This window comes from Numenius arquata, chromosome 4, assembly GCF_964106895.1.
Source record: "Numenius arquata chromosome 4, bNumArq3.hap1.1, whole genome shotgun sequence".
NCBI lineage: Eukaryota > Metazoa > Chordata > Aves > Charadriiformes > Scolopacidae > Numenius > Numenius arquata.
The window spans coordinates 59,225,716-59,477,302 of NC_133579.1; the positions used below are offsets into that span (position 1 = coordinate 59,225,716).

The 251,587-nt window shown below is 43.8% G+C and overlaps 5 protein-coding genes across 10 annotated transcripts; 2 read left to right on the plus strand and 3 right to left on the minus strand.

The window, feature by feature from the left end:
- The first annotated feature begins 284 nt into the window (after nucleotides 1–284).
- BPHL (biphenyl hydrolase like) lies at nucleotides 285–21,066 on the plus strand. The gene is made up of 7 exons (XM_074146882.1): nucleotides 285–394; nucleotides 3,915–4,018; nucleotides 6,390–6,556; nucleotides 10,571–10,724; nucleotides 13,049–13,180; nucleotides 15,743–15,866; nucleotides 18,578–21,066. The coding sequence occupies exons 1-7, from the start codon at nucleotides 294–296 to the stop codon at nucleotides 18,663–18,665; spliced, it is 870 nt and encodes a 289-aa protein (XP_074002983.1). The 5' UTR covers nucleotides 285–293; the 3' UTR covers nucleotides 18,666–21,066.
- Nucleotides 18,949–21,648, minus strand: LOC141464136 (tubulin beta-1 chain). 3 transcript variants are annotated; one of them, XM_074146878.1, is made up of 4 exons: nucleotides 21,527–21,648; nucleotides 20,833–20,941; nucleotides 20,450–20,560; nucleotides 18,949–20,231 (listed from the first exon to the last, which is right to left on the minus strand). In XM_074146878.1, the coding sequence occupies exons 1-4, from the start codon at nucleotides 21,581–21,583 to the stop codon at nucleotides 19,171–19,173; spliced, it is 1,338 nt and encodes a 445-aa protein (XP_074002979.1). In that variant the 5' UTR covers nucleotides 21,584–21,648; the 3' UTR covers nucleotides 18,949–19,170. The 3 variants fall into 3 exon arrangements, with proteins under 3 accessions (XP_074002979.1, XP_074002981.1, XP_074002980.1); XM_074146880.1 differs by lacking the exon at nucleotides 20,833–20,941 and having other exon boundaries at nucleotides 19,171–20,231; nucleotides 21,550–21,583; XM_074146879.1 differs by lacking the exon at nucleotides 20,450–20,560 and having other exon boundaries at nucleotides 19,171–20,231; nucleotides 21,527–21,583.
- A 10,721-nt stretch (nucleotides 21,649–32,369) lies between these two features.
- On the minus strand, nucleotides 32,370–35,163 carry LOC141464188 (tubulin beta-2 chain). Of its 3 annotated transcripts, XM_074147003.1 has the most exons (4): nucleotides 35,035–35,163; nucleotides 34,436–34,544; nucleotides 34,055–34,165; nucleotides 32,370–33,836 (listed from the first exon to the last, which is right to left on the minus strand). In XM_074147003.1, exons 1-4 carry the CDS (start codon nucleotides 35,089–35,091, stop codon nucleotides 32,776–32,778), a joined length of 1,338 nt encoding a protein of 445 aa, XP_074003104.1. In that variant the 5' UTR covers nucleotides 35,092–35,163; the 3' UTR covers nucleotides 32,370–32,775. The 3 variants fall into 3 exon arrangements, with proteins under 3 accessions (XP_074003104.1, XP_074003106.1, XP_074003105.1); XM_074147005.1 differs by lacking the exon at nucleotides 34,436–34,544 and having other exon boundaries at nucleotides 32,552–33,836; nucleotides 35,058–35,091; XM_074147004.1 differs by lacking the exon at nucleotides 34,055–34,165 and having other exon boundaries at nucleotides 32,552–33,836; nucleotides 35,035–35,091.
- A 14,977-nt stretch (nucleotides 35,164–50,140) lies between these two features.
- PSMG4 (proteasome assembly chaperone 4) lies at nucleotides 50,141–55,979 on the plus strand. The gene is made up of 3 exons (XM_074146759.1): nucleotides 50,141–50,414; nucleotides 50,522–50,597; nucleotides 55,719–55,979. Exons 1-3 carry the CDS (start codon nucleotides 50,214–50,216, stop codon nucleotides 55,838–55,840), a joined length of 399 nt encoding a protein of 132 aa, XP_074002860.1. The 5' UTR covers nucleotides 50,141–50,213; the 3' UTR covers nucleotides 55,841–55,979.
- Nucleotides 55,980–60,072: 4,093 nt separating this feature from the next.
- SLC22A23 (solute carrier family 22 member 23) lies at nucleotides 60,073–174,491 on the minus strand. Of its 2 annotated transcripts, XM_074146470.1 has the most exons (11): nucleotides 173,958–174,491; nucleotides 156,809–156,912; nucleotides 151,205–151,359; nucleotides 92,477–92,645; nucleotides 87,216–87,343; nucleotides 80,740–80,829; nucleotides 75,120–75,222; nucleotides 72,188–72,420; nucleotides 69,517–69,549; nucleotides 67,611–67,734; nucleotides 60,073–61,736 (listed from the first exon to the last, which is right to left on the minus strand). In XM_074146470.1, exons 1-11 carry the CDS (start codon nucleotides 174,489–174,491, stop codon nucleotides 61,379–61,381), a joined length of 2,031 nt encoding a protein of 676 aa, XP_074002571.1. In that variant the 3' UTR covers nucleotides 60,073–61,378. The 2 variants fall into 2 exon arrangements, with proteins under 2 accessions (XP_074002571.1, XP_074002573.1); XM_074146472.1 differs by lacking the exon at nucleotides 80,740–80,829.
- Nucleotides 174,492–251,587: the final 77,096 nt, after the last annotated feature.

Genomic DNA, 251,587 nt, shown 5'->3' on the forward strand with positions numbered 1-251,587 from the left:
GAAAAAAAAAAAAAAAAAAAAAGTATGTTGTGTGAGGCTGAGTTAACGATTCCTGCCGAGGGCCTGGGGTCGGTCGCCTTAAGGGAGATGCCGTCCCCAGGGGCGCCCCCGGGCCTCCCCGCCTCCCGGGGAGCGGGCTCCAGCGCCATGAGGGTGGTTCCCTCGATCTCCGGGCAGCTGACAGGGCAAGGCGGCTGCCCGCTCTGCCGGGGAGGAGAGGAGAGAGGAGGGGAGGCGGGGCGGCCGCCCCGCCTCCCCTCCTCTCTCCTCTCCTCCCCGGCAGAGCGGGCAAAATGGCTGGGCGGAGCGCAGGCCGGGCCCTCCGGGCGCTGCTACTGCAGCCGCCCGCCCGGGCCCCACCGTTCAACCCCCGGGGACCGGCCGCCTCCTACGGGTAAAAACTACAGCCGCCTCCTTCCCTTCGCTCCCTCGTTCTTCTCCCTCCGCCCCGGGGGGCATAGAACAGGCCCGGGTGGGTGTCACCGCGGGGAGAGTGAAGATGGTGTTTTAGCAGAGTAGCTAGACTGGGGGAGGGGAACGGGGACGACGACAAGATGGGGACGCTTGTGGCACCCTGAGGTGCCTGCTTCTGCGGTTAGGCGGGGGCAGGGACCAGCTCTACCCTTAGCTGCTTTGCTCTGCGAGAAAGGGGCTGGGTACCCCCTTCCCCTCTGTGTCTGTCACCCTCCCCACTGCAGGGAATGTGTGTGTGTGTGTGTGTCCATTTTCCATGAGTCCATTTTCGCCCTGTGAGGCAGCAGGTGCATCTCACCACCCCGCTCCCCAGCCACCTGCCCTTCAGGTGTTTCCTGGAGGTGGCCGAGGTCACGAAGAAAATCATACAATGGGTTATAGTTGGAAGGGACCTTATAGATCATCTGGTTCTAAGCCCCCTGCCATGGGCAGGGACACCTCCCACTAGACCAGGTTGCTCAAAGCTCCATCCAGCCTGGCCTTGAATGCTTTCAGGGATGGGACATGTACAACTTCCCTGGGCAACGTGTTCCAGTGTCTCACCACCCTCATAGTAAAGAATTTCTTCCTAATATCTATTCTAAATCTACTTTCTTAGAGTGTAAAACCATTAACCCTCATACATACGCGTAATATATATAATACTGCTTATTCTGCAAATCCTATTAAGGAAAACTGACATAATACCATAATTTTTTTTCCCTCCTGCACAGATAAAGACTAGGTTGGATTGTAGCACAGCTGGAACAGAAAGGTAGTTCCCAGATTAAGAGTATGAGGTGAAATGCGGCCTCCAACAAGGCACAGTACAAGACCTGCCTACTCTGCATCTGTGCTGTCTTGGTAAACATAGGCAGTATGTATCCAGTCACAGAATGGTAAGGGTTGGAAGGGACCTTCGAAGATCATCTAGTCCAACCCCACTGCCAAAGCAGGTTCACCCAGAGCAGGTTGCGTCCAGGAAGGCTTTGAATCTCCAGAGAAGGAGACTCCACAACCTCTCTGGGCAGCCCGTTCCAATGTTCCGTCACCCTCAATGCTTCTCAAAGAGCTATAAACCTTATCACTACTAATTCAGTTACAACATAGTGGGGTTTTTTGGTTTGGTTTGTTTTAACCTGGCTTTCCAACCAGTGGAAAATACAGTCTTGAAGAAAACTTTACAAAAGTTAATCCTTCATGCTGACATCCATACTGAAGTGACTTCAGACTCACAAAAGCTTGGTATGGAGAAGACCAAATCAGTTTTAGGTGTAGCCAGTTCCAGTACAGTGTCTCAGCACACAAGAAAACAATTCATTTTTTTTTACTCCAGAAAGTATTGAAAACACTCTGTACATGAAACTCCTGAATTTCATTGGACTTTGCACTAAGGCGTGATCCAAGAATAGAAAAACATTACAAACTCCAAAATTATCAAGTCCCTGATGTTAATAATTAATCCTAAAAAATGTAGAACTGTTTAAAAAAAATCTAGTATCTGGATCAGGAAAGCAGAATACATGTCCCTTGTCTAAACTAGATGCTGGTAATGGTAGCAGAATGGTGATTATTTCAGTTTTGTTCAGGACCGGAAGTGTTTTTGGCAATTACTAATCAGAAGAAAAAAAAAAAAAATCACGTATTTCTATAAAAATTAATAAAAGCAAGTTGCTCATTTGCTGTGGTGAGAACTAGGATAAAATAACCTGTTGAAATGTATGACAAACCAAAAGATGGTATATCAAGTTAAAAACAACACCACATTTTCTTTTATGAATAAAAAAAAGCAAAACTCAAATGCTCAAAAAGGGCTAAGAAGGCCTTACTAATACTACATTCAGAATTCAAGTTGTGAAGTATATAGCCGCATCAGGTGTGATACATGGACTTAAAGAAAGTTTAACGTTACAGTCAAATGAATCACTTGAATCATGTTTACGTAACAATTCAGGAAAATTCACCGAAGTTATAATGGCACAGTGAGCTTCTTTGAGCTATATTCTTGCCACAGATCTGCGTTTGTATTCCAGTTTTAAAGTTGGATCTACACAGGTAAAAACAGCTGATCCTATTCTGCAAATCCACAGCTTATATTTAGCCATGTGGCATTTTTGGTTGCATTATATAGACCAAGATTTTATTTACAGTCTAAATGGCTTTGTGTTGAACAGGTTCTGTGGTTCAGCTGCCACTTACGTACTGGGTACCTGAGTCCTCAAGCTATTGTTCCTTTCCATTTACCTTATGAGAAGGGTTTCAATTTGTGGGATTTTTTACCTTTAATGTGTCATTGTAAATTCTATATGGGTGGGACTATGCTTACGTGCTGTAATTAATTCAGATTTTATATGTTAAAACTGAATTTCTAATAAGTTGCACGGTACATATCATGAAATAGAGATTATTGTTACCCATAAGACTGGAAAACAACATTTCTGTAAGTGTGCGTGTGAAATTCACATTGATTGAATTCATAGGACAAGAATATTTATCTGGGTAAATTGACAAGTGTGGGGAATAAGAGTTAGCCATTAAGTGGCTAAATGGCAAATTTGTACCATATTACTACCTTTAAATAAAATGAGTTAGGTTTTTGAAAAGATGTCCCGCAACCATCAGGGCACAAACTTGCTTGGGAGCTGCAATGGTTTATGCTGTTAAGAAGAAACCTTCACTCTATGCTACTTTTGCTTTCTCGCTAGGTGTGTGTATTGTAGGCATGGTACCTCAGATTACCTGTTTGAATTTACACATCCTGCTTTGTACTGAAGGTTAAGGTAGGGATTTAGGGGTCAGGGCTGAGAAGTGGCCCATGCAGTCAGTTTCTGTGGAACTTCTTTAGTGGGTGGGCTTTTTCATGTGGTATTTTCCAATTAAACATTATATCCTTCTGAGATTACGCTGACAGATACCTTATTATCACATTTCTCCACCCGCATCTCAGTGCAAGGCAGTTTTCATTGCAGACCCTCTGGTTCATGAGGAACCATAATGACAGACTGTGGTTACTTTAGCAGATGGAGAGGCTCAGTTTAGTAATAACAAGGTGAACACCAGCCATTTCAAAAGTTATGCTGTGACAGAATGAGGTTTCTCCTCTCTAATATATTTCTCTCAACACGTTTCTGTAGCTATGTGAGGCTGCTTTTATATTCCCCTTGTTGGACAGTCAAGACTCTCCCCCCTACTACCCTCCCTTTAACTTAAGTCATTTAACTACATTTGTGAAACCTAAGTACAAATGTTACATAGTGGTCACAACTAAATACTTGTCCGCTCCTGAAAAGTTTTTTTATTTAGTCTTCTGTGCACCCATAAAAGGCAAGTGACCCATTTAAATCTCACTGTATTGTTGTTAATATCTAGAAAAAGTAATTATTCTGTATTCCTTGAATGACCGTGTAATAATGAGAATTAACTGTTTGAATGTTTCCCTTTTTCTCTTCCCCCATCCCTAGTACTTCAATAACATCTGCCAAAATCCAAGTGAATGGAGTCCACCTGCATTATCAGCAGACAGGAGAAGGAAGCCATGCAGTTCTTCTGCTTCCCGGAATGCTAGGTCTGGAGATTTTGTCTTACCTTTGTAGAGCAAATGCCTCTTTCACCATCTGGTCTCAAGCTAGACTGCACAAAACTATTTTGTAATATGTTCAACACCTGATTTTGGAGCATTGTCATTAAAAAAAATTGCCACACATACAACAGATAGGAAAGGCAGAGTTATTGCAATCAGTTAACAGTTTAAAAATATTTCATTTATCTCACCAGGTACCTTTTATGCAATGTCTTGACTTGTGTAATAGTCACTCACATTGTTGGATTTAACTGTGCAAAGGGGTTGTCCAGCATAAGTGGCAAATAGCTACACAAGGTATAAAATAACAGGGGGGGGAGGAAATCAGGTCAGCTATATTTGTTACACAGACTGAATTATGCATTCCTTTTTTGAAACTAGGTGCATACCAATTGAATTAATAGACATAATGCAGCACTTGCAGTTCATTATCATAGTGCAAAAGGCACAGTTGAGACTTACTTTTTGCTTAAAAATGTATTTTCATGTTTTGGTTATTCAGGGCAACATCATTAAGATTCTCAGTGGTTTTTTTGATATGGACAACAGGTTCTGCTAGCTGAGTGGTACCTATCCATTGAGACCACTGCTTTTGATAACAACCTTTTAAAATTAACACAGGCTTTTTTTTTTTTTTTTACTGGGTTCTTGCAGTTCTAAAGAATCAATCAGACCTACTAGCAGTCCATGGCAGACTGTCAGTAGGACCAATACTAACTCTTTAAATAGAAATAATTTATTTCTTCAGTTGTGAGTAGTATTATTATTATGTATACATTGCTATTGTTCAGTAATAAACAAAACAGTAATAATTAGGCTTAGTATCTTTACCATCATTAAGTGTATTATTTAATGGTTTGGGGCAAAATGTGAGGGTGAGCTTTACATTCTGTCACATACTTCTTCCCTTCGTACTGATACTAAGTTTTCAATATTATTGTATACTACTTACAGTATTAACAGACTAATAAGTGTTGTGGCATCCAGATAAGCGTTTTTTAGCTCAACAGAATTAATTAGTCTCTAGACTATTTGCAAACTACATTAAAATGAAAGTGATGTTTGTCTTTCTAGCTAGAAAAGTACTGAGAAAACATGGCATTCAGATATGGTTTCAGCCTTGTGGATTTTTTTTTTTAAGTTACAAAAAATATAACAAGTGTATGTATGATAGTGCAGAGATTCATACAAAGTCTATGTAAGAATATATGATTAGCATCAGTATTTTTCGAACAACCTGATAGTTTTCTTCTGACCCTAGCTATTAACTGGTGTTGCAAGAGAGAAGAGACCGTGCCAGGCTGTAGTCAGCTCATCAGGAGATGCTATATACAGTCTCTATTATCATTTAGACCATTTGATAACTCCTCTAGGAGGAGTTATCCAAGGACATATTTCTCCAAGCAGAAAAAAATGTCTTAAATGCCTTTAAATGGCCTTTTTAATATAACAATGGATAGCCAATTTGATACTTGATTTACATCATTTGAATATGTTAGATCTGAACAGGTTTTAATGAAGTAGCTTGTGATACTGTTACCACATGACCATATTGCAAATCAGAAATAAACTGCAGTCTTACCTTCATGCTAGTGTTCAAAGACAGCTTAGTGCAGTGGGCTAGAGTACTTTACTTTTTAATCCTTTGAAGATCCGTGCCATCAGTAAAAGAAACTGTTCTGCATCAGAAAAAAATGGCTGTATTTGGCTTATTTTAGTAACATACATATTGGAAAAATCAAAAGTCACAGTTTTATGCTTTTTGTCACCACTGTCTCCGCAGGCAACTAATAATTTAAAGCTCAGCTTTAAGCACCAATATTCTCATAGAAGTGTTTTATCGAATAAGAACAACTGTCTCGCACAGTGCTTTTCAGTTACAAATTTTTAGCTAGAGTCAGTATATTCCTCCCCTTCCAGTTTCATCTGTGCTATCTAGGTAAACAGCAATGACCACACCAGTGCTTTAAATGTGTTAAAGATAAATCCTTACACAGGTAACTCAGCTTAAGATTCTGTATTAAAGCCCCTGTGTAGAGCAGAGTTTTTAAAAAGCTTACATACCTAGCAGAAATGTTTTTTTCTGAGCATATTCTAGATATGTATATCTAGATAGCATATTATATAGAGATATGTATATCTAGACAGCATATTCTAGATAGTTCTAAAGATTTTTATTTTGGTACTTCCTGTCTGAGAATCACAATGTTTAGTTACAGAGATAAAGTGTACTTCAGTCAATGAATAATCTCTTTTTTAGAATTAAAATACAGGTTTCCTCAGGTTTCCATTTAGAGTATTTATACTATTTCTGTATTATGGTAGTTACTATAATTAAAAAATTATCATGTTTCAGGGTGTGGTCAAACTGATTTTGGACCACAACTCAAGTCTATGAATAAGAACCTTTTCACAATTGTTGCTTGGGATCCTCGGGGATATGGACAGTCCATTCCTCCATCTCGAGACTTTCCTCCAGATTTCTTTGAGAGGGATGCAAAAGATGCTGTGGATCTTATGCAGGTAAATCTATTCTGAGATTTTACTGTTTTACATATATATATTTAAAAGCTGTTTACCTTAAATTGTGAGAAGGAGGAAGAGTACTGTTGAACAGGCTGTTTCCAGCAGACAGCAAGTTATGCAAAAGAGCATACAAATGAAGGCTTAAAACTGGGTAGATGCACACTATTCTGGAAAATATTTTCTTCTTCCATCTCTTCTGCTATATACATAGAGGTTCAGCAGTGGGAATTAATTGTAAAGCTTTTTTTTTTTTTTTTTTATTCCAAGACCCTGCCCTAAGAGGTTTGCAGCCAAGAACCCTATAAGGTTAGGTAAAGGGTATATAAATACCAAAGTCTATGCTAATTGGTTTAACTGAAGGGATGACAGCAGTGAAATGTTCTCTGAAAATTTTCTAGTTAATAGAATCTTGGCATTTTGCCTTGAGCAGCCCATTTCAAGTAACATTTGATTCTAAAAAAAATTAACTTGACGCTTTGAATTTCACAGCATATTACTGAAATAATTTTTGTGGGAAATTGAAGAGTTCCTGTGATCATACCAGATCTTAATAACTAATACAGCTATTGTGATTATAAAGAATATGACTTAAACCTGTTATTACTTCTCCATCTTGCAGAATTTTTTATTTCAAATCTGTGTTTCTGTGTTCCTCTTTTATTCCATCCTGTAAGTGCTAACACTATTTTCTGGTTTAGCTTCAACTAATATTTTGGCTTTGTTATATTAAGCTATACAGTCTCTTTGGCCACGTTAAGAAAGTCGGCAGTGCATTAAAATTCCAAAAATATGAGACAAGATTCAGACAGTGAATCCAACTGTATTTCTGTAATAAGCAGTAACCTTGGAGAAACCCATATGAAACTGGAAATGCAGCCTTCCTGGAGCATTCTGTGTAGCGAAACAAAGTAAGTCTGACAGCAGAATCAGGATTAAGACACAGTTTTGCCCTCTAACCATAAAAGCAGTCTCTCTGCACTGTAAATCACCAATTTCTTCTGCTATGCTAACAAAGAAAATAAAGATGCTGCCATGGGTAGGTGACAAGCTTTCAGTCAAAATGGTTGTAACCCCCTTTCCTGCCTCTGTCCAAATACTAATAAATGCAAAATAGAAAACAGACCTGTCTCTAAAGACAATGTAACCATGTAGCTTCCAGTCAAACAGGACAGCAACCTACCAACGTCTAAAGCTGCCAAAATAAATGAGACATAGCATTCTGTTTTTTTGAAGATGCTTATTGATATAAGCATATAAGAACAAATTATTAAAATCTTCCCAAGCATGGGTAACTTGCTTCTGTTTTAGCATAACATAAAGGATAACACAAATCCCAAGGATTCATCGCAACTAGGATTTCCAGAATAAAACAGCGCCATAATTCCTGCAGAGGGCTTTATGATGTATGCTTTACCTACATCATCTGCCCTACACTTGGCCAAAAAACCCATCCATATAGGTGAGCCTTCAGAACCTTTATTCTGGGCTTCTTCAGATTCTGTTGTCTCTGCTGGAGCTGTGAGTGCTGCAAGGTTTCTGTTAAATAACAAAAGCTGAAATTCTGCAGAGTATTTGGCACCTTGATGCAGATGATACCACTCTGTATCACTGTATGTGCTCTTTGAAGGAGCTTGCTTGAAATAAAAGGGGTCCAATGCAAATAAGTCCACTTTGCTGCACTGCTTCCCAATGTCTAACAATAACAAAAGCCAATAGCATTTTAAAAGTCTTGGAAATAATTAGTGTTGATATTTAAGAGGTTCTTACCCTTCAGAGCTACTGTCCTAGTGAAAGGATGGGCTTGGGCTTCTCTGAGTTTTTTTGCGGATCAGACACAATCCTTACTTGTGATATACTCCCTGTGATCCAATGAAAGCACATGGTACAAAGTACTGTTGTATTGCAACTCACTTATTGCAACTTACTATTGTAAGTTACTTCTGTCACAACATACGTGATCATTTGCATTTCAATGCCTGGGTGGAGGAGGTGATATCAAAAGAGATTTTGTTCACTACAGTGAAAAGCCAACACAAAATCACCCACAGAATTGAAGAGGTGCAACCAGCTCTCAGGTTATTGCCAATGTTAGGTAGAGGCCTGTAGTGTAAGTAGTTCAAGATTAAAGCAAGCACACATGCATATCATATCCAACACATCTGTTACATCACATTGGTTTTTGGAAGGCTGCAAAGAATAAGTTAAATTCCTCCTGCTACAAAGGCATCCTGAGACAACCCATGGAATACGTCAAGATAATGGCTAGTAAACAAGAGAAATACTGGAAGCAAATAGATCTCAGTTGAAGCATTGGCAAATAGCCTGGCATGAATAACAAAACTTTTAATCAGCTATTCCACCCATCAGCTGACTTTGAAATCTGTAATTTGCTATTGGAGGTAGGAGAACAGCAACAGCAAAAACTTGAACTTTACAAGCACTGCTGCCCACTCCTGAAACTTGCCAAGACACCAATAACCCTTCAGCAACCTAATACCAAAAGTTGATCACAGATAAATACTTTTTCAGCAGGCCAGAGCCAACTTTTGATCAGCTGCTAAAATTTGAGGTTTTCTTTTCTTACTGTCAGCTCTTACCTTACATGTCTCTTTCTTTCCGCTACCTTATTTTCTTTTCAGGCTTAGCTGAGTGAAATCTAACATTGAGCAACACTACAGTGAGCCTAATGCCAAGGAAGAAGCCAAAACCAGAAAAGCCTGCTAGCAATAGAAGTTTGCTAGGTATCAAGTTGACTGATAAAGTTATACCTCACTTGAGCATTAAGTTTACAAGCAGGAGTAAGCTTCCAGGAACTGCTTTTTCTCTCTCTGTAGTTGTTTCTCTCACTGCTTGCATTTTTGCTTTCTTTGGACAGAAGCAAGCCTGGACTTCCAACAACAGAACACCAAGCACCAAAACAATCCATTCAACTGACTTGCTCTTTTTGCTCCAAAAGTACATCGTCTTCCTAATCACATCTAAAAGGCTGTAATTTCTGCAAAAACAAACAAACGAGGCCCTTTGAAACCTTTACGTTTGTGAAAGAGTTCACAAACAGGTTTCTATATGCAAAACTGCAAGTACTGCTTAACCATTGAATATCGTCCCTATACAACCTTCAGATGTGTTTGCTCCTGCGTGTCTTTACCTTCCCCGCACTTTGCCCACTGAACATCACACACAAAATCCTCTCTCCTGTCCCTGCTGGTACCCCCTACCGCAGATTGTGGTATATGAGGAAACAAGAGCTTCAAATTCTAGTGGAAAGCATTGTATAAGTCAGAATGAATAAAGGTCTTGATTGTCATATTTTTTGCCCTGAGCCTTCCTTTTCAAGGAGAAGAAATTTCACTAATAATGTTTTGAATTGCAATTCACCACAAAGTAACATTTTAAATGTACATGTAAAAGCTTCAGAAAATATGAATTAGGGACTAAAATTTGACACAATCTTGTAGCAAATACTTTAAGCATTTTTTAGTTGTTACAGAGCAGATTTTCTTTTTTCAGATGAGCTGGCATCAGTAAATTAGATCACTGGGTTTCATTTCTCAAGTTTTAAACTTCTCTTTTTCTTAAGTTCATCTTGGTCTTGGATTACCTACCATCCCACACTGTAGTAGCCTTCGCCAACTTTATACCAAGAGAATCCACAGATTCTTGATAACATCAGGCTCTCTGAAAAGGTCTTTATTCTCCATTGTAGATGAACATTTCTTAAAATTAAGAGAGGTTTTTTAAATGCAGCAAGAATTTAATATGACTACTGCCTGTTTCATTAAATAGTTATAGAAAATTGGAAAAGCAAGTATAATTTTTTTTTTCTACATATTTGAACTTTTCTTAAATATTTTTCATATAGCAGGAAAGTTATATTTTCTTATTATGAAAGCTAACTATAGTTCAACTGTGTAGTGTTGTGTATATACCTCTACTGTTTTCAAGTAATATTTTATCTGTGCTTGTAAAACCAGCTGATGATTTGCATATAACTTTCTTGTACAAATCAAGGCACTGAAATTTAAGAAGTTCTCTTTGCTGGGGTGGAGCGATGGTGGAATTACAGCACTTATTGCAGCCGCAAAGTATCCAACCCTTATCCACAAGTTGGTTGTCTGGGGAGCAAATGCCAGTGTTACTCAAGAGGATGTGAGAATTTATAATGGTATGTACAAACTAAATATCATATCCTAAAAGAATTATTTTAATTTTTTCTTGACCTAAGGATCTTAGTCACATAACAGCTAAGTGGAGACAGAGTTGACGACACAAGAAACCTGAAGGAGCAGGATACAAAATTCACTAAGTTGCTAAGTATAAGGATAGATTAAAGTCATAGTGAGAAGCTCCCTAACAATTACTCCAAAGGTAATAAATCTAATTTTTTAAAAGTCCTTACCAACAGCCGCTGAACAGCGTAAGTTATAACAGCTTGTCATTAGTTTTCAGAAAGTATAATTTTTGTTGCCGTAACAAGTTCCTAAAAATAAATTGCAAATAATACTACTGATCCCAGGCTCGATTTCCCTTCTCACATCTTGCGCAACTTCAGACAAGGTCCACAGAAAAATCACTGGGCTAGCAGGTAACAAATTTTGCCTCTAGGGCCTGTATAATACATAGACAATAAGAAAACAAGCTCTTAACTTACCATTTGTATTAAGGAAGCAAATTGATCGTTCAAGCAAGTGTCCTAGGATGCCTTTCTTATTTGCATTCCTTTAAAGTTAATTACTGTGGTTACGAAACCTTTGCAAAGTAAAGAAACATTGGGATTTGTGATCCTTATTTCACTCACATGAAATAGAATCTGGCCATTTGCAACTTTAAAGGAAAATAGCAAAAACTGCTAATGAACTCATAAAGAGATCTTATTTCCTTTTGAAATTAGAAATTAAAAGAGGCTCTCAGCAAATGTAACCCAGTATAGCTTTGTTTAAGTGACTGGATTTTGATTTATACCAGCTGTGAAATCTGACTGTCTCCCTTCAGCTAAATTACAAGTGCATGTATTACACATGTGTGCTTACTTCACCTATACTAAAGCACTTTCATCAGTAGTATTTTTTTAATTCAGCAAGCAAGATGCTTTTTAGCTCTGTAAAGTGCTGCTTTACTTCTTTACATGCTTATATATGTATGAAGTTTTTATTAGGCAATTATGAAATGCATGTCAGTTAGTATCAGTCAACAAGCTAAAATGTTAAAAAAAATATATATATAAAAAAGCGCCTTACTTTACACAGAGCACCCACAGCAATGCTGACCTTTGGCATCTTCGTGGACGGGTGCTTTCAACATCTGTCTGGGTGATGGGGCTCAGAGAGTAGCAGTGCAGACCTCCTACAGCCTTCTTCAGTGAAGGGCTTGGTAGGAAAGAAAGGTGTTTATTTGGTATCTATGTCCTTTCAACATTGGCTTCTCCCACCCACCCTTTTTAAGTTAAGGACAGCCACAAGGATAAAACAGTAGATTCTATAAGGCAAATGGCTGTTGAGCAACAAGTAGCCTGGGGTGAGCAAACTTGTTTCCAATCAGATGCTGTTATAAGGCACTTGCAGTTACTGCTACCTTGCTCATTTGGCTGGACAGGTTCTGTTTGCTAATTAACACCTCACTGCTTTCTTCCCTTAATTCCCATTTGAAACCTATTAAAAACTTTGCTAGTGGCATATATTGCAGTTTGATGATTCTGTACTCTCAAGGTCCCTTTCAGGTTCTATGCTATGCTAACATTGTTTAGGGCTTTTTCAATACAAGGCTGTACAGCTGAAATACAGTTTTGTGAAAGTCATCTTTGTTGATATCTGGTTTGTGAGCAGTACTGAAAATTTTAGCGGAAAAAAAATCAGTAAATCTGATAAATAAATAACTAGAATGTCAGATTATTTGTACAGATTTAGCCAGCCTGCCATGAGTCACAGAGCTCTACTAAGTAGAGTTGCTTGTTTTTCTGTAAGACTGTGGCAAATGTACCATGATGTCAGCCTGCTGGAATGCCTTAGTAAGAGCTTCCTTCCTCTGAATACTGGTAGGAGCCATGGAAGAACTTCCATCCATGAGCCAAAGCAAAAGGCTGAAGGATATAAAAAATTAATTGCCAGCTCTGGCACACTGTTATAAAACAGTCCTCTTTTCATACACAAAGTACCTCCTTGAGCTTCTCTTCTGCAAGCCCTTCAAAAAGAAACATCAGAAGCTTTAGGACTGGGTCCTTTGGTTGTTATTTTTTTCTGCTGTTCCTTGTGACCACAATAACAAGATGGTCTTCTGCAACTCAGAAAGACCCCAGCAGAGATCATAAAACTACCTTTTTTATACCCTTTCCATATTACGAACAATCTAAAACCATTCAGTGTGGTTTCAAGCTTGAAGTACACATCTGCGATCTGGTTTGAAAACTTACTCGTATTAGGTGTTTGTTGACAGTACTGGGTTATATCTTATTGCTGGGAAGGACTTAACACAGTTCAATGTTATTTTATGTAGGCATCCGAGATGTTTCAAAGTGGAGCGAAAAGGTCAAGAAACCACTAGAAGAGATGTATGGACATAAATACTTTGCAAAAACCTGTGAGGCTTGGGTAGATGGAATATCTCGCTTTGCTGAAAAATCAGATGGTAAGGCTTTTACAATGTTAAACTGAAGCAATTACAGTAGCAGACAGTTCTGGATAAAAAAACCCAATCTAACAGTACTCCTAGCAGCCAGTAAAGGAAGGACTCTGCATATGGCATTAAAAACTGTGTCTGACTCACACTCATGAATAAAGCAATTACTTTGTAGATGGTTCAGACAACCAGCAAGGTACAGGAGGAAAACACATTTATGGGAAGTGTTAGCTGATGAGTCTCTCCTCTTGTTCCACCACAAAACTACATTACTAAATCATTGCTTTTGTGCAGACTGAGCAGGAGGGATTCCGCTCAAGCTTTTTTCTCCTGTCCTCTGTCAGTGTTGAAGGATTACCTCTTGGTGACATTGTTAAGATATCCCAAAAGTGAGGCATGTTCATTCCAGTTTCTGGAAACAGGAGCTGAAGCACTATTTCAAAACTAGTAGCATATAATGATTAAAAAAAGAGGAAGTTCAGATTTTGAGAACTCAAAATTAATAAAACATTTAAAAAACACTATTGACACAGCTTAGGTGTTTAAAAATCCAAAAAGAAGAGTTAAACTAGACAATATAATTATTAAATGTTTATCTCTGAAGATTTCTGCAATTATTCTACATACTCTTGCAGCCAAGGATACCTGCATTTCTGTTTTAATTCAGAGGAAAATATCTTTTAATTTGTCTAAAGCAGAAATACACACTCCGTAAAACAAGGAGTATGTAATTCTCTTATACACATTTTCCTGTAGCACTTATAATGAAAGACAGGAGATGACATACATTAACAGCCTGCAGGTACTACAAGGAACACATTCCTTCATTTCATATTTTATCCATAAAGTTTTGCACAGGATCAGCAACATGGTACTAGAATTTCTCTGGGTAGAGCGATGTAACAAATGATGATCTGATTTTATTTGACCCTTTCTAGAAGGCACCTCCTTAAGCCTAGTTTATTCTTAAGTCCAAATCCCAGGCTGGTGAAACTCTGGCTGTGACATCCTTTTACTGCCCGCACAAGCATCAAACACTATGAGATAGAGTGACTGTAAAAAAGAAGCCACCTGGAGACATATAACAAGGAGCTGAATTACCTAGATGCCATAACTGGGTCAGATATTGGGAGAACCCTAACATTTCCTAAAAAAAGATAAGCAACCATCAGGCTGCAGGTTTTTTTTACAGGCGTAGCTTGGGGAGAGCAACTTAGACAGGCCTCCTTGGAATTAAAGTGCAGATATGACAAATACTAGAAAACTAATTAATAAAACCCATCAGAGATAAAAGGAGGACAGCAAAGCCTTTGTTGGTCAAAAACTCAACTCAAGCTCTTTTTAAGAAATAGACTATTTACCCTAAATGGGACAGCTTTTAGTGTCAAATGCCATGAGAAATGAACTTTCAGAAGGTGCCAACACTGAATGGAATAAATTGCATAAAGCTGGAAAATTCAAGGTTCTTCTTGCTGTTCTGTGTTTTTGGAGTAAATATAATTTAATGGTCATAGTATAAAACAGTTTTAGGACTGGAAATAATAGTTTAACTGCCAACTATGTCCTTAGGTAAATAACCTAAATTAACTTGTTCTGAAAACAGTCATTTGTGCAGGTGTTTGAAGACTATGGGTAAAATGTTCTAAATGAAGATATTTAACTGGTAGAGCTGCAAGCTAAGTCTATATAAATAATCAAACAATTGGAAAAGCTTTGTGAAACAGCATAAGACTCTAAAGCTAGGGAAAGTGCGAGTGTATAAGCATTAACTGTGCAGCTGTTAGTAGCTTCAAGGAGACAACTACAAATGGGGCAAAGTTAGCTCAAAGAGCAATGGAACACACAACTCATCAAGTAAGTTTTACCCACAGATTCTCTTGTGAGAGCGTGGAAAGTTAGGCAAAGAGTATGGAAACTGGGTTACTAAGGGACAAGTTAAAAAGAAAGGGGGGGCGGGGAAGTATAAGAGTCTTTAAGGAAAAGCATTAGAATTACTTCTTGTGAGATTAAAGACCAGCACGCATAAAATTATTCTTGAAGTTCTGCAAGATGAACGGTCAGGGAGAATAACCTTTTAGTAGTTTTAGTATAATTTGTATGAAAGCGTTAATCATTGCACACAGCAAAGGGTCCAGAAAGGGGGACAGGCTTCGATACAACCTAAGTTAACTTGTTGATAAAAGTAGCAAAACTTTTAAGTGACTGTGTAAGAAAACATAACCTAAACACAAAGGACATAAGGCTTAGGCTGAAAAAAACAAAGCCAGGAAATAGACGCATGGATTTGCTTTGAACAGTCAAAGAGAGCCCAGGGGAAATGTGGGACAGAAGTACTTCATTCGCTGCATCCATTTGTGCTAGTACCCATTAATGAAGCAAATTCAGTGAAGTAACATTTTGGAGAAAGAAATGTTAATTATAGTTCTGATTACATAGTTCTGCAGATTAATTGCATGCTATCCACAAGGAGATAGCTAGAACCCAGTGGAATTCACAGTCCTTTACAGAAGCATTTTCAGTCTTTAATACTATTTTAAAACAAAGTGTGACCTTCATTTATTTTCTCCCTAGGTAATATCTGCCAAGAGTTGCTGCCAGATATTAAGTGTCCCACATTTATAATTCATGGTGAGAAAGACCCTTTGGTTCCAAGGGCTCATGCAGAATACATTCATAAGCACATCAAAGGCTCACGGTAAGTTATTTGATGGAGTATTTATAAGTCGTTGTTGATGAAATGAAGCTCAAAGCCACAAAGTAAAAAAAAAAAAAAGAAAAAAAAACCACACCAAAAAAACCCCACACACAAACAAAAAACCCAAAAAAACCCCACCAAAAAAAAAAACAAGAAAACCCAACCAAAACAAAAATTATTTGGGCAAGTTGTCTCTGCCACAGACAGAACTATTCTAAACTTCACTAGCAAGTTACAATGCAAATGGTGTAGCTGAACCTTTCTTGTGATACAAGTATAGTATTTTAATAAATTCCTTCCTAATGTTCTCCAAGAGAAACCAAGTAAGGTCCTTTTCCTCTTTTCACTTCACACACAGAACCACTCCCTAGCATTTATCAAAACAAGAAAATTCCTTCTGTTTCTCTTTTATGGCCACTGCAATTTTTTTTTAATTTTTTTTTTTTTTTTTTTTTGCAAGAGACCTTATTTCAGCCCCATTCAGTAGAACAGTGAATTTAGATGCTATGAATGGAGAGAGATTCCCAGTTACTGGAGAGAAGCACAGAATACTGATGTTTGCTCTGCCTTGCTGATGTGAACAACCACCTCATTTTGTTTTTCCAGCTGTCCCACGAATCTCGTGTTTTTAAGAAAAGGGAAATGAGAAAAGAAATGTACAACTATGCTCAAAGATATTACTTTATAAACAAGAAAATCTCAGGGCACCATCTGCTTAATTTGAGATCTTCAGCTTCCTATGAAAAGCTAGGATTTCACCAGCTGAATTTTCTTCATTGATTTACACACAAATTAAAGAGTTCTATTACTGCTTAATAACAGACCATGATGATCAGTACTGGAGAAAAGACTTAAGAGAACAAACCCCATTTTTATAAATGAAAAGCATAGGTAACTGTTTCATTGGTGTCATCTCTGAAAATTTGAGTGATATATTTGCCTTAAAGTCAGCCCCGCTGTTCATAGAAATGCATTATGCCACAGGAAGATGAGAACAAGAGACCTTCCTAACAATCATGTGCAGGTGTTTCATTCCATGTCTGCAAGTTAGTTACTCCCACATGCCCTGCTCAGCTGAGCTCTAAAATGCTCCAGATGCTAAGTCATCACAAAGACTAGACAATGATCAGATAGCTTCTCTTTGAAAGACGAGCAGAGGAGAAAACAGTGTTAGAAGTTGTGATCCAATAAAATGTAAAGTAAAGGAGTTCTTCAAATGTCTTTATGCTGAAGTGTTCCCCCATATGTGTATTTATCAAAAGAAAAGAACAGACTAATGGTATTCTCAGAAGTTAGTACTTAGGTACATAGTCCTCTTCTTCCCTTCTTGCACTGGAGATGACATGTTCCATTGTGAAGCAGAAGAAAACCTTGAATTAAGTATATTTTCTGTAAAGCATGCTTCTACCATCAACTTCTCTTGCCTTGATTTTTATCAAGTAGTAAAGTAGAAAAAGCTTTTACCGATTGTAGTGCAGATACATAACTTGTTTCTCCATGGTAGAAGTGTGCACCATCAGTCTCTATTTGCATGGTATGGCTAGATTTAAGCAGCATTACACTGGCTTAACAGCAGTAGTGAATACCATCCAGAGTACTATAGAATCATAGAATGGTTCAGGTTGGAAGAGACCTTAAAGATCATCGAGTTCTAACCCCGCTGCCATGGGCAGGGACACCTCCCACTAAACCAGGTTGTTCAAAGCCCCATCCAGCCTGGCCTTGAACACTTCCAGGGATAGGTTTGCATGTCTGTGTGCTGCTTGGTCTTTGATGAAACAGACTTAATGAAATTCAGACAAGAAGTGCTGCAAGAGCTGGGTATGTTCATACACTTTTCCTCAAGACAAAGCAGCACTTATCACTGCTAAAAGAAGCAAAATCCCCCTTGCTGTAATGGGGCTTAGATGACATGAAGGCAACATAGCAAAGTATCAGTCAAGATGGTTTTAGCTCTGTTGAAAATGCTTAGTAAGTGGTAGAATAAAATAATTTCCCATCCCCATATAAAGAAAAGAAAGTACATACCTGATGTATAACATTTTTCCCCAGACAGAAGGCAGTGGCAAGTAGCATTTTAGGCTTCTCACGCTCATATCAGTATTACAGTCTAAAAACATAACCTTCACAGATATAAATCCTCAGCTTTTTTATAGCTGAAGAAGTCCTGACTTCCTTTTTCACTTGTATGGATAGTGTTAGTTTTGGATTTTGTCTTTTTGCAGAAAGATTAGACAAAGTTCCAATGCTAAGTAAGTTCAGATGGTGACAAGAAGTCTATGTGTTTGTAGTGATCTCTTCAATGTGTTGACTGCCCAGCACAACCACCGTTCTCTGAAAAGAGGCAAAAAAGCTCAGGCACTTCACATACCCTTTAAAGATGCATCCCACTCACATTGATTTTTAGAAGGTTGTCTTCTTTGCATACCACCAGAATGGTTCCTAGAAACTGGGTCTAGGACACAAAAATTTGTTTTCAGCTTAGTTCATCCTCCCCAAAATGGGGCAAGCAGTGTTCTTGTTGCTTCAACTATGGCTGTGGTTCACATTCTGAACCACATACATAGGGACAGTACTTAGAGCAAGAATTACTTCAGTGCTGTATTTGGATAACCAAGAGCTAGGAAAAAGGCAACAAACATTTTAATTACCTGTTCTCACAGAATATAATGCATATTCAGTGTTTGATATCTTTTCTCCCCTCTTTTAAGGTTGCTTCTGATGCCAGAAGGAAAGCATAACCTACATCTGCGTTTTGCAGAGGACTTCAACAGACAAGTTGAGGATTTCCTACACTGACTTAAACTGTAAAGCAAGTTAAAGGTGTTTGTCCTTGCCTTGTTTGCCATTTTAGTTGGCTTTCCATTTTCATTCAAGTTACAGGTAGATTTGAGTCCTGAAAGAAAAAACATGAAAGATATTTGCATGAGAAGCACACATTTTGAGAATATGTAAGCCTCAGTGGATCAGAGCACACCACTGTGGTGCAGGATTTCTGACATGTCTTTAAATTTACTTCTTGACACGTGGGCTGAATAGCTGTTCTGTGTCCTATAGGGGTGTTAAGAAAGACAGAAAACATGATCTAGAATACATGCCTTTATGTGCTCTTAACATTAAAGGACAAAAAAAACATCGTAATAACTGGGATTCAGAACTGTTACAATGAGAAATCTGTCAAAAGTTACAAGTGCCGAGAGGATAATTGGGTACACAGCTTCTAGAGAACATGCTTCACCACCACTATGAGAAGTCACTCAGTACACATGCCTGCTTTACAGAAGTTCCTTTGATACTGGGGGACTTATGCCTCATCCTCCTCTCCTTCCTCTTCAAATTCCCCCTGCTCATCAGCAGTGGCATCCTGGTATTGCTGGTATTCGGAGACCAGGTCATTCATGTTGCTCTCAGCCTCCGTGAACTCCATTTCATCCATGCCCTCCCCGGTGTACCAGTGCAAGAAGGCCTTGCGGCGGAACATGGCCGTGAACTGCTCCGAGATCCGCTTGAACAGCTCCTGAATAGCTGTGCTGTTGCCAATGAAGGTGGCGGACATCTTGAGGCCACGTGGCGGGATGTCACAGACGGCCGTCTTCACATTGTTGGGGATCCACTCCACAAAGTAGCTGCTGTTCTTGTTCTGCACGTTGAGCATCTGCTCGTCCACCTCCTTCATGGACATGCGGCCCCGGAAGATGGCGGCCACCGTCAGGTAGCGACCGTGGCGGGGGTCGCAGGCGGCCATCATGTTCTTGGAGTCGAACATCTGCTGGGTCAGCTCGGGCACCGTCAGGGCTCGGTACTGCTGGCTGCCGCGGCTGGTGAGAGGGGCAAAACCCGGCATGAAGAAGTGCAGCCGAGGGAAAGGCACCATGTTGACCGCCAGCTTGCGCAGGTCGGCGTTCAGCTGGCCGGGGAAGCGAAGGCAGGTGGTCACGCCGCTCATGGTGGCCGACACCAGGTGGTTCAGGTCCCCGTACGTGGGAGTGGTCAGCTTCAGGGTGCGGAAGCAAATGTCATACAGGGCCTCGTTGTCGATGCAGTAGGTCTCATCCGTGTTCTCCACCAGCTGGTGCACAGAGAGGGTGGCGTTGTAGGGCTCCACCACCGTGTCCGACACCTTGGGGGAGGGCATCACGCTGAAGGTGTTCATGATGCGGTCGGGGTACTCCTCCCGGATCTTGCTGATGAGGAGGGTGCCCATCCCAGAGCCTGTGCCGCCACCCAGCGAGTGGGTCAACTGGAAGCCCTGGAGGCAGTCACAGCTCTCCGACTCCTTCCTCACCACATCCAGGACAGAGTCCACCAGCTCAGCACCTTCCGTGTAGTGCCCCTTGGCCCAGTTGTTGCCAGCCCCACTCTGACCTACAGGATCGGACCAGAAGCAGGGTGCCACGTTAGTGCCCCGGGGAAGAACAGAGATGACCGCATGCGCTTCTTCTGCCCCAGGGGGTTCACCCCTCACTTCCAACCCCACTCTGCTCTTGGGATTCACATCCCCCATGTCACTTGCACACACACTCTGAGCCATTCCTGGGCACAAAGCTCCCGCTCTGGGCCTCCTCCACGCCACGCTCACTCACCAAAGACAAAGTTGTCGGGCCGGAAGATCTGTCCAAAGGGGCCAGAGCGCACAGAGTCCATCGTGCCGGGCTCCAGGTCCACCAGGATGGCACGGGGGACATACTTGTTACCTGCAGGAGGAAGCAGCACCAGCATTACAGCCCCGCAGCCAGGGTCACAGGAGCCCTGCAATTTGCTCCCTTCCGCCTCCCTGCATTTCACTGGAGATGCACGCTCTGTCTCCCCATCAGGGGTACCCTGCTATCAGAGCTATTCTGAGAACAAAGCTTTTAGAGGCGTCACTGGCAGATGACAGCTCTCGTTCAGGGGTTTTTCCAGCTACAATGCACTGTCGTGTACGCCCCATTTATTTTAGGATGTCTGAGGAAGCAGACGCACTCACCAGCAGCTTCATTGTAGTAGACGTTGATCCTCTCCAGCTGCAAGTCACTGTCCCCGTGGTAGCTGCCCGTGGGATCAATGCCATGCTCATCACTGATGACCTCCCAGAACTAGAAGAAATTTTTGGAAGAGGGCAATGATTAACCGCAGCTGGCCAGTGCCAATCACACCCACCAGCGCCGTCTGTGCATGCCGACCACTCCCTGGCATGGCAGAGCAGCTGCCCGGGAGGAAGGTGAGTCAGTGCAGAAAGGCTTCCCTGGCCACAGCAGCTGCAGTAGCAGAGGGCAGACAGGCAGCTGGAGCACCAAAATGCAAGTTAATTCTTTTATAGCACATATCCAAAGGATGACAGCCCCCGGGTGTCTCCATTGGGTGGTCTCCCATTGTCTAGCAGTGGCTTAAGACCCTCTAAGCCTCTACAAGAAGATGGCAGCACCTCCAACAACCTCGGTGGTGGTGGGGTTATCCGTTCCACTGAAACAGCGCTCGTTCGCTCCCTCGGGGGCCGGCGCCGTGGCTGCAGAGGGGCGAGGGAGGGGGCAATGCGGGAAGTCAGGGCAGCGACGGACCCGGGCGGCAGCTCAGCCCACCGGAGGCTGGCGGGGGTGGGGGGTGACACGGCAGCAGGACCCGCCATGCCTCGACAACGGGAAGGACCCTCTCCCTCCACCCCCCCGGGCCGGTCCCCGTACCTTGGCGCCGATCTGGTTGCCGCACTGCCCGGCCTGGATGTGCACGATCTCACGCATGGTGCTGGTGTCTGCTGGTGCCGGTGTCCTCCGGTGCCGCCTTCGCCGCCCGCTCCCGCACTCGCCGCCGCAGCGGCCGCGCCCCGCGCCCCCACCTTAAATCGGGCGCCGCGGCCCCGCCCCGCCGGTGACGTCATGCGGAAAACGGCGCGGAGCCAATGGGCGCACGGCGGCAGGGCGGGGCTGCGGCATTGTCTCCCGCCACCGGAGTCGGTCCCGGAGCCCTCCGCAGGCAGGGCGCGGGTGGCTTGAGGCGGGGAAGGCACCCCGCCTTCAGCCGGCGGGGGAATGGCCGGAGTCGGCCGAGGCGTGGCCCGTCTTGGGCTGAAAAAGTAGGGAAAAGATAACAACCCAAACCGAAAAACCGCCCTAACTCCTCTTTGCGCACCTGTTGGAGCTCCTCCCCTTACCGTCTGTGCCTCTGCTGTGCTCCAGCAGCAGCAAAGGACACGCTGCTGTGTTTCATCAGCCTCCTGAAGCCCGTGTTCCTCTCTCAGGCCTGCTCAACCACCTTTTGATGTTTTAAGCACAAGAATCAGCTTCCCACAGCTCGGGCACCTGAAACAGGTGGGGACTGGGTAGCGATGGTAGAGCCCACAGCCACTTCCAAGCAGCACAACCCTCCTTGAGAAAGTGCTGCCAAACCTGTATATGTGGCGCTCTGATTTCGGGAATGCAGAGGGCTGGCATGAAGCTTTACGTTGCTACTAAAGAATGGCTTTTTCTGGGAGTGATCCGGCGGTGAACACACACAGGAATGGGATATCTTGTTTTCTATAAGTGAAGTTGTGTTCTGTCTTACCAGACACCTGCCATTTGGAAGATTTTGGATCATAGAATCACAGAGTAATAAAATGGCTAGAGTTGGAAGTGACCTTAAATATCACCTAGTTCCAACCCCCTGCCATGGGCAGGGACACCTCCCACTAGAGCAGGTTGCTCAAAGCCCCATCCAGCCTGGCCTTGAACACTTCCAGGGATGGGGCATCCACAACTTCCCTGGGCAACCTGTTCCGGTGCCTCACCACCCTGAGGGTAAAGAATTTCTTCCTGATTACCTAATCTAAATCTACCCTCTTTTAGTTTAAAACTGTTAAAAGAGGTTTATCCTCTTCCTAGCACCTCTGCTTGTTCACTCATAGAAATAAACTGAGCTAAGTACATGGCGGATGACTGAGGCAGGAGGGACAGTTCAAGAACAACAGTGAGAACGACATATTTGAAGCAGCTGAGATACACACCTGCATCTGCACTGCAGCCGAGGAGAATATCTGAAATAAATTTCAGCAAGGTCTATAATGGATTGTGCAGAAATCATCGAACTTGACTATAAAACATTAATCAATTCACAGCTGTAAATTTTTCAGTAGAGAAAACATCTTTGCCATGCAGCTGGCCAACCCAGTGAGGAGAGCTTTACGCTAGGACCAGGGAAGGGAGACGACAACCCACAATGAAATGAGGAAGCGGTGGAGCAGGTTGGCAAAGAGGATGTGAAATGATGTTCAAGATCCCGAAGGGAACAAGGCAAACTGCAGGATCAGAGTTCCCTGGTCTTCAGGAGAGCAGACTTTAGCCTCTCCAGGTATCTGTCTGGAAGAATCTTATGGAAGGAGCACCTGTCAGATGAAGAGAGTCTGAGAGCTGGGACTAATTGTCCTGGAGAAGGCTCAGGGGAATCTTATCAATGTACATAAATACTTGATGGGAAGGAGTAAAGATGGAGCCAGGCTCTCCTCAGTGGTGTCCAGTGACAGAAGGAGAGGCAATAGGCACAAAGCAAAATACAAGAAATTCCATCTAATTATATTTAGATTTTTTTTTCTTATATGAAAAAAAATTCTTTGTCACAGGTTGCTCAGAGAGGTTGTGGAGTCTCCATTCTTGAAGATATTCAAAACCCGAATGGACACAACCCTGATCAACCTGCATCAGCTGACCCTCCCAGGCTAAGTAAAGGACTGGGCTAGATGATCTCCAGAGGTCTCATTCAGACTCAATGATTCTGTGAAAGGGAAAGAAAGGAGCAGAAGGCTGTGTGTGACCAGCAACACCAGATTGATAGTTTATTGATCTTGGAGCCACAGTACACTGTAACATTCAATTGCAATTATACTAGCAGGTTTTTGCAAAGGTGAGGTAATAATTAATGTGGTAAATCATTACCACTGTCAAGAAGAAAGGTAATTACAGCCAGAATGGAAAGAGTTGTTTACTTATTACTCAGGTTAACTGTGCTTAACACAATACCAATCGATGCATAATGTCACCAGTTTCACTCAATTTTTTCATCCAGGCCAGGAAATACTAGTGGCTAAACAAGTACTGTATCTTTGTCCAGCATTTGGCTGCTGTGACCTTGGAAAAATATTTTGGCCATATTTGCAAAAGTGGCTCTCAGTTTGCTCCAGTGAATTGACTTGCTTATGAACTGTGACTCTTTTTCTCCCCTGGTGCAGAAACCTCAGCTGCTGGGAAATGTCATGAGCACGGACTGGCTTGAGCTTTGCAACACGTGGCTTTTGCAATCACAAAATATCCAGAGTTGTGCTGGCACTGAGCGAGATCTTTTCACCAACTTTTCTTGAATTCTGTGGTCTTTAAATCCTGGCTGCTGTCAGTCTTTTCCTTCGACACATTTCTGCGATAGTTAATCACAGACAGTCTTTGTTATTGCTCACGCAACTCGTGCATATACATTTCTACTTGCTGTAGGTGTAACCCGCCCATTTAGGCAGTTACATCTTCTCACTGCTGGTGGAACTGCAAGACAATTGCATCTCTGACATCCCTGTGGGATCCACACAGGCATTGAAGAGCTTTTTGGGTGCCAAAGTATTCCCGGCAACCTACAAAGGACCAACTTGAAACATTCTTGCTCCCCTCCTAAAGGCACCTGGACACTCCTTGACATGCTTTCTTCCCACATGCATACAGTGGCTTCCTAGGGCTTTATGGTTATTCCATTAAAGATTTTGAGCTTCTATTAGGAAACTATCTAATTCTTGGATGCTATGGTACTGGTCTCTTTGTAGAGACCATTTTGAGGGGGGTGGGGGTGGGTACAGCTCCAGGTTTTAAAACAGAGTACCTAAAGGAAAGTACGTGCTTATGTGTCTAATAAGTGCCCTCACCTACAGCAACACTGAGCATCTGTGAACACAGTGAAGCAAATTAAATGTCAATTACTTAAATGTCAATTAAGAATCCTACATTTTGGCAAACACTTTAACATATATTAGCCATCAATGCTTTTTAAATAGATATGGGAGTTCACCATCGTATTTTTTAATATAGTTGCATAAATCTAAATGTTCAGACTTACAAATGAAAGTCAAAACTCTCCCATTCATACAAAAGCAGTGCAGGTGCTCAGGAATGCCCAGGTGCTCCTCGGCAGCCGGAATTCTGCCAGCAGCACTGCAGCCTACTCCCTGCCTGCATCAAACCCTACCCCGCCTGCATCTATCCCTACCTTCCCAGTTTCCAAGGCAACGCCAGAGCTCAAGCGATGGATGCACAAGGGAGGCAACAGGGATCCCACAGCATTTTCATGTCTCTCCATAATTTCCCATTGTTTGAAAAAAGATCACAAATGTACAAATGTGAAAGCTGCTCAAGCATACAAAATGTCTGCCTATGGCTTTATCCTCACTTATCTGTGATGAATGACGTCATGTATTTCTCAGGCACGTATATCAGAGGCTACATGACTTTTTGAGTCTTTCTGTTGGTACTTGAATGAGCAGGCTCATTAGCTTATTGTTTGCTTTCCCACCTGATGAGGACTATCTGAGTTCACCTTTGGAACCTGATACTCAATCACTGGAGCATTAAGATAGATGTACATTAAGAAATGTGCATTAAGATAGAAGAATATTTCTGACAGTAAGAGGGTGGAATAATCATGAAGGTATTTTTAATTCTAATAATAAAATACCAGAAAGGAAAATCTATTTTTATTTCAAAATTACAACCCACTGCAGGCACTAGAAGTAATTAAATACTACAACCCTGAGTATGCTTTTATGAATGAGCAAAAGCAATTTCATTGTAGAGTCCTGTGTACTTGTGTTTATTGTATTTGGGGGTTTGTGTGTTTGGCCAAGAACAAAAGAGGAAAGAGGATGAGTGTGTGAGAGAACATCACTTTAAGGAGCAATTTAGGGCACTGTAAATTATAAAACAACCCATGCTCCTTTTGAGCGAATAATTGTTTCCTTGTGAACCTAATATTTCTTCCATACCCTATGGTTTTTCTTGTGAACTTAGATTATAACCTCCAAGAGTCAGGAATTTCTGTGAATGTGATTGCACAGGATGCAGCAAAGAGATCCTCACTTGTCTGGCTTCCAAAGTTACCATAATAAACATGATCACATGTCGCAAAATGACTCCAGAAAGGGAAAAATATGTTGATCATCATCAGGCAGCGATTTAGTGAGAAGAAAGGCAAAACAATGCAGCCTCTCATTATTTCCGCTTGGCACACCAGATGTGATGGGTAGCAGCCAGATGGCTCCTGCCCCCATCCAGGCTGCATCTACCTTTTAAGATGGCTCAGTAGATGAAATACATCTGCTACCTCTACTAACTGGGTCCTCCAGTCAAGAGATGACTAAGATTCCAGCATCAATATAAATGAAATGCTGATATCACCTTTTCCAAGGCAGCTTATTTCCTGCACGTTATCAAGAACAAGGCACAGATAGTGACTTTGATCTGCTAGTCACTGTTTCTTTTGTTCCTTAGCCTCCTTGCTTTATCTTGCAATCTGATAGTTACTTGTAACACAAACTGACACCGAGCAAACTCTAAACTTCATCTTGTGAGGTCTGCTAAGAGATGCAGTAGTTTGTGGTGGGATTCAATGTACATTGTTCAAAATTGCCTGGGTTCCCCATGGGAGAGTTCAGGGTGCCACTGTACTAGCTGGGTGGGTCATCCAGACAACTTGCTCTGCTATCTCCTGCTTCCAGCTGCCTGCCTTTTCCGCCTCCATTGCACCGATTCTCCCTCTGGCACACTCCTGGATCCAAGAAAAAGCTTTTTCCCCACCCCCAGTTTACCATCCCTAGCTGTGGAGTTTAGGGAGCCGAACTGACTGGTAGAGGGGTCAGACACGCCCTGGAGCTGCCTAAAGGAAATAACACAAAGGTAACACCTGAAGTAGAGCAAGGGGAATAGGACCATCCTTTTTAGCAGCTTAAGGATACTGAATCAACACAGCCTGCGGAGCTACTCACTTCTGCAAGTCGCAGTTTCCTCAATGCCTTGGAAATCTCTAATCCAATCTTGCTCTTTCTCCCTGCCTGCCAGGGTGGAGCTGGAATCATAGCTGGAATTTCTAAAAATCAGCCATACCACTAATTTATTAATTATAGCACCAGCATTATGCTGGATGCAGAGAAGCAGACTGTAAGAAGTCAATGCTTGAATTTCATTTAATGTTTGTAAAGCTTGTTGTGAGACCATTTGAATTCTGCTTGAAAACCCTGTTTAATTATTGACTATGAAGGCAGGCAGTATCTTTCTATTACCTGCACGGAAAATGTGGAAACATTTTTCAGTGCAAAACAATAGAGAATTCTTTACCGAACAAGCTACACAACCTCTGCCAAGGTAGCCATTTCATCCTCTGGAGCAAGTTTTTTTACGTTCTGCTTAAGCTGGATTATTATTATTAACATTTCTGTTTGTAATGATGGAGGTATTCTTGCCAAAAGGAAAAGAAAATATGCCTTAAACTTACCAGGGAAGCCAAGTGAGAAAAATGATTTGATTATAAGGGATGACATATGGATAAATTGAGACCAGTTAGAAAATCTCTACCCTTTAAGAATAAAATGTTAATAAACAAGAATTTAACAAAGCTAACTTGATTTCCTCCCTTACAAGTGGAATTCTGCCCGTAAGGGAAAAATGACTTTGAGTGGGGAGGAGGGAATGACCTACTCTGAAATTGTTTCTTTTTTGCTTGGATACTGTAAATAGATAGCCTTCTTATACACACACTTCAAAAAGACACAATTTTTCTTTCTGGTAGATTCACAAATAAAATACTTGAGATAGGACTAAGCTTGGAGCAGGGAAACAGTTCGCTTCTTGTTAAAGTGCTCAGGGACGGGAAAGAGTTGTCACCTGCACTGTGTCCTTTACCAACAGAGTGGCTGGGGGGGGGGGGAAGCGGATTTCACAGCTCCCCCGATACCTTCCCAGCATCCAGGATTCAAATGCTCAGAGGCCTCCAGCTGGAAAAGGGTCCAGTAGAGTCAGGGCCCAGAACTGTCTTTTCCAAAATGCACCACAGCCTCAGGCACTTTCCTGTGACCAAATGCTTCCATTTTGAATTTTCATGTAGGCAAGCTAAAGATAACAACCCTCTAAAATGGAAGTATCTGAGATCCCATAGTCTGCTCTTTCCCTTCTTACCCTTCTTAATAAATAATAACCAGACCAGGACAGGTGATTGATGAACTATCAAAAGGCAGGTGCTTAGCATGAATGAATCTTAGACTGGAAGGGGGAAAATTCTCAAAAATCTTTTTTTTTCAGTCACATACAAGATTAACTTCTAATACTTATTTATAAGGGATTATTTTGAGTTGAAGAAAGGGGGAAAAAATAACCTTACTTGGATTACCTCAAGCACGTGTAACACATCAAAAGACTCATGAGCTTTGTTCTGTAGAAACATAGAAGCAGCTGAAAAATACACAAGAAGATTGAGAAGGGGATTATTTGTAAATGAGAAAACAGTGTCTCCTCTACAATGAGCAGGTTCAGGGGAACAGCATTACCTATAGCTCCTAGGCAGGCTACCACATCTGAATGATCCCAAAAAGTATACATTCACTATGCTTTAATGTGGAATGGAGAAGTAGAATAATATCCCTTGAGAGAAAGGGTGTGAACCAAATATAGGGGATAGTCACGTGATTTCTCCAGAGAGGATCTCCTCATAGCTTTAGCAAACAAAAATATTGGGCCTCATTAAACAGAAAGCAATAATCAAGGCACCTCCCTGTACGAAGCAGAATTTAATACGGTTTAACAGTGCTTCTTTAAAAATGTAGTAAGCCAATGAGGTGTGTCTGTGTTTTTCTGGGGGGGAAGTGATTTCAATGGAACAACCATGAAACTTGCCCTACTCAAAGCCAGTTCCAGGGTTCATCCTGATCTTACACATAACTTTGTCCTGGGGCTGACAGGGAGGGGCAAGAGATGAAGGAAGCAAAGCAAGGACCCTTCCTGGTGCAAAGAGTATTGCTGGGTGCTCCAACTCTTTCTGGTGAGGTCCCTTGAGCACCACTCTGCCACAGTGCCTCTGGACACCAGAGCTGTGTTTTGCAGTAGTGCATTCAGCAGTGTCTCATAATGACTGTGGCAGTCCATCACAGTTTCTTTAAGCCCATAGTATTTGTACAGATGCCTAGAAGGACCGAGTAGTGCTACACTCTTTTGAAGTATGCAGCGTATGATAATATCATCCATAAGCAGGTTTCCCTGCACAGAAGACTAGGGTTTTGCCTCATTTTTGTGGAGAATTGGCTGGAGAACAGACCAAAGCTCTGGTTTCCCTTCCTCCTTCAGGTTATAAAACCTATTGCTACTTTGGTTTACTGTGTTCTTCACCTCATACCTTCTGGAAAGATACACCTGTGAACAGGATGGGCCTCAGGTTTGATTCTTAGATTATCATATCACTAGGACCATTGTATGTTTAATGCCACCTTATTTCTGATGTATATGGGCACCTCACATATGTTGGGAAGAGGAGAATCATTATTGTTCCCGCTTGACAGAATGGAAACCAGCTGTTGGAAGACAGCTGTAGGCCTATACCCTCAACAGATATTTAAGTGTCATGAAGAACCAGACCACATATCATACTACTCTTCCACAATGCTATTAGTACAACGTCTTAGACTGAGATCCTAGAACTAAACGGGAAATTAGGAGAGATAGGATCTCAGTGCTACACCTCATTCCATTTCTATTTAAATGAAATCTACATAGCACCTAGCTGCTTTTATAGCCTTATTTAGCTTTACTATCTTGCACCTACCAGTGGACAAACATTTTTTGAGTAGTTTCCTTAGTCAAGACATTTTGCTAGGGGGCTTAAAAATGCCACACATTAAACAAATGAAACAAAAATAGAGATTGTTCCCTCCCCCATCAACTTTAATTGTCATCAGAAGAGAATGCTTCCCTGCAAACCACCATTGATATGTTGAAACAAAAATGTTACTTGATATTATTAACTTCTATCTCAACACAAATGAGTCATTGTAAGTGGCTTAAGCTGCACACAACTAAGCCTGTACTATCTATCTTCATTTCTTCCAGGCAGGATGCCTCATGCAAGACCTTTAGCCTTAGAGGTGTTCATCGCATGGACAATTACAAATCACCACCCAATAGGGGTTAAGGCAGTCAGATTAACTAATCTGAAATCCTTTCAGTGGTTCTGCTTTATCTGTGAAACAGAAAAAGTGCAACCATGAGCACTTGCAAAGACATCTGTGTGTTGTTTGGCACACAGCAGTCAATCTCCAGTTTTCATAGTGAATGGTCTCCTGGGTGATAGATACAGCTAAAGCTCCAAGATCCAACAGAAAAAAAAGTGATACCCCAGGGCCAGTATAAGAGTCATCCCCCCTTATAGTTGACTTACTGTTCCTACCAAAGAGTTTTGAACCTCCCCTCTAAGGCTTCCAGTATCCCCTTTTCCTGTATTTCCCTCAACTCCTACTGAAATGATGGTTTGATATTTTTTTTTAATGATTACAACTGGCAAATAAGCTGTGTAGGATTTATGAGAGGACATGTTTCTGTCTAGAGTATCTCTATTTATGGTTTCTCTTCCTCTAGAAAAAACAGAATACAAACAACAGCAAGCAATGTAGGATGGTGTTCTACTTTCTAGTAAAGGAGCTGTACTGAAATGTGTTGCTTGCATAGCTATATTTAAGGGTTAGCAGGAGACAGTGTAATTACACTAAGAATTAGAAGCTAGACATGCTGAACACTAGTGAAACCTGCTACAGTCCCACAGCAGAAAGGAAGATCTTTACTATCAGAGACTGGGTTCTCATCTTTTAGTCAAACTTTGTTTAAATTTGTTTGCTGGCTCCCATTCTCAGCTTTACAAAGCAAGCTGTATGATGAACAGCTTCAAGTGCAACTCAGTTAGGTAATTTCAAGGGAAGGTTACTTTGACAACTGGATAAGCTGTTATTTCCCCAAAGGGCCTGGGGCAGCACGTAGTAACTCAGTTACTAAAACAACCACGATTTGTTTAATGCTTAACCCTAGAACTGCTCAACTGCTAAGAAATACAAGTACTCCTGTGGGTATATACAGTTGTATTTGTTTACTGACAGTTCAGGCAGTTTAAATGCTTCTCATCCCTCTTTACAGGGTGTACACCAGAAATGAAGCATATAGAGGAGAGAGAAGTTTTAGCAAGCGCCTGTTGCCCTGCAGACCATTATGGATCTCACCATAGGATAAGCAGCCCATCAGCAAAGGAACAGGGTGTGCTCAGAGCGGTGTCTGCAGGCAGTGGTCAATTAACGAGCCAAAACCAGGCAAGATATTAGTCATGCACAGTAGCTCCCTTTTAAGTCTTTATTCCAGTAATGCCTTGCAAGCATTTCATTAAAGGATCACAAAAGAGGTTGCACACATGTGGATACCAGTTCTTTCAGAGCAGTAAGGACCACGGTAATTGTAGCATTGGTAGAGGTTCCCAAAGCAACACTCCTTTTAGTACAGGAGCACTCCCCTAAGTGGTGTTGGGGTAAACTAAGGACTAAGCTTACGTACTGGGTAGCTGCTATACCCTGGGGAGGGGATTTTACTCTTTTTTTTTTTTCGGTAAGAGTAAGAAAAGTCTCATTGGCCCTATAACTACCAACAACTGCATTGGAGACTCACTCAGGATTCTTGCATCCTTTAAGAATACAGCAAGACAAACCCACACACCCCACCATCTGTAAGGGAGCAACACTTACCTTCACCAAGAAACACAACAGGGTGCTGCTGCACCACTCTTGCCTGCCTGGATAGAGGTCCATTGCCTGCTGCAAGGACCAAAAGCATCAAACAACAGTCCTGTAAACACATAATTTAGATGTGGGAGGCAGCTATTGTCAGGGTACCTACCTGACTACTCCAAAATTGTATGTATGCTCTGGGCAGCCTTTTGAGCCATGTTATCTAGAAATCTGCCTATTACTGCTTATGTCCTAAAGGGAATTCATTGCCCTGAAGAGTCAATCCCTTTAGAGTTAAGGGCAGCCTCGTGGCTGTTTCTGGGAAACGCTCAAGAATTTTATGCCTGAAGAGAAAGTTCAGGTTCTTAATAAAGATCAACTTGTCTGCTAGTACAGATCCATGTGTTTCTGCATGGACTTTCCATATTTAGAGAGGAGGGTTGAGGGAGACAGGACAGCTCAGGACCAAGTCAAATCACAGGCAGCCACCCATATGCATGTACTATTGGCCCTGGAACAAGTTAAATAAGAGCTGCTGAATGGCAGAGGGGAATTCTGCAGCTATCCTGTCAAATCAGTTTTGACAGCTTGTAATGTGGCATTCAATACCTTCTCGCTGACCTCACGACAATGGATGTCCATAAATAGGAGTTGCAGGATTCTCAAGTCCAGTGTCTTGTTTCTATTAGCTAAGGCAGCTTGCTCACCAACAATAGATTAGCTGTTAGGCACAGGAGTGCCTAACAGTAAACCCCCAGTTTCCATAAATTAACTACCATCTTAAGCTGAGTGAACTGCTGTTTACTCATGCTGTCAAAATCACAGCCTGAGAAATCTTGTTTTATTGAGTTCAACTTTTCAATGAGGTTAAGGATTAAACTGAAAAGTGAAGCTACAGAAAACTACACAAGAGTTAACTTTCTTAATAGAGAGAGAAATAAGGCAGAGGAGACAGTTTAGGACACAAAAAGCCTTTATGTTTGAGAAGTTAACCATTTCGACAGACGACTCTGAAGTATTTTTGCAACTACTGTTACATTGGACAGTCAAGGATACAAAACTGCTGACAGAAGCAACAGTGGAGAGCACCAAATTAAAAAATGCATGCTTCAGCACAACTGCACAGATCCCTCCTCTCAATGAACACTTGCCTGCTCAGACTATACTTAACTCCTACCCATTTCAACTTTATGCCTCATCCTCCTCTCCTTCCTCTTCAAATTCCCCCTGCTCATCAGCAGTGGCATCCTGGTATTGCTGGTATTCGGAGACCAGGTCATTCATGTTGCTCTCAGCCTCCGTGAACTCCATTTCATCCATGCCCTCCCCGGTGTACCAGTGCAAGAAGGCCTTGCGGCGGAACATGGCCGTGAACTGCTCCGAGATCCGCTTGAACAGCTCCTGAATAGCTGTGCTGTTGCCAATGAAGGTGGCGGACATCTTGAGGCCACGTGGCGGGATGTCACAGACGGCCGTCTTCACATTGTTGGGGATCCACTCCACAAAGTAGCTGCTGTTCTTGTTCTGCACGTTGAGCATCTGCTCGTCCACCTCCTTCATGGACATGCGGCCCCGGAAGATGGCGGCCACCGTCAGGTAGCGACCGTGGCGGGGGTCGCAGGCGGCCATCATGTTCTTGGAGTCGAACATCTGCTGGGTCAGCTCGGGCACCGTCAGGGCTCGGTACTGCTGGCTGCCGCGGCTGGTGAGAGGGGCAAAGCCCGGCATGAAGAAGTGCAGCCGAGGGAAAGGCACCATGTTGACCGCCAGCTTGCGCAGGTCGGCGTTCAGCTGGCCGGGGAAGCGAAGGCAGGTGGTCACGCCGCTCATGGTGGCCGACACCAGGTGGTTCAGGTCCCCGTACGTGGGAGTGGTCAGCTTCAGGGTGCGGAAGCAAATGTCATACAGGGCCTCGTTGTCGATGCAGTAGGTCTCATCCGTGTTCTCCACCAGCTGGTGCACAGAGAGGGTGGCGTTGTAGGGCTCCACCACCGTGTCCGACACCTTGGGGGAGGGCATCACGCTGAAGGTGTTCATGATGCGGTCGGGGTACTCCTCCCGGATCTTGCTGATGAGGAGGGTGCCCATCCCAGAGCCTGTGCCGCCACCCAGCGAGTGGGTCAACTGGAAGCCCTGGAGGCAGTCACAGCTCTCCGACTCCTTCCTCACCACATCCAGGACAGAGTCCACCAGCTCAGCACCTTCCGTGTAGTGCCCCTTGGCCCAGTTGTTGCCAGCCCCACTCTGACCTACAGGATCGGACCAGAAGCAGGGTGCCACGTTAGTGCCCCGGGGAAGAACAGAGATGACCGCATGCGCTTCTTCTGCCCCAGGGGGTTCACCCCTCACTTCCAACCCCACTCTGCTCTTGGGATTCACATCCCCCACGTCACTTGCACACACACTCTGAGCCATTCCTGGGCACAAAGCTCCCGCTCTGGGCCTCCTCCACCCCACGCTCACTCACCAAAGACAAAGTTGTCGGGCCGGAAGATCTGTCCAAAGGGGCCAGAGCGCACAGAGTCCATCGTGCCGGGCTCCAGGTCCACCAGGATGGCACGGGGGACATACTTGTTACCTGCAGGAGGAAGCAGCACCAGCATTACAGCCCCGCAGCCAGGGTCACAGGAGCCCTGCTGTGCTCCCTTCCGCCTCCCTGCAATTTGCTGCCTGAGATGCAGAGGGTGAGGGAATTTGGAGGGAGGTAGTTGGGAATAGGAATACAAAGCAACTGTTATAACTGTGCCAGGATGTCACCCGCTGCGGGGAGGGCTGGGACACAGCCCCCAAGGCAGGGTGCCCTCCCCAGCAGCCTCGGGCTGTGAAGCTCATTACAGAGGGGCGTTACCAGTGGCTTCATTGTAGTAGACGTTGATCCTCTCCAGCTGCAGGTCGCTGTCCCCGTGGTAGCTGCCCGTGGGGTCGATGCCGTGCTCATCACTGATGACCTCCCAGAACTGCGAGGACCGGAGGAAGGACGGAGGGGGATAAGGGGAGGGGGGATTGAGGAGGTCAGCACCGCCCCGCCCGCGCCCCCTGGCCAAAGCCCCGCGACGTGGCGAGTGAGGATTCGCCACGCGTGGGGGCGGCCCCGCCAGACGCAGCCGCACCCGCGCCCCTCACCCCCCACTACAGCCCCCACAGCCGTGAGGGGTGTGGCACCGGCTCAGCGCCCCTTCCCTCCGCCCGCCCGGGACCCCTGCAGCCCGTGGGGAGCGCATGGACCCCCGGGCTGCCCCACCCTCCCTCCCTCCGCGGTGCACCGCGCCCACCCCGCGGAATCCCCCTGCGAGAGGACAGCCGGGAGCCGCCCCGGCATAGACGATGCTCCCCGGCGGGAGGGCGGGTCCTCCCGGCAGCGGTCTCCCCCGGGACGCCCGTAGTCCCGGCTTGAGCGGACACCGCCCCGCAGCCCCGGGCAGACGGCCGCGGCGCCGGTCCCCGTACCTTGGCGCCGATCTGGTTGCCGCACTGCCCGGCCTGGATGTGCACGATCTCACGCATGGTGCTGGTATCTGCTGGTGCCGGTGCTCGATCCCGATGTCCGCCGCCTTCGCCGCCCGCTCCCGCACTCGCCGCCGCAGCGGCCGCGCCCCGCGCCGCCCCTTAAATCGGGCGCCGCGGCCCCGCCCCGCCGGTGACGTCATGCGGGAACGGCGCGGAACCAATGGGCGCGCAGGGGCGGGGCGGGGCTGCGGCATTGTCTCCCGCAGCGGGGGGACGGGGTGGGGCCCTCGGGGCGGGGCCGGGGGCGGGGCTCCCTGGGCGCACCGGTACCGGTGCCGCCGCCCCGGTTGGCCGCCGACAACGGGGACAAAGGCGCGGGGTCCGGCGCTGGCGGGGCGGCCGCCCGGGAGCGGGGGATCGGCTCGGCGGAGCCCTTTCCCCAGCCAGGGCCCCGCCCGCCCCGGGGCTTTGTCGGGCCGCCCATGTGTGAAGCGGCCCCACCGGCGGCCCTCGTCCCTCCGCCCTCCCGCGGCCGCCGCAGCCTTTTGTTCCCCGAGACGAGCAGCTTTCCCTGCCGCAGCAGCGGGCGTTGCCGCGGGGGGGGGTGTGTGTGTGTGTGTGAGCCCGGCGGCTGCCACAGCCCCCGCCCCCCGCTGGTGCCTCCGTTCACACGGCGCCGGCGGGAGACTCCCCTCCCCGCGGGGCACCGCGCACCCGCCGGCATCACCATCGCTGGTGACCGCCGCCCCTCCCGCGGTCAGGAGCCCCGCGACCTGACCCGGTTCATCTGCACCGCGGTAGGACGCGGGTGGGCTCCCCACAGCACGGGCTGTGCCGTGCAGCCTCCCCTCCGCCCAGCCTGCCCGGTATCCAGCCGTCCCCCGAGCGATCCCTGAGTGCCGCTCCCCCGGTGCCGAGCTCAGCTTTTCTTTCTCCGCCTGAAAAGGACGGATTTAGTTCCTCCCCGGGAGCCGCTCTCTAGCGAAGCGACCGGCTCCCCGCTGTCCCCCGTCCGGCCGCGGCCACCAGTAACCCTCGGCCAGACAATAGACAAGGCGGGTGGTGCTGCAGGGGGTCCGGGGGCTTTGGAAGTGGGGGCGGGGGGGGTATTTTCCCTGACCTCTGCAGCAATCGGGTCTTGCAAACTCGCACCACTTCGTCCCTTCGTTGCGGATTTACACGTGGTGAGGGATGAAGAAAGGAGAAGAGCGGGGGGGGGGCAAGGGAGGGTTGAACATGTGCGCCCCAGAGATGCTTTCCCCGGTTTCGTCTCGAGCAGCTCGGTATGGCACCGCGGGCACCACACGGGCCGCAGAACCGGCGGGCAGGGCACATGCCGACGCCGGCAGAGGAGGAGGAGGAGGAGGAGGAGGAGGAGGTCGGGGGGAGGAAGAGTACGGCAGGGCAGCGCGGTTCGCGCCGCGCCCGAGGCCCTTTGGTGCGGTCAGCGTGGGGTGTCGGCTCCTCGCCGGTACCGCTCGTTTCACACCCCGCGTTGTACCCGTGCGTGCGGCGGTGGGAGGGGGCGGCTCCCCCGAGGGACTGCCCAGAGCCCCGGCAAGCGAAGGCAGGCTCCCCGCAGCCAGCACCGGGCGGTACCCCGCTAAACCCGGCTTTAGTTACCCGCTATTTTAAGGCTGCGGCTATTCTAGAGCTACAAAAAAAAGTTCATCACCGTTTCCAGCGCGTGTTTCTTCCATATACTCTTTCCTTTGTTCTGTCCATGTGCCGATCCCCCTAATCTTTCTAACCTGGTTTACGCAGGTCGATAACCCTGCCTGTGGAGCACTCTCGCTCTGATTGTACATTCTTCCAAAGCGATCTGCAGAACAACCCGGTTTCGACTAATTGATATGCCAAAGCATCCACACCTTTCTTTTGTTCGCCTTATGGGGAGAAAGCATCCCGACTCCAAAAGGGCACGCTGGAAAAGACAGTCTCAGGTTTGTCTCGTCAATAGCGATTTTGAGAAAAATAAATCTGTTCACTTGCCACTCCCTGTAAAATCTGTTTTTACTGGTCTAAGCCAGGAGCAGTTTAATTATTTGGTTGACTACACTTTGCAAACAATGTGTAGCTTTAATTCCAAGCGAACATTATTTTTTTTTTTTTTTTGGTGGCATATTAACTGCATAATCAACACCCACATCTACAATTACTTGTTTAAAAATAACTTGCCGATTAGCAACTCCGGTGGACCACTGACCGCTTCAGGTAATGATTCAAAGTAATGCCAGTCTTTCCCACGGCTGCGATGGGTGTGCTCCTGAAAAACACTGTCGCAGCAAAACCCGGTTACGGCAGAGCTGGTGCAAAACACAGGTACCGTAAGTCCTCGCTACTACGATTTCCAAGTATTCTGCGTATCGTACACTGCATATTAGAGGTTTACTAGAAGAATTATTGACATTTCAGCCTGAAAGGGAGTAGCTGATTTTACACGTCCTCCATACCTATGTTAAGCTTATTCCTAACAGCTTGAAGCTTCAAAGGAAGCCATTTTAAAATCCAATTCAAGGAAAACAGATTATTAACACCAGAGGAAAGAAACCCACCCCAGCTGCTTTATCTTAAAATAAATTAGTTCACGTTTTTGAAGGGTGGGGGGAGGGGAAGAAGGTTCAAGTATGCCTTCTGTACAGAACTTGTTGAGACTGGAAGAAAAAAAAAAACCAACGTGAAATACTGATTTCTAAAATAAACAGCTGCATTACTGGGGGACGAGGGAGGAAATCCAGGTCTAACTTTTCTGCAGCCCCCGAACAAGACCCTTTAGAGGGGAACAGTAGCCATTTGGATCACTTCAGAAGACTTCAGACAAGGTCCGGCTGAACTCCAAGGTAAGCGTTTGAAACAGAGGGTTTCCCAAAGGTTCGGCGTAGCTTACTGCAAATCACTTGCTGGGAAATGATCCGTTCAGCTGTTAGCTGCCCGTCCCCCTCTCTCCCCTCTCTGTATTTGCCTCACATCCAGTGTCTGTCAACGCAGCCCCTGCCCCAGCCCCGGGGCCGGCCCTGGCTGGATTCCTCCATCCCCAGTCGCCCCGGCAACAGCCCCCCCCTTCATTCCCCCCAACCTCCCGGCAGAAACGAGCTGCACAAAAAAAAAAAAAAAGAAAGGAACAACAACAAAAAAAAGCCTGCAACATTTTCACTCGCCCGGCTGATTTCCCAGGGTGTAAAAGCAAGGCGGCTACGGGAGTGCAGAAATGGTGGCAGGGCGGGTGAAATGCCGGCTCATGGCGTTATTCCACAGCCATCCTCGCCGGACATACAAGAGGAGGAATAACATGACCTCAGTCAAGAGTTTGTTTAATGAAGCTCAGAGGATCAACCCAGTTTTATCCAATGTATCCTCTCCCCCCTCGCTTTCATGGTTCCCATCCTCCCAGCTACAAGGGTGGGTGTGATCACCCTCAGAGCCTCCGTCTTAAGCTACTGAAGTGGTCATTGATGAAAGTCCCCACTCCCTTGCAGGATGCAGAAGGTTGCAAAAACCAGCTAACAAAAGCCCAAGGGGAGGACTCAGTCATTTTACTTTACAGTAGGAAAAAGGTGCATTTGTGTGATGTACTGCAGCACAGTCTGTGGGTCATTAGAAGGTTTTTGCTAAAGAGAAACTTATTCTTCCTTTCAGAAAACATGCATTCATCCCATGGCTCCGCATCCCATTTCATGGGTCACGTCCTTATCTATGGCTCCTCTCAGAAGGATGCAAATGACTTAAAGACCTTGAAGTTATGCCCAAACCGCCAAGAGTGCCACCTAAGCTTTCCATATCTTGAGGGGCGGGATGCTGTAGTATATTAAAAATGATAAAGAGGCTTGGATTCTTGCAAGTTGAGGTCCTGTGCCACAGACCAGGCTGGACAGCAGATGACCCGCATCTAGGGTAAGTCATTAGGCCATTTAGGGCAAACCAACATTTGTTCCTCAGCGTGTATCATTGTAACTCAGCGGAGAGCCAGGGAGGCGCAGGCTGCGAGGACTCTGGATACATTTGGGAGGAATTCAGGATAGGACCCACGGAGAGGTAATATTTTGTATCTATGCAAACAAAATTTTTGCTGGGGGTCTTAGTTTCTGCAGCCCTTCTTGGTTTTTTTGCATACTGGTCACTTAGAGGCAACCGTCTAGGGTCTGGACCAACCTGTGCCAGCTGGTGGGAAAGGAGAAGAGGCAGACAAGGCTGGTAGCAGCCATGACTGTGTCCTAACTGGGACCCTTGGTAGCCTTGCCCCCAACAAAAGTCCTTGCTGGTATATGGCCCAGTTGCGCAGTGTCTCCCCAGGTTCTCTAGAAAATTACTAACCTATGGGAAAGTCAGCAGTGCAGCACCACGCCTGATAAGAAAAGGTACAACTGCAGGGGAGAGATAGGATTATAGGAACACGATCATCAGCAGCTCAAGGACAGGGGAGAATCAACACCAGCAGGGAAAGCTGTGAGATCCTAAAGGAAGAAAACAGGGAGGTGTCTGAAAACTGCAGCGCGACAACACATTTGTGGGAGCAGCAAAGGCCAACCCTCCCCTCCCTGCCCAGCCAGCACACCAGCGGCTGGCTCTGCCCATTCGTGCAACGCTTAACCCCAGAGCTCATCAAAGCCAAGCTGTCTTTGGGCCGCAGTACCCCAGGATCGATGGCAGCATGTGCCCAATAAGACATGCCTGGGGTGGCCCAGGACTGGGCAGTGAGGGGTGGTCACACCACCAGTGATGACCCCACACCAGTCCAGCTGCTGGGTGGGCTCCAGTCACCCGACAAGCCCCAGCAGGTTGAGGCCTGGGCCATGACCATGCTGTACCTGAAGCCCTCATGCCCACCCGGGCCACACTCACCAGAGGGGCCCCGGGCAAAGGCTGCTGCCCCACAGCCCCCACCAGTGCATCCCTGCCCTCAGCAGGGGTGAAGCCGGGGGCTGCTGGTGCAGCTGTCTGGGGCTGCTACACGTCCTCTCCACAACCAGCTTCAGCCATACCACAGGATTTATTTTTTTTCCTCCCTTTACTGCTGCTACAAGCCAGTGTTTCTACCAAATAGTTAAAAATATGTGAATGTTTCAGGTTTGCTGAGAGCGCCTGCCTGCTCCCAGTTACTCATTATTAGACAAGGTAAGGATTGCTCTCATGAAACAAAAGCTGAAGCGAGGCTGTCGGCCAGAACCCCGCTCAGCACTCTCAGAAAGGAAACCCCCCATCTTCAGATTAAGGACTCTCAATGTGGCACCTTGTCAGCAAAAATTACAGCAATAAGAAGTCCCAAAGGAGGTTCTAAGGGTCAGACTGGCACAATGTGACACCTTTCATGTGCCTAGCACCGTGTGTCATGAACTCCGTCCTCTCAGCACATGCCGGACCTGTTACAGCATTATCTCATTTCATCTCATTCATACTAAAGCTTAAACGTATGCCTTATATAAGGAAATAATACTAATTCAAGCATCTAATAATGTCTCTAACTGTATTTAATAGTTGAGAATATAAATCACAGAAGTGCAAAAGAGAGATGAAAAATGGTGTCCCTAATTAGGAAATTATTGAACGATGTGAAGCAAAGAGCAGGTAGTAGGCAAAGGGCAGTTTTCTTGCGATCGGGTGAGAGCGCTGATGAGAAATTGATCTGCTCTCTAATAAATCTGCTTGCCTGGCCACCAAACATGGCAAGATACTGTGTGGATGCTGGGGTCCCCCAACCAATGGCAGGAAGGCATTTCGATTCCTGTGTGCTCTGCTTTCCAGGCATAAATATTAATAAGGTTCCAGCCTCAGTGCTGGTGCTGATGCAGCTGTTTCTACATTCATGTGGAACAAATTCAGTAAATGCAACAAAGCAAGGCATGAAAGAAAATATTCACTCTCTTGTCTGAGTTATTCTTGAAATCCGGTCTTCGTCCCTTCTCTCCTAAGCAGGATTTTTTTTGTGCATATGTGTGTGTGTTCGGGCTGAACTGAGATCTGGTAAATTTGCATAATGTGAGGATCTGGTTACAAATGGCAGCTTCAGGCGGTAAAACCACTGTTGGACCGTTATTTGCTGTCGTCAGGTCAGAACCTGGAACCCCAGCCATACAGAAGCCACACGCCGAGCAAACGCTCCTTTTTCGCTTTGATCCTTCTTGGTTAAGCATTCTTTCTTTCCGCTCCAAGGACTCACCCATGAAACCCCGATAGCGACACGCTGCCCTGCATCCTTACCAAGTCGAGTTTCTACTGAATCCGTTGCTTTGCTCGGTCAGCGAGGGTTTGGTACGTTAAGGAAGCAGGCGTCTTTGTAACCGGATTGAACAAAGCATTTTCCAAGGTCTTCTGCCACCACCCTGCTCTCTCCTCCCTGCAGTAATCTTGCGGCTGGCAGCGCTACTCGCTGCAAGGAAGAGTGTGCTTGTCAACTCGTTAACACTTCCTTTTTTCCTTTGCAAAAGGCATGGTTGTGCTAATGAATTGTAAAGATCTTATCAGGCAGCTGCTTTGGCTGCTCTCAGGTGCCTCTGATACGCATCTTTCAGAAGGCTGGAAGGAAAATAAATATAATTTTGAAGGCTGAAAAAAAAAAATACGGCCCCAGATCACTCATATGTATATTAAAAGTCTGGCTTACTAGAAAAGAAAATGACTATTTGGAAAGCTTACTCTCTCCCGGGTATCAGTTGCCCTCCCGCGTTGGGCTGGAGGGAGATGATCTGGGTGCCAAGAGCTTGCGACTGAGAAAAAGCAGGATTCGGGGGAGCTGCACGGGGCTCTGATGTGCTGTCAGTACAGCGATATAACCTCTCTCTCCTGATGGCAGGATTTACACAAAGGCTTTGATCATCTGGTTCATTAAAGCTGGAAGCATCCTCGCCAAGCTAGAACTGGCAGCGGAGATGAAAACAGTTTCCAGTCCTTCCTTCCCCTTCTACTTTAAGGAATCTCTGCCTCTGGGATTGCAGCAATGGGGAAAGCGTGGCAAAACTGGGGTGTGGTGACACAGGGCCGCTGTGCCAGTGCTGACATTGTCACCTGGGATGAGCAGGACGGCTGGGTTGCAGGCACTTAGAGGGGAGCACAAGGGAGAGTCTGTGCCGGAGGAGCTGCGTGGGTTTTACAGGCTGCAGCCTCATCTTTGCATGGGTGGGAATGCAGGTACGTGAGCAAGCCATTCAGCAGTAACTTAGGAGCCCAAACTGCAGCATTTTGGACAAGTGCTAAGTGAAGTTCGTCATTAAAAGCTTTATCTTCAGCTCACAGGAGCTAGCAGGTGTTTTTTCAATTGGTTTTTGTAGAGGCTGGCTCAGATCCTGAATCTATTAAAGAAAAGTATCACTCCCAAATACTACGAATTCCTTTGTCCTTCTCTCTCCTCCTATTTTCCCATTTATGGTTCTCTACAGGATTTAGAGATAATTTTCACCTGATTTGTGCTCGCCTCAGAAGAAACTCATAACAGATGTCCCCTTATGGGACTTAATGCATACACAAACCTATCAATCCTGGGGAAGGCCACTATCCATCCCAGGACACTGTAACTACAGCAGCAACAGCACCTGGCACCAGCTTTCTCAGACACCAAGCAGAAAGGGGAGATGGTTTCTCGTGCTTTTTGGATTTCTCATGCTTTCTGAGAGGCAGCAGGGAAAGATATTTTTCAGTTGCTGTTCAAGGGCGGGAAACAGATTTTATGAAGATGCAGCTTCAGCCTGTTGGGATCCTATGACTTTGAAAATACAGTAAAGGAACTCTGATAACATTTTCCTAGGGCAGTGTGTTCTGACAGCGTAACTATCCTGTCTGTTCTGTTGTCATGCAAATAGGCAACACTCCAGAGATTGGAGACAGATAACTGAAGTGATATTTGTGAAAGTTATATTCTGTGTAATCATCAATAACATCAGAGAAACTGATTAGGTGGCAGCAGTAGCTGTTTGACATGCTTCTGCTAGGAAATCAAATACATCCCTGATCTAAATCACGCTATTCAACAACTATACGGTGAACGTGGAGAGCCTGGCCTGAACAACCATATCCTTAATGGATCAGGCAATGTAGTGCTGCTCTTTAGTAATGTATAGGGGTACTAAGCTACTGTTTGGGGGATTTACTCTTTCTGCTAAACTACCGTCTTCAACAGAGCAGGAAGGAAAAGCCAAGAGAAAAGACCGGCTTGAGCTAAGCCACCTCTGAGCGAACACTCGAGGGCTGCTCAGGGACAATGGCAGGCCTGTTAGCTTCGCTCCTTCTCCAGGGAGGAGGAAGCAACATAATCAAAGCTGATTTTGTCCAGCTAGTTTTGCTTGCAAATGGAAAAATTGAAAGGCCATGGCATTGCTTTAGAAAGTAATGAAAGAGTGTGGCTGTTTGGAGAACCAGACTGAGAGGCAGGCACTTGCTGGTGTGCTTGAGAAAGAGAAGCTGTGTGCAGGTCTGTCCAGTCTGACCTGCAGGCTAAGGGACTCTGTGACAGAGACTATTAAGTCCAAGTCTAAGGAGGAAAAGAAGATTCATGGAAATTCTGGCATCAGCAAAGGGAAAGTACCCAGAGGGATGGGGAAGAGACCAGAAGTGCAGCAAGTCCCATAACCACGACAATAGCAAACTATCTTTCCCAAAGTGATCTGAATCTCTGTCAAACCTTTGTTTATGTGGCTGCCAGCACTATATGTTGAATCAGTGATTTCTGTGGCTAAGGACATAAGTCTTTGCAACCTGAGCAAAAGACCTTGAGTCAGCAGCAGATCGGCATCCCCCCTGGTTCAAGCACCTGACATACCCTGTGCATGTCATAGATCCCAGCCTTGTGTCCCACCAGGTGACCCAGGGACAGAAACACAGCAGTATCCATCAGGTGTGTTACATGTCATGTGGGATCTAAATATTGAATTGAGCAATATAATGGAAAACATTTTTCAATATTATTTCAGTTTTTTCTTCCCCTCTCAGCCTTTTAAAAAGCTCGCTTGAGTTAGGCTTTCACACCTGGTCCCTTCCCTGTCAGGTCACAGGTGTGTAATAGCCCATTGCACCTGCAGATCTCACTATAGCTGCTGGCTTTTATGCACTGGAGTCGGTGTTTGTAAGCTGCTTTGGGATTCTCCACCATGAAACATTCTATCTGCATATAAAATATGATTTCCAGTCAACTGAGTAAACCTCCTCTCGTCCCCGAGGGGACCTATGAGTCACTCCTTGTTAGTGCCTTCCGTCCACATCCAGCAACTATGAAGGCACACATCTCAAATGCTCCGATAGATCTAAGACAAATTCCTCCAATGACTCATATAACAATAAAAGGAAAATGTTTCATTTGATAACGGCAGAAATTTAGTCTAGGCTCACAAAAGTCCTTACAAGCTGTGTGTTACACAGCCTTTCATTCAGCTGCAGGAAGATAGGCAAGGGTTATTGTACTCTTCCAGTCTGCAGAGGAGTGAAATAAAGCAAAGGAGGAGAGATTTGCTCAAGGTCACCGTGCCAGTAGGCACAAAACCTGACAGCCTTGATTTCCAGTCCAGTGTGCTGCACAATGGATTGCAACAAGCTGCCCATCAGAGAATCACTGTGCCATGTGCATCCCAGGCCTCATCCCACTCACGGCAGGGAATTCCCAACAGCTGAGGTTACAAACCCCACAAAAAAGAAGAGGGTTTTCCTCGAGGGAAAAAGCTGGTACGTTAAGTCTTTTGGAAATCAGGAACTGGATTTCCTTGGAGCAATTCCTGCCTAGGTACCAATAGATGCACTGAGGATACTGGCACCAAGGAGTTATTATAGCAGTTCTACTAACACCATCGTAGCAGCTATTGCAGATATGGAATTGCTTGTACATCTACAGTCTGCGTTTGCTTACGGGTGCTTTTTCAGACATGGGCTTGCGGGGGAGGAGGAGAGGGGGGCTAGCCTTGATATTGCTTTGGATCATGAGATTCATAGCATTAATTTGGCTCAGGCCTCTCGCAGATCTCTTAAACTGTGATTTTCTTACAAGGTCACCTGTCCGATTCCCTCATTTTCTCCAACTCTTTTAAAACTTCCAGCCCGAATTCTGTTCCTGTCTCTTTTCTGGGGCCATAAGTCAGGCTGATCCACATTTGACAAAGTGTTTTCAGCCTTCAGGTTAAGAGAGCACTGTGGCCATAGTTAGATGTTTCAGGAGCCGTTTCCTATCACAGCTAAACAAACATCCCATCCCAGGATCAGTTTTTGACTGGTTTGGTTCTCCAAACTGACTTGTCATCGTATCAGATGAGCACAAGAAAGCAGGACTGGGGCAACCCTACCTAAAATTGATTTAGATGGCATCACAACCGTGGTGACTGTACAGCGTAAGCAGAGGCAATTCTCCCTCTCTTGCTTGCCCATACTTGCCTGATGCTGCTCTCCATGATGCCAGCTCAAGTATTTGAGCAGTGGCACATCAAGCTCAACCAGAGGACTGATCCAGCCGAGAAAAACAATCCAATAATGACCAAAAAGAAAAAAAAGGAAATATTTTTTCAGCTTCTCAGTGCCTCGGTAGCACAGGGACAGAAAAGGGCCCCTTCAGCCACCAGTACCACCGAGGGAAGTCTACACACGAGCCTCCCAAGTCTCAAGACAAAGTAGGCCCCGAAAAGTCTGGGGCTGCAGCACAGCAGCCTGGTACCATGAAGCCTCACTGGAGCGGCTGGGAGACCTTATTTGGCTTCATCGAGCGGTTGTTTACTCCTCTGAAAAAGGACAGCAAATCAAGAAAACTGGCATGTCCTGAGGCATCAACAGAGGGTTCACTGACACACACTAATGATCAACTGCTTTCTTATGTGTCAAATTCACACTTTGTTCATGCAGGAGCAAAAGCGCAAAGTGCATTTTGGAATCAGAAAACATTTGCTTCTCTCAGTGACATCCCAGTACCTAACTATGTGCTTTACATCTCTTAACTCTTCAGTTACCAGGAAGAAGATTTACTCCTAGCTTAAAACTGTACAGGAGGGGAGGGGATGGGCAGTAAACATCATGGCGGAGGATCTAGTCACTCTCGTGGGCAACCTAACTTTTAGAGAAGAAGAAGCAGCATAGAAGTACATACCTTTAAACCACATCTCCTGGAGCTTGGATCTCATCTGAGCAGCAATATCATAGAATCATAGAATGGTTAGGGTTGGAAGGGACCTTAAAGATCATCTGGTTCCAACCCCCCTGCCATGGGGAGGGACACCTCCCACTAGAGCAGGTTGCTCAAAGCCCCATCCAGCCTGGCCTTAAACACTTCCAGGGATGGGGCATCCACAACTTCCCTGGGCAACCTGTTCCAGTGTCTCACCACCCTCACAGTAAAGAATTTCCTCCTAATATCTAATCTAAATCCCCCTCTTCCAATTTAAAACCATTACCCCTTGTCCTGTCACTACACTTCCTGACAAAGGGTCCCTCTCCAGCTCTCCTGTAGGCTCCCTTCAGATATTGGAAGGCTGCTATGAGGTCTCCCCGGAGCCTTGTCTTCTCCAGGCTGAACAACCCCAGCTCTCTCAGCATGTCTTCATAGGGGATGTGCTCCATCCTCCCCTATGTGTGTGTATATATATATATATACACACACTATATATATATAGTAGTCCATATACACATGCAGTGCTTTTGCTACAGTGCCTTTACTTTATCATTAGTTTGCTATCCAGTGTCTCACTGCACCCGAGGCTCATTCTAGCCTCACACCTGGCAAATAAGGCAGACTAACGGGCAGTGCTTTCATGGCCACAGAAAAAAGCTGAGTGCGTTAAAGGAAATGCAAGAGGTTCCATACACTGTTGGAATACTTTCCTGTCTCATTTTGCAGGGGCTGCGACAGCCTTGCAGCACTGTAATTCGGAAATTCATTTCACACTTGATGTTCTGCTTCTGCACAGCTCCACTCACGCTTCATACCTGCACTGCAGATAAAAATGCTTACTCAGCATTTTACTTGCTAGATGAATGTTTTTCCTCTTCTGAGCTTAAACAAGGATTTAGCACGATCTACAGATGGCAGCTGTGTTTCACAGAAAAGCATTAAATACATAGAACTGCTGTGCGCAGAGGAACACTGTGGCTTACCTCAGAGGTCTGCAGGACTTAGGATCCCAAGGAAAGCTACAAGCGCTTTGGAGAAGACTCCTGCTGAGAAGAGGAACAGATCAGAGCATGATGAAATAGGGGCATTTCCCCCCTAGGGAGGAGCATACCTGTAACCAGCCTTGGAAGCAACACAAGAAACTTTTGCTTGATGTGGAAAGACCAGGGAAGAAAACAGACTACTCTTCCTTCAGTCCAGCAGATCATCTAAACACAGGTTTAGCACATAAGGAGTCCTAAGCTTCTACTTGGTGGGAAGAGACATGCTAGGCTAGAACTTTGTTAGAGCAAATCCTCCACTGGGACTCCTCTGCAGAAGCCAACTCTGTCTCAGCATAGCAGGGAAACTAGCCCTGAACGCTTAAGGATTTGCCTACATGAATAAATCTGTCTGCAAAGCTGTGCACATCTTACCTTTCACCCTAACCTCCCTTGGAGTCAATGGAAATCGGTCAGGAAAGGATGATTCTCGCTCAAAAGAGAGATCTAAAGCAGATCAACCAAACCGTGCCCTAAAATTTCCTGCTTCTCTCCCCTGATCAAGCAAGCCTGGGGCAAATCTCCTCCCTCATCTGCAGGTGTCTATTGACAGGAATCTCACTACCACCTGCACCTGTGTGTCTCCCAGCAGATACTTTATCTGGTGCCTAGATTTTTATTTCTCCTCGCCTGTGATAGCTTTCCCTGGTTCAGATGATGGGGGGGGGTTTACTTCCCCCCGCCCTCCCCCCCAGCTGAATGCAGAACCAACCTGCAGCTGCAACAAGGAGAGGAGGATGCAGTGCAGAGGGAAGCATTTGGTGCATGCAGCCAGCACTCGCCCCCTTCCAAGGTGGCTGGTCACCTATTTGCCTGTCTAATCTCCGCAGTTACCACAGGCTAAGTGGGACGGGAACAGGCCACAGGCTGCTGGGACAGGAAGAGGCTGATTTTCCAGCCCCAATACAAGCCCCAGTCTCTGTGCGTGGTCACCTTGGGAGAGGCCAGCCCATGCAGAGGCAAAAGGTTGGGACAGGCTGCGGAGCAGGGGCACTGGGGAGAGCTGGGGACCAGCACAAGCCTGATGCTGCCTCAGCAGCGACGCAGGGGACAGGTGTAGCGGGAGTCTGCTGCCATACATCCCATAATGCTTTGTGCAAGCAGCAAGTGACAAATGTAGGGCAGAGGAGGTGGCTTGCGACCCCTCCCCTCCCTGAGCCGATCCTGTGCCATGGGATGTCAGGGTATGGCAGTTGAGCCGGGCTTAGCTGCCTCCCGGGATTTAGTGTCGATGCGGCAGCACGGGCAGAAATTAGCAGGGCTGAGGATTTTGTCTTTTGGCAGAAGCCAGAAGAACCAGAGCAGCTTTGGGAAGAAAAGTGATGACCAGCTCCCTCCCCCCGTTTCTTCAAGGTGAAAATGAAGTTTTGGAATTTGGAAATGGAAAGTTTTGATTTCTAGAAATATGTACAAAATGGGAGGTGGAGGAAACACTAACTGAAAAAACCAATCCGTGTCATTCACTTCCTTGTTCTTCAGGCAGAGATGACACCCTGCCTGTGGTTCAAAAATACACATTTCCAACTGTAAAGGTCTCACGGCCATCAGTGTGCCACCTGTATTCTTATGGGCAACAGACGGCACAGTTAAGGAAAATCCTTCTCAGTAATGACCAGCTTAGCTGTGCTCTGGTGAAAGTGTGGTGGGGACAAAAAAATCCTATCCAAAGCGGAGCCCTTAATTCACAGCCCCGTATCCTCCGGAGCTCTGCAAACCCACCTCGTCTGCTTGTAGATCCCCTGTAACCCTGAAAACCTCCAGAGCTGGATGAAACCAAGATCACCGTGACCTTCCTCCTCCCCTTCCCCGGGGAAGGGCTTTCGAGGCTGCACAGCAACGCCAGCCCCTTCCCCTGAAGCCCCGGGGCTCCTCCCGGGTGACTTACCGGAGCCGCCTGAACCCCGCTTTACCGGCGGTGCGCCCTCACGCCGGGGTTCACCTGCCATCTAGCGGGATTTCTCCGTCCCTGCGCCTGCCTCCGCGTTAATCCCGCAGCCCCGGCCCCCTGCCGAGTCCGCAGCGGGTGTACGCGGGGAGGGGGCACCGGCGGAGGGGGACTGTGGACCGGGGCAGGTGTGAGCGCCGGGGAAGCCGCGCACGGAGAGAGAATGCACGGAGCCGGGGGGGGGGATGTGCCTGTGCACGGAGGAGGTGTGCACTGGGGGCTGCGTGTGTACCCTGGGGGGTGTGTGCCCCTTGTGTGTGTGCGTGTGCATGCACGGGGGGGTGTGTATGCCCCGGCGTGGGTGTGCCCGTGCACGGAGGGGGTGTGCACTAGGGGCTGCGTGTGTGCCCTGCGTGTTTGTGTGCGTGCACGGGGGTTGTGCATTGGGGGCTGCGTGTGTGCCCAGGGGTGTGTGTGTGTGTGTGTGTGCATGCACAGGGGTGTGCACAGGTGGGGAGGGTGTGCCCTGGGGTCGTGTGTGCGTGCACAGGGGTTGTGCACCGGAGGCTGCGTGTGTCCCCACCCCCCGGGGTGTGCGTCTGTGCTCCCCGGGGTGGATGTGTGAATGCACAGGGGGTGTGCACCAGCGTGTGTGTCCCGTGGGGGTCTGTGCGTGCACAGGAAGGTGTGTGTATCCCGGGGAACGCGTGCATGCACAGGGGGTGTGCATAGGCGGGGTGTGTGTGTGCCTCGGACGGAGGCTGTGCCCTTCGGGGAGGTGTACACGGAGGGGGTGTGCACCGACCGGGGGGGAGTGTATACGTCGGGAGGTGAGGGGCACGGAGGGGGTACCCACCCGGCGGGAGGAGGGCGCGCACGGAGGGTGCGTGTGTGTGCTGGTGAGGGGGTGTCTGTGCACGGAGGAGGTGTGCCCCGGGGAGGGGCCCTGCACCCGTGTGTGTGCGTCCGTGTGTAGGCACCGGTGCGAGTGTGGTTGATGTGCCTGTACACCCGCAGAGCTACGCATGGGGGAAGCTTGGGGGCGGGCGGCTGCGCAGCGCCGCTGCCCGGGGTGGGGGCGGGCACAGCCGGCAGCGTCTGCGGCGGGGCGGGCGCGGCGGAGCGCCGCCTCCCCGGCCCGCTCGGGCCTTGCTTTGCTGAGGCCTGGCCGCGCCGGGAAGAAGGGCCGATGGAGGAGGAGGAGGAGGAGGCGGCGGGCGGCGCGGGAGCGGTGGCGGCGGGCGGCGGCATCGCCCTGCACGACTTCAGCGGGCGGCTGGGCGAGCAGCGGGTGCACTTCCACGCCATGCGGCTGCGGGACTCGCTCTTCCTCTGGGTGGGCGCCGCCCCCGCCCTCGCCAGCCTGGCCGTCGCCATGTGCAGCCCCCGTGTGAGTGTGCCCCCCCCCCTCCACCCCGCGGCGGGGCTCCGCCGCCTCTGCCCCCGGGTCTTCCCGCCCCGCGCTGATCCCTGTCCTCTGCTGTGCTCCGCTTGCAGGACAGCATCCCGGTGGCCGCCTCGCTCCTGGGGGATCCCTCCGACACCGCCTCCGCCTGCCTGGCCCAGCGCTTGGGTAGGTGCGGGTCGGTGGGGGCTGCGCGCTCCCGGCGGGGGGGGTAGCCGGGTCGGCGGGGGCGGGGGTTTGGCTTCCGTGGGGGCGGTGAAAACACGCGGGTCGGGCCCCGGCAGAGCCGTTTCTGGTGGCCTTGGAGCCTCCACCCCCGGTCTGGCTGGGTGCGGGGGGGTGCGGTTGCTTGCTGACCCCCGCAGACCCTCCCGGCCGCGCAGGTCACGGCGCTCTCCATTACGATTCGCCTTTGGTTGCAGCCGTGTAGAAGCCTGCATCGCTTTAGCTGGGGGATCCCTGCCTCAGGGCAGGTTGAGCACTGTCAAACTCATGTTATTTAATGTCCTGACCCGGGGTTTGGGTGTGCGAGGCCGGGGAAGCACACGCTTGTGCCGAGCGAGTGGGATTTTCAGTGGACTCCTCTCTATAAGGCTGGAATGCTTCTCTGTGCTATGGGGTGGGATGGCCATCGTGCGTTTTGCCTGAAGATGAAGCCAACCCTCCTCACATCTTGCACCCTTTAGCTCCCCAATTCTGAGATGTTCTGGCCTGGTAAGTCCCGGATCATCTCACAGACGCCAATGTTTGATCTGACTGTCCCTGCAGCACGTAACGGGCACCTCTTGGGATGTCCCCATTTTCAGCATGTACAAGAGTGTCCTGCTATACCTCGTGCAGTGCTGACGTAGCCAGATTTCTGATTCTGAATGCTAACTTTCAAACTCATGTATCTCTAAAAAAATACTTGGCCTAATGCATCCTAGCACCCTCACACCTCTGGCAGCTGCATCATGCTGGCTACTCATCATCACCCACCAGTAACTGATGCAGCTCCACCTGGTGAACTGCAGAAGTACTTATTACCAGGTTTTAAATGCAAGATGCTGCGCTGCTCTATCTCATCTTCTATTGTTTCAGTTGGAAAGGCCATATAATTCTTCTTAATTATCTGTGTGCTGATCTTCCTTACGGGCAATATGGCCTGAGTTTGTGTTGTCAGGCAGTTTCACAAGTCTACACCTACTTCTTCTCCATGGCCACTAATACATGTATAAAAAAAAGGATTGCTTGCAAGACTCATCTTTGCAAAACAGTACTAGCGTCCTTTCTTCATTCTGGTAACTTATCTTTTAATAACCACTGTTGTAGTGTCCCCTAGAGCCAACTCTTTCTCTACATACTGGGTTCAGTAATTTCCACTTAAAATAATAATTCTATGGATTTCTTTATGTGTAATTAGTGCATTATCCTTAAGAAGTCAGCTAGTAAAAACGTAATCAGAGAGGGTTTACTTTGAATAAAGTGTGGCAGTTTATTCCATTTTCTGTTGGGTCCCTTCATTACTCATTTCTTCTGAATCTTGCTCTAAGCTTCTGTGTAGCATTGGAGCCCAGCTAACAGCTCTCAGTTGTCTTGGTGATTCCCACCGTCTCCTGTCTTTCTTTTTTTCAGTGCATGCACTATCTTCACTCTTAAAGATTCATTACAGATTTCGCAGCTAGAGTTGGTAATAACTTGTAACTTCTCATATTGGTTCTTCCAGTGTTCTAGGACAGAGGCTGTCTGGGTCACCTGATTTTTCTCCCAGAAAGTGGTCTGTTTTGTTGCCTTTTTCTTTTTTTTTTTTTTTAAGGTTATTTTCGCATTTATATTGCTAATTTCACATACTTTGTTACTGAGAACTGATAGTGTTGCTTGGTACTGGGATATCAGTTACTCTTTATCCTCAGAGCATAATGCATCTTCCTATTTTTTTTCTGTTTGTGCTTTAAGTATCTTTCATTATTTTGTCTTAAGCTTTCTGTGCCAGCTGTCACCCAGCTAGGCTTGTGGGCGATATTCCTCTGTATCTGTGCCGTCTGACCTCTGGGTTGTGGTTTTCCTTGCTAGTCAGTCCCTTTTATATTCGTTATAGATACAATTCTTACTTGTGCTATCCTGCTTAAGGTATATTGCATTGAGGAAGGCCTGGAGACCGTTTTCACCTTTGGTTGGAAAGAGAAAGTCAATAGAACACTTCTGGTTTTGAATAACTGCATGCATCCTCTTCACCTGATCATAACTGAGTTTTGAGAAGAGAAATAAATCTTCTGTCTGAAGTCCTACACCTTAGTTTTTAGGCTTGCTTTTGTCAGTCAAGCAATTTAAGTCTGCTCATGGTCACTTATTCAAAAATTGTTTATTCTCCTGAAACCAGTGGACCTCCAAGATCATCATTAAGCATCTTGGTATTTTCTCTGTTTCACAAAGTGCTCAGTAAGGAAATGTGTTCTGCCTTGACAGGTAATACCAAGCTTTGCTGTTACTGGTAAGTTTTCCTCTAGGAAATTAAATCCTTGTTACTCCCACAAATTCTGTAATAACAGAGGTGCTGTTCACAGCCAAGTCTGACTTGGAGCTGTACTTCCAAGGTGGCCTTTTTAACCATCCTGCCATGTGGTGATCTTCAGGCAGGCAGTATCTTTTTTCTTTTTCTTTTTTTTTTTTCCCCCTATGCTGTCACCATCTTTTCCATGCTGTTTACGTTCTGATCTTCACGGGCACTAAGTTAAGTTGCAAGCGATGCCATTTGAACATAAGGTTTTTTTTACTTCTTATACTTCCCAGTCGCATTCCATCACCTGCCTTTTGTTCCCACAATGTCAGGTTCCCTGCCCTGGAGCAGGAGTTTCGGCATTGCCATGCAGCAGCTTACACGTTCTCCCCTTTTCTTTACAGCCTGGTAGAGGTCTTAGCCAGAACAGCTGCATTTGGTGTACTGGCTCTATCTTCTCCCTTATTTCAGGGTTGTTTTTTTTTTCTTTTCCATTGCTGAAGGCATAGTTGCCATGGTCCTATTCCTCTTCCTACCTATTTCTATCTATATCTGTCCGTATTAGGTGCAGGGACTGTTTCCCACCACCCTGCCTGTTTGCTGTGGCACGAGATGTATCTCACTAGTTAAGAAACCCAAATCCTAAAAGATTGTTTCCTGTAGGTTAGTGGATTCTGAATCATGAGAAAGTCTTCATGCCATGTCTTCATCATCCCTCTGCAGGGACTGGCAGAGTCTTGGTGAAGATGACCTCAACCTCTTCTTCGAGTCTTTCCCAGCTGGGCACAGTTCCCCTCCACCACCTCTTTCCAGAATGAATGTTCTACAGACTTAGGCCTAGCATGTGTTCTGTCCTTTCTTCTGCTCCCATTGGGCTCCTCTTCAAGCCTAGATTTGGGCCTTGGCCCTGTCTAAGAGGCCGTAGGAGCAGGTCTGTGCTGCTGTAGCGCTTCTTAGCATGTCCTGGATGATGGGCTAACAATCCCCCGTTTTGAGGAGCTGGTGCAACAGGGCTTGGTAGCCAAGCTGCTTGGGAGGCAGCCCGCTGAGGGGTTTTTTGGGAAAGCCTTGTCTTTTGCTGTTTTCTGCTTTACCCTGGAGGTGCAGATGGTCTTCCCGTGGAGGCATAAGATCTTCCTTCTTCATTCCTTCTCACAAGAGTCCATGTATCCAAATGAATCTGGAGGGAAGTGGGGACAGAAAAGGTCCTTCTGGGAGCAGTGCTCCTCGGCACAGGCAGCCCCGAGGGATTCACAGTGTTCCCGGGAACTAGAACAGCATCCAAAGACTCAATCGGCTTTTACACAAACATAATTAAGAAGTTGAGTTTTGACACCGCAGTGTATGATGTAGCTTCGTTAGATAGCATAATGGTATTCATTAGTTCAGAATTAGTGTTGCATTCATTTAGGGCATGATGATGAAGCACTAGTGCTTACAAAACATGCTGCTTTATACCACAAAATCTGGTGCCAAGTGCTAATTTTTTTTTTGCAATCAGAGGAATGTGGTGCATTATATCAGCATTTCATAGTGCCAAGTCTTAACAGGCAAATGAGTCCTTGCATTCCAGAAGAAGCTCTACTTACTGAGCCAGGAAGCTGGTAACCTGTTAGAATGGAACATGATAATAAATTGATTTGCATAATGAAAATGCCTTGAAAGTGCTGTTTAAGTACATTTTATGTGTGTATATAAGTTTCCTGTAGTTAACTTTCACATTTAAAAAGGATTGAGATATGAAAAGTTCCGGTGTCTTTATTTTCAATTTTTAAAATTCAGGTGATATTTTTGAATATTCAGCAGAACAGTCCGATTTCTCCCTGGGATTGTCAGCTCCCAGCTCATTCTCTGCCAGGAATATTTCATGACCCAAATACCATTTTTTGTCTTCTATTTTACACAACTCAATTTAAATTTAGTGCCTATTTTTCCTCTATGGTGCTTACATTATTCACGAAGTTTAGCTTCAGCGGCATATAAAGAGAGTTACAAATTTACTATGTTACTGTGGTAAAATCTAAGTAGGATTCCATTTGGTTTATAAAACACTTCTTAGTGTTATCTGTTCCACTCCGATAATTAAGTCTTCCTGCCCCAGTGGACATTATGTTTTTCACTGTTAATTAGCTCTGTCATGGAAGGCAGCTCTTAATTTTGTAACACCTCTCTCTAGGTATTTGTCATTACAGTAGCCTGTAATGTGCTTGTGGCTTCATCAGGTTCAATCCAGGCTCTCCAGCCTTCATGGATGCCGTATAAATAAAGGTTAAATGAAATAAAATTATTGACGGCAGGCTTAGACAAGAGCGGTGCGCACTTTTGGGGGCCTTTTTAGGGGTTCGTAATAAACCAGAACTTGTTAATTGGGGCCTAATCACTTTCTTGGGTACTTTCCCTCTGTGTTTTTCACAGCACGGACTTACCAACTTAAACTAGACTTCAGTGCTGAGTCCAGTATAGTCTGTGGTTTCACTTAATCTATACTATAGTTAAGAAGCATCCAAAATCCGCTAAAAGCAGCGTGAGGCTTTCCAGTGACTAATGGCTTTTTGCATCGGCCCAAAAACTAGGCGATACCCACCAGGCTTATGTTGGCCATTTCCATGATGTGCAGAGTTCTGCCCAGTGTGCCAATGCTCAGGTACTTGTTCTGTTATTCCTTTATCTCTGGGTCCAGCATGGCAGGAGTGGAGAATGTTGTCGTAGAAACCTGCATGATACGGCTTCTTAAAAGGCTTGCTGTAATATCACCATCATCACTTTTATATAAGAGCAAACTATGGCTGACTACTGTTTTTTTTGTGTTTTAGCCAGCAAGACCAAAAAACAGATATTTGTCAGCTACAATCTTCAGAACACAGACAGCAATTTCACCTTACTTATAGAAAACAGGATCAAAGAAGAAATGATGGCTTTTCCAGAGAAGTTCTGACTTTGCTTCATTGTAAAATATCCCAAGTTTTTGTTTTAGAAAAACTGATTGCAATTTTCACACTGACATTAAGTTAGTTTGTTTTGTATTGTTTTGATTGAATCTGCAGTTGTTATTAAATATAGATGGGCCTAAATGCAGTCGGACCTGGATTTTTTTTTTTTTTTTCCCAAATTTGCTACCCTGTTAAGCAGGGGACAGGCGAGTAGGGTAGAAAATAGGCTGCAATGTGAGATCATCGCAAGTGCGTAGTGTCTGGCCTGCACGCAGTATCGGCATCTGCTGGGAAATCAGTTCCAAATCCTACCTCTACAATTAATCTACTATGTAGTAGATTAATTACAGCTTTTAGTGTTCAAATAATAAAAAAAAACCCCATGTTTTTTGTATTGAAAAACTGTAACAAAATGAGCATTACCTTGCTCTATCTTCTTAGTCCCTGGTTGTTGCAGTACTAGTGCTAAACACTGGATTTCCTTCCATCTCTTAGGCACCAAGAACACCAGAAGGGTTTCACAAAGGGTTATCTGTACATCCCTGAGGGCTATGTAGAGGGAAAAAGCACAGCTTGGCTCCGTCAGGCTGCTGGAAGAGCATCATGTGTGTGAACTGAGCACACTCATTAGAAAAAGTCAGAGCAGTGACCACCACCACAAAGCATCCTGCTGCTACATCTCTGGACTTGCTTTTAGGTAGGACAGATATCCTTTCAAAGGCAGATCCACGGGCTCTTTTGTTCAACAAGAAGGGCAGCTAAAAGTTAACTATACAAAAAAACCCCAAAGCAAACAAAGAGCCAATGGCACAGTGACCATTTGCAGCTGTTGATATGTTCTGTGCTATCACACACCACCTATTATTCACAGCAATTTGGAGGAACACTGAACGTAGCAACCTGATAAGCAAGTCCAGGTTATTTCTTCTGCATTCCAAGTTGAACCCTGACTGAGACAAGCTTCCAACACGGATAAAAAAATACTAGTGCTCCTGCTAGAAAACTGTCCTAATAACCGACAGAAAACTGATGAACTTGCTGTGGCAGCACAATCAGCAATTAAAAACCGTAACCGAGAGTTCTCTGATGTAGAAGGCATAACCCCTGATAAAGGGGTTTGAACACCCATCGGCTTCAATGTTGTAGGTTTGATGTGGGTGCAGAGGGCCCTTCGTTACCTGGTGGGAACAGCTGCTGGTCCTTGGCTGCAGTTCAAGACCAGAATAGCAAAAAAGCAGCTGTTGGAGGGTACACCTCCAACCAGTTCACCGGTTTTCATTTACAGCATCCAGCAAAATGAGTCCAGTGTTCATCTCTGACTGAATGTAAAAGGTAATTAGTTGCAAATCAATGTGCTGATTTAATTAGTCTGATTTATAGTCATCTCATTCTGTTTGTAGAGGAGGGTAGGGCTGTTTGCTGAGGTGTCACATTAGCTGCTGCTGGGTTGTTTCAGAAGCCGCTGCTAGGGAGCCAGACCAAGGAGAGCAAACTGATGGGACAACGTCATTTTATTCTGTACATTTACATACAAAGTTCTTCTCAGTAGGTACAACAGATGTAACATCATGCAGACATTTAGCTTGTAAGACTGTTTTCAGTACTTGATTTAAGCTTGTGCTATGAGGAAGCACCACCAGACTATTCATGATCAAAACGTACAGTAACACGATTCTTTAAAACTTCATCAGAAACTGAAATGGGGAGGGAGGTCTCACCCACTAGACATAACACACCATACTCCTTTCCTGAAACATTTTACACAATACATTTAAAATGAGGTTTGTCATTTTATTTTTCTTTAAAAAAAAAAAAAGTTACAGCAGGGGAGATCATCCCCCCACTTAATAGTGTTGTCTTATGTGCCAGCTACAGGCGCAACTTGACTTGACATTCACAGAGTTCAGTTAATGGCACTTCTGCTTCCAATTTGGTGACCTTTAGTGTTTGGCTCCAGGAAGTGGCAACAGTTAAAATACTTCCATTAACAAAAAAAAAAAAAAGCCCGGTTAACGAAACTGAAAAGTAAATCTCACAAACTCCTTTCCGGGTTGCCACAAAACACTTGCAAACAGGCAACTGTCGTTACCCATTTGTAGCTTGTCTGGCAAGAAAGGCAGTACTGAAACCTTAGAAGGGGAAAAAAAACCCCAAGATTAAGCATAATGTCACTTTCACATTTTTGTTTAAACTTGCAAAGATGGAAGAAAGCCCTTAAATGGTAAACCCAAAGGAAAATGCACTGATGGGCTTCGAGGTTACTGAAGGTTCACAGAAAAAGGCCAAAATGGACAGGACAGCTTTGATCGCTTCCCCTGCTGCGGTGGCCAGAAAGAGCCGCCTGAGAAAAGCCTTTCCTGGTGATGGCCGTGGAGGAGACGCGGCCGAGGAGCCGATGGTGCGGCTGACTGAGCCCCCTGTCCCACTGCAGGACAAGGCAGAGCTCGGCAAGCATCCCCGCGTTTCCTTTCTGCCCTGCTGCATCACTTGCTACCCGACTCCTCCAGACAAGATATGCTTAGCAAAAGCTTTCCAACTCTCTGAGCGCGCGTGGAAAAAAATAATCATCACAGAAGTGTTCATCTTTTCAGGAAAAGGAGCAAAAACTGGAGCTGCCAAGGCAGGAAATTAGTTTGTGTTTTATTGTCATGACAGAGAGCCAGACCAACCAGAGGTGCTGGGGCTACCCACCTTGCAAAAGATCAGTACCGACTACCTGGTTTCAGGCAAAAAACCCCAAAGCAGCAAATCAAGTAAATTTTATAAGAATTCAAAAAAATAAAATTGCCGCATGTTCCTGTCACCTGGTTTGTTTATTATATAAATGTTGATATGTTTAAACAACCATTCTCTTCCCTGGGCCTGTCTGTCATCAGAGAGCAACCACCAGAATAGGAAACGATAAAGCGCTGTGGACAACAGCGGTGAGCACACCAGGACCGCTGACAGTGCTGGAAGCAGCCGGTTTTAACAGGCTTGTGGATGGTCTACAAGAGCCGTACCGTAGCTTGAGCACACACGCACAGAGACCACGAGCGAAGGAGCCGCTGGCTCCACGGCACGATGGATGGCAGGACGCCGCTCCGCGCTTACCCCTGCTCCTCTGCTTTCAAGCCCTTTTCCATTAAGACTTGTTTCTCTTCTCCAATTTTTTTGTTGTGAACGCACTTTTTTTTGTTTCTCCCCCCTCCCCCCAACGTGTGTGGCTTGCAACAAGCATCTCATATCGAAGGCAAAAGTTATTGCACAAATTTGGCACGTGAATACTGCGTGAATGGGAAAGGCCTGGGTTTTTTTTTTCCCTTCGGTGAACACAAGACTGCAGAAGTTGCAGCACAGAACAAAAAGAGCGGCCGCCACGCTCAAGCTTGACATTAGAACTTGAGTGTTAGGAAGATCAGGCTCTCGCTGTCACAGCAAGCCTAGCAAAGGTGAAAAAAAAAAAAAACCAGTAGCGTAACTTTGGGCAAAACTACCATCAACTGGTCCAGTGTTTCTTACCAGGCTCAAGAAGAACCCGAATGTCCACATCCTCTGTACAAAAATTAGCAGCTTTAGGACAACATTGTTACTCTGAACACAACAACCTCTGTCGCTTCTGCAGGTCTACCTGTCCCCTTGCTCTTGTCAGCGTCTGAGGCTGCACTACTTACTGCATCGCCCGCCGGGGAGCACGTATCTCTGATTTATTGGGGCCTGTAAGAGGACATCGGCAGCCTAATGGAGGATGGAAATTGTTAGGTACAGTAGTTAATTGACAATATATACAGCAAAGGAGGAAGGGGGAGGGAAGGTAGAGGAGGAAAGTGCAAATGAGCGCTTTCCGTGCCTATGAACGCAAGATGTACATCAAACAAAGTGGCAATCATACGGACACTTAATACAACATTGACATCCTGCTGCTCTGTTTGTTTGAACGTCTGCACTACCGAGCAATCACAAATGGATGGCCTGAGTGAGAAAGGAGAGGAGGGAGGGAGGGGAGAACAGGGAGGTTAACTACAATGCAAGAAAGCTGTTTGTTTACAAAGTCCTTGCATTGAACTAGATCCTCACGATATTCACACAGTGAGAACCAAAAGCCGATGGCCAAAGGAAATAGCTGGTTTTGGGGCTGGAGGAGAGAAATCAGGTGGCCGCTATCAAAGTGCCATCTGCACAGTAGGAGACAAACTGGATGTTCACTTTGCTTAGCCTAGAGTAGGCTTGATCCAGTTTAAGTAAACTTTTTTTTTTTCCTGATGAAAATCCTACGAAAGCAGTTGGGGAAGGGGGGAAATCTGTGTGAGTTCACTGTAAGTTCTTGGGTCAGAACACAAAAACATCTCTAAAAGCCCCAAGACAGCCAATAGCAGATCATAAGTCATTACTCACAGGCTATCAATTCATTCATTTCTGACAGTCACTTAAGCATTTTGTCCACTTAAATTGAAAACAAAAACCCTGGTTCTAAAAACAGGTAAGGCAATGCCAGGACACTCATTTCCCAGGAGCAGGAATCCCAGCTGCGCTGCCTTTTGGAATAAAAGTACAGATCATAGCCCATGCTCCTTATTTTTTGTCCCTGCTGGTCTGTGTTCTTCTCCTGAAGCAGTCCATCAGAGATTCTGGGCCTTCTGGTAATTCAAGCCATTCTTGGCAAAACTAATCTTTGCATTATTGGCCAAATAATTTACATCATCTACATTACTATTTAAGACCAGCGGGAACTGTCTAAAATAGATTAATGGACTGTTAAAATGCAGATGGCTGATTCTCATTGAAAAATCAGCTTGTTTGGGTAGGATTTTCTTCACTGCGTTTGATGAAAAAAAAAAGAGTACTAATTTAGAAAGTAACTTTTAAGTGCACATGGGCTATAAAAACAAATATAAGCTGCCTAAAATGCAGTCAGAGTTTGAGTCACAACAGGTTTTGCTTTGTTGTTTGGTTTTTTTTTTTTTTTTTTGGTGTATACAAACACAGCAGGCAACCTGGGCGCTTGGACTTTCTAGACAGGCAGAAGAATGTTGCACAAGTCTAAACTTTAGTCAATTCAACTTTGCAGTGGATCCCTCTTTCCTTTAAAGAAACACAAAAACAAAACAGAAAACAACCCCCCCCATGGTTTCTTTCTTGGAATGGCTGCACCTCTTATAATAAGATGGCTTCATTTTTGTGATCTATGAAAGGAAAAGGAAATAAAGTGCTTCTTGAGAATAAATCAAAATAAATATACATATTTAATGGCAGGAAAAAAAAGAGTTCTGAAGGGCTACCTCCAGCCAGGTCTTTTCTCAGATGAGTCTTTTCCTCCATAACATTTTCAAGAGCAATCTGCACAACAGTTGAAGATGCCAAAAGTTGCTTTAGCAGCAGAGTTGAATTCCCCCAAGTCTGTGTCTGCTCCACCACTGGTTTGTAAAATCTGTGCAAAACACCTTTGCCCAAAGTGCTGCTCCTCCTGCACAACAGCATCAAATAAAATACAAAAGAAAGAGGAGAAGGAAAAAAAAAAAACCCAACCAAAAAATAAAGAAGGAAAAAAAAAAAAATCCACCCGGTTACATGGACTTCATCCCGTTGGCAGTGGTGTTCTCTGAGATCCCGTCACTCACAGCTGCCGAGTCATGGAGGCCGGAGTAATCCTTGAGTTCAGAGTTTGTGAGGAGCAGGGGCTGCTCCCCCTTCTTGTGCGGCAGGAGGGGCTGCCGGGTGTAATGTTCCCCATCCGGGATGTTCTCGGGCAGGTTCTGGCTCTTGCTCTCTGGCAGCAGCAGGATGCAGATGATGCAGAGGAGCGTACAGCAGGCGAAGATGACGTGGTGGAGGAAGTAGCCTTTCTGGTTGTGGAGCTCCATGATGGGGGCAGTCAGGCGGCCGAAGCCCGCACTGGCCAGGACCAGCCCCAGCCCACCTCCCCTGCAAACACAGCAGAGGTGAGAGCCTGGCCCCACAGCCCCCTCCTGCCAGCTCAGCTCCATCGCCACTGTGACAGGGAGCCCACAGCCCTGATGGGTCCCCCAGGCTACACCCCTGTCTGGCATGCACCTGGTATCTGGAATCCCTAAAGCAAACCTGGTTTAGTGGCAGGGACACCTCCCACTAGACCAGGTTGCTCAAAGCCTCATCCAGTCTGGCCTTGAACACTTCCAGGGATGGGGCATCCAAAACTTCTCTGAGCAACCTGTACTCAAGTATCTTTTCATGCCCGTAAAACTGCCCCCACATAAGGTGAAGAGAAGCGCTACCATGTGAGTATGTAGACAGTCCTCTAAAGTATTCCCATGTTCAAGTAATCCCATATGTTCAGCAAGGGAAAAAACAGATTTTGCTTAGCATGCCAGCCTTCTCCAGCTTAGACAAGACACACCAAGCAGCAGTAGGTGCGGAAGTCAATTTTGGCCGCCTATAAAGTATTTGGCATCAATCAGCAGTGGAGGCACGAGATTAGACTTTACAGGCCACTGCCTCAATCTGTTATATAAAACACTGAGCTCTGAAATATAATCTCCATAAAAACGTGTTGTGACTAGAACCTCTCAACACACTGCTATAGTAATAACATGCATCAATTTCAGAAAAAAAGAAAGAAAAAAGATGACATAGGTAGTGGTCAGAATAGGAGAACAAGAGTTTGGGATTAATTTCCAAGACCTCCTCTTAACTTACTGTACAAGCTGAGGTAGGTCCCTCACTTCACTCTTTCTTGTGTCACAGAAAGGAGTTATGAAAAGGTTAACATTGGCGAAATGCTTAAACTGTAAATAGGTAACTTTATAAAATATTCTTTATGGCACAAGTGTTTATTTAATGTGCAATGTGCTCATGGATTGAGATCATACATGTACGCACACCAAAAAAAAGAGTGAAAGCACACTAAAGTTAAAAAAAAAAAAAAGGGTGTGAAAATAACCTCATCCACCCCAGTCACAAGCATGGAAGTCGCTTGTGCAAACCAAATTCAGTGCTCTTTCTTGATGCTCAGCTATGCAAGCAATCTCTCTTGCAATTCCTTGTCTTGCTCATTAATGTCTCTCCACGTCCTGGACCACACACACACGCCCACCCTATTTTGAGGCACAGCTCATGCTCCCAGGGCCAGTCCCCACTGGGTGACCCCACACAGAAGCAGCACCGCAGGCATTTCTCTGGGACAGACCATTCCCTCCTCCTGCCCCAGCATGACAGCGGCTTCCTCTGTGGCATGGCGGAGCGTCACTCACAGTTGACTCATTTCAGTGAAATCTCTGAGCGTGGCAGCTTGTCCTTAATTTTCCAAAGCTCCTTCTGCCTGCAGAGGGAGGTCTCCCTGTGAGTTTGATCACTGGCACCCTGCTCCTCACTGCCCCACCGAGCTGGCCCGGGCAGCACGCTTCCTGCAGCTACTCCGAGAGGTGCCACCAATTCCCGAACCCTCTGGTGATCAGAAGGGCTCAGGTGCTTCAGTTGGGAGCGTGCCCAAAGGGAGAGCTATAATTATTAACGATAACTAGACCTTACAGAAGACAACTGCAGAAGGCAAAGGAACTGCTTTACATCAACTGCTTGGAGAAAAAAAATATTTCGTTGACTATTGAGCATACTAGAAATCACAGCACTATAAACTTCCGAATGCCAAATTCTGTCACCCAACCATTGCGTTAAAGCTAATCTTCACCCTGTCCTCTCAAAAATCCAGTGCTGCTTACTTGACGGCTAAAGGGCAGCAAGCACAGATTTCAATAGATGCTCTTGGGACGCTGACTGGATCTAAAATTCACATACGTACCTTTTAATCCTCTAAATCAGCAGAGCATCTTTCACAGATAGCAGTGATTTCCCCAAATACTGCAAAAGCCCGTATTAAAAACTTGCCAGTTTTCTGATGGCAATTTAGAAACCCAGCTGAATGTGGCCATTGTGCAGTTGGCCTCCCTGCAACTTCATTAATACACTCACATGAGTAATCGACACAAACAGCCCCAAACGCATGGCAAATCACTCTCCAAGTTGGCTCCGGAGCAACAAAAGCCCAGCTCATTTACATCAATGTTTGCTACAGCTAAATTGTATCTCAGCCCCTGAGAAGGACCTGAGGTGAGTTTTAAAAGCTGCTGTAGAAGGACATCAAGCAAGCTGAAAGGAAACAGGAAAAGGCAACAACAAAGGCGTCTCTGTCATTACGGGTCAAGCGGCTTCAGATTTGGAAGGGAAAAAATAAAAGTTTTTCCATATGACGTCAGTAACTAGAGCAGGCGTTACTTTATCCAGCGCCACCAAAACCTGGCAGAAAGTGGCTTGAAAATACATTTTGGTATGCATTCTAGAAGACTTTTTTAAATATTTGACTATACTGTAAACATGAAAATGGGGGGGGGGGAACAAAACTGAAAATACTGTCAGGAATTTTTGTTGTTCACGTGCACATCAGGAAAATATGTACAGGCCAAGAGAGGCAGCACCCTCAATTCACACGGTTTTTGCAGGCGCTGTGGGGCAGTAGGTGGAAATCAAAACCACCCAGCGTGTTTTGGGGCACTGCTCCTCCTCAGTACCGGCTTCCCCATGGCAGGGAACTGGCGCCTGTCTTTCAAACACACTCCGAGATACAGATTGGAGCCGAGGGAGGGAGCACGAGGGCTGCTGGCACCCACAGTGACCCCCAGCTTCTCCCCTGGCGTCTCTGAGGCTGCTGTGGGAGACTGTCCCGTGGCTCGGCCCCACGGGTGATCAGAGCCCCTTCTCCGACCCCTGCTTGCCCGGCAGCAGCAAGGCAGGGAGGGTTGTGTGAGGCTTACAGTCCTGACACGGGCAAATTGCAACAGGACCTTGGTCCTAAATTTTGTCCTCAGAAAGAGCCCCCCTATTGACGGGGAAGAATTTCCTCGCTCACTACTGCAGCGTTTTTTTAGAGAGCAGCAAAACATCCTCGCTGATAATTCTTTGCTCGAACCAGGCTAAACCTAAGCAAGGGGACTTGCCCTTCTCACAGCACTGCTCCAGGGAGCTGAGAAATGGTAATCTTATCTTCAGATGGCCATTTGTCTGTCTTGAGCAACCAGGTGGACATGCGGCATGGCTCAGAGGACAAAAGAGCCAGAGAGCTATTCAGGCTGGAGGAGACTTTGGGAGAGTACCTACTCCAGCCTCGTACACAAAGCAGGGCCAATGCTGAATTCAGACCAGGTTTTTTAGGGCTTTGTCCAGTCAACTCAGCCACTTCTTGAAGTCAGTCCCTGCAAACCTCCGTTTTTTCCCCCTACTTTTCCTGTACATAAACAACCCTGTTATGTACTCAGTCCTAGGCCAGAGCTTTGGTAACACACCAGGATGCCCTTGGCCTCATGGGGCAAGGGGCCACCTTTGAAAATCCAGGCCTGGTTCAGGTCCCAGTAAACAGCACTGTACCCCACTGGAAATTTGGCTTGAGACAGGTATTGATGGGTAAAGCTCCTAATTTGGCCATTGCTGCCCACTCTTCATTTCTTTGGCCAGGTGGGTGCAAAAGCAGGAGACAGAAAACAAAAAAAAACCCCAGATATCTCTTCCACTTGGTAGGAACTGAGCATGCAGAGGACAGGGAGAGGACACATCACGCTTTCCTCAGCCTGTTCCTATTTAGCAGCCATGCAGACTGCAGTGGTGTTCTCATCAAGATTATTAGAGGTGGATTATCTGCACCACTTAGTGCTTAAATTAAGCATTCGGAAGCAGGTCCATACTGAAGCCCCGGTACAAGGAATGGGAGCTTCTGGTGGAGCCCACCTACCTAGCGCCAAGAGACTGGGGTGCAGTGCAAGGGTACAAATGACCCCTTGGTGCCACGTGACAGTGGGACCTTGGTGTTTCTGGAGCAGGTGGCACCTCTTGGTGATGAAGATGGCTGTTTTCCTCCTACACTGCTGTAACCAGTCATCTCAACACCGCAGTGGCAGAGCTGGATGGGCGCTACGGCTGTGCTATCATGACACCGCTACCCCAATTAACGGCAGTGCTGCTTTCCTCCCTCAGGGATGGGGGATTACAGGCAACGGACTTGATCAGGGAAACCCCAGAGATGGCCCCAGCGCTCTCTCTGCCTCCCTTTTCCTTAAGGTTCCTTGACATTCAACCAAAAGCATGTTAAGATGGTTGAAACACTAAAGGACACCTGAGGCACTATTTTGGAGAACAGGTTATGAGGGAGCAGCCGGATCCCACTGAAACACAAGACACGAGCCAGCTTAACCACACGTCTGCCTGAGACACCGTCCTGAGCTCCCCCTCCTAATTACAGCCCCGAGTGGATCTTATCAAGAGCTTCACGGTGGTACAACCGCAAAGCGCTGCAAAGTGTCATCATCCTTATTAATAAACGGGAACCCTGAGGCATATCCAGCTATTGTCACTTGCTTGGTGTCACCCAGCAGAGTCAGGGGAAGCAGAATTTCAGCTCCCAGCCAGGATTTCTCCCCTTCCCTGTAGCAATATAAGTGATTTAAAGAAAAAAGCTTGCTAAGTTCACACTGCGCATCTGACCCTACTTGGCAGATTCTCTTCTGGTTGATGCAGCCAATTCCTTATCTATGTGTCTGTCAAACAGAGACAAGGGGAAAATTAAAGAGGCATAAAAACACCAAACTGGCTGACATGCACATAAGTAAATAGCTGTTAGTGTTTCGGGCTGCTATATAATCTCCTCACCACTTACACTGCCTTTCCCTGTGGAACTAATATTATCTGTAGAATACATTCACAAAGTCAGATAGCTTGGAAGAAAAGGCCATGGATCAAGGAGACTCTGGCCTCTCAGCTGACAGTTTTGCTATAATACTTTGCAAAGTTATTGAAAAGGAATGTAATTTGGAGGAAAAAAAAAAAAGAAATTAGAGTATCCTCCTCCCTCCACTGTCTCTCCCTTCCACCCACATGACCTACATTCCTGGGGAATTCAATGGAGTCAGGGCAGACTCCTGAATTACTGTGGCATTGCTGAAAGCATAATCCAGAACACAAAAGCACAACCTTTGTGCAGCGAAAGATAACAATGAATACATAAAACGGTACAAAAACCTGACTACACAAAGACATTTTATGGGAAGCTCTCCAGTGAAGTTCATCTGCCTGATTTCTACTATTGCCCGGGACGAAAGTGCTCCTCTTTAGAAAAATGACCCTCTGCTAAGATAGATCTGGGTGCAAAGAGAAAGATGACTTTAACCGCAATAAAGGCAGACCACTCACGGTGGTACTGCTGTAGGAGATGCAGACTTGCAGAGCATCTATACACAGCAAAAGCATTTAACACTGCGTGTTGCAACACCTCCTTTCCACCAAAGCACCCCTATAGCTGGCCTGATTAACCTGCCCTATGTAGGCTGGGATTGCCTGCACCTATGTCCTCCTCTGCACACTAGTGGAATTTCTCTTTTAATATCAAGCTGTAGACTCACATGGTCACTGCTTGTACAAATCCAGCAGAGTAAACGAAGCAATAACATGGTTGAACTGCAAGATCTGGTTCAGCTAAGTATTTAAGACCGTACCACGATGCAAACAAATGCAATTTGTATGATGACCGGCTTCCTGATAATCACCGTGATGGGACACAAGGTGGAGCCATTGGAAACAAAGCCTCTCTTGTCTACAAGATAGGCATTAGGCAAACTGACTGCAGCAATACTAAATTAAAGAGTGGCCTAAAAATTGCTTTGAGGTCTCCAATTATGGGGAATTTCCCCTCCCATACAATGTGTTAAGTTACACGGCCAGTTATCCATTAAATGAGGATAATTTCATCCCCAACCTTCGAAGAGGGGGACTCCAATGTCTCACCTGATTACTGTGGGTGTGATTTCAGCACAGAAGAACACACTGAGGCTTCCAACGGCATGCGAAGAAAACATACCCACAATGGAAAATGCGGTAGAGAATTTGTCTTTCACACTGTCACTCATACCTGCCAAGACAAGTGTGTTCATAAAAAGTGAGAATGAGGCCAAACTTCTAAGGAAGAAAACAAGAAAACAGGTTTATGTTACTCATTCTCTCTAGTTTGAGTCATTTTTGTAACACTAATTTAAAACTGGTATTTATAAAATCCATTCCCCAAGCACCCGAGACACAAACATATGAGAAAAAAATCGTAATGTCATGCCAAATATGGCAGCGATCTCCGAATTATTTATGCCCAGCCACCACAAAAAAGGTAGAATCCAAGAAAAAACACATTTTGGGCAGTCTTTTAGGCACCAGCCACTTCCCTCCCACGTTTGACAGACATGTGGAGGCAGGCAACGTTCATCAAGCTGCCAAACACCTGGTAGAACCCGGTGGCTCAGGCACTGGAGAGCCTCGCAGGACAAGAGGGGAAAGAAATAAAAGCGCTCCCATCTCAGAGCTAAGCCCTTGCATGTGATCAGTCTGCAAACTCTTGCTGTAACCCCCAGCTTGGCAGCCTTTGCCTGACAACTCTGGACGAGAAAAGCCAACGCCAAGGACAGTGAAGCACTCCCCTAAGTCACTGTGTCCAACAAGGCTGTTTGCTCAGTCATTTCATGGCTGGCTGGCAGCAAGGTTTCAGGGAGCAAACAGTGTCTATCAAGCACAAGAAGAAACCCCAGTAAAACTAAACAAAGCTAAAGGAAACTGTTTCCTGGCCATGATGGCAATACATCCCTCACTTGATTCCTGCTCTCCACCTTCTGCGGGCAGGGGTGGTGTATCTGACCCAGGGTTATACAAGCTCATGTGGTCTCTCCTGGCTAGCAAGTGGGCACGTTATTCGGAGAGACTATTGCACCATACGAGGGGAACACAGTGTGCCTGATGAGAATGCTGGGGAAAGGACTGGAGCTTTGCAGCCAGTGTTTCCCACCTTCCTCCAGTCAAGACCCAAGATCTGCCCAGAGAAAGGGCTGCTCATCAGCCTGCAGTCCCAAGCAGGTGCACCCTCTGGGTTGGACACAACGAAAAGTAACACCTGCTTTTGTTCTTGCTGAATATATCAGCTGTTAGGAGAGCAAAAGGTGCTCGGGAGCTATTAGGTTACAGCTTCTGAAATGTGCTACAGCCTGCTCAGGGCTAAGCCCTTTCTGTGATGCGCCCCAAGTCTGGGGTAGAGAGCAAATACTGCTGTCCTGATAAGGATGTGAGCATGGCACCTTGCAAACTATGGGTCTCTGTGGCTCCCTGCAAGAGCTGCACCACTGACCCTGCAGGGAGTCGTGACTGCTCAGCAGAACAGACCTTGGAAAAGCTGGGCAAGGACAGGTTCATTAAATCAAATACAGAAGGGTAAGTTTTGTTCCCCTGTAGCTTGTCACTGCATTGCAATTACAGTACTTCAGGCTGGGATAAGGTGCCCAGGAAAGCATTTTCTAAGGTGCCTAAGTCCCCTTATCAGAAGGAGCTTTGCCATCTCAGATATTTCTGGAAAAGACCAAACTGGGAATGATGCTTCTGAGAAGGAGATTGAAAAAGCCTAAAAATAAAGCTTGGGGGACCTCTGCGCCCCCTCTTGACATGCAGAGGCGAGTCAGACTATGCAGAGGGGATGCTACACCAAGAGACTGCATATAAACAAAAAGGCCTGCCTACAAGTGGGGTGCCAAGGTACTATGTAGAGGTGGGGTTTTCCCCTGCACCTCTCTGCCGTGGCAGCTCCCCTCTGGGTGCTTTTGCCCCAGCCTTTCGGATCTACGCGCTCCTGGCATGATGCAGACCCGTCTGTAAACCATACCTGAGTCTGGAAGTTGACTGTATTTTCCGATCACTGGATCCAAGACCACAGAAGTTAGAGTAAGATAAAAATAAGAGAGAAAGGGAGAGAGAAAAAAAAAGAACATACTGTTGTTACATATTTATTTTTCCAAAGCAAAAAAAAAGGTAAATCCCACATGCTACCCTGGGCCCCCACACACTGCTCCTTTCCCATGCCATGACTGGCACATTTTCCCATGGCCACTAGATAGGACATGCCATTTCCAGTCCCCTTTCAGCTGGAGGATGACGTGCTAATGAGACATTGATAACAAATGCAGCAATAAAGCATTTTTAAGAGCTCCAGAATTACCACTGGGATTAATACAAAAGCCTCTTTGTTGTTAACGAAGGGGGAGACTGCCCTTGTGCTGCAGCCCTGAGGGAATGGCCAACAGAGGCTTGAGTTAGAGAGCAAAACTCTGGGCATCAGCACTCTCACACTGGTGGGAGACCTATTCCTTGCCAAAACACTGAGCTGGTGGTCCATGTGTCATGCTATCCACCAGTTGCCATGCATCCTAACTGCAAAGGAGCACACAGCAGTACTGGGCAGCAAGGGGGAGGGCAGTGGCATGAGCTGGGCATAGCTCTGCTGGTGATCTCCCACCAGGCTCCCGCAACATCCCAGGTGACACCCCAGGGTGCAGAGGAAGGGCTGAACATGGCAAGCCTCAAGGTTTGCCATGGGTTTGCCACTAATGGATAATACCCCTCTCCCTCTCTCACCCTCCTTCTCAAATTCTGATTTCATTTACTAACTACACCCAAATTATGCTAAGCTAAAACACACAGGAGGCTGTAACAGATTTCATAATCAGCAGGGTCACTGCTTCTCTCCAAACACTGTCTAGCTCTTCTAAGGAAGAAGGGAGGCATGGTCTAGAGTGGAGGAAGGCAAATTTCTCTGAAGTTCAAGGCTGCTTTTCCCTCCTCTTCTCACAAAGCAAGGGGAGAAGGCAGAGTGGGGAAGGCTGATGGGTGCACGGCATTGACAGAAGTCTAGGTGCCAACGTGGCAGAAAGCACCCAGAGCCCATGGCTGCTCTTAGTTTTAGCAACTTTGCTCACAAAAGCACCTAAGCCCGTTATGGAAAAGGTTGTAATGAATCCTACAAGGTGTTCCTCCCCACCTCACTCACCCCTTTTTTGTTGTTGAAAAACTGCAAACAGATTTTCATGGCTCTGGAGCAGGCTAATGGCTCTGGCAAACTTTCTATCGACTAAGAAATTGCATGTTTATTACCACAACAGCCTCAACAAGCATCTGACATCCTTAAAAAAAAATAGACTAATCTAGTGTAGAGAGACCCTGATGGACACTGCCATCAGAACGTGGAGCTGCAGGAGGTTGCACACATGCACAGTGTGCATCTGCTTGTGAATGGTCACAGCTTGTCAACGGGCTGGGGATGAGGTGGGGCCAGGGGGCTTCTATTCTCAGCTGGGACTGCTGGACATGGCAAATATGTGCTCAAAGGGAGTGTAAGCTTCTGTGCCAAACTGGGAGCAAACACATGCGATTTTGGAGTTTCCTCCATGTCATGAAAGAAGTTCCCTGTTTCCCTCCTACAGTCCCACAAATAGCGTGTTCGCTAAAGGTTAACTTAGTAAACACTTTCAGGAAACACGGTCTGTAAATATGGACAATTCTTGCTGGTTTGCCTTCAGCATGCGGGAATGTGAAATCTTTCCATCCTCAATGCAGAAAACTTTCTCATTAAAGCCCTTAATTATTTCTAAACTTAGAAATGAAAAACAGCAACAACCAGTGTTCTGGTGTTTGTCTCGTATCCAGTTTGTTCAATGCATGTCTCAACTCTTTTCCCCTTCCTTGGGGTGAGGTTTCATGGGACAGAGGTCTAACGGTTGGCAACAGTGAGAGTAGCAAAGCACATCCCACCTTCCCTCTGCTTCAATGCCTCTCTGATCCATCAAGTTCAACTTCCTCAACCTTCAGAAAATTAAGACAAGGAAGTAAAATAAAAAAAAGGAAAGGGAATATTTCTGTAGCGGTTTTAATAGCTGAAGCAGTTCAAAAGGGCCAGAGAAAGGTCACTGCCTGCAAAGGAGGAGGGATGCTCTTGCTTTTGGCAGGAACAACCCATTTGAAAAGTTGTGTCACCTCACAAAATCATGTGTACATATTCATACAGACTATGTATATATACCATGTTAAAAGTAGGGTCTTTCAGCTGCATATTTCCATACTACCTGTATATTACTTGTACATAGCAAGATGCTCAGAGCAGGTAGAGGACATACTGCTTTAACTTCTTTTTAGTTTAGAGGCTATTTGAGAAGCAGACTCAAGTAGGAAAGTTTTCCCTTCCCCGTCCCTATCTAGCTCTTTCCCTAGAGGCTACTTCATTGAAATAAAATTAAAAGCATTTTTTTTATTTGTTTGCTTGTTTTTAAGTGACAGCCCTAGAAGCAGTACCATCACTCAACAAGCTTCACCACAGGGTCTTCATCCAGAACACAATGCCTTTTTTTAATGAACCTAAGACAACAAGTGTTTGGGGAATCCTTCAAACAAATTCAGCTTCTTAAGCTAAGCAGGTGGAAGGCAAAGGAAATGCTAATATTTCCTGGTCCCTTATTTGCATGTCAAACTTGTGTGGTCCTGAAAAACTCTCATCTCCAACTTACAGTTGAGAAGGCCCAGTTGCAGAAGTGAAGCCAGGGCTGTAAGGATCATGAAAAGCAGGAGTCCTCCTCTCCTCCCCAGAAACCCGACCACCGGGCACATGGCCAGGCAGGATGCCAGGGCGATCCCAGCCATGGTGTAGTAGTCCGCATAGAAGTTGTGGGTAATCGCCATCTTCGCTTCGTGCCCCATCATGCTTTTTGCAAAACAGTGGTGTATGCCGTAACCAGTCAGCCTGGGGAAACAGGAGAAGGCAAGAGGAGATCATTGCTGAGAAGGCAGCCACACACTGCAACGTAACTCAGTGTAGGAACACAGTAATACAGGAAGAATTTCTTCTGCTGCAGGAATACACCACCTAGTGCAAAAAGACTAATCTCAGACTTCTAGGTGCTACTGTAAAAACAAGCAATGATCAAAAGCAGCAAAAGAAAAACCTCTATTCAACCATTTGCTATCTACTGGCTCTATTCTTACATCTGTTGCTCGTGGTATGTTCGGGGCACAAGCAACTTTACAAGTATTCCTAGTGTGTGATTGGTTTTCCCAGTGTATTTGAAAAGGACATCTCTCTGTTCCCAGTGCGTCTGCTGACAGCCACAGAGCCAGCGCTGCTGTGATGAAGCAGTGTCTGTGTTTGGATGGCAAAACTTCTTCCAGGAAGACCCACCTGTCTGTGGCATTTGGTTGTACTAAAGACTGCATCTCACTTCCCAAGCTAGCCTGTTACAACCGAAAACCCCTTAGAAATGAGTATTTGAAGTCACATGTGCTGCAATGATTACTACAATTACGAAACAGTAAGCCCTAAATACAATCCACACCTTTACACTACCCTTCATAGCAATGTGTCTCCCCTTCTTTTAAATGTTACTTCATGAAGTCAGTGATTAAGATGTTGCCACTCCATTTTGCTCCTCTTTGTTGTGTTCTCTCCCACCCCCAGAAGAAAAAGGACGAAAATAAGAGCAGTGGGCTGGAGGTACAGAAGTCAGATAAGAAGCCCCAGCATCACCTCTGATGTAGTGCAAAACTGCAGCAGATCTCCTACAGGAGGTCAAATGCTCCCAACTGCCCCCCTCACAGCACAAATACCTCTGCCGGGAAGGGCCTCCTGTCCCTGGCATTTAGACCAGACAAACTTCGTATCAGAAATTAATTGTGCCTGGTTAGGGAGGCAGGCATGGATCCAGGTCTCCAAAAAATGAATGGCAGGCACATTACACTGATACACCTCTATCCTCCTGAAGGTAAGGAATTTGAAACTCTGTCAGTGTAAACTGGTTATTAATATAAGCATAGAAACAGTTGGGACAATACACAATCGCTGATAGCATGACAGCCCAGGGCCTGGGGAATTTCTCTTGTGATCTTGTGAATCAATGCTATAGTTCAAAAATACACTCCCAATATCAAACACCTTCCCCCTGACAAAAACCTAGCACAAGTACTTGCTGTTACACAAGAATGTAATTTTCTTTGGTTATCTAGATTATAACTGACTCCTCCCATAAGATAAATATTAATCAGCAAAATAATATTTAATAAGAGGGCAGAGTGAATGAGCCTGTATCTTCTCTCTCTTCTGCACATGCAAACACCTTGCTGAAGTTGTTATTTAGGCCATGACCTATAAACTAAATTAATGTATCATTTGAACTTTGCTTTCCAGCCTGCTTCCCCAGGAATTACTCTATTATCTTAACTTGCTGAGCAGCTCAGAACAGTTGCTTTTAAAACTAAATACATTTATCTCCCTTGATGTCTCATCATTCCCTCCAAAAGGTTTCTTCTCCATATTCCATGCTACTAAAATTTAGCACATCCCCATCTAGCAGCAATAACAGAATTAAAATTAAATAGGTTTTTTTCCACCCCCTAAAAACAAGTATGAAAGCAATTTCCTCAAACACACATCTGCTTCACACTCTACTTGGACAGCAAACAGCCTCCATCTACTATTGCCAGAAGTCACTCTTTGGGCTGCCTAATTCTGGTTTAGGGAATTTCCAAATGTGCGTAATTAAAGAGTGGGAGAGAGAAGGGGAGAATTCCCCATGTAAAGGTTTTTCACAAATACAGTTAACACTGGCTATTAAATCTACCAGCTCAGCCCTAGAGGAAAATGCTGTTTCCGAACAGAGGGAGTCACCCACCGGTAGGTGGGAGAGAGACACAAAATCATAAACCCAGAGTTGGTTGTACCCCTGTTGCCCCCCAAAGCTGGGTTTGGTTAGCAGCTAAATTTGCAGCCCATCCTTTTCCTCTTTACAAGGTGCTCAGTTTTGGACAGAAGGTCTCAGAGCCTACAACCTGCAAAACTCTCAGGCAGATACCTGGTTTTGCCCACATAAACAAATCCAAGTTGAAGCTTTAGGACACAGGCACCACATTGCTCTGTGTGAGACCGCACATTCTCCCCACATATCATTTGGGAGAGCTGAAGCACTTTGTAATCTGCTTTTGAAGACCTATCGAGGACAGCTGTTGTACGAGGGAGCAGGGTTCTATTTATTGGCAAGAAACATCTGCCTCTGCAACACAGCTATATCAGATGTGAACAACTTGAACTTGTGTTCATGTGGCACTAATGATTCCAGAAATCCCACCCAGGATGCCAGCAGCAGCAGATGTCTGCATGCATGAGCATGTACCAGCACGTGGCCATGCGAGACCACTGGTGATAACATTGCACTTGCAGCACGACACCTGAGAAGACACCTGGTGCTGCTGCCTGAAACAGCCCTTGAGTTCCTCCATATTTGCCGTAGAAAATAATTCCCTGCAACAGCTGATGTTTTTCCAGGATCATTTATCAGAGACAGTAGTGAAGGGTCCCGCATTAGGAAACTGAGGAGGCCCTTCATCACTCCCCATTACTGCTTCCAGTTCACCAACCACACAACTACTCAAACAGAAAGAAATCAGACTTACGAGTTCACACACAATACTACGATGTTTTTCCACAGGTTCCTGGTTCCCACCACTTTAACAATGCAGACTTTCTTCGGTCTCCTGGTGATCTCCTTTTGCAGCTCTGAAACAAACCGAAAGAAAATTATTCTTTTACTGGGGAGAATGAGAAGCTTCACTTGTGAGCTACAGATATTCTGAGGGACGTTCTGGAGAGCAGAACACTATCGATTACACTAATAGGAGTGATAAAAACACTGAACAACCTGCCTAAAGTCCACCTCAGCTTCCTCCTTTTCTTTGAGGCTTCCCTTAACCTTCTTGGGGCTGCAGAATTGCCCAAGAACTCCTTAACACCCCAAACCTTCTCCCAGTTTGAAATGTTTATGTAAAATGGGGGCAATACGGAGCTTGATCCCAGCAAGTGTGATATAAACTTTCCTGAAGAACTTCAAGATTCTGTTAATTTTTAAATCCCCCACAGGCATGATTGTGCTTGTGCAGTTACAAGATCTGCTGCTTTTCTGCACTGCACACCTGAAAAGCCATGGCATGTAAAGGGCTGCAGCTCAAGCTCATTTTTCATGTGAATCTTCTGAGCTTTGTTCAAATTCAGGTTTCAGAATCAGTCAGCTCATCCTCTTCTCTTTCACCCATTTCAAATATTTAAAATTGTTCTGATGGTTTCCTTAAACAGAAGACATTTCCTTAAAGAGAAATCCTTGGGCATCATCAGCTGTGATGTCTTTGTGTTTCAGAACTAAAGCCTCGCCATGTCCTTGAAGTGCTGGGCAGCTGCAAGCTACCTCTTCTTTGCAATGTTACAGTAACACACAAGCCTCCCAAATATTGCACTGGATATATTCACAGGGGACAAAAATGAAGGGTGCTACTTACTTCCCAAATATCATCAGGTTAGAGCTTGAACACTTGCCCAAGCATGCCAACAAAACCACTGTGCCCAAGCTACTGGATGAGTGAGACGGCTGCGAGGGCATGAAGTCCGGTGAAAACGGAAGGAGCTGTAGCTATAAAGAAGCGTCACGAAAAACGATGCACTCCAAGAGTACAGACTAGGACTGTTTTTTGGGGCAAAGATTTGTACTGCTGCTTTCGAGAGGGACTGCGTTTGAAGGCGGCAGCGTGGCCCTGTTCTGCACGGTGCACGGCTTCCCCTCCTGCATAGGCAATTAGCCCGGGTGTCCTCAGTCGTCCGCACTCGCCTGCCCCGACCTCTGCGTTACTCCACTGAATCGCAATCTCTTTAAGAGATGCAAGACAGGGAAAAATGAAAGCAAGATGTGGGGGAAAAAATATGAGATAAATCACCTAAATTTACAAATAAAAGACGCATTTTTCTGCTGTTATTTGAAAATTGTATCATAAAAGTAATAAATCAAAGAAATGCTATTTATATGCAAAGTAGAACTATTCACTGCTCTCAGGTCACTCCTAGTTTTCTACATAGAGTAACTACAGGCAACACTTCTGAGAAAAGCAGCAAAGAGTATTTTACATTAATGATTGTACTTAAGCAGAATATTGTTCTACTGCTTTCCTTACTACCTGATAACATCCATTTCTCCCCAGAATCTACACAGCACGAAGCTCACAAAAGCATAAAAACAGAGGTGGAGCAAAAGAGGAAATTGGTCAAATTAATATTTGTACTACAGGAGGACTCAGCAGGCTCAGCAATGGATCAGGGCTGTATTAAAAATATAAGCAATAAAATAAGACGGTACCTAATCTCAAAGAGCAAGATCAAAATTATTTTTGTAGCAGGATTCTGGAAAGGAGTAAGTGGGAATAAAATAATTCAGAACAACTGAAGCAGTTAGATAAAACATAGTTCTGAAGCCTATAATTGAGCCCAAGCCAAACCTTCTACAGCAAAAGAGTGAAAGCAAGCACTAGAAGCAGCACAGCTGATGACTGTTTATTGTTTCAGCTGAAGGGCAACAATGAAAATCAACACCCAAACAACACACACTGCACAGATTTCATGTGGACATAAGGATTCACTCTTAAACTGTCCAAGAATGACCAGATCTGGCCTGTCAAAGTAAAACATCTCCTCTGTCAGCAAAAGACAGCCCCTGATGCCATATTCTTTGGATTTTCTTAATTTTTTTTTTCTGTTTGTTTCTCAAAGTAATTTTCACTTTTTTCTTTGGGAAGAGAACGTAGACTTTATTTTCAGCATGTGCTTTACTGAGTCACAGCTTAATAAAATTAGGAGAAGCAACCCTTAACTTGGTTATTCTTCTCCTCAAAGCCAAACATTATTTTGCTCTCCACTCCTGCTTCATTCATACATTAGGAGTTGTTACAATCCATACGTTCTTTATCTATTGTCACGTATCCTTCCCATGTGCACTCAGGCCTGCTTTTAAACTTTCTTATAAATCAGTCTTTCCATTCGTGTTTTCACTGAACTGCTGTTCTGGCCTCAAGTACTGGATAGCCCATGGGTTACATGAAGTGACAAACACCTCCTCTGCTTCAGCTGCAGTGAGGATCATACACAAGGGGAATTTCACTCTCCTCTACCCTGCCTTGTGCAGCAGTCTCCCTTCAGTGGACCCTTGCTTCTGCTCCGGTGGGGATACACTCTGTGGACACATAGCATCATTATACAAAAATGTCCCAAAGGAGATTCTAGATGTAGCTTCATTACAAGGATTAAAGGAAAAAAAAAAAAAAAAAAAAAAAGAGGGAAAACGAGAAAAAAAAGAATCTGGCCTCCAACCTTACACCAAAGAACACAAAGGGCACTTGACTTTTTACTAAAAGCTGGCTCTACCAGCTACTTACTCCTCCAGCCTTCGATGTGTTAAAACTCTGCTTCAGATGAATGACTCTCCCCAAGTCTCCAACGCCATGAATCTTTCTGACAACTTTCTCCATGCTTATTTATAAATACCAGTCAGATGCTCACAAAAAACCCACCCTACTGCAAAGTCAATCATTTACAATAATCAAAATACCATTCAGATAGCAACAAATAAGCTATATGACTTGCAAAAAAGTCACCAACTACAGAACTGGCTCTCATTTAAGTGGCCTGCTGTCTTTGGAGGTAGCCTGCTTGCACAAAAGCCTGCTCCAACTGACTGTGACAGGCATCAGGAGAGAGACAGCTCTTAGGCTTCGTAGGTCAATGTTAAGCTCTTAAAAGAGAATTCAAGCCAATGCTCATTAAAACTCCACAGAAACAAACTATTGCTCTGTCAGTTACTGGAATAACAGCAGGAAAACTCCCCCGCCCCCAACTCGTTCTTTGATTTTGCACTGAAGTCACCAGTTCAGAAGGAATTTGCATTAAATGTTTAAGTTCTGACTGATTCACCAGAGGGGCAAGTGTGGAAAATAAAAAATATTTTTATCCATTTACTCAGAGGCCCATTATGAGTTTTCTCATACTCTGGAGCCCACACACATTCTAGGCTCCTTATTCAGGGACTCCGTAAGAAAACTGTCAACAAGCTAACTCTTTATATCTCAGTGGAAATTAGAACTATTCATTGGGAGACTTTAAAAGTCTCATGGGGAGGGGAACCCTACCAGCTTCCAGCTCCCAATGCTGCTGAATTCTCACGGGATGCCCTGTGTTTCAGGAGCACGGCTTTCAAAATCAGAAAGTACCTCTAAAGCCTTCAAATGAAGCCACCCATCTCTGCATCACTTGGCAAAGACAAAATAGACAAAGCTCAAATCAAGCTGCCGAGAAAGGATGTCCAAAATGACAAGTGCCCTGTGGTGATGGACTTCTGCTGGATTTTTCTGGCTGCTAAATGATATTGTCAGTAGCTCTTTGAACATGAAAAGAGCTATGGAAGCCCAGCACAGAGGCTCAATCAATCCCCGGAGCACAACAGCTCTGCAGCAGGAGGTAGATCAGTCCGAAAGGCAGAGCTGAAGCAACCTACTCACAGCCACACTGAGTTACTGGTACACAGGGTTACATTTATACTTTCCAGGGTTTCTGTCTCCACGATCTCCCTTTGCGCTCATTGATTTATTTATTTATTTTTAATCATAGAGGACTAGCAGCCTGATACGTTGTATTTTTGAAAAGCCTGATAGTAAAGAAATGTTAAAGGCTATCAAGTCACGTACAGAAATTATGAGGTGGGTAAGGAGGTGATTGATGGGTAGACAGCAATAAGGGGTAGAAAAATTGAAATCACAAGTGGATGGCAGGAGGTTAGTGACAGGGTTACTTGTCTTATTCTGAAAAAAAAAATAATAAAAAAATCTTGTTTAATAACCTCACTAGGGATCTTGGCACAAAGCTTAGGAATGTGCCAATGCAGTCTACTGGTGACAAAGTGAGGTACTGCCAGCAGTACAGCACAGAAATGGGACATTAGAGGGAACTGGGTGAGCTTGAGACCCTATGTGACAAAAGCAAGTAAAAATGCAAAATACGAGGTGAGATACTCAGGGACTAATGGGAAATGCTTCTGCTGGAAGATAAGCTTTTAGCAAATACTGGTTTGGACTTGGTTTAAGGTACCAGTTTATTGTGTCCATGAGGTATTTGCAATTCAGACAGTGAAATACTAGTGCTCTTTTACCAATATTTGAGAAACTAAAGCTTTGGCAAGTCTGTTTATGAAAGGAGAGGAAATAGAAGAGAACTTCAGCTCAGCAAAGGAATGGGGCTGCTGCCTCCTCACATAGTATGTGAAAAAAGAAATAGATTTAAGATAGTCACCAACAGGAGCAAAAGGGGAGGGGAAAAAAGACAAAGAACCTAGACAGCTATAGTGTATTTGAATTGAATGCTAAAAGGTAACCCAGTACAAGAGCAATTTGGAGTCTGGAATAGCCTTCCAACAAAAGCACAGGACATAAATACTAACAGCACTTAAAATGAAGCTCATTTCATGTGAGTAACTGTATAACTCGATGACTATAATAGCAAAGGACTGATTGCAATAATTTGTTTCAATCCTGTATTTCTAATTACATTCAAAAATATAGGAAAAGCCAGACATAAGGTTGCCATTGCAATCTTCAATTGCTCATATGCATTACGATACAGCACTTAATTAGATGATCACACATTAGATTTTCCCCCAGAATGCTCACCACAGTCAGCAAATGGGCAGCTATTAATGTTGTCTCTACCTTTCCCATTCAACATGTGCCCCTCAGCCTTATTATCCAAATCTCCCAGTGAATACAAAATCATAGGCTTCCTCAGAGACATTCTTACAATGCTGTCAGAATATTCACGTCCTTCATAAATACCAATGAAATCATCCCCACCACCTTCTTGTAAGAGTAGGGACAAAGATTGTTCCTTTTTTGCAGGCAGGGAGATAAAATGTAGAGGAATTGTGTCCAGTAGGAGAAAAATCATGCAGCAATACCCCTTGTAGGTGCTGATATAAATGCTCCAGCTTTCTGCAAATCAAGCCCCAGAATTACATGCTAGAGACAGACACTGAAGAAATTGTGATTAGCGACAGCATTGGAAGAGCCTGATTCCAGGGAAATTTCCATCGTTATACAGGAACATCCCTGGCAGACACAGGGAATGTGTACAGCTCTTCAGGAGGCATTCAGCTTCGTTTCCCCAAGACTGTCCTCTTTCCCTCTGCAACCCTCTGCCTCATTCACTACACACCTTCCAAATTCTGCAACAAATGAGGAACAGACAACAGCTTCATTCCCACAGCATCATCCATCCTATGCACTGATTCGTCCATCCTATGCCCTGTGGAAAAAATAGGTCTTAATCATGTTATTAAAGGCTGTATCATCATGCCTTCAAGTCAGGAGGCCAAGCAAGGGTTGCCCAGGCAACCTGACTTCTTTTATTTCCCAAAGCATGACTTGTCAATGTTTACATTCCTCTAACATTAAAAAAAAAAAAAACACAACACAAAGAATATCTCAAATGTCACTATATGGAGCCATGTTTAGTTCATCAGGAGGTTTCAGACACCTACACATGCACTACTGCTATCTACTGCCGGAGCTATGGAGGAAACCTGAGCAGGCAGAACAGGTGAGCTGGGCAGTATGGAGCGGTGAAGCACACGTTTTAGGAGTGGATTTCACAAGAGAAAAGCACTGAGACCGAGTCCTAAGGCTTGTTCTGGGGGTAGGGGGAAGGAAATGGCCACAGTCCATTTGGTCTCCATGCTCTAGCTCTCCTCTCCTCTTCCTGTACAGTCATTAATTCTCCCCAGTCCCTTGTCGCCTTTGCCCCTCTAAGTCCCTTCCAACTATCTTTATTCTTTGCTCCCACAACTCTTTTCACTCTCTTATTTCCTCTCTTCTCTGTTCACTCATCCCCTCTTCCTGCTCTCTGCCTCTGCATGGTTCCCCATGTCTCCTCTCCTAACCCCTCATGTCCACATCCAGGCTCACACATCCTCTCCCCTTGGTGCCCATGGGCCAGGGGAACACCGGCAGTGCCAGGGCTTGCTGCCAGCCCTCTGCACGCAGTTCCTGCCCTATAAAGCCAGCTCCTCTGGGAGGAAAGGTAGCGCTGTGGACAAAGAGCCAGTGTGCCAGCCGGGTAACAAAGCAGATGCGACAGGCTGGAGCACAGCCAGTGAGAGTCTGCGGAGGACTCGACTGGTGTGAAAGAGTAATTTCAAGCTCAAATAGAGGCTGACACCCCCTCTCCCCCCTCCTTTTTCTATTTTTTTCCGTAGCATAGTTGGCTCTTCTCAGTGGCATCAAAAGGCACATCCTCTGTAGAGCGCTCCCTTGTTCCCTGTCCCCTCCAAACCCTGCCACTGTCAGAAGAGGTCACTACCACCCTTGCCAGGGATACGGTCAGGGCATGCATGGGCTCTCCTCTTCCTTTCCTGTAGACCTAGCCAACAGAGGAGGACTTACACCGATCAGTTTTATTCTTGCTACTCACTATTTATCATGTAACTGCATGTCCTGAAAGAGTTGCACAAACTCCATCAGTTCCTGATCCCGAACAACAGGGGAGTACCAGGAGAAACCTAGCCCCTCCTGAAAGCTGATTTAACATACGAGGGCAACAGAAATCACTGGCTGGTTTTGCGTGAGATGGAAATCTCTGTGGCTGACACATGTAAGACTTAAAGGCTGCCTTCAAGCAGCACTTTGAACTGTTATAACCAAATTTCCCACATTTAGCTGACAGCTCCCTGGGACTTGCATGGGATATTTAACTTTGGTACCATTAAACAACCAAGAAACAGGATCTAGTAAAGGAACACACCTGGCAGGTTTGTACGCAGTAGCATCACATGGAGTTACCTGTATTATGGGGCCAGGGAACTTGCTTTCTTTCTCTAGCTATTACACTTTGTTCTTCAACCACCACAAGCTTTAAAGCATTAGCGTAACTGTAGGTGTGATTGTCCTCGGATATGAAGGAAGCTTTGTAGGGGGAGTTAATCTCTTCTACTAGGGAAGAGACTGACTTGCAGACATAGGGTTTTTTTCACCCTTTGAAAAAAAAAAAAAGCACGCAAGTACATGGATCCAATCCTCAAGCTTAGGAAAAAAAAAAAAGCAAAGCAAAACAGGAAACTAGCTTATGTATAAAAGCAAAGTCATGGCAGCATGTTGCTCAGTAGCAAGAAAGGTGAATGATAATTTTATATTCTTCATTAAAAGAAAAGCCCCTAAAAATCACAACTTTCCTAACTGCAATCCAGACACATACGCGCACACACAGGCTACTGTCACCACTGTACTCCTCCTTCCTCTCCACAGTGTGTCCTGCACACTAAAGGTTTTGCATCCATTTGGATGTTTGATCTTTGCTGGCCACTTTTGTAACTACATCAATATTATTTCTCTAAGCTTAGAAAGGAACAGCTATAACCTGTCTGTCCACAGGAGCACTCCAATTTTCATCTAGATATGAGTAAAAAGTGGGTTTTGTTATTCAGCCTGTTCAAGCAGTTATTTTTCCATTAAGGAACATTTGAAAGATTTCCCACCACAGGGGAAGAGAAGCAGAACCGATCAAGGGTGGGTTTCCATGGAAGCATTAAGTCTGACGCTCAGGTGCTGATATGGCATCTCAAGTGGTGCATTTCCCAGCACATCCAAACACGCCGGCAGGGATAGGTGCTGTTGCAGCAGAGATCAGCTTGCAGCAATCAATCTGGTCCAGCCAACAAATAGATCCTTTGCCCCACATGATGAAAAAAGAAAACACTGATCCTACCAAAATAATGAAAGCCGTCTAAGCAACACACCTTTAAAAGGTGTAAGGACAGTTGGCGCTTTGGGATTTCTGACTCCCCTAAAGACTCTTTCCTCCTGTTTTTTAAACAGATCTCCATGCTTTCCTAACATTTATTTCACTCAGGTCAAAACGACTGTCCTGCAGCTGCACTGAAATCTATGTTTGTTTCTTGTTGAACAGGGAAGAGGTGGGGAAGTTTTTGGAGAAACTGTCAGGGAAAAACCTGTACTGGATTAATATTATCAAAATATTTCATTTGCTAATGACTGAAGCTGACTTTTTTGGATAATGTTTTGAAGTATTTGTCAACAAAACTCACCAAGCCCATTTTACAAATGACATTTCAATATGCAGCTGGATAAAGAAATTCTCTTGATGCAAAAATGAATTTGAACTTTTATTTCTAAGGAGGGCAAAGTGTTGAGTCAACTGGTAAAATTTTGAGACTCAAAACATTAGGGATGAGTTAACCAGGTCTAATTAGCACACCTAGATTTCTTAAGCATTAAAGAAGAAAATATGACCACATAAATCCAAAAATCTCTTTATGAAGGCTAACTATTCCTGCCAAAAATCACAAGACATCACTCAAAAATAAGGCCATTGAAAGCTGTCGAGAGAGCAGCTCTCCTTTGGTTTTTCAACCAACCACAGACACTACTTTACATCCCTGGGGCAGGTTACGGAGAAGATAAGGGCAATGTTAATTTACAACACTCTGGACTCCTATCAACATCTCTTGTCTCACTTTGTTTGCCATGCATACTCTCTTGCTGGCTGAGCATTGCCCATTGACTGCCCATGCTCATTTTCTCCAGACATGGTTGTTACTACTGCTGCCGGACCTTTCAGCTGCAGCTGGACCACTGTCCAGACATTTAGTTGTTCTCTTTAGAGACACCTCCCAGCAGAACAGTGGCAAACTGCTCCCACTCTAGGCATTGATTTAAAAAACCAGATAAATTTTGCTTCCTTTTTTTCTACCCAACGCATGGGCCACCTTCCTGTGGAGCAAACAGACCTTACAGAAGGTTAGTGGCCCTTTCCACTGTGGGTAGTGTGGCCAAATGGACCAGTGAAAGCTTTCAGCATGCAATGGCAATGGTGTGATTCCTCAGAAAGGAAAATAAGCCTGTTCATTGCTTGGACAGCAATTCAAAATTGCATTTTCTTCCATCCCCGAAATATTTCACCCACTTAAATGCTGCTTCTTTTTAGTATAGAACTTGTGTCAGCTGCCAAAATGGGTATGTATGAAACTACTGTAACTCTTGTAATGATCTGTTATATAGGATACACTAATTTGACTGGTACATAGTAGTAAAATTACAGTGGGGTTTCCAGCTAGAAGGGACTGCAAGTGAGCAGTTTATCATTTAAATGTATTGGGAGTAATTCAATCACAGGAGGCTGTTACAACAATGCATCCAGGAATAATAAACAGCAACACAATGGCCTCTAACTAGAGGAAAACAGTTTCCAGCCCTTTCAGATGGAAAACAAAGAATAAAACAAATCACTAACAAAACCCCCTCCATGCAGATAGGAGAGCTCAACAATGGAGTCAAGGGGAAACGGGATATCTGCATTAGGCTCAATGGCATCCTTTCTCCCAGACAAATACCAGGTTTTTTACCCATTCCCTGCTACAGCAACTACGGGTATGTGATTATAACACAGAGAAGCAGAGAAATGCTTTCTTCTGCTTACTGACTCCCTGGGAACCACACGGCCTGCAGTTTGATCACATTCTTCATTTGGGATTTTTACTTTTCTCGTGTCCTCACTCAGACCGTCAACACTCCCATGCACCCAGAATGAGAAAGTTCTTCCTTCCAAAATTTTTAGTTAAGCTCATGTAATCCTTTTGATACTGCTCCTCTCTTATGCTCCCTACAGAAATGGAGCATCCCTCCAGAGCTGGGTCAGGAAAGCCTTAACGCGTGGGGTTGCAGACAGATTTTAAAGCTACAAAGCAAGGAAAGAAATAATAAACAACCCCAACAGTATCCCAAACAAATCCAGCATCAGCAAGGAGGCAGAAATTCCCATGTTCTGTATCACTTCAAGTTTACAAAGGGCAATGTAGTGACAACTGCTATATCTAAATGTATTTGCAGGCAGAAAATCCATAGCATCAAGATGTGTAATAACACTCTGCTTTCCACATGAAAGGGAGTCCCTCCTTAAACAGGAGTGTACCCCTACCATGAAACTGCTGGAAAAAGTAATCAGTCACGAATAATAGTCATAAAACCATTTTGATACTTAGCATTCCTCCATGAACAATATCATTATACATGGCTTAAATAAATCCCTCTAGCACACAGTTGCATCTTTATCATTTTCCTTAAAGGAAACTCAGGTAATTTATTTTTTCTTTCCTCTAAAACACATTTTTTTGCATTTGCAAATTCAAGAAGCTGACTAGCTGAGGAAAGCCAAATTTAGAGTTGGTTGGGAAATTCCAATTGTGAGACATTTCGTTGTCTCAGAGATAGGTTTTCTCCAGGATCCATCATTTACTTTGGGGAAGATTTGCAAAAAGGAGGATCGGGGGTGGAGATTACTAGGTTAATGGCTGCTCACATACCCTCCAGCTTTTCATAACTTTGCCAGAAAAATGGCATTTACATTGCAAAGCTACGTGGTCTGCAATGCAGATCCAGGAACTGTAACCCCAGACACCCAATTCAAGTGCAAACAAGCTAATTAACAACAGCCTGCCAACTGCATCGGAAATCACAGCAGTGACCTGGGTATGCCTACTGAAATTGGACTTTTTCACCTCTCACTGATGAAGACTGCTTCATTAGTTAGGCGCTGATGTTAATGGTGACGTTTTTCTATTCTAGGTGAAGTCTGTTCCAGTGCTGACTGATGCCTTTAGCACCAACTGACCGAAGCTACAGTTACCCCAGAGACCTTAGCAGCAAGTATTGGCCAAGCATGGGAAGCATCACCCCTACCCGTGGGCAAAGCTACGGGGTGAGGGCTCCCTGCAGTCCTTGGGGTCAGAGTAGGGAGGGTCTGAAAAAGCAAGGGAAAAAAAGAAACATTCCCACTGTTTTCTGACTAGTGGGTAGTCTGATACAGATTGCAAGTGACAGTGCAAAACGGGTGTTTATGGGCCTGCGAGAAGGAAGAGGGGAGCCTGAACCAAATCTGACAGGTCCTCCAGCGAGATGAAGATCCAGAAACTCTTCGCCCTTTGTTGTAATTAGAGCCACACACACACCGGGTCTCTTCTGCAAAGCACCCTGCGAGCACTGCTATTTCAGTGACAGTGCCGATGACAAGAGGAGTCAGCTCTTTCTAAAAGCATCAGAAAACCAAGGAAAGGATAATTTAGACTTTCAACTAAAAACTGCACCTTACTGCTGCTGCTTGCAGGCCCTCCCCCGTCTCCAGAGCAGCATCACTCAGATGATGCAGGAAGGAAAGCAAAATGGCTCTTGGAGCAAGGCTTTAAAGAAAAACTGTAATGTGGTTTAAGTCTGCCACGAGGCTGGTGCTTTAGAACTGGGGGTTCAAGCGCTGCTGCTTCTCCAAACTAACAAGATAAGTGTTGCATGATGGGCGCGATCCCATCGAGCAGCTTCCTTAAAACAGTTTCCAGAGGCACACAGGGCTGAAGGTACACTGTAGCCATGGCAAAATTCTTCAAGAGACATCTCTAAAGACATATGGCACTGGAAGGTCAGACTATAACTGCTAGGACTGTTCAACAGGCCAAGTAATTTTAAACATAGTGCTGGAGCTCTAATGGTTTTTCAAGGAAAGCAAAATGGATGAATGAATGGCATGATTTTACAGGCAGTAAATAGATTATTTAATTCTGGGCAGCAATGCCACATGCAGCCTTTAGAGAAGAGCAGAGGGATTTGCGGTTGTCTGTCTGTCCTACTCACCAGGCACCACTCCTTTGATGTCGCTTTCCGTGTTCATCCTGTTCTTGTGCGTGAACTGAAGGATCAGTTCCTTGGATGCCTCAAACTGTTGTGTAGCCATCAGCCACCGAAGAGACTCTGGGAAAACACTTTAAAGATGGAAAATGGGTTAGGGTCGCTTCCAAGTTTCTGTCAGAGGAAGAACTGATAGCGTTTAGCTGCTCATTTAACTGTTCACGAGCTACATACTTATTTACAGAAAGCAAAAGAATCACTTATGAAACAAATAAGAGGGAAAAAAGATTCTGAATGTGTGAATTATTGACATTTTCTTTTACACCGATTCACAAATGATACAGGAACTATCCTATCACCTAGAAACAGGACGTATTAGAATTTTATAATGTATTAAAGGTGTTCTGCCTGTTAATGCAATTTTGAAAGAACTGGGAGAAGGAGGAAGCGCTGCCTGCAATAGACATTTGGTGCCAAGCAGGGAATGAATGAGCTGTGCAGTTAACACATAGTAATTCAGACCAAAGAAGGAAAATAGCTGACAGAAGTGATTTGAATTCTCTTGTGAAGATGAAGAAAGGAAAGAGAATTACTTTTTAGGGTTATAATGGCATTTAATTTTTTAATATGTCAAAAATCTTCTCCTGCATATGCAGCCTTTAAGCCCCTTTTTTTTTTATATACAGGTCAGTATTGTATATGTTCCAGACAACATTCAGCTGTTGCTCTAAAAGTTTCCCCTAGTAAAGACATTATGTTAGTTGAGTCACAATGTAAGCATATACATATACACAGTCACAAAATAAAAACATTTATTTTCCATCTGGTTGTTTCCTTTAAGTGCTGATAGTCACCTAAGTCATCAGCTTAACTGATTAGTTTTCCTTTTTTTTTTTCAGATGTTTACTTTAATACAAAACTAAAAGAAATAGGTAGATCTTCAACAAATGCCATATTCCATAGATATGAAAACTTTCAGACCTGACTACAAGCATATTTTTCTTTCTTGTTTAGGCCTCACTTTCACTAATCTTCCAAAAGACCTAAGAACAAATTTAACAAATATTTTTAACTTCAAATATATAATAAACGTCAAATTTCTTTCACAAAGCACTGATCTTTGCTGTGGATGCTGCCTCTGTTCTTTTACTTCTAAGCAGTGGATCAGGCAGTTGCACCATTATGGTACTATCTCTTAAGGTTGATGTAATTTGGAAGGCAGCTTAGCAAAACCTCCATCCTAGATAGAGAAAGTATTAATTTATTTTTTTTTAAGAATTAAAAATGAGAGAAGTCAGGCAGACTGTAATCCAAATGATATTAGGCAATAAAAATATATAACAGCCGTGATGACAGCTATTCTCCTTGACAGCTTATTTACTACCACTACATCTGTGGTGGCACACAGATGCTTTGGCATCACCTCCTGCAGAAAGTCCTGTACTGCAAATGCATGTTCTGAAAAATTAAGAATTCTTTGAATGCAAAATTCCCCCGTTTGAAATGGGGACAGCTTCAGCCACTAGCCTAAAAGCTGCACTTTTTGAACAGTCCTCTTACAGGTCCCAAACGAGAAGCGTTGTGGGGAGCACCTGCTCCCAGGGGAAGGAAGAGCGCTGGAGGGACAGGCATCATGGGGACAAAGGCCATCTCTGCCTTCTAGATCCTACAGGTTTCTCAAAGTGGAAGTGCTGAAGCTGCACGTCTTGCAGCTGCTCTGTTACTCAGTGCGAGCAGTGGGAGGTTCATTTAAGGATCTTTAAAAACTCCTGGGCTGCTTTGAGCCCAGGTTATCAGGCACAGCAAGGGGAAGTACTGGCTGCTCCATCTCTGTGCAAGTGCCCAAGCTCACCTGTGGAGCACGGACCCTGCTGCCAAGGGTTATTTGTACGCACCTACTGTTGCACCTTCTGCTGCCAAACCAAGCACCAGCAAAAATTCAAAAGCCAAAAAAGAAAAAAAAAAAGCACCAAACCCCTGGCCCCTGTGGACTTCTGCACAGAAGTTTGGTCACAACCTCGTACTTCATCACCTGGCATTAAGTACTAATTGAATGAAGCCGAGATAGCTTTCTGCCAAGGGTGGGCAGTTGCCCAGATCACCAGGCTGAGCTGGCTGCAGACACCTGGTTGATAGTCTTCTACCTCCTCCATCAGCGAGGAAAGGACCCGCCTTTTGCAGTCCAAGGAAAGAACAGGGTGTGGGTCGGGGAAAACATTAATCCCCTGTTACACAGCTGCTGCTTGGGAAAGGAAAGGGGGAAGAGTAGGAGGGACACTGGGAAAAATGATCCTAAGCCTGAGAAATCCTAAGAGCAGAAAAGAATCCTTGACAGACAGAAAAAGGCCAGGCAGGTACCACGTGTAGCTGGAAGGAGAACCGTGATCCTGTCCAGACGCAGAGCAAACCCGTGCCCATGGAAAGGGTGTAGTGTGTCAATTAAGAGTCTGCCTCAGGGCAACATGCCCACTTATTACAAGTTTGGGTCTTGATGAGGGTAAATTCTAGCTAACAGCACCAGAAAAGAACTGGCCACCCCTCCCCAGTTCTTCAGTTTTGGTTGGAGTGAAGCAGGAGTTTATTTCAGATTATTAGTACTTTTGCTGACCTTCAGGGCATAGTCCTGTCAGGAGCTTTCTGCATCCAAGGGAGAGGACATAATGCCTCTGTATCACTGGAGCTCCCCATCCCTCATGGTTCTAATACACAAACACTTTGAGAGGAGCCTAACTTCTATTAACTTATTTTCATATGCTCGTCACCAACCCCTGTGCTCACTTCTGACTTGTGCGGGTGCCTCTCTGCCCTTCCAGAATGACCTGAGAGCTCAGCAAAGGCATCTGCTCGATTTGCAGGTGCCCCAGCCCAACAGCCCATCCCTCCTAGACAAATCTGCTCCTTCCTCCTTTCCCCCCCATTCACGCCCAGCTTCTCAATCTGCTCAGCCACCCACCTCCTGGGGACGGTATAGCCTACCAGGCCAGGAGCAGAGCAAATCTAGAGGAGGGAGAGGGCTAAGCTCCAGCCTGGAGGGGCAAACAACTCTCTCACAGCAGGAGATGGAAGTAAAGAGAGCGAGGAGGAAGGAAGAGGTAAGTGCAGGGGTTATCACAGCATCTGTTATTGAACTCACTGCTTTGAGTACAATGATGGGGAATTAACAAGCAATGCAGCTTTCCAGTTCTGCTTTTATTACAAATAAGTCAGTTTTCTCCCTTCATCTGTAACATATGCTGAGAGTCCACGCTCTGTTCCCCAACACAATGCCAGGGGAAGAGAAGAGGAAAGGAAAGAGGTAATGAAATGGTAATGCTTTCCAGAGAACATGCAACAGATGGAAGAGAAAAGCCTAAGAGAAAAGTGCATACTGTACCGACAGTATAATTAAACAGGCATCCTAACCAGAGTCCGTTTCTGCAAATGCAAAAACCCCGGGCAACACAAATCCTGTTACTTTGGCTATTACCGCTATTTATTAAGCTGTCATATCATGCATTATAATAAAAGGATGATCTATTTGCGTGTTCTACCTGTCCTGTCCAGACATAAACCACCAAGCTCTTGCAGATTAGGAAATAAATGTTATAATTTCCTATTGCTTTCAATGTCACTCAGGGATGACCTCTCAATAGGAATGTACAAGACCCTGAGTCAGCCACCTGGAAAACGTGCTCTCTCCAGAAGACTGCTGAGGGTTTACTGCTGCCCATGTCGTCTTATCATGTTTGTTAGGTGTCTTCATATTATTGTACAGTCCTTTTGGACACATATCTGTAAACATTATGTTTGATATTGGGTTCTATCCAGTGGTGGATATAATGCTTTCCAGCTGGTGAGCATTCCAATAGGAGGTTTTGGAGCAGATCTGCATGTGTTTGTATGTGTATAACATATGGCAGGTTTGGGAGAATGGTATTGTATATTAACAAGAACACTCTAGCTTATTCATCATCAAGATTAACACTGACTAGATGACACTATTTCGGTGTTTTATGTTGGAAAACAGGGGAAAACCAAAAAGTCATTATCTTGCAAAGGACTTGTAATTTTCCTCTGTATGCCGTGTTTTGCTCTCAGCCCAAGCTGCGGCATGTTTACCTCTGTGAGCTTGGGGATAAGCAAAGAAATACCCACCGAGGGTTATGCGATGGACACAGCAGAACTCTGTAATGCCTTCATGCATTAGTAGAAAAATATACAGCTGTTAAAAATTCTTACGTGCTATAACAAGTTTTTACATGTTGCAACTTGTCAGGTGTTACAACTAGCAGCTTGGCCCCCCACAGTCAGCTTGGTCCTGCATGGTGCAGTGGCCTTTTTCCTCAACTTTTTTTTTCAGTGCACAGCAACTAAATATTTCAGTCTTGTTAGTGTTGTCTTTAAAACGAATGATCTAGTGTGTTCTCACTGTTATGGTTTTGTACAACCCTGCTCTCATAAGCCTCCATTGTGTTATGCCGCCACTGCGTGTCACTATTAAGACAGAACAACAAAGAAAGATTTTTTTTTTTGGAAATTTATAGAGTCTTAGGGGGGATGGACCTGGCGCCATCCCCACGGTGAGAGCCACTCTACTTCTCTCAGGATAGCTGTACCAATGCCGCAGTGCCACCAACACAGCAGGCAGAGAGGAGTAGGAGCAGCTGGGAGGGGAGGATTCCTTGTGGGATAGATCCCAAGGCACTGCCCAGCGCAGAACTGTCACCCGGGCTTTCAGTGCAGCATGAGCTAATTGTTGCAAAATTGAGCAGGCAGTCTAGTTGAGGGCTCACTACCTCATGCACACAAGTGCACTTGTTCACAAGCTGACACATGTTATTTTTAACCCAGCTTGGCTAACCCAGGCCAAAGAAACCAACAGTGACAGCCCAGAACCATAATACAGGTTTTAAGGGAAAATGTAGCTGTACTGCCACAATCTAACAACAGCTAGGCTGAGATGCATCCTCTCAAAAATTGTTTTCACGTTTAAAGGGGAAGTGACAACCAGAATAATTGCAAAGTACAACTTGCTGCTCAGCAAAAAAGGACCATCTTCCAAGTTCCCACCATGTCGCAGCATGTAACCTATGTGCGTGCTACAACAAATTATAAAGTTATCATTTCTTATTTCAAAGTCAAATCTTCATGAAAGATGAATGGAAGAACAAAGGGAAAGGCGCATATGTGTTGTGAAGCACACACACTTCCTAAGAGTGAAGCACCTTCCAAGTCCAACATCAGGAGCTCATGTTGTCTTTGACACGACAGGAGGAAGAAATACTTACACCCAGTAAAGCAGCATCAGCAGGAAAGGACAGATGATGACTGCCTGGAGGACCTGCCAGTCCCTGCAGAGGGCCGCCAGCCCTGGCATGAGAAACTGCCCCGCCATCTCGATGAAGCTCGCCACCATGGTGATCATGAACCGGTACCCAGGAGGACAGAGCTCTATCCCTGAAACACAGAACACATGCGAACACATTAGCCCCCCACCAGCAAAGGCACCCACAGAGTATCTCTTCTTTCAGAGAGCTGATGTCCTTCAAAACCTTTGGTCAGTTATGTGTGATCGCATAAATTCTGTTTCCTTGTGAATTTAGGCTTCAAACACTCCAGCAGCAATGGAGAAGCTCATTAACAGCTGGCTGTGAGGTGGACATTGCAAATTCCATACACCTATTGCACCTCCTGCAGTTCTGCCGTATCCTCACTGTCAGCTTTCCCCCGGTCTCCGCCTAAAGAAGCATTTTACCAAATTACAAGATATTAGTTTTTTAAAGGGAATGTAGGGTAAAACACAGCCCAAAGATGTTGAGTCAGGCCTTTTCACAGTTCTCAGAGATGCCGCATGCCTTCCCAATCAGTTTGCTGGGAGCAGAAGAGTACAGCTCTCAGCAGGATAGAGGCTCCCAGCTCATACGGGATGCCGCCTGCCCACAGTTTAAAATGCTACGACTCAGCCAGTTTCAAGCTGGATTTTGCTGAGTGGGTTGTTTCTGGGTTTGTTTTTTGTTTTTGCAATAGCTAATCTTGATCAACTTTCAAATGAGCCAGCCTTCCATCTGTCTTATCCTGTTTTCCGTCCTTCCTTTTGCTATGGGGCAATTTACTACCATCACTAGTATTGTTGGTTGTCTCAGTTGCCCTGTGACAAGTGGGTTCAGTAGATAAAAAATTTCATGACACCCTGAATTTTGGCTAACTTTATTCAGTCCTCAAAAATTAAGATGAATTTATCAGAATCACAGATATAAACAACATAAAAAAATCACAGAAGTAATAGAAAAAACAGACTGCCTTGTGGAAATATATTCAAGCAATTTTTTCGCTGGTGAGACTGCAATAGAAGCCCCTATCTCATATTTCCCATTTGCCCACATTCAATTCTACAGATTAATAATTAAGCACAATAAACCTGCCACAAATGTTGTGTAGTACTTGGCGGCACACTGATACAGAAACATAGGCTCGTAAACATTCATGATATATTGCTGTCAGCATCGTTGCTTTTCCTTGGGATGTTTCCTATGGCTGCTTTAAATTAGAATTTAACGGTTGTTAAAATTGTAATTGAAAAGCTATAAGACAATTGGAAGAGATGACAGCTGCTCCTTCATTCACTCTCTCATCTGTAACTAGTTCAGCATTTATCACCATAACAGAGATTTTACACTAGCTGACCAGGAACTAGCTTGTAGATCAAATGTAGGATTAAATACCACACATTTTTCTCCCCCCCCTTTTTTTTTTAGCCAATGACAAAAACTATTGATGGCTTTTTGCTAATACAGAAGGAAAATATAGCTGTTGCAAGGCAGCCCAAATTTTCATTAGCCTAACCACAAACAGTAGCTTTGGAAAAGAAAGGGGGAAAAACCCCTCAAAGACTCTCACTTGCTATAAAAGGTTTTTACATTTTAATTAGGAAAACAAGATTAAAACACAGAGCTCCTTATGGCATTAATATCGTTTCATTCTTACTAATGAAGTATCCCAAGCCTAGGCGATTTTTTTATTCCATGCAAAGAGGTCACTTCCGTTTTATTTCTCTAATCTTCAAATATAAAGTGGTTCTGTTGGGTTTTCTAAACCTTAAAATCAGTTATTCACACTCCAATATTCCTTCACTAAGTACAAGGATGAGTTTTGTTGCTATAGAAACAGGAAGTCTGCATTAGATAGGTAAGGCTTTGGCATTTCAATTGTATTGCTTAAGTTAGTATCAGTTAAAAAACAATTAACCAAGAGAACAACTTTTATATGAAGTCAGAAAGAGGTGTCCATATAGTAAAATTATATTTTATTAAGTCACTGGTGCATAGTACATAACTCCATATGCAGCAGTTATTTGCTGTACAGAAAGGAAATAAGTTTAGAGATTGTTTAGTACCTATTTTCTTCTCTGAATTGTCACATGCATATGATCAATTTTTGCCCTTTCCTCTAAAAAACACTGGAGAAGACAAAAAAATAATCCCTGCTATAGCTGGGTGAGTCTGACTTTCAAACGACATCAGCAAGCGCTCCATGTATACGAAATATCACATCTCTGTCGAAACATTCAACATATTGGGACAGCCTACTGACTTTCCAACCTCTCTGGCATCAATTTTATATGATAAAAGATTCAGCACTGCAGTTTTTTAGCACACATGTAGCTGTCAACCTTCTCTCACCTCTGCCAGCAAAGCCACTCCCCGCAGCACCTCTGCCCCAGCACCAGGAAAGGCGCCCTGATGATGCTCACACTGGTGCTGCGATGCACCCAGGCGTGAGGCCTCTACGGCTGCAACAATTTCCACCCAGGTTGCATGATAAATTACCAACTCACACAAAATCACTACAAGGCACAAAACAGCTTTATCCACCCGTGACAAATCCAGCAAGAAGGCTCCAGGTCCCCCACTCAGTGAAAAGGTTTCCACCTCAGTTTCGTTGTGGAGCATGGAGAGTCGAGTACACTCTTGTTACACACGCAAATCATGGAAATTACCATCAATACCAAAAACTCCCAGATACATCCGTTTGCTCTACTTGGAAAATTCTGTGTGGGCAAGGAGACAGGTGTGGAAAGGATTTTGCTTCCTTGCCCTGCATTTCTACTCTAGGTAGCACATTCAGAGCAGCAGGTCCAACTCAGATGCCTAATTTCTCTAAGTCCCAGGCAAATGATTATATGGGCAAGTTGAAACCTGTACACAAAGCAGTCCTGAGGTACTTGAGCACTGAAATCAGATGGGCGCAGAACATGCGGGACAGGCTTTCTCACCATCAGTAGAGATTCAGTAGCAGTGGACACCAAAAGCACAGAAGCAGGACCCAGCCAACCCCCACCGCAGAACTGTTCCACACACGTTGCAAGTTTGACCGAGCCTGAAGGCAATGGCCTCATCACGCCCAGGGTGCAGACCTGTAGGCATCACTGACACGAGATCCTGAGCACATGAGGCTCATTGCACAGCACAGGCTTCTGGCTGGCAAATGCAGAAATAAAGTGTAGATAGAAATCCTCCTTTTGGACCCTCTCCTGTATGTTCTGTCTCTACAGAGGTGACCAAATCAATGTTCAGCAGCCTTACAGCCTGCAAACCTGCCACAGGGAGAGCCAGTGTGAACTATGCCCCTTCTTACAAAGGATTCAAGTGTTTTTGGGGGCTGCTTGATGCACTCACTCAGATAACGCCACTACTAACACGCAGGATGCACAGAGACACGCTCTGGCACAGAAGGAACAGCACTGGGGCCAGATATGTTACTCTATGAGCCTGCGTGCAGCGATTTGTACCAGAAGTATTAAAACTGGTGATGAACAAAGGCAGAGCAAAAGTCTGTACATGTGAGACAAGTGAGCAGGCCCCAGAAGGATGGGTAGAGTGCAGGTTAAAGGAATGGCACGTGCACATCGTGCCAATCGCACCCTACCTGTGATTTCATTCAAGTAACAAAAGGAAGAGTAACAACCTGACCTACAGATAAGGTATCAAGAAGATAAAGAATTGAAGGATTGAAGTCATAAAATGTCAAGACTATGAGAAAAAAAGAACAGAAATTCATTAAGTTTGCCTGAGAATTATGAGGGATGAGAAAACACAATGAAATTGTAAACATCATCAACTCCTAAAGGGTATAAAGAGCAACCACAAACTGGTTTGTCATTGCCTGCCAAGAACAACCTCAGGGATGTAATGAGGACGCAGCAGCCACTGCCTCTTGTCCTCTGTGTCGCACAAGTGACCCTGGCCAGACCATGTGGACATACGCCTTGGTACTTGTGAGCACACGGGTGTGAGAACATGCATGAATGAAATCCGTGAGAGAATCAGCATGGTTGTGTGAAATCTGCCGCCTTGGAGACTTTGGGGTGGGAAAAAATGCCACAACTTTGTCCTTCTATATAGTATCTCACCAAGTTATTTAGAAATGCCATGGGAAATATTTTCAAATATTAACCAAGGGAATAAGAACCACAGCAGCAGTATTGGCTGTTCCTACTGACAAAGGCCAAGCTCAAGAAAAGAACTTTCAAATCAACATTTTTGGTATGCTAAGAGGACAAATTTCAGAGCAGCTCCCCCACTACTTCATACATTGTCCTTTTTGCTTACCCCTAGCATTGCAGCAATGGCCCTACTTAACCCCTAAGAGAGTCACATGCACCCCAATGATGTGTTAGTTAAATTTTCTAGATAGACGCTGAGGGAAAAGCCCCCACACTGAGGAGGGCTCTGTCCCTGATGCTCCCCACACTTCCCTCTAGAGACAGCCCTGCAGATGTCCTGGGCTGGCTTCCTTCACTGATGCGCTCACACTGGAGCAAGAGCAGCCCTTGGGTTTCACCGGACTTGAGTTTCACAACAGATGCTGGCCTGAGAAAAACTGCCTCAGTTGCCGATGGACCTACAGGGCTTTGAGGTTGGTCAGACTTTCTGACCATCTAGCTTTAACAAGCAGATTGTTGGGGTACACTCTTGCACCTTATGTGAAGAGAGTCCAACAGGTGTTTCAAACCTGCAGTATTTGCCAAATACATCCAAAAAGCATGATGTAGTTTTTGGGATCAGGAAAACTATGGGCTGAATGAAGGCAGCATTGTCACATGCAAGTCCTCATTTGATCCACATTGCATGCTATGTGACAACAGCGGCAAGGTTAGAGTAAGATTTTCTTGACAGACCAAAATAAAGAAACAACTGAAAATGAGAAGTTCATTGTTATTTCATAGGAGCCACCCCACAGCACATCACCAGAGTTGGATTGGGTAAGATTTCCCAAGCAGGTTTTGGAATACTGAAATTACTTCTCTTTAAATGGGATTAACTTTCTCTCCTTCACTCCCCCTGTGTTCCCCTGCATAGTCCTTTGGGACTCTCATTAGAAAGAAGGGAACATTTGAACAAGCCTTCACAGGCAAAAGCAGGTCCATTCCACAGAGCACATGAAGCACTGGGAGGTCCTTCAGCAAGTGCATCTGCAGTTTTGCCAAAAAGAAGTTGTGTATAAACATCAGGGAATTAATTCACTACAGTTATATGGTACGTGAAGCGGTGCATGCTATTTATGTCGTCTCATCTGGAACTAGGTGTGCCTGGAAGAATCCAGGGAGCAGAGCAGAAAGACAGACAATTCTGGAGTCAGGCTGTTGGTGGATGGAGTATGGCACATCTCAGACCTGCACATGTCTTTGGAGTGTCTGCAAAGGGCCATTAGTCCTGAAAGGTTTTGCTTTTTTAATGGTTTCTGGAAACCTAGAAATAGCTTGCAAAAGATGACAGGGCTCTAGATTATTCCACACCAAAATCAATTGTCCCTGACAGCTGACCAAAAAGACTGGGATTTACTGAAAAGGACAGGACTCCATCACATATCTCTGCATGGCTGGCAAAGTTTAGAAAGATCCTAACACCACTGAGAGCTCAGATGGGATGGTGGGGGACATTAGAGCATCTGCTCCAAGCAGGTCGGGGGCACTCTTCCCACCAGGGTGCTACGCAAGCTGCATGGGACACACAGATGGCCCAGGAGGGCTCATGGCTCAGCCCTGCCCACCACACGACTGCGAGCACTCAGGCTTGTTGGGATGTGGGCAAGGAGGGAGACAACGAAGAGCCTCTGCTACACCATAGGGGCTCAGCCCCATCATGTGCAGAGCTGCTCCCTCGTGCAGGAGGTCGCTGCCCCTGGGCATCAGCAGAGAAAGGCATGATAAATCCACAGGTCAGGCAGCAGGTTACCCACAGCAAATGAAACTGGCACTGGTGACAAGGGGCACATCAATTTTAGATCGGAAAGGGCAAGTAGCCTTTGCTAACAGCTTCTACTGTCCCTGGCTCTGGGATGGTAAAACCCCTGGGCTGATATCTTTAACAACAATTTTTCAGGCAACTTCTTCTGAAAAGGAGATGGGAAACTGAGTTAAAATTATCCAAGTGTGCTGTGGTCTGACATCTGCAATGCTGCCCTCTCCCCCTTTCCAGCCAGCTCCTCTCTCCCAACCTCTCCGCCTGCAGCTGTGGAAGGAGATGGACATCTGGAGGAGTCAGACATACAGACAGGAGGCTGGAGAGAAATACAGGGACATCAGGTTAACATCAGCTCACATTGCCATAAAGCATGGCCCTGAGTAGCCCACCTCCTCCAAACCCCACCGGGTGAGCTGTCATCGCCATGAAGGGACTAAGGGCTACATCCCATACTTTCTCACTCGGTCTTACACTTGCCCACTATTAACAAATAATTTGTTTCAGATTTCAGAAACCCTCTCGTTTGTCTTCAAAGGCTGACATTTATTCTCATAGGGTATTTGCACAAGGATGAATAGCAAATACTTTTATTCAAAGGGGAAAAAAAAAAGTTGTAAGTCATTTGCAAATAATATATCAAGAGGAAAAATAGGTTAAATCACACTGCTTGAACAACTTTCCAGCATTCACTCACTGATCTCCAGTCCCAAAACACAAAGCAATTCTTGCACTGCAGCCCAAGCACTAGCTCTGTCAGAAACCACAAGCTAACTGCTTTTTGTGCCTTTGCAGTTTTCTGTCCCCGCCCAGTTTCAGTCTATGAGCCACCAAGACTGTAATTATACAGAAGTATCCCTTGGAGAAAATGGCCAGGATAAATCACCTGAAGTCTGGGCAACAGCATTCTCGCTGAAAAAGATCCCTGAGGAGAGAGTCTGATTCTAGATTCACATTCACAGTTTCATATCATATTAAAAAAAAAAAATAAAAAAAAAATCATCACAATTTTGGACAGTTTTCCCCGTATTACTATACAGCCGACACTCTTACTTCCCTCCCTCCAAGGACCCCTCATGATGTTCCCCTATCCTAAAAGGCAGGAAAACAATCAGACTCAGATGAACAAGACCAATACTATCAACTGAGGAGAAGAAAGCTCAGGCAACAGGGTTTTAGGTGTAAAATGCAGGACATGAGAAATTCCCAGGGGTGGTAACATCCTAAAGTACCAAGGCTGGGTTTGCCTCTCAGCACCAGCAGCTGCTCAGCTTGGTCAAAAGACAAGCGCAGGCTGTGGCCCTAGGATAGGATTTTGCACTTGGACTCTGCTTTTCAACAGAGCACAAAAGGAAGGGAAAAAAATAATCCCAGAGCACACTATTTTCCAGGCTGTTCAGCACTTCCAGCATGTCCCACCACCTCCATGCTCCCCGAGCTGAGCCTTTTGGCACGAAGTGCTCCATCACGGCGATCTTGAAGACTGCTGGGAAGAGACCCTGTCCTCGCTGTTGCCGTATTTCCTAATTCCCACCAAGCTCTCTCAAACCTCAGGGACCTCTCCTTTCTCCAACACTCTCTGGGGGATTTGCCCTTTGCTGTAAACAGATCATCTCACTGGATATTCCTAGAATAACATGGCCCTCAGGCTGGCTTGTGGCTAGCTACCAGACCCAATTGCAGCAGAAACTATTAATAACTCCCAGACAAGCCTTTAAGTTTGCAGCTAGCTGCTAGGAGGAGAAATAAATAAAATCCAGCATATCCACTTATATACCCAAATTTCCAGGTGGTTACTAGACACAAACTTCTAGGAACTGCAAGCCCTACCCATGGGCTACATACACGTCTCATCCCAATTAGTGCTGTCTGAAATGGCCCGGGTGAAGCCTGCACTCACTCCTGGCTAAGTTTAGACATGGAGCACTTTTTCTTGATCATCTTTGCTGTCACCAGAAGTAAGGGAGGAAGCACTACATGTAAATACAGTTTATTAGAGAACAGCAAATGAAGCAGCACGTGGAAGGAAAGATTACCACGCACACTGCAGTGCACAGACAACTGCCAATTGATGTAAACACAGGACAGAGACAGAGTGGAAGGAAAGGAAAAATCTAATTTCCTCTCTGGAGAAATCCAATCCACTGCCAAGCAAAGAGAGCAGTAATAGACTGAACCTCCAGTGGTCAAGTAAGAAAAATGGGATTATTTTCCCCCAACAGCACAGCAGGACAAAAGTTACTCTAAAATATATCTATGAAGTGACATAGGTCCTCTTTCAAGGGTACTTTTCTACACAGGTTTGGCAAGGGGTTCTTTTAAATACACACTAGCCCATCATTTATATCTAATTAACACTTCTAATGTGTGTAAAATCAGTGACCCGTGCGCTGACATAACCTGAGCTGATGGAGCTGTCAGGCTGGCTCCAGGGCAGGGAGCCAGCGTGACACCTCACCAGATGTGCAGTGCCACTCTTCATTTCTGACCAGGATAGATAGCCCATATCTACTGGATGGAGCTATCAGATAGGTAGATATCAGAATAGATACCTTTCTGTCCTGGTTTCAGCTGGGTTAGAGTTTATTTTCTTCCTAGTAGCTGCTGTGTTTTAGATTTAGTATGAGAATAATGTTGATAACACATATTGTTTGAGCTGCTAAGTAATGCTTATATTAAGTTAAGGACTTTTTCAGCTTCCCATAGAAGCTGAGAGAGAGCATAGACAGGACAAACTGGCCAAAGGAGCATCCCATACCATAGACGTCATGGTCAGTATATAAATGAGTGTTGATTGAGGGGCAGGAATCCACAATTGCTGCTCGGGACAGGCTGGGCAACTGATCACTGGGTGGTGAGCAACTGTATTGCATCACTCATTTTGTATATTCTTTTACTGTTATTATTATTTTCTCTTCCATTACTGTTCTATTAAACTGTCTTTATCTTAACCCACAATGCTTTTTTTTTCCTTTTTCTCCCCCTTGTCCCTATCCTACCTGGGTGTATAGGGGAAGAGTGAGCGAACAGTTGTGTGGTCTTAGCTGCCAGTTGGGTTTAAACCACAACACTTTCCTACCAAAACTAGATCAGATGTTCATTTTGCGTACAAGTACTAGGATAGTGCTAAAGCTGATCCTAGGCAAAATACCCTTTAGATACACTACTTGGCCTCTGCTGCTGTGAACACTACAACGTGCACAGAGAGGATAGCATGAAAAAAGTAAACATGGCTATGCCTCTCATCCAAAATCCAACCCAAACACAAGGTGCAACCTTCCCTCTCTTTACTTTCCATACGTCGGGCTCTCTCCTGTGAAGCACAAACGAGTAACACACCAACCCAATTTCAGGCCTGGTATTGCTCAGCTACGTGGGGATATTTCAGGAGGAGCTCTCCTCCCAGCTGCCGGCAGCCCACAGCTACTCACAGGCAAAGGGTTTGGACGACAGACATGGAGCCAGCTCAGGTTCGATGCAGGGCATGCACTCACCCCCCATGAACGCAGCTGGGGACCACCTGGACACGATGCATACGCAGGAGAGCCCCTTCCCAGGGCCAGGCTTGATCACAGCAGGGAACAGAGCAGGGGAAGAGCGAGCTCAGCTCCTCCAGGCACAGGAGACCGTGAGCAGAGGCTGCCCAACCACTGAGTGGGACGCACTGATGCCTGCGATCATGCTCTGGATCCAAGCTGGCTCCCAGGGAGCATCCACCAGCAGCAGAAACAGGAACACGCATCGTTCCTCAGTTCATCTTGTAGTATCGGTATTTGCTGAGTTTTACATTGCACAAGACAAACAACGTCTTACAAAACAGACAGCTGACTGCATAAGAAACCTTTAACATACCACGCTGCCTGCCATTCATGAGGTAATAAAGACAAAGAAATGTTAAATCACATTTGTGCTGCTGCAGTTGCCATCTATCCTACTTCCAGGGGAAAGCAGCAGCTCCCAGTCAACACTGATTTTTGTTGACAGTCCTTGTATGTGAATAGCAACATTATGAAACAAAACCAGGAGGATGCCCCTAGAAATAAACAGCAATGACAAAGAGCATAAGCAACCAGTAGATACAGAACATACTAATTTCAGAATAAAGATGACTTAATTTAAATGTGATTTAAAAGTGATTTAAAAGCTTTGCCACAACATACATCCTCATATACGTTAACTGCTGTCAATAAAAAAAAAATCTTATCTTCTACTTCGTTTACAGCTTCCTATCCTTCCATTAAGAGACTCTCCAAACCCATGTCTATTTTTGTTTATTTATGAAATCTATCAGATTCTTTCTTGTTCCAAAAAGGTGGCTTGCTCTAAAGGAAATACACAGCCGATCACAGGAATATTTTGCAAATCGAACACCTCTGCTGTTCAGAACAGCTGGCCCCTTTTCTCTTGGCAGGACCTAAATCACAACTAGCATCTTTTTGACAGGAAAGAATGAGAGCAGCTGAAACAAAAACCAGTGTGAGAGGTGTCAGAGGAGCTCATTTTCTTTGATGCTTCAGATGAAAGGTTTCTGCATCTGTATTTGTTAGTGAATTTTTGACAATATCGTAGCCACTTAAAATAAGAACAGAAAAAATTCAACCACCACAAATCTGCAGGGCAGTCTCTTAATTAACTAAGTGGCAAAGAATATTTGAACCACAGCTATTTCTAAATCTCAGTTTGCAAACTCCAGACAGATGACAGTCCTCAGAAAGGCGAGAACAAAGAAGTAACAGCCTAATGTCTTTTTTCAGGTTTATTAAATATTTCCCAGCTCGCTGAAGCAGCAGGGCAGCCTTTCTCTCCTGAGCACTGATCCCACATGAGACACTACCACAAACGAGAGCTTTTAACCATTATTATCATGCTGCTGGATGAGTGAATAAACTGAGCCCAGATTTGAGCATATTCCCAGCAGAAGTGCATATTACTAAGAAGAATTCGAAACGGGAGCCTCGAGCTCTTTGCAGCCTAGCTTACCAAGCAGAAAAGACAAGCACAGAGGAAATCTTTAAACAGAGGACCAAGAATTGCACTCGCTGCTTCCTAGGTCTTAATAAAGCACCACCCGCCCTGCACACCCCCCGTCCGACCAAAGGAGGATGGCTTGTCTGAAGCGCTGCGCACCAGAGGCACAACCGCAGGAACGTACCTTGTGCCTTTAGCCTGTGTCAACTTAATAACAAGTCCTCCAAATGCTTACATGCACAGAATTTAAGCAAACATTTGGGTAGTTTGTTAATAAACTCTCATAAATACAGTTGTAAACCCATACACACATGTATATATAAACACACACATATATGTATATGGATATGTGTGTATATATACGTATATATAACTGTAAAGGCAAAAGCTCCTAGTTCCTTTTCATTCCCTGACCCCCCCTCTCCCCGCCCCGTGATGTCAAAAGCAATCAGTGGACATTTGGGTGATGCCCTGAAGAACACCATGCCATTTCAGAGGACCTGAACTGCTCAGGTGGCACCACGAGCATCGGGGAGAGCCTGCAATACCACAGTGCCAGCTGAAAGCATGCACCAAGGGCCAGCGATTTAATCAAAAGCAATTAGGGAGCATCTTTGTGAAGGCCTGTCACACATTTGGTCTCCAGGGCATCTTTGTTTTTAAAGATTTATGCCAGGGACTCTGGAGGAATTTTTCATGAATGCTGTGAAAGGGGAACTGGGGAGACTCAGAGCCAATAAGCCACTATATTTTGGGTGCTTTTAGCAATGCGTGCATTTGCTGGAGAAAGAATTGCCTCTCAAACTAAAGGACAACTTTCGCATTAGTAGTCCTCTGTCTCCGGGATTCAGTGTCAAGCCTGACACAGGTGTGGGGAAGGCAGAGGCAGGCGGACAGAATGGAAACACCCATGCAACAAGCGAGGACCACGCTGAACAGTGCACGCAACCATTGCACCAGAATCGGCACAAGCAGAATGTCCCCTGCTTGGATCTCCTCTAATTTTAAACCTACGATGATACACAAAGAAAGACAAGGCTGTGGTAATATACAGGTGGTGAGAAAACTCCTTCTGATACAAAACCGGCCAATGCAGCTAGAAGTATAGGTATTGTTTTTCCTCTTCCGTTTCCCAATGAGCTTTTATTTCCAATTAACGTTCCCATAAGGGAGGAAAAAAAAATATATTCTAGGGGACAAAGGAAAGACCAGTGAAGATTTCCTTTTGGTCAACTGATTTTGAAGTGAAAAAGATACGACATCCAGCCTTGAGAAAAAACCTGCTTCCTGAAGCTATCAAAGTTACTGTAATTTTAATTCAAAATGAAGTCTTAAGTTTTTAATTACAGGCTTAATTTTATTCTTTATATTAAATACATGCACTGTATGCTGTGCAGGACACCTTCCACCACTCTGAACACAAGGTGTGCTCTGTATGTAGGTTTTGCTTGTGGCTGGTTTGTGGGCAGTCCTGCAGCAAACGGCATAATTCAATGAGTTTAACTAGAGTGCAGAAAACTTATAGGGAAAAGAGCATTCACTTTCCAGCCATCTTCAAGCACATCTCTATTTCAAGCCAAGGTTAACTTAGGAGAGCAGCACCTGTAGTTGCACGCAGAGAGGTGAGTGCAGTGGAACATCCCTCACGTACTGCTGTCACATACATAACTAAAAGGATCTCATAATTGCCAAAGCTTAAACATTCCTTAAATTTCTTCCTTGCTATCTTTACAAATACCATCTGTGAAAAGTTTTTGCTCTGAAGTACCAGAATTCCTTGAATTGGTAAAACCTGATTTGAGGATGAAGAACTGTAAAAGGGCAACTGACTCTTATAATGCCTCCAGCATCCTGTATTTCCATATAAATTGCTGTGCTAAGGATGCCTGTGCAATACTAAACCAGATGACCCAAAAACATCCACTGGGATTTGAAGTTTTCCCAGGATCATCCCTGAAAAATGGGTGAATTTCTTCAAGGGTATCTCACAGCCAAAAAGAACATGTTGCTTTAAAAGGGTAAAATACTAATATATCCTGATAAAACCGTGGTAGGGGCTAACTATTTCTGCTGACTGCATGGAAAACCTTCTATTGCTTTGCAATAACTCTGAAAAAGAGAAAGCTCACATTTCTTAATATCCTCCTTCCAAGGAGGCTGGCAAGTATGCTGGGAATACACCGATCTCCCAGAGAAAAAGCTATCCTCCCATGGAGGATGCTCGCTTTTCTCCAGTGAAAGACCTCTTTCAAGAAAACTCCTGCCACTTACAGAAGAGTTCAAAGATGGCAACAGTCACTGATTTGTTCCAAATAAAACCAGAACGAATTGCTGAGCTAATTAATAACACAACATTAAAAGGAAACCAAGCTCCTTGGAAAGAATCCAGCTGCAGTTCATAGAAGGGTATTTCACTTGTTCCAATTACGTTAGTAAACTTTCTACACTTCACAACTACACCTAAAATTATGAAGATGTATACAAGCCCCTGGGAGATGAATAACTGTTAACATTTTCTTACCAATTCCTAAGTATTTTTCTGTGTGATTCTCTACATTTCAAATGGCAGTTCCTACTGAGTGGTGCTTCACCGTACCTGTGATGGTGCAAAGTCCAAGACAAGACCTGTGGGTAGAGGCAATACTGCCTAGGAGACCAGCTGGCAGAGCCTGGTGTAGACCTCACTTTCTCTATGTATGGCCAAGCAGGGTTCTTAAGGTCAGAGGATTTTTGGGAGGTTGTCTCTCCAGTAAGTTCTGCTAATACTTTGATGACAAATGCAAACAGCAAGCAGTTTCTCCATTAGGATAATCATATTTTTGTTTGTGCAGCAATAGTTAAATTGCTTATAGTACATAAATGACAACATTATTTTTATGTGCTGCTTCCTATGCATGCAGTGCCAGAGGAGCAAGGCATGTGGTGTTAGATTTGCCCTGCTCAGGGAGCAGCTTCAGGTACATCAGAAAAACCTCCCATATTTATCTCCCTTATGTAGCAATAGAGAAACGTAGGGTATGGGAGGGGGAGGAAGTGTGGTAGAAAGGAGATGGTGGCCCTAGAGAGGGGAAACCAAACTATAAACTGATTGTCCCCAGCTCATCATATCAGATTTCCTTCCCACACTCAGCTATGAACAAATCACTCCATTGCTCGACACAACAGAAATAATTCAGTTACAGTTTTCAAATTTTCCTCTGGGTCTTCTTGCAGAGCTGGTAAGGAGATAAGAAAGAAAGGGCTGAACTGGAGAGGTACAAGAGCTGAGCTTGGATTTCAGCTCAAACACTGATCTGCTTCATAACTGTATTCAGCCACTTACAGGAATGTGGCAAACTCAACAATGATTTCCATCCCTGAGAAAAATGTTGAATGATGGGAGAAAAAAGGCGCTGTGGCTGATCCTGCCATGCCCAGTGTGATAAGGGATCCTCAGCATCCCCACACAGGGCTCGGACACCAGCACCTTCCCAGGGTGGTCCTGCATACCTGCTGTCACACAGCAAACCCGAGTGCACCACAGGTACATGTCCCCCTGGCATGAGCACCACAGAAACCTCTTAGGGACTGGACTGGTTTACATGGGAACTAAGCATAACTAAACCTGTAGGATCTGTTCTTATTGGAAAAAAATGTGGAGATATAATTTGAAAAAATAAAATTAATGTCCACTTACATTTATGTATGTTTACAGAACCAGAGAAAACACAAACTGCTCCTCTGTCTTGCTGAGTGACGTTTCTAATCAAAATTTTAAGAAAAAAAAAATTAAAGACATTTGAAAGTGCTGTAAACCCTTCAGCTATAAAAGACATGCAGAGAGTGCTGCCAAAGAACAGTCATATTTATTATACTGAACTCTGATGTTTGCTCAATGAAGGATAAAACTCAGAGGGCTACATAATTGGGATGCATCTGGAATTCTGAGCCAAGGGCAAAAATAAATAAGCAAATGAGGAGGAGTAACATGAGAGAGTGATAAAAATAAATAAAGAACAAAACTGTTCAGAACTACAGGTCCTAAAAAATAAACTAAAAAAAATTTATAAGTTACAAACCAAAAGCTTCCATCATGTATCTAAGAGGAATAGGCATATTATACCGTTTAAGAACTAGAGTAAGAAGAAGAGCCTTATTCTTTTTCTTTTTAGTTTTCACTACTCAAAGTGCAGTCTTAAAGGGAAAATATTTTTCACTGCTAAAGATTAGACTGAGGGATTGGAGGAACTTCTGAACAAGAGGATTTGAGGATCACAGATTTGAGCAAAAGAAGTGATGTCTGCAGGTCCCACCTGGAAAGCCTGCCCCAGAGGTGACCATTGCTCCGCTGAGCTCTGCTGACACTCCCCACCTGGGAGAACCAGACCCCCAGAGAAAGCCCCTGCACGAGGCTGTTGGGAGCCGGACAGCAAGTAAGGCTCTCTACACATGCCTGCCCATTTGCAGGATGCTTCTACAGATAGGGAAGGTTTAATTGCTGTTTTCTCATCAAAAAAAGGGGTAGAGCTGAAAATTCTGGAAAACTCATAATTCAGGCTGGAGCCACCAGGTGCAGGGGCTGCTCTGGGTGGCTCCTGAGCCATGGGCAGACATGCTCACCATGGGTGCAGAACACACACAGAGCACCAGCCTTGACCCAGGGCAAATTTATGTTCAGGTTTCTAAGAACACAAACTTCTGTTGTTGTCACTGCTTCCTTATTTTAAGAGATCTTCCTATATAAAAGACAGAAATTCCACAAAATCATTCGATAAACAGCAATTCAGTTAAGCTGTTCCTTCAGCCACTTCATCACATTTATAACTTAGCCAGGTGTTTCACATGGAAGGAGCAATGTTGTTTCTACCAAGAGTAAGTATAGAAGTAAATAAAAAAATCTCTTTTCTGAATAAACCGTCTTCCCTTCCAGGTCTCACCTTAAAGAGAGGAAACACCTGGCGTTCAGAAACACTAGGTGACCCAATACGCTGACTCACTTGCAGGTGAGCGAGGTGTTGGGCATCTGCTGCTCAGTGCCCAGCCTGCTACAGCCTCAGAGGGAACATGCTTGCAAGGAGTTATTTGGTGCTGTGTTGTCCTACGATGCTGCAATAACTCTAAACACCAAAAAAACCCAGCCCCTACAATCATCATTTCAGAGGAAGAAAATTCCACTCAGGGTGAGCCAGGGCCACAGACTGGTATGTGCAATGTTCCCATCACACACAAAATCACAATCACCACTACTCCTCTCTGTGTCCATGTATCAGCATAATACACCATTTTTTTAGCATGTAAAAACTCACAACACAGTTTTTATCCTTTATATGTCATTACGAGTTTTTAGGTTGCTTAGGATACCTGTGTCTGTTTACAGCCGTGCCTGAATGGGTCAGAATTTGCCTGTGAAAGAAGCGTGGGACTCTGCAGTCTTAATTTTAATGCAGAAAAAAGATGTCCATCAGTACGGGTATATAGGTAATATCTGAGAGTGAAGAACCAGCACTATAGGATTCTCTTGTCTTGAAATTTCTCCTGGTTTAATTTGAGTTGATGTGAAGTGCCCTGCTACCAGCAACATATTTTTTTTCCCCAGTTATTTGTATAAATAATCTCAGGAAATGCATCTCCTAGACTATAAATTCAGCTAAATGACAAATGTGAAGGAATGACTGAAAAAAAATAGTGGTCTTCCCTTGCAGTGGCTGAGGGTCTGTTTGCATGCAGGTCCTTGGAAAGCACTCTGAAAAGCAGGCAGCTTTTAATAGAATCATAGAACAGTTTGGGTTGGAAAGGACCTTTTAAAGGCCATCTAGTCCAACCCCACTGCAAACAAGCAAGGGGCTCATGGGGCAAACAGGGCTGACTGCATCACTGTGGTACACATGTTCTGCTCCGCACCTGCCTTGGTGGTCTTGCTCCCACCACCCATGCAGGGTTCACCACCCATGCTGAAGGCCAAGGTCAGCTGAGCCTGGAGCGTGCAGCCGCCAGTGTTCCAGCTCATCACCCTCTCCCTAGAAATCACAGCTGCAGGAGCAGCCCAAGCCAGGCAGCAATCGCCCAACTTTGTAGGTGATTGCAGCACAGCAGTACGGGAGGGTGCAAATACCACCAAGTCTCAGAGCAGTAAGAGGTGAAGGGTCCTGTCATTTTGCCTGCTCAGCCTCCTGCATTCACTGCACAGAACAAATGCACTGGTGATGAAATAGAAAAATGGCCTTTTTCACGAAGAAAAAAATTGCAAAGCAGCTAGCTGGCTTTTGCCCACTGTTTCACTCTCCAGCAAGAGACGAGGAGCTCCCAGCCACTGAGATGTGCTCCATCATATTTTAAACCTCACTCCCATGCCCCAGCCCCACTAGCTGCATTTTCCAGCATTCACTGCCTGAAGGTAAATTGCCAGTAAATACAGAGGATGGTGCTCCTACAGCCAAACACTCTGCAAGACTCTGACTACCAGTAACAGGTTTCCCTCACCCCAAAATCCAAACACACACCTGCAGCTTTGCCTACCTGGAGTTAAACCAGAGGTATAACCTTCACCTTGAGGTGCTTTTTCTTTTAACCTGGCCAGAAGCTGTTGCTCAGATCAGTTTGCATCTGACACTGTAGGTCTATAAATAACACATCCAAACACAGCCACATACTCACATGCATCTGATTAAAATAAACTCATTTCAGAGGGAAGCCACCTTTGAAATGGAAACAAATGGATACAGGAAGGCTGAAGGATTTAAAAGCCTGACAATAGCTGAGCTACTTACTGCCAGGCCACCATCTCCATCCCTGACCTGGTATCACCTGTAATGTTTCTGCATAATTACATAAACAAAACTCAAAGCAAAAGGAAATTATGGTGGGTTTGGTTCTGGTTTTTGTTTTTGGAGGGGAGGAATTGAGGGAGAGGAAAAAACCCAATAATAATCAAACTAACACCTTGGTATGAGCCTACCACATTAATATACTCACTTGTGACTGATAGACAGTGATACGCAACCTCCTAAAAGGACAAGGCAAACACAGGTAGCACAGAAATGGAACAAGGCAAACCATCAGCCCTGTCTCGCTCAGCCTGGGCAGGTAGCATGGTTCACTAGCAGCAGGCTGGTGAGGAGACAGCTGAGCCTTGTAACTCATGGCCTTCTGACCTTTCAGGGAACTCAATTTATAGCCAATTTCTGAACTACAGATGTAAGAAATTGGAAATGCCGATATAGACGGAGTCTCCGGGTTTTAGGCAGCACAGCTTGGTTTTAATATTGACCCAGCTGACTGGCAAAGAATCACCAGCAAACGGCAAAGAAGATTAAGATCTGAAGTGTGGTAGCGACTTCATTTCCAAATCCTTCTTCAAAACAGGAAAACTCCCCATGCAGCTCACTGCATGGAGGAGAGCAGGGAGCAAAAAATATTCAAGTTCTGTGCAAAGAACGAAAAGTGTAGGAGTGCGAGCCTTGCACTGATTTATTAGTGGCTCATCAGTAGCTAACATATAAAAACAACTATAAAAGGAACAGCTATAAAATATTTTCCATTTTAACAATCGTTGCACACTCTTCTTTCCTAGAAGATACAAAGATTCAAAGCTGTTTTCTCAATTTGAACAAATACCCCCACAAACGTAACAAAAAGGAAAAAAGCGTTAAGGATGAAACAAACAAAAAAGCCCCACCTGCTTTTTGGTATCCTCTCCCTCACCTAAACACAGATAACAGGAGTCCCTGCACTCAAGTACAGGTCCTAAATACAGAAACTTTTTTTGGGAAACTGAATTAAAGTTCTTTGGATATGTATGTAAAATAAATAACAATGTTTGGGATTTATGCTAATAAGGACATCTTCATGTCTAAATATTGTACATCGACACCAAGCTATTTATATCATATTTAAAGCTCTAGGCCTAGCTATTAATTTTCATACATCACACCAGATTCAATTGCCTATTAAAAGGATCTTCCCTTTTTCTCAATAGTCAATTATTCATTAACCTCCTAGAAACATTCATAGAAGGCATAATTTATTTCAGGTAAGAATAGGAAATTGTCATTATAAAGACATCTGAATTTAATATTTCTTTATGACAGAAACAGAACAGTAGGTAATGGGACACAACGGGCCAACATCAGAACAAGATTCAGAAGAATGGCTTTGGACATTATTTTTGATATTAGAAGAGCCATATGATCACAGCATCTGCAAATCAACATTTTCAGCTAACGAATGTATTTCCAACAGAAAGAGAGTCTTACATTAAAAACACTCCTGCAGTCCATGAAACAAGTTATCCTAGATCTGATGCTTCAGTTATGTTTCCACTTAGCAACTGACCATGCTATTTCCACTTCAACAAAACATGCTGAATGTTAAAGGAGCCAAAGTGACATTTGCACCACTGCAAGCATTGTCATGTGTAACACACAAGGCTTAATTAAAACAGGAGCATAACATATAGCCAACCACCCCAAGAATGTGTTTCTCTTGATTATATCTCGCTCCAACAGGTATTTCACACTGAACAGTAGAAGGTCTCTCTGTTCTAGCCTCTTCCTTCCGTGGTTTCACACGTAAACCACTAAATGACTATGTGATGCAGCATATGCAGTCAGTTAATATTTATCCATATTTACACTACTTGTATCACCAAAGGATCCTAACAACAAGTTCTGTCTCTCAAAACATGCAGCAGTTGCTTCCCGTTTGCTTAGGGACTGTCTGCTGCTGGGACAGGGTAGAGCAGCTTTTCAAAAATCCACCAGCAATGCTTTACTCCAGCTCAAGAAAGCAGCATAAAAAAAAAAAAAATCCTTGCCCTGAAATGAGATAGGGAATTTACCACAGTAGGAACGTGGCTTGTAATTCTCCTTCACCATGAAGCAATCTGGGTTTCTCCTTCACATCTTGCCAGAAAGGTGGTAGGCTGGAGGGAAGACTACCTCATCTCCTCACTTTTCTGCCAACTGAGCAGGGCAACTGCAACTGCCCCGTGGATTTTGGAAATTATTTATAATGCTTCAGTAGAAGCAGAAACTACACACGCTTCAGTACCCAGTAAGTATCATAACACAGCTGACATCCATTGCAGTCACTCTTCAAAACCCCAGTTAATTAAAAATATCCACTCTCCAGAAGATTCACAAGTTGAGCTCCGCAACAGTTGAAGTGAGTTTTCTGAAATTTGGATAGTTAAAAGTTGATAGCAGCAAGGAATGTTTGAGACATGATTTAATTCCGAATTTGACAGAACTAAAATATCGTATTGATTAAAAACATTGCTGAAAACAGCTAACTGCAAAATGCTCTGGGGTGTGATTAACACCTTGCACTCACCAGTGCTACTTGCTGCTGCGACACCCACACTATTTGATCCCCTTTTCTGGGAAGTGGAGTGCATTTCTTCCACTTAAGAGAACTCCTCCCCTCATCTAATTTTTTTTTGCAGGGAGAATAGAAAATTATTTTGGCATTAAAGAGGTTTTTTGTTTGGTTGGATTTTGTTTGTTTGGGTTTTGTTTGGTTTTGGTTTTTTGTTTAAAGAAAAACACACACACACAGCTTTAGGCATGCTGTAGGCAATGAAGAGTAAGAGCAAAAGTTGGCAATATCCAGCAAGAGGGTTGTGTTCCTTCCAGCAAGCACACATTTGAGAACACCTTGTGCAGCCTGGGTCTGATCACGGGCCACTTAGAAGAAGCCTTGCACACCTGCGCTGCAAATGAACAGCATCCCTCTAGTGCGGTGGTTTGTACCCAACACCAGCCCTCTTAGTGCCCTCATCCCTCCCCCAGGTCTGGGGCTGCTCCAGCAGCAGGCAGGCAGCAGGGGTTAATGTGGGGAACAGGGCATGCAACTGAGCGGCAGCAGGAGGTAAAACAGGGACAGCAGGGATGGGGAGATGTTGGCAGCAATCAGAGGCACCTTCTCTGATTAAAAAGTGCAAAACGAATGCCAGAGATCGGGGCTAACGCTACCGAGCCACAAATCACAGCCAGTTCCAACAGTGAGCTGTTAAGGTGTGCTAGAAAGATTCAAAGCACCCAACTTTCTGTAACTTTCTGCAGCACGTGTCTGAGTCCTAACTGGCATATTCCCCACCACGAAGGAACAGGGGATTTGGTGTTGGTTGGCTCTGCAGCCCTGGGGAATGACATTTGTCACCAGAGCACCACTGGCATGGCAGGGGGAGATAATCCTGTTTGTGAAATACCAAATGATCCTCACCACACTACCTGGCAGGTGAGCAACCAAAGCACTGAATTTCAAAGTATGTGTGCAAATGTAGAAGAAATGGGATGGGTACGTCTGGGTTTTATAATGCTTTAAGATAACTAATGATGTCTGGGAGTGTTATAAGAGATTTTTAGATGAAGCATTTAATAAAAAAAAGCTATCCACAGGATAACAGGAACGTCTTGTATTACAGTACCAGTATTTTCCACACAAATTATTGCTTGAATTAAAATTGATCCCTATAATAAGACATACACTGAAGCATATGAAGATCCAAAGCCCAAGAACTACGCACTTTATATAGGATTAGAATAAGCAAAGCTGTGGCTAAAAAATTAATTTCTCTGTTACTGCAATATGTTCCCAACAAGATGCTCACTATAAAGCACTGTACAAGCTCCACGTGTATATCTGTGTTGGAGCAAACATAACACCCTGGGACACAAAGGGGCTTAAGGTCTTTGGAATGGAAACAAGGAGAGGCAATAGAGAAATAAATTCTTAGCACATCTACAATGCTGGCAACAAAGGAGATTTCCATATCTTACATTAGAAAACAAACACATACCAATCTGTGGTGTTAGACATTTACTACTGTAGGCTAAATCTGCTCCTAATCCAAAGGCATAGATCTCAGTCTTAATACATAATCCCCTAAAATGAGCAGCCTGACCTCCCCTCCCTCCCTCTTCCCGTTTTCTTCAGTGTCAGCTGTTATGTGAACACTATGGTGAAATGCTTCAGTGGTCACCATCAGAGGCCTCTTTGAGAGAGGGCACAGAGTCTCCTTTGCATTGGGATAAGTCTTTGAAAGAGTAAGATCTTTCGGTCTGAAGTCTCAAGGATGCACAGGCAAATGACTAAAGAAGTAAGGGTTTGGAGAAGAATAATTTTTTCCTCAGGAGCCAGATGGAGGGTGTCTTCTGCATGGGAAATCAAGGAACACAAGTGGTGAAGACACTACCCAAAATACGGGTTTTGCCTATTTCATTGCTGCAGTTCTGTTTATTTACAAAACAAGGCAGCGTGCCAGGTCTCCGCACCAAGCAGAGCCATGGAGTGAGTGAAGGGAAGGATCCTCATTCGGAGACCACAGTCTTCGCTTCCAAAGGTGCCGCATCCCAAGTAGCCTGGCATCCAGTTCCTTCCCACAGCCAAAACCCATCCACCCCAGAAATTTCTTGCTTCTGTTACATTTAAATGAAGTGGAGCTCCACAGAGACTTATTTACCATCCTTTGTGCTAATTTTATGGCGATGGCTTAGTTGTTCCCAGCACCTGAGAACACTTGGGTCTCCACTGCGACCGCAAGGTAGACCTACACTCCAATGAGAGCTGTTTTTAAATGATGGCTAAAGCCTACTTAAACCTTAAAGTGCACTTTAAGTAAGATGATGGTGCTACGGTGAGCTTTGACTGTGCAATTTCATTCACACATCACCAAAAAAAAAAAATTAAAGTAATCAAGGAACTGTTAAAGAAGAAACGGGAAAAACATTGAAGACTGAGAGTGCTTGGGTTTTTTCCCCAGAGAAATTCAACTCAAAAATTTAAAATCCTTATCCTGACTTCCTAAATCACTGTTTCTCCTTCCCCCACTGGGCACACACCCACCCACACCCATATACTCTGACCTTTCTTGTTCCCAAACTCCTGACAGAGGAATTGTGCCAACCTCCCTGCAAACACCACTTAAATACACAGTTTCCCCTGATAGCAGAACTACTGCACACCATAGGAGTCAGATAGAGAACAAAGATAAATTTAGAAAGTCAAATGCATTAAAAGATGTTTTTGTTGTTGCTCACCCCAACCCTGGAGTGATCCAGGCATTCCCGAGAGGGGGTGAGAGATGTTCCTTCTTACACAACCAGCAGTTTCTGAAAGGCTTCAGTTTTAACTTGCTGACAGGTTAAGTGCATTGCAGAGATATCAGATAGCCCAAGAAAACCTCGCCTTACTCTCAGATATACCCCCTGCTACTTAGTTTTTATCTCCAATACCGCTCTGCAATACATAGGACCAGCCTTCCTTTCTAGAAAACCCGTTTAGGTACATTGCTGTTCATCTGGGGATAGCTCAGGTATGACAGCTAACCTTTTCTTAAAATAAAAATCAGGTAACAGCAAAAGCAAGAGCTGCTGGGGTAGGTGGTGGGTTAGGAGTGAGGAGGAGCCCTTCTAGTCCAAATCATACTTCTCCGCACTTACACAGCTGGAATTAAATCAGACCTATTTGAATCACTTAATTTTTTTTAATTCTACATTTGAAATCACAGTAGGTTTACTGTAAATTAAATTAATTCTAAAAAAATTAAAACTAAATTAATTCAAAACAGTGTTCAAGCCAACAATGATTTGCTGTCGAAACTTAAAAGGAAGTCAGACACTCAGCGTGCAGAAACCATTGACCAATGCTCTGAAACAAGAGTTTGCAGAACGTTTAACTCAGCTTTTGACAATGACATCTTTCCCCAAATGGGCAAAGTATTTTGTAAATTTGAGTTTGCTTAAATTAACCTGTTACTATGGGTTTTGAACTTGCCACTGAGAGCAAGCCGTGGGAGTGGAGAAGTTTCAGGATGAGGAAATCTTTTCTTCTCTTCCCTCCAGTATCCACTATGTTATCTACTGTAATATCTAAAATCTTGAAGGACGTGGTGACCAGAAACAAAAAGTCACAATGCTTCCTTTCTTTAACGACATTGGGTAGCTTTCAAGAACAAAACCGTATTTTGGTAAACTTCTTTTTTGCTCAAACAGAAGAGTATTTGAGCAAACTTTTGTTTCACTAATAATAGGTCTTTAAAAAAATGTTGGTGCTTTTTAATTCCATTTTCCTTTCAAGTGCAGCTTGGCACAAACCACAAGGAAAAAACAACTATTAATCAGGGATCTGAACAAGTGTACACTGAGCCCTACAACTGCTTCAGTGAGCACGCATACACATCCAGCATGCACTCACCCAGTTCTCCAGGAATAGTGCCAAATGAATGTGAAAACTATATTTAATTACAAGTCAACACATTTGAATTACTACCAGCCAGTGACCACCTACTTCCCTTTTGAGAAGCATCTCAAATAATTAAGTTCTGACTTTAAGGTAGGGTTTCAGCCTTGCTGACTGAAGGCAAGAATATAAAATCTATAGCCAAATCCTCAATGTTCTCCATACCAAATGTCTTGTTTACTTTAAGATGTGACCCAAAACTGGGATTCAGAGTCAGCAGCAGGAAACATCTTGTGCAACGACAAGCAGACCCACTGCAATTTTATGTATTACACGAACCACTCTGTGTCCTTCAGTTCCCCCCTTTCTCACCAACTACTTCTTGTCCTTCTGGCTGACAGACAAAACGTCCAAGGCTTTTGCATTTTAAAACTGCTCTGCCGGTCCTTCCATTAGAGAAGGAGGAAAGTTTTCTGGCTCAAAGGTGTTGATGGTTGTCATCAGACAAGTTTAAAAACATTAGACCTTGCTTCATTAAGCCATCAAAGCCTTAGTCTTGGTGCTAAGATAAAAAAAAAAAAACAAACAAAAAAAAAATAATGCATCAACAACACAGTCAGGTATGTGAAAACAGTCACAGCTCTCTTACAATAGCCAGTCAAGTCCAATGCTGGACAGGAGTCGGACAATACTGTTCAAGGCAGGGCAGCAATACCTGACCTGCATGGTTACAGTGGCAGATGGACAAAAATTGATCAAGGTCTGCTGATGAGGCGGGAAAGGGGGTGGAATTAAAAAAAAATTAAAAGTAGCCTTCATATATTCTTGTGATACAAAGGAGAATCGTTGGAGCAAAACTGTACTGAATAAACCTATCAACCCACATGGCTGCAGAGTACCTCTGATCCCACAAAAGCCATCTAAGATCCGGATTTATTGAATCATAAAACTACAGCCTTAATATTTTGGCACATTGAAACCAACTTTGCTGATGCAATTTTTGTTGAGACAAAGAACTGTGGGGTGGTGGGAGGAGCTGCTATAACTTCCCAAATTTTATAACACTAGAAAAGCTCTTCCTCAATTAATTTGGGGGGAGTGGTGGGCTGCTTATTTTACTGCTTTAGCATCTGATGTTTAGAGATACAAGAAAGACAATGCTTAGAAACAACAACTCTGTATAAAGATCTTAACCTGGATTAAAGAAAAAAAGAAAAAAGCTTTTACATCTCAGAAGCAAAAACTGACAGCACACGACTAAAACCACACAAAACCAAGCCAACATGTAACATGCATTATAGAGCAAATGATACTTTTGCCAGGGAGATTAGACAGCTGTATTTAAATTCATGTAATTAATTTGAAATTCACTTGCATGTGGGTTCACCGATGTTCCTCTCTTTAAATATATCCCTAAGCAGATTTGTTCCATTTCCCAACACAGAGTCCATTGCCAGGCAAGCAAATTCAGCACAGTTTGATGATCACAACACATTCCTCTCACCCTCATGTTCAAGGGGAAGTCCAAAGATAAGCAAGAAATTGCATATCCTTACAAACAGCCTCTTCCTGACCTATTCCAAAGAAAAAATAAAAGGGAACCAATATATTTGCATTCAAACGGGTTTGGTTTTGACCTTCTGATAATTGACAGTTTCAGGCAAATGAATAAGCCAAATGCACATCAGTAAAAATCTGAAATTTGGAGATTTCTACAAATTTATCCATTTTCCTTTCCAGAAGGAGAAATATCCCAGTAGAGACATCAGAAATCTTAAGAACAGCAACAGAAGGTGCAAGGATTTCCTTGTTCTGCTGGTCTGTGTGTTATGTTTAACTAAAAACTCTTCCTCTAACTGCAAATACATCTTAGTCTGAATCAACAAACCAGAAAACCAACAGTCCAAACTTCCCTGTGGGCCACTAGTCTGGATTTCTCGAGTACAATCCAGCATGTCTTCGTGCACACATGTAGTCCATCATTTTTTTCCAATTGTTTCTGTTCCCGATAACTTCAGAGAACTGAACAAGTTCAAGAAATCCTGGTCCTCCCACACAAGGTCTTTCTGTGATCAAGCTTTCCGTGTTTGTGACTGGATGGAAGATGTTTTCTCTGTCTCCCGATCCATCCTCTCTGCCTGCCTCTCCTTATCGCTCAGACAGCTGGAAGCGCATCCTCCTCAGTACCATACATTACAAACACGTATGTATTACGCATTAGTTCAAAGACACTACAAAGACTTTGTCTACAAAATGCAGAGACTTGTTCTACAGAAACGCCTGTGTGAGAAGCAGCAGTCTCCACTCTGAACACTGCTCTACCAACAGCAATCTCAAACTGCGTTACCAAACAGTATTTCAACTTTTCTTCACAAGATCACCCTCAGGCCCTAGGCAGAAAAAAAGCTGCAGCCTTGCTTTTGCGTGGGTCAACACCTATGGCTTCCAAAGCAGCCTAACAAGGAGAGGTTTTAAGTGTGTTGTAAGCAGTAGATGAGAAGCCAATGACAATGCGTAGGTGTAAAGCCCATGGCACCATTTGCTGGTGTGGTACCTCAGATACACTGTATAGGTAAGGGCATCATCTTGACATTTCTCTGGCACCAGCACGATATCTAAAGGGAGCCCAAAGATAGGATTGGGCTCCAAGATCTGATGGGACCATACCACCTTCTCCATTTCAGCTCTTCTTTCCAAGAACAGGAAAGGGAGAGCTTTCCTATGTTTGAGAGGGGTTATGTATGAAGTATAAAGTAAATAACTCACAGGAGACCCTCATTCCCCTCAGGAAATACTATGGGGACACTGAGGCTTGGGAACAACATGGGCTCCTGACAGGCAATGGCCTTTGCTCAGAGGATGGAGACATCCCATTGTGACTGCCATGCCACCCCTGGTTGAACTCTGCTGACACACTGGAATGTATTCTATCAACAAGCACCAACCACCTCCTGGCCAGCCGGTTACCTCCACCTGCATCAGTGACCAAACCTCCATCAGACCTCAAATGAGCTGAGTGCCCCATGCCTGCCCAGTATGGGTTTCAGTAAAGCCTCCTGTGAACAAAGTCAGAACAACCACCAGCCTCAGAGCTTCACACCTACTTATTTAACCTAAAAGGAGAGGCCACTTGCTTTCATCTCCAGACTATGCTAACTCTCCTTTTATTTAGCTGCCTTTAGTGGACTCCTCCTCTCCAGGAACGGGAGGCATTTCACATCACAGCAGTTTGCCCAGGAAGGTTTGAGATGCACAAGCATTTCCTAGCCCTGTCAGCCATATAATGAGGCTTGAAAGTTAGAGATTAGTTTGCAGAGTCATTAGATCAGTCATTACCATGCCTGCACACAGCCATGTACAGGGTTTTAAGTGAAACCACCATGGCCACCTACACAGGAGGAGGGTGTGGGCTGAGATCTTGTTTACAGCAGCACTGGATGTTACAAACGTGGAAACTTGGCAATGGTTAGCAAAGCTTAAATGTCATATGAGCTTTTACCTATTTCCTAGCTATTCTTAAAACCTGTGCAAACTCTTCCTCCTGTCCTTCAGCTGAAGCTGAGTACCCTCTGAAGGTGCCAAATGCCAAGCATGCGGGAGCTGCTGGGATAGTACCGCTCTGAAACAACACACACAGCTGCTCCAATGTGCCCTGCCCTGCAAGCCTGCTGACCTCTCTGATTCCAGACACACCTCCTCTTTGATTCCTCCTTCTGACTTCCCAAATTTCAAGCCTGGTAAGAACTGGCTTCAGAAAGAAGGCTGAGGTAACGACAAGGAGCTGCATGCCAAGTTTGTGGTCTGTTGCTGGAAGAGAGCCTTGCAAACAAAGGAGGCCAAAACAAATCCCCAGAAGGGGTCCATGATTCACCATGGTGCAAACAGTATTTGGGACACTCCACGTTACCTTGTCTGTAAGATCAGCCTCCACTGCAAGTTGGCAGTTAGAGGAAGGCAAGCGTCTCCTCCATCCCAACTGTGCTGGTCCTCAAGTCCAACTCTTCTCTCTGGGTGCCTCTTGCCAGAGTGAACAAGCTGCCCGTAAGCATAGCTACTAACAAAGTCAGAGGAGGGCCACAAGCATGATCAGAGGCCTGGAGCACCTCTCCTATGAAGACAGGTTGAGAGAGTTGGAGTTGTTCAGCCTGGAGAAGAGAAGGCTCCGGGGAGACCTTACAGCAGCCTTCTAGCACGTAAAGCTAGACCCAAAGGGGGCCTATAGGAGAGATGGTGAGGGACTCTTTATCAGGGCGTGGAGTGATAGGATGAGGGGTAACAGTTTTAAAGTGAAAGAGGGGAGATTTAGATTAGATATTAGGAAGAAATCCTTTACTGTGAGGGTGGTGAGACACTGCAACAGATTTCCCCAGAGAAGTTGTGGGTGCCCCTTCCCTGGAAGTGTTCAAGGCCAGGCTGGATGGGCCTTTGAGCAATCTGGTCTAGTGGGAGGTGACCCTGCCCATTGCAGGGAGGTTGGAACTCGATGTTCTTTAAGATCCTTTCTAACCCAAACCATTCTATGATTCTATGAATCATGCCATGTCCTTCCTCCACCTCAAGGAGGACAATGAGGATTTCAGCTTGCTTTTGTGTGACGGAAACTGGTCAACAGGCTTAAAAGTGATGCAGGCAGAGGGAAAGGAGAAAGCACTGGGCAAGGAGGAAGATACATGGTTACTGAATAACATACATTAGTTGATTTTCTTAGGAAAAGAAGCTTTAGAAAAACATCAGTTACATGGAACAACAAACATCTTGGCATGGAGACAGAAAATTTAAGGCAAAGTTGAGAAATTCAGAGTGCTGTTTCTGACTGTGGCCTGTGCTAGAACCATGTGGCAAGACTTTATTAGTGTTATTCTCTCCATGAGACAAGTCTCCACCTGACGCAGCCACAGAAGACAAGCTACAGAGCTGCTTTTAAACTACAAAGCAACAGAAAGGATACTCCTAAAGGAAACTCCTAAAGGAAACACTCATTGCTCTTGTGGGAGCTGTCACACCTTCAAGACTAAGTGCTCTGGCCTTCTTGGCACACCAAGGAGATCTGCCACTGTGTTTAAAATGGCTTGGTTCTGATTAACACTAATTTACACTGTCACTGATTTGAGTAAGCCATGAAACTTGCCTGAAAGAACCACATCCAAAAAGTTCAGTTCAGATCTTCACTCCCCAAATTAGCTACCAACCCATTAAAAATAACCATAATTTAGCCTTGGTGCAGCAAGGGTGGACCCTCTCCTTTGATGTTCACCCAGTCCTAACAATTACCGTAAGCTGCTCATGACTCTTCCCTCACATTCCCAAGATAGCTACTTGTTTTCTAGTGTCAGATTTCGTCTTAGGAGTATAAAATAATTTAATATAGGTAATGTATAGAAAGCTGCGATAACTCAAAAAGAAAACTATTTTTCCTTCAGATCAAGTTGGTTTGATATTCCAGAAAAAATATATCTGCAGTTAGTACGTACGATATGAGATAACAAGTACTACGGAGAAGGGAGAATGTGTTGGCAGCACAGAGCATGAAATGACACGGGCAATTTGGCTGCCAGCAGGAAAGATTGTTTGGATTAAATAAAAAGAAGTGTTAAATGTTTGCCTGAGCCAAGAAAGCTTGACCCCGGCTTTTGAGAAGGATATATAAATTGGTTCAACAATTTAACAAAGTTTCAATTATGCAGTACTTAGTGCCTGGGAAAAAACCCTTTATACTTGATACTTATAAACTCTGCTGAATCCTTGCAAGCATATTTGCTCAACACTCTTAGCACTGCAAACACAACACTAGGAAGATTTTTTTTTCCCTTCCACTTCTGCAGGGTTCGTTCAATACTGTCACAGACGATCAGGTCAGTCTGGCACAGGACAAAATGAAAACTAATCAAAATATTCTCCCCATTCTTTCCAAAGACTTAGTGGTACAGATAAACTAGAAAACTGAGTTTCATTTCGGCACCTTAAAATAATACCCTGAAGAAGCAGTGCTCTTTGCAACAACAATTCTGTGTGATGATGCCCAGAAGAGTATGGAGAACATATAGCACATGACAAATCCAATCCCATACCTATATTTCTGCATCAATCTTACCAATCCTTCTATTTATACAAGTGGCTATAAGCATTTACCTTGAAGAAATAAGAGTGCTGACTTACATAAATAATGAACAATTCAGTTGGAGACAGAGCGCAACCAGGGAATCAAAATTAAAAGCAAGTAAAATGGGAGAAAAAAACACCCCATTGAACCAATATGCTTTGTCAAGTTGGCATCCAAGCAAGCTGTCTTCCCTGTGCTCCCCCCCTACTGTCAATCATCTGATTTCATTGCAGTTGCCTTTACTTCACATATTACAATATGTCACCTCTCTGCTCACAGGAACATGATGATTACTAATGAGAGATGCATGGGAAATTAAGTTAAAGAAGAGAGGCTCAGGATAAAGCGGCTTGTGTAACTCAGTATGCAAGACACCAGTTTTTCACAATGCCAACTATATGGCAATAAACACAGAGATAAATATATTCCAGCTACAAGCAAAAACCCCACAAACCCATAGCCAACCCACACACAGTGGTTTCTTTGGGAGGGTTTTGGTGTGGTTTTTTTGTTGTTTTTATTTTTTTTAAATTATTTTTAAAGGGTTTATTATTTCTCATTTGCAATCAAATAGGTGAATCACAGTTTGTTGATGCCTCTTAGTCATGATCCAGAGCTACTTATTCTCCCCACACATAAAAAATTTCCAGCAGGCAGGGAATCTCACCCCGAGCATGACGCAATCACAGCTTTTGTGCACCTCTGCTCTACATGAAGCAATCTGCCAATTTGCATCCAGTTACTTCAGATGTCTCGCATACTTGCCAAAGAGCTCACAACTTTCTGGGAGTGTGGAAGTTCATTACCTATATCAATTTGGACCATTGCTTGCAGGCCAGCGTGTGAACTGTAGTGTAATAACACTTTAAATTTTAAAATGACAAGAATAGAAGCTCTTAATTTTTCCCATAGTCAACCTGCCAGCATCAACTTGGGATATACCTTGGGCTGAAGGAAGGAACTTAAAAAAAAAACAAGAAAGAAAGAAAGAAAAGCAGCTTTATTTTCTGAATGGCAGTCCATAAGAAAAATAGTTTAGGGAAAGGCTTCATATTTGAGATGACACACCTTTCCCAGTTTTAATGAAGGAGGAGTGGAACAATCTCAAAGAGCAGGTAAAAAATTAAGCAAAACTCTGACAGTTTGGTCAACATCCCACTGATTCTAGCCTTTTAAAAAAATCCGAATGACGTTGCAATCCACTTACAAGGAGAGAACATAAACAATTTTGATCCTTACAGAAAGCACACCTCTTCAGAAATCATCGTGTCACAGCCCTACATGCACAGAGGGCTCTGGTCCTGCTAGATGCAGCTACTGGTGCTGAGGATGCAGACACTTCTCTTTCATCCATTCCTTTGGGCAATGTAAACGGTAATGGACCCCTGCGCAGAGCTAAAAGTGACATAAAACCAGAGCCTTGCCAAATTTGCTGGAATGCTAGCTAAGAGCAAGAAGCCTAAATAAAATACATCAGACAAGGAAGTGCCTGCTCAGCAGATGTTAAAGAGAGCTAAACATAGGCTCCTACAATTTGCAAGACTACAAGCAATGGACCAGGCTGGATTGACCAACTACAGCATTGTCCCAAGGCACAAGACTATTCGAAAATGCAGAGGAACCAGAAAGATGTCTAAACGATACAAATAGAAGGTCATACAATCAAAATCAGAGCTTTCCAGAGCTGCAGCAACAGGAGATGACAATGATAGCCATTTAGTTCTTTACTGAGTCAGGCACGTGAGACTAAATTTTTTCCCAGGTGAAGTAGGTAGGCACAACTTCAACCCTAATTCTTTTGGGGAAAGAAATATGTGCTTAGCTTCCCAATCTCACATGAGATCTCTGTAATGTCTCCCAGGCTATAATAACGAGAAAGACCTGTGACTTCCACTGTAGACCCTGCGTAACAGTTTTCCTCTTTGCAGAAAGTCATTCACATCTTATTTGCATACCTATCTACATGCCCCTGTTCTCCCTCCTCCACTGGTATTTCTCAGGTTGAGAATCAGACCCTCTTGCAGTGTGGAAATGAAGATACTGCCAAGAAGCACGACTGAATATAAATGAATTCATCAAAAATGAAGGAAGCCTAAAATACTATCACAACCTGAATGTTCCAAATAAAAGTTTCTTATCGCTGAATCAGCACATTTTGCAGCTTTCTGTATTGCTTTCTTTTCCTGTTATTGCTTCAGATGAGCTCTGCACCATATGAGATGCCAGCACCAAGAGCACACGATCAACTTCTCAGGAAGAAACTTCTCCACCACCTTCTCCCCTACCCTTCCTGAGCATATCTAATAGAAACGCCTGTCCAAATTTTTTCAGGTTTTCATTTAAGACTGAAATTGATTTTGATCCTTCAACAAAATGTTCTCTCTCTTTTTTAAGTTGCTGTTAAAGACTCCTTGAACGTTATTTAAAAACAGATCAAGCAACTTCTAAATTTAGAGTTTTTGCTCGGTTGATCTTCCAAAAATATTCACATACGTTGTTCTATTCATGCCTCCATCAAAGTTATTTGGAAAACGATTAGCAGTATTTTCTTTGTTGTGGCTGTCTAGGATCTATATATACATGCAGAATGGCAGAATTTTCCTGGGTCATTTCTAGTTCATTCCATTTCTGGCTCTACAAATTCCCACCCGCACAATGATTATTATTAATTAATTTATAAGGGAGAAAGGGTGAGGGGGAGAGAGGCGCACCAAAAGCATCTTCATTCCAATAAATGCTTAAGTCCTCCTAACAAGCTGACCAACTTCAAGCATATTAGCTGCAGGTAGACTTCTGTTCAAGCTCTAGCACTTTTCCGAGTTAACTCACACTGCTGTAACATCTGAGCTTGTCATGAAGGTTAAGGCAAGACCTTCAGGTTCATGAAGAGAAAGACATTGCCTGAAGCACTACTAGTGACAAACAGAGAAAACAGACTTAACAGCATTAAAAAAAACTTGCAAGACTTGATTCTGCAACCCAGTCTTTCCATAACAGCATTAAGAAAGATCAAAATAAAGAGGAAATAAACCTCTTCATCACTCACCTACTCTAAAGCTCTCAACACGTCATTCACCTTTGGTCTGAAATGCAGAGAGGATACAGGCAAAAGAAGCAAGACTCCCACCTCTTAAAACAGAGTCAGAAAATAGACTTAAACCTGAGATGGTTAAAAAAAAGGAGGAAGCCATCAATTTTTAAAATGCTGATGGAGATAGATTCAAGCATACATGTAGTCAACAGCTGAAACCAGAGCTGATGGAAGAAGGGGATGCAGAGGAGGCTGACATCTCAATAAAGCTAGCTATAAGCGTTTACAGGACAAACAGCAAGGAGCAAAACAGATGAGAAAACCTAAGGGAATTACAAGACAACAAGAGCAAAGAGGTTCCAATTGCTGTTACTTATTCACCAGATTTACAGCACGTTATTAACTAGCACTGCTGCTATCTATTGCTAATACAGACTAAATCCTGTTTGTTCTAAGCTCCTGAAAAATGAGAACAAAGCCAATGAAAGCCTGGCTTTGTCCTTGTGCAGAAGGTGTTGATACACACTCAGGCAGCTGACCGTGCTGAACTAATTGAGACTCTATGGTCTTTCCCCAAGACACTGCCTATATTTTAGCTCGTTACAGCCTGCAGCAGGGTGTGCTCAGTTTATGTCTTTGTGTACTCTTCTTTTAGTATTTTGATGAATAATTTAGTTTAGATGATAAATTCTTTTGCGTATTTCAGGCATTTTCTCCTCTAGACTGTCAACATGGTCGCAAAGTATTGAACTGAAAGGCACTTGAGTGGGGCTGTTGACAGTTCCTCCCTCCTCTCCTCATATTTTTCCTGTTTCGTAAAAAGTCGAATTCAGAACATAGGTCAGCCCACAACCTACAGCGAGATGCATTACCCAAAAGAAACTGGAAAGATGGGTCATACCACATTGGTTTAAGTCACAGTTGAGGTGAAGAACAAGGGAAAGGTCAAGTGCTTTTGCCTCACTAAAAAGCACACTTGCGTTATTCAGCTTTCCAAGTGCCCAACACGCATTGGAAAGTTTGCACAAGGTGTGCAGAAAGGTTGAGGAGGTTCCTGGGGAGCTTAGCTCAACTGGGAGCAGAGTGGCAGATCTGCCGGGATCAGCCCTGCACTTGCCAAAAGAGCCTGTGGGACCTCGTTGCTGGTGTCCTCTCACTGCCACATTGCAGTGGCTTCCAGCTGTGGATACAGGTCCTGTCATGGAGATGGCTGCCTTCCTGGCAGCCTTATTCAGCATCGTTCCTGCTGGATCTGCTTATGGATGCTCCCTGAGTGTCTGTCACTGGCACCTGGCTCTTCCTCTTGCCTCTGGCACCCCCTCCCAGTAGGGCTCGTTACCTTGTGGATGATGGTATATGCTGTCATTCAATTTAGCAGCCAACCAGCTGGCTTCTTGCACACACATAAGCAAATCCTCTCCTCGAACACACAGGAGAGATTCTACCCAAAATCATACAGCCAGGACAGAGAAGGTGCTTCAAGGGTGTTTTCTTATTTAAAAAAGAAGGCACAATTGTGCCATACATTTGGTATAATAAACACCCTTCCTCCCCCAATGCTGAGGGAAACTTGGATTTCTCCCAGAACTGCATGGAAGGCAATATCATGAACATCCACTTTGCCATCTCTGGTAGTCAAAAAAATTCCTTCTCCACTTTATTTGTCAGCCTGACCATGAGGAAGCTCCCCATCAAGACTGCTGAAGTCCTTCAACACACAGCACGCACATTCCCTGCAACATGAAAACTGTGCCATGCTTCCAAATAACATCACAGGTTGTTTACAGAGACAAGCCAACTAAGTATATTTTTATCCTCATCTCCCAAGACCAATTTATAATTAGTACTGCCTTTGAACAAGATGCACTTGCAGCATAGCATCAACATGCTGACTCAAAAATAGGGGTTTTTGTAGTGCCGGTAGCCTCCCCAGGACAATCTCTTCTCAATGACTTTCGGTGTAAAGGAGTGCTGGGCCATAGTAATACAGACACGGGCTGGCTGTGGGGCACAGCATCGACTAGGAGTTGTGCGGTGAAGTAAAACACCTTGCAGGTGGAGCTGAGAAGCCTCCCAAGAAGAGGTATTCCTTCTCCAAGTGGACAATGCAGCCATCACTGCTGCTCTCTCTGGCCTCTGTACCACTGGCCTGATGCTCAAAAAGTTTCTTCCCTTTCACAGGTATCCTAAGACTCACTTCAATGCTACGTGAACACACAGCAGTTCCTCTGCAGAAACACTATCATGGCAGTTACCACCAGTGGTGGTCCTTCCTTCATCCCCAAAGCCTCCCCACAGCTCTCAGAGGGTGCCAGCCACACAGCTCCTGTCTGAAGCGTCCCCAAGCGCAGAGTCTCACGTACAGGCAGTTGTTGTAACACTTCTCACAGCATACAGATCCAGCACTCCTGCTACAACAAAGGCTCTCTTGTGCTACTGCACGGCCTGAATGGAGGTGAAAAGAGTATGCCATGGGATATGGCTGCCAGGACGCTAGGGAGAGGCATGAGGGGGTAGGAAAGCAGAGAAAGGCAGCCAGAAGAGGGAGAGCAACAGGAAAACTGGATCCAGCTGCCACCTCCTCCCCCCAGCTTAGAGAAAATACGCGGGCACCCACAACACGCAGCGTTTTCCTTGCCTCGTCTGCGTTTCTGAACAGGAGAGCTGAAGAGCTGGAACAGAGCAAGGAGAGCCTCTGGTGTCCCACCTGCTCTGAGGTGTTCCTGCTGTGGAGTCCCCTGCTCCTCTAGGAGCGGGGAACAGGCAGGCACCTGAATGGCAGTATCCCTTCCCACCTCTGTCCGGAGGGCAAGGGAAGCCAAGATCAGGTGAGGTCTTCAAGTCTTATTTGTGGAATAATGCAATTATAACCCTCCCTTTGCCCAGAACCATCGACCGTCAAGGCAGGCAAGGCAGCAATTTACCAAACCACACAGAAGTCACAGAAGCAGGGAGTAAAGTCCATGAACTGCAGCAACATCCACCCTGAATTCTTCTCTTCTTAAAAAAGAAAGTCTGTGGGCTTAAATGTGAGCAGAAATATTTATGACAATCTAAGCAACCTCCCTAAACATAATTAGCAGTCTCATTTTGTTCAATTATGAGGTCACCAAGACTCCTTTCCATACTCTGTCAGCTTTTGCTATAGGAAAAAAAGCACCAGAAACCTCACAGATGAAACCCACACTAAGTTAGCTTGGCTTCCTGGCTTCAAAAAAAGCAAAACCGTTACCCTCAGGAGAAACAAAGTTTGCTACCTGCACCCATGGCTCTCTAGGACAGTTTTAACACAAGTGAGAAGGCTAATCCAAGCAGCCACTGTAGTGAGCTAAGAAAAAAACATTGTCCACTGAGACCAGCTTAATTAGATCTGCCTATGCTGTTACTGACAGAATGGCGTCCCATGTCCATAAGTTTGCCATTTCCAGACTGCCGAGGGTCCTTTTCCTATGCTAATTTTGCCCTTCGACCTGCAAAACTTGCTCTGTTCTGCTGGCAGTTAATCAAAAAGTAATAAGATCATCTCCTAGAGGATGCTCCGTTATCACAATATAGCGCTGATCTCCACAAGCAAAAGTCCTCGCATTTTCAAGGAAGGCAAAACACTAAGTGCAGATAAGCAAGAAACTATCTCCCGTACATTGAACAGTGCACACTTCTGGGCTGTAAATCAAGGTTTCTGAATCCTGAATTAGGCCTTGGTGTCCCAAAACCAACAGTTGCATCGCTTTGCCTAAACCATCATGACTATAACAACTCTAACGAAGAGAAATAATCCCATGGAAAATACTGGCCAGTTTCCAAGACAAATAAATAGCTATAAGCCGAGAACAGCTCAAATAGTAATTACAGACAATAGTCAGTTGGGTGGTGCATGTGGAGTAGCCAGGGAGAACGCATAAACTGACTCTCTCTAATGTGAAGGGAAGCAAGAGAGGCAGCTTATTAGCTCTACAACACGGACGGGCTACAGCCAGGGCGGTATAAGGGAAAATAGCGTGTGTCTCAAAACCAACCTATTGTGAATTTGTGCATGGTAGACAGCTGTACACAGATCTGGGTCCCTAAGAGGAGCTGTGTCTAATCCTGGCATTAAATCACCCTCTTCAGCTCTTGGAAGGAAGAGTACTTGAGCATTATCCAACTCAGTTTTCCACATCACCAACACAACTAAACTGCAAGCTACTAGAGTTTTGGTTTGATTTTATACAATTATCCCTTACAGGAAGCTAAATTTTAGGGAATAAAATTAATAATTATTTTGTTTCATAATTAGAATCCATATTGCTTTACAACAAAATAGCAGTATTTCTGATAACTTGCAGTGTCACTCGCTGCTACAGCAGCAGTCCAAGCTAAATTGTATACCCCAGCAACCCTACAAATTTGTGTGTTCAAATACAGTTAAAATGATATGAAGAGCCTTGTATTTCTAGGATTGCTATGGGAATAGCTTACTTTGTTCTGATGGGGAATTCTTGCCTTATTGGTGGATGCTTTGCTGCAAACTGACAGAAATGGCCAAAAAAAGCACCAGATTGAAAAATAACAGTTTTTTCTACTAGCCATCTATTCTAGCCAGTACTCATCACACGTGCAGTTACCAACAGCACTGCAGGCAACAAAGAAGCACAGACCTGGTTTTAACCAATTTACTGATTCAGAAAGAAACACTCTCCCACCAGCAAGGCTGGGCAGTAGCCATTCAACTGAGCTGTTGTATTAATTCTAGACAATCTGTAAGACCTTGATTGGAGACTCTGAAGAATGCCCCAACTGAATTAAAAACAGTTAAATGAGGCAGAAGAATATTACATTTTGCCTCTGGAAACCTGGGTTAAAACATGGTTTCAGCCACAAAGGCAAACATGATGTGGTCTTAACTGCATGGGCTGCTACGAACAGGAAAAAAAACCAACCACCCACCGAGGAAGACTCTATTTAGATGTCATTGGCAGAGCCGAAGAGACCTTCAGAATTTAAGCTCTGCATATGTGAAAAAAATTAAATACAAACACAGAAGGGAGGGGATCAATTCAAAGGGCTTATACTGGCCATTGGGTCACTCAATGTACTAGTTGGAAACAAACCTTGTTAGAAAGCAAGGCTCCCCACCTTTTTGTCTCTTTCCACTCCTTGGGTTTCAGAAATACGTTATTGTGTCAGAAACTTATTATTACTCCTTTCTACCCTAAGTTCCCTTGTTCTTCCCTCTCCCCAATGTACAGATGCAGCTTTCTCAGCTCCTATTTTCATTCCTTCTGCTTCTTCCACCCTCCCACAAAGCCTGTCCCAGGGGTACCCCTTCATCCTCAGTTAGGAGGGCTTGTGTTAATTGGCTGCCCCAAAGTAATTGCCTTCAGACAGACACTTCCTTCTCGGAGGAACAAAAGCTACCTTGAGAGATGAGTATGTTGCCTCTGCCACCCTCTACACTTCCGTTAGCAAACCTCCTGGTCTCACTTCCTTTCTCCCCTTCAACACAGTGATCAGAAATCCCTTAAAGCATAAAAGGTGCTTTGCCCTTGCCCAGTCTTGCCCAGCACGATGTGCAACATACGGATGGAGATTCTTCCTCATCAACCACACCTTGGTGCCAGATTGTACAACATGCAACCCTCGGCAGGCATCAGTTGTATTTAAAGGAAATCAGAAGGGTGAACAGGGCAAAGCACGGCACAAAATACTGTTTTTTCCACCTGAAAAAGGCAAGAGCTCATTTCAGAGAACAATGCCAAGGAACTTAACAGGATCTTGGGAATCAAATGGAAGCAGCCGAGCATTCCACGTTACACCGCTTTCACTGTGGCAGACATTATGTGCTGATTCATCACCTTTCTACACCAACAAGACAGAACAGGAAAAACACAAAAAACACATGCACTAAGAACCTGCAGTGCCTGCTGACAGATTCGAACAACACCTCACCACGCAACGTCTCTCTCAAGAAAGCGCAGGAAGGCCCTGAACAGAGCCTGACTCAGTCTTTCACATGGGGGAAAGAGCTCGTCCTCAAAGCAGCAAGATCTGTTCATCAAGGGTGAGCATTTCCCCACTTCTAGCCACAGACAGGCATGCAACAGCCCTTTCACCCAGGCACACGCCTTCTTTCATAGCCTGGTTTAGAGAAAACCGGCATTTACTATTGCTAGTTATTAATGGACCAGCCTTCCTAGCTAACACGGAACAGACCTGCAGAACTGGAGATTTTATGTCTGAACCTGGAGTCAGAGAATGTGAACATGCAGTCAGAGATGGGACAAGCCCCCTCTAGCAGATTCTTGTGCTATTATCTTGCTTTCAGGACGAGGTGGTAGAAGTGAGGATGTTAAGAGTACATTAATACTAGACAAAAAGCCTGCACCTTCCAAAGGGTAGATTAATTATTAAAGCAGCAGCAATAAAAATATTCAGTAGTTCAGAGATATATACCTATATTATAGGCAGGTAAGTGCTCCAATAACCTTGTATTTTAATTTGTAGATTCACTCCCTCTTCCCTGCAGGTAGCAACACAGCCATTTAAACTACCATTTTCATTAACTTCCCTTTGTAGGAATGAAGCAAATTAGAAAATATAAATTAGAGGTACCCTGTACACAGCAGTAGCAGCTTCTTCCTGCCTTCCACCTTTTCCCCTTTCAGCCCCCAAAAGACTAGAGCATGTTTGCTTCACCCACCAACAAGCCAAAAGAGAGATCATGACAATGATTAAGAGCTTTTAAATACATCTCTCTTTCCTTTAAGATAATCAGGATGACAAATACCAGGAGATTAAAGATAACACCTGTCAGAGTTTGAACAGGCACTCCTTAACACCCTCACCTTTCAGAAGTGAGGTTAGTCACTAGAATACCCCAAACTCAGATATTCGGAAGAGAGATGGGCATATGTGCCCACATGACCATAACTTTGGGAGGAAAAAAGCCCATTGCGCATACATACATGCAAAGATCACCTGGTTTTGTGACTAAAAGCAAAGAATATTCTGTGTTTGGACGAGGAACAGTTGTTATTAACTGTCAGGAATTAAGTTTCACCTCAGCACATTCAACCCAACTGAACTCCAAACTGCCCATTTATAGATACAAAAAAGCAAAAATAAAAGTCTTCCAGTGTGGCTGTGTGTCATTGAGTTGAGCAACTCCAGTGAGCAGTATTTAACTTGGTTAAATGAAAAAGTTGGTAGCGAGGCTGGAATCTCAGCAATTTCTCAACAGATTAATTTACTGTATTGTCTCTTGAGGGGAGAAGTTTTAAGTCTCCGATACGTGTATCACCATACACCACGAGTATTAAACAGGAGATGACAAAATTGCCAAGCTGGCTGTCCTCCAGTTAATCAGCCTGCTTTGACTCAGAATCATCTGTGAACCACTGTTGAAAACGAATTGCTTGTTTAATGGGGCAGAAAGATTAAATCAATTTCAATATGCATTTCTAAAGTGTCCCTCTTACGTAAAAGTGCTGTCTGGGGGAGTGAGGGATGCATACGTTTCCTGTATGTGCCAGTTTCACTTCCAATTTCCTCTCCCTACAGGTACTGAATTATAAAACTACACGAAGAAAGAAGTTGTAGCTGCCCATTAATGGTATCTCTTTGGTTCACAGCATCCTCGAGACACAGACAGAACTTCTCCCTGGTCTCCGGGGAGGCGACAGCCATACACCTAAGTGAGATTAGTTAACACTGACTCATCAGGTGTTTCATTAAGAAGCTGTGTCAATGAAGGAACCAAATACTGAGCAATGCTAATGCCAGCTTCTGCTACCAGCACGCTCCATGCTCCAGAGAGAATGGTGACTGCTGGGGCGGAGGACTTTTCAGGGACAGATCACGCTGGTGTGGCTGTGGAATTCAGCCCAGGCCTGTCTCCACACAAACCATCAAGTGGCACCACCAGTAAATCAGGGTCAATAGTAAGGCAGACGCACACACAGAGCACTGTATGCCTTTGCTCAGGTGAAGAGCATTCGCATCAGATCAGAAGTGATTAGCTGACTGCACTGCATCCCATAATCTTTTCCATACCGAGACACCTAAAGGCAGTGGCACCGTTTTAGGCTTCACTCTTTTGTCCTCTTCTCTTTTAAACAAAAGAAGTTTCCTAAGTTAAGAAATAATTCAATTTTACATTCCAACTTGGGAATAAAAGAACTGCATTAACAAACAATTTAGGATTTTTGATTTTGCTGTTGTGTTTTTTATTACGATTTTATGACAGAAAGTCCACACACACAAAAAATTTATGTGATCTTTTGTTAACATAACAAACTAGAAAACAAAAATTTATGCTTCTTTAGGAAAGCATAAGACAGTCTGGACCAGTGGTCAAAACACCGCCTCCACAACCCACCCACACCATCCCAGTGCTTTCCAGTCACATTTCATTAATTTGTGGCAATCCTACAGAGCAACGTTCCTATTTCATGCAGGTGCCTGTGAGCAGGTCCGTGTCCCTGCCAGCCAAGCACTGCACAGCACATCACCTCTTACAGAGGCAGCGGTACGTTCTCTCACGATGGCTTTACACACAATTTCAGGGTGCCAGCCCATGTTCTGCAGTTATTTTGAAAGCAAATATTCCCAAAGGCATGGCGTGCTCCCTTCCTTGTCCCTTGCTCCAGCACTACGAGCAGTGTCAGGGTGCTTCATCCTGCCAGAAGGCAGGTGAGGAAAATGACAGTAAACAGTCCACCAACGCATTAATGCTCATCCTACAGTCCTCTGTCGTTTCAGTCAAAGGCTCCAAGTCCACAGAGAAACTACTTGATGCCACAGTAAGGAACTTCTGTCCCTTAAGACTGCCTAAGAGATCACACTGTCATGGTTTGGGTTGGTTTGGCCAATGACAGGATGACAGAGGCTCTCCCCCACTTCCAAGGAGAGGAAGAAGAGACATAAAGAGATTAATGAGTTTAGAAAAAAGCTAAACTACTTTAATGAAATATTAATAATAACATAAAAAGAAAATAATGAAATAGATACAGTATATACAAATATATACAAAACCGTATCAAATTCCCAGGAAGATGTCACTGGCAGGCACTGGGAAAGTTCCACACTGGACTCAGTAACAAATGGAAACTGGGTTCCAGAACTCACCGATGAGGATCGAAGGTAGACAAATCTTCTGACAGGGTCTTCATGGGGCATCAGTCATCAAAGAAAGAGAGCCATTGAAGAAGCACCCATTCAAGAAGAGCCCTTGAAGAGGAGCCAACCTGACCCTTTTGATCCCTCAACTTTTTATACCGCTCATGGCAGATGGGACGGGACACCCCATTGTTCAGTTTGGGTCACCTCACCTGCCCACCCCTCCCCACAGGTGCAACCCCTCCATGGGGTAAACAACCAAGTCAGCTGACCCCGGTTGCCACAGCAACAAGTGTAAGCAAGGGCCTCCCTCACTGAGCAGAGAGTTGGCCCTGGCCCACCCCAAACCAGGACAGTCCACCCCTTATTCTGTACCATTTCCATCATGGAGCATCAGATCACTAAAACTTCCTATCCATCAAATATATACACACACAAAAATGAAGTCTCCTCCTATGTCACATGCAATGTACTAACATCGGAAAAAAAAAAAGTCAAGTCCTCAAGCATACCAGAATAACAAAGCCTGTGTTATCTCCTTGTAAACCTAGTACTCGATCTCATAATATTTTTATCATCACACAAATAACTAAGTTTGCAAATTGAATCTGCCAATCTTTTATTCAACACGCTATCTTTAGGGGACACTGTACACAGAAAGATTAAGTGTTTCCAAGCCCTGCAAAAAGGGCACAAAAACCCACAACCCAGCCCTTCAAAATTTGTTTCCCTCTATAACAGTAAATCCCACCTCTCACCTTTGACTCCACAGCTCACAGGCTTTCCAGGAGCTTCCGAAGAACGGCTCTAACTTCCCATTCTGAGACCTTGGACAACGACCCGCAGTTATCCCAGTTGAAATGAATGGGGGAAAGAATACTCATGGGGCTATCAGGTGCAAATAAATACTGTCATACTAATGTGCAGATCTGGGGAGCAACTACCTCTTCCACTGCACACCCATGCAGCACACAAGTATCGCCAAATATTTCAGGCCATTCTGGATTGTATTCAGTCACCATTTTCTCCAAGCCGGTCTCTAGTCACTAAGAACTTGATGCAGAGGAAGAGAAATTAAGGTATTGCATGGGAGACTATGCCAACAATAGTTTATATATGTTGTGTGCGTGGGATGGGGAGCTTCTATCCCACAAGAAATGTTAATATTTTGAAACCTGCTTTCACCTGAGTCTGTCCTTGTTGCTTAACGATTCCCGTGATATAACAGACTAGTTTAGCAAGGAAAGAAACTGCAGTGAAAATACATGATCCAGGAATACAGGCACAGGGAATAAAACACATACAGCATTCAAAAGCACCACATTATCTCCAGAGAAAACAGATATTAAAATTTGACACAGAATGAAACATTTACAGTTTCCTCAGAACAGGAAGATGCCAGAAAAATCAGAAACTTTCTACAGAAAATGCTTATCTCAATACAACCTAGTTTCCAAAGAAGAAATGTGTGTGTATATATGTTTTTTATATATATAAATACACATATATTGTTTTTAGGCAATCTTCCCCTTCTTTAAGTCATGTCCCCATATGCCATGCTTTCCATTTAGTACTTCACCATGTGCCTTTTACCCACTTGCACAATTAATTCATTCAACCGTCTTTTCTAGGTCTGCTGCTAATATTTCAGAACTCCAAGTGAAAAAAAGACCATGACTTTCCATTAAAAACAGCTAAGTGAAGAGAATTTCTTCCCCTCCCTGACCTTACCAAGGGTGGCCAGCTCAGCCAGAACCCACACACGCACCGTTGTTCACCTGCTGTTTCTTTAACTTCCTTTACTGAGGTCCAAAGACTGGTCAAACAAGGTTGCATGCTGCCATTAGAAAACTTTATACATCAAGAATTCAATTTTCCTTGCAATATTATGCTCTGATTTCTTCCCTTTTGATTCTACTCCATCTGAAATATACTCTGCAGTACATGAGAAACTCATCTACATACACTTCATCCTGAATGTACACAGACAATGTGGCATGAGAAAAGCTTGCTACACTTTATGGTTCCCTCATCTGTAGCAGTTCCAGTGCTGATGCAATCACACAATAATCATAAGGTGGATCTGTTAAAAAATAGAGCAGAATAACTGGCTGTAGTGGGGTGGGAGTAATATTTCAAGAGATACTTTTAATTTTTTTTTGTTTAAGCCACATCGTCTTGCGCAGTTGATTTTGAGTGCAGTTACAAACCCAGCTAAGTCAGCAAAATTCAGGAGGTGGCAACACGCAGCAGAAACTTCTGAAACGGGCTGTGCCATTCAAGGGCTGTAATGCAGAGCCACACCTTCGCTGTTTTCAGATTTAGTTCCATCAGTTAGTGCTGGTCACGATGCAGTTTGCCACCCCATCAACAAAGTCCAACTCCCTGCATTCTTGCCTCCCCTGACGTTTACCTCTGACATTTGCATCTGTTTGCTCTCTAATTGGATGCTTCAAGAGAAGAGCAGAAAATCAGCTCAGCAAAGAAAAGTGAAATTTTTGTTTGTATGTTGGCTGGATTAAGTGGCTGAAGAGGATGAGACAAATGTCAAAAGCCAGCAGAAAGCAAGCGGCTGCCAAGAGGGATGGGGGTGAGGCAGGGCTGCTCCTTCTGGCAGCAGGAGCTACAGTTACAAGAGTGGAAACACAGTTTTCCTACACAGTGACCACAGTAACGGTATCACTATATCCAATAATTACTCAACCTCAGTATCTTACTGGGATCACAGTTGCAGCACAGTTCCCATGCAGTAAAATGTTTCCTTAAAGACCACCAGAAAAACACCAGTACTCTGGGGACGGGCTACTGGGGACACGAGCAGTGGCTCTGCTGGTCCCCAGACCAGCACCGCACTGACAAGCACCTCCCAACACATACCTGCACTGGGACAGGATGAGAGGGTTTCAGAGGAGAACGTGCCGCTGCCAACCGCTCCAGGTGCGGACAACATGGGACGGCTTCGCCAGCCACATCCCGTTCATGTCCTGTTCCAATCCTCAGTCAACAGGAAAACAGATTATTTCTGAAGATACACCAGTTTGCAGAAGAAATGGGCATTGGAAGTTTTGACAGTTTGTAGGTTTGGGTTTCTCAAATGTATAGTAATTTTACACTTACAAGTGAAATGAAATCTAATATGTTTTACACTCAACGCCTGTCTTGAAATTGTCTCATGGTTTATATAACAACAGTACTATTTCATGCCAGCTACACATTGTACATGTGTAACTGCAATGCGGTATGAAAAAACCCTTAGAGATTGTTTGGTTTGGCATTTAACCTTGTTACAGTAACATCCTAAATTTAAGTCACTAAAATTCTATTATGTGAAATTAGAATTGCGCATAATATTTTGTGGATCAATATTCACAAATCAGAATCATCAGGACAAATTTGTTTTCATTGAAATCTCACTGAATTCCCTTAATATAACAATGGTTGTAGCACACCTTTCTCAAAGATGTCTTTTCCAAAGAATAAGCACTACTCCCCTTCAGTGCTGAGAAAGTGAAATTTACCCTTCTCAGTACTACCATTTATAACAAAACAAAGGGAAGATACAGCTAAATCTCAACACATAAGGAAAACACAAAGGGAAGTTACTGAATTTATTTTACACATTATAATATTTTAAAATAAAAACAGACATGCTGTGGCAGCCACCTAAGTGGCAATCAAAAATTAATTAAGCAAGCAGAAATAAAAAAGGAACACTATGGCAATCCCAAAGACTTTTCAAATGCGTTGAGTAGAAGATCAAGGTCATAGGATCTGATAAGACAATTTAATGCAGATTATCTACCAGCACCTTTATCCTAGACACAAACATCATCATCTCTGCCTCTCACAGTTCAAGCCCTAACTTGTCTTTTCTATCCAAAAGCCAGAAATAAAATCTAGTCTCCTTAAAGGGTAAGATTTATTGAAGAAAAACTGACGGGACAGCAACAAAATGACCTTTTCAAAGAAACCGGGTCTTTCCAGTACTATAATACCAGATTGATGGTCTGCATTTCTGCTCCTGAAGGTTTAGGACTGCCAAGTCCATGACCAAGAGGTTTTACTCTGAATCACAGATTATTTGTTGTCAGCGGCAGACTGGAGGCTTCTATTTATTCACTAATTTGGATGTTGCTAAGAAAAGCCAGCCAGAAAAGTGAAAATCTCATATCCAAGATCTGATCATATTTGGTTCTCCAGCTGAGCTTCAGAAGTTTTAAATAAATCCAAAGCCAGTTTCCTCACTCCAAAAGCTGAAGTAAATAAAGTTAAAGCCATGCAGATCCCTATAAATAATTTTTAAGAATTCTTTTCTCTACTGCCAGTTTATCCATTGTTCTCCAAGACAAGTTACTCAGTGCCTAGAAGCAGTGGAAAGACTTCCATCTGCTACTACTTCAAAGACAGCTATCCAGGGAAGAAATGTCAACCTGTCCAAGACGTACGTTTCTAAACATATTAGACCTGCTGTCTCTGCCAAGATGCAATTAAACACTGTCTAATCTTTAAAAAGCCTGCAAGAAAGAAGTTTTAAATCCCACACTCAAGAATGACCCGCACTGAATAAAGGCAGGCTTCACGGTGACTCGTAACAGCCTGATCTGTTCCCACCAAGAGAATCTCCTGACCTAAGGTTGCTGCAATAAGCTTGCAAGAATTGATTCATCTGCACTACGAACAAGCCACAAGGGCTCTTACACTGCATCTGTAGCAGGGTACCGTGGCAAGTCAAATTAGCATTGTGGCTCTTGCAGTTCCTCCTCTCTCCCTGACTCCCCAGTCATCTGCTCCTGCTCTTCACCCTTATCTGCCCACACTCATCTGACCCTGCAGTGAGCTTTTGGGGGAAAGGAAACCAGTGGAAAACTGACTTAAAACCAAACAACAAAAATCATTAGTTTTCTGCTGATTTACACCCTTGAATCAGTTCACTGTAGGACCAGCAGTAGGTGGTAGCACTAGGAGGAAAGGATGGGCAGACCTGGGTCAGCTTAGGCTTGCCCTGAGCTGCTGTCAGATCCTTCTGCAGGACAAAAGCTTCCGCCAGTTCCTGCACTGTCATTTGGAGATTTTAACTACTCCCAGCAATCAGAGCAGAAAGGATCTTTTTTTATATATACACATAAACACAATGCCCTCTGCCGCTTGGACAGGCAAGTGGGTTAATTCTCAAAGAAGTCCACTTCTGTCAGGTGTTTCACCTGCACTGCTGTGAGCAAAGCCACCTTGCAGCTAAGTGGCACTGGGCAAGTAGGACATGCATCAGTGGCCTGAAGGAGGGACAGAGACTATGAGTAAATAAGCATTTCCTAATCAGAAGTCACACGCAAAGCTGTTCTGGCAGGAAAAAGCAGTAGCATCTCCAGTGCAAGTCCCACCAGGCACTACAACTCCCAGCCAGGATCCCAGCAAAGTACAGCACTGAGACAGCCGCGCGACTCAGATTCACACAAGCTAGCATGACACACTGCCTGCTTTGTCTGGCCGTGTTTTTGTTTCCAAAATAACTAGGATACGAAATCTTTAATTGCTGCTATTATTCTTCATTGGATAGGAGCAGATTTCTTCTTTTAGAAAAATATCTGTCACATTCTCTCTTATCAGCAGCAAGAGAGAAGAGACAGCTGTTGTATATATCACATAATTTATTTTCTTTATTTTCCCCTCTTTGGTTCCTGCATTTTCTGTTCTTGTTCTCTGCTTTGCCACATGTTACTGACCCCAGACCCATGTGAACACCTACCCTCAGCCAAAGAAGAACATAAAAGAAAAGTCAGAGAAGGAAGTCAGCTGCATGAATACTTATTTTATTGAAATGCAACACTTGGTCAAGAAGGGTGAAGTTTGTCTCCTGAAAAAGTCAAATCCATCAGGTTTAAAGTTTACAAGATGCAGACCAAGCTTTACATATTTTATTCAAGACTTGGCATAGGCACTAAAAAAAATAAAATAAATAAGCAAGAATGGGACAACACTTCAGGCTGATTCACAACTCTAAACTCACACATGACATCTGAAAAGACCCATATGCATAGAGTCAAGGTTCATATAATCAAAGCTTCTCCTGCCCAAATTCCAAAGCATCAGAGTGCAGTAATTGGGTTTCTCTTACTGTACAGATACAAAAGAAACCATTTTTTCCAGTAGGTGACTAACACTGACAGCTTTATTTATTTATTTAACTTTCAAAGCACAGTCATTTTTAATGGATCTATAATTCAAAAGCTCTTTAATTAATTTTCTTCAAGCTTCCTAGAAACACAGATTTGGTTTTGTGCCTTGAAAAACAAGTCAGTCAAGTTCTAGACAAAACCCCCTTTTCAAAGTCAAAGCTATAAATGAAACCAAAATGAGATTTTATCAGGAATGCTGGTTGCAATTTCACCACATAAGCTGCTTCTACCATTATACAATCTTTTTAAGTTGCTCTTGTTTTTCCTCCCTGCCTTCAATCCATTTTTGTTTGCTATAATAAGAAAAACATTTCTTCCCTTATATTGCTTTTTGCCTCACCACATTATTGATTCTGCTTCCTATATGTTTTGCGTTACTTTTCTTTCTTCTGACTTATTTTATAAAGCTGTAAAGCGAGTGCTCCAAGGGAGAACAGCTCTATACCCCAGGAGACAGCTACAATGCTACCAGTATAGCACTGAAATCAGGGTGGAAGGAACACTGGAACTGGAGAAGGCCATTAAAGAGCAGCACTTTTTTCCTTCTGGACAGCAGTTTCACATCAAGTAGAACACTCTAGGAACTCATTTATTTGTTTTAGACAATGATCCCTGATCCATGTGCTTGAGTATCTACTGAACTGAATGCTACATGGAGAAAACACCCTCCTCATTTCTCCAGGGAATTAGTCTCAAGTGTTTGGATAACAGATGGTACATTAAGTAACCTACCTATGCCTTAGTACTGAGGCACACAGGTCTTTCAGTCTGCATTTTTGACAGAATTATTAATTACAGTTAGAATGCTACAGCAGAGCTTGCCCTCTTCCACTAGACCAATGCACTTCCTCATGTCCCTGGCTGGTCAAGGCACGCGCAAACACTGCGCTCCCTGCTGCTTCTGCCAGAGATTACTCTCCTAGGAGAATAAACAAGAGCAGAATGAAATGCATGTCCTTAACCTAATCTATTGAATATAGCGAGGTAAGTCACTGATGGAGATGCATTTGCACTTAAATGCCTGACGGTATGGGAGAGGACTGAGGCATCGGTATATGAGCTAATAGTTTGTTCTACAAGGTCATCTCTGCCACAAGAATAGGACAGAAAGCTGGAAGGAGAAGCCGCAAGAATGGTTAGTCTGCCCAGAATTCCTCCGAACACAAGCCAGTTAGTGATGCTGAGGCATCCAGGAACTGGGGAAGTCACCCACAGAGGTGCAGGAACGTGGATGCAGTACTTCTGATGCAAATACTGGACCATGATCCCTCCCACAGTTCAGCACAGACACTGTTCATCATGGGACAGCTACATTTCCAAGCCACGGAGCCCTCTTCAAACACCCATTTTCTTTAAGATGCTACTTGTTTTATTAAAGCCTAAATTCAAGATTAACTATAATTGGAAGGTTCCCTACTGAATGTATGGGTGACTAAAGCAGACATACAGCTCATATATGCAAAACTGGAGTAGCGCTTGCAAAGATTTGCACATCATTCATTAGACTTGCGTACACTGATTTCTTCTCTCACCATTCATACCATAACTAGAATTCAAAGAATGTGAGCAAACAAGTTTTCAAGATACTAACGAGCACTTATGTCTCAACTTATCTTTAAAAACTACGTAAGTGTATGTACAATTCATTTAAGGGACCAGATGTTCTCAAAAAGACAAAAACATAGCTCACAGTTTTAAGTCCATCAGTAATTGCAGCATACAACTTATAAAGATATTTAACCACAATGCAACATCGAGCAGTTTGCTTTAAAAAAGAAAAATGTGTTATATGAGCACTAGTACAGCATTAAATTCTGTAGACTGGCAACAAATAAAATGAAGAATTAAAACAAAGGTGAACTTTTTATTCTATCTGACTAAATAATATCCATTTGTAGAAATACTGCAATGAGCGCTGCCTGCAAATTTCATGCTTTGAGTGAAATTTAATTAACTTGAACTAGTAAAAATCCCACAGGGTTATGTTATTTGTAAGCGAGAAAATAGGAGTCACATCTGCGTGACTGGGGATGGAAATTTGGCTAGCCTTGTTAAATTATGGTTCCTCTTGAAAGGCACATAAATATTTATGTGAATTTGTGTGCTGACATTTGTTGCTGAACTTGAATATTCAAGTCACTACAGATGACTTCTAGATCCACCTCCCTCATACACGTGTTTTTTTCCTCTGTGCACATCCTGTTGCCGTGATAATTTGACTTGCACTTTCCTGACGACCTAACCTGTAGGGACAGGCAGGAAAAGCAAGTAAAGCACTATTCATTCATAGGTGATTTATGAACCTATGCGTGCTTCCTTTTGCAGCAGAAAGTTAACACATGCACACAAGAGAAATGTGCATTTGCCTCTGCCTCACTGGGAGAAGCAGCTGGGGAAAAAAAATAAAAATAAACCCAACCCAGTATGCTGACTACCTTAAGGGCAGCTCCTGAGCTCATTGCTGCCCATCTCATTTCCAACACTAGCCCATCCAGTTTTCAGGTTCTGCTAAGAGTAAAGACACAGCGGAGGAACAGGATAGCTAAAACTCAATCAACCAACAGATTTAGCAGAATGTATATGTATGACTTCTCCGATGCTCTCTGCAACAAATCCAGTTTCCTGCTAGGAAAAAATAAAAATTAAAGAAAATAATTACAAAAATCACAAGTGACAGAGCTTTCACATCCCTGTTTCTGAACCACCTGCGTTTCTTGGAGAAAAAAAACCACAAACCACCTCTCAAATTATAGAAGTAGGGGATTAACCATAAACCTGCAACAATATCAGACATACATCAGTGATACAATATTGCTGCACTATCAACCCCTTGTAACTGCAAAGTACGTAACCCTTTCCCGGCCAAAATAAGCAGAGCAGGTGGAGCTCAGGCACTGGGCAGACCTGACAACGGTGGTGGAAGCGCTCTCCTCCTGCAGGGAGGACTCCTTAGCAGTACTGTTGGGACCAGCTCTCAGGCGGGATGGCTGGCAGTGGCCCTGCGCTGGTGCACAGCAGCCGAAGGACTCTCCAAGACACAGACCACCCATGGCCCGACGGCAGCATCGGTCACTTTGGACAGGGCTTGCGCCAATGCGTGCACATGGGTTATACAAAGCTTTTGCTACCAGCAACCGTCCACAAGCCTGAACACTCATTTGGATCTACATAGGAAGGAAAAGCCATTTAGCAGCTGTCTTAAAACAAAGAAGAAGAAAAAAAAAAAAGCAGGGGGAACAGACACTTCATAATTTATGCTTATCAGTGAGGCTCTAACACTACTTTAGCTGAGTCAAAGAGCTCCACGTGGAGGGCAACTTTCTGGATTTAGCTATACACCCATCTTAAACACCCCCTTGTAATTTGAAGCCATGGCTGTATGAGCAGCTGAGACAATGCAAAGGAATGTGGAAGGGAAGGAGAGGAAACACCCCCATTTCCTTTCAGTGGCAGTGACCTCTTAGCTGCACAACAGGGATGAGCAGACCTGTGATTGCCATGGCAGACCTGCTATTGCTCAGATTAAAAAAAAAAAAAAGAAAGAAAGAAAAGTCCCTTAAAATGCCATTACAATACTGAACAGTTACAGTTATGAGTATTTGCACCACAGAAGGTAAAATTTTGCATACTGAGCATACCCAGACTGCTGGAGCTGGTTTGGAACAATTAAAAGGCAGACACTTTAAGTGGTAAATGCAAGCTGTGTTTTGAGCCAGGGAAATTGCAAATGTACTCTAATCTCATCTGATTGTCATCATCACAAATGTAACAACTGCAGCATTGCATCTTAATTGCATTCCCAATTGACCATTCATACAAGAACCACCTCAAACAAAATTAATTCCTTAGGCTTTTTGGTCACATTGATAACACACAAGATTTTCAGCAACTGAAATGAAAAAACTGATTAGAATTTGATCCTGCTATAATTTCTGCATTAACCAAACATCTTTTAACCTCCCAAGGAGCTTTAGAAAGATCCTCCTTTTATTCCCCTTTGGCATACTTTAAAGAGTTTGTATAAATTCATTTCAAATGGACTGCCTCAAGTGGTACAGTTTTTCCAGGATTCAGGACAATATGTTAGCAATGCTCCAAGGGCACCTCTGCTCCAGAATATGGTTTTTAGGGACTAAAATAAGGATGACAGCCCATGCCCTAATGGCAGACACCATGTGTCTAGAAGAGCTCCAACCTGCTCTGACCATCAGAAAAGGGAAGGAAACTCAGAGGAAGTACTGAGAAGAAAGAGGCCAACAGATTATACGAGGAGTCATAATTTGATTGTACTGAAGGAAGCAATGAAGAGCAAGGAAGATTTATACTTATAAGGAGAGTACTGTAATTCCAATAACCTTTTCCACTCTTGCATAAATTGAGCCCCCAGGCATTTGATAAAAGGCATGCACAGTCCTCTTTTTTTTTTTTTGAGCAGCTGGTGTTCTCCTACTTCATACTATTTTTTTTAACAGTTCTTGCATAAAGCTAGTGAAAATACAGAGCTGCTGTTTCCAGAAACTCACATCCCATCTCAATGTTAGAACAGCCCGTGGCTGCTCTTTAAGCAAAGATTTATCATTTACCAATTAATGGTCACTTAAGGGTGACTCAGTAAAATTTTTTGTTCAGTGGATCCCTCTGTGATCACTCCTACCAGATCTGCATCAAGTGACTCAGAGCGAGGAAAGGCTGGTTACATAAACAGAAGGTAGGTGGCTTAACAACCTTGATCTTATCACAGACCTGTCAGTGGAGAGAACTGCACGTTACTGCAGTGCTAGAGCACATGTCAATGCACTGGAAAGCAGTCAGATGTTTTCCACATCGTCCGATTTGGGAATGCGTTGCAGAGTTATTTATTGAGCCAGTTCAGATTACACAGAGTAACTTCAGAGCCTGCAGTTTCCAGTGTTTCACCTGCCTTGCCTCGCTGAGGCCATGTTTGCTGCTAAAGAGTCAGGAGAGGAAAATGAAGAATAAGTCAAGCAATTATATTGTTTAGACCGTTCAAACTCCAAGGGAGGTGGGAATTATAAACTTGGGATGCTGCAGGATCTGAGCCTATACACCTCTGGGAGGGAGGGGGAAAATAACGGGGGAAAGAGGGAAGATAAATCTCACCCATTTTATTGACACCTGACTGGAAGCAAAATTATTTTACAAATCTGACATCACTACAGCCCAATACTCAGAGGTTTCCGTGTTCTGTTTTGGCACTTGCTCATTCTTTGGCTTGGAGCAAGCTTTCTAGCATGCCACTCTACCTTTCCAGGATAAATGTTTAAAAAAAAATAAAAATCTTAAGCAGCCACATTTAGCCTCTCTCAGATCAGTGCCTGTGCAATTTACAGGAGTAGCAGGTTAGACTGACCTATGAGAAAGATACATCACAGCTGGACATCTTAACCAGCCTGGAAGCCTTTGCCAAGCTTCTCCAGGCTTTTGAAACACAACCTATGATTTTCAACAGCATTCCTACCTTTTTTCTCTGAACAGCATAAAAGAAAACAATGTGCCTACTCATCCTGCTACTACACATCGGAGGGGCACCCCTGCTTCCTCGCTCCAGCCTGAGAAGATGTTGTCTCCCTTTCAGCAAAGCTATTTCTAGAGCCTATTTACTGGTTCATTCAAGCCTAGACTTTCTAATTTTGCGGTGTAATCTGTAGTTCAGTCAACCATGAAACTGCTGAACAGCCTGCAATTGTGTGCAAATCCGCACCGCGGCTTGCGCTGTCTGAGCTCAGGTACAGTCATTAGCAATGGCACACAGCACTTAAACGGGAGGCTCGTTAAACCTGCCAGGAGCATTTGCCAGAAAAATATGACTCCCTCCCCCCCATTTCTCCAGCCCCTTAAACAGTTTAATTAATATCATCATCCTAGCTTCGACTCCAGAAAGTGACAAAAGCAGGGACACCAGGGAGGAGACAGATAGGGCATATGAAGCAATCAGCTGGAAGGGTACCCTTGCTTGTTTTTACCCATTTTACTGCCCCTGCATGACATGGGGCCACGTTCCTGCTCTATTCCCCAGGCTCCAGCAGCGCAAGGGATGCGATGCCCAGCAGATCTCCCAAAGGAAGAGACGACAAGACCAGAGGGCACATCCCACTGACAGAAGCACACTTGGTCTTCTCCAGAGGGAAGGCGGATGGCTTCCTCCCCAGAGAGCTCGGATAGACACTGGCACCAGCACAGCTTGGGCAGCAGCATGTGAGAAGAGAGGAGGAGAACAGGGAGAGGGAACTCAGCCATGAAAGCTCTTGCATCAGCTCACACCAGCTCGTGGAAGTGAGCCCTGAGGAAGGGACCCACACTGAGTCAGCCACTGCATCTGGTCTTCTGCACAAGCACAGAGGAGGAGGCTGCCCCAGGGTCATGGGCAAGGCAATGCCCCAGCGAGACTAAAGTGACCCAGAAGCAACACCCTCCCCACTCTCCAGATAATCAGGTTTGCTTTCTCCCATGACTTCCACATTTGCAAAGTGTACTTTGACCCACATGAGTTACCAGCAAGCAGAACTATTTGCAGCAAGAGTGGCACACCTTGCCTGCTGCAGGAGTCCACAGACACTGGCTGAGGCATTATCCAGGCACACGTGCCCCTGCTCAAGGCTCCCACACCTATTCCCCTCCTCTTGGCCAAAGCAAACTCTTCACAGGACTGGCCACAGGACTTTCCAGCCCAGTCGGTAAACTCAAACTTCCATGTCTTCAGCTGGGCAGCAGGGTACAGTGCCATGCATCCAAGCATGCTGAGCCAGAACGTGCAGGACATCCACCCGTCCTTCATCCCTGGACGTGCATGCAGGAACAAATACTGGGACAATAGACACTCTGGGAAAAAAATACCTTTCCCCATGCCTCCTCTTAAACAATCTGCCCTCCTTCAGTCCCCCAATCCATGCTCTTTTATACATTCAAGTGCTGGGGAGGCTATACATCCCCTTCCAACCACTGTACCCAGAGTGCTCCTTAGCACCCCTCCACCGTTTCTCTCTCCGTGAGATTTTTGCCTCCAGTCTTAGCACTCTCCTCCATCAAGGGGCAGCCCATTTCTGCAGAAATCTGCTCAGCAAACATAACAGGGAACCTAACAAGCATATCACAGCAAACAGCTCCAGCTCTGTGCATCAGATGACTACTGAGCATGGCATATCAGGAAACCTCATGGGGAGAGCTTCCCGAGGACCTTGCTGGTGCCTCACCACACAAGAGGTGTGCCAGCTGCTCATGAGCACAGGAACCCATTGAATGATGGGTACATGGTGAGAAACTGTTTCTGGAAGACGGTAGAAGCTCCCCCACCTCCACATCAGCATGAAACAAAAGCCTTTCAAAGCTGCGTGTGTTTGTTCAGTGGATGAGGATTAACTGCCTTTCATTCACTCTCCTAGATGAGCAATGACCTGCAGCACCCAGGAGGAGAAAGCCCCAGGTTCTCTCTGCAGCAAGCACCATCACCTGCACCAAGCCTGTCTCTTCCTGCAGGCTCCCAAGAAATTTCTTCTTCACCGGAAACACTTTTTCCAAACAGAACTACAGTAGCTGAAGGAAAATTTTTCAGTTTAACAAATCAACATCCAAAAGTGGTTTCTTTAGACAAGTCCCAAGCATCTCCAGGCAAGAGGCTCTACTTGGAGGCCACAAGACGCTAGTTCACAGCAACACAGAGGAAAGCCCGCGGAGGAGCTGTGTGGCTTGGGCTCAGTTCTGTCCCTCCACAGAAGGTGAGGCTTGTTCCTGGGCTCACTCTGCCCCTCAGGTCTGACAGGTAGGAAAACAGCATTAGGCTATTAAGAAGACTGCAGTTTGAATGGTGAGGGCAGCTCAACCTTGGCAGCTCTGTGTTTTTAGAGACACTTATGTGCTCTTCCCATTCCCAAAGCATCCAGGATTGTTATTTACAATTTCCCTTAGGCAGGGGCCATAAATCCCAGCACAACTAGCAAGCTCAACACAGTGTAAAAGGATCCCTGTGGCAGGCTAATTACCTTTGCAGGCTATGCAAGCCTATACAGTTTGCTTCCCCACAGCAGCTTTGAAAACTTCAGCTAATGACTGTGTCTAGCAGATCAAAATTTCCACTTTCTATTGTTCTGCTCAGGGCAGCCAGCCGGGAATTCAGGAGCAACAGCAACCTCCAGGGGAAGAAATCAAGGCCATTTAGAAAAAGGGAAGAGGGGCTATGAAACAGAAGATGACTCCACAAAGGAGAGCAATGGCATGCTACAGACTGTAGCAGAAAGGGAAAGATAGTCAATCTAAATTGAGAGGAAGCCTAACAGATTGAGTACTAAAATCAAAACCAGCAACAACAAAACAAAAAACCCCTGTTCCTCCTATTCTCTCAAGACTTTAGGGATTAATCCTCCCCATGATGACAACTTTTTTGTTGTTGTTTAAATTAAAATACTTAATACAGAAACATCCACTCTCCTCACCACCCCAGCCAGAAGGTCAGAAGATTTACCTGAGGTGCAGATGCTGCATCTTTCACACTGTCTCACTTCCACAGAAAGGCACTGAAGTTCAGATTGCACCTAATTTCACTCAAATCTTTCTTAACACCTACTAGCTCTATTCACGTATTGTCTATCCAGACAGCTGCCCGTTTGCAACAGACACACATACACAGTGTTTATAACAAACACCTGCATTTTAAGCAGGGGGGCACGAAATCAGACTGAAATCCTTGCTCTGGTTCAAGCACAACATAAACTAACCAGCATCTCCCATTTTCTGAATGAAAGCCTCAGCTGGCAAGCTACTGTCTGATCTAAGGTGACACGTGCACTCTCTCGCCCTGATCACAGAAGGTCCATAATGAAACTCTTACTCGGATGGTATTTCCTCACAAAAATCTTCAGTTGAAGTGACTCAAAAGTAAAAAAAGAAACCCACAAACAAAAAAACAAACACAAAAAAACCCAAACACCAACACAAAGAGTACCAACCAAAAAACCCTAACATGCTGCATTGGACTGTGAAAAATCCCAACAAGACTAATTTCCAGCTGAATGTCATACTGGTAATGGCTGAAGTCCACTCCCACAGGAACCATACAGGTTAAAACACTTCCCAATAAAAGTTTAATGTCTTCAGTGGTAGTTTTGCTTTTTGGTAAAAAATTGTCAATAGAGATTACATGACCCAAGGCAAGAAGAAAAAAATAATAATGTATCTTGGATACCATATCAGCTATAACAAAGAAATGCAATATAGAACAAACTCTTGTATACTCTAGTCAGGGTTCTTTCCCCTTGGTGCACACCAAAATCAAAACAAATACTGTGGAACTTTGTACTACAAAGCATTCGGTGCAGAGTAAGGATATTGTGCTAAATCTAGATGGGTTTGATACCATCTACAATAGGAAGTAAACAAAAATTATGAAGATCTGTACAGCAATTTCCAGGATATAGTTAGATATACTTTTCCAGAGTCAGAATAAAAAGGGGGAAATTTTTTTCCTCAGTTGGTACGGTACTATCTGTTAATTACAAACAGCCAAGGAAGCGCAAGCAGAGGGAGCTCCCTGGAGCACAACCACAGGATACAGATTAGGCTGGTGGCATCTCGTGCTCTCCAAAGGCAAGACCTCAGAAAGGAGTTTTCAAAAGTTTTGGCTACAAGTTTACCAATCACTCCAGATAGAAGCTCATAGACATTTGTTACAAGCTTTCCCCTAAGTTTCTCTCAGTTATTTTTTTTCCTTCAATGAAACAGATAAAAATAACAAAAAACAACAACAATAAATTATTGATAAAAGGACTTGAGGCTCTTCTACTCATGTGTTTTTGCTGTACTTTACAATCCTGATACAGGGACATCGGGATCTCTTGCTGCAAGTAACAGAAGAATTTCTGAAAAAGTGCCAGAACACATACTGCTAGAGACAGCAAAAGTGAGGAGCGTCCTACTGAGCTCAATACTATAAGGTGAAATCTGCTCCCATTTAACATTATGGCCATGACACAGATAACTTCTAGGTTTAAAAAACAACAAGAAAACCCAAACCACCTCACAAGTCTTTTAAAATGAGCTCTCAAACAGCTTCACAGACTGCTCTGTAGCAACCTAAAGAGATAGCTGCAAAATCCCTGCCTCCTTAAAACTCAGGCTAAAGCTCTTTTCAGACCCTACGATTCTGGTTTGATCTGTTTGGATTTAAGCGGGAAGCCAGAGAACAGGAAACCACGTACTCGATAAAGACACATTTGGATGGGTGATAAAAGCATACTCACGCAGTGCATACAGGGAGAGGACTATTCCAGCCAGGCAAAACCCCTCAAAAAACCTGAGTGTGCTGAACATGGTCACATTCACTGAGAGTGCCACTGTCAGTCCAAATATCAAAATGAATATGACAGAGAAGAGCAGTACAGGCCGTCGACCAACCCTAAAAATAAGGAAGTAGGGAAAAACAGTGTTAAAATCCAGGATGGGCATAATGCTAGACAGATATAACTAGCAAAGAGGGGAACAAGTCATGAAACACGTTCTAAATATTATCATCCATTTTTAATGCTTGTTTCATTCTTCTCATTTTTTTCTGCTTACTAAAACCCAGATTCCTCCATCAGCTTTGCATTGACAAGTTCATTTCCAATAGGATTATATGGGGACAGCACATGATGTATTACCACTTCATTTAAACATCATTTCCAAAAAAACATAGGTGAACAAGGAAATATCTGGGAACTACAGTAAGGCCATAAACAAACACCTTGGAGATGAAAAACAACTTCTCAGGGTTTTCTGTAGTAGCACAGTAGAGTATATGGTATTACCTGTTATATACAGCATGGTATATTATTATTTCTTCATAGCATACAGCCACAGAGCTTACTGCAGAGCTCCCTTCTTCCCAACAGACATATGCTTCTCAGCCTCATCTGTAAGAAGAGCAGGCTCAAAAAAAACTACTTTCCTTGGCCTTGTTGTTGAGGGCAAGTCTAACAGGCACAGACCAAGCATTAAACAAGGCTCGTGTCACTTCCCTGAGCCTTAGAGAGCTGATAGTAATGCTCGCAGGACAACAATGAACTTCCAAGTCCCTCCACCTCGCACCCCCACAGTGGCTGCTGAGATCCTCAAATCCAGCCTGACTGGGGGACTATGAAGAAACCGCTCCAAAAACGATTACTGGCAACGTGGGTATGAGGATTTGCAGTCCTCCTTTGCAGGCAGGCTTTGCAGCTGTGACCTGCAGTTGCACATGGTGGTGCAGCGCCAACGAGGAGGAAGACCTCTGCTACCACTGAACATGGGGGCACTTGCTGCAGAATTTGGCTCTTTTATGTCAAAGGAACAGGAGACTTCTACATCTCTTACTCATATGCTTAGTATTTATAATTCCCCTTCCCCCCACCTCTTCCTGTGCAAGGAGAATGATACGGAGCACCAGAGCACACAGCTATTTTAAGCAATAATTGGATCATTATGTGGAGATTTCCAAAATTTTTCAACTTGTCAACTCCCACAAGTTTTCCAGTGGAGCTGAGGATCCCTTTTAGTCAGCTCCATATGCCATTTCCACAAAGAATATATGAACTTGCTTTTTGTAGGCAGCTTTCACAGACCCAAAGCAGTCTGTCAGCTGCAAGCCAGCCATCAGGTTGAATGTCAGCACAATAAAGAGCATTTAAATCTCACAACTTAGTCCAGTTCCACATACTGAAGCATTTCCATTCAATTATTTCAGCAGATTGTTACCAGCAGCTATAAAATATATTGCATATATGAATTCACAATTAAAACTTCGGATTTTGCTTTACTTAAAACGGAACAAGACCAATAAAATGTGGTGAAGGGCTGAAAAGGAGACGTTGTTATAATTTTGGACATTTTTGGGAACTAGAAGAGCGTGCCAGTACGTCTGTCACTATTCGTGGGTTTTCAAAGTCATGCTTAAAAAGGCTCCTCACATGAGGACAGGTTTACTATTTCTTTCAGCTGTAGCATCACCTGTGGGACACCTCAAAGATCTAACTTATTGGCATTAACCATTCAACGTTTTTAAAACAGAAAGTACCAACGTGGGAACTGAAGACAGCAAGGTCAAAGCAGACTGCTCTCAGTCAGCATACAGACCCAGCCCACCAGAAGATGAGCTGCTGTTGAGCTCAGGGTGGGAACACAACATCACTGCCTCGGTGATATGCAATGCACTGGGAACATGCTGGACATGGGGACAGTTACGGCTGTGTGTACGCTTCACATTTTATATTTATGGAACACAAAGCACTCGGGCAGGGAGGGGAAGTACCTCACGTGAAACCTTGAATACAGAAAAAAAACAACACACTATGAACGGTGTTATCAGGGATCTGCACAGATTTTCGCAGTCCTATTTTCATAATAGCCAAGCTGTAATTCATACTAATTAGTATTTGTGGAAGTGTTTTGTAGATGAAAGGCATTATGCAAACACTCAGAATTAGGAACTTAATTCTCATCACAAGCCTGACCTGTCATTCCCTGATGTTGGTTTAAAAAGACCTCTTGCTTAGCATACACCAGTTCCCTTCTTTCTCTCCTCCCACTCTCTTTACTAGAGGTTATCCATCATTAGGACATAGAATTTATTCTATACATTATACAAGTTATGCAAATGAATGGTTGCTGCTAATGAAGAATCAGGAAATCCAAGACCCTCCTGGGCCTGTGAAAGCCAGCTGAGGCCAGATAAGCCGTCTGGTTAAGAGGCATCATCAGCACCTCCTCCCAGACACAAAACTAGTCTACTTCCTCACCAAGGTATGCAGTATCTTCCTCAAAAATCAAAACTCCAGGGCGGCTATCAGCCATATATTTGGTGATCCAGCAGTGTTTTGACAGGCTGGTGTCTTAGGGTATAAAAAAAAAAAAAAAAAAGTCTTTTCTATGTAGACAGATTTATCTGTCTAACATTACATGGAAATTCTTGTGAGAAATTAAACCATGCACAATCTCCCTGGTAAAACAGCCCCAGGATGCTATCTGCTGTCATCCAAACTATTCCAGAGAGAGATTTCTGTGCCACAAAAGTCTCAGCCTACACTGCATACTATTATCTAGATCAAATGCTAAATGCTGCCTGCACAGGTAAATAACTAGGGATACAAGCAACCCTGGGCTTTTGAAGAATCTGCAATACGCACAGTGTGATATGCTGATACATCAAAAAGATACTCCTCACGTCATCAGAGTTGCACCATGGGGGGGGAAGTGAATGGGTTTGAGGACAAGACCTGCTCTTCCCATGCTCCTACGCATGTACCTTGCCACCCTGAGAAGATTAAGCTTTGCTCTTACTGCCAATCAAATTGCTCTTCCCACACCATTCTTTGCAGTTTTGGGCACTTGAACTGGCACAAAGGCTCCACAGAGCACCAGAGAAGGTGCAAAGCAGGGGCAGTACTGGGCAATGAGAGGCAGAGACCTACTGTCTTGAGGCTACATGAATGCCAAACCTTGCCTGCTCCAGAAGGAAACCTTCCACAGAGACCTCAACAGCCTCTGTCCAGAGGAGGCAAAACTGACAGCAATGCTCTGCCTGCTGAACAAGTAACTTATTCAGGTGTTGGACACAGTCAGTCTTCACATGGCCAAATGTGTTTACAAACCTTCTTCCTATAGATTTTCCACACAGAGCTATCCAAGCATGTACACGTACTGCATTTTGAACATAGACCACACAGTTTACTTACCAAATGACTGTAACGCACTCTATGCCTTTGCCACATACAGCTTTGAAAACTTTCTTTCAGAAAAGCAAAGCAAAGCCCCAAACCCTAGTGGTACAAAGAAACCAAAGCATCTCCTAATTCTCTAAACTGGACAGTGGTATATAAGTGAAATGAAACCAGATTTTGAAAGTTTGTAATACTTTTGTACATTACTCTGTTTAATCTCTGCTTTTGCTTAAGACCAGCATCCTTTTTTTGTTCTTTTTTCTCTTTTTACAGGTACAATCCCCTCTGTATCTGTCTCTCCCCACAACCCACTGCCTTAGTGGAAGCTCAGGTTGTGATTAAATAGCTAAGCAAATCCCATTTAAGCCTTCTTTTGCCAGTCTACATTGCCAAATGCTACTGCAAAATGACAAAGACTATCCAGAGCAGGACCCTGCTGGGTCAGTTACATCAGATGGCAAGGATGGGGACTGAAGAGGAGCACAAGAACCGGGTTTTCTGACAGCAAACCTTGTCCTTTCTGGTCACCCATGAAGGGGCAAGGAGCTCGCTTGTCCTTCCAGTCACCAAGTTACCGTTTTTCTCCTTTGCACCACAGCTGGAAAACAGATTCTCCTTTAGGTCTCTTAAACTCACTAAAAAAACAACGAACCAAACCTATTTTTTTCTTCTTTTTGTATCAGGGTAATTTCATGCTGCATTAGCTCAGCTAAGCAGCTTGCAGAGGGGTCCAACAAGCACACGTGGCAGCACAAAGTATGCACTGGAGACAGAAATGGATGGAAGAGCAGGATGCTCCTTCTTTTGGTGGCAGAGAGCTATTAAATCTGCTTACTGCATTTCTCTCTTGAAGCCAGTGCCTTAGGCAACAAGTTGTTCACTTATTTGTGACTTATTTGTCAATTATAGCAGCATTTCCCTAACTTGGGAATAAGCCCGTTTTCTCCACGCTGATTCCTTTTTAGGAAAGCCGAGCAAGATCCCTCATTCATTTCCCCCCTATGCTTCCTATGTGTTGTTAGAGCCTTGTTTTACTTTGGCATTTTAATCAAATTCAACTGTATTCAATCATGCATGTCCCCTACTTCACTGAAAAGTCATGATTCTGCACTTGCCTAAAAACTTCTGAAGATTATTCAAGAATTAAGATGCAATTTTGCTACAAATGTTTCGAGTCAAATTACTGCACAGCTGCAGGGGGCCTTTTCCCTCCCAACTGACTGGTGAGTTGCTGAGGCTTTTTAAGATTTCCCTAATAGGCAACTCTTCTTCTTCCTTTCCTGTTTTAATGAATGGCAAAAGAGTTAACTTGGGGCCATTTAAAGCACCAACATTGGCTGGAAGCTACTGAAATGACTGGGACAGCATTGCAGAGCTATTGTTTCAGATGCTGCAAGTTTCCTTTGACTGCAGTCACATCTTTAATCCCCCCTCCTCCTTTTGCAAGACCCTTCCTGAACTGCCAGAATAACTGGAGTATCCAATAATGTTTTCACTACTGCAATTTAAGGAATTGCACTCTATGCTTTTAAATTTAATACCCCAATATTAACAGCACGTAAGTCAGCAATTCCCTAGCACTACATCGAAATGTTTGCTTAACAAGAACTTTAAAAATAGAACAATGGAAAGCTTTGCAAAAAACCAGCCTTCTACCCCCTGAAAGATACCGTCTAAGCACAAAGTTGACATTACACTAGTCTTATATTCAGTCAAACCAGTGCTGCTTCCAATTTCTTTTGGCCCTCTCTCTTGGTTTAAAAAAAAAAAACAAAACAAAACAAAAAAAAACACACCAAAAAAACACACACCCAAAAAAACCCAAACAAACAAACCAAAAAGAAAATCCTAAACCAAAGGCTTCACTTACCTAATTAGAAAATACTTAATTCTGTACTAGCATTACCACTGTAATAAATTGTGTCATCAGGAAATAACTAAGCCAACTACCAGATAGCTTATTTTCACATTATTTACCTTGGTATGAATTAGTCAGTTCAAGCAATTAACACACAGTTTTAAACAGTTTATTCATCATACTTCTTTCAGAATCTGAAACATCATTATGCAAAGGTTCTTCATGAATATAAAGTAGAAGAAAATAGAAACAATAATTAAAATTTTATTATTATTTATTCATAGTTACATTGCATTAAAAGATTTTTCACTTACCAGTCAGCTATACATCCTGTTATTAAGTGGCCGAAGATTAATCCTACCAGTAGGGAAAATTTAGCAATGTGAACTTTCCAGGCAGAATCACAAACAAGATCCCACTGGAAGAAAAAAAAAAAAAGAGACAAGCAAACTGAAATAAATTAGTTATTCTCAGATGCATTTAAACATACTAATCTTGGTGTAAAGCTTCTTCCAATTGCAGTCCTAGTGTGAGTGCATGGAAATGGCAGAGGAAAGCTTTCCCGCTCAAGTCAAAACCCAGATCCCAAGAAGCAAATTAAAGACTTATTTACTTCAGTGCATTTTATCAGGCCCTTAATTATAAAATTACAATCTCCAACACTTGTCTTCTGCTCTCCAGGTCACATGAGCTTATGCATTGGCAGTACTGATGTAGCTCAGTGTCTCACCATAGCAGCCCCAGACACCTACTACCAGGGCCCTGGGAAGCCCATTGGAGGTGAGCACAACAAATTTAGAGCAAGTTCTCCTGTTGACCTCCTCAAGACCACTCAGAAACACAGGGAAAAACAACTACTTTGCCACAGATCCCTGATGGTCATTGGCTCCAGGCTCCCATAGACAAAACCTCAGGATGCTTTTGCTTCAGAAAAGCATCCCGATTCCCCAGATGTCAGAAGGGGATGAAGACTAATTAATGGCACAACTCATCAGGAAAAGCCCTGGCATGAAGTTGGACAGGGCAGCCAGAGATCCTGGCACAACCATGAGACTCCTTGGGACAACAGCTCCCACAGTGATGTTTCACAGCTCAGAGATCAGACAGGGGCTGAATCTCCACAATAAAGCTGTCCCTGATACGGAAATGACCCTTTCTGTCCAAAGGAAGAGAAAACGGACCATCTCAAGCACCCTGTCATTAGGGCACTGTCTTATTCCCATGAGAAAGACGGGAACAGCAAGGTTTCTAGGAATGCTTCCCTAAACTTCAAGACATTTTCCTCTGAGGCATTAGACTGAGCCCCAGGAGAGCCAGGCTGCATTCCTGGCTTTAGCCCAACATCCTCATTGCCCTCAGACATGTAACTTAATCTCTCTTATGTGTAAAGTGTGGATAGTACTATTATACCCTTGAATAAATGTAGGAAGATATGTTTGTTCGTGGTTTGTGAAGTGTTCAAATATTGATGGTAATGGAAGCCATGCACATTTCATGAAAAATAAGTAGAGCTAACTTTGGAGAGTCAGATACTCCAGAACTGAAACTCTGCAGAATAAATGGCTGTTTGTGTGTAATGCAATAGTAACAGCCCTCCCAACACCGGTAACTGAAGTTTCATGGCCAAAATCGCCAAGTAAAAGGATGCAATTTATTCTTAAAAATCAGAAGCAACTTCAAAAGAAAGCTTCCCTCAAAAGCGTTCAATTAGGCGCACTTTCACTTTTAAGCATTTCCATGACATAAAGCCCTTCCATGAATAAGGCTAGCTCTGACTCAGCCCTCTGGTTCAACATCACAGGAGACATCCTCCCTACAATATACCATCTCACCAAGAAGTATAGCACTTTTGTGTCCAAGAGAAACGTTCCAGCTTTCGGGCTTGGGCTTTTTGTTTTAGTTAAATGTATTTTTGAGTTCCTCACTCGCACTGGCTTGTAGAAGTTGGGACATATATGTCTGATCCTCCAACCTACAGACTAAAGGCAAGCAGTACGAGCAAGTATTTCTTCCACCAAATAGCTATGAATTATTTGCAGGAAACAGCCCAGAAAGGCAGTGAGAATTGCTCTCCAAAGATGTTGATTTTTTAGAAGTATTTAGCAACTAGGAGAAATGCAATTCCTAATATTTGCAATTATGGAACCAATCTCCAGTTAGCGAAAAAAAATATCTGCCCAGAGAAGACGCAAACAAAACAAAATTCGGGAGATATATCTAGGCTCCAGGCAGGCTTTCAAATGCTCTGGGTTTATTTTCACAATCCAGAAGGTATATATGCTCCTTAAAACTGGGAAATCATTTTTGTTTGTAGAGAATAAGTTAAGTTTATTAAAAATAGTCACATTTATACAAGAACACTTTTTTAAAGGCAATCTCCACAAGCTGTGAATTTTTAATTTTATTGCTGTCAGAGGAATGGTAATGTCATCCAAGTGCAAAAAGAAAAAGCAGATATCCTGGTGCTTTTTCATTTTCACAGCTTGCTATTGCTAGTCAAAGATAGCTGTCCCTTGCACAAGCCCCAGGCAGAGAATGTGCAGTACCAGATTACACTGAGGTAAAGGTTCATGGTTGGAACAGCCAAAATCTCATGAAGGGCTGTTGTGAAATTTCAGGCCAGGACAACAGATGTCAAACCACTTTGGCACACTGGCACATAGAGTAAGCATTTAAAAGCAGAAGAAAAGTCAATCTATCAGCATGTCCTTCAGTGGTGCCTAAAACGCACCCACTCTTTTTGATAACTTATCTGCCAGTCATCATTTGTTTGTTTGTTTGTTTTTAAGGCTATTGCCCAACTCCTCAGCTGCTCTGAAGACAAAAACATTTATTTCCTTGCAAGCCCTGCAGCTGGCCCTTTCCTGCCCTCGCTTAAGCACTCCGCAGGCCCGTATAAATCAGAGCTGATGCCCCAAGCCCACAAAGGCAGCCTAAGGTGAGTGCTTATGGGTGTGAGCAGCCCCTGAACTTCCCCAAATCTCTTGCTCTCCTAACACCTCAGAATTTGTAAATAGGGAAATGGTGAAATATTTCAACAGTTGCTTTAGCACGAACTTTCAAAGAATCTGCCACAACTTCAAATTATTCGCTTAGTACTAAGAGCTCAAGCATATCACAGTTTCTCCTCTGGCAGCTATCGCAAACCAGAGGCCACTGTGAAGCAATTATCCAAAACAAATTTGGCAGGACAGCAGTGGGTGCCACCAGGGCATTTGATTCTCAGAGACACAGAAGAATAAGGAGAAGGCACAAAAGAAAAATGGATGCTGCAGTCAAAAGCAGGCTCAGGTAAAGATGACATTAATAGGACAACATACATTTTTAATAGCTAGCGTATCATCCCCACCCATCTTAACACAGCAGCAGAGCAAACCAGCAAGGCTTCGTCATGCTGAAAGTGCAGGAATTTTGTCAGAGACCTGCGCTCCCTTTTTCCTTCCCCATGGAAAAGCCAAAGGCAGAGGACTGGAGCCTCAGCTTTGAAGAGCCAGAAATAAAGCAGGAACCACTACATAGCATCATCCCTGCCTCTCCCCTTACACACACCTGGGGTCAGCAGAGCAGAGCATATTCAACACGTGCCCACACTGCACGGCTCTGTCCGGAGCTGTGGCAGGTCCTGCTGTAAGCACCAGTAGTTTCATCCCGCAAACACGACACCCACATTTGCTCCAAAGAGCAAGCAGTGACAGGTTTCCATGTCTCTGCAGAACAAAACACTGGGCTGGGCAGCGCTGGTGACAGTTCAAGTGGCACTCCAAGTAAATCTGTGCTGGAAGATTGTTTTGGCTGGAGACTAGGCAGTAATCCTCTGCCACCTCTTACAAAAGGTAGATTAATCTGTTGAGACCATTAAATCCCATAACTGCTCTTGCTGAATCCCCTGGTGTCCCACTTGGGAGTTAACAGCACCCAGCCTGAAAGAAGGGTGCTGCTAAATTTACAGTGCTCCCTAGGGTTTTTCTTGGTGCCCCCGGGTTTTGTCCATCTTTGTCCTCCATCTGTCCTCCTAACGCAAGAGATCTGATAAAATGACTTGCTAAACCAATAGGGCTGTATTGTTATGATGAAACAAAAATAAGTGTATATCAAATGTGTTGGTGGAAAGGGAACATTTAAAAAACAAGCTTTTTTTTTTCATAGCAGTACTGCAATGTAAAGAATTTGCCATCTATGCACATGTGCAATATATTGCAAATGTTTTTTTCCTGTTGTTACAGCATTTTTTTGTCAAAGCTTAAAAGAGTCACACCTTCAGGATCCTAATGTTTAATTGATATCAGTGAGTCACCACCCATGCTGTGAGTCACTATGCTTCACATCAAGATGGAGGATTATCTGAAACATGAGATACTTGGGAAGACATCTGGCAAAAGCGCCCAAAAAGTAACCATCCTGTAGCTTCTTTACAAAGGGTGAAACTCTGGACAGGACTCACGCAGTGAGTCAGTATTTGCACTGAAGTTAAGTTACAGAAGTTGCAAATGTAAAGTCTGCTCCATGATTATTACTACGAACGCAATCTGTCTCAATTAAGGGCTGCTGCTTCGAAAGCACCTGTCCTCCAGAGGCCATAGTGCTGTCTGTAGCGTCTAAGCACACCGAATACCCACTGCAAAAGGTCATAACAAGATGCCTACCAAGGATTTGGTTAGTTCTATCTTCACCCTGATCACACAGGAAACTGCAGGGCAGACCGTTCTGTCCTTAAAAGAGCAAAGAGACAGGATGAGAGATGCTCTGGTCCAATGCTTGCCTGGAGCCTGGCAAAAAGAGCCCATGAGAGGGGACTTGGACATGTATACTCTCCCACACTGTGAGGTTTCCAATGACCACTGCTGAAAGAAATCAGATCCTTCCCCAAACAGTTTGAAGACAGATCACAGCTCTGCTCCAACTGCTCTCTGCATCAGTTTCAGCTCAAGGATACCAGAGGGTCACTGCCTTGGAAGACCTTAAACCAGGCATGAAGCTGCACCTTTGGTCCTTCCCCAGCCAGGCAGCACCCGGCTCCCTGTCCTCAGGAACGTAACTTGCCTCACACACAGCTTCTTGGCCCCCAGAGAAAAAGTCTTGCTTTGGGAGCCCTGCCTCAAGTACCACTTATGCCACAGCTTATCGCCTGAACTCCCTCCTGGGAGAAAGCCACAAGCTCCCCTGCACATTAGATGGCAATTTTAAGACCAGTAAATGAAAATAAAAATCCGCCATTTGTCACTGAGGTCTGTGAATGTTTGGTCTCTTCTTTCTTTGTTCCTCTCCTTCCTGCTTCATCTTTTTATAACCAAACCCTGTCAATTTTCCCTGCACAGCACTAGAATCCATCTTCTATATAAATACCTTGTCGACTGAGAGTTTAAATTTATGATGCCTTCAGATTCTCTTAGTGTTCTTCCAAAAAAAAAAAAAAAAAACCAACTCACCACCAAAAGGGTGAACCACAAAGTTGTTTTTAAAAAGGGTAAAGTAATGGAAAAAAGTTATGCCTTTTGTACAATATGTGTAACAAAAAGCAAAACAGTCTCCAGGTACTTATTCCTGGAGGAAAAGCTCCAAGTCAGCAGGCCAAGCACTACAAAAAACCACCAAAGAACAGAAAAGCAAGAGAGTCAGTACTTCTACCCTCATATACCTACCACTAATGCCTTTTCCCAGTACTGAACTATCCAAGTAGTACTCATAGTTACAGCCACAGGAGATCTCCCTCCAGGCTATTACAGGACAATGCTTCTCTCCTCCCCTTCTCAACCCACAGCCAAAGATGACCCTCTGACTGCACTTTTAATGTTAAAGAAAGTGTACGAGTTCCAGAAAAATGGCAGGATGCTCAACTTTACAGAAAATAACTGTGCAGTTAAACCACAGTAAAGAAGTCACAGGAGAAGCCTCCCAGAGGGACGTGCCAGCCCAAATACAACACTTAAAGTTGGGGTGGTTTTACCACCACGTGACCGAGCTGCTCAGGTGTCCCTGTATCTCCTTCTCAGCCATGGCAACAACACAGCATTTAAACTATTTAACCTTCAAGGTTCAGGGTAGGGATGACTCTCCTTTGAGATCACAGCTGGGCAAAGCACTCCCTGATCTGTATTTTAAGTGTCAATAAAGCGTTCTTCAGAACACTTGGCATTTTTTGACCACCAGTACAGCCTGCTGGGTGGAAGTATCAAGAAGGTCACATTTAAAAATGAGGGCATTAAGAAGAGTAAAAAAATAAACTGAATAATCCTGGAAGGCTTGAGAAGAAGGTATAAAAAGGAATGATTTCCTCTTTCTTTGAACAGCCACATTCAGAACCAACCATCTCCAAACTACTTCTTTCCTCACATTCTTATCGGACACAACTGACTTACCTGGAAAACAGAAGAGTCATTAAAAAAAAAAAAAAAACCACACAAGAAAAACAACAAACCAGCTATTGAGAGATTTTGTTGTTTGTTTTCTTTGAACAGCAACTCAAAGAAGCCTAACCCACTTACACTGGAATGCCTCAACCCACCACATAGTCAACACCTGACTTCTGAGCTACTTCCTCTCTGTATGATGCTAGACCTCCAAGTGCTGAGTACCTCTAACTTTCTTCAGCTATGTCATAAGTGGATGCTTTTGCTGAAAATCTTTGACCAGCCCCTGAGTGCTTAGGACTTCTTAAAGATAAATCATTCTAATAAACAAATTTTTACTGAGCAAGTACACACTGGTATTTTGAGAGGTTTATAACCATCCCCGTTTGCAAGAACTTTTACTCAGGTAGCAAAAGAGGTACTGTTGGTACCACAGCATCACCTTTTGCTCAACATCTACCTCCTCCTTGTTCCTGACAAATCTGGGGTCCCTGCTCCCATACACTGGAGCTTGCTAACTCAACAGATGCATGGGTCTGTTTTGTTCGGCTTCTTGTCTGATTCATTTTTCTTAGAGCGGGAACAACATTTTCTGCACTTTTCATTCTTGGAAGCCAGTAAACCATTTCTGACCACAGTAGACAGCTGACTGAGAAAGTTGCAGCCCAGGAAAATCACTTGTGAATGGTGAACACAAGGTCATATACACAGAAATTGTCAGGCTTTAACTACAGACATGATTGCCTGGGCAATGTACCATTTGAAAAATAAAGCAAAGAAACTATTTTTGACTACTACCATGAAGCCAAAGGTTTGGGGATATGGGGAAGGAGTGGAGAAGGGAGAGAGAAAGAGGAGAGGGCACGTGAGCCAGAGGACACGTGCTTAGCTGTCTTCCAAGAAAGATATAATTAGATCATGCAATGTTGTATGAAAGCAGTTTCATGTACCTATGAAAAGAGTTTCCAGCTCCACAAAAAAGTACAGGACTGCACAACTGTGGACTTCACAAATTTTCCTAATGTTTTCTGAAGTTTAACATAGGTGAAGTTGCTGAAATACTTCCTTCAAAACCACATTTTGGGATATATATGACTTAGTTGTGAAATTGCCACATTAGTTTTTGAAGTGTATCTTCTTTAAGTCTAGTATTTCAGCCTTAAAAATAAACCACACAGACTTGGTGCCGTGCTGTCACACATCACCGCGTGAACACTGAAATATAAAACGGCACTTCCTCCTGGTTTGCAAACTTCAACCCCACCATGAAGATGGGACACCTAAGGCACAGATTGTGTCAAGCTGCTTGCAATCAGAGAGGCAGAGATACACTGCCTCCTATATTAATTACCTCAGAGTAACCAGGCTGTCCCCACTACTCCCTGTGGGGACATGCTGTCCCGCTCTCACCCGGTATGTGCGTGGTCCCGGTGTCCCCCCCAGCAGCAGAAAGGCGACGCTGACAGCAGATGCATTACTGTAGCATCTCCTGCCTGCACCCACTGAAGCAGTGCCAGGCTGCCAGCCAAGCTGCACCATGCACATCTGCCTGCTGTGCATCATATCTAACGCCTTACAGCCACAGCTCAGCTGCAAAAGCCATCTCCCCAGCGTGGTGAGATGGCTCAAGCAACACTGCAGTCACAAAACAAGCCCGAAACGTCATATACACAAAAGGACACACATTGACTTAGTTTCAGAGCCAGTAAACTAACCTGGAAAAGACACTACATTGAATGATCTGCACTAAATGATTCCTTAGTCTATGACGTAAGCAAAAAAGACCCTCCAAGCTATCCACCCAGCACATCAGCAGAGTCCAAGATAATGAGATGCCACCTGAAACACCGCAAAACTGGAAAAGTTTCATCTACCCTTCAACTTCACACTTTAATCAGGAGCAATTAGCTCTTCTGTTCCCAAACTTGCTCTCATCACAGATCTGTTTCTTTTCCCCACTGGGAGAGGGAAGAAGGAAGTTTGCTAAGTAAATAATCATCACTAATATGCTAACAATTAAAATATGATTTGTTAATCATATGACAGTCTTCTGAATACTCAACATAATTAAATCCATTTTGGTAGCATCCATATACCACCTACTTCTCCATCACTACTTCTTTTATTTTCAGTAGCAGAAGTTCCCTTTATTCGGAGATGTTTTGATCTTCTCCAGCCTTCGCCCTCCCCAGATTAGTCAACTAACTTGTTTCCCAGCTGATGCGATCTGTTTCACTTTTTCCAACTCCATAATATCATCTAACATCAAAGAGTTGGGAGATACAAAATCTTGCTTGCAGCTTTCATGAACACCATATTCCTAACTTTCCAGAGAGCAGGATCAGGATATTTCCATCTCTCTTTTACATCTCTGTGCTATAATTATCTTTTCTACACATATTCTGACATTGTTAGGAGCCACTGTCACATAACCGACTAGCTTTTAACCTATCCCTTTTTTAAAGGCCCATAGCTGTTTGCCTCCCTTGGGCTGTATGAAAAGACCAGGAGCAACAATGCCTATCACTAGGACTGAGACACACACAATAAAATGGGTTTTAAGTGCCATCCCTCAATTTTCAGCTGACAAACACTTTTTTTCTGATCCAGGTACATGCTGCTGAGACTGGTTTTGCGACCAAACTCAATAAAAAGTTAAACTAGTTTTCACATTGGTATTTAGAACAGGTCTAGGGCATTGTAAATAGAAGCCATGTAAAAAAACCCCAACATCTTGGTTAAATATTAACATTTGCTATCATCTGATTATCAAAAACAAATTAACACTTTGAAGACTGGTATTTTTCAGGTTGCCAAAACCACATGTGCATAAAATATACTGCATGTACGCAGCCTTGAGAGCGCTGACATAGCAAAACCCAATTTACTCTCTTATTGGGTCTTTTTAAAGATTGGGGGAAAAAAACTTGAGGATGTCAAGCATGGCATAAGAACTCTGAAGCAGAGAAGGGGGGAGGAGACAAGAGGGGGAAGCCATTTCTCATGAGAAATACTTGCTCAAAGTCAACGAGATGAAAAGATCAGACACCTTCATTTTGACATGCAATTATTGCTGCCATGACCCTGCCCTCTCATCATTTGAGGAGTACAGCTATTATAATTCAGGCAAGAAGAAAAAGAGAGGGAGAGGGGAAAAAAGAGGGTCTGGTATTAATTCAAACTTAAATAAATATTAAGGGGAAGGAAGAAAGGAGAAAAATATTCCACTTGTTCTACAAATCAAAATAAGAAACTGGTCTGTCGAGCTTCTATTGTTCAGGCAGACAATGCTTTACATAGCCCTGGGAGACAGAGCAGGGGAAAAGGTCTTATGGTTTAATTTACATTTCATATCTTTAATAATATTTGCAGGGTAGACATTGCAACATTGTCTACACGCTCGTGGACTTTGGTCTGGAGGCCAAGAGGAGACCAGGCAGCTCCAGAGTGCTGCAAGTAACAGGGAGACGCTACTTGAGCCAAAATGAATTCCTCTACAGCTGGCTGGAGCTGTAAACCTTTTCCAGAGAACCAGATCACCCTGCTCTGAAAGCAGCACACAAGGGTAACTATAAATCACACGCTGCTGGACAAGGCAAACGTACCGCTTCCCTGTATCTCACAAGTAGCATTCCTGATTCTCCCGACTTTGCTACTTGTAGATCTAAATAGGCATCCCAGAAAAAAATATAAGTGTATATTCACTTATTAAATCTTTTGTTCTTGTGTTTGAGTAGGACAACCAGCATTTGGGGCTCTCCCAAATGAAAAGACAAAATAAAAATCCTAACGAAGCCTTGTACTACACATTGAATGTTCCTCCTGGGGAGGAGATGAGTTAAAAAAAAAAGAAGAAAAAAATGTCTTCTCCAGAGGAGTGAGTCCCACCCAGCCCATCGCCCCCTGAGCACGTTTGCCCTTGCTTCATCAGCTCGCAAGGCAGGACTTTTTGCCCCAAACACACCAGTTCCACCAGTGGTGCACAGCAGCCAGCCGCTGATCCATCTCCCGCCGCGTGGGAATGGGCACAGACCTACTGCCTGTTCCCAGCAGGTATGACGTGGGCTGGATCGGCGGGAGCTGCTCAACACACACGTTAATCACCGCTGCCTGCCGGGTTTTACAGGCCGGTGGCACGGCAGGCTGCACAGTGCCCGCACTGGGCGTGGAGGTTACCACTGGGCGTTACGTGGAGGTACCGTCACTGGCTTTGCCTAGGTACCTCTGCAACACACCCTGATGACATGGAAGGGGTTTGAAGCTTCGTTCTCCCTCCTTCAGGCCCCTTCCTTCCCCCTTGACTTTAAAAGGGTGCACAAGGGCACACACAATTCAGGGTGCACGCAAGGTCACCTGCTGTCAAAAGTCAACTGGAAAAAAATATACAAATACGTTACATTATGACAGCTGAGTACACATTTCAGAGTTGAGGTGCCCAGAGCCCAAGAGAAGCAGCTCTGAGGGAACTCAGTGTAAGAATTGAACACTCAGCACTGCTGCAAAGTTGCAGAATCTTCCTATGACAGGGTTCTCCAATCTTCTACGCATCATCTACAGCAAGCCCCACTCTTTTCTTCTACAGCAAGATCTCAGGCTAATTAATTCCACAGTTGCTTGTGGGTAACCCAGCACCAGCCAGGCTGGGCTGCAGAAGAGTGGGAGGAAGAAGGGGCATGAAAAGGAGCGAGTGAGAACAACTGTCCTGAGCGGGGATGCCAGGCAGCACAGAGGGCAAACCAGGCAGAAACAAATTGGCTGACAGGGAAAACAACAGACAAGGTACACAACAGCATGGTATCCCTTTCAGCATTTTCTAAATTTAGCAGCTCTCTAAAATTAATTTGGAAATCTTTCATTTTAGACTTTGTACCATTACTACGGCCAAAGGATTTTAAGTTAAGGGAAACCATGAGTCTCATACTATTCCAGATGTTATTTCATTAAAAAATTAACACCTTCAAGTTCAGCTGGCCTGTAATTCTCATCTCAACATTACCATCAGAACTGGCTCCAAATTAGATGCTTTCCTAGGTGCCAGTTCCTCCTCTTCTGTCAAACGCTTTAAGAAAAACATGAGGTCATCTTTTATAATGGAACTCTTGAAGCCAGAGAAGAGGTAAAACTGTTAGGGCACTTTAGAAATTTCGTTTTAGACTGCCTGAACAGCTGGTAAATATACACCCTAGCCTGCAACTTCTGCCACAGCATGGGTAGGGTCAGGATATTTAAACTAAATGACTGAGATACAGGATGTATTAGGGAGTGGAAACAAAAGCAAACAAACCCCCAACTGTTTCAAATATCAGGTCCATCCACGAAAAAAAACAAACAAACAAAAAAAGAGCAGTTGTTTGACATTCATATGGAAAAAGAGGAATATGAAAGGCTCAATAGCAAGTCTTGGAAAGTTGAGATGACTTTAAGACTTTACCTTCCTGGAGGATCATTGTTAGTTCTACCAATGCTATGAACTGTTTATGGTAGGCTGAAATCAGATTCCTGTATGTGAGGTGCTTTATCTTAAGGGTTATAATAAACATTAACTCTATGTACATTCCCTCTAGTGAAAAAAAATATACACCAAATAGAAAACCTAAGACTACCTGAGTTCTGATGTCAGAACTGCTTCAAAATTTTTTGGCCCACACATCAAACACGCACACCCCCCAGACAAATCAAAACAGTGTCTAGGCTCACTAAACAAGTATTTGTAGCCTGGTGACATCATACTTGGTTATCTCAAACATCAGGTAATTTGCTGCTTAAAGACATGCAGAGGACAGTTCTTCACCTCCAGGAAATGGCAGGTACTGTTCCCGAAACAGCCACCCCTTTCCTTCACTCTGCTCGGCTGGAAACTCACCCCATTGTTTTAGGGTGTTGCTGGCCAGGGCCCTGATAACCAGGAGACTCCATCACTACATTCAATGTGTCAGGGCAGGCGCCAGAGCAGCTGCAGCAGGACAGGTCATCAGCTCTCCTTGTTCCATCTTTAACAAGCAGATTTTGCAAGCCTGTGAGCCCTCAGAACGGCAACTGCTCTTTATCAGCTAACACACGGCGGGGGGGGGATGGGAGGGAAAGAAGTTTGGGATCTCTCCTATAGCTGAGGAAACCATAAAAAAATAGCAGTAGAAGTTTAAGAAGTTTACTGTGATCTGCCAGCACTTTGGGATACCTCAGACCACAAGGACTTGTTGACCCCTTCATCATCCATTAGGAGCAGAGAGACATTTCAAAGCCCCATCTGAGAACAATTGAGAATAGTCTTTCTACCCACAGCAAGTACCTGCCTTGCAGGTCCCTATGCCCCCTCCAATCCATTCAACTGCACGGGGTTGATATTGGTAATATACTAGCTTAGGTCTTGCCACTTCTGACCCAACTACTGCACTGGGTACAATAACTCAGGGCTTTCATTGACCTGGGACTACACAGAAGCCAGTCAGCCACGAACCAACACTGACAAGACAAATCCTGCCAGTTGCAGGAAAAATGCATCAGCATTTCCAAAGTCTCTCTGCAGAGACCAGCCAACTGGAGGATACGCAGAAATGAGTGAGAGACCTCCTCCCATTTGTGCCTGGAAAGGGTGGCACAGCTCTTATTTTGGGAAGGACCTTGTCAGAATAATCCCTTCTGAATTAATTAACAACTATACTCTGAAAGTCCACTTGAAATTCACACCTATCCCCTACCCCAAGAAATATTACCCTACAAGCAGTACCAAATTTGTCTTCACTGTTATCATACACGGATTTGTTTGTTTGCTTAGCATTTTTGGCTACTTGCAGGTACTTGCAATAATCCCATGAGACAATACCACAGTCTAGGGCACATGGCACTGCACAGAGCCATTTCACCTCGTTAACCTAGCAGAAAACACAGGAAAACTAATAATAATAAAAATGTATTTAAAGAGAAAGTTTTCTATCAGGTTAGCAAACTAAGTCAGCTGAAGACATGTCCAGAAAAGTGCCAGAACTGCCAAAAAAGCAAGGGAAAGAAAGGCTGGTAGGACACAGACATTCCCTTTTGCAGGGGCAAAGGGAATGACATCCAGCCGGAACCGAGCCAAGTTCACACCAAGACAGCACTGCTCGGTGTTTGCTGCACGGCAGCGCTGCCCCTGGACCATTTGGCTCTCCTGAATTAAGCATCACTTTGCTAGAAGCTCAGCCAAATTGGCATGAGAACGATCGAACCAGTGGCAAATAGGTAAAATGATGGCACATTACTTGGGAAAGAAGATGACTCAACCCAAATCAAGTGGGAAGTTGAGAGCCAAGAGAACAGCACTGCAGCAAAACAAGGCATCTGGAGCAGAAAAGCAGCCACAACAGGAATTCCCTGGTGACTAGACATGAAATATTATTACATAATTGCTCTGGGTGATTAAAACACAGCCTTCAACTAACCACTTCCCTCTAGGCCATACCCAAGAGGTGGAATGATCTGGAACGCTGCGGGTGCACACACAGGGATGCTGTGCCATCAACTGCTGCAATTTAATCAAGCCTCAGTCCTTGCCCATTGTCAGCTTTTGGTGTCCATTATACAAATTAGCATTCGGAACAACAAACAATTCCCACCACGTAACGCAATCGCACACAACTGACAGGTCATCCTAGTAACGGAGGGAAAAACAACAACCATCAGTCCTGTAACTAAGAGCTTCCGTGAAAACTTTGCCCCAAGATTACAGCTGGCTTTGCAGATGGTCAGAAGATCCAGGCACTAAAGAAGTTAACGAGAGAGTTAGAAAAGTCCCTGCTGAGTACACACCTCAACTTCCTGCTAGGCTTCACCGCTATGCATGTTTAGTTGTCATTATGTTGCTTATTGCATTAAGTGCTAATAATCTCAGGTTTCACTATGGAAAAAAAAAAAAAAAAAAAGGAGAGTATTTCTCAGTGTTCTTCCTTGGGACAGTGGTGAGATTAATGGATCATTTAAAAGACATTTATTTTTTTTACTAGGCTTTTGCCTAAAGGCTAGTTCAGGGTACATCTCTCACAAACAATACACGTGTTTATAGCAGTGTGATAATGGTGATGTTGTGATAAAGAATAGATTAAAATCCTCAAAGAAGCATTTAGCAGTGAAAAAGGCTTACAAGTGAATTGTCCTAAAGGAAAATATTTATGTACAAACCAAGTCCAAGATTTATGTACCAAGTCAGGACATTAGCTCAGATGGGTGATTTAATATGGCCACTGGAATCCTTGTGGTTAAATTATGCATCTGACCTCTTTGCTATATGTATTTTAACAGTGTTAAATAATAAGCAGTATGTCCTTTATTACCATTTCCAGTTCTAATGACTGGCAGCACTATAAAAAGCACCATTCCCAGTGACTCAGTTGAAGAGGTCAGGGTAATGGCAGTGCCTATCATGGCAATGCCACTCTTCAAGGAAGGTGCAAGGCCACCTCTGGCTCCAGCAAAGACTCGAAAGAGAAGCGGGGCTAAACATAGCACAGAGCAGGGCTGGAAACAGCAAGATCTCTACTCCGTCACTTCCAAGCATGACACAGGCTGGGAGAAAATGGGCACCACAGAGGGATAACTAAGAAAGCAGGGAGAGAGAGACAACATCTGATGAAAGGTACCATTAGGAGAGAGGCTACAGAGACAGTGAAACTTAATGTAGTTTAAGGACAGCTATCAGGTCCTGAGGAGCGGGGGACAGTGACACCTCATGTACATGTGCATCACCAAAATGCAGAGCAGGAAATATGCTTCACGCTAAATAACCCCAATTGTTTCATTGTTTCTGAAGACAAAGCAGCAATGGAGCATCCAGCAGAGATTAGTTTGGATGGCTGAAGATGAGAACAAGGGGATTTACCGGCCAAACAAAAGTGCATTTTTTATTAATATACTTTTGGCTGTCTTTATGATATTTCAATATAACCCCTGGCTACTACACAGATGAGCATATATTAGACTAAGATTTAATAAAACTCTATTTAGAAAGATGAGAACATTGCATAATACATTACAGAAACAAATGTATTTTTGAGGGGAGTTAAGGGAGATCTGAACATCCAGTCTTCTGAATTCATCCAGGGCAGCTCCCTCTCACAAAGGACAGTGGGATGTGTGTAAAAGGAGTCAGCAGTTACAAGAATTGTTCCCACAGTATCGGAGCTCCTGTGGGTTTATAAGAAAGGAAGTCCGAATTAAGCTATATTGATGCTCTGCCTGGGTTTTTCCTCTTTTTCTTTATTAGGATAAAAACAGACAGCACGCCCACCCAGAAAACCCCCAAAACAAAACCAAAGCACAAACTAAGGAGGAATCCCGACCCCAAGAAAACAACCTAATTATAATTACATGGGATTACAAATCAAAGCAAAAAAGCTGCCAAGTTTTTAGAAGTGAGCATACAACAAAAATTAAAAACTCCACACTGGAAAAACCCATAGTCTCAAAAGACGAATATTATTCTTTCTAATAGAAAACAAGACAGCAGGGACCACAGCTGTTTATTTATCCCTTAAAATTGATCTGCCCTTTAGTGCGAGTTCTTCCAAAGAACATTTTTTTATTGTTTTTAAAGAAACATGCAAGATAGCAAATTAACTGTCGCTCAACCTTTTGTGGCCAACTTGATGATGACCTTCAAAAAGATTCAAACACTTAAAAAAAAAATACTTTTTTTTTTTTACAGCTTTCACTAAAAAGAGTATTTAAAGATTTTTTTTTCCCATGCTTAAGCATCAGTGTTAAACCCTAAAACATATGAATAGCTCAGTCTCTGCTTATAAACAGAAGAAAATCTGCCCCTCTTAAATGTCAAATTTCATTATGCACTTCTACATCACAAACCATTTAAGTCCACCATGTGTCTGTGTTTTTCTCATTGAAGGAGTGTAGCCGGGTTGCTTTTTTTTTTTTTTTCAATCCATTCTGGGTTCAAGGTTTTTGTGGACTTGCTTTACCCGCTTTTTCCATTGCACACATTTTCAAGGGACACAAAGAGAAACTGAAGTGATTTTCAATGATTAAATACGAACGTGTGCTGGCTGACCAAAGCACAATCATGCTGGTCATCTGATTATTGCTGTGTTTCTTTCTCCCAACTAGATAAGCACAGTTAATCCAAAACACTGCTCCCGGGCAGGAAGTAATTTTTGCTGATCTTAGGGGAGGGTCTTGAGATTAAGGGAACTACTTTCCTCATATAACAGTTTCATTTTACATTTCCAAGAGCTCCAGTTGCCTGTTTATACCAACGAGGCCCATCCACAGCCGGCAGGGCTTTCGCAGGGCCGGTACCACAGACAAGCAAAAGCTTTCAGGTGAAAAGGCAAAGCGTGTTTTTTTTTTTTTTTTTTTTTGCATGCGCTACTCAGCAAATATGAAGTAAGAGCAGAACGCGGCGCAGCCCTCCTCACTAGAAATTTTCCACCTTAGCCATTACATTAGGAAACACAAAACAGAGCAGCATGCGCTTTCTGCCTCCAGAGTACAACAACTTGTGTGAGACATTTCTTCTTTTATTGCTCTACCAAAACACTTATCAAGGGAATAAGTACAAAACAAGAAGAATTCGGCAGAACTTTGTCTCGTTTTCCTCCCAACAGTGACCATCTCATCAGCTTCCCCAAAAATCAACCTGGTTTTTAGATTGTACAGCTGCTTTACTATACTCGCACAAAGGTGAGCGATATCACAACTGCAGCCTTCTCCACAACCCTTTCCCCTCGCTAGCTGGTGACATTCACCTGCAGCATCTTTCCCACGGACACCCGCGTCCCAAGGTGGCAGGACAGCTGCCATTGTTGGGATCCCAAAGAGCCGCCCGGGATCCCATTTCAGGACATAACTTTGCTGCATCCAGCACCCAGGTACAAAGCCACAAGACGGACACCCGGCGTGACGCCCAGGGAGGGAAAGGATTACAGGAATGTGGGATTTACACCTGGCAGGGAGGCAACTCACAGGGCACCTGCCCGCCCCGGCCAGATCCGCATCGTGTCCAGCTGCTCCCCTTGGCTTGGGAAGAGCGGGTGCTGAGTGGGGTCAGGCTAGGTCCGAGGGGGTCTGGGAGGGCTGGATAGAGGGGGGGGGGTGGGGGGGGTGGGGGGAGGGCAGCCGCCTTTCTCACCTTGCTCACAACGTTTTGGACGAGGCCGGCTCTGATGCGGTAATGCCACTCGTGGCAGTCGCACTCGCTGGCGTTGACCCCCGCGGGGGTGGGCAGCCCGGGCGGGGGGAAGATGCTGCCATTGCCGCTGCGGTTGGCGTGGCCCGGCGCCAGCGACCCGCTCCAGTTGCCCTGCCCGTCCGCCTCCCGGCACCAGAAGTCGGGCTGGTCCAGGAGGAAGGAGTCCGAGAACTTGCTGAAGCCGATGAAGAGGGCCGGCACCCAGGTGAGCAGCACCAGGGTCCGCTGGTACCCGCCGCCCAGCCCCCCGAGGAACGGCAGTACCGAGCCATCGTAGTCGAGGAGCAGCGGGCTGCAGGCGGAGGCGGGCGGCGGCACCGGCACCGCCTGGATCTCGGCCCCGGCCGCGTTAGCGGGGGGCGGCCCCGGGGGGGCGGCGGCGCCCACCCCCCCCGCGACCCCCGGCACCGAGCCGTTCTCCTCCGGCAGCGGCCGGCCCCCGCCGCCCGCCTCGCGGCGCCGGTCTATCGCCATCCAGCCGCCCGGGGGGGTTCACATAGGATGGGGGGGTTGGAGCAGCCCAGGCTCCCTCTCGAGTCCGTCCTTCCTTCCCTCTCTTCCACGCACACACACACCTTGCAACGTAATATATCGCACACACGCTCCCAGCCGGACCCGGCAGAAGACGGATGGGGAGGGAAGGAAGGGGAGGAAGAAGGGGGAGGGGGGGGAAGAAAGGGGGAGGCACCGAGCGAGCCCCTCGCCCCGCTCCCTTCCTCACCCGCACCCTGCGGCCACGAACCGCTGCAGCTGCCCCCCCTCCCCTCGCCTGTGCGTCAAGCTGCACTCATCCCAGCGCTCCCTTCCCCCCGCCGAGAGGCACCGCCGAAAATAAAAGGAAGGATCCAGCCGGATCCGAGCATGCAATGGGCCAAAGGAAAGGAAAGGAGGAGAAGGGGGGAAAGGGGATGAGAGAAAAGAAAGGGGAAAAAAAAATAAAAAATAAAATAAATCACCACCCTGCGAACCAAACCCTGCAACAACAAACCAAGCAAAACCGGTGCAGCAAGACTCTACGAACACGCCTCCTCTCCCGGTTTTGGTGAGGAGGAGGAGGAGGAGGAGGAGGAGGAGGAGGGAGGAGAGGGAAGGCAAAGGAAGGAGAAGAAAATAACAGCTCCCGACGCGGCTTCCCCGCTTCTCACACGGCTAAGGGTCCCCCCCCGGCCGCGGCAGCAGCGGCGGCGGCAGCCCCCAGCACCCCCCCGCCGGCCCCTGGCAGCCCCCCGTCCCGCACATCTGGCCCTGCAGCAAGGGGCCCCGCCAGCCTCTCCGCGGCCCGGGCTGCGGGGACCGCCGCCGTGCGCCTCCCGCGGCAGCCCGCTCGCCCAACCGAGCCCTGCCGTGGCCGCCGGCCGCACCTCCAGAGGCGGGCAACCCGCCCGGCTCCTCGCCCCTCCGCCTCCCGACAGCCCCCACCTGCCGGCCCGGCCCCGCCACCGCCCCCCCGGCCCCGCTCCGCTCCGCCCCCGCGGTGCCGGGCGGCCGCACCTGCTCCCGCCGCGCCGCCGGCCCGGCTCGGCTCGGCCCGGCCCCCCCTCCACAGGGACCCGCCGTCGCCGCCGCCGGGGGCGGGACGGCGCCGCGGGGCGGGGAGGGCGTGGGGCGGCCCGACGCGGGATCCGCACCGCCCCGCTGCGCCGGCGGGGCAGGTAACGCGGCCGGCGGAGAGGGTGAGGGCCGGGGGGAAAAGAGAAAGAGAAGGAGGAGGAGGAAGATGAGGATGTGCTCTGGCTCCGCAGCGCGGTGTTATTTCCATATCAATTATTTACAGGGTATGCCTTTAATAATGCAGCGCGGCTGCAGCTGGCTGGGCGGGGGGGAGCAGCGGCGCACCGGGGAGCCGAGTGGCACCCGGGGTGGCTGAAGGCCGGGGGGGAGGGTGGCTGGAGCGGGGACAGACCTGGAAGGAAGAACCCGAAGTCGAAGGGGACGTTTCTGAGACCCGGAGCATTGCAAGATGTGCCTGCGTTGCTTCGGTCAGCCTGTCAAATTAGTACACCCTTAAAAAAAATAAATCACATTGACACCTGACATTAATTGTAAAATTAATTGTAAAATAGTTCAAATTTCTGAAGGTTATTTTTATGTTAAGCTAAATTTACATGCAAGTGCCTCAGACTATTTTCATTGCGGAGCATAGCTCGTGCATTACTGAACTGTGTGGTTATTTTTTCTTTTGGAAGAAAGGAAAGAGACAACAGATCAATATATGCTTGTACACACAAACACGGCTAGTGAGCAGCGTGTGCATTAGAAGAGGACTGGCAACATTACTGAATATAAATGGAAGAGCAAGTCAGTGGTGGATTTTCATTTACTTGATCTGGTCTCTGCAAGCAAGTTATTGCACACCGTTAACTCCTTAGGTCTTCCTTTAGCCCCTTTTCTTGCATAGGACACCAAAAAGGTTTCCCATCTACTGGTGGCTCTGGATTACTTTTGTAGGGTTTCCCTCAGCCCTGCTCTGAGGGATTCCCAGTACCCCCATGGCCCTGCAGCCTCCCCAGGTGACACCTCATCCTCCTGCCTGACCCAACTATTCCTTGCTGAAACATGAACCTGGTGCTCCCCGCCCAGGGAAGTCTCCTCTTTCTTTTCCTGTGTTGCAGTGCCCTTTTCCATCTGATGGCTGTTATCATCTCTCTGGGCCAGGTTTTCTTTATGGCAACCAGGTGAAATTTGTCCACCTCTCCTGCTGTCTCCTCAGCCACCGGTTGCCCCCAGCCTGTCCTCTGGTGTCTCCTCAGCTGCTGCCTGCAGAATGCCCTGAGTGGTGCCCCAGCCTCTGTCTGTGCGCAGGATTAACCCCGCCTGCAAAAACAACCCTTCTTGTTGCTTCTCAGTCATGTTCTGTGCTCTCCAAACAATTTCTTAGGATTATTTTAAATTCTTATTTCATCCTCTGATGTACTTGCAGTTGCTCCCCAATTAATGCCATCTCTGAAGGCCGCTAATGAAACATCCCGGGACAGATCCCTTTGGAATTGCATCTGTAATTCACCCGTTTGCCAGTAAACCACTGACAACTGCTGTTTCCACGGTTTTGTATCCACTACCCAACTTTTTCACATAAACTGAATTCCCTCATTTATGAACGAGTGTGCAGAGTCTACCCAAGGCACAGATGATTGTGGCCCTTGCTCCTTTCATCCATAACAAGCTCGGTTCCACTATCGCCAAAGGAAATTTGGCCAGCTTGTCGCAATTTCTTGTTGGCAAGTCCATGTTAATAGTTGCTTATCTCATTGTTTCCTTCTATCTGTTTACCAATAATGTCTCTATTTGTACTAGGTGCTTTCTGGGGAAAAATGTCTGGCTGACCTATTTATTTATTCTTTATTTAAATGCCATTTTTAAAGATAGGCACCAGTTTTGCCTTTTTCTATCAGCGGGGTCCTTGGTCATCTTCACGCAGCTCTCAGAGATAAACACTCATGTCTCCAAAGCGGTTTGAGCCACTTCTTTCAGTACCCTGGCATGAAGTCCAGCCAGCCTGTTGGTTTGAACACCTCTAAGTTATCTAAGTACTCTTGCAACTGGTTCTGTCCCAGTCTGGGTGGAAACCTCATTCTGCTGTCATTAATATGTATTATGTCATTCACCTGATCACAGGTGACCTCTTTTAGCCAAGGCTGGTGAAAAAAAAAGGCCTGAGGCACTCTGAGCCTTCTCGGCACCAGTCGATAGCTTTCTCTCTGTGATGAGTAATCCACTAGCTCTTGACTTCCTCTTACCACTGATGTACTCACCGAATGATTTCTTGTTATTTGCGATGCTCTTGCTAGTTTTTATTTGTTGTATTGGCTTTTTTTGTGTTTGTCCCCATCTGCTCTTGCTGCGGCCAGTACTTCTGCACTTACCCCATGGAAACCTGATCTGATTTCTCTGTACTTTCTTTTCATGTCATGAGCCCACGATTTAGCCCAATTAGTTGCTTCCTACCCTTCCTAGATTTCTTCTGTGATGGGATTGTTTGGGACAGGTCTTCTAGAAACTCCCAGTTACCAACCACCTGCTCTCTTTCCCCACAAAGGGGAAAAGGCCCTGGCATGGCTTGGGGAGGACAGGGAGAAATGGAGAAGGGAAGAGGACTTTGGGAATGGAGGTCTCAAGTTGAAGTTTTGAGGAAAGAGAAATCTGACTGAAGAAAGCAAAGAAAACTTGAAAGAGATGGGAGGGAAAAGAAGAGCCCTCAAAGAAGGAAGTAGGTGTACTGTGAATGGGGAGATCTGTAGAAACAGAATAAAGTCACGGAGTACAATGAAAAGCCCATAATGAGAGGTGACGAACCTTACTAAAGCCGACCAAACATTTTCATCCCAAACACCTCTTCTGGGTTGCTCCTACATGCTGAGATTTTGTTTGGAATTGAAAAAATTCAAAGGTAGCATGTTCCTGAGAGTTATGTATTTTTACACAGTAGAAGTTCTCCGGCTTCGAGAGACTGTACAAGAAGGCTAAGGACAAAAAAAGAAAGAAAATGCATTTCTAGAGTTAAGAAATAAATTTTTCATGAAATAAGTGCTACTGAAGGAAAACTTCACGGAAAAACGTCTTTCAAGTAACAGAAATACCTTTACGTATTCTTGTGAAAAATGGTTTTGGTTTGAATGAGGAAATGAGAAAGATTTGAAAGGAATATTCCAGCTGCGTGGTGGAGCCTACACATGAGTAAATGGTGATGTTAAGATTACAGAGGCAAGTCTCTCTCTTCTGTGCAAGGCTTCACAAGATGCTATGTTTCATGATCAAGCATGGTTTCTCCAACAGTGCCTTTTTGACCTCCGAGAGAAGACCCCAAAGAGGCCTTTGGGGTGCCTCTTTGCTAGAAGACAAAAAAATACCATATAACAGATAAGTTGCATTCAAGAACAAAATCAATCAATGCCTTTTGGCTTATTGTTTCCACATTCATTGAGGAATATATTAAGGATATTGCATACCATTATAACCTGGGTCCTCAACAGTTTGGGGAGGAAGAGCAGAAAGGATGGCTTTGGTCTCCAGCAGGACAGGAGTGGTTTGATCCCTGTCGTAATGTAGAGTGAGGCGCCTCAGGGATGGGATGACAAGGCAGCAGCGGAAGCTGGTGAACTTTGCCCCATTGCTGAGCAAGCTCCCCATTGCAGAACGAGCATCCTGTCTGTCAGCACCCCACCACGGCTTAGAGGATTTGAAGCCAGGACCCAGAGAAATATCACCATGTTTACAGAGAGGAGGAAAAAAAAAATATAAAAAAATCAAGCCTCCTTAGCCTTAGCGTTAACATTTCCAGATTCTTGGAAGGCCAGACAAAGTACTTTGAAGAGCTCCTGGCATAAATTCCTGGTTTATGTGGAATTTGCAACAACCTCATTCCACATAACAACAGCCCTAGCTATGTTTTATTGTTTTATGGGATGTGTGCTTGGTTGCCTTTTTTTGGCTAAAGGAATCCTGTACCGTAGATGTGAAACTATGACAAAGCTACTGGGTACAAAGATTGATTAAAAAAAACACCTATTGGAATGCAGACTCTTTATATAATGGAGAAAAGCACAATGTCTTCCTAGGATCACACAATAATTGAAGTTGGAAGGAATCAGGTCTCCAGTCCTACCGCCTCTCAAAGCAGGATAACCTATGGGGTCAGATCAGGATGTGCAGGGCTTTATCCAGATGCTTTATAGGATTTTTCAGTTCAGGAGTGCCAGGTGAGTACTGTGAGAGCTGGATTGTGGGGCAAGATAAACAGAAAGAAAGAGGAATGAGCTGAAAACGGTAAAAGGGTCTAAGCCACTTGGGGAACAGGCAGAAAAGCCTGTACTTATTTCAATGTGTTCTCCTCTGATCCTGATTGAACCAAAGACACCTGACTTTCACCATTCTTCCGATGTCAGCAAACATTAGTGAAACTCACTGGCAAAAATGTTCTGCCCCTCCCTGACGCTGATTCAAACAGAAGATGACAACCTATTACTTGTGTCATTTACTCTGCTGGCAGAGGTCTGTAGCCCATACAGGGAAGGGTGCAGCAGGGGAAGGGCTCCCATCCCCCATCTGCTAGGGATATGAGCATGATGGGGAATGTGGGTGGCTTCATTTATTACCCTAAAACCAGAGAAAATTACTTGTACACTAGCTATTGGAAAAGATCATAGATGTTGCAAAGTCAAGCAATCTGACGTTGGTAAATGCTGTAACTAGGATTTCTTAGGCAATGTTATATTGCGCCCCAAATCTTGTGCACATACATTCTGATGCAACCTTTAATTAACAGTGCACTATGATGCAACCTATAATTATGTGATTATGTACAATTTTTCTTGCAGATCTCCTGTCTTATTCAGGGAAAAAAGAAATAAAATCTTTTTTAAAAAGACCACTTAAGAAGCCCTGACTCTCAGCAAGATTTAGGCACTTAAAATACCTTTGAGAATCCGTGTCTTAATGAGGAGCAATTCAATATTGTGTTGTCTCCTTGTTCAGTATGGAGCCCCATGACTTATTTAATGCACTATCTTCAAACCCTGCTCTCAAGAACTAATGATTGGTGTCCTCATGGGATTTTTTTATAGTTCTCCCCTATGAAGTACCCAAGTGTTTCACAAATATTAATGCATTTATTTTCACAGTGTCCCCACATGGGGAAGGGTGGTTGTACTTTCTTTTCACATTGAGAAACTCAGAGGCAGATAGGTTAAGGTGAAAACCATGAAGTTTGGGGTACTTGCAGCTCCCAAGTTTAGCATTCTTGAGCACGGTGCAGCATTTTGTATTTTCAAAGCACTGCTCCTGTTGGCAACTGTGAATGTGTGGTGCTTTTGTAAATCAGATTCCGGAGTCTCAAGGCATACACTCATAAAATTAGACAAATGCAACTGGAATAACATCATACGGTACTTTGAGGAAGAGGCAGAAGCCTGACCACTCCTGGGTAAAATGATGGAGCAGCTGATGCAGCACTGGATTAATAAAGAATTTAAACTAGGTAAGATAATTAGAGCCAGTTAACCTGGATTTAAGGAAAATAAACTTTGTCACACTACTTTTTTTTTTTTTTAAATGAGGTTATGAATTTGGTTAATGAAGACAATGGTACTGATGTTGATTGTTAGTCACTGTACAGTAAGAAAGATAAACCCAAGCTAGTTCTACCCTAGCTTGGTTCAGACTGTGAACAGATGTTGTCTTCTGGACATAGCTGTGCCACCAGAAGAAATTACCTCCACTAGCTGCCTGTGACCATTTCCTGGCTAGAAATTATTTCCCCTTCCAATCTGCCTCAGAGCAGTTCCTGCATGCACCCCCTACCTTACAGTAAGGTAAATCATTGAAGTTCACTTAGACCAGCAACTTAAATTGCACAACCTTGTCCTGAAAATTTTCCTTGAGGGGAGTTCAGGAGCTTGCTCAGATACCTCTATACCTGTAAGCAGCCAGCCAGTTGACTTTCTAAGTTATGCATTTAATTTAATCTGGAGAAGCAGTGACATCCCTTAACTCTTCTTTCAGTCTCCCACTTCATTTGTGATTTACCTACCTCTACAATTAACGAGGCAGTGCAGTATAGTGAACAGCCTTTTGCACAGTAAGGTGACCCATATGGGAAGCAGGTCTATCCTGTTCACTGAATAAAGCAAGCACTCTATGGAAAAAACAGTAGGTAGTCATGTAATTAAAGGCTTTTTTCATTGTACATACACAAATATTATACACTTTATATATGTCTGTATGTATGTATAACACATAGACATTATGTGAACACACAGAGAGGCTAAATTAGATTTACAGAAGCTATTTTACCTTGCGTAATTTCTGACTTTCAAGTGTTTAATTTTGCATTCTTCATGATGTTTTAATGTAGGGCTTTTTGTCTGTGTGTATACATTAAAACAATGCAAAAAACTAATGAGTGCTTACACAAGACAAGTTCTACAGTGTGCATAATTTTTAGACACAGATTGTTTGAATGCCTTAATGGAACATAGTGAAATCAAGTAGGAATTAAGTCAGTCCAGTGGCTTTCTTATTTTAAACAGATCTTCAAATACTAGAATTAAATAAATTAAATTAAAGGAACAATTAAATTAAATTAAACAGGCATTGAGCTGGATTGCTGCTTCAAAAGACCAAAGTTTCTAACAGCATTCATTTTACATTCCCTTGGTCATAAGATGGTAGCCGAACATCTGATGTTGAAAAATCACTTAGTGCAAATCTGTGTATATATTTTCTGCATCCTCCTCTAAGGCTACTGACAGATTCTTAACAGAAATACTGAGACTGGAATAGTAAACATAGTTCAGGAGCAAGATGAATGCATTTTCACCTATAATGGGAATCACAACCTGCTACATGCAGATGCTTACTGTCACTTTTACTGTACAACGCAGTTTCTAAAGGGAAAGCAAAAAGCAAACAGCACCTGGCATATTCCTTAAGGATTATCAGAGGAGAGGAATCAGGACACCTTGAGGGAATTCAGTGACTCAAAGTGCAGTCCTCAGACAGACAAATTACACCTTACACGCAGACTAACTGTGCAAGCACGTGTATATGGCTACAGAGAGTAACCAAACAAATATAAGGATGGCAACTCAAAGTCTACTTGCCTCAAATTTATGAATCACCAAGTTCCAATCTTGCAGAACCTAACTGGAATATTTAATGAAAATGGAACCTATAATCAAGAACCTCATTTGCACATGATATATTTCCCTTTGATTATTTTCCTTGTCTTTACACCTGGATAAGAGACATTCTCGATGAGGAGTTTCATTCCATGCCTGCTCCTATATTGTATATGCAAGCTCAGACTCACTTAGTTTCCAAACAGTTTTGCTGTGAATACTTGCTTACATGGGCCGGGAGCGAGCTCCAAGGTACAGCAGCAAGACTTGAGCCTCTTCTATCCTTCAACACAGGCCCAAACTGGGTGTTACCTGTGGAGAGACTGAGGAAAGGGAAAACCTTAATTAAACCATGTTGTATAGCCATATAACGTTGACATATGTACATCCATCTCTTTACTCATCGTCTGGCACTCACTTCTGCTGGCACCCTGCAAGTCCTGCTGCAGTTGGAGCAGGTGATGGTTGTAGGTCCCTTCCAACTAAACTATTCTATTCCATTCTTTTTCAAATCACAGACAGGAATGACTGGGATACCCTGCACAGACCTTGTTAAATTTGGTTTGCACAAGTGCAGCCCTGGATACTCTCCTGCCGCCCACCCTCTGGGGGCACCTACACCAGTGGCTCACAGCTCAGCTCACAGTTCTTCTGAATAAATAACTTCAAAAATTTCAAGGAGAAGAACATATTTTCTATTCTCTGCAGACAAAATAAGCATGACCATGCACATATGGTTTAAGAGGGAAATAAGAACATTAATTAGTTCAAGTTGGGAAAAAGAACATGTGGATTTTGCCCAGGAAAATTGTTATGAAAGAAAATAATGGACTTAACAACAAAAGGGAAAGCAAGAAGTTGGGAAAAAAAACCATAACACAATATTTAATATTTTTGTTGTATTTTCTATCAACGTTTGAAGATCTGAAAGATAAGAGGCCTGCACTGCTGGAGTTAAATAGTTTGTAGTTACCTGGAACCTAGGCCAGCTTGTGCAAATACAGCTCTGCAGTGCGGTCAGCCTGGCAGACTTTGTCTTTCCAGGCGTAACCGCCGATTTATACCTTACCCCACAAAGGTCAAAACTCTCTTTCCAGTATGCTAGTAATGTTGCCCTGTGCTGCTAGCCTCTTCCCTAGAAGCACTTCTTCCATAATGTTTTTTTGCCCTGAAGTTCTGCAACCTAAAATCAAGGAGTTCATGGGCTTTTAAAATTAAAAAATATAGAGAAAAAGGGGGAGAGAGAGGTTGGTGTCTTCGTTCATCCAAAGGCGTCCATATTTTACACCACCAGAGCCCCAGGACCTGCTGCATCTCAAGTAAAGGGTGAAATTCCAGCTAGTTTTACCTTGGACTAGTAGGATCTGGCCGGCACATGCAGTTCACCAGGATGTTTGCTCAGTACACACACAGTGTATCTAAGGAAAGGTGAGAGGCATCAGCCATACCAAGTACACTGCCCCAGCCTTTTTTCCCTCTGCTGCTCAGTGAGGATGTTGCATCTGAGGAATGTAGAAATACAGAAGACAGAAAACTCAAGCTCCTCTGCAGCTGGAGATACCTAGTTAGAAACATTTTTTGCTAGGAGTGAAAAGCTGCCAGCAGCAGCCAGAGAATGAGAGGTTACATCTGGATCAAGAAGAAATGTTACAAGGGAGGAGTCAGCTGGGGATAAACACCTGGCTTGGGGAGGTTTGGTTGTTTTTTTTTTTTTAAAAAAAAAAAAAAAGAGAACAGGCTTGGAAAAAAAAAAAAAGAAAGTAGCAAACTGTAAACAAAATTGTGGAGAAACAAACCTGGTATAGGATGATGGGGGAAAGGGAAATTAGAATTTCATCTGTACAAGGTTTCTGTTTGTGACTAAGAGATAAAATAACAGAGGACCACTGATGAGCAGCTTTTGCTGTGGCCTTTCCCTGCTTCCCCCTATCCACTCAGCTGGTCCATGAATGGCCAGTCAGCAGAACAGGCAATACCAACAGCCTCAATCACCAAGCAGGAGGCTGGTTTTTGCTGGAAAACCTGTGTCTCTTCTCAGGCTAACATTCTTTTCAGACAAGCCAGAGGTTTGGCCATCTTCCTCAGGAAGACATCAACTGGGCAACAAGTTTAAAGAAGCTAGCATTTAAAAAATAAAGAAGCCTGTGCCAGTGACTGCAAATGTTGTAAATTGCTCACACTTGTGGTCATGTCATGGGAGAACATCAAAAGCTTCAACCGGTTTTGTGATTGTTTGGAATGAGATAGGCAGTGAGCCAAAACCTACCTTGGTGAAAGCTTCCTCTGTTGTGCAGCTTTGGTGTCCTGCCAACTATCTTAGGCAGGACATTTCTTATCTCCAGTTCCTTTCCATAGGGATCAAGTGTTCCTGGTCATTTGGCTTTTGACAAAAGGCTCTGCATGGTTATTAGCTTCAACACTATTCCTGAGCTTTAGGCAGGAGGGAGACTGTTAGTCTAGTTTCACTGTGGTGTTGACCTATGCATGGTCTCCTTACTCAGTGTCACAAAGTTATTCTGACTCGTCACCCCACTGGCTCCTGTTTATTTTCATGAGCTTACCTGGAGCACATGACTAACCGGTGCCAAGTTCAGCTTCTCCTCTGCAACACACTTTTCTGGTTAAGAACCCGGTGGCAAGAGATGAAGTCATATTTGTATAATTATGCAGCAATTCATTGTTTACCTCTCTCATTATTTTTAAAAGTATGCTGCTATGGGAAAACGCTCCTGGAGTCAGTTATTTTGAAGTTTTCGTCTTAGCTACTTAAACCCCTCTTTCCAGTATTTTCAGATTTGAGGACATACTTTTATCCAGTTAATGAACTTAGATGCAAGTATGTTGTTCACTCTGCTGGGAGTGAAGCATCCTACCCACCAGTCCAGGACCTCAGACCAAATCAGTGCAGTTCTTAATGACCATTAGCCTATATTAAAAAAGAAAGAAGAGTACAGATAGTAAGTTTTAAAGTTTAGGACAAAGTTTCTTTTCCTCACTTTATTAGAAGTGGACAAACTAGGAATGGTACAAAGCTAATAATTACTTCTTTTAAAAACACAAACAGAGGAATGGAGTCCAAGTCAGACAAAGTTCAGAGTCTGCTCTTTTCTTTAAGTAAATTTACCTAGAACTCCTGTGAGCTTTAAATCAGACTTTTCTTTTCATTACATGAGGTGCAGACTCCTGCGCTGTGACTGATACTAGGCATCTATATTCCTCCCAGTTTTAGGGTTGGCTGCTACTATCATGGAAAACATTAGCATCAGCTTCACCTTTTTGCAAAACAGTCAGCATTTGGTTTGGCTGAACAAAAAATATTTTGGAATGGACCTCAGTGACCTTCTGCAAATTGATAGCTGGCTTACAACAGGCAAAGCTGAGTCACCAGTTGCACGGGGTTGAAATCCAACCCATACGTCTGTAGCATATCTTGCATTGCCAGTGTAATTGGTGTTGTGACGCTTTCAAGTTTTAAAATAGCTTTGAAGAGCCTCTGATTGAATTTTTATTGGATACTATACATTACACATAATCTCTGGGAGGAGGTGAATTTAGACACCTACTCTGTAAAGTTTGGGTATTTGGGTTCTCCTGTTCTATATGTGTTTTCCTGGGAAATTTCCAGTTCCTCAGAGGGAAGAAAATTCTGAGTTCCTACAGATTCACACTCTTCTGGTGGATTCAATCCATCAGAGTGCTCAAGTGAACAAGTGATTCACTTTCTTCTACTGTCACATCTGTTCCTTGCAGGGGTTCTGACATGGTTTTGATGAAGTCCACAGTGCCTGCAACTTCCTTTTTAAATTCAGTCCAATATCACAGGGAAATTTAAGTTCTTCTGGGATGGCGGTGTAAGGACTATATCGCTGATTTGACTGTACATTTCTGGGTCTTTACTGAACTTCCGAACCTCCTTCAACCTCCCACATGCAAGTACAGTGCAACAAAGTTTTTGGAAAGTGAACTGGTTTGCTGCTGGCAGGCTGTTTTACTGGGTAGAGGGGAACAAGCTGTGTAACACTACATTTCACGTCCCAAAGTGTAGCCTCTTCTTTAAACATTTAATTCATTTCTGTTCTCAGACTTTATCAACATTGTCAAGAGTATCCCCTGGGTAAGTACTTTCTGCAACAGTTTCCTTGTGTGCCAAGTTCCCAGCTAACAGCCTTCCCTGACAGCCTGACTGCAAAAGTCAGCTGCAGGTTGCCATTTCAGAAGCTGCATCATAATATGATTCTCAATAACTGGTAAACCTTAGCTTTAGCAGGAATAATACAGATCCTGTATCCACCTTCTATAATCCAGTGAATGCTCAAGGAGCATTCATGCTGTTACCCACATACAGCAGAGGCACAGGACTGCTTGTACTTTCTAATAAAGTGCTGTAATTTTGCCCACCATGGTTTAGTCCCTTTATTTATTTTTTTTAACTTGTTTTGTGGTTTTAAAAGCCATGATTCCCATTATCTCATTTTAAACAAATGAGGTTGAGTATTTGTTGCGACTCTTTGAAACACCAGAGTCACAGTCTGCTTGCACACAAAGCAGCTGAATAGAGTTTCAAATCTGTATCTCTACTTAAGGATGTTTTCATCTTGCTCAGCATAATGGCAGTGCAAGATTCTTTTCTTTTCTTTATAAAGTATAACGCTTAATATTACATCAGGATTTTACCATTTTCCTTTTCCTTCCTGGAATTCAGAAAACTCAATGTATCACTGACTTTCTTTCTTCACTTTGAAGAATCTCATCTGTTTTGTGGGAACATACAAAAGCACACCACCTCCAGGATTTGTCTCAAGCATTGCTTCCCCCAACCCCCCCAGAAAGAAGGAACAGAAGCAATGTAAAAGCTTTCTCTAGGCACTTAGTTACAAGTAATTTGCACCTGAAATCTGTAGTTAGAGAAACAAAATCTGCTGTCACTGTTTTCTTAATAGTGGAATCACTGCTGAAAAAAAGTCAAACCAGAACAAACAGAGAAAAGCCATGTTTTCCAGAGATATAGACTTTCCAAAGCATAAATTATGGCTGATTAAGTACCTCAAAAACCCAAACAGGCAATTGGCATTTGATTGTAATTGCTGCTGGTGGGGGATATTTTGAGCAATATTTAATCTTCCTTGTTTTCCAGTATCTAGTTTAAATGCAATGTAGAAGCCTGGCGTACCTCTGCAGCCACGGGTAAGAGTTGGACATCTCCAGAGAGCAACACCAAGTGCACAAAGCTACATGCCTTACATCACTTGTTGCTTATCTACCCACACTAATGCTTTTCAATCAGCCATGTTAGCATAGTTAACCTTAACATATATGCTTTTCTTTTGTATTCTTTAAACAGAAAGAATAGTGTAGGATTGCTTGATTTGAAGGAAAAAGCATTTTTTAAAAAATCTACAATATTCAGCTAGTATGAATTATTTTGCTGGCTTTGCCCATGCACGTGTATTTTTTGTCAAGGTCTAGGACATGGCAAGGTAGAAAAATCTTGTCCCTTAGCTACTGATTGTACTGGAAAAGTGACTTCTCTGCTTCCTTCCAAAATGAACCCCCAAAAGACCTAGATGGTAGAGCAAGGTGACACTCTCCATCCCTCGTGTCTTGGCACAGTGAGGTAAGGATCTGCAAAACGGAGTGCTGGTGAAGTAGGGCTCACACTATACCCTTTCTCCCTTGCTCTTCTGGGCAAGACGAGTGCTCCCACCAGGCAGCAGGAATGCTGAGCAGATGCGGGGCCATTTCACCTCACCTTGGACCTGCAGGGATAAAAGGGGCCACATCTCCTCGCTCAGGGATGCAGTGCAGGAGGAGAGGAAGCAGTAAGGAGAGAAGAGCCTTGTTTGAGCACAGATGTGGTGACTTCATCCAGCTTTTCACTTTTTTTTTCACTTTTTTTTTTTTTTTAATTCCTTCCCTTCTTCAATTTTAGGGAGGGGCGAGAGGAACCAGGACACACCCTGGGGATCTTCAGCTTGGTCTGTGCTACTAAGACTCAGCGGATACCCCAGGGATGGGGTGATCTGCCTGAAATCCCTGTGAGGCTATCAGGAGTCCGTACTCCTTCGGGCCTGAAGAGAACAAGTTTTTAAGAGTCTCTGGAGAGAGTGTGAAAAGTAACATTCAACTATTTAACCATATGTCCTTCCTGATAGTAGCTGAAGAGGATATGTCTAACCTCCCACTCACAGGGACATTATGGCAGTGAATTTTTAGTCCCTATATACAGCATGGGAAGAGACAATGTGCTGAAAGACCTTAACTCCCCACCAGAGTCCACTTACAAAAAACCTCTTTGCTCTTACTTCCAGATAACTAACAGGTGGTAATTACTAGTCTGAGTCTGAGAAATCCTGCTTGGGACTTGATCTGAAAATGATTCAATAATGTATTCTACTGGGTGTACATGGCATGCAGATATTCAACACATTAGTTGTTTTCCAGGCAACTGTAACCAACTTCTTTTTTTTTCCTGAGAGGGGGAAAAAAGGTATCTATTGACTAAATTCTCCACCATAATTTTAACATTTAACCCCTGAGGCCAGAGCAATTACTTTCCATTTCCCTTTGATATCTGATGCCCTCCAGCTGGGTTGTAGATTAGCAGACACAGGTGCTAAATTTAGTAGAATTAGTGTGCATAAGTACTAATTAAACTAGTCATGACGGCCACTGCCTTCACCAGCAATGCCTTCCAGGCATCCCTGGAAAAGAAAATATGTGGATTTATAGGCTTTCTAAGGAGGTGTGCTGGGTACAGAGGCCTGCTAACTGTAATCCCCAATGGGGGATACATGGGATGGAGCGATACTTTCCCTGTCTTATCTTATCTGTGAGGTTCAGTGTGAACCCATAGAGGACCAGCACAATATTAGCCTGGAAACAGAGCCGCACTTGGCTGTCCTGAGAGGGAGGTACCATGGCACTTTGGTTTTGTGCTACTCAGCTGCAAGACCAGCGTGCCCCAGACCCAGACCACCTCACTTCTTTGGGGCTCACATCTGAAAGCATCCTTCTGCACTGCAGCAGAATCCAGCAGCCCTTGCCTTTCTTTTTGACGCGCTCAGTATGCAAACTAAGATAATTTCTCTGACTGCTACTGCTGCAGACAGTCTGGGGTCACTGCATTCAAGTGAGGCCTTTATTGTTATTTTTTTTAACTTCTCATAAAAGATGGTAAAAATGAAAATTCTCTGAGTAATTTCTACCCTCATTTGTGCAAGCTCAAGGACGTTGCCTTCAAATGATGCCTTTTAGTGACACCATGGAAACCTTGGGATTTTTAAAGGATTTGAATAACATAATTCAGTGGGAATCACAGAACAATTCTTCTGGTGTGCCAGGGAAAAGAATTCAGCTTGTTCTCCTTGAATGTGAAAGTAAAGACCTCAAAGCAAATAACTCCAAAAAACAAAATACTTAGTCTGGAGTTGTACTCGCTTGAAGGGAAATTCATGCCTGGTAACAATCTACCACAAAATGTACCAATTAAGTCCTGGTTGAGTCCTCAAAATAGGCCTTCAAGATGCATATGTTTTGTGCTGATCCTCTCCACGGGAGTGAGTTGCACACCAAATCCTATTTGTTTGCTGAAACTAAGAGAAAGCCAGCAAGGTTTCCTGCGGGTCCCAAGCTCACATTTTCACAGCTCACTCAAGCTGTTGGCATTTTGTTGAATAATTAAAGAATGGTTATAAATGTATTTTGGAGTTTTAGTTTGAATGCGTCATCAAGATTTTAATGTACTGTGTAGCGGTATGCAGTCGTGTGTTGTAATTGTATGGCTGTGTTAAACTTCCTGATTTATCAGATGCCTTTGCAACATGCAAAAAATAACCAGCACATCCCTTTTGATCCTTTAAGTCAACTTACACTAAGCTGTCAACAAGAGCAGAAATGGACTTTTAAGTAGCTGGTATCATCAACAAACTGCAATATGGTGGAGATACCATTGAAACAGATGAGATGAAAACAATATGAGTAGACACAGCAGGAGTGTCCCCACAGGCCAAATGGGATTTCATGCAATTGTATGAGTGAGCTTGTATTGTTTGCTTGAAACTTAAGAAGTTAACTTAAACAATAAGCACAGCTTATCAGTTCAGCACAAGTTAACTGATAACTTGAGGTCAATAGATTAGGCTTTGAATATTGCTGACATCTTCCTTTGCTTACAGGGGAGCTGGGGAAAAGCTCTTGAAACAAGATGGAAAAAAGCCCCACGTAATACTTTGAATTTGCAGTCAAGTCAATATTAAGATAAAATAGTAGATTCAGCGGTGACCTGGCTCTAAGTCTTTGTTGTACAAGACAGGTATTTTTACAAAATAATTTTTTAGAATGGCACATTAAATAATTTTATCTAAGAGCAGAAAAACTATGTATGTATCTGCGCCCCTGAGTACTGTTGTCTGCTCTTTCAAATTAGCAGTCAGCACCAATATGTTGCACAATATGTAGGAATTCAGTAAGTAGGAATACTTAAGTCTTTGGTAGCTGAAAGGTAGTAATTTTAAACAAATTTTGGCTGTTTTGTCCCATGATGCAGAGCCCATTTTGGGAGACCCCTTGACTTCTGGCTCAGTTTGCTTTTTACCATCCCACATATGACTGGACTTCAGTTTCACCAGAACTGCCTTCTGAGCTAATTGGCATATGAGCTAGGGAATAGTAGGTGACATCCATGTTATGGCACAGATAACAGTTAAAGATTTGACATTTCAACAGCAAGGTTGAGAGCACAGATAAATTACCACAAGACAAAGCACGTGCTAATGGGAACTTTCTTTATAAGGCTACACATGAAACTACCGAAGAAACCTCACTGCACTGCTCTGCTTACTACTACACATTACGTGCATTGCAAGTTTAATTCAAAGGTCAGAAATTTACATTCAAAAACTAATCTTTACACCACACTGTGTCACAAATCCCCCATTTCATGGAGGGAGTAATGGGGGAGGCAAAGAGAGTGATGCATTGTGAAGGTCCCACACCATGACGTTTCCAAGTCTGGCATGAAGATCTAGACTCCTGACTGCCAGTACCAAGGTTGTATTGCACACCAGGGAAGTCTCTCCTCACCTGTCTGTCTTTCTTAGCTCCACTTTCCCTCTGAAAGTCAAGAATTGCCAAGGCCAAGAATAGTGTTTGTGCAAAGCCTTCTTCCAGGCCCCTTTAGCACTCACAAACCACTCATGGAGACTCTGTAATTGGTGCGGAGGCTGTAGACATGTCAAACTCCAGCAAAATATACTGAGAATACAGACTGTGCTGCACTGTCCATTTTTGTAAGCCCAGTAATGAGTCCCTAAGAGACAGCCAATAAAGCCCAATTATCCTATCCAAACAGTCCAGCTTTTGAAGGTTGACTGGTTTGATCACTAGTTGCACGCTGATGGAAAGACAGCCAAAAATGGACTAGGATCCTGAAGTGTTACTGTGAAAAAATCAAATTTGATTATTTTTTGAGGCTATTTATTCTGTGAGACTTCCAGTTCCCTGCTGGAGGTCTGACAAGCAATCCCTTCCTCCTGCCCTGCTTCTCCTAGAAAGGAAGATTTTGGTCACAGCTGGGCAAAAAAACCCACTGGACAGCAATTACTTTTCAGGATACAAGTGCTCCTCTTTATATAGTGACTATAGTGATCATTTAGGAACAACACGATTTGCTTCCTCCTCTGACAGACATTGTGCTGCCTCTGCAGTATTTTCCACCTGGCAAAGCCCCACACCCCTCACTTATGTCAAATAGCACATCTGAAGTGACCTATGGCGGTAATGAGCTGACAGCCATAAGGGGGTAAGATCAGGGACTTAGGGTGGGAATAGAAATCTGTATCAGTCCTTCCATAATGTAGGAAAGAGCCTAACCCATTAAGCAGCCTTGAATTTTAGATTTAAGCTACGCCAGTGGTTTTAATAGCCTTTTTATTCACAGAGCAACAGTGTGGGGCAGGTGTGTTACTCTGCCAAAGAAGGTTTCTTGGACCACAGGGCATATACTCCATGGCAGGCCTAACTGTTCTTTTATTAATTGCAACAGTATGATATTTCACCTCAGCCAAGTGCACCCTCTTGAGATCGCCATTCCCTTCCTCCCCCCAGTCACACATACTTGTGACCTGTCATTTGCACGTACAGTGGCAGATATTCCCCTGCCTTTCTCATGTCTCAGTGAGGGACTCACTGTCAGCTGGCAAGGAGCTTCATCATAACTGTTATTTACAGACATCTGGTAGAATATTAACCTTTCTTTTTAAGAATTTTTTTTTTTTTTTCAAAATTCCAGCTAAGTCAGCCAAACTGCCACAAATTAGAGGGCACAAGGGCTTGCTCTTCTACAGAACCAATTCTGTAGTGTCTGATAAGTCCATGACAGACAAACGTCCAGGACCTTCCTTACCTGTAAGTGCTGGAAAGTCACAAAAATCCAGAAGCTGCTACACCACAGAATAAGTACCTTGCTGATATTTAAAGGACCATCAATATCATTGAATTCAAAGAGATGGAGTTTCTAACTTCCCTTGACAGCATGCAACCTAAGTGCAGTTAAAAATATAGCCAGTGGGTTTTCAAGTGCAGGGTAATGCAGTGCCAGCAATTTAAGGTTTGTGCCGTTGTACACAGAAGTTGCACACTGAGCAGTTTTCGGTTTTAGTCCTGGAGGTAGAAGTGTGAGATTTATAGGAGATGACAAAAGTGATTTTGACCCACTGTTCTTTTCTGCAACTAGTACCTTTGCCCTTCATGCCGTTGCTCTTGATTATCATTTGCGACACGAGGAATCTGGGAATAGCAGAGGTACTGCACTGGCTCCACCCTCACCAGAGCTCAGATCAGCTCACTTTCAAATACGAAAATGAAATCAGAAAGCTGCTGAGTCCTCCTCAAAGCCTCTTTGCTAAATTAGGTGGTAGTCATTCCCCAAATTCCTCAGCAGATTTCCTATAGTTAGGAAGCACGGCTGGCTATTGCCTTGTGGTTCTCAGCATGCAGAATTGGGGCTGCAGAACTTGCTGGGTTTTCTCTTGCCCACTGAAGTGTCTGTACCATCACCCTGTCTCCAAAGCATACCCTGTGTGCTCCACTTGCATATATAATTTAGCACTACATCTTGACAATACAATATTTACTTTTTATACCCTTTGGCAAGTAAGTCACTTTTCTACAGTAGCTCCACAGATGGCAGAATTACTGACATCTATTTTTTCCATGTGGATTCTCTGATGCAAAGGATTGGTTCATTAGCTTGTCCCCCTGCAAGAATGTTAACACAGTCTTCCCTGCTTATCTATCATCTATATAAAGAAGTTTAGTATCATTGATACCTCAAGCACCTCTATCAAGTTAGAATGAAATTTTCCAATAAATTCAAGAATAATTGTGTAGGAAGACAGACGACATGACTGTACAAGCTTTACTTATCTTAAGAAACCAGGCTACAAAGCCAACAAATGAATACAACAAAGACGGCAGAGGCAAGCTCCCTCTCCCCCAGGTCTGTGAGCAACTACATCCTTCCTTTTGATAAAGAAAAGCAGTGTTTGTCCCAAAGGAGAGGAAGAAAACACAATGTGAAAAGCAGCCTGCATAGGAAGTATTCCTAGCAGGCTTAAAAAAAGCATAGCAATTCCAAGTTCTTTCTCTCATCTTTCAAAAACCCTTTTTCCTGCTGGGAATAACTCACAATACTGATTGAAAGCCCTCAGCAAGATGTGCTTACAGTGCTGGATGCCATCAGACAACACCAAGAGGCAGCCTTGCCCTCAAAACCTTGTGGTCAAAATGTATTTGCTGGTTTGAGGGCTCTGAAGATGAAAGCTCTTTGACCACGTAAGGATAAATATATTCCATTTAGGAGCATGAATTTCAGCATCGAGCACTTTTGGCCATTCAATGCCTGTGACTTGTTCCTGAGGGACAGGAGTAGCCAATGGGCAGCGTAAAAGCCTGTCTAAAGCAGGAAACTTATACAGGAGTCTATGGCCAGGCTGGGATGCTACACAATGGACGATGGAAACACTGTGGCAAGTGGCAATTATTTTGTAAGTTCAGCTCTCCCTTGTTAGCAAACTTGGTAGCAGTAGTAAAGAGAATTCTCTAGGGGAAACTCTTGTGTACCAGAGAAGAGGGATAGGAGAGTAAAAGTACCTAGTGGAGGAATGCAGTGGTGTATTTTTTTGATTATTGATTTGCATCATAATTACTCAGTTTGCTGGTTATTTCTCCTGCTGTAACCTCCTGGTTTGCATTCCTGAAGCAGATGTGACAGTAATTTCTCCATCCCAGCATTTGTGCCTGTCTCATTCTGCCCTGCTGCTTCCTATAGCAGTCAGATCTCAGTCTGCCCAGTGTACTGCTGTACTTTGAAGTGGTCATTTCTAAAGTACGAGAGTCTGGCTGTTGTCAATAATTCCAGCAGAAGTAGTCAGAATAGAGCAAGTGGTTTGTGTAAAAATCCAGCAATTTGGGATACTGGTGTTCCAGTGGACAAGGCTGAAAAAGAACTGGACTTTTCCAGCCTTTTGTAAGGTTTAACTACCCTACTCATCCCCATCCCCTCCAACACTTGCTTTCAACTGTGTTAAGGTGAATATAGCTGAGAACTGGAAGCTGCTTTTTGAGAGCAGGCAGCTCAATTAAACCACTGCAGCTGTAACAGAGATCCTTAATGGACAGCAATGGGCCAACAGGTCATGGAAGGAGTCTAGCAAGAAACAAAGGAACCTCTTGTAATCTGTACCCTTTGCTGGGGAACCTGCTTGTGTCCTCGTGAAGCACTGGTGGCACGAGCAGCACAAATACGTCCCACTGCTGCCCAACACACACTGATGTTGACCACATCCCTTAATCCAGGAGAATGGGACTTTAGGGTGGAAGACCACATGCCAACCCATTGCTTGATTACAGAGATTACTCTGGGGGGCATATTTCCCCACAGCTAAGAGACTGCTCCACAACTTCACTGCCTTCAGCAATCTCATAAATGTAGTCCTGGGGTGAGGCAGCAGCTCACACTTACAAACTCCCTTTACTAGAAAAGTTCTGAAATCTCTTAAAACCACTCTGAAATCAAGTTTCTGCTCTTTTTACAGGCTGAGCTTTGTTTTTGCTCCCCCACTTCTGACATTCCATACTTGTAGTTGGGAGAAAACAGAAAAAAGCAACAACAGGAAAAAAATTGTTGCACAGAGACGAACCTCAGCAATGTAATCTTTCTATGTCGGTGAAAACTTACCCTCCTCTTTTGTTGTTCGGATAATAAACCCTTCACAAGGCTTACGCTACCTGGCAACCACCAACGAAACAAGAGTTTCTGCTGGCTCTGGTCAATGCTCCGCTTTGTGCCAGTCTGCAGACCAGTATGAGCTCGGCATCCTAATCTGTTTTAGGTGAGGTTCTCCATCACCCCTTCCTTTTGCTTGCCTTATTAAATCCCACATCATGCATGGCTCTTGCAAATCAAGGCCCACTGTGCCATACTCAAGCAGGCTACCAAGCCTGTGATGCATGTAATTTCTCACCTGCGCTGGATCCTGAATACTGCATAAGCCTTCCTCTTAGGTGGATTTTAGTCTGTGACTGCTGCACAGTAAACTGAGAAGCTACCGAGAAGCAGTATTGCTTTCATGTTCCTCCTTCATCTCCTTCATGTTAAACTTGCTGACACTATAAAACAGCATCCAGGGATGGTCAATAAACTGAAAATATTTATATCAGCACAGACGGAGTTATAATCGTAAATCCCACTATCCAAATGCATCAGTCTATATGTTAAGAGCCTGAAACTACAATTATCCACTAGATCTTAATGAGACTAAAGGTTAATAATGTTATGATGGTAAATGTTTCCACAGTTTTGCATGTTGTCATATGTTCGGCCTTAATTTCACTCGAACTCTGTGACTTCCTTATTTACTGTGGTATTGCCAAGTTACAGAAATAAAAGTCTGAAGAAACTCCATGAGAAGAGAAAACGAGCTTGGCATTTCTGAGATTATCTTGGCCTTTTATGTTGAAAAACATTTTGTTTCAAATAAAAACCTATAGGTCTTCTAATGATCTACTTCTGCTCCTAACTACCCCAACCATATACCACAGTTAGATCAAGACTACACATTTGTAAGTGGAGTCCCTAAAACCTTTCATAGAACAGTAAAAAGTGCGGGTAAGAGGAGAAGTAAATTCTAGTTTTTTCCCCTACCCAGATTTTTTTTTTTTTTACACCTTAGTTTATAGATAAATTAGGAAAAATAGACACATTTTTCAAACCTAGACAGCCCAGTTAAAATTTATGCTTAATCTCCAAGTTCAGTCAAAAAGCAACAAGAAGGATTTATGAGGAATGAGATTAAGACAAACACCAAAACACCATCAGAATGTTGTAAGATGAATTAATGGGCTGGCCTCTTGGAACAGTGTGCTCAGAGCTGCTTCTTCTTAAAAAATGCCTGTTGAATAACCAAAAGTTTTTCAGAAGGGAATAGCTGCCAAAGACCTAGAAAGGCTCAGGTTAAAGTGATTAACGCCCCTGAGTTTCTCACTCTAAGGAGGAGCTAGAAATAAGTATAATTTAAAAAAGCATAAGAAATTATGAATGATTGAAGGTGTAGAAATTCTGTTCTCCTTAACTAGCAACACAACAGCAAGGTGACAGCTGGTGGCTCTGAAAGGTGATGGTTTCAAAACTATGAGAAAAGGCAAGCACTTCACGAAGACCAAGGAGCTCTACCTCCCAGGGTGCTGGCGAGCACAGCAGAATTCAGAGACTGGACAATTTATGTGGCTACTGAGACTAAAGCTACAAATAATTATGCAAATCTAAGAAGAGAGATTAAATGTTACGCTTGAGGCCCAAAGTTAGTCTGCAGTTATTAGAGATTAGGGTGGGACTAACTAGGAGGGATTACTGAATGGGGCTTTCACACATCCTTCCACATGATGACCCTTGGGGAGAGGATGCTGGAGCACGTGGGTGCACTGTCCGTTTCCAGTGAGAGTTTTAGTGATGACAGAGCCCTTGCAGCTTGCATGCCTGCTAGTGGGACTCCAAGGGCTTGTTTCAGAGATCATTAAGGTACCTGGTCTAGAAATTATTTGTTTCTATTGATATTTGAGTGATAGCATCCTAGAAGCAATTTGATACTTTTTCCATTTCCTCTCTACCTCTTTTGTGGACGCTTATTTTATGTATGGGATTTTGCTTTTGAATGTACATTTACGCTTTAGGATTCACTTCTTGTTCACCAACAGTACCAAGGCAGTGCAGAGAGAGATGGACGACTGTGCTTCAGGCTGCTGCGGCTGTACAATGAGCAGGTGTTGGCTTTGCCCTGGCCTGCTAACAGCGTTGGGGTTTTCTTCCCGGAGGAGCAATAATCCGCTCCTGAAGGCGTTCTGCAAGGAGCCTGGTAATGTGCTGCAGAGATGCTTAGCGTGAGCCACTTCTCCTGTGGACATGCTCGGCTTGGCTCCTACCTCCAAAAACCAGCACTATCTGCTGCTCAGTTAATGCAACAGTAGTTTGTGTGTCAACTGTCTCCATTAGAAAACAATTAGGCCCTGATCTCTTTTCTTTTATCTTTATGACGTCCGATGGGGGAAAATTATTTGGTCAATTAGCTGTTGATGCTGCACCAGCAGCTTTTTACTTGAAATTCCAGATAGGCAACTCAGGCCAGATTTTATTATTGTTAATCAATAAGACTCAGAGTACAATGTCAAAGAAATCCACGTTCGCTCAAAAGTATCACTAATAACATTGGTCGAGCTAAAATAAGAGTTCCAATACATTGAACAAGACACCTTGAAATTAATTGCATTATATTCCAAATATTATTATTTTAAGCTTCACAATGAAAACGCAACCATTAACTGAATACCTACTGAGGATGATAGTTACAATCAGGAAAAAGCTGATTAAGACCACCACATTTTGAAAGATTGTAAGATCATTGCTTATTTTACAAAGCAGCAACACTATGGACAGTGACAAATTGTTGTAATTACAGTGCCTCAACCACTAGATGCAATGTATTCTGTTAAAAAATATTTTAAATATGGATTTTTCCATCTGTAATTGAGCATGGTGCTCTGCAGTGCAAGCATCAGCAGCCTCAGTAAAGATCCTCGAGGGGTGACCTAGTGTCCTTGGATGAGGCTAAGCCAGGCCACCAGGCAGGAACGTGTCTGCACCGGGGTAAGTGAGGGCAGGAATTGACTGAAATGAGAATTTCAGGTCTTGCTTTCCCACTGCTCTATTAGTGGTTTTTGTGATTGAAGCAAGGAATTCCCAAGTGTGTATGGAAAGAAGATCCTATTCATTTTAAGCATCTCTCATCTGACTAACTCACTTTGTAATCTAAAATTAGAGAGTCCCAGAGGAATATAATCTCTTTCAGTCTTCTTTTCTGCTGATGTAATAATATTTGATCATAAGTCACACAAAGGCATGAAGCCCATTATGGCCTTTACTTGGTTCAGGCTCACCTTTCCTTGTCTGCCTCCTCATTAGTCAGCTGTGAGATCCGTTCGATGTGCCAATAGCCTCAGGTGTTGCATCATTTGCCTAAGAAGGACAGCAAGAAGGAATGAGACATGTTTTACTGGAGGTTGCATCATTCTTTCAGGTTTTTCTCTAAGAGGCAGAACAAAGAGGAAGTATGATCAGCGGAATTCCCTCTATATATTGTCTTGTCATATGTATGACACCTCAGCAATGTCCACGTGGAAACCTATACCTCGGTCTCTGTCCATCGTGCAGTCTATTTTGTTTGGAGAACCACAACATTTCTCACATGCTGTGACAATGCTTGGCATTTTACACCATCCTAGTTTATGTCCTGCAAAATAAGAATGTAGAGGCTTTGGAGACAAGTTGCTGGAATAAATAACAAAGCATTCCAGGGTCTCCTCCAAAGGATGTGCAGTTCACAGAAGCACTGTTAAGAGACTCAACTTTATTCCTAAATTTCAATTACCAGAGTGGGGTTATCCCATAACAGAGGCTGATAGCCTCTTTTTTTTTTTTTTAAATTTTTTTTTTTTTTATATTATGCATAGCAATTCTTAGATGAAGGCAGAAGCCTTACATTTGTTCCTGAAGTACAAAGGAAATCTGGGAGCGAGAGTACAACCTCAGTTTGCTTACAGGGAGGGCTGGGGAAAAGCACGCTCTTTTCTCCTGCTGATTGCCACATCCAAAGACAAGGGCAGTAACTGACAGACGCAAAAGCCAGCATCACATGGAGAAAAGTCCCTGGTGTTGTACACTTGGTGGTAGGGTGGGGAGAATTGCAATCCCCAAACCCTGTTAATTCCCCACTATTTATTACCTAGCTCTCTGTTGCCATTTCCACATGCAAGTTTCCCCCTCCCCTGACTTTCAATAGGGCATGGTCACCTGCTGTGTATTTTGATATTCCCAGTCCTCTGTGGTGAGAATGTTGGCAGGGGAAAGAAAACACTTTTTCTTCCAGTGTTTTTTGGCTAATCACCTGAAACAGTACGACAGGGACTAGCAGGCAAGCTTTGCAGCAGGGGCTACCTGGTATGACGTGTGTCTGGGAAGGGAGAAAGCCAAGGGAACACATGAGGCAGTGAGGAGGGAAGGAGAGGGGTTGCTACAACTCATGTCTATGACCTTCAGTGCTTGGGGCCTGGAGGAATGCCTAAACCTCAAAATATGGGAGATTTTCATTCAGTGCAGACTATCTAGAGCTCCCGGCCAGCTCCAGGCAGCTGAAACAAGGCATGGCCCAACCCCACCTTCTGTACAAAAAAACAGGGCACCTTCAGGTCTCGTCACCAAGCCCCATCCTTCTCAAGACATATTTCCTTCACACTCTTTCAAGCTCACTCCTATTCCATGGGACCACAGCACCATGCTGTCCAGTGTACTCCCTGCTTAACGTGCTGAAGACCAGAGAGGTTTGTATGGCAATGTAGTAGCACAACTGATATCCAAATAAATGAGCTCTCAGGTGCACAACTCCTTCTTTAAGTCCTAATGCTTGCCCAGCTTTTTTCCCCAACTCGATCAGTTGTTACAATAAGAGATTTTAAATCTTCCTACAGTTTCTGCCTCTCAGCCTCAAGCCATTGCTGCCAGTAAGAAGACAGGTACAGGATATTGCAGACAGAGCTGCAACACATAAGGTGCCCAACACTTCTCACACAAAAACAGAACACCTGGGCCATTTCTGCAGGGCAAGGGTGTCAGAAGTTGATAATTTTTTAAATTTTTTTGTCTGAAACAATTCAACACAGTTGGGCAGCCCAAGACAGTGGCCTCAGTAGGTATTTTGTCAGGGAAAACAAGTATAGGACAAGAACTGGGACAAAAAAGTCTATGCCTCCTTCAGTATACTCTCTCCCAAATCTGGGATGAAGCCAGGACACCCAAACCTCATCATTCCCCCTGCTACACATCAACATTTGTCCAACTTCTGGCAAAGAAGCCCCAAATTCCTTGCACTGATCAACCTGGAGAAGGTCAGCCTGCTACTGCTGCCAACTTGTCTATGTCCTGGGCTGAGTAATCCACCAGCTGGCTAATCACACAGACATCAAATTTACAGAGCTGATTTTTTTTTTTCTGTTGAGTTGTTTCTATTTCATAGTTTAATGATGCTCACATGTAGCATAGGAATGCTTTAAACCCCTCACAGAAGAGTGAGGAAAATCACTCACCTTAATCTTTATGCAAAAGGAGACTGAATTATTACACAGTCTTCAATAAGATACCACATACTACTTTTTCCTTGGAATTCCTGCCTCATTCAAGACAAAGAATGAAAAGTGCTCACTTAATCAGCAGTCATTCAATATTTTGTTTTCCTCTTGTCACTCAGCATGTGGCCCTTGGCCTTCTTTATGGCACACTGTTCAGACTCTGTTGTGAGGACAGAATTTATCATTTTCTTATGGCCTCATCCTCACCACACATCGCTACAGCATCCAAGCACTTTGAAAGTATTAAAGAACTTACTTAAGCAATCCCCCTGAAAATGCTGTATTACCCTCATTTTACAGTAACGGAGCTGACGCACAGAAAGATGCAGTTTTCTGAAAAGGTCAAAATTACATATTCAGAAAGCATATTCTGCTAATTTCAGCTTAAATTTTTAGGGTTTAATGCTTCAAATGAGACTGCAGGTGGGCATTCCCAGAACACCAACTGGGAACAACTAATAGCTGCAAAACACCTGCAGCACCTTGCAGGAGCTCCATGGCACAGGCTGGGAAGGGATACCTTTCTCTAGGACATGTTCAGCTGCCAGAAGCTCCTTTCCTCTTTTACCAATGCCTGCCTTGTGTGTCATGTGCTGCCTTCTGCTGTTAGTGAAGAGCAGTAGAAAACAAGGATAAAAAAAAAAAAAAAAAAAGGAATATGCGGAAGGAACCTGGAAGCCATCTAGTCCTCTCCCTTCCTTTAATGCAGAAAGTTAGTCCTGCCTTATCCCTGACACCAGTCTCATGATCTGAGGACCAGCAATTCCTCCGTCTTTCCAGGTGACTCTATGCCAGCATTTTGCTGCTTACAGAACTGCTCACAATTTCTTCATGAAGTCTAACCTACATCTCCTCAATACGGCTTGAAGCTTTTGTACTACCCACTGTGGACAAAGAGAGCAGGTAAGTCCTCCTCAAACTGCATCCTGAGCTGCATCGGAAGAAGGTCAAGCAGGTCAAGGGAGGCGATTCTGCCCCTCTGCTCTGATGAGACCCTACCTGGAGACCCTACCAAAGTGCCCAGCTTTGGAGTCCCCAAAATATAAGAAGGACATGGACCTGTTGGAGCAGATCCAGAGGAGGGCAGTAAAGATGATCAGAGGGCAAGAGCACCTCTCCTATGAAGACAGGCTGAGAGAGTTGGGGTTGTTCAGCCTGGAGAAGAGAAGGCTCCAGGGAGACCTTAGAGCAGCCTTCCAGTAGTTAAAGGGGGCATACAGGAGAGATGGGCAGGGACTCTTTATCAGGGAGTGTGGCAGTAGGATGAGGGGTAATGGTTTTAAACTGAAAGAGGATAGATTTAGATTAGATATTAGGAAGGAATTCTTTACTGTGAGGGTGGTGAGACACTGGAGGAGGTCACCCAGAGAAATTGGAGGTGCCCCTTCCCTGGCAGCATTCAAGACCAGGCTGGATGGAGCTTTGAGCATCCTGGTCTAGTGGAAGTTGTCCCTGCCCATGGAAGGGAGGTTGGAACTAGATGATCTTTAAGGTCCTTTCCAACCCAAACCATTCTATGGTTCCACAGCTCCAGCTACTCACCAGAGTCACTCTGTGCATTTACAATCCTGCTAGAAATGTCGTGTGTGACCACAATATGCAGAGGTGAGATGAAAGGTGGAACAAATTAAGATTTGGCAGGCATCCTTGATACTTGAATCACCTAGCCAGGTCTTTGCTTCCCACCATGATGATGTTCTTTTAACAGCATTCATCATAAGTGTGTTTATGTACATGCATATTTTTCTTTGTAAGTCTATTTACGTACACGCATGTTTTAGCAAACTTGATGCAAGTTCAGAAACTGATGCAATAAATATCACTGCAGCAGCCAAACAACACAGATCTGGTGACAACCCTTCCCAAAAATGTAACCAGAGTATTGTCTGAAGTTCTAAGACTCACTTTTTGATGCTTCAAGAACATACTTCCTGCAATGCTCTTAAACAAACACCCAATTAAATTTATCAGCCACTGATGTTCAAATGTTCAATGTTGATTAGCAACTCTGTGTTAAATTAAAATTTATGTCCAAGCTATTTCACCACGTGGCTGGCTACAAACCAACTGCCCAGAAGCAACTGTGCTCTTTTAATCCTACCTCATTTACTCAGAACAGAGCTGAAGCTGGTGGGAGGCTCTCTCTGGGGAGGGCTTTTACTGCTCACGTTAGCAAAGTTCCCGGGAAAGGAGTAGAGCAGATCCTTATAACTAGCAGGGTAAAAAAACCCAACAACCACTACTCATTGAATTTCAGTGCAGCTTGTATCATCTGGTGTAGCTCAAGAGATGGTCTGAATACGTTCAGCCAGCAGAATGCTCTCCTGGCAAGAGTTTAAGAGTTCAGTAAGAACACCAGTTATTCAAGGTGAATTTTATGAATGCCCAGATAGTAAGGAACAGCTTGCAAAATCAATCTTTAAATCAGCTGCCTCAAGGCTCCCTGCCACTACTGTATGTTTCTTCAGCTGCAGAATGAAATAGCAACAAGTTCCCCTCTGTGAGGCTCTGCTCAGCGGAGATCTCGATGTTGATTGCTTCATCCTGCCTGAGATGAGGCTCGCTGTGAGGGCTGGACTTTTGCCTGGAGAGCCATGCTTATTTGTGAGAGGGTGCACTTTCAGTTAGTTGAAAGCACCTATCAGGCAGGAGCGTATACACATTAAGGATGGAAGGGGATAAAAATTTTAAAATGTTTCATTGCACAGAAAGAGAAATAATCTTTGTAGGTCACTGTGCTCGAATGAAGTTGAATTTGGCTTAGAAAATAAAACAAAGAAACCCCGTAGAGCTTGTGTGTACAGTCTGTATTGAGTCTTTCCAGACATTTATGATTTGTCATATAGTTTCAAAAGCTTGCACTAATAATGTGCTTGCCCCAGAGTCATACCAAACACTTTACCCATCAGCACTCATCTCAACAAGAGCCCTTCTACTTCTGTATCATCATACCACACATGCAAAATAGCTAATATTCCAGATTCCTTCAGTTAGAAAAGTGGATGAACATTCAAATTTTATCAGTGCAGATTAATTTTGCTAATACTATAGAGCCTGAGGGTACAAGCCATAAAGGGAAAGAAGGAAAAAAAAACCCTTTTAACAATGTATATTGGAAACTTTTCAAATGCATCTGAAATAATCCATTTCATTGCTGCTCATAGAAAACTCTTCCACAATTCACACCTAGGGGTGTTTACAACAGAAAACTAGACAACTGTTTTTGACTCTTCAATGCTGAGAAGCTCACCTTAAAAAAAAAAAAAAGAAAAAGAAAATAAAAGAAAAAAAAAAAGAAAAAAGTACCACCTGTCCATCCCTGCTCCTAGTCTTGCCCTTTGTACCCATTCAGTGTCTTGCAGATGCTCCAGAAACAGAGGGGGAAATCACAGAGGAAAATTTAAGCTCAATATCAAAACAATTCACAATGAAACACACTATAGAATAGTGTCCCTGAACAACTAGTAGGAGTTCAACCAGCTGGACTGTTTAGGAGTGGATTGGCCAAAACACCAGAGAGTGCAAACCCCACGGTCTTCATCTTCTACAGTCAAGACAAAGTGAACCTATCTGAAAAGCCGTTTCTCTCTTTAATCATTATTCTCAGGACCCTGGGCACAGAAAACCACCTAGTTGTAAAGGTGCGGGGACTTTTGTGAATGTACGCCAGTACTGAATTTAGCCCATCATTGTTCCAGAAAAAAACATTTCCTGTTTTTGCAGCAGGAAGCCAGGGTCTCAGCATGATACTCTGCCAGGAATAATGCCAGTTTTCTCTCCAGTTGGTTTGTCCTGTGATCTTGTCATTTGGCTGCTGCGGCCATCCAGCAGGCACAGGTAATCACCAAAACAGCCTGGCAACCATAGGCTTTCCTTAGTCCTGGATTATAAAACATAGCTATTGTTATGTGGGTCTGAAGCATTTCTCAGAGTGATTGTAGGAGCTCAGCCTTTCGGGCCCAATGGCCATTTGTCCACTCCCATGTGATATGTTATACCCAGTTCTCACCTTTTTAAGGCAAATTAAGACTCCCTCCACAGCTGTAGCTCAACAGCGCTGCCAATGCCATGCCTCTCCACTCTATAAGTATAGTCAAGCACACCACAGATATCCTATGTTTCTAACAAACTATTTTTCAGTCATTTCCCTTGCTCACAGCTAAGCTCCAGAGCAGTTACCCTGACACAACGAGAGAAGAGAATGAGAAACAAAGAATTTCCTTTGGTTTCACAGTACAAAGTTGATAGTGGGGATCCTATTCCCCAGCTGTTCCTCAAAACCTACTTTCCCCCACTCATTCTCCTTCAGTGACCCTTGCTTCAGCATTAACTCCCAGCAATACAGGCTTAGGGAACACGCATGAAAAGCGACAGTATTTAAAGAACTTATTTCAAAGATTCTTTCTCTGAATTCCTTCCCTTTGATATCAATATTTCTGCTGTCTCCACCCTTACCTCCAGAATTGACTGGCACTAGAGTGCTGGAAGTCAGCTCAACAGATGCTGCAAACGCCACTGCTCCTGCTGAGCTTCTTTGAGAGACCAGTCCATGTGCATTTGGCTCTGATGAAGTGCACCAAGACTGAGAGCACTGTGGAAGAAAATTATGCTTTATTCTGGAATTAGTACAGCGAGACACACTGTTCACCCAAGCCTTCTCCAAGCTGCGATTAATGTATAGAGACAAAACCCAGTCTAGTCTTTGGCAGTCGTCAACTCTCTGCAAGGATATATTGAAGTTTGAATTTCTGCTTCCCGTAAATAAAGGCCACTTCATTGACCACTTACTAGAAAGCAGAACAAGCACTGTCGTGCCTTCTCCTCTGGTTCCCTCCCTAGAACTATGTACAGCTCTACACAGTCACGGCATATTCACCGCATTCCCTTCCTTTGTCTCCTCTGCCACATGGACTACGCACGGCTTGGACGACTGTTGAGCAGCTTGTGTGCCTCAGTGTCTCTGCTTCCAGGGCTGAACAGTCTTGTCAGCCTTGTGCTTTTGTAACTCCTTTAGACTGCTATCTCATTGGTTTTTTCCCCACTTAACTTGAAAGTTTTTTGGGTCATGGACCCTTCCTTTTGAGGTTGAACAGCTGCTTCAGGTCCTGCTGGTTCCTGCACTAGAAATCATAGGCAACACTGGTATCTGCAATGACAATGTTGTGCTGATGGTGGACAGCTTGGATTCTGACCAAAAGTAAAAACCAGTATGAACTTCTAAATCTGATTTTGGACCTCCAGTCCCAATATCCTGACTTTAAAAAAAAAAATTCTGGGGCAAAATCTAATTTTTTTTTTAATTTTTTTTTTTTTTTTAATTTATTTATAGACTCTTGAGTAATTAGACTTGTGATCTGGAAATGGAAAGGCTCTGTAATTTGTCTGGCCTCTGTTTAAAAAACATTTTAATCTACTGCTAGGAAGTACTTCTAAAATTCATGGTAATATATACTTCCGCGCATTCTTAACACACAGCAAAATAACTGAATAAAGCATTAGGCATTAATTTTAAAGAAAATAGTTAAAAATGCCATTTCAGTGTAAAACATTCTTGGTCATTTTCATACAACAACTGCTCTTCAACACTGCACTCTTAATCTCAGCCATGTAATTATAAATGCTAAAGATTTTTTCCAATATGTAATTTTCTCTATTGTCAAAAATATCACTGCAAGCAACACCTCACAGGAAACACAGTAAAGACTGTAAACCTCCTTGATTACAGTTGCAGGCTGCTAGGTAAGCAACACTGAGCAAGATTATAGGTCACCCATTATCCTACAGCATTAACCCTGCTCCTGCAATTAATACGTACACAAGTTGATTTCAAAAGGCTACCGTATTCATAGCCCCAGCACATCACGTGGAAAGGATCTGATGCCTCCAAACCAGAGCTGTACGCAAGGAATGAGAGCATCAAAGCAGATGCCCAGAAATTGTACCAAATAATCCTGAGAGCTGAAATACTACCCGTGCAAAAAGCAGGGATAAGAGAAAAGGAAAGTCAGAGGGAGGAAGGAAAGGGAGGGGGAAATGTCCTTTGACAGAAGATGACAATTTTTGGCACAACTGGCATGCCAGAGGAACAAAAACAATGGATAGTCCCTGGAGGTCTGCAGGGCAGATCACGGCATCTATTAAGCGCAAAACAAACAGTCCCACTTTGATGATTTCCTTTACGCTCACTGCAATGCGTGCAATGAGGAGAGGGGAAGTTCAGCTGATAAGTGGTTGAAGAGACTACAAGAAAAATTACAGATTTGGTTGGCAGCTGAAAAATGAAAATGTTTAAAAGATGGAAGCCCAACTGCTGATGGGCACCTGGTGGTTATGCTGGATTGAATGGGTCTGTAGGTGCCCTCACCTCTGACGCATGGGCTTCTACAAAGCAAGGAAGTATTCAAAGCCTGAGGACTCTTGCTCAGCTCTCAAGTTTATTCACTTCAAAGTTTTCTTAAATTAATGTGTTGGCATACTCTGGTCATGCAATATGAAATAAGCTTCCTTGAAACCCAGGGAAAACTTTCCTCTTGTCCAAAAAAGATTTGTCTACAAGTCCTGAATATAATAAAGTATGAGGGATTAAGCTGAGAGGTTGAAAACAGGAAAAACACTTGTTTGACAATATGAATATATATATGATTTCATTCTCAGGAGATCTTGCTTTACTTTATTTCTTTTTAAATTGCTAATGTGCAGAACTGAAATGATGGGCTTTCTATTTCAGGATGTTAAGCATATTGGGCTCTGAGAGCAATTAAGAGATGACTAACACATTTGTGCTCTTCTTCATTTGCTCGTTTATATCACTGTGGTTTATTTTTCCAATTTGCCTATTTTTTTCAAGGTGGTTCTTTAATCCCTCCTGGGGAGTGCATTTGCTTTTGTTACCATATTCCCAGGAGCATATGGTAAGGATCCTGGCTCTGCAGGCTGAGGTTTAAAGATATTAAATGAAGCAGGAGAGAGCCTGGAGGCCAGTGGCTCTGTTGTACTTGTCAATAACTCATCAAGGTTGGTGAAAGCAAAAGGAGAAATTTTTCCAGTTTCTTCTCAGATCACAGAGCATCCTTTAGCAAGCTTCACTACTTAGTTCTGGTATAGTCATTTTCCAGACTGGGTCTGTGAATGTCTAAACTTAAATAAACAGGGAGCGATGACAGTCTTGGACAATGTGGGGACTATTAGCTACTGTAAACTTAGAGGAAGGGGAAAGTTTGGGGACTCAAGAATGGGGGAAGTTTTTGTTCATTTTGGCTTGTGCTAGACTAAAAATGAAGACTATCCATCTGCTGGAGTGGGTGGGGAAACTCCCAACATCTTGCTTTCCACCAGCTGGCTCTCACATAAGTTGAATACTCCTGCCTAGGCGCATCCTGAAATCCACATGCACGACCACAGGAGAACCGGAAAATAAGCCTCTAAATTCAAAAGTGTAGCTGATCATACATACAGGTTGGAGCCTTTGCCAGGTCACAGGATTTCACAAACAAGGAATCAACCCAGTTTGACTTAAAAGATCTAGTACAGGCTATTTAATCATACATCTCCAAGACTGGTGAAGTTTTGTATGATCCCATCTCCTGCTGAGTCTCTCCCTGCACCCCCTTGTACTGTGTGTATATTCATCAGTATTTGTTAGAACAAGACTTCTGGGAATAGAAATTGGAAATCATCCAGATATTTCAAGCTTGCAGGCTCTTTGCATCATGTTCTCTGCAAAACAGGCTTTCTTTATGAGGATGGAACAGGCAGTCCATTGATGCCTGTGTTAATAGGACAGAAGACCACCACACAGCAGGCTTCACAACAGCAGCAAGTCCTGACAACTACAGCAATCTGCAGGAGATGCTGCAGACCTGTGTAGCATGTTCCCTGCTGAGACCATGGGCACCCGTCCCTGTTTCCTCCCTGCTCAACCCCAACCATGTGTGGTCTCAGTCTCAGCACACTCAAGCGTGCAGCACCCAGATCTGCACCCCACCACCGATCCATGCTCAGAGTCCTCAGGGGCTCCTGTACAGTTTGGTGCAACCAGATGCTACGCAGAGGCACTACAGTACATCCACTGACAAGAAAAAAGAGCCCTGTTTTGATTTGCAGATAGCGATACCAGAGGCAGACCCTGGTTACCAAAAGGGCAAGCGGAAAAAGCCTCATATTAAACCCTTGTCATAGATTTCAGACAGCCAAAGACCACAACAATGCACATGACCATTCTAGAGATGGGCTTGGAGTAGCTGTGCAGTTGCCTGGACAGTACCAGAACAAGCCAAATATATAGCCAATGTGAAATATGCTGTAAGATGAGATACAGACATATAAGCCACCAGGCCAAAAAAATAATAATCAGGCTCTGCATCCACAGGTGAGCACTGATGGCAACGGCCAGGTTTTCAGGAGCAGCCAGGACTGCGCAGAAGTCCTTAAATCAGTGATCTGTGCCATTTGAAAAAGTAGGGCACATAAAACCAGCCTCCAAAGCACAGAGTTTGACACACAGTGTTTTTTATACTGTTCTTCTGAGAGGCAAGAAGCCCAACTCTTAAGAATTGAGCTATAGCAATTGTTATAAACAATAGCCACTGATGTGTGCAAAGCTGAACAAGTTACTAGTAGCAGCACTGGGCATGTAATAAGGTTTGTTTGTTTGGGAACAAATCCCAGGTTTTTTGTTAGACAGAATCAAACTTGCAGATGTTAAGTGTTTATTTCTTAACAAAAACAAGAGAAAAATAACTGAGAAATTCTGTTTTTATATTGGCTCAACTCAATTTCCTAAAGCTTAAATAATTTAAAAAACCCTTTTGAAATAAGCAATTAAGCATCAAAATATATTCTAAATGTTAGTATTTCCAGATCTTTTTAATTCAGCTCAGCTATTGACTGAATTTGACCCAGGATATGGAATAGTTATGTTTTAAATTTTTCAGTTAACCTGCTGCTCACCAGAAATGCCTTGCTCCTTTCCAATTTGGAGTTCAGCTGGCAAGAATAACAGGATCTGATTGAAACTAGACTGCACTTAATCATATCACGCATCTGAACTTCAGTTTCCTTTAGATGTTGAAGGAAAATTAAAAAAATCTTTCAGGCATGATTTCTAAATAATCAATCTTCTGGAAGAGGAGCATGCATTCACACCAAGCCAGAAAGAAAAAAGTGCAGAACTAAACAGGGATAGCATCAGTTAGAGGACACTGAGCAAATTAACAGGGCTACACTTTCCCTAAGCAAAGAGGATGTGTGGTAACATTACCTAGCTCCTTTTTGACATCTACTAGTTAGGGACTCCCTTCAGCTAATTTAAATATGCTTATGATAATATCAGAGGAAGGGTCCAAACAGGTGGAGATGCCATAAGTAAACCCACATAGATGTCCTGACCAAGAAGGCTGCTGCAGTGCAGATTCCCATCTTGGTAGATGGTGGAGAACCCCCACCAGGAGCGCCAAACCTCAGGGTTGACAAGCTATGAACACAAATCCTTTGGAAACTAGGTACTATTAACTCCTCAGTACACAGCATATTTTTTTTTCTAGTTTCTTTCACCACTTTCCAAAGACCACTAGAAAACCAAAAAGGTAACACACAGTCATCCCTTTGCAGGTGAAGGAAGACACTGTCCCTTTTGTTTTCCCTGCAAAGGGATGACTGTGCGCGCAGAGAAGGTGGCAGTGCTAGGCTGGGGGGACTGCCCAGATCAGCTGCAGCAAAACTGGCATGAGGTTAAGCCAAAGTATGACGTAGGTCTTCTTCTGCAGAGGAGTGTTCAGGAGGCTTACGGTGCATGAGTACAATGCAAGTAGCTAGCATACCATAACTGTTAGTGTTTCCCCCTAAACTGTTCCCACGCTTTTTACCTAAAGGCAGTAGGGAACAGCTTTTAGACCTTCTTGCATTACCTTATCTCCCATGCCCCATCACTAATCTGGTTTCCCACAGCAGAACTGGCAAAGTTCCAGAGGGCCAGAGATGACCTGGTGGAGCACATGTTCTCATCATTCTTTGTAGCTAAGCAAATTTGTTCAACACTTGTGTGTGTTATCCAGATAGCTACATTGGACACAGAGCACCAGGTTCAGAAGACACCATGAGCAGAACACTTATACTGTGCACCTCATTAAAATGAAGCTGAAGAAAGGAGGTAGAGATGCTGAAAAATGGTCTAGCTAGACACAAGCAATTGCCAACGATAGTTTAAAATAAAAAAAAAAAAAAGGAAGTACAAAAAGCAAACAGACAAACTCCCAATACGTGCTCTGTTTGGAAAACATTTTGAATGCAAGTGGAGAAGGCTGCAGCAATAACAATGGGCCATGGGGAGCAGCACATATGCTGCATTTAACTCTGTGTCTCCTGAGCAGTCCCAGGCTCCCAAAGAGCAGCGTATCTTCAGTACCAGGGCTTGACACTGGGAAATGCAACTCCTGATAACAGTCCATGATGAACATATCATAACCTAGCTGGAAACGTTCCTTAAACTCCCTGCCAAGGAAAATGGTCTAGCACAAGCTATTAAGCTGCAATAGCTATCTACCCACTGTATTAGTGTGCACTGAATTTGTTTTGTTTAAATGACTCTCAGGGGAACAAAGAGCGGAAACAGGCATTACACTTGTTGCATATTTACCACTGAACCCATTCAGCTCCGTTACAAGTCGGGGAAGATTTCAAAGCCTTTGCTCAAGAGTTGGAACACTTACTAAGACGACTGTATTCATAGATTCAAGCTAGGTCAGCATTTCCTAACTTTTTTTTTAATGGAAGAATTATTTAAGGCTTTGAAAAAATCTTACATAGTTAGATCACATAGTTTTCAGCAGCAATGATATGAAAGTTAGGTTAACCTTAATGTTCATTTACTGCTTTTGCCCCCCTCAATCCCCCAAGTAAATTTGTTTTCTCACATAACTAATGACACATATGAGAGTCTGGTCTTTGTTTTTCTATCGTCTTCATTTGGATATTCATCTGCTAATATCTTACAGACCACAAGTGAAGAAGAACTGCACTAAAAGCCATTCTCCCTGCCAATCAGATAAGTACCGTTCCACAGAATAAAACAAAACTTAGCAGCTGCAGTGTTCAGTGTGCATTTCCCCACACTGTATCAGTGAATTGCTAAAATTGGGACATTTGAAAGGCTTGAACATTCACGTTTTACCATTAACTGCTTATCACTATTGAAAATCCTGGAGCTGGGCAATGCAAGTCTGGCAGCTGTTTACCCCATCTTCTGGACCTTCAGGTTACTCAGACTCGTCCAATCTGCAACAAGACCTCAACTTGGACCCATCAGACATGAACTATACGTTCAAATGCAGAAATGCTTTTAAAACCTTGCATCGTAGAGAGGTTCAGCATTGCTTTGTAGGAAAAGTAACAGCCAAGCTTGTGTAATATCAGTCTAGAGTAAGCTTATGACCAAAACAGATGTAACTAAAAGCCTGATACTCAAAAAGCTCTATTTTAAAGACAACTTAATCCTCTCGGCACCTTCCTCTTGGATCTGACACTCAAGTTACAGGGTCAACCTCTTGGCTCCTACTCAGAGGGCTTTTTGCCGTACTCTAGTAACCCTCAGCAGAGGACTAGCCCTGGAAGGCATCAGTGCCTGCATAGCTTGTATTAATTTTTGTCACAGCAGAAGGAGTATCACACCTTCAGACAACTGTGTTGTTCGGGTTATCAAAAAGTGACACTATAAACACATATTTAAATTTTAGTCAAAGAAGGACAACAAAACACTTGAAAAAGCAGCAGCTGATTTCAATGAGGAGAACTGCAAACTCCTAAGCTGCTTTTATGGCCTGAGTCTGTTTTAGATGCGAATAGTCAGACCTGATAAAAGACAACCCTACCTATTAAAAAGTAGGGGAAGGGCATATACATGTGGGGGCAAAGAAGCAGAAACTGAGACCTTTTTTAAATAAGATCTTACCTTGCAGTGATCTCTCTACTTTATTGATAAACAATACTAGATAGATTAACTATGTAGAGCTTTCCATCCCATTTTTCATGTCATCAGTAAAGCCAAACCAAGGAATGAACCCCCAAGTAAATATGAAGGCATGCGTGCACGTTTCCAGGTTTACTGCTGCTGGACTTTCCCCTTTCTTACCAAGAGTAAACAGAGCCTCTAAAAGACTGTGAGCACACGGGGTGACTAATAACGATAATGTGAGCCTCCCTAGGGCTGTCTGAACTTTTTCCAGAAAGTAAAGGAAGAGCTCCATAGCAATCCTGCCAAACTGTCCCATTTTGTTCCTTGATGTTTTCAAGCTAAGAGGTTGAAAAACTTTGAAATTTTGTTTACAGCTTTGGAAAAGTCATATTATTCACCATAGGATGGAGGAAGAAAAAAAAGTGCATGTGTTTTCGTTTTGGTTGTTTGAACCCTTCCCCTAAGCCATAGCTCTTCCCTTTCACTTCAGAAATAGCATTTCCAGTGCTCTGTGTTTTACTTAAAGGCAAAAGTAACGATCTTCTGTGGTGAGGCACATGCATAGTGATGTGATGGGTTTTTGTGCCATTGTGCACAGGCAGCTGCCAGCGTGGCTGGCCTCGTCTCCCCCTCAGAGCAGCCCTGAGAGGCACTGATAAGACATTTTTCTCCTCCAGCAGTGACTATCAGCATCCATAAGGCAAGAGGATCACCACAAATGTTGAAAAAACAGTTTAAAAAACAGAGCTGGAGGGGTTTGCTTCTCCTCCCCCTCTCACTCTCAAGCACATTAAAAAAAAAAAAAAAGCACCTGACTCAATGGAACAAAGCCAGGTTTTCTGGTCAGATTATTTTCTACTGCTGAACAATGACTGTTTATAGTAAAGATAAAAAGCAAACTCGGCAGAGAAACAGATGAGACCTGGGAGGAACAGTGAGGGTAGGCTTGGAAGGAGTCCACAGAGGAAAGTCCCCACGAAATGCCTCGTGCTGAGCCTGCAGTTGGGCTTTGGAGACAACTGTTTGCTGGACAAGCGGTATAGTTCCCTCCAGAAAGCTCAAGTAGGTGGTAGGTGGGTACAAAGCATGTAATCATAAACAAACAGAAAAGCCAAAAAATAAGTACAAAAATATAAAAATCCCAAACACATTTAAGTATAAATAAACTAGCTTTTTACTCAGAAGTGAGATCCCAACAGTTGCTGTTAAAAGCCAATGTTTTGGGTAACCAAGAAACACAGATTAAAGAAAAAAAATATTTTTGGAAATGATTAAAAAGGTAAGTCAAGCCAAAGTGCCCTTCATTCTCTCCAAGTCAGCCCAGGCAGGCTGCAAAGACAAGTATCATACCTGTTCAAGGGGGCAAGGTACATCACAGCATGTGTTTCATGCCAAATCAGCATTTTCATTGTGGATTGAAGGCGAGCATGGCTGTTTTAAAGGTGGGGGGAAGCCGCACATAGCGGGATATGACCAAAAAAATGCATGATGCTGAAAGCAATACTTTGTACCAGAGAAGCTGGGATACGCATACATCCCCAGTCCTTATAACTACCACCTCGCAGAGGACCAGACATTATTTAAGTAGCTTTGGAGACTTTCTTGTTCTTACCAGTAGCTCTGGGCATTTGCTAAATATTTGCTTAAAGATATTTGCTGGAAGCCCTATCAGCAGGACCCAGGTACCAGTGAGCAGCCGGCTTCCTTCCCTGCAGTGCTGCAGCCTGTCCCAGTGGGACCAGTGGTTGGCCACCTTCTCCACAGGAAGGACAAGCAGTAATGAGAGGCAAATCCAGTATGCAGGAGACCGACTCGAAAGCAGGCTTTATTCCCCATATGTTTTAATTAGTTTTGTCTTGAACAGAAGACATTGAAGTCTGATTTTGCAGAGTGAAGGAGAATAGAGAGGGTCTGTGAATGCTCCAAAATATGTTGAAAATTCAAGTAAGAAAGTTCAGACAGAATAAGTAGGAAGGACACATCTTTCCAACAAAAGCAAAGCCTCTGGACAACCCAAGGAAGCTAGCATTCATAGAATCATAGAATGGTTAGAGTTGGAAGGGACCTTTAAGATCATCGAGTTCCAACCCCTCTGCCACGGGCAGGGACACCTCCCACTAGACCAGGTTGCTCAAAGCCCCATCCAGCCTGGCCTTGAACACTTCCAGGGATGGGACATGTACAAATTCTCTGGGCAACCTCTTCCAGTGCCTCACCACCCTCACAGTAAAGAATTTCTCCCTAATATCTAATCTAAATTTCCCCTCTTTCAGTTTCAAACTGTTACCCCTCGTTCTATTGCTCCACTCCCTGATAAAGAGTCCCTCCCCATCTTTTCTGTAGGCTCTCTTTAGTTACTGGAAGGCTGCTATGAGGTCTCCCTGGAGCCTTCTCTTCTCCAGGTTAAACAACCCCAACTCTCTCAGCCTGTCTTCATAGGAGAGGTGCTCCAGCCCTCTGATCATCTTTGAGGCCCTTCTCTGGACACACAGAGGAAAACACCCCCTGCCCTCCCCCACCCTTGTACCCCGTTTCCCCCTTTGCAGCACCAAAGGGGCCTTGCCCAGGTCAGGAAGGTGCCACCAGGGGGTCTGCTGGAGATGGCTCTTTTCTCCAGCCCCCTTGAGGCCATCCTTTACACCTCATCCTACAGAAAGGCTTTCCGATCCTCCACCCTTACACCATGGGGCTGGTGGATCTACTCCGACCAGCTGCTGCTCTTCATCTCCTTCAGCTGCTGTGCACATGCCAAAGAGCCAAAAAAAGGGAGCAGCTGCTGACAGACCTGCTGGCCAAATATGAACCAAGGCTTCTAAAGGCCTGTGACAAGTGATGGGAAAGCTGATATATACAGACCATAAACAGGTAACAGTTGTGTCACAGGAGCATTTCGTTGGCTTTTGTGGGTTTGTCCTGCTGAGATGACCCGATGACACACACATGCACACTTTAGCCCCCTTGCAGCTTTCTTTAGCCTTTCTTTCAGTTTTTAAGCAAAGCAGAGCTGTGTCCCAGCCTGGGAGCAGGAGCCTTGTGGGGAGTGGGGCAGGGGGGCACAGTCCTCCCTCACGCAGGTCCCCCGTGTACATCTGGTCACTAATCCCAAAGCGAGGAACACAGAGTTAATTCTCCCCCCCACAGCTCCCCGCTGCTTTTGCTACTGTATTATCTGTACAAAGCTATACAGAGGGAAAAGCAATGTGTTCAGAATCATTTGGGAGTGAAGGATTAAAAAAAAAAAAGAAAGAAAGAAAATAGTGACACTGTTGCAGACATGTACACAGAGAAGCCTTTGTGTGCCAGAGCAAGGGAGCCAGCAGAGATATCTCCAGCAGAGCAAACTAGGATGGAATTAGCAACAAACTCATTGGGATGCAATTTAATCACACTGAGCAAAGGCAGGCCAGCTAAATAATCTTGCTGGTGTGCTTTCAAACTCCCACTGCCCTCGGGCGTTATTTGATCACTTCAGCTGAGGCCGGGTAGCTCTGCCTCAGTCACTGCTAGACAGCAACCATGGGATATCCCCAACAGTTTGGGATTAGGCAGGTAAGCATTAAGAACGCTTCCCTGCTAATTTGCCTGGTGCCCCTGGAAAGAGGGCACAGCTGCTGCAGAGAGAGGACAGCTGGTTACTGCACACAGATCGTACCCTTGATAGTCTCATCACAGGCTGGTTCCTCTGCTTCCTCTCCATACGCTCTCCAGCCCTTCCTATCCGGTATGGGCTTTGAGCCTCAGTGCTAGCAAAATATGAATAAATAGTGATTAGCCCTCAGGGCAGAAGAGCAAAACAGACTGACGAGCCAGCTAGCACCCCTCCCACACACACTGCAAGCCCAGGGTCATCAGATGGGTGAAGCAAACGAAGCTTCACTGAGGTCAAGCCCTGCCCAGCCAAAATGGGAAACAGAGTGAGACCATGACCACAGATGTGAGATGGTGGTCAGATGTTTTCAACCAGGCTGTTGTAGCTCAACCAACTCCCACCCCTCCTACAAATGAGGTTATAAATACCTATTTCATCAGCTGTGCTATAGAAGCAAGTTCCTCAGTTAGCGGAGAGAAAAATTAATCACAGTGTGAACAAGTCACTGAACTGTAATCAGACCTTTAGCCCTAGCTGCCTTTAATAGTCAGGTGCTCAGCAAGGAAGAGCTTGGCTTCCTCCAGTGCAAGCAAGGCATGGTACAAGGCTGTGTTGCCACAGCTGAGACTGCCTGGCACCATTTTGCTGGAAAAATGGCAGCACTAGCATTTCACATGTGCATACTGGTGCCCTGCACGAGATGTCAATGCTTTTTTTTTTTTATAGACGCCTACAGTAATGGATACCAGAGGCCAAATACAGAAAGGTTTCCTAAGGCTAGCTCTATACTTACCTGAGATTTATTATACTAATGACCCGGTTCTCATATTAGTCAGTGTAATCTGTGAAACATTCAAAATAAAGCCTCCAACTGCCCTGGAAACCAAGATATATGATTAAGGCCAGGTAAGGGCAGAAGCTTTTCAGTGATCTGCCAGCCTATTAGGTTACTCTAATTAAAATATTTCTGCTTTATTTTTTAACAAAGCTTGTTCATTGGAAATTGTGCATAAAAGCCTTACAGAATACACTTTGGAAGTGCTGCAAAGGGTAGTGAAAAGATAGGATTGCTATTCTTGTAAACCAGTGCTAGTCAGACTCTTCATTAGAAATGGGAGCAACCAGCTAGAAAATGAAACAGACCGTGATGCAAGATGGCAAGCTATACTCTGTGGAAAGACATTCTTCACTGAGACACCTCAGGACTTGCTGGAAGTTTCTGGCTATTGCCAGGGAAAAGCATTTGAGCAAACAGCTCAGCCAGGGGAGCAGCAAGCCCTCAGCACAGCTCCCCACGTTGTGGAGATTGCCACCAGCAGAATTCTGGTGCTTCATCCATTATTCAGCAGCTGCTGTCAGCTCTCATTCACATATGTCACCTGGGCATAAATAAGTAAAACACCATACATACAAATCTATGACAGAGGAGAGCATTAAAAGCTAACAAGCAAACAGGCTTCATGCATTTACTTGTACTACAGTCTGACACTGACCATTTCACCAGTGCCCATTATCCTAAGATCCAGATCTTGGACCATTTTTACACTCAGTTACACACCAGAGAAGTCTTTTCACCTTCTTTTTCAGCAACAACTATCTTCTTTTTACCTGGACAAATATCCTCCCTGACCTATTCCAATAAATTTTTTTAGAATGCTAAGATAGGCCTATAATAATTTCCATTAAAAGTGTTTGTATGGAGTATGGCATGTTCCAGCCTCTCACTACTGTGGGTGAGAACCCTCATAACTCAGCTGTAGCATGACTTCTTTTCTCAGGACCAACCTAACAAACAAGGATCAAATCTTTTCAGTGTTGCTACACATCCAGTGGAGATTTCTGCACCCATCTGCTTTCTATGCAGCCTTGACTTCAAGCTAGGCTAAGTCCTGAAGTAGTAGATCCTGCTTAATAGCCTACCTCATTAACCAAGGCAATAATCACAGCTAGACTTTGTGATCCTCATTCCTGAGCTGCTTCCAGTATCACTGCAGTGTGCACGGCAGATAAAACCACTCTGCATTCTCACATTGCCAGCTAATCCTGGGAAAGGCTTCTGACTGCTGCCCTACTCGGAACAAAGATATACTCCATAATGCTAACACATGCAGTTTGGTACATTGAGAAGTTCATGGTTTATTTCTTCCTCTTATAATTGGTAGCTCTCAGGGTTGTGCTACAAAGCTGCTGAACCAGCATAGCCAAGCCATAGCCATACTCAAGATAGTCATAGCTCTTACATTAAAAACAAGAACAAACCCAAACAAAACAAAAACACACACACAAGTTTAATTATATAGTACCACATTCAAGTGGCACCATAATCGACCAAAGTGGAAACCAAGCCTTAAGGAAAAAAAAAACACAAAACCCACATGTGCTTTTCTTTCCACCAGGAGTCAAAATTGTCACTTGGCGACACAGTATTACAAAGAAAAGAAAGTAGTAAGAAGTGGTCAGGAGTGCTCTTAAACCAGCTGGCTTTCTCTATCAGCACATTACATAAGTTATTGCAAAGTAGTTTATATACCAAAGACTTATGGAAAAGAATTCTGTAACAAAAAGTTATAAGTACTGTTAGTTGGCTTCTATTTTGATTCATTTATGCAGAGACTAGCCTATTTAAGATTTAGTTTGAGATTTTACAGGACCTAATGCAGTAACAGATATTCAACTGTTCTTAGAGTTCTGGTGACACTGTTAAGCACACATTTTTATGGTCTGAACTGCTTGTATCTCTTTAGAGTAGTCCAGGAAATTAAAGCATTGAGTTTCACAACAGAGCAAGATGTTTCTAAGGCAGCAAAATAAAACACGTATTTCAGAACTTATTAGTTCAGCAAAATTTATCCAGGTACTTAAGAGTTCATTATAGCACAAGGAAGTCAAGAAGAGCCTTTGCTCAAACTATAAAGTCAGACACACTTATCTAATTTTCAGCTTACCATAAAGCAATAGAGATTTTTAAGCAGCAGCTTATAGCTAGGCTGTACACACAGACATTTAAATTGAGGAAAAGTAATTTCAAACTTGGCATTGTGCGCAAGTATGTCTGAGGAGCACTACTTCCTTGTAATGCTAACAATCTGGATAATACATTCTTCAAAATCAGCAGTACAGGTAAACATTTCTTCCTTTTGGAAAAAGGGCATGTTTCTGGATGTTCACCTTAGCTGCTTTCCATTAGCATTTTCCTCCTAAACCAAGAGATTCCTTTCAATTTGTTTGATTGTGGGTGTATTTGTTAGTATACCTTCAAAATAGCACCTGCCTTAACTTCAACCAAATTTTATAGAGGATGAAATTATCTCTGAGACTTCTGCTTATCTGTGAATATTTTGAACACACTGATTTAACAGAGGACTTTGGAACCAGGAGTTCATGGCTCGTCGTGTAAGAGAGGGAGATCTCAATCAAATCTAAGGAAAGATTACCTGCAGGTCAGTAGAGCCCTAGAAAGGGCACAGCTTATGTCTGCCCAGTGCCTACCTCAGCTTCTCTCCGTCCATCGGGATCTAACACTGCTGTTTACAGCAGATAAAGCTCACAGAGGTGCATGCCACCATAAAAACACTGGCTATGCTGGGCAGCCTGGCTGCTAGAGTCCATCCACCTCCAAGCATTTTAGAAGACAGATAGTATTTTAGCAACAGGTAGCATATTTGCCAAACCCTACTCTCCTTCAAATGTCTGTCAGGAGCAACACAGTTACGGCCAATCCTGCCTGGACGGAGGAACAGATTAGCTGTGCTCTTAAATCCCAGACTGCTACAGGAACTTGTTTTGGTTGTGTACTGGATTGGCCAAGACACAAGGAGGATTCCAGACACACGGGCAGGAACCTCACCAAGACATATCTCCTTCCCAACGCTTAACCTCCACCAGTTTTGCATAACATTTCCACTCCCTGTTGAGAATGGAAGAAGTCATGGGCGATCAGAAATTCTGCCCTAGGGGGCCAGCTCCAGCAAAGCCAGTAGGACCATACCAGAATGAAATCATTGCAGAATTTAACCTACTGCATTTCCATGTGCTTTTCTGGTTACCAGAACCAAACTCTTGCTCTGATATTTCAAGAGTGATATGTACTCCCCAGATGCTTTAAAGTTTCCAGATTTAATTCTGGGTTTCAGATAACATTAAATACTCTGAGGCTTCCCAGGAAAAAGCACTTGCTATTACCAAAAAAACCTGAACCCAAAACACATCAAAGAAGAAAGTAGGAAAAAAAATCTCAAATAAACAAGAGAAGAAGCTGATTTAATGTACTGATTCCTAATTTCTTTTTACAGTGGGAAAAAAACACTCCAAGCTAAAATGACACCTAGGTAGCATCCCTCTGTACCTGCATTTCTTCACCCCCTTGGAAATCATTACAATTTACCACCTCTTTCATCACTGTCTGACCTTGAGCTTGGGTCCTCTGCACTGACTGCTGGCTGCCAGAAGAAAAGACAAGACATGGCAGGATAAACAAGGTCACCTCAGCTGGCAAGAACCAGTGCCTCAGAAACGCCTGCTCACCAGTGAGCTAAAACAGTTGCTGCACAGACAGACGCATGTCAAGATTTGCAAAGATATAGTAAATACAGGTTGAAAATTGGTTCATCCTAAACATCTGCGTATACACCACAAAGCTTTCATTCATCCTGGGGGAAAAGCTGTGGACCTGTTGCTCATTCCAAAAGCACTAGCCATCCTGCTCTTGCATGAGTTAAGTTTCCCCCACCAGGGCACAGCCTGGGTAGGAAATGGCACAGATCTGCTCTACCCGATCAAACTTTCCCAAAGCAGTTCCTCTGCAGCTTGGCAGGTTCATTTCCCAGGAACATCCACTAGGTATCTGTTTACCCTGTCACAGGGTCAGAAAAACAGCAATATAAAGTGTCAGATAAAGCTTGTCAGGGCTCATCAACTTGGGAAAGGTTTCTCTATTTCTCTTGGGCATAAATGCTCTGCAGCTTGCAGAGGCTAGTTTTAATGGTGTAAAGAGCAGCAGGGAGAAGGGGAGACATTTGCCAATGTTATTGCCTCAAGAAAATCCTCCAAATAGCTGACACTTTTATAGTTTAGCTGAGGGGAAAACATCAGGTTTCTTACCTTGACAGATGTCAAAAGAGAAGAGCTGTATTAGGAGGGGTCCCACACAGAAATATTAAGATGCGTACATGGCTGGTTAAGGGTGCAATCTCACAAACACCATCTTTGCATGAGTTGATTGGCTCAGTAAAGCAATCACTATTGCTTGATGGCAGTTTAGTGTCCATTTGGTTCTCCCTGAATAAGTATCCATAACATCAAACAACAGCTGGCACTAGCTGGCACCTTCACTGGTCAGAAAAGCAGTGAATAGAGATGTGAAGAAGCAGGGATTTATCCAGCTGGGGACAAATCCTCAGTCCCATTTTATCACCATCAAGATTCCACTGGATTTAATTGGACACTGCATTTTAGACACCACTTGATAACTTGAGTTTCTAGTACTACCTGTACTGACATCATATCCAAGCTTAACTTTTAGAGCATGAGAGAAACACCACTGATTTATCCACAAGGGATAAATTTCCTTTGTGAAGTGTAAGGCAGGCAGCTAATTAGAAAGCCAAGAAATTAGAACCTCTATGGAAATATTATTATTATTTTCTTAATATTACCAAAACAACAGAAAGCTACATAGCCAAGGAAAGATACCCAAACATAGTCTTCAGTTTTATTTTTCCATGAAGTTATTCATATTATATGAAGGCTAAAAAGAGATTTGAGAAGAAGCCAGCCAAGACAAGGTACCTCTATAGTGCAGAAAATGAGATGTATTTTAGGAAAATTAGCCTGATGTTCAGGAATGCAAAGTAGGAACTGGGGCACCACCAAACACTGTCCTTTTGCCTCAAACATGGTCTCTGTGTATTGTCAATAAAGATGTCTTTCCCGTCTCTCGGACTACATCCTGTATCACTTATTGCTAATGAATCCCTGAGGGGGTTAGACATTAAATATTGCAACATAAGAAGATGTCTTAGAAGTAAAAAAATTAAAGCAAAGGCACCTAGGCTTTAACCGAAGAATTAATCACAACGGGCCAGATACCCTCCAGAAGCAGAGCTCTGCTCAGCGCAGGAGCAAATGGACATCACCTCCAAGTGCATGGGAAAGCTCAGTCCAAGCCTGTCAAGAGCAGAAGCAGTCCAGGGAGCACTCTGATTTATGCTGTTGGCCTAAATTCCCACAAGGCCACTATGGGCAGAGGATCAATCATGCCCACATCATTCCCTGACTCACAGCAAGAAAACAGAAGTGAGAAATGGGTCTAGGTGTTTGCCAGAAGTTTCCAGGCTAGCAGGAGTTTTACCACCAGTCACTAGTAATTGGAAACTAGCCCATGGTCTCCATAAGGGGAGATCTGGCCTTTATGTTGGATATAGATATAACTGTATTGGCAAGCGCTCCTAGAATAGATGCAGCAACAGATATTTTGCTGGTTGAACTCGCCTTGGTTCCGCTGGTGACAAAGTACCACAAAGCCAAACTGACAGAAAGAGTCTGCTCCAGGGACTTTTGCCAATATTAAAGAGTCTCATATATATATATAAAAAAAGATTTAAAAATTGCCTCTTTGCATAGTGTTGTTGTCCTGGTAACAAATCTACATGTTGGTGGAAAAGGTTTAAATAGAATGAGCAGGCAAGACCTTAGAGAGTGATCCAAGATTGCCCCGGTGGAGAAAGCGGCATGTTGCCTTCATAATTCCCGAACTGCCCCACAAGCTCTCTTTGGGTTCCATGAACAGGGCTTGAGAGGATACAAAGGCATCACTCTTGCTCTCTGTATGCAGATAAGGTCCACCTGCCTGGGGTAACACAATAGCTCACATATTCAGGGCAGCTACAGTTTTCGCATTCATAGACAAGATACAGATGCCATCATTATCTGCTTTCCTTTGGCTTCCTGAAGAAGTACATGTTTCAACAGTATTAGGATGAGGGCCTATCACGCCATGGTTTGTGTGGAATTGTCATTATCTCTACAAAGCACACATCACAATGTCAAGATGGAAATAAATTCAGCAGCAGTTCACCCAGTCAACAGAACAGGGCACCATTTAAGAAGGCTAACAAGAATAGATGAGACAGAAAACTGATCCAGGATGGAGTAGGGGAAGTGTTGCAATAGGAGCGCACAAATCTTTGGGAACGATAAGTTTGCTTTGTGTTCCCATTCCCACAGGACAACGTAGAACAGTTTATATGCAAGGCAAGAGGCATCTTCATGTACCACAGCTATTAGCTTGAGGTCCGTAACACCACAAGGTGTGTCAGACTATCTTTGACTATAAGGATAGTCACTGATAATTATAGAACATGAGCAGGTACCGCCTGTTTCTCTTAAGCCCCACAGCAGCCTGGATCTCAGATCAGTTTCCATCAGTCAAACCAATGTCAGATGACATACTAGATTTATACCATCTGTAGCAGAGATCCCCATCTGCCTTACCAGCTCTTAGAGCCTATGACAAACTCTGAAGTTGGGAGCTAGTTTAACAGGAGCACACAAGAGCAGGAAGAAGTAAAATTTCATCAAAGCATCCAGTGGGACAAAGCTTTCTCTCCTGCTTATGAATGCTAGCAAACAAAAATGACCACATTTCAGTTAATAACTACCAGGTACCTCAGGTAGTTAGATCATGCTATCCAGGACAAAGATACAGGACATTTACAGCGTCAGGCAGCTGCTCCATCTACTGGATTAAGCCTACAGCTAAATCAGTTTATCTCTACCCACATATCATGGACACAGTCCTCAGTTTCAGTCAGTCAGTGAATCATAACCATGAATAATTTTAGTAAGCCTCGTGGAGGTCCTAAGTAGTATGGAGGTCCTAGTGTTGTGGTTGAGTTGAGTCACTAGAATGGGGAATAAGGAGCAAAAATGGCAAGGCCATGGGCAGGCTGGCTGATCTCCAGTTATTCCTGTTCAGTCAGGCACTTGAAAGTTAATTTGTGAAGTAATGTGACCAAAGTCAAACCGTAAATGAAGTTCCTTAAAATATATAAACAAATTAGCATTGATGCTGTCGTTTCTAGGGTACGCAGAACGTCAAGTGACTGATGATGCATACAGAAAGCCTTGCAACAAAGGTTCAGTATTTGCTGAAACAGAGCACATCATGGAGTTTTGCTTTTGACAGAGCTGAATGCCAGCATTTTCAGTCTTCCACACTGATAGACAGTCAGCTAGGAGGAAGAAAAAAAAAAAAAAAAAAAGATTTTTCTGTATCACTTCGCACCTTGTACAGTCATTTTATTGGGGTGGAATAGAAGGATTTTGTTGTTGTGGTTTTGGGTTTTGTTTTTTTTTTTTTTTTTAATGTATACACACACTTTGCACAGCTCTAAGTGGCTGCAGAGAGATGTAATATGAAAATCTTCAGCCTTAACCACCAATGAAAATAAAAAAAGTTTCAGGAAAAGACAGAGATACCTTTCTTTAAAGTGACCAACATACTTGAGTACCGCATAAGATAATTCAGATGATATACACTGGGGAGGTTTGCTTTCTTTTCCTCTCAGGGCAGATAGCATTTCTTCCTATAAAACCTCAAAACCCCAAAAGCGTGATAGGAATGAAGGTTGTGACACAGCAGACTAATAATGAAAATTATGTCAGAGTAAAGTGCATCTGATACAGAGTCACAACTTCATCAGTTGAGGCAAACTCCTCCATAAAAAGAAAAAAAGACTATGCATACCACAGCTGTTAGTGTGTGCAAAGGTTGTTAGTCAATATCACACTTATGAAAAGATTTCTAGTTGAGAAGGATCTTGTTTTGGGAACCAAGGACTTAGAGATTCATATTTTATTCCCAACTGCAATGGAGTAACTTTGTGTGCTATTGGGTGAGCTGGCATTTCCCTATCTGTGTGATGGTTATCATATTTTAAGTACAATGCCGTATCACAGCAAGATCACTTGCATCCTGAGATGGAAAGTTTTACATAAACAAAATACAATTATTCTTAAAACTAAATTATTTACAGCACCGGAAAACTAAACTACCATCTTTATCCACCAGGATACCTAACATACCATGAGAGATGTCACTGGGAGAAATTCTCAGAATAGAAAAGAAAAAAAGTCTGGCCTATCCTAAAAATTGCCGTGATGGGAATTATCTTTTGGATCCTGGATATCAGTGCAGCAGTTTCATCTACTGCTTTCCCAGTCTGTTGGGATCTTCAGAGGACAACCAGCTCCTGTCCTCATTTACACCCTTTGGACTAGAAGCTGGGACAAAGGACTAAGGGCAGAGGTAGGTCTTTCCTCCCAGATTTCTGCTCTGATTATTTGAAAACACAACTGCCGGCCAACCACAAGGGACCTATGCTGGCTGCCTGCATTTACATCCTCCTTCCTAACCCCTGAATCATGGTTGGAGCAAAGAGATTAGCCGAGAGGACTGCAAGAGATGACTCATGCAGCACACATACCTGCAGGGGTGCACAGGCATACATCCCACCCCATTTCCCTCATCACTCTTACCCTTGTCCTTCTGCCCTAGTTGTTGTTCTTATTTTTAGTATTGCTTTATTGTGTCTGGTCCAAGCAGACTGCAAATGCCAGCACTCCACATGTGGTTATGGGTCTCTGGGTTGTCTCAAGACACGATAATAGACAACTGTAAGAAACTCGCAGTAGCACAGCCCTTTCTCTGCAAGGAAAAAATTCTCACAAACCTGACTAGCAAACTACAGTTTGGAGCATTAAGCAGCCACCCATCCAAGCCAAGCCAAAATACTCGGTATTGTGTTAAATGTCCTAGCAGATTTTACTCCTACTGCCTCTCAAAGGTTGGCAGAGATGTCTATCATAAGTTATTTGAGAGACAACGCTATCAAAACACAGAGGTGACACATGCACAGAGCCTTTTTTATCATATAAATAGGATGTCATTACAATTCTTTGTTACATGCAATGATAAATATCACTTAAGATTATTAACTTTGCAGTATCACCAGTGGTACAGGAGAAAAATCCAGAGCATTTCTACTAAAAACACAAGATGCTGCCAGTGTTCTGCAGCCAGGGATTGTTTTGTATTTCTTGTGGATTTCATAATTAAAGTAAGAAGAAGATAAAGGTCTATCCTTTGAGGCTTGCAAGCTCCTAATGAGCTTGGTTCTGTGGTGAGAATTAGTGGGGCCTGATGCCGTTCTTGAACAAACAGTCTCTGTCTGTGCAATGTGTACACAGCTCAGTGAGTTTACCGAGGGTGAACTGAGAGTACATCATACTGCTTCCCAGCCTCTACACTAAAACTCATCAGAAACTTATGCCCATCCTGTCATCTGTTAATTTAGGAAGAAGGTCCAGGCCAACAGACTGTGGTTATAAGTATGGTATATTTTTTTACTTACTGTTGTGAAGTTAGTACTGCTCATGGAGATTGTTTAACTGCAAAAAACCCACAACTGTCCACCAAAAGAACAACAAGGCCAAAATCCCCCAAACCCTCACAACATATGCAGAACGAGGGTGAGCTGCCCAGATTCTCACTTACTCCTTCCCTGACCCAAGGGAAATGAATCTTTATGCCCAGTCCATCACCAAGCTCTCTGCTAAGAGGGCTGTCAAAGGTGCAGATAGTGCTGATCAGTGCATGATATAAACATCTCATGATCTAAGAGAGTTCATGGCATTTTGTGCTAGCTGCAGGGATGGCAAGATCAGCTTTGGGAGCGGTGTTGTGAAGCACAAGCCTGAGGTGCAGGATCCAAGCCCAGGGTACCACATTTTGGGTCCTCCCACACCACTGAGTGCAGGCAGACCAAGTCTGGGTCTGGTACACAAACCAGGCTCAGCTGGATCCCGCCCTAAGAGCTTGCATCTGGTGGGGGAGGTTGGGTTGTTCTTTGAAACAGATGATTTTGTGCCCATTAAACCACACCTTGTTTACACTTGCACAAGTTAGTGAACAGTTGCTCCTATTACCATCCATATTCAAGATGACATTTTGAACCCTGTATCTGGATGCCTAAGGGAATGCTATCTGAGCTATCTTTTCCAAAGATGCTACAAATTGTGTGATCTGTGCTTTCACTGCCACTGTCTTAAAACATTTTTTTACCTTTTATGTCCATTCACAGCAGGATCATTGAGAATATTTTTCTCTTTCTTACCACTGAATCAAAACTTTCTTTGAAATACTATTATCTTTCTGAGAAAACAATGTCATTGTGTGTGGCACAACCTATACGATCTCAGCCAGGGGACAGTGGAGTAGCATAACACATACCCTGGCTGCTATTTCTTACCCTGGGATTTGAAATCATTAATACTGAATCCATGCTTGGTACAAGTCTGAACCAGATTAGACATGCTCACATAAATGCATTTCTACCAAAAGGACTTTGTGTGCACAATACAGAATTTATACACTTTACAGGATAACTGGATCTTTAGTCATCTGTCCAGGTGGTACAGACAAGCCATAATCAATCTGCCAGAGCCTACTGAAAAAGAGGCAATACACTGATATGCTTTCAAGAGATCTGAAGCAACATGTAGTTGTGCTGTACCAGCAATTTGTATCACGTGGTTGTGGCATTTTTTATGTTTTTAGGAAGATCTTTGTATCTTCCCATTAATAGCAAAAGAAATGCTCTGCTGATGCAAAGAAGATCTGGGTGTTAAGCTTCAAATATTCTCTGATGTTTCTCCCCAGGTGCTGCCTTGCAACCTTTCACCTGATTCACTATGAAACCTCCCAGCCCCAAGGACTGGTTTACACAAAATAGTTCCCACCAGTTTAACTACAATCAGTTATGAAACTGATTCAGTTAATCCTTCCAAAACTCCTTTGGGGACACATTTGAATTCATTTATAACAGTTACGGCTTAGAGCAACTTACCTTTCAGTTGGTAAGTTAATTGTGATAACAATTTAAAACCTAGCTTGGTAGTTCATTAACTTGAAACTAAGACATAATTGCTATCAGCCAAAATACTGTGTTTCCAAGTGATGTTTTCCATAACTGATTACAGTTAAGTCAGTTCAACTATTTGTACAGATCAGCCCAAAATCCCCTGCCCCAATTACATGGTCTTTGGTTTCAAGTGTTGCACAAATGAGTGATTTGTCTGTCCCTGTGGTAAACAAAAGGGTCAGGCAGGCTATACTCAACCCTTTTTCTGAAACTACAGCTAAACACGCAGAAAATACGTTACGGAGTCATAGTGAAATGGCAGCAATGGAGAATTTGATCCACAGTTTTTCCTTTCAGTCCATCAGCCCATGGCTCCTCAAAGACCCCCCAGCTTTAAGTACAGAGCATTTACCAGGTGCTGGGTTTCATGGACATTTTTTTTTTTTCTGTGCTTGATCCAACCACTAATTATGGCCTTGTAGTGTGGTGTAACTACATCCTAGGAACAAAACTGTTAGTTATGCTTATGATACACAAAGGAACAGCGTCAAGTTTCCAAAAGCTTGGAGCTGGCATCGCTGGAAACTTGTTGAAACAAAGGAAGCAGTTCAGCTAAAAGCAGATGAGCTCCTGGTATGGTGATCACCCCGAACTAGTTTTACTCCTGACCAGCGCCTTCAGAGATTAATTAGCTATAAAACCTAAATAAATAAATAAATAAATAGAATTAAGTTAATAAAATTAAGTAACATTAATGAAACAAGATTTGGTCTCATCTCTAGGATGGGAGAGGAACAGCAGGGAAGAAAGTCCCAATGCTCTTGCACCACATTGCTACCAGTGCAAAAATAAGACGCATCAAACTGCTTTGCTTACTTAGACTTGTTTAATCAGATCATTGCCTGCTGCAAAGTCAGCAGGAATCAGCCTGGGACACACTGGCAAACCGGTTTGGGGAGCAGGGTGCCCCCAGGTCAGGCTGGGGTGGATGGGACAGGAAAGCTTGCACTGCTGGGGTGGCAGAGTGGGACTCGCCACTGGCACACCTCAGGCTCCTGCCACCACACAGCTGCCCACCAGGACAGGGGCAGGGAGCCAAACAGCTTTTGGAGCTTCTTTCTTTTATAGCTCTACCCTTCCCTAGCAGAGGGAGAAAAAGCAAGGATGAGGGGATTAAAGCAGGCTGAAGGAGTGACACAGGGCATCGTGCTGCACCATGCAGGGGACAGTCTGTGGTCTCAGGAGGGGCTGATGCCCACAACAAAATAGCTTCATAAGAGATGAATGACTCCAGTCACACCTTTTTCATCACACTTAAATTGCACCTGCCCCAGGCCAGCACTGCTGTAAAGGGTTAAAGCTGCTCTCTTCCTGCCTTCCTCTGCCACCTGCTCTACTTCTCCCTGTAAAAGTTTTTAGGACTTTTCCCATACCTCATGGGGGCTGATCTGGGTTGACAGCTTCCTGAGAGGAGCCTGCATGCTGCCCTTCCAACACACACAGCACCTATGTCCAGCACTTCTGCTGTATTTCAGCTCAGTGATCAGGTAGTGGGTTCTTTCTTGATTTCATCACCAGTGGAGAGATCTATTCCATTTCATGAGAGTAAGTTTTTAAAGTCTTGTACTATTTTGGGAGGGCACCAGGTGTCACAGCTATACAGTGAGCTATGTTGAATTTTCATTTTGGTTTGGCTTCATTTTTTTTTTTTCAGAATTGAAGTTGCTTCAGTTCTCCTTGGCTTGACTTTTTTCTGGGGCTCCCATTGGACAGTCTGGTTCTCTGGCAGAGAGCTGAGCTTCATTGCTGCTGTTTGCTTACCAGTGTATTAGTACTGCTTGTCATGGCAGTTTCACGAGTGCAACTGATGTGAATCTAACTACTTTATGATTTTTTAGCTTTTAGCGTGCCACTTAGCAGCAATAAGTAGTCTATGAAATTTAAGTGTAAAAAGATCCATGTCATCTACCTACAAAATGCCAGCCTGTGTTGCCAATGACTATGTTGCTTCTTCCTCGTCAGGTCTAGGGCAGCACCACAGGGCAGTAAAGACAAAGCACTGGAGCTAAACCTGCTCCTTTCTCAGGCCACCCACTCCTGCACAGCACTCAGCATCTCCACACAGTCTTGTTTGCTATAATGCTGCAGGCCTGATTGATGGTCCCATGGCCATCCATACCGGCCATCAAATGTCTTTCAAAAAAATCAATTCAGACATAAACAAGGGAGCCCATCATTCTGCACATTTATCTGTCATGTCTCCAGCAGGAAGATGTGAGATGTCTCAGGGTTGAAGCCAGCCTCATTTTAGCTTTGTAACCATTTCTTCTTTCATCTGTGACTCCTGTCAAAGTTTATTAACACTCAAACAATCCCCAAGAATGAGCCTCCATGATCTCTCACTCTCTCATTATATCTGCGGCATTCCCTCTCACATCCAAACCCTCCCATGTTCTTAAGCAAATATGCTGACACCCAGGAGAGTCTTACACAGCACTGTGGAGACACACTGCACCCATGTTGAGAGCAGCCTGCTTCTCTTCTGTAGCCAAAAATATGCTGGGCAGAGAAGCAGCCAGGTATCACATGCCTGATTGCACCTCTCTAATGTTAAGACTAGACTGAGAGTAGCTCTTATTTACTCTCCTGTCATAAAACTATTACACCAGTGGCAGATGAATCACAGCCTTGCTGATCCTCTCATGCCCTCTGCCCACCCTGAAGACAATTCCTGTGAAAGCTGCCTTTTCCAGACTCACACAGCTGTGCTAGCTCTTCTGAGACAGGGAACCTTCCTGCAAAGCATCTGCAGCCCCTTTCTACCCCCTGCACCCACATCAACAACATACCCTGAATGAACTGGATGGGTACGAACAGGAGAGAATAAACAATCCAAGGGTGAAGAACTTGCATGTAAGTGTGCAGTAAAAAACCGAGAAGCTTAGTGGCAAACTTCATTGTGTGACTCACTTTGAGGCAGCACAAAGAGAGAGAAAGGGCTATTTTGCCTCCATGCAAATGAGAAGAAATGTTTTGTGGAAGAACTGTTTGAAAGGACAGGGTGCTTAAGTCCCTAGAGGAAAGCTGCCAAGCAGGGCTAGTGAAACTCTGTGGTTTTCCATTGGAGACAGAGACAGCAACAGCAGTTCCTCCATCTGACCAGCTTTGAGCAATTCTTGCCACCACTTTGCAGCCTAATCCATAAGACTGCCATGATTTACAGAGGCTTTTCTTTACCTTGTGAACAGAAAAGCAAGAGTCAACCACTGAAAATTTTGATATCCTGCAGGGATGCCCAGTGTCTCCGTTAGGTACAAAGAACCAAGGAAGGAACAGATATCAGAGAACTGCTTCCTAATGCACCAAAACAGTGATGGAGAATGGTAGACACCACTGAAAGGTTATTTTATACTGGGGGCAGCAGGGGTGGAGAGTGCAGGTAACATGCTGAGCCAGACAGGGCACAGGACATAGTGAAGTGCCTCCCCTCGCTCACAGCAGTGCTTTGAATTGTGCTTTCAGGGTACTGCCCACCACAGCACCCTGTTAGAGCACAACAGGATTGCTGAAGCACCATTTTGGGCCCAGTGGCTCTTTATGCAATGGCTGATTTCTGCCAGGGCCTGACACAGCTGAGGGAATGTAGTGTTTGTATGCAATACAAACCTCTCTGCACATCTGCACAATGGGAGGTCTTTGTTTAGGTATCTACCTCCTCCACTGACATAGTTACGAGACATGACATCTCATGCCCTGGCTTTCATACAGACTGCAACAGGAAATGAATGAAAATTAATCACATCAAATGAAAAAATGGGTGGACTTCTGCTGAAGTGGTTTTGGTTTATAAGCCTTTGAAAAATATTGTAAGTGACTGGCGATCCAAAACCAGCACATTTGATGGGTTTTTCAGTTCAAGACACCTTGGTTTATTGTATTAAATTAAGGGATTCAAAGAATATAAACAAAGGAAAACCACCCATCTCAGTTACAATCTCATGAGCTTGCAGTAGGCTTGAGTCTGGATCTGTTTTCTTCCAGCAAAGGAGTTGCTGCCTTTAACCAAAAGGAGAAAACATTATCCCTCACCTAAAGAAAGTCTCAGCTGCCACCCAGTGGAATTAGAACTCTCTGCATTATACCAGTGGCTCCTACCACTGCCTCATAATTCACTCCTCCCAGCTAAAAGATTTTAGAGACCAACAATATGACTTGGTTTTCTGCACTATTTCCTGTCTATAGGCCATTTAGCACTTCAGAGAAGTATCACTATTTCCCTTTTTCACAAGAGAAACTGAGGCACAAGGGCCAAGTGACTTGCCCAGTCACACTGCAGGCTAGAAATGGAGTTAAGGATAGACCATGCCTCTTCACAATGGATATCCTAAACTTGGTTGGCTGCTGAGCCCAAGATCCTATGGTTACATAGTTTGAAAAAGAGGGGACGTTGCATAACAGGGGGAAGAGGCAGAAACACAGTATGGGCTATGGGTGGGATTAAACCTGCCACTTTTAATCTGGACAACTGGTTGATCAGTTCCCTTCTCTTTGTGGTCTTCTGTGTTTCCTTACAAGTAAAGCAAACGAGCAGAGATGAGTGAGTTAAGAGATGCCTGCAGGGATTTGGCAAGCTGTCACCAGTTATTTTTCACTCTAGGAGAGCATGGTCCGGTTACTGCAAGAAAGACCTTGACATATGGTAGGACGTAGAGGAGAAAGACAGTTATCTGCACAGCTAGCAGTGCAGCTCTCTGCAACAAGCAGGCAGCCAGAATGTCCCAGAGGTATTACAAGTGAAGAGGAAGTGCTACAGAGGCAGACACAGTCCTACACAAAACACCGACAGAAACTCTCCTTGCGTTGGGCTATGACCACCCTATGTGCAATGGGAACATGACCTACCTATATCAGGTCTTATGGGGGCCCTGATGTCTAACAATCCCTCCTCTGTCCACCCACAATTAACATAAGCTTTAAGCCTCCGTCAGCCTTTTCAGTAGAAGAAAATTAGAATAGCTGGAATATTTCTTCCCCATCCTACACAGGCACATATCTTTGAGCTGCAGCTCTGTCATAGCAGGGACAAGCACTGGTAAACGCCATACACTGGGATAGGTGGAAGTCATCTAGAAATTGGTAGTGACAGCAAGAGGTGGCATTTATTTCTAAAGACAGTGTGTATGTATGCATGTACTTGCACACACACATATACATATATGTTGCTTGGAAGATGAAGAACAATGTCATATTTACAAGAGATTTGGATTCTGAAAAAGAAGGTAAAGCCTATGCTTCTCTGACCTAAACTACAACTTGTTTATATGTATATCCTGTGTTATTTTTCAGAAGAGGAACACTTTTTGCCTTCTACTATGCTCCTGAAGAGTACCCAGCAAATGATCATCACCAGTAAGAAGTACAGAGTTTTTCTATAAGCCTGCATTTTCCTCCTTGAAAGCCTCATCTAGATATCCAGGTAGCTCTGAACACAAAGCAGTGACCATTGGGATTTTAGGGATTCAGGGGAGACTGTCCAGCAGCCAGAAATGCAGGCTATTCCTGGACAAAAGGGAGTCTCACCTTTCAACCCATTTTCCAGTTTTCTGTGCCTTTACTCCCTTTAAAAGGAAAGGTACAGCAGACACCAAGCAGGAGGTAAACACACATTCAGCTGTTCACCAAGGTCACTGAAGATACACTGTGGTTTGACAATATTTTCACTTTCCTACCCAAAGTCGACATCACTGAAAGCCTACTTCAAACCAAGAGCCAACAGTGACCCAGTGCCACAGAGTAATCCCAGATTGCAGTATCTCTATTTGATGGCATCATGAAGCCATGACAAAAATAGGCCTTGCTAGATTTACCAAGTGGAGACTATTTCAGAGAAGTGTTTTCAAGCTTTATATTTTAAAGATAAAACATGACCTACTTAACTTTTCATCATACCTGTGGAAGAAAAGGCACTTTCTATTGCTGTGTGAGGGGATTTTAAAAACAGTTTCCATAAAAAAATAAAATAAATCCCTGAACGGTGTTTACTGCAGCAACAAGCCTTCCGTGGTATTATCTACTTAACCTATGCACTGCTGCATTAAAACCACAACTGGTGCAAATCACTGTCTGACTTCACTGATCAGTGGTCAAATTATGTTGATTAGCAAGAAGAAAATAATGAGCTGTGGTTTGAAACCCAGGCAGCCTCACACAGCCAGATCTAGGCACAGACAAGTCCAAGCACAGACATTTCATGAAAGCCCCAAAATTTGGAGGGGGGGAAGGGAATGACTGGGGAAAAGATAAATCCACATAAACAGAAACCTTATTTACCAGACCAACTTTGTTATTTAATCTGTTGCTCTGGATGCACAGTAAATTAAATCCAGAGAATGTACCTGGCCAGGCAATCACATCATGATGGACACCATGTCCAGGGTCTGCTAAACTGCCACCAAACCTTCAATCTGGAGCCATATAAGACACAGCTGGGCTGATGGGCTTATTCCCTCTAAATAGGCCTTGACAGGTAAGATACCATCATGCTCCAACTAGACAGTGACAGCAGACTGTATGTGTGTAGTACCATCTGTCTCTCCCTAGGGAATGTGCATCTTTGGGTATCCAATTGCACCTTCATCTGCATTTCCTGCCTGAGGAATGACTTGTATACACATCCATGTCCAAAGTGCATTGTGCTCACATGGGTGTTTTAAGTTTTACACCTTAAAATTGATGTTGTCTTGGCATATTTGGCCTCCTCATTCTTTGAGAAAAATAAAGTGCACTTTCTGGTCTTGAAAGCTGAAGTGTCAGAATGATGTCCATAGTTACTCCAAGGAGTCACTTCACAACTGTCTGACAAAGTAAACCATATTTACTTGCTTGGCAAGGTACTACCTCAGTGAATGCACACACAGACTGACTGTGAATGCATGTTAACAAGGAATGCAGAGGAGAACTGCGATATCAGAGTTAATCAGCCTTCCCCAGCAACCTGGGGCCTCCTTATACCTGTACATTTTCCCACATGAGAATGGGTTTCCATGCTATCAAGCCTCTTCAGCACAAAGGGATACCTCCCATTTAGCTTGAAAACTAACTCTCATTGTTGGAAAGAGTTGCTGTAGCTGTGGTTACAATTGCCTATTCACAGGCCAGAACTGAGGGATCACAAGATCTCAAGCTCGCTCCCTCTCTACCCCCAGGGCTGCTGGCCAGGGCACTGGGAGGTGTCAGGAAAACCGACTTTAAGAACTTTCCTTTTGGAGCTTACAGTCTGCTCTGCTCCATGCAGCAAGAACACCACACTACATGGGGCTCAGCGACCCTTCCTACCCCTCAGTTTATCTTCCCATTACAATCTGGATCCTGACGAGGTCTTTGCCCTGGTGCTTGTTGAGGGTCCTCCAAACACAGTCATTCCAAACCAACAAAGTTCAAAGTTAACAATCAAAAGGAAAGTGAGGTTTCCAAAATTATTTCCTATAACAAATAGGTAGTTTAAATAAAGCTACTTGAAATCTCAAGCAACTACAATTCCCCAGACTGCTGTTAACCAGCTATACATCAGTATTACATCCTCATTTCTGTTCCACATTAACCACATAATAATGGAAATACAGGTGCAAGTCAAGCTCATTTTAGGAGCTTTTAATCTACAAATACACTTAAGTATCAGTCACCTTTTCATCATACCCAGCCTCTAGACATATGGTCTTCTGTTTACAAACCGTAAGAGAGAGGGGCTTTTTATTTTCACTTTTTCTTTCCCCCCTCATGATCTAGAAACATACCAGGAAAGGCAAAAGACTGCTCAAGTACATTAGCTCTTTCTCTAAAACTAGCTATATGCATTGATCTTTGAACGAGTTACAGATAATGTTGGTAAATATGTTTATGAAATTTCTTTTAAGGCAACAAATCAGTTAAATATAATATGCACAGTGAAAATACATCTTAGTTTCATCAAAGAAGAAGATACTGCAAGTATTTAACTTCCTCCATGAAAATCACCCCACTGACAACACCCACTCTTCCCCACTGATTAGATAGGGATTAAAGGTGTCTAACTGATTGTCTAATCTAAGTGATTCTCTCCACTCTTGCAGTTAGACACCCAAAATAGGCAGCTTAATACATCCAGTAAGGATTCAGCTTCCTCCTGGTCAGAGGAGGTACCTATGGGTTGGAAAGCACATTTTCACTTTGCCTATGTTTAAGAGATCCAACTGAGCTGCTTCAGAGGCTGCAGCAGCAGCAGGAAACCCCATGGAGGCTGGCTGCTGGATGTAGTCTCTATAGCTGTGGACATGATATATAAGGAATTTCATTTTCAGTGGACCTTTGTTCAAGAAGTGCCTGGACAAAAGTCTCTGACGATTTACCTATCCTTCCTTCTGTTGTTAACTTGCCAGTCAGTTGGGAACTGCAAACAAGAGCAGCTAAAGTGGAAGAGACAGCTGTGAAAGGATTTAGAAAACTCAGAAGTGGGTACCAGAAAATGACAGTTTCAGTGTATATATGCAATATTTTGTTTAGCACAAAAGAGTCATTCTGAAGATACAGAAAAATGTCAGGGTTATTCTTTGGAACCTTTTATTCCAAGTGATGAATGACTATCTTGCAGTTATTATGTCGTCTTGACCATGAGGAAGGATTGCCTCGTATTAGCTTCAGTACAATATGATGGTTCCTGCCTCAAAGATGCTTAATGAGTCATTAAATTATTGAACAGACAGGCTACGAAAAAAAACACACAAACCAAAAAAACCACACCAGGAGAGGGAATTATTTGGTCTTGTTTTTGAAAAATCAGTGCAATAAATAAGAAATAGCTAGTCAACATTAGCAGCAAATGCCAAATCTTTTGCCGCATGCACTAGAATTTCTGGCAAGATTAGGAACAAAAACTGATTCTAAAGAAAGGCTGTTCTGGCTCGGTCCAGGGATTACATGAAGGTGGCTGATTTCTGGAGACTAGTGGGATTTCTTTGCACTTTGTGCAAAGATTTGTGTGATAAGATTCTTTCTTGTAGTACTCCTATGTCTTCCTGATGAAGCACTAGTCCACTAGATGCAAACCAGACTATAAGATCATCATTCCTACGCCTGCTTTCCTCACTTTCAGGCCAACTGCAGCTTTGGGGACAAGCAAATAACATAGTCACGAATTCCAGCTGTTGTCACTGTCTTCTCTGCCTGGAGAGCTGGAAGCAGGCTTCCGAGACCATCTCTTTCTGTTCACCCTTGGCATCATCCAGTGGCAATGTTTCTTGTGGGAGGTTGTAAACCTCTTAATCACTCGTTTGGCATTGGTCTTTGTTGTTATTCAAATGACTTTTAGCACTGAAGCTCTAGTCCTGATCAGTGTGAAAGCACAGTTTCTGCAAGAATTTCCTCATTCCTGCCACTCAAAATCAGCTATTGCATGGGCACGTGATGCTTTGGAATGCGCAGTAATCAACAGTCAAGCATGACCTACTGCAAAGCTTCTGACTGTCTAGTACTCACAAAAAATACCCTTTTCTATTAGATCATGGACAGAATGATGTCACATTTATGAGACTGAAACAGCTGAAATGAAAAGGATTATTTCATTTACTACTTCAAGCAACAAAATGATTGTTTTTCCTCCTACAACTCCCACTACTTTCACAGGCTACTAAAGCTATCACAAAGACCAATTCCTTTCATACTAACATTACTGGTCTAAACTAATGAAGAGCCATCAGCCAGCAGAGAACTATAGAAAAAGGCTTGTTGCTTAATGAAAAGTTACAATTTCTCCCTAACTTTGGCTGTTAAATCCCAATAGATCCCGAGGAGAAGGACTTGGGAGTGCTTATGGATGAGAAGCTCAACATGAGCAGGCAGTGTGCACTGGCAGCCCAGAGAGCCAACCATGTCCTGGGCTGCATCAGGAGAAGTGTGGCCAGCAGGTCTCGCGAGGTGATTCTGCCCCTCTACTCTGCGCTCGTGAGACCCCTCCTGGAGTACTGTGTCCAGCTTTGGAGTCCTCAACACAGAAAGGACATGGACCTGTTGGAACGGGTCCAGCGGAGGGCCACGAGGATGATCAGAGGGATGGAGCACCTCTCCTATGAAGACAGACTGAGAGAGCTGGGGTTGTTCAGCCTGGAGAAGAGAAGGCTCCGGGGAGACCTTATAACAGCCTATCAATACCTGAAGGGAGCCTACAGAAGAGCTGAAGAGGGACTCTTGGTCAGGAAGAGGGGTGACAGGACAAGGGGCAATGGTTTTAAATTGGAAGAGAAGAGATTTAGATTAGATATAAGGAAGAAATTCTTTACAGTGAGGGTGGTGAGGCACTGGAACAGGTTGCCCAGGGAAGTTGTGGATGCCCCATCCCTGGAAGTGTTCAAGGCCAGGCTGGATGGGGCTTTAAGCAACCTGGTCTAGTGAGAGGTGTCCCTGCCCATGGCAGGGGGGTTGGAACTAGATGATCTTTAAGGTCCTTTCCAACTCTAGCCATTCTATGATTCTATGATTCTATGATTTATGACTAGCAAGAAGTAACAGAATAACAGCTAGAACTGCTGCGGTGATTCACCTGAAATTTTTAAACAGAAACACCAAGGCATAGACACAGAGAAGCTAGTTTTCTTTCTATGGTACTGAGTGTGATTCCATTCTGTTGCCTCACTTACAGCTGTGTTCCCACCATTGCCCCAGGTACCTGTGCAGTTATGTGATGAAGCATCAGCAGCAACAATAGCCAGCAGTGCAAAAAGGCAGTCAACAGAATTGCTTCTCTGAAAGCCCAAAATTCTTTTAAACAAATAAGATTGAATCAGCCCACATGTTTTGATTTTGGACAGTCATATAGGAATTCACACACTAAAATATTACCTATGCCCTTCATTAAGGGCCATAGGAAGGACAGAGAATCTACCGACAATAGCTGGTTCAAGCCTCAGGGTCTTGTAGATCATTCTCAGTGGCAAGTCATACTACAGATTTCATAATTCTATTGACAGGCCTTTGTGGGACTGAACTCAGCTAGAAGAGCTTTGTTTGGATAAATACAGGCTAGCTCCTCCATGATGTGCCTTAGTAGATACTGCTGCTACTTCATGTGAGAGTACAAACACTGTCGGTTGAAGCAATACCTTTGAGAAACTCCATCAAGCCCATACACTGACAGCTGATATTTGAAATAACATATTAGGTGTATTGATTGAGTCTTATGCTCCCTTCCGCAGGAGGGGAGCAAGAATGCAAAGCAAGAAGCAGCCAAGAAACGCAACAGTTGGGACAGAGTTAGAGAAATCAACTGATCTTAGTTCTGGCTCTGTATTTAGATCCAAATTCTCAAACTCTTCCTCTGAAGTGTGAAGTGTCTTCAGCACATGGAAATGCCGGTGAATATTCAAATATATATGTATGTATACACATGTATGACTGCACATTTAACTCAAATATTTATATTTGACTTTATGAAGAATTTCATTCCATCAATCACACTAGAAAAGGACAGTCATAAATGCGAATTTTCCGTAGTAACAGCACTACACTGATAAGAATGACAGGGTGGACTCTTTCCAGATTGCCATATTGTAATTATCATGGTATAATTGCAAACAAGAACAACATGTATTCACAATATTGAGTATATTACCTAACATGTTTTAAACTATATTCCTTAAACAGCTGAGATAATAGTGTATTAGCTAGGAAGTAATTAAATACCTTTAAGAGTCCTTTTTTATGACAAGGAATATAATGTTACAGCTATAGTAAAAATGAGAAAAACAGAGCTCAAAAAGTCAGCCCAGCAGTTAACATCCTGCCTGGGCTCAGTTTGTAACTCCTCAGCTGGAGGTACAGCAGACAAAGAATACAAATACAGCTGCAGTGAGTAGTATAGAATCATCGAATGGTTCGAGTTGGAAGGGACCTTAAAGACCATCTTGTTCAAGCCCCCCTGCCATGGGCAGGGACACCTCCCACTAGACCAGGTAGCACGAGTCTCTCAATGATGAGAGCTACCCCCTTATTTAAGAGCACCAGAAAAGTAGGTGTACAGGGGGCTGGTTGGGTCTGAGGGCAGGGGTAGTGACCCCAGTTGCAGCTAAGGCTTGTAACATGCTCTTTTTACACTCAGAGGAGATACCTCCCTGACTCTAACACAGCTACTTGCACCACTCAGTAACACCACCACTACTCCACAGGAACCACGCCTTTAAAAAAATAGATCTTTTTTTGTCCCATTCAGTTTTGACACCACAGAAGCAATTAAGAGCTAAGCATAAAAGCAAAGAACAGAGCTGTCAGAAACCTCTGAGGTCATCAAAACCAGCCCCCTGCAATCACAAGCTGTCAGGACACAGATACTGAGCTTAAAGCATCACCTCCACTTGCTTCTTGTGTGCCACAGTGCACAGACGTTCCTCTGAAGTCCTAAACACTCTCCCCATGTAAAAACAAGAGGTTTTCTTTTTAAACTGTAGTTGCCATCTTTCTTTCCCAGGTAGAAGCATTTGCTGTGCCCAAAATACATCTAAAAACCTCATGAAAGGTGAACAAAGTCTTTTTGGAGATGCTCCTAAGCCAGACAGTTTTGTTTTACACAAAAACTGAAGGATCACGGGAGGAGTAAAGTCTCACACCACCTTACTAATGCAAATGTGGCAGCCTACCACATCTTACTTGGAGGCAGTGATCCATTTGTGTACTAGAATACATGCTCCTGCCAGGATGAGGAGCTTCAGGGCAGACAAGGGTGTGAGATTGTCACTAGCATGACAGAAGTAAAGGGCGCTGACTATTCTCACAGCGTGGGCACAGAAGCAAAGCTGGGGGACAAGCTAGGGTGGGAAATACAGCCACTGAATAAATGGGTATTTGCAGCAAGGAAACAATTGTAGCTTTTTTCTAATATTAATTTATTTAGCTACTGTCCTGAAAAGCTATCTGTCCCATTTTGGAAGTGAGCTCATAGGTCAGGTTTGGAATTCCTCGCTCTCACAAGTGACCAAAGGGTGAGGACTTACAAGAGTAGCTTTGTATTTTTTCCTCCCAGCCAGCCACTGAAGGCTCAAAGTCCTCCAACCTAAGAAACACAGGTTGTAAGTGTTATTTAGTAGGTTTTAATAAAAGGTTCTAACTAGCACGAGGAATGTGGAAGACATTAATATTTATGCCCAACTGAAAGAGGGCTGCTTGTCAGTTATTGCCATTCATCTACTGAACACCAAAACATAATCTGTCTAGTCACTACTGCTCATCTTTTCCTTTAAATTTAAGCTGCCTTTCTTGCTGTGACCTATTTTCTAGAGAACATATACTCAGCTAATGCCAGCAGATCAAATCAAAACTGTAGCTACGCTTCCTTTGAACAGAGATACATCCTTTGCATTTAAAATAAAACACATCAGCTTTTTCCTGGCATTTATTTCTAAATGGAAACACTAGATCTGATGGGATGCCTAGCTTAATCAGAGAATCAGTCATCCTTATTACCAAAAGTATTTTTGTATTACAATGAAAAAAGCTCATTATTTTCACAAAACAGGCTGGGGTACCTCTATAAGTAACTTAATTGCTACCTCTTGTCCACAATACCCAATAAAAAGCAGATAGGAATAGCTCTGCTGATCTGATTTTTGCTATGCTTGTCCCCTGCTCTACCTCTGTGAGTTTGCTTGCTGCTTGTGAAGCATGATAGATCCTCACCAAATATATTAAGTGAAATTATAAAGCTGAAGCCAGTGGGAGAAAATACTTTTGTGATTCTTCCTACAGTCAGCTCAGCACAAGACATGCTCAGCTCTGCTTCAGCACCTGGTTACAGATCAAAGCCTTTCCACCCTTTAACGTATTGCAAAGGAGTACTTGCTTTCATTGCTAGCAGCAGCCCATAGCCTATGCAATGTATATTCTTCTCTCAGCACATATACTGAGATGACCAGAAGTTCATTTCATCAGGCAACTCCAGCAGAGCACTTTGAGGATGTTTGGCTTCCCCTCTCTACAGGAGAACGGCTAAACTCTTACATGGGAACTACAGGAGCTTAGCAGATACCAAACCATCCTACACAGGGACAAGGTGCTTCCAACCAGAGCAGTGATTTGCAGAGGCAGCCTGATCCACAGCAGCTGCAAGAACCTGGAACCAGCTTGCAGCTGGGTGAGGCAACAGGATGTCCACTTGCAGGAGTCCATCAGGAGCTAGGATCTCTCTTACCACTGAAACTATCTTCTCCTGAGCAACACAATCTTTCCTCTCAGATACGAGTTAGACCCCATAACTCAGAGCCAGTGAAATGAAGACAAGCTCTTAGTGACACTCTGCAGGCATCCCTTATCTCTGAGAATACATGCATTCTCCCCAGCTTGAGCTGTAACATGGAGGCTGTGCATTGGAAAGAGGTCCAGAATGGGTTCTGGCAGGTGAGTAGGGGCAAGTTTTAGTCTGGCAAAGTCAAACCTTCATACCTCTGGCTGTTGAGCTGCATCCTTGGCCATATGTTGCAACACTGACAGCACTGGTCCTTAATAGCTTTAACGGAGCCAGTTTTCTCATTATTGAATAGCTGCTTCTTGAGCCTGTGTCTGGCCTGTGCCTTTAGAAGGCCTGTCTCCACTATATCCCACTGAAGACTGTGCTTTTTATGGGCTTGTGCACGCAGAACTCTCAATCCCTAAATGTTTGGAGTTATTTTAAAAATACCTCTTCCACATCCTCCCACAAAAGGGGACTGTTGATAGCCTGTGAACTGCACACATTAGAAGACAAAGTTCAGTCAAAGTAAACCTAGCTACTATAGAAGGCTCCATTAAAAACTTTTGTCATGGGCCAAGAGTCACATCTAAAGCTCTTCTCACATTAATGGGCATCTTTCCACTTGCTTCACTAAGAGCTGGATCAAGACCTCGGCTTTCATCCAAAACCCCTACACTGAAAACCGCACAGAACTTTTTATCTGCTGCAACTGGAAAAAGGCTGAATTGACCCTGCCAAGATTTGTAGCCAAGCGTTGGGGAGAAAGGTGGTCACATTGATAGAACAAGAGCAGTCATGCATTCATGTTCTCTTTCCATTAGCTCTTTATTTTTTAAGTTCTACAGATTATTCTATACACCTAGATCTTTCTTCATATTTGCTTTTGGAACTGTAATTTTAAAAATGCTTCAATTACAGGAAAAAAAGGAAATTTTGCTTTTATAGAGCTTTGACCCTTGATTGGGACAATTTTCAGCTTGCACACATATATGCAAAAACTTGAATGCTTGAAAAACATTTTACAAAATTAACTTTTTTCTGTGCCACAGGAGAAAGTCAAATCTTTTATACTAGGCCAGCTGGAAAAGACATTTCACTGAATTTCACTGAATTTTTAGAGTTGGAAGGGACCATAAAGATCATCTAGTCCAACTCCCCTGCCGAAGCAGGATTGTCCAGAGCATGTCAGAGCATGTTACTCAGGACTGGATGGACATGGTTGTTTCTTGTTTGTTCAAAGCAGGATTCATGTTTTCTAATGCAACGTTATGCTCTGAATCACAACTGTACATGCTGTAGTACCAATTTTCCATGGATTTCCTTCCACTTAATATTGGATGCATCTTAAAAAAGTGTTTTCTGTAACATTAAAATAGGGATCTTTTTCCTCTTTCCACATGATTTCCAGTGCACACCAGATCACAGCTTGACAGCCTTGAGGAATTTGATGCAATGGGTTTACCATACAGCTGCAGACATCCATTATGATCTTGGTCTTCTAGTGCTTCAGTGACCATCTTTCAAATTAATTATAAGGATCCTCATATTCAAACAGAAGTGGTACAGAGGACTGAGGGTCAGAAGGAATGACAAAAATAAAGCTATCCTTACTATGTTCTGCAATTTTTCCTTTAGACAACCAGACCTTCTATCAACACAGTCCTGTGCCACAGGGCATTTGGAGTGCAGCTTATGAGTGAGAAATTTGAGTGCTGCAGGTTCATTTGGGTGAACGCTCTTGAAAGGAGAGAGATTTGATTCTGGAATAGTGACTTGGTTTTCAAGAGCAGTACTTCTCCAGAATAGAGTCATCTCTCTTTCAGGGGAGGGAACGAGCCAGAAGAAAGGAGCTAGCAGACAGAAACCTATAATGTTACCTCAGTGATAACCAAACTCACTATAGCAGAATAACACCCTTAAGTCAGTCAACAGGCCCAGAGTGGCCAGGCCTGTGTCCCAGTTTACAGAAGCAGCCACTGCTACTGCTGCTTCCATGCCATTTCAGTCTAATGAAATGCTTCTGTCTCTAAGCTGCTCTGGAAAAGCAGATGTGAGCTCCTCAGTCACTTAGGTATTACTGAAAATCCTACCCTACTCATAGTAATTAAGAGGAGAATAACACTCATTACAGATCCTAATTAGCACTAGATTTGGCAGAGGGTTGTGCATCATAAATGTGTGATGTTTAATGAGTATGTGGCAGATGTTAGTCATCTCATTTAACATGCAGCTGGCAGAGGTTCCTCTCATAACAGAGTAGGATGGTGAAGAGGAACCAACTACAAATACTGCTTGGACCTAACCTGTCCTTTGCAGAAGCATTTCTGGATCACTAGCTGACCTATTTGTTTGGGGTTTTTTTCTCCTCTAGAAGTTCACCTTGATTTTTGTGGAGATAGCACAGCCCTACATTTTTCCAGGACTGCTGCATATCTCCCAAAGATGAAGGCAAATCTGTAAGAGGTTATTTTCATGAAGTAGAAGGGATAAAACCCCACAGAGCCAGCCAAATGCTAGTTGACAGAGGCATACATACAATTACTACTGCATATCTCAGAGCAGTCCCAATTCTCTCCAAATTTGGTTTGACTAGAGCTGTGCCCTATGGCTGCCAGCAGTGTAAGAAACAACCACCACAGACATATCTATCAAGTCATTAAGAACACCGGTAAAAATCTGTCAAAAATTCTCCCCATCAAGGGGCCACTGTCTTGTCAGGAGAGCCTCACGGCTGGCATGTGGCTGTTGTGGTGGCCAAGCATCAGCAGCAAGCTGTGCCCATCCATGTACTCAGCTGAAACCCATCCATAACAGCAAGTAGTTCCTTAGCTCTTCAGCACTGGTGGCATTACAAGAGCACTCTATTAAATGTGAGTAGCCTATGGTATTAAGCTGCCACCTGCTATAAATAGTGAGGCATTCATTTTAATAATTTTATTGGAATATGGAAGCCTGGAAATGTCTTGCTTTGGGATTTGAATATTTATTGCCATTTGCAATGTTCTACTGCTCAGGAAGCTCCCTTAAAGGATTAGCTGCTTCTTCCATCAAAAACTCATTTTATTTTTGAGTACTGCAGAGCTGAACTGTAGGAGTTGCAAGCAAAAAAGGGAGTGGCTCTTTGGGTGTATTTAGCCAAAAGGCTTATTTTTAACTGTAGTTAAATGAATGTTAAATGAGTTCAAATCAACAGTTCTGTGTTGAAGTGGTAAAGAATTTCAGTTAACCATTGTGGAGGAAGAGAACAAGAGACGTCACCAAGTTTAATTTCTAATGCAGGGTTTGTCTTCCTTATTGCTTTTTCTTTCCCCTTTCTTTTCATTACAGTCAGGACCTGCAGGAGAGCATTAACTAAAGTTACCCAATTGGCAATTAACACTCCAGATTAAGAACTATGTAAAGGGTGGATTAGTTACTCCCTAGCTCCTTACTCCAGACTATAAATGTGTGCAGAGGCTCTGAACTGGACTTTTCAGAAAGGCCTGCTAATTCAGCCCCTGCTTTTGTAGTGAAGGCTCCCTCACATTTTGTAGCAGAGACAATGAGTTCTTCAGTGGCAGTCACAGGACCAAGGCTTGCTTCAGGTTTACAGCAGCCACTTAATGTATGAAAACACAGCTTCTTCATTAGAATATTTTTGTGCATAATAATCACATTTAAAAAATGCTCTGTAACCCTGAAGATGTGGCCAACTCTGTTCCTGGATTCAACAAACTATGTGTTGTACAGAGCTGGTCAGAGAGCCTCAAGTACTTGCCAATGCTACCAAGCAGCGTAAAGGCAAGGAGAGAACTATCGCATCCCTCCAAAAACTCTGAAATCTACACTTCCATTTTGTTCTTTCCTCCAAATAAAATAAAGGAACAACACTAAATAAGAGGGAGAAAGCACTTTTCTTTCTTACACAACAAAATTGCACAGCTTGGTTTAGCAGCATATTTTGCAACATAAACTGTTTCCTGCCCTTTAACACTCAAGAGACCACAGAAATCAGAGTGCTTTCAGCAATCTAAAAAGACCTAATTGTAAAGGAGAACACTACATTTCACAGTAAGACAAGGGGGTTAACAGTAACATCCATTTTTCCAGTTTCACATCGGCTTTTACCTGGGGTGGAATGCCATTATGGATACAAAGCACACCCCTGTCCTGGATGCACTGGTTTGTATATTTGCTCTCTGCAGATTTTTCACTCCAAGAGCAGCTGTATCCTCGTAACCATGGAAACTGCTCATGGCAAATTCCCTCAAAACACAAAAGCAGAAGGATGGAAAAGAACAAACATTTTAAGAAGGTTGTACACTAAGAGCAAGAGAGCATCTTGACTTCATAACAGTGTTCTTGATGGCTTGGGGAATATGCAGGATAGGAGAAAACAACAGTTTCTTGATGCTGGAGGGTCAGCAGTCAGGCCGCTCGCCTTCCTCACTGAACAATAAAAAGAGGACTTTGTCTAAGGCTGTTCTTTAGCATCATAGTTGTACTCTGTGAAGACTTGTACTCATGCAGTGTCAAAGCTTTTCTGAACATTTGGTGGATCAAAGGACTCAATACTGAATTTTCATGGCAGTATGACAACCTTGCACTATACTTTTTTTTAATTCAAGTGCACCTGTCCTGGGTAACTTAGATTTTTGTCTTCAAAAGTAAAAAATAAAGGTATGCTCCTGTGTAAAAATTGTAACAACAAAGGAAGAGTCATATCTGAGCAGACCTTAGTCCACCTAGTTCAGTTTTTTGCCTTCAGCGGGGCCTATGAACGAGGAAGAGCAAGTACCACTCAGGGGGCACTTTCACCCTAATACTATCCCCATCTCCAACTCTCCCCAGTCTCAGGGGACTCCTTGAGCTGGTTGTGGTTTGTCAAGATAGTAAACCTCAAAGAAGGATTATTCCGAATGCTTTTCCAGGCTCCTTTCCAAACCATCCTTTGGCAAGCAGTTCAACAAGCCTCATTTACTCCACATGAACAACCACCTCCTGTATGCATTGAGCCTACCTCTTACTAGTGTCACTTGATGGCCCCGTTCTTATGCCAGAAGAAATAACAATCAATCGCTATTCACCCCTCCCATGTCACTCATAATTTTGTAGATCTCTATCATATCATCCATTCTTGGAAAATGCAGCTTACTTAACTGTTCCTTGAACAGATCATCTCATAACTTTGCCCACATGCATTGCCTTTCTTCAGACTTTCTCCTGCTGTAATAAATCTTGAGATGAGAAGACCAGAACTGCACAGAGGGGGCAAACCTCGGAGTCATGCAATGGCTCTTTTATCTGTATTTTTTTCCCAGAAAGTAATAATATTTAATCCTTTTTTCCATTACTCCATTGAGTGCTAAGCTATTGGTTTCATGGAACTATTATAAAAGTACAGTCTCACTCTTAAGTGACAATAATGAAGTCATAGCTCAGAATATTACACGTGAGGTCAGGATTACTTTTACCCAGGAGCTACATTTACCTGCACTGAGTTTCATCTGCTATCTTACTACCCATCTCTCAAATTCAGCAGGTCATTCTTCAGTCTACACTTGAGATCCTTCAGAACACTTTAGCATCAGCCCTGGCAATCAGTCAATTTTCATTTTGTTTATTTGTACCTCAACCTGTTCCATAATTACTTCAAATTTTAGGCTGATCATTTGCTGAATCACTGCTAAAAAGAATGGCATAGAGAATCTCCCCAGCTTCTTCTGCAGCAAGCCGATACCAACAATTATCTTCTCTGCAGCAGTCCCATCTACATGGTTATCAGATGGCTCCATCAACTTTCTGGGTTTTTTTGTTCTTGGTGTTAGGCCCTGCAGCCTCTCCTCTCCCTCACAGGGCCTTGACAGCCATTGCTCAAGGCCAGCTCTGATATGGTGCAGCTGCCTGACCTTGGACCTGACTGCTGGGAACGGAGCTGGGCGAAGCCTTGCTGGGGGCCTCTGTTCCTTTCAGGACATTTAAACTCAAGCCCTTGCCTTTGGTCCCTGCCCAAGCTTCGCTGTAGGTGGCCCTGTGCCCACCCTTGCCCCTCACCAACCCAGCCCCTGACCCAATTACTTGACTTCCATTGTGGGGCTGGAACCCACCAAGAGGAGACCTACCTGCTCAACTTCACTCCCAGCTCCTTGATCCATGTGGAGCAGCCTCAACCCCACTGCTGCCTGGCAGACAGGCTGGAAGGAGGACCAATTCCTTTACCTAGCTGATCCTCAGAATTGGATTCATATTATGTTATCATAATACATTTCAAACTCGTGAAGACTAAACCTGAGGAGTGTTTCTAGAGAGGAGGAGAAACAGGGGCCTCCAGCTCACCCTGGTGCTGGTGGAGGAGGCTCAGCAGCTGCGTACTCCACACACTCCCTGTGCACGACCTTGGTCTGGTTGCTTAACTGCTCTCTGTTAGTTTCTCCTGCTCTAAAAAGGGATTAAACTTTCCTCCTGAGAACAGAGGAACACTCCTTCCTTCCTCCTTGTAACAAATGTCAACAGCAACAGCCCTGACTGGAGCTGGGACGATTTGGAAGTTTGCCATTAACTTTAACAAGTTAAGAAAGAGGCTTCATTTATGGAGCAGGAACAAGAAGAACTACAGAAAAGAGTTTGGTCCTCCTCTGTGTTCAACACATATAAACATGCTAGCACATGACACTGGACATCAGATATCATTCCTAAGCCTTGTAAAAATACATTTAGAAACTTACAGAAAGCAGTTTTTCATTCCTTAATACCAAAAATTTACTAGTGAGTATAATGCATTACATGGCTTGTGTCAATGTAGCTGGCTTGTAGCCTCAGCTACCAGGCTTTCCTTTTTAAAAATCCATATTTTAGCAACAATTGTACTATGACAGGCTACAAAGGAGATGACTTAGTCTTCCACTCACTGCACTTTAGAAAAATTTCTCCTGCAATACTAATTACCAATATCCTTCAAAAAAAGCATACTAACATAGTATTAAAACTGTGTGTTGAAGTACACATAGAGGCACAGAAAGTTAGGAATAGAACACAATCTAAGCTCTGTTATGTTCCAGTAAGCTGTAAATGAACTTCTGCAAGGGGGGCAGAAGCAGGGAGAGCACCTCAGGAAGGCAGGAGGTCAGAACACCAGGTTTTATTGGCATAAAACCCACCTGTGATATTAAAATACCATGCCATTTTTCCTGGATCCATTTAAAAAAAAACCTAAATGGTCTACATTTTGATTGGCATGGGTTTTCCCTTCTCTCCTTCCTCTCTTTTGTTGCATCTTTCTTAGTGGTAAAGTGAAAGAAGAGGAGCAGGGAGAAAAACAGGGATACAAATATTAGAGATGGAGGGAATGAAAACTTAGAATATGTCTTATTATAATGAAACTGTTCAGGGTTAAATTGCTTTAAAAAAGCCTTGCCAAAGTGGTATAGGAAGACATGAAAAACCAGGCCTAGTAGCTGTAACAATATTTGTGAATTGTTTTGTTTTAAACGAATAGGGAGAGCTGGCAAAGTTTTTACAAACAGTAAAGCTTACAACAGAAGTCTAAGAGCTTCACCTTTTCTCCACCATTCTTATCAGTTGATCTTACTAAAACATCTCCCCCTACAAATTTTGCCTCTTAGAAGAACTTTGCATACCTACATATATATCTATTTACGTTTAGCTCAGCTGCCCAAAATGTTTATATTAAATCAGATTCCACTGTCATCTCCAAGATTAAGCAGCACTGGTGTTAACAGAATAAAATGAAAACGAGCATAGTAATTTCCTCCCTTTTAATGTTTAACATTAGTCCTGCATTTGAGTGTCCCTACTTAGCTTCTGAACAGTGAATTCCATACAGGATCTACCCAGAGCATGTAAAAGGTTATTGATAATAAAAATTGCAATGGATCACAAGACACTCCTCAGCTCTGCAGATTAGATGGAATAAGGACTTGGAATGCCAGTCCAAAAGGCTTCCAGAAAGGGCTTGATATTTACTAGATGAAATTAGGCAACTGGTCACAGTCAAAGGGAAGGGCCCTAAGGAATCAGTATTTTCCATTGCATGTCACACACTTTCTCCCAGGCCCTCGTCATTCAAAAGGTTTAAATTGTTGTGCTGGATCTAAAGAGAGAGATAAACAGGCCTTACCTGAAACCTGCAAGGTGGTGCACCTACACTGGCTGACCGAGAAGCAGGTCCTGCTACAAACCTCGTGCTGACAAGGTGGCTTTGAGGCCTATTTAAAGGCAGCTTATTTGGGAATAGCTTGGTTACCTAAATACTATGCAGGAATAGGCAGAGCAGAGACATCTCAAGTCCCGATCTAAGCAGACATTCAATTCCACCACTTTTTGACGGGTGGCAACAGCCAGATGGGAAGCTGGCTGTTCCCGCCTGGGGAAATTACTCCTATGCACTAGAAAGCTCGCTACAGGTTTTAATTGTTCAGAGCAACACTTCTTCCAAATGTGTGCCCCATACATCTCCTTTAACCAAGAATTCAACATTCATAAGCGCTATCAGTTTCCATGTTTCTAGGCTGTTCCCGTAGCC

Bases quoted from the DNA above. Each gene is read 5' to 3' on its own strand.
- BPHL (XM_074146882.1), top strand. From the start codon at position 294: ATGGCTGGGCGGAGCGCAGGCCGGGCCCTCCGGGCGCTGCTACTGCAG. The intron at 395-3,914 runs GTAAAAACTACA...CCCCATCCCTAG, and splicing joins GGACCGGCCGCCTCCTACGG to TACTTCAATAACATCTGCCA. The intron at 4,019-6,389 runs GTCTGGAGATTT...ATCATGTTTCAG, and splicing joins TCTGCTTCCCGGAATGCTAG to GGTGTGGTCAAACTGATTTT.
- LOC141464136 (XM_074146878.1), bottom strand. From the start codon at position 21,583: ATGCGTGAGATCGTGCACATCCAGGCCGGGCAGTGCGGCAACCAGATC. The intron at 20,942-21,526 runs GTACGGGGACCG...AATTTCTTCTAG, and splicing joins GCAACCAGATCGGCGCCAAG to TTCTGGGAGGTCATCAGTGA. The intron at 20,561-20,832 runs GTGAGTGCGTCT...TTCCTCCTGCAG, and splicing joins CTACTACAATGAAGCTGCTG to GTAACAAGTATGTCCCCCGT.
- LOC141464188 (XM_074147003.1), bottom strand. From the start codon at position 35,091: ATGCGTGAGATCGTGCACATCCAGGCCGGGCAGTGCGGCAACCAGATC. The intron at 34,166-34,435 runs GTAACGCCCCTC...TTCCTCCTGCAG, and splicing joins CTACTACAATGAAGCCACTG to GTAACAAGTATGTCCCCCGT. The intron at 33,837-34,054 runs GTGAGTGAGCGT...CCGATCCTGTAG, and splicing joins GCCCGACAACTTTGTCTTTG to GTCAGAGTGGGGCTGGCAAC.
- PSMG4 (XM_074146759.1), top strand. From the start codon at position 50,214: ATGGAGGAGGAGGAGGAGGAGGCGGCGGGCGGCGCGGGAGCGGTGGCG. The intron at 50,415-50,521 runs GTGAGTGTGCCC...CTCCGCTTGCAG, and splicing joins TCGCCATGTGCAGCCCCCGT to GACAGCATCCCGGTGGCCGC. The intron at 50,598-55,718 runs GTAGGTGCGGGT...TTTGTGTTTTAG, and splicing joins CTGCCTGGCCCAGCGCTTGG to CCAGCAAGACCAAAAAACAG.
- SLC22A23 (XM_074146470.1), bottom strand. From the start codon at position 174,491: ATGGCGATAGACCGGCGCCGCGAGGCGGGCGGCGGGGGCCGGCCGCTG. The intron at 80,830-87,215 runs GTGAGTAGGACA...TTTTTTCCACAG, and splicing joins CATCAAAGGAGTGGTGCCTG to GGCATAGGATGGACGAATCA. The intron at 75,223-80,739 runs GTGTGTAGTGAA...GGTTTGTTTCAG, and splicing joins TTTGTTGCAGAATTTGGAAG to AGCTGCAAAAGGAGATCACC.